This window comes from Manacus candei, unplaced genomic scaffold (genome assembly GCF_025592945.1).
Source record: "Manacus candei isolate 608988 ecotype Guabito, Panama unplaced genomic scaffold, ASM2559294v1 h1tg000048l, whole genome shotgun sequence".
Lineage (NCBI taxonomy): Eukaryota > Metazoa > Chordata > Aves > Passeriformes > Pipridae > Manacus > Manacus candei.
This window is the reverse complement of record NW_026138096.1, coordinates 8,384,326-8,614,834: the sequence shown is the minus strand read 5'-3', so window position 1 is coordinate 8,614,834 and position 230,509 is coordinate 8,384,326. Positions and strand designations below refer to the sequence as shown.

At 42.2% G+C, this 230,509-nt stretch overlaps 5 protein-coding genes and 2 long non-coding RNA genes across 21 annotated transcripts; 2 read left to right on the top strand and 5 right to left on the bottom strand.

The window, feature by feature from the left end:
- Positions 1 to 21,576: 21,576 nt before the first annotated feature.
- On the bottom strand, positions 21,577 to 92,362 carry FAM53A (family with sequence similarity 53 member A). Of its 9 annotated transcripts, none has more exons than XM_051798613.1 (6): positions 92,249 to 92,362; positions 70,914 to 71,160; positions 64,092 to 64,146; positions 59,096 to 59,895; positions 53,575 to 53,619; positions 21,577 to 22,776 (listed from the first exon to the last, which is right to left on the bottom strand). In XM_051798613.1, exons 2-6 carry the CDS (start codon positions 70,989 to 70,991, stop codon positions 22,450 to 22,452), a joined length of 1,305 nt encoding a protein of 434 aa, XP_051654573.1. In that variant the 5' UTR covers positions 70,992 to 71,160; positions 92,249 to 92,362; the 3' UTR covers positions 21,577 to 22,449. The 9 variants fall into 9 exon arrangements, with proteins under 9 accessions (XP_051654573.1, XP_051654567.1, XP_051654570.1 ...); XM_051798607.1 differs by having other exon boundaries at positions 59,096 to 59,898; positions 92,249 to 92,361; XM_051798610.1 differs by lacking the exon at positions 92,249 to 92,362 and adding an exon at positions 92,110 to 92,195 and having other exon boundaries at positions 59,096 to 59,898.
- A 9,486-nt stretch (positions 92,363 to 101,848) lies between these two features.
- Positions 101,849 to 133,419, bottom strand: LOC127476121 (histone RNA hairpin-binding protein-like). 3 transcript variants are annotated; one of them, XM_051798641.1, is made up of 9 exons: positions 133,081 to 133,419; positions 132,710 to 132,841; positions 130,165 to 130,269; positions 129,580 to 129,639; positions 129,194 to 129,325; positions 128,471 to 128,620; positions 127,380 to 127,461; positions 126,537 to 126,644; positions 101,849 to 102,340 (listed from the first exon to the last, which is right to left on the bottom strand). In XM_051798641.1, exons 1-9 carry the CDS (start codon positions 133,122 to 133,124, stop codon positions 102,197 to 102,199), a joined length of 957 nt encoding a protein of 318 aa, XP_051654601.1. In that variant the 5' UTR covers positions 133,125 to 133,419; the 3' UTR covers positions 101,849 to 102,196. The 3 variants fall into 3 exon arrangements, with proteins under 3 accessions (XP_051654601.1, XP_051654603.1, XP_051654602.1); XM_051798643.1 differs by lacking the exon at positions 101,849 to 102,340 and adding an exon at positions 125,667 to 125,892; XM_051798642.1 differs by lacking the exon at positions 101,849 to 102,340 and having other exon boundaries at positions 125,667 to 126,644.
- A 1,180-nt stretch (positions 133,420 to 134,599) lies between these two features.
- LOC127476113 (uncharacterized) lies at positions 134,600 to 148,766 on the bottom strand. The gene is made up of 13 exons (XM_051798623.1): positions 148,602 to 148,766; positions 148,174 to 148,388; positions 146,454 to 146,570; positions 144,580 to 144,681; positions 144,097 to 144,216; positions 142,912 to 143,061; positions 142,148 to 142,285; positions 141,356 to 141,472; positions 140,339 to 140,446; positions 139,807 to 139,920; positions 139,381 to 139,494; positions 138,442 to 138,634; positions 134,600 to 137,727 (listed from the first exon to the last, which is right to left on the bottom strand). Exons 1-11 carry the CDS (start codon positions 148,608 to 148,610, stop codon positions 139,389 to 139,391), a joined length of 1,296 nt encoding a protein of 431 aa, XP_051654583.1. The 5' UTR covers positions 148,611 to 148,766; the 3' UTR covers positions 134,600 to 137,727; positions 138,442 to 138,634; positions 139,381 to 139,388.
- A 3,543-nt stretch (positions 148,767 to 152,309) lies between these two features.
- Positions 152,310 to 159,943, bottom strand: TMEM129 (transmembrane protein 129, E3 ubiquitin ligase). Its single transcript, XM_051798636.1, has 4 exons — positions 159,551 to 159,943; positions 158,029 to 158,503; positions 155,587 to 155,746; positions 152,310 to 152,938 (listed from the first exon to the last, which is right to left on the bottom strand). The coding sequence occupies exons 1-4, from the start codon at positions 159,753 to 159,755 to the stop codon at positions 152,690 to 152,692; spliced, it is 1,089 nt and encodes a 362-aa protein (XP_051654596.1). The 5' UTR covers positions 159,756 to 159,943; the 3' UTR covers positions 152,310 to 152,689.
- Positions 159,944 to 161,534: 1,591 nt separating this feature from the next.
- On the top strand, positions 161,535 to 181,043 carry TACC3 (transforming acidic coiled-coil containing protein 3). Of its 5 annotated transcripts, none has more exons than XM_051798555.1 (16): positions 161,535 to 161,634; positions 165,439 to 165,619; positions 165,759 to 165,904; positions 168,192 to 169,271; positions 170,302 to 170,401; positions 170,855 to 171,047; positions 171,951 to 172,003; positions 172,871 to 173,004; positions 173,643 to 173,754; positions 174,460 to 174,591; positions 176,514 to 176,590; positions 176,681 to 176,724; positions 177,734 to 177,894; positions 179,207 to 179,313; positions 179,509 to 179,629; positions 180,873 to 181,043. In XM_051798555.1, exons 2-16 carry the CDS (start codon positions 165,440 to 165,442, stop codon positions 180,936 to 180,938), a joined length of 2,706 nt encoding a protein of 901 aa, XP_051654515.1. In that variant the 5' UTR covers positions 161,535 to 161,634; position 165,439; the 3' UTR covers positions 180,939 to 181,043. The 5 variants fall into 5 exon arrangements, with proteins under 5 accessions (XP_051654515.1, XP_051654516.1, XP_051654514.1 ...); XM_051798556.1 differs by having other exon boundaries at positions 161,634 to 161,746; XM_051798554.1 differs by lacking the exon at positions 161,535 to 161,634 and adding an exon at positions 164,561 to 164,580.
- Positions 164,036 to 164,528, bottom strand: LOC127476149 (uncharacterized). Its single transcript, XR_007906485.1, has 3 exons — positions 164,431 to 164,528; positions 164,180 to 164,239; positions 164,036 to 164,056 (listed from the first exon to the last, which is right to left on the bottom strand). It is a non-coding gene; the product is annotated as an uncharacterized LOC127476149 (long non-coding RNA).
- Positions 181,044 to 197,870: 16,827 nt separating the features above from the next.
- On the top strand, positions 197,871 to 201,062 carry LOC127476146 (uncharacterized). Its single transcript, XR_007906482.1, has 3 exons — positions 197,871 to 197,955; positions 199,060 to 199,101; positions 200,947 to 201,062. It is a non-coding gene; the product is annotated as an uncharacterized LOC127476146 (long non-coding RNA).
- Positions 201,063 to 230,509: the final 29,447 nt, after the last annotated feature.

Below are 230,509 nucleotides of genomic sequence, written 5' to 3'. Positions count from 1 at the left end.
ACCTAGCCAGAAATAGTTCTTCTGGGTTCTATTGAAGGTATTGAAAAAGGTAGGAAAGTTGGACAAAATTGTTCTTGGAGGCTAAACTTCCCCTGGCAGTAGAATAATGCTTAATCCAGAAAAAAATGCCCAACAAAACAAACCACCAACACAAATCCCAGAGGCTGAAAGCTGAAATAAAGCACTGAAGTAGACAGTATTTTTCCCAGCTGTGAGTATTATCTGACCATGATCTCCCAAAAATGGGGTCCTTCATTCAAGAGTTTTATTACAAACTCATTTGGAAACCATGAGCTTAATGCGAAATGATGTCGTAGAGTCTGAACCATGGAGGAGGTCAGACCGAAAGAGCATCACAATCCCTTCCAGCCTTAAAGTCCATGACAGATCAGTGTCTTTCATATGGGTAGTTCTTGCTCTGAGCAGATGCTGAATTATTTCAGCATTTAAGTGTTTTGCTACTGGCTCTGATAGGATTCGCTGCCTCTGCCCAGCTGCCTCCCAGCTCTTCATCTTCAAGAGAATGCCCTGCTGGTAAAGGCTGACACAAGCCTTGTTTCCCAGTCACCATTTTACTACAACAGGCACTAGATCCAATAACGGACTGACAGCCCAAAGTAAGTGGCAGAATATCAATTTACAGTGTCTTTGTCAAGACAGGCACATCCCAGAAACACTAACCAAACACATGGATGAAATGCTTGTTCACGTTGCTCCAGCATGCCAAGGCTTCTCAAGTATGTCTGATGTCTCTTGTGGAGGAACCTACTATTAGAATTCAGCCTAATTGCAAAATTATGGGATAATTTAGGTTGGAAGGGACCTCTGGAGAGCCCTTTTCCAACCAGCTTGAAATAGGGTCACCTTCAGAGCTGTCTGCTCCACTTTTAAGTATCTTCAAGGATGGGGAGTCCCCAGACTGAAACTACTGAAAGAAGAGCAGGAAGTAGTGGAAACAAACTCTTCTTGCTAGCAGTAGATGGTAAAGCAAGGCACAGTAACAAAGGGTAGTAGAAGAGGTTCCCCATTGCAGCACAGAAGGCTCAGGCTGGCAGCTTTGGAATCTGTAACTGCAGAGAGAGTAGAAACCTCAGCCTTGAGTTGGTCACACAAAGGCTTCAGTGGCCTGACTTCCTACAGCCAAAAGCCCTGCTTTGAACAGGAATTTGGACTAGAGGTCTCCAGAGGTCACTCCCAACCAGTGTGTCTATGATTCTGTGGATAGGTTGTTCAATGGATCAGTCAACCAATGGAAGCTAACAGTTTTTGTAAGGCTAAGTCATACCTCGAAAATCCATCAGGTATTTTTGAAGGATTGCCAGGCATGAGGGCCAGAGCAGTTTGGTTGATTCACTGCACTTGGGTTTTGAAAAGCGTTGACATCTGGTAAAGTCTCTAAAGAAATTATTGTTGTGGGTTATCATAAACTCATACCAGATTAAGACATAGGAAATTAAAAGGAGAATAAATTATGGATGTATGCAAACATTCACATATGGGTGTATAATTTTGCTTATATGCACATTTTGACATATGTAATAGAAGAAAAGTTTCTGGAAAATCCCCTAACACCTTGTAAATTGTACTGGAATTTCAGGTGTTTAGTGCAAATCATAGTCATCTGTAAAGGGGATGAGCGACGGGTGAAATGACCAATGATAAAGTACTAAAAGTTATTCAAGATTTTCAGATCTAAGCCTGAATGTGAGTAATTGTGGGAAGATGCCATGACACTGAATAACCAGGCAATGAACCCGCACTTAAAAGTCAGTGTCAACAAGCAGAGATTAATGTATGTGGGAGAAATCATCCTAGCCATGCACAGGAAAAGGACTGAGGTAATTGTGAATAACTGTCTGAAAATTCCAGCTCAGAGGCTTTGAAAAGGGAGTGATAGAATTTATCAGAAAAGGGCAGAGAACAAAATTAAAAGTCCATTTCACAGCCCCAAATTTTGGAAATTTTAGCCAGCCCTGCCTGATCAACATTTCCCCATAGCAAAGCTACAGAAGGTGACATTGAGGGAAGCACTGACCAGAGATCTGGAGTGGCATTTGTGTGCCAAGTGACTGCACGAACTCTTAAGCTTGCAAAGAGCTGATGTTGGGATGGGTCCCCAATGCAATGACACCAGAAACAGGCTGCTCCATCTGTAGGTTTACTTTCCCCTGGCCCTGGCATAGGTTCCTTGCAAAAAGTATAACTGCACAATTCACACCTGTGCACCCAGATGCCGCCCACAATGTGTGCAGAGGACAGGCCCATTAGCAGCCTGGCACCATTTAAGTGTCTCATTCTCTGATGGCCAAATTACATGTATGTGACAAGGTCTACCAGAAACCCCCAATTTCAGCCTTCAGACTGAGAGAAAGGAAGAAAGCAAGAGACAGACCTCTGACACCACAGGTGCTCAGGTGTGACAAGAATAAAAGATAAACGGCTCAAAACAAGGTGCATCTTTCACACCGGCAGGCCCCATGATGGAACTGTAACAACCACGTAGTCTTTGACTTATTATTATTCTTTGGTATCAGGAACAGCAAGGATTCCAGTTTAAGGCCATTACTCATGGCTAGGCTTCGTGAACCAAGATTTGGGAAGGCACTATCCACGCTTGTTGCAAGCGCGTTGGTGGCTAAAAAGGCCAATACGAGATAGGCATGTCCGGTTGCAAAAGGCACAGCAGAAAGACTCCCCAGGTTTAAGGCCATTACTATTTACATATAAATAGTATCAGTGGGTGGGAACTCCTATTTCCAGTTTTGTAAGAGAACTAATCACTCTAGAAGTCTCTGCTATCTCCAGAAATGCCAGGGTCAGGGCACGTGGCAGGTTCACTAGCCTGGAGGACAAGGTCTGGGCACCAAGAGCAGTGTAGAGGACACTATATTGCATGGGCCAAATTGGGGCTGGTGCACAAAATTTGGCTTGCCTGTAACTGTTCCCAGGTAATGAGTCCAGTGAAAGAAAAGCAACCTGACTCTTGGGTCAAAAAGAGCTTTCTCCATGTCTGGGTGACATGTTGCCGTAAGAAGCAGGGACCTGAACTGCCAAGTGCTTTTGTGACAGCTGAATAAATTCATATTTGGTGGACAATCCTTTCTAAGAAGACTTCCATACAAAGTGCTTAAATACACTGGAAGATTTATGGTACAGGTTATTAAAAGCTAGGATGCCAAAATGGTCAGGTTCATAGCTCCCACCTATGTTCAAGCCCAGCTTCCCAGACACTACATACAGACCCTTGAGCTTTTGACATGTTAAGCATCATCCGAGTGGATTTGGGCTTCTACTCCTGGTATAATCAATGTGTAAGTCACAGGGGGCAATTTTCTGACAGTAGTACTTTGACTTCAGCTTCTTACAGAATACTAAAGGTCTGTTACAGAGTCCTGCAAAACCAAGCAATGCCACTTTCACATTTTAGTTGTGCCTGACAGGTTTCAGAAAACAGAACTCAACCCCACAAAGTTTTGCAAGCAGAGAGTGTGACAGGAAAGTTGGCCAGCACCCAATCCCATCCTGACAGGGGAAACTGGCTCAGCTGTTTCTGAAAATACCTACTCAGTTCACCCATGCATCGAGCAGTTTTACAAGTTAGTCATTAACCACCTCACCCCCACTGAGGTGCACACAGTGTATAATAACCTCATGATGTGGCTCTCTACACCCAAGTGCTTTGCAGATGTGTAATGGATCCAGATCCTCACATGCTCCTCTGGGGGCTTGGGCAGGAGGGAAAGGGAAGGAGTCTTGGAAGGAAACTCCCATGATGGTTTCAATGGTAGTCCAGCTGCCAAAGAGGAATCAGGGTTCTTCGTGGGTGCAGCCCCAAGTGATGAAGGTGAGTTACAGAAAATCAGCTGAAGCATTACAGAACCTGAAAACAGCTGCTGGAAGCTGCATTATGTGGTACTGCTTGCTGGAAGGAGCTTACCTAGGACATGAGAAAAGAGTTCCTCCTCCACCTGGAAAACACTTAAATCACCGTGTTGCTTGGAAGGCGTCTTAAACACAGGGGACCAAGGTATCAGGGCAGGTACCCTCACAGGAAAGACTCGTGGGGCTAGAAAGAGGCCAGATGGAGGGAAATGAGACCTGGTAATTCAGGCACACAGCAGAGTCCTAGTTGCCACTTCTTGTTCCAGCTGGGTATCCTTAGCACTATACCATGCTTCCAGTCTTCAGGACAAACTCCACAATGCACCACTCATTTTCTCATCCATTCACATTTTCAGACACCCATTAAATCTAGAAGGGCTGGGAATAAGTCACACGGAAGGGGATCAGCCCTTTTTGTTCCATTTTGGAGAGATCTACTTTGACAGAGCTGCTTTCTGCCATGGAGTCCCTGGCCCTTTGTCCCCTCAGAGCAGGACAAGCCTCATTAGCACAGGGGAGGATTCCCCGACCACCTTCTGGCACTCGGGGAGGCTGCAGTGAAAGACTGGAGAGAACATCTGATAAACAAAAAGTTTCCCTCCCCTTCACAGCCACAACATTAAGAAAGGAAACAAAACAAAAAAATGATGGTGGGTTGAGATAATGCCCTGCACCCCAAACCCTTCTCTCAAGCAGTGGCTGTGCTGGTACCCGCTGTCCTCTCCAAGCGTGTCAGCTGCACTCAGGGCATGGGTTGGCAGGTGGCCTGTCCGCAGATGAAAATGGGGTCCAGCCATGGCTGTGTGGTGAGCTGAGCCCCTCAAGCCTCCCTGAGCACCTCAGGCCTCACTGAGCCCCGCCACGGGCTCTGAAGGAAGGAGTTTCACTTCCATCTGGCAGCTCTCAGTGCAACAAATCAAGCAACGCCTTGTTAGTTTTAAGACAAAAGGGGAGGGGAAGAACAAAAGATCAGAGTGGGGCTGATTTCTGTCTTGTTGGCCTCCCCGGGGCTCTTTCCTGTTTATGGAAAGTTTGCTGAGGGCTATGGATGAGCCTCAAATACAACCTCTGCTCCAGACAGCCTCGAGCACTTGGGAGAAGGAAATGACTCCAAACTTGGCAGCACGAGGCCCGTCTTTGCCTGCACGTCCTTCCACTCGCTGGGGAGCAGAAAGCCAAATGCCTCAGAAGAGGCACTCAGTGCGTGGCTTTGTGTCACAGGCCTCCAAGCAAAGGCAAATGCACCCTGAAACTGTGGCTCTTAAAAGGATGCAGCCAACTCTGCCAGCCCAGCAGAGTCATGGATGACATGCATACCTAGAAATTGTTTTGCCATGGTACTACACAGGGTTTCTCATAAAACTTGCTCAAAGGGAATGAAAATCTCACCCCTCAAGGCTGCTGAGTTTGCTTCTTGTGCTCGCCTGTGAACGCTTTTGGCCTGCAAACCTCAGGGGTGCTGCCAAATAGTTGTGGGAAGACTTTGCCCTGTCCAGATTGCATTTGCATGGAAGTAGCATTTGCTGTGGCACTTGCAAAGCCCTTGTTCCTGCAGCAAAGGCATGCTTGTAGGGCTCTGGGCTTTGATAATTTTTTTAAATAGGAGCCAAACCTCGGGTTCCAAACACAAAAGCCACTTTTCCCTCTGAACAGGCAAATCTGGAGTAAGGGGCCGTGGCATCACCTTCCAGCAAGGAACCTCTCTTTGGGCAGCTCTGCAATTTCCTATCACTGGGCAGAGACAGTGATGTCATGACTGTCATCAGTGTCCTAGGGGGTATCTATCTGGATTGCACACCTGGGAGGGAAAAGCCAAGAGCCTCAGGAGAAGAGAAGAAACTGGCCACCAAACCTTCTGTGTTTCCCCCTTCTCTCTCAGGGTATGGGAAAAAATGCATGACAAAAGTGCAAAGCTGAGCCTTCTCTAGAGGGGCTGGTCTGGATTTGACCCATCAGTGATGCTGCAAGGGATGATGCACAGACAGCATGCACCTGTGTAGCAGTGCTCTCGACAGGGACCTCAGGGTGATGAACAAAAGGTCAAATAGCTTGGGTGGGGAGAAAAAAGTTTAAAAAAAACGCTTTGCCCAAAAGGAACAGAAATGGGCCATGGCACAGATGTCATCTCCCTGCTTACCAGCAAAGCTGTTGCTCCATGAGCCTGGAGAGCTGAGACCACTCCCACAACTCCAGCAACAAACATCTTCCACAAGGGCAGCAAAGGCTTTTCCATGGGTGAAGCTGAGGACCCTTACCCTGCCCAGCATCCTTCTGTTCAAAATGACCAGCTAAAACATGCACATTGCCATGCCCTCGAAAAGCCCTTCTGAGGTCCTAAGTGTAAAAGGTGAACACACAAACTGTCCCCGTGACACAACAAGGAGTGCATGGGTGAGCAAACACAGTTCAAAGGCACTCTGTCAAACAGCAAGGCAATGTTTTCCTCCTGACTGCAGCCCAGGAAATGCAGGCTGTGGTCTGAACCCCCCTTCCAGGTTCAGCATCAGCACACAGTCTCTGTGCAGTGCCCTTGGGGCTGTAGCTGCATCTCAGGGAGGCCGCAGTCCTCCAATACCCTGCTACATCTGCTGGCACAGGGATACCCTGGCTGTTGGGAAAGAAAGGACATGGCTCAGCTTTCCAATTCCCAGATGAGTCTCCAAGGCAGGCAGTAAACAACCCACAGTAAACAGACTAAATAGAACCAGAGAGATAGCAAAGCAACCAGGCCATTTTCAGATGGCTGGAGTACTTTGCAAGCCAGGGATGATTTAAGTGGAGTTGGCCCCAGGTTTGCACGTAGGCAAGACACAAACAGCTTTTGTTGGCCAAAATTCAGCACATCCTACAAAGCTAGGAGAAGGAATCAGAGGGTATCCTGCAGGGTGCAAGTGCTGTATGCCCAAAGCATCCTGCAAAGGTAAAAGCTTGTCCTTGCTGGTATCACTGGTACACACAGATGCCTCTAAGAATGGGACAGAGCTATAGTTGCACTGCATGAAAGATGTTCTTACCCTAATCTACTTTTCAGGCTGATTAATTCCTCCTTTAATTGGACCTCTTCCCCAGTCCTGGGCATACAAGGGCTGTTGCCTTTCAGGGCTCTTCAGCCTCCCCGTGATCAGGTGCCTCTCTGCCTGGAGGAGCAGCCTCCAGAGCAGAGTGTACAGGGAAATTCCTAGTCCCTTGCATGGGCAGTGAGGTTCCCCTGGCACAGCCCAACTCATGCCCCAGGGAGATGAGACTCTCAGCCAGGTGAGGACATTTGTTTCCCAAGGTAAAGCCCAGAAGTGTCCCCCTGAGGGCAGGTCAGTGCCAAGGGACACTCTTGAGCTGGGGTGACATGTCCCACATGGGCAGTGGCCTCCGCTCCTGCCAATGCACTACAGGTGGCCACAGCAACTGCAAGCTCTCCTGAAACTGGAGCCTTTACAACTAGTTAGATAACAGATATGGTCCATTAGCTTGGCAGGCCGACAGGCCCCCGTGCCAAAAAGCCCATCTCTACTCAAAAGGGACACTGTTAACAGTAACTCAAGAGGATGCAACAGAAGAAAATAAACAACAGTTGAGGCAGTTGGTGTAATTGGCCAGCAGACGAAAATAAATTTATGCCAGCTTGTGAATACGGCTGCCGAGCATGATTCAGTGAGTAAATCGTGTGGCACAGAGCACAGGGCAGGCAGGAATAAAATTAAGTAAGAGACAAAGGCCAGGCTGTCTCTTAGAGAGTATCACCCCTCCAACCACCCAGCTTTTCCCATTTCTGCCCGTTTCACTTGCATGTGTCCCCTCATGTCACTAATGTATGGGTTTCCCAGCCAGCCATAATGTTTCTCAGGGAGGGACATATGCTTGAGCCACTGCTAAAACAAATACCCAAACCCCCCAAAACCCAAGTAGAATTAAAAAAAAAAAAAAAAAAAAAAGAAAAGAAAATGTTCAGCAGAAAATCCCAACCATTTCAAGTGCTCTTTGAGCACCATACATGAATAACAAAGAGTGAGCCTGCCATTTATTCCTTTGCGGATCACTTTTAAGATCAGCTTTTGTTCTGCGCTTTTTAGAGCAGCTCAAGTCCAATGGACAAAAATTCCATTCCCAGGAGCACACAAGAAAGAACTGGGCAGCCCTGGGCTGCACATTTCACCTTTACTTTTTTATTCTATGCTATAAATATTCGGCATGGTCTTAACACATTGCACCAGCGTCTTCCTTTATGCAGTGAGGCCAACAGCTTGGAAACTGGGACTCTGCGAGTAGGAAAGGAGGATGGAGACTGTAGATGATGTGAATCACCTAGAAAAAGAGACCTCAGCCAGGGTGGAGGGGACCCCAGCAAACATTAATATAACCTCTGCTTTGCAGATGCTGCTTCTGGATCTTACAGGCAGCAGAGAAAACAGCTCCCCTTTTTGCGTCTCGACCTGGATAAGTAGAAGGCATTTTAGACACCTGCTTATCTCCTGGTTAGCAAACCACTTGCTCTTATCCGCTCTCTCTGTGAAACACCAGCCTGCCTTTTTTGCAGAGAAGGTCCAGTTCTCGCTGGTACAAAGGTGGTTTCAAAGGCAGCAGAACCCCAATGCTCATGTTGTCTCTCACCTTCAAAGAGACATCTTGGCTTGTTGACAGCTCAAGCCCATCCTTTGCAGAGAGCTAGGGGGGGTCTCCTTCCTCCAGTGAAAGCACTGGATAAGTTCCCAGCAACACTTGCTTTTCTTTTCTTTTTTCTCAAATTGGTGGGCTGCCTGTTTCCCCCTGGTTTATTCACTCTTTTTCAAAACAGCCAACTAAATCACAGTACAAAGCAATGAGGTCACTACAAACTCTGCAGAAGAAGTTATCACTGCTATCCTATGATTCCTATGGTTCTTTGCTTTGATTGCCTTGTTTTCCTGAGCCATATGGGAAGATACTGCCTCTCAGCAAAATATGGACGTGAGAAGTCTCAAGGGCTCTGCGCCAGATAACAAAGACACCAGCATTTTCTTGACACTTGTAACTCCAAGAAGTAGAATTTTTCTTTCTTTTTTTTTTCTTTTTTTTTTTAGTTATAGGAGAAATATTTGGGCCAGATTTTCAAAGTTTAATTCAATTCCCAGTTAGGCATGGCAAATAAATGGCCTGGTTTTCCCCTAGAACCTAGAGGTTCTTTGAAAAATCGGGTCATAAAGGTGACAGCAAGAGCTGCTGAAGGCAGAGACCTTCCACCAAATCTTTCCCCAAACAGCTTCCTGTGCTGACAGTCATTCCCTTTTACAGCCTTCCATGGAGTTCAGGAAATAACATCACGCTGGCAACACTGGACAGCTGGAGGAGGTGGGGACCACTGAAGTTTGTGTTGTTAGATATAGGTGGTGCATTTAAGCAGATACATTTTCATGCCCTGACAGGATGATGGATTCACTCTACCTTCACTAAGGCCAGGAAGATCCACAGCAGGCATCGTGTGTTCAGTACAAAAACCATTTCCCTCTTTGAATATGAAAAATAAATCCATAGGGTGACCACAGAGTCTCCAGGCATATGGCATTTTAGGGTAAGGTTAACTCATTAACAATGAATTGTTGGTGAGGAGACTCTAAGGCATATCTTTGTACCTGCAAAGTCACTCATCCAAAGTCCTCCACGTGCCTTGCAAATATTAATTGATGACTCGCATGGTGGGGATGTAGGTAAATATCAGCTCCCCTGTTTTACAGACAAGTCAACTGTTGCATAATCTCAGTTGACGTAATTCAGAAACTAAAACCAAAAGGTTGTTTTCTGTTTTAAGGACTATATGACTTTCTCTGCATTGTGTAATATTTCTTCATGTTATGCAACCATTTTTCCTGGTATTTTACACGTGTGTCTATCCTAAATTCCACTGTCTTCCGTGGTTGTCTGTTCTGCAACCCAGATAAGTCCTCTGCTTATTTATTGGAGATCTCCCTTATCTGCAGGCTTTCATCACATGTTGGAGTCCCCAACAGCTCTCATCCCTACAGACCACCATCAAGCCCCATATGCAGATAACTGGGACTAATGGTTTGGACATAAACCTTGAGCAGGTATCACTGAGGCAAGCTGTGAACCACTCTTTTGTCTAATGACTGTCTAGATCCATCTGGAAACGTGAAATCAGGCATCAAGCCTGGATAGAAGGCACACCTGCCCTAGTAACAAATGGCAAATCTAAGGCATCTCTTGAGGTTAATTTTCAGCATTTGGCACACAGCTTACCCCTTTATTTGGAGAAATGCCATTGATCAGAGGATTTTTAACTCCCCAGGCCTCCCTAGGGTGGTGGATGTGTTCAACCACACCTTGTGAAGAGAAAAGCAAAGGTATGATCTCAGGATGGAGGGCTACTGGAGACTGACACAACCGTAGGGACACGCGTCTCAGCTGAGGGGCAATTTCTGCTGCTGCTTCGTTATCGAAGTGTGCAATTACAACCAGCTTTAGAATAACCTTGTTTGCAGCAAGTGTAGCTCCAGATTTCATATCTTTGAGTTAATCTTTTGTTTGCTTTTCTCTTGTTGTCCAAACAACTGGTAGAGTTCTGCTCAGGATGACAACACCAAGCTACAAAGGCTGAGAAGATAAGGAGCAGGAAATGAGTTTCTCTAACGGATAAAAAATTCAGCATCAAGGTATCAGGGTCAAGCAGAAAATGAGATTTTTTTTCTTCCCCTCCTTTTTTTTTTTTTTTAAATAGGGTGAAACAAGAGTGATATTCTTGTCACAGCTGCAGTGTAGCTGGTGGCAAGTGATGTGAGAGGCTGTTACTTGATTCTCCTCCCACCACTGCTTCAGTTTCCCATGGAGGATGTCCCCAGGAAAAGAACTAACTTTGACAAGACTGTGACAAAACATGCAGGATGATCACCATGGGAGTAGTCAGAGAACTTTTTTGGCACCAGCCGAAGGAAAGCCATGGTCTGACATAATCCAACCATCCACCTCTTTCTTTGTCTTGTTCCCCTTGGACCTGGGGCGGGGCAGGGCAGGCCTCACATGGCCTCTGCCCCCACATTGCACAAGGTATCATTTAAAATAACTGGATGAGAGACCATGCAGTCTTTACATCCTTTCAGTAGTGATTGTGGAAATTCCATGTTCATCCCACCATAGTGGTGGAGAATGCATTTTGATCCATATCTGCCAATCCATTAGCTATGCTGATGCTTGAGGCTGAAACATCATCTTCAGCTTTAAAATGAGTCCTCTTCCAGAAGGACAACAGGATGTTTCTGTCCATGCTGATGGTGGAGGACTTGACCTAGGAATGAGCACAGTTCAGCAGTCAGAAAGATGAAGAGTTGACACCATTTAGGAAAGGTGACCTTTCTGCCCACCAGTACTTGAAGTTATACAACACCTTCTAGGTTTTCCAGAAGACCATTTTACTCTTAGACAGGCTCTTAAACTTTTTTCTTTTTCTTTTATGCAGCACAGAAGGGGAAACACTAGCCTTGCTGATTGAAAACTCTGTTTCAAGCAGTAAAAGCTGGCAATACTGAGGAGAAACATAAGCTCGAGAAGGAACCGTGCTCAAACGAGTGCCCTATTGTGAGATAAGTTTTTCTTTTGGTGATGAATCAACATAATAATCCATCTGTAACACTAGATGCGTCTGCCTGTACTACAGCAAAGGGCCATCTGCCCATCTGCATATATGTTCAAAATGCTGCTGGGACAACCACGATGGTTTCTTAATGAAAGGCACTTGGCAATTAGCACTTAAGTGAAAGCGTGCCTGGGTGGTTCTGAGCCCTCATTTGTCCTTCCCACTCCAATGCAACAAGTGTCTGTAACTTTTTCTCTTTATTTTTATTCCAGCAATTTCTTTTTAAAGCCGATGGGGAGGGGTGAACACGTTCTGATTCCTTGCAACAGCAGGAGCCGAAGCAAGCTGTAATCAACATATGTCCGGTGTAAGCTGGGCGGTCACGAATTATCGGGGCAAACCGCCCGTCCTTTCCAAAATACCCACCTGCTCGGGGGCCAGGCTGCAGCAAAGCCATCCACTACGTGGCTCCATCTGTCCGATAAACAGGCTGCACACATTTGCTGAAAGCTGAATCATTTTGCCTCTATTTACTTCCTTTCTTTCCCCCCCTCTTCTCCCCCGCTCTTCTAATTGGAGCTCGCTTGAAAGGTGCAGGCACCCGCAAAAACAAAGCAGCACAATGAGGCCAGTGCCCACTGTTCGTTAAACTGCTCCAACTGAAATCCATGCCTGGCTGAGGCTGAGCATAAAGGAGACAGACCTTGTCAGCCTCCAGCCTGAGCGGGAAAATTAAAAAGAAAAATTAACCAGGCTACAGAACGGTGCACGAAATCCACCGGGGGAGGGTTGTGTTAAAGCTAAAGTAGCTGTAACCAGGATGCAAAGGGTGCCATAGCACCTGGGTCCTGCTGGAAAACCAGGTGAGAGAATATGCCTTATGCTAAAAATCCTGAGGACCAGCTCTCCAGCAGCACTCAGCCAAGGAGCAAACCAGAAGGAAGACCAGAGCATCCCTGAATCCATCCCCAGCTCCACCACAGGCTCTCTCATCAGCTTTAAGGTACAGTCCCAATTGTTACATCAAGCGCAGGACTAGAGCACAGACCCCAGAGTGTACAAGAAAGTAATGAAAATTATGTGTATTGGCATTGTAGTGTCTAAGCAGATGTAATAAAGAAAGCACAGCTTCTTAGAGGAAGTCTTCCCTTGGCATCCACATCCCAGAATCATCCTAGCAGTCCTGCCACATGTAAGAAATAAGCATGTTTCTTTCCCTACTGCAAAGAAAAAAAGGATGGCCAGGAAGATGAATTGCTCCCAGTCTGGAAAATGCAAGCTGCTGCATGGAGCTTCTAGGCCAGGACATATTGTGGTCATGAATTTCCTTCATCTAATCACTTAACCTCATTAGGGAAATGCTGCATTTCTCCGCTAATCAGACCTTCCATTTCACTTACAAAGGAGAGATCGAAAAAAAAGGAACTAATTGTGATTCTAAATAAATTTTACTAAAAATATTCACCAATCTACTAGACAGTAAAGGCACATTATTTTCCCAGTGGTCTGGACTATCTCCATAGGAATCAGTTGAGTTTTCAGATGGACTACTTGCAAAAGGCATTAAAATTAGACAGTAAAAGCTGTTTGCAAGAATTAACATTGGTAGAAGCACCGACTTTCTGGTGAGAGAGTGAGACGGGGGAATGAGTCAAGTTTCAAACACCTGATGAGTCAAAAAGGGTCTTTCTGAGGAAAACACCTCCTCTCTGTAGATGATGGTGAGATTTTTCTTCATTCTTTGCTGCTGTCTCATTGGGTTGCTCCCCAGAAGGGCACAGAGAGGATCTGAAAGATGCATGAAGTTACTATTTAGCATAGGAAGATTATGGGAAATAAGTGTTGCCTACCTGAAAGTGTTGCTACACGCAGCCGATGCTGCTGCAAAGTGCAGTAAATTTCTCTGTGGGTTGCACACACAGTGTCTTAAAAGGTAGTGCTTTTCCATTCTTCATATCCATGACCCACTGTTTTCCTTTGGCTTTGGAAACCCATATACCGACCTGTTAATCCAAGAAAACCTTCCTTCCCCACAAACATCTCACCATGATGAGCAGCTTTGCCCCAGCCCACCGTGAATCCCCATTGCCTGTGTGTCCCTCCTGACTCCCCCTCTCCAAGCAATGCAGTTCAACACTCAAGAGCCCAACAATTTGCATGACCAATTGCACTTCAGAGTTTGCAGGGGTGAATTTCAACACCTGAAATGGTGCTCGGCCTTCAGCTGGATGAATTGCCGGTCGTGTTTTTCCAGCCTTGCTACCACCTCTGCCCAAAGGAAGGATGCTGAATTCCCTATATCCATGCATCTGGTGTCCTGGCTGCATTGTATCCCTGCATCCTGCCACCCACCACACCATGGTGGGGGTTTTGATGTCAGCATAGACATGTGGTGTGCTTTCCAGGAACAACTTTTACGGGAGCCTCGTGTTTCACAACCACGCACGTGCAATGAGGAGGTGAGAGATGCTGGTGCAGCACATCCACTCACAGGGTGCAGCTCTGGAGAGCTTTTGCCATTGGCTTCAAAGGGGAGTGTTCCTGGGCACCCATGTCTGTTTGGCAAGGGATGAGAAACACAGTGACTGACAGGGAGCCAGCAGGCCCACCACAGGGCCAGAGCCCAGTGGATCCGGTTAAAGGGAGACCAGGAGCATCCTCGAGTCCACATCCCAGCTCCACTGCAGGCTCTCTCATCAGTTTTAAAGTACAGGTCCCAACAATTAGATCAAGCACAGGACCTAAGCACAGACCCCAGAGTGGACAAGAAACCACCCAGTTCTCTGGGTTGCAGGTGTTGCTCTTGCAGGTGCCCATGCCAGCACATAGCACAGCATGTGCATCCCTCTTGCATGGTCTCCCACCACAGCACCCTGTGCTCCTTCCTGCCCTCTGGTATCACAGGGGGCACTCCTGCTGCCCTCCTGCCTCTCAGCCTTCAAGGCTGAGAAAGATCTGGGAAGAGGCAGGGAGGAGGGAAGGGGCAGCTTCCCTTTGTAAAAGGTCTGTGAGGCATCCTGGCCCTGTTTCAGCCCAGCCCAAGGCCATCGGTCCCTGTCCCAGTGATGCTGTAAGGACACCAGGCCACAGTTCCTCACTGTGGACACTACAGAGCCAGGACAGACATGCAGGCTGGTGTCCCATCCCAGCACCCAGGGTACTCCCAGCTCAGCCTCTCTCCAGCCATTCAGGTTGTTCGGGTGTACAATCACCCCAGTGAAGAGAATGAAAATAGACCCATTGGGACAGAGGCTTCAGCGTGAGGGAAGTTGAAAGAAGGGTGTGGAAATGAGGTTGGATGTTATTATTTGCAAGTGGATTTAGGAACAGGTGTAACTCTGGATACCAGATTCTGTGAAAAGGCAGCATTAGACAAATCTGAAAAAAACCCCAACCAAATATTTAGAAGTTGCTTTTTCCCTGCCTGAGAGCCTCTGGAGTCACTGCTACCATTCTGAACAGCTCTTACTGTGCAAGAAACACACATCTTCAGGAGTTCAAGGTCTAGACAGCTTTGTGTATGCACAAACAAGACTTACAGTCCCAGTGCTTTTCTGCCTATGGGCTAAATTCACATTCTTTTCCTCAAGGACAATAGTTTTAAGAAACCTGTCTTGGCAAGAACTCAAAGAGCTTGGTGCCTAAAGACTATCCCAGCCCTTTCCACTAGCCCTGACTGAGGCTGACTTATAGAAATGCCTTCCTTTAGAAGGAATGGTTTTGGTTTCAGTCCAAAAATATACCAGGTAGAACAACTTGTATTTGCGACAGTTTAAACATTGTCCACAAGCCTTTTGGTTTAAACTATGGTTTACATTACTGGATTTTTTTTTCCTATTCAAATTCTGATATTTCTGTTGATTTCTGTGGCTTTTCCCCCTTTGTTTCTCATTGTCACAATTTTCTCATTTGCCTAGACAGACTCCAATATAATGACATTTGAAAGCAGAACATTCACATCAGACAGACCAGTCAGACACACTTACCCTGCCCTACATGACAGAGAAGAGCTCCAAGACCAGGTCACCCAACATTTTCCATGACAAGATCCTGATTTTACACTTGTTTCCAACGACTTAAAAGTGTTCAAACAAAAGTTCTTCCATGTCAGGTATTTGTCTTGGGTTGGTTCAATCATCACAAAATTAGTGTCACAATTCAGCATTTGTGATTCCTATAAAATTTCATCCAATTTTGACCCTGCTTTAAGGTCTCAAAAACCATTTCAGTTTGTAAACTCTTATTTAAGATTTAAAATTTCAGCATCTCAATTCTCTAAACATTTCATACAGGCTGGGCAAGCACCTGCTGTCCCAGCTCCCTGCTGCTGCCCTGGTAGCCCAAATACCACCCAAATCCTTCCAAAAAACCAGTTCTGGACATGATTTTCCAAACTGAGAGAGGATGATGGATGTAACTAAGCAGAAGTGGAAAACCAGAACTAGATCATCTTGTAATAGCCCAGCTTAATTCCAGAGTAAATCCTATGGCCCCTAGGCATGGATGTCGCTTTCTTGGTAAGTAAAAAGCTATGAAGACATCCATAGAGCATGTATCTCACTTCCCCTCTGATGGATCTATACTATTACAGAATCACAGAATCAGGGGAAAATACCCCTGAGATCATCAAGTCCAACCTATGGCCCAACACCACCTTGTCAACAAGACCACGTCACTCAGTGCCATGTCCATTCTTTCCTTAAACACCTCCAGAGATGGTGACTCCACCACCTCCCTGGGCAGTCCATTCCAACGTCTAATCACCCTTTCTGTGAAGAATTTCTTCATAATATAAAACCTAAACATCCCCTGGTGCAGCTTGAGAATGTGTCCTCTTGTCTTGTCTCTAATTGCCTGGGAGAAGTGCCTGACCCCCACCTGGCTACAACCTCCTTACAGGTAGTTGTAGAAAGTAATAATGTTTCCCTTCAGTCTTTTTTTCTCCAGGCTTCCCTCAGCCACTCCTCATAGGACTCACAAAAGTCTTAAGGTCATGATAATGCTGATGACCAAATCTGGACAATTAGTATATTTTCATATTTTCTTTCAGTGGAGGATTTATGGCACAGAAGGTTTTTAGAGCTGTGTGCTAGAGGGAGATGAAAATTGCAAAGTCCCTCAGAATTAGCAAACAGCAGATGCAAGGCTGTCTGCAGACTGACAGCTCGCTCTCATGCACCTTTCTGCGTTATGCAAGATCCTCCATTCATGCAAGGACATGCTCCATCTTCCACAGGAACACATCCCATTCAGTGCATGGGAAGAGCCACTGGAAGGATGATGCAGGGTCACACAGAAAAATCAGGTTGTTGAATGCTGGACTGAAACCTCATTAGCTGCAAAAAAAGCAAGAGCTGCAGACAGTACACAGCCACCCTCTGCCTCTCTTTTCTAAAATCTCCCTCTTCTTCTGCCTGGGGTTTATAGGAGAATGAATTTTGAGGGATGTCTGCTTCCCTGAGATGTGAGCAGCCCTGTATTTTGATGAGCAACCTCACTGCTACCACACATGTCACAAGCAAGGGCTACAGCACTGGCCTTCCCCTTGCTGTAGCTACCTTGTCATGAACCACAGATCTGACACTTCCAGAATCCTGTTCAGACAGTGTCTCAAAGCCCCACCTGATGCAGAGTAGCCATAAGATGAAGCAAGGAAGAACAAAGAAGTAAAAAATCAGCTGAACATCACCCCAGTCCACAGCTGAGAGCTCTGGGAATATGTCCTCACTCCACGCTGCTGCAGGGAGGAGTTCAGCCAAGTCTGTTTTGGAAAGTGGGACACAAGTTCTGAGTACTCTACAGAATAGCCCTCACTTCCAATTCACATCACTGCTCACATCAGACAAGCTTACCTGAATCAGGAGACCGCAGCTCTTTGTCCAAACTGAGGCATCATGAAACATTTAAACTTATGGTTTGGCTTTTAAAGAGTTTAAGAAGTGAAATGCTGCTCTAAGGAAGTTTTAAACTTGTTTCCATAGAGTTCATGCCATATTTCTCTGGCTCAGATCACTCACAGAACAGATCTCAAAAGCACTTTACGATAGCAAAAAAACCATAAAAGCAGTACTGCTGATGGGTCCAAGAAGCTGCAGATAGTGAAAGCAGCCTCATTTTCCCCTAGTAAATACCCAGCACTTCAGCGTGCCAGTGAGTATTGTGATGACCAGATGGTGGTGGGAGCAGTAACTTGGATGATGTTAATTACACACAAACTCCAAAACAACTGATGTCAAAACTCACTTTGAAAACACACCAGAATGGGCTGCTCAGCATATGGCAGCAACGCTCCAGTAAAACTGCATTTTGTGTCCATTAAACAACTAACAAGCTCCACCAAGGGGTCCGAGGACAAGCAGCCACAGCAGCAGGGCCCCAGACCCTGACCTTTTGATGCTCATCCCTTTAAAATGCTGATGAAAAGGTACAGAGGTGTGGTGGAAGTGGCAGCTCCTGGATCGGGTCCTTTGCAGGGTGAGCACATGCAACACGTGCCACCAGCACGGCTGTGTCACCTCTTTCAATGACAAGACCTCAAAGGAAACATCCCAGGTTATCTGCTGAGCAGCACTGGATCATTCCTAATGAGAGGATGAGCCCTGCTGTGAGAGCCCACTGTGCAAGCACACAGATCTATACTCTGGTACTTTTAAAAACAAACAATGTGTAGTTTGCAAAATAAACACAGTGAACAGATTTAGAAAAAATTATCCTGGCATCTGCCAACCACCAAGAGCTTTCCAACAAATGTGTGTTTGCAGAGGTACTGCAGAGGCCAGCTGTACACCAAGGGGTGAGCAGCATCTTGACCTGTGATTTGAAAATAAAGGTAAATTCACTAAGCACCACCCGCCCCAGAACGGACCTGGATACAGACAAATACATATTTATGTTTTTCTGAGACATGATTTAGCCCAAACTTACACCATAGGGGCCTATATTCTAAGAAATGTCAGCTCTGAGCGGGAGCTACAGATCACAGTTGAACCCTGCACTGGAAGCTCCTACCTCTGCTCTGGAGTGCTCTCCTCGCCACCTCAGCTCCTCTTCCTCCAACAATTATCTACCTTGAAACATTTAGGCTTGCCCATAGATGCAAGGTGCACAGATCCAGAGGAAAATGGGACAGGAAAGGACTGTGGAAATTCAGCCAGCCTTCTCCCCTGCCCCAAAGCAAGCTGAAAAGCAGCTATTGCTCCTGAGAGATGCTTGCTCTTAACAGATCTCCATTTGTGGAACAGCTACTACCAGCTCCCCACGCATCTGTACAGTGACTCCCTATCCTAATTTTTTTTGATACTTGGCCTTAGAAGAAACTATCACTCATTCTAGCTACAATTTAAGCCCCATCTACCACATGGTTTCAAGCTCAGTTCTTCCAGTCCATCCTCACAAGTACCTTTTCCCACATATTCAAGGTATCAGTCATGTCCCTGCCTATTGCACTCTCCTGTCCTGTACAGTGTCTCAAGTTCCATATTTACAGGTGCTCCTGTGAAGCACGGGATTACCTTCAGTCTCACCAAACCATTTGTGAACCCCAGACTGAAGCTTTTCTACCACCAGCAGGACAAGCTGCCAGAGCCTTTATCTGAAACAGTGCTCACTGGTTGGCACCCCTCTGAATTTGTACATTTGTTTTCCCCTACCTAAATTTAGTGCCTTGATAAAAAGGATCTTGTCTTTCCCCACCATCTCCTCCCTGCTGCAACCATTTCTGCAAGTTGCCAAGACTATTTTGAATTCTAATGCTATCTTATCTTCCACATCTGTCCAGCTTCCTGTTGACTGCAGATTTAACGTGCATACTACTTTGTTATCCAGGTTGTAATAAAAATGAAAGATAAGTGACCCAGAGCAACTCCCACAGCCCCGTGCAACATGGCCTTCCGTTCTGACACTGGGTGCAAGGTGGAAGGAAACCACTCCCAGAGCAAGAGCTGCTTTCAGCCTCGCTCAGCCCGCTTCCAAACACAATCCAATCTCTGAAACCACGCTTTCCCTTCTTGCAAACCACCTTCTGTATTTGCCCAACAGCCACTACACTATCCTATAAGCAAATGCAAAGGTACCAAACTCATCATCTGTTGTTTTCTTTTAGAGCAGGACTTCAGATCTTGCTGGGGATGCAAAGCCCCATCTGAAGGAAATTTTAACCAACCACTCCTTTTGTCATTGTGGGGGATTACACTGGCATCTGCAGACAAAGTGCACAGATTCCTTCCAGCAGATTTCCTCATTTGCCAGTGTCACTGCACAGCTGCTCAACTGCTTATTTTCTTGTCACTGACTAATACAAGTCTAAACTAGATAATTACTACTTCCTACTGTCATGAAACTTGTTCTTCAGTATCCAAACCCATTCCTTTTGTGTGTTTCCATGAAAGGGCTATTTAGAGTTTTAACAGCTGGCTTAGCAGGAGACTGAGTCCTGTGTAACCATAAGCAAATGTATCTGTACCTTCCCTTGGGAAACCCCTTCCTACCCTAAGGATCTGGGTAGGAATGTGGCTTTGTGCTGACTGAAAACAGCACACCTACTAAAGGTAAGTGTAGAACCTTACCCTTGAGGCTAGAGAAGTCAATTCATTGAGACCACAGCCAGACCATATTTCAGAGCTAGAACAAATATTAGCTGGTTCTCTACTCTTGCCTTTGCTTTATCACTATCTACTTATTTATAACTTCAGCTCTTGTTATTTTTTCACTGACACTGCACATCTCAACCTCCTTCTACTCATGTCCTCTGAGGTGTTTTCTTCTTTTACTTCTTCCAGGAGCTTGCCTTCCTTGGGGGAGGAAGAGCTAAATGGATTGCCACATTAGCTTTCTCATTCCATGCCATTACACTTTTAACTAGTCCTTTCAAATAGGTAAATTAGTTTTTAAGTGATCCCAGTTGTACTATTGGCCTCTGCTACAATCCTGCATTAAAGCTGATTCAATTTTACTTACCTCTATTGCTCAATTAAGAAGAATACACAATGAGAAAGTACTTCTGCAACCAGTAATTGCAGTCCAGAAGTGAGCTGGGTTGTTCCATTGCCCACAGTGTGTGATCATCACACTATTGCACATTTCCCATGTACCCAAGAGGGGAATTGGCTGTACCTCACTTGCTGCTTCTTGAGGAAGTGCCAAGAATAGTGATCCTCTGTCACATAAGGTTATTCCAAATAGCTGTATGGATGTGCACGTGTGCTTTGTGCATCTGTGTGCTCTGTGCTAACCCAGAGCAAGTACCTGTGGGGTGAGACACTGTTAATAGGAGCTTCTGAATTTTTGCTCCAAAATCAACTCCTTTATTAACTCATCTAGAAAAAGGAGAATGATTTTTGTCAACAGTGAGCAGCTTCGCTTCTTCCACAAAATATACATTAACACATCAAGAACCCAACAAGTCTCTGCAGTGTTCTTGCATCTTACTACACAACATATATCAGTATCACACATCACTGCCACTCACAGTTGCATATGCAATAGGAGCTATAAGAGTAAGAAAAAAGTTTAGAGCATCTTACTGACTACCCTGACTTTTAAAATTTTGTATAGATCTTGAGTTATGAACACTGGTTCAGTAATTAAAGGCAGCCCTAATCACAGGGCTGGATCCTGTCCATATCTTGCCACAGCCTTTGGTACATGTTTTAAGATTTTTTTTCTCATTTTAATCACATTCCATTAGCTGACCTAAAATAAGTTGCTGTATTTTGGTTTTATGGCACAAGTTACAGTAGGAATTGGCTCACTTAAGCAAACTAACAAAATGCACTCAAATCCCATAATCTAAGCTTCCCCTTTTTTATACAATTTAAAACCATTTCGAGATCCATTTCTCCATTGTTGAGGAAACTCCTTGTTGCAGCTGAACTAACAAAATAAGTGTGTGTTGCAATAGTCTGCAATGAATGCAGTATTACATTTGAAATTATTCCAGTGTATGTAATCACTGAGACACTTTTGGGATCCAGCATGAGTTGTTCCCCATCTCTCCAGACAAACCTGATGTCACTTTTGTTTCAGACGACCAGAAATCTGCCTTTCCACTCCACCCAATCCTACACATAAGAACCACATCACAGAATCTGCCACAGACTACACATTTCCCACTAGTAAAAGTCATAAGCAGACACAAGTGCAAAGCAAAATGTCATTTTATTTAATTCAAGGACTATTTTCCTTCTAGTATTGTTGAAGGGATCACCTCCTGGGGAATTGATCATTACAAAGTCCCTGTCTAAAAGTTCAAGTGCTCTTGTTGTACATTCTTTTGAACCACAGAAAACATAATGACCAAGTAGGTGGGCAGCTACTTGCAAGTTTTAGCCCACCTAAATTAGCATTGCTTCAGGCTAGAAAACAATTCAAGTAGTAAAATAATGGAAAATGTTAACCTTTAAGGTCACTACCATATTTTGATCAAAAAGTCCTGAATGTATGAAAAAAACACTTGTACATGTTATGAAGTTGTTTTTTAACCAGACACTGTCAAAGATGGCAGTTAAGTATTTTGGACCAGTTGTCAACCAGATATTTAAGAGTTCTATCTGAAGGTTTATTACCAATTTCATTATGCAATTCACTTTTCACATTAAGCTCTTTAACAAAAGCAACATAGACCCGCACCAGAATCACTGTAGACAGATTTAGTTTTATAGAATGCCCTTCTGAAAATTCGTTTCAAAATAGAGATGCTTTTTCTCCAGAACTGTAAAAGCCATAAAAATGCAAAATATCTGTTAGGAAATTTTTAATCAAAATTATTCCTTAATGTTCAAAATAACATTTAACCTCCTACTTTTTTTACTTTGTTGTCATCCACGTATTGACCAATAGACTAAACAGGTAACAATGGTTCACGTTTTTCCCCCACACCTGAAACATTTCTTCTAACACAGCCCAAGATAGGCAATACAGAGATTCAGGGACATGGATTATGCATGGCAAAGGTAATCCTCTATCACTTTAATTTAGAACAATTCTGATTCTAGCACACAACTTGGGAGTCCTCAGTTGTTTTCAATCTGCTCTAGGTCCAGGTCCCCACAGTCTAGAGGAAAGATTCCTTCTTCGGTGCTCTCACAATCACTCGTGTCCTCGTCGCTTTCACACACTGCGGCTGCTTTCTTATAATCCCTCGTTTTGAAGCCACCTTGGCATGACCCGTGATGCCTGACTTCATCCAGCTGCTGTTCTTTCATCGGGCTGGAGCCAGGGGTGATGATGTTCATAAGATCATTTGAGTCACATGGCGATGACACAATTGTCTTCATTTGTGTGTCATCATCATCATCTTCATAGTCAAGGGAGCAAAGACTTTTGGAATTTTTTAAAGTCTGCAATAAAAAAAAAAGAAAAAAGAGAAGCAATGAATATATTAACCACGACTGTACAGGAGGAGCAGAATAAATTCCTTAAATTCCTGAATGGTTTGAGAGTATGTACTCAAGAGTGTCATGTGTTCAAAGTAATCCTGGAAACGAGAGGCATGAAGAAAAAGGAAGAATAGTGTTAACTTACTACAGTCTGGTTTTGCACAGATATTTTGCCCATGTAGTTTCCCATTTGTGAGAAAAACAGTCCCTTTTTTTTATGCAGAAATATCCCAAAACCTAACTTTGGTCAACTACCACGAGGAAGTGCACACACCCAACCAGCTCGCTGTATTAGGCTTCTGGCAAATCCAGAGCAGAGCATTTGGTAACATCAGCATTTGGGTCAGACAGCTGCACTGCAGCCTGGTCAACAATTAATTTCTCATGCAGACAATGAGCCCTTAGGCGTCACCTCAGCCACAGTCGGCAAAGCAACTGGCACATTTGGGTAAACTCTAAACAGAAGGAACCCAAGCTTTTACTGGGAACATCTTGCTCCAGAGTCAGCTTAGCTTGTCTTTTCAGTTGGGTACTGTCTGAACAAGAGCTCAGGAACTGGAGCAATTCTTTTTAAATTCAAAGTATATTAAAAACCAGAGAGGTACTTGCCTTTATTTAGACAAAAGAAAGAAGAAAAGAAACCCCTAGTAAATGTGCTACCTCTGCCCCACAGATAAAAGAATAAAATGCCTAAGTTCCTTATGTAACTGTAAGGGAACTTTGACTAATCCAGAAGCAGCATTTAAGAACCAACAGAAATATACAGGCAGCAGAACTTAGATTTTAACAAGTGGGAAACTTCTAAATTCTGCCTCATACAAGCACACAGTGAGAGGAAGGTGAAACAGCCAGGGGTGTTTCAGAGGTGGTGTGAGACAGGAGAATGACATTATACTAATTTTCAGTATCTTACTGGTTAAGTGACTCCAGTCTCACACACGGCAGTCATTTTATTACAAGTAGATCCGCAGGGAAAAAGACCAACTTTCACACCCATTTCCAGCTTCCTCCCCCAATTTGTCATTTCTTAAGTATTTTATATTTGTTTATTTGAAATAGGGAACATTGCAACATTCCTTGTATGTTGTATTCCAGATGCTCTTCCAGAGCACTGAGTAATGTTCCCGTTTCACCATAACACATCAGCACCCACTTAAGCATCTTACCAGTATCTCCGGGTACTTTTTAAACAAATCTTAACAAATTCAGAAGAAATTTGATTTAGTCAGCCTTGCTTGTATACAACTGCATAAAAGAGAAAACCTCACTATGGTGAAGTTTTGGTATAATATACATTCCTGTTTTCAAAACACTTCTATATATCTCATTTATCGCTTATTCAAATAAAAACATTTAAGAACATTTGAGTTTCTTTCTATGACTAAGAGGTATGAATTTCTCTCATAAAGCAAACCAGTATATTTTTAGAATTAAAATATACTGTGACATTTTTTACTTTAAGTCTATCTCATTGCTTTTAAAAAGAACACATCCTATTGTGTATCTCCATACAGGGGACAATATTTTCAGTTCTTTAAATCTTATAGCAGGCACTGGGAAGGAAAGGGGCCAAATAAAGAAAAGCTTTGAAAATTCTGCTTTCAATGTTTCAGAAAGGAATTCCCGAGTCCCCCTTCAAAATATCTTTTATTCAATTTACTGCTAGAAATTAATCCAACCACACAGCTGTCTTTCTAGAAGGTTTGTGTACATAAATGGAAAATTGCCTGTTAGCTGTACTGTGCTGAAACCACTTGAATGGGAACTTTTAGCCGGTTTCAACACAACAGCAAGTGCATTCAACTGGTTCTTTGTTCACCCACTTGTCACAACCTCACCAAACTAAAAATAGGTGGATTTATTATCTCGCAGCACAATCCCGCTCCTTTCACAAAGCAAAAGGTAGAAATTGCAATGCATTCAGGGCCTCTGAACTGCAGCTTTCCATGTTACACTGGTACAGTACCACACCTTTCAAGCACAATTGTGCTCAGTGGGGAGCCTGCGAGTACTCGCTCAATGGTCCTCATTTTATAAAGGATGCTGGACTGGCAAGACAAAAGAGTCCACAGTTGGCAATGGATAGAACTCAATCAGCTAAAAGTATTCTTTTGTGTGACGGAAAAAAGAAAAAAAAAAAAGAACCTCAGAGTTTTAAAAGAAGTGGGGCGATAAAATGTCTGAATATTAAGAAAAAACCCCAACTTTGTACCAAAAACAATGGTGGGGAAGGAAATAAAAGAAATCTCTCTAGACCCTTGCCATACAAAGCAAACAAGAAAGGCCCAGAGCAGCCTGAAAGGAAGCTAATGTCTGTACTCTTTACTAAACCTTCACTTCAGAAACCTGTAATACATCACTTTCCAAATATAAGAAGCAATATAAAGGTTGTTTTTGTTTTACTAACAAAACTAGAGCATTTGCTACAGTAGTCAAAGGGAAAAAAAATAAGACAGTTATGTGCATGAAAACCTAGTGTGTAATGGGAGCAGCAGTTCTCATGCTTCTCCCCCATATCCCCATCATACTCCAAGTTCACCCCTCGGGTTTGAGTGGGGGTGGAAGATCCAGCTGCTCTCAGGAGGTGCAGCTGCAGCAGCTGCACACAGTGAGGAGCAGAGGAAGCCTGAAACCACCAGAAGCCCTGAGCCCATCCTACTGATTCTCAGCACCAATTATCATGACAGGATGGGCTACACCCTCAAGTCCACAGGCTTAAGGAAGAGATGGAGTTCACCAAACTGATTAGACTCGTTATCTGGCTTGCCTTCTGTCCCATCCTTAGACTTTTGCCTGTGATGGCACAACACAGGAGATGTTGCTTTAAGATATACTGACACACAGGATTTCTTCACTGTTAAAGTCTCTCTGCCAGGAACATGAAAAGATGTGAATGGTGCAATGGTCCTCATGACTGGGAGATCCTGGAATTTCCTGGAGTATCAGCATCCAATCCAAGAGTAAAACAAAATGGCAGAGCCCAAGCATGGAGCAATATGTGGCTTTTTTTGTTGCTTCCCTGTACCCAGCCAGTCGGAGATGGAGTAAGTCAGATGGGCTGCACTTCTCCCTTCAAGGGCTTCACGGTCCTTGCTTCACTTCCTTGACTTACGTGTCCTACAGATTAGTCAGACTGGCTCAAAACCAAATACCTTTACTGATGGCAACTCAGTTAAGCTTCAGACCAGCAGCACCACAAACAGCACGACACGTTCACGTCTCAGGCACTGACCTGCCCGCAAAGAGGTCACACTTAAGTCTCAGCAACAACAAAGTCCAACCAGGGTATAAATTCATTATTTGAGGAGGCTTCATTGAATGAAACTAAGAGGGAGGCTTAAGGGAGGACTCCAAATTATAAGAACTGTCACAAAAGACAGTTGTGTTGAGAACTGCCCTTGAACAAGTCATCCCCAGACATCATATCTGACCACAAATAGATGTGAAGAGTCCCTCCCTGTAAACTGAATTTTCACTTCATGTATCTAATTACTCACATTAGTATCTTCACCTGTGACAACTCAAGCTGGAGATATGTACAGTGTTTACTGTAAATTATTAGAAATGTCAGCAAGTTGTATAGATTAAAAAAAAAAAAAATCCCATCACAGTCCCTAATCCTGGAATCTTCTACTATGCAGGAAGTGAGAAATAGTAATAAAAATGCTGTGTTGATGTAACAAACTATTAATCTTCTGTAGAGTAAATCTCTTAACATTTGACTCTGACTTTTCTGTCTTGAATTGCACTGAGCATTTTGTGAACACTTCAGTGTTCCCAGATAACCTTGGCTTTCAAGACACTTGCAGCTGAGAAGAAATACTGCTTCATGGGTACAAAGGGGTGATGACAGGAGGAAAACAACATAGTATTCTCCATAATGTTATATGCTTGAGGCTTACTAATGCACTGGAAGTTAAAAATCAAAGGTTAAGTGGGAAAGAATTTCTCCCTGTTCAAATGAGAAATTAAAGGTGTAGGAATACATTAAGATTTTTTTTTTAATTCAAGTGCCTAAGAAAATACGTCAGGTCAAAAACCACTGCACATTTTTAAGCTATGCATTTGAAGTAAATCAAAAGAAAAGTAATTATTTTTCTTGCACTGAGTTTGAAAAGTACTGAACAAAACCATTTCTATTTATGTATTATGTAGAAACACAATCAAATCCCTAGAAAAACCTTCATGGGCAAAATTGAATCTCTGATCAAAATCATTTGGGAACCAAACATGGTGTTCACGTTTTGTCGCTCTGCAGTTATCCCTCGTTTTCCTGGAAATTTGAAATGTACTTCTATACATTAAAAATGCAATGTTATTTCATCATCTATAGCTGGAAAGAAGAAAAAATACAGAATACTGGATATGAATGAGAGCGAGCAAACAACCTCCAGCATTCTGCCACGTAATTAGACACTGAACTACAATAACCATTCCTTCCCCCAGAGAAAGAATTACTGCTGCAGTTCCTCTAGTCAAATAAGGTAAATCCTGTTTGGAATGCCAAAGACCCAGTTAAAAATCAATACAAGCTGACACACAGCAATATGGTTACGACTTGAAATGAAAATTGTTCAGTGCTTTGTCTCTGCTGTATCTTCAAAGATTATTTTAATTTTTTAGATGTAGGTGCCCAGGAAGGGAAGGAAACTGCCATCAACTCATTTCACATCAGATGCTAAACAACATCATGATGTAACAGACTTTCATCTCCCACTAGCCAGACTGTTCTAGATTTAAGCATGCAAGTTTTCTGGCGTAGTCTACCATGAAAGTTGATCTATTTATTGGCCTAGATATTTATGCTTATATTCTAAATTCTGCCACAGTATTCTTACAAGTTTTGTTTATAAGCTGCAAGAACCTGTGATTTAATTTGGCTTTTTATTTAGTACTATTAGTTGAAAAAATACTATGACTTAATGAAATAGAAGTATTTAAGTGAAATGCAGAATTTGTCTAATTATACTCAGATATGCGAGTTTACAAGGCCGCTCATTGTATGAATAACAGATAAACTACCAGAATAGTTAAAGTCTGTAAGTGAGAAAAACAAAGTGCACAAAGACTTGGGGGGATTTGAGGTCCAGTTCTCTGACTGAGCACCACTGCAGTCCACACATGGCCACCTGCACTGGTCAGGAGATTTCAGGAGTTCATGCACTGAAGTCTTCAGACCTGTAAAGCAGCCTACTCATTTAGCTAGGAAACTTCTAGGACCCAGCTAACATCATTGCTATCACATCAAATTCCAAACAGCCACGTGCAAAGTCAGAGGCGGATCCCAAATACATCAGGAATTACAACCACCATGGATTAAGTTCAACTGGAATGCCTCTTTCCTCCTTGCCCCAAACTCAGACATAAAACTTACACGTGGTAGGCACTCCACATATGATATTAAATTACCCAAGCTAAATATCTTTTCCTTTCAGTGGTTTTTGCAAAGATCTTCTAAACAACTGAGAACATACTCAGCCCCTCAGAACTATCAGCTCACCTCTTTATGTGCTTGCAGTGCACATGCACTCAATGAAGTTCCAACGTCAAGTAAAATAAACTAAGGAATTTAGGCAGATTAAAGAAAAGTCTGTCAGTCTAAAAGTGTTGGAACTGAAATTAAGCAGCCAAACCACTACTGACATTTTGTATTTATTCCTTTGTAAATTAAATTTTGATAGGGGCAGTTTAGTGTGGGGAAACTCAGGTGCTGGGGTTTAGCAGTTTCTAAAATCCAGGACCATTCATCACAGGGGTTAACTTTTGTTTGCTTTTAAAGATAAATTGGAGGCTGAGTTAATACAGTACTTAATGTAATGCAGTCAACAATATGATTCAACACTAACACTAACATGAAGAGGGTGAACATATACAGCAATTTTCTCCTTTTATAAAATCCAGACCAACATTAAACTGCATTTTAAAAAGTTTACAATATTGAATTTTTAATTAAGATGATGGTCTCTCAGATTTTCTAATTCAGCGGATTTGTGAACTGCAACCTTTTACCTTCCCTGTTTGAGCAAGTATAAATCATGCAAGCTTTTATTGTAAGAATGTGGAATTACACTCTACAAACATCAGGGCCTACCTATTTCACCTGCATGTAATTAAGCAGAAAAACGTTTCAGCTATTCTTAGTACCAAGTCCAGCACAAATACCTACAGATGCTATGAATTATGCCATTAACTAAAACAGAGGAGGCTCACACAGTGGATTTAACTCTCCTGAAGGGGCTCCTAATCAATACAGTGTCAAAGTGGAACACAGTGACAGCGCTTTGTTCAGCTGCATAATAACAGTGCAAGACTTGGGCCAGGGAGAAGGAAGATTAAGCCAAACAAGACAATTACTAGATAAGAGCAGCAGTGTTCATCTCAAACGCACTGATGCATTAATACAGAGCTTTCCACAAGAAAGGACCACAGAAAAAAGGACTCAAAAGGGCACTGAAAGAGCAAGAAGAGTGGTCTGGGACATGGTTCTTGCTCTGTTCTTGCTTCAGCAGCAGCTGCAGTCTGGGGTCTCTGCAGCACCAAAGAAATTTCTCTGCCTTAAGGGAAACAAACTGTCTTTGCACACCTTTGTCTAGATATTTTCCTACTTCCTATTAGGCCCTATGCACATCTCTAATATGGATAGTGAATTTATCCACTTTATGGACAGACTGAAGGGCTGGACAATGTGGAATTGGGCCTCTACTGTGCTTGAGCTGCACAAGCTCGAGAGGCTTCAGTCTGGCAAACCCAATCAGCCAACAGCACTAATGAGCAATGGTGTGATGAACAAACAGCTGCACCGTTTGTGTGCATACAGGGATGACAAACATCTGGTTTTGTAGTAGAAGGACACAGAGGGAAACAATGTAAGCACATGCTCTCCCCAACAAAAGTGATTCATGTTTTGCCAGAGTTGTTTCCTCTTTTCCGACTCAAGAACTATTACCTTTCCTTTCAGAAAACGAACACAGGCTCTGGAAGCAAGAAACAACTCAAAATGCATATTACCCTCTTAGTAATATGACAAAATTATCTTTTAAAGACTTAATTTAAATCATACCTAATTCATGCAGATGAAAGATATATGTAGTTTTCTGCATTTTAAACTGGGAAATAAGAAAGCACGCACGCATCGTTAGCATGAGCTGCACACACATCCCTGCACATAAACATATGCTCAAAAGGAGCAGTGCAAGAAAACTGCTTAACAAGACTATGACTGCTTGCAGTACTTGCAGTACCATCTCCCAGTGTTCAGCATTCAGGATCCAAAAACAAAGACCACCCCGGGTAGTCAAAGCCTTCTGATGTATTATTCTTCTGACAGAGGAATTAACAATCAGCTCTGAAATAACAAACAAAGAAGTTACCTCCAACCCCAGGAGTTTTACTAGGTTTCTCAATTTCTAACTAGATACATTTAAACAAGAAGAGAAAAAGCTGTAGCTGTGTTTCCACAAAATTCCCAATAATCAGTGACATTTCAAAGTTTGCTTTAACATGCCAAACTCTGTTCTCAAGTAACAGGGTTTAAGTTGACTGATTATGCACCAGAGTAACACAGGACAGGATTTGACCCTTATGGCTTCAAAACATGACCATATTGGCTTCATTTCCTGCCATTTATGTGTCATCTATTTTTATAGAGAACTTCTATTCCTGAGCAGTTTAGCCAAGGTCTCATTCCTTCATGACTTTGCTATGAGCTGCAAACAATTACTTTCATAACTGAATCACATATGCACAGACTGTTAGAATGCATCCATGTAACCAACTTCTCTTAAAATTCTTGCATGTTTGGTTATTTTATCCTCAGGTCCAATATTATTAAGTTGATATGATGGGTCAAATTTAGGAGAAATTAGAGAAGTAAACTCCAAATCCTGATTCTAAGGCTGCCCTCATTAGTTACTGACAGATGTCAGCCTCACCTATATTATTGGGTTATGCTGGAACTCCATCATAACTAGCATTTTAAGGGATTCTATAATTGGGCCATAAAGTTCCCTTCTGCCAGGGAAGGGGGATGGGAGAGAAAGGGAAACAACCTCATCAGCTTGGGAACAGTTCCTCCCTTCTTCAGACCAATTTTCCACTGCAGAAATGCTTGTCCAAAACAAAGCCTTAAGATCTTGTTATACAAGTGCACACAGGCACGCACGGGTTGTACACACACACAGACAAAACACCAGTGCTGTTACAGATCTCTTGCTCAACTCAATGCAAATCTCACAATTTAACAGTAAATTCTTCCAGGAGCATTTAATTCAAACTGCAGGTGGACCCTTGCCACTAATTATTTCCAGGGACAAGTTGCACAACACATTTGCTTAGAAAGAACAGAATCAGTTTTGGAGACTGAGGGTGTACAGTGCATGCTACTGCATTTTTCTAGCTTGGTACTTGATTTTGGACCATTCTGAACATTTCTGAAACGACGGGGCTTGGGAGATGTTCCTGACATCAAGGGGCAAGACTGCTGCATATTTTTAATACCAAGTCAACTTGTGCTAAAGTTTCTGTTTGATAAATACAATTCAGACAAGTTGGTTTATTGGATCAAATACCAAAGCTGACAATGTGTCAGCAGTTGATGCTCAGTATGTTTTTTTAAAAAAGTCAGGAAACCATATATGTGGTCCTTTATCCTTCAGTTGCACATTGTACCAAATCAGAAGAGAAGTATACACAAGTCATGTGTAAGACAGTCAACCTTCAAATGCCTAAAACACACACTGAGGTAACACTAAAACTGAGCCCAACTTCTCACTGTATGGCTTTGGTTTTCATCTATTTTATAATAAAATCAGAGTTTGCCCAAAAAAGTTGCAACGTTTAAAAGGCTGTATATTCAACTATTACATATACTTTGTTTTAAACTCTGATTTGTTTATGCTACCCCAGCTTGCAAGCCTCCTAGCATACCATCAAAGCCTTTTGAGTTTTAGTCATATGGTTACTGCAATAATGAAAACTGAAATCTGGAAACTCGTCAGAAGTCTCATTTATTCAAAATTCCAGTTCTGGTAATACCTAAGTTTTATTGCAAAGCACGTGTCATCGTCAGCATATAAAGAATTGAGTACTTCCAAGTATAGGAATGGATGAGATATTTGATTATCTGCAACTCACCTTAACACTGAACCATGCCCTCCCAGATCACTTACCTCCTTATTGACTGGACTCAACTAAAAGTTGCATCTAACAGCAACTTAAAAAAAAACCCCAACAACAAACCAAAATGAAGACAAATTTCTCTTCAGTTTGTATATACTTGAAAAAGTATGTAAACAAGTCAATATTTCCCATTCTAATGGAAGAATTGACATCACTAAGTGATGTAGAGAAATTCCAATCGGTTCATTTTCACAGGCTTGAGACACATATTCTGCCTTTATCCCACTTATGCACCAGTATTTACATGCAGCAGGAACTGATGTATGTAATGCAAGACTAACAAAAGACAAAGTGACAGTTAAACTTAGGACTTTTCAAAGTGGTTTTTTAATAAACCTCTCTGCAGAGAAAAGCCTTTGGTGAATCAGTTCGGTTTAGGTCTCTTTTAGAAAAGATGCATCAAGTCAGAAAGTGACTGTCAAAAAGCAAGGGAACTTTCACAACAGACAATATTCAGAGTATGGAAGACCAAAGTCTAATTTCAGAGTTAAGAGTCGTTGCATTCAGGTGCCATAAAAATGCCTTAATCTATTAATTTTATTAGCATGTTATTACAAGAATAGCAAATATTTAAAGCACACTCTCCCAAAATTACCCTGAGTTAAATTCAAACAGGTATAACTCATTTTTCTAATATATTTTAAAAGATTACATTGGGATTTCCTTTTTTGCCAAGCAATCTGGAAAAAGTTCCCATATCAATGATGAAACACTACTCAACACTTCTGCTAGCCACCATCTCTTACAACTTAGAGCAGGGGAAAAAAAAAATAACTTAATCTCCTGCCACCTGCCAAAACCCAGATGGTAAAACCCGAGAAAAGTGCTCTCACCTCTCTTTAAACCCTCTGGTGCAGCTTAGGCATGTTAACTGTAAGTACCCTATATATAACACTGAACCATAGCTCTTAACTCAATATTGTATTGTATTGCAAACAACATCACCAATAATTTTAGCATAATCCAATTTTCTGACAGGATAAGTAATAATTAAAATAGAAAATATCCACAGCTGGCTGAAAACTGGCTTATAAGTCCATAGATGGCCCCTTTCTTTTCTCATAATGTCAAATGCAGCTGGTCTGGTACTCATTAGCTCTTTCAGCAATGAATACTTATTGTACATACAGGAACTTGCCAGAAAGGAAAAGCAACTCTGCAGCAGATATTAAGCTGCCTCCTCCTCTTATTAGCACATTGCTTACAGAAAAGTACAGCAGACATACAAAGTCAACTCCAGGTATGGCAAAGGAACAGTGCTGAACAGCTCTGGAAAGCTCTGGGTATCTGCAAGACATTTGTTACAGAATCCATTTACAAAAGAGGGGGGGGAACCTCCATCCCTAATGAGATTTCTTTTCCTTCACTCTCCTCAAGGCTTACACTGCCTTGCTGTCAGAGCACAGGGAACCTCCAAGCACAAGGGCTCACTTCATTAAATGCCCTTTCGGGCCTGATTTCACATTGTGCTCCGCTCTGCCGACGCAAAGAAAGCAAAACGCCAGATGCTCCCTGCGCCTGCCACCTCAGCAGTGTTCCATTCACCAGCCCAAAAAACTTCCAGGCATCCATTCAAAACCAAGTACCCCCAGCCTGGTCTGTCCTGTCACAGGACAAAGTGCTGGCTTGTCTTCAGCTCACTTTTGATGCTTGCCCATCATCTCCCAGCCCGGCCTACTCCTACCTCCTTTCCTTCTTCCCAAGCCTGCTGGAATTTGAACTTTAAATGGACGCCCTCCATGGCAACAATAGATAAAAAAGGAGCCTTTGATTGTTCATGCATTGCAGGAAAGAAAGGAGGAGATTCATCCTGGCTGCGACCTAGCAGGAACTCATCAAGCACGGCTCCCCTTCCATTGCAGTGGGATGCCTTTGCCTGTGGCTACTCATTCAAGCTCCCTGCATCTATGTTTCCATTCAAAGAGGATGAATTCTTCAGGTTTCCCCTGTTAAGGAATTAAATGTTGATCCTATGAATGAAGGGCAACACCAAGCTTGGAAAGCTGCCAAAAGGGTTCCGTAACACTCAGCAGTTTGGAGTTAATTCAATACTTATTGATACCTAGCAGGATTTATAGCTGCATTATTTATAAGGCGGGGGGGGGGAAAATCACAGAGCCATATTTAGACCCTAGTAATAAATTATTTTTAGCACCATCTGTTTTTCTAGTTTGTTCCCTTGCTTAGGCAAGAGCATACTTTTACCCAGTTCCCTCTTCCTTGCCCATTTAAAAGAATGCACAGAGCCTAAACTGAAGCACAAGATTAGGATCACACGGAATATTTATTGTGCAGCAATCCTCCTAATCACGTTCTGGAAATCAAACCTGCTGACTAAGGACAGTCTTGGGCTGATGTAACACTATATGTTGTCTTCACAGAACTGAGCAGATTTTTTTAACACGAGGGGCAATGTGCTTCACACAAAGGAGGTTACTATCTGGAAAGAAACAAGTGATCATTAACTGCATGAAGCCATCTGAAAAGTGTTCACACTCCTGGCAGTGCTTTTCTGGGCCATAGTTGCCAAGTTTCACCCTCATTAAACCCATAGATATTTTGTCACCAGTACATTCTGCCAGGCCAGGCTGCTGTTAAGAGGGGGAGACACAAATCATAAGCAGCTGCTGCAGGCACCTTGCCTCAGAGATGAGGAGTTTCAAGCTGCAGCTGCCACCCACTCAAAAGCTCCCCCAAACCTCAAATTACCTCTTCAAGCTTGCATTAATATTCTGCTTTTAGTATGTGACACAACACTGGTGGCCTCTGCAGCGTGACAAGAGGGACTGAGTGAAGGGGTTGCCAGTTCCTTGAACTCCAAGGGAAGCAAGGCTTTGGATACTTGCATGCTGATTAAGTTCTCAGAAACACACTTGATAGCAGCAATATATTCATCTTATCCTCCTGGCTCACAGAAGTTTCCTTTTTACCCAAAATAGTAGCACAAATATTCAAAAGCTTTACTGTTAACTGTGTCAGATTAAGAAATTTTACTTTGAGCAAGGCAGGAAATTCATCCAAAATATGAGCTTGTGGAGTTCTTACTCGTTGCAAAGGGCAGCAGCAATAAGGGTTGCAAACTGGTTTACTAGACCTTGCAGCACAAGTCAAGCATTCCTGGGAAGTAGACTGCATGCAGCAAAAAAACCAAAATAAATCCCAGCATGTAGCACATAGATCAAAGTTAAATTCTGCAAATACACAACAGACAAACATACAGCCATTAGAATGGGTTCTAACAGAGTCCTGAGGGCTTTGAAACTATCAAGCAATCTATATTATTGATTAATGTAACATTCATTTGGCACTGGTATTATGCAACAATAATTTCAGACTGTGAAGGAAATACAACAGTGATGCCCATCCAGCAGTCCTCAGGATGTTTCCTTCCAGCTCACCACTTCTTTTGGTGGAGGAAAGAGGGAACAGCACTTCTAACAGCAAGTACAACAAACTGCCAGGTAGATGGAAGGGCTCCTTGGCAGCATGGTACAGAGCCAGGCCATTCCCAGGATCAGAGCCAGGATGCTCAAAGTCTGCTCCTGGTGAGAACCATCTCCACACGTCCCAGCAGCAATCATTGCACCCCATCTGCCCAAAGCTCAGGACCTGCTCCCAACTGATGTGCCAAGTGGTCTGTCCCTCTCAAGGGAAAAAAAAAAAGCTCCAAACCTGTGCTGCTTTGACAGGACACCTTTCAAAGGACAATCTTGACTCAACTGAGGGTTGAATAAAAGCTGTTCAAAGGAGAGAATCGGTCTGCAGTACTTTCAGTGGCCACATAAAGCACATGGACAAAAGCCAACATATACAGTAACTGTCGCAATAAATTTAGGAGTTACTGCCAAGTATGTTTAAGAGTAAAAACTAAGCTTACAACTTGTACTTCAATTCCCTAAGGCTGTTGCATAACCTGAAAATACATTACAACATGAGAACAAACTAATACTGGTGATTAACCAGGAACATAATCACAGGATCTGGAAGTCTTCAAAAATGTGGTTTGTTGCAAGCCTTGTACCAAAGCATCCAACTTTCCTGTAGGCAAGCATCTCACTTGTCTGCACGTAGTATCAGTCTTGCACATAGCCATGCACTTTCATGTAGATTTGGAAGGTGTAACCTACCTGACTCCTTTTGTAAAGCTGCCACTTTATTAGCTAGCACATATGCATACTTACTATGATTATGCATTAAGACAGGACTATGGGGACAGATGAATTACAGTCTCAGAAAACAACTGACTGGAGAAGATGGCAAAAAGAGCCAGGATAAGGCTTGCCCATCCACCCTTCTCTTACACACCAGATGGCCATGAAAAAACAACAGTTATCTGTCCTCAAAAATCAGTGATCACAAAGAAAGGACTTTGTGATTAACTCTCAAGTCTATACCCATTTGAGAGATGGCTGGGTGCCAGTGAAAGGAACTGTGGCAAGTCAGAAGAGTCTGTACAAGCTCCATTTATATCCTAATCCTTTCAGAGATCTCTCTCCTCCAGCCCAGAGTCTAAAAGGGGTCTAAGCAATTGTGATCCACAACTTCAACACTGAAACCTTCTCAGTCAGTATTCTTACATAGCAAGCCTGTGTTAAAAGTGATCTACAACTGTTTCTAACTGTACCAAATCATATATTGGCAAAAATCAGGAACCACTAGGAGATTTGCAATTTATCCTAGTTAAGTAGCTAATAAGTGAAGTCTGAGTTTATCCTGAACCTCCAATTTTAAAATTAATGCTCCAAAAGCATCGGGGTAGTTTGAACAAAGAATGTGACTTTAAAAGAAAAGGGTCATACAACAGAAGTATTTGTTTAACCTCAATAAGGTTGTTACCACTACTTAGCACTTTGAGCAGTATTACTTCAGTCCTCATGATGATCATTATTCAGAAACGTGTTTCCATGGCAAGGCCTCCAGTCTCCAGAAGCAGAGCACAGGGAACAAGGTACAGAAAACTCTTTATATAAATATATATATAAATTGTATATGTGCTCTTTAAGCAGCCACAAACAAATCCCTGTCTCCTGATGCTAGTTAGAATAAACACAGTGATACTAGCCTACATGAACACTTACATTAACTTACTCAGTGTTGATTCCTCTGATTTGGAGTGGTATCACCCGTGCTCCTAACAGAAGGATTTTATTATGACATGTACACAGATTTCCTTGGCCATTTCCAATAGTTCACCATTTTCTACAACTGCTGTATTTTCACAAGCACATGCTGGCTTACGTCCACTACAAATGTCTGGAGGCCATTTGAACGAGTCTGTATTATACTTTACTCAAGCTAAAAGTGAGGATGCAAGTATTTAGCTGACAAGATTTAAGAAGTAGATGCATACTTCAGGTATTGCAAGTATGCATTCACAAAAGGATTCCTCCTACCTTCATTAAACAGTGAAGAACAACACACTAGACTTAAATGTATCCTAAAGTTTAATCAAATTGGTTTTGTATCAGACTGTATCACTGCAAGATGCAGCAAAAACATTACCCTTGACATCCAGGTGCCCTGTTGACTTGAAGAGCTCATTTTTACCTTAAAACTGAATTCTTTCTGCTGTCCACTCTTCCAGGGAAAGGACACCTCCTGCAGAGCTCAACCACCACAGAAAAGAGGTAAGGTAACCTGAATTTAGAACAAGTTTTTTTCCACGAGATAAGGTACCAACCAGACAGTTTGGATCTCAATGAAGAATGCAACAGCTGCTCAAAAGATGGGAATCAATTAAGTTCTTTCCAGTATACTGAAGCCACTTAAGATCATTTATCACTACTAAGGACCTATGCTTTCTACAGTTGAAGTAGCTTAGGCTCAGTACCAGAGAGGAGAGAAAATTCTTACTTCTTCATATGGTTATTTGAACTTTCTAGGAGGTATGTCCTCTCCCTAGGAGAAGGAACATCAGGAGGAATTCAGTTATTTTAGAACATGAATAGCAGAAAATAGTATTTTTCAACATAGAGCATATATATTCTTTAGTTACAAATCTGAGGTGAGTCTGGAAATTAAACACTGCAAAGTTAAGTATTTCTCTTCATTTTACATTATTACATTCCTACTCACCTGACCACGTACTTCAATTTAACATGCTTAAGAGTCATTTACCAGCCCAACTGCACACTTGCATGCCCTGAGAACACACCTTATTGTGCCAACTATGAGAGTTTTACAAAATTTTTAAAAGCAAGCTTTTTGCTCTGGGACATGCAATTTTAACAAGCTTTGGAAATTCAACTTAAAGGAATTTTTGGTTCTATAGTAATGCATGCTCAAGTTACAAGGGCTACCTGATCCAAATAACATTAAATGTTAAACACAATGGTCACTGTGCATGGAGCACTTCAGGAGCATACCATCACCTGGTAACACTGAAGTCCATATTTTGATTTGGGTAAGTATCCTTAAAACAAGTATGATGAATAACATTCTCAAAAAAACCCCTGCAAGGCAAGCTATTATGCAAAAGTAAACAATTTAAAAGCTGAAAAGAGAGAAGGGGAAAACCAACACACTATGTTTACATTTTAAGGATTTAGAGCACATCAGGAGTCTCGGCCTCTGGATCAGTTTTATTATTGTGCACTAAGGAAGAATTTCACAGAGGCTCTGTGTTGACTGTGCTTCAAGTACATCTGATTTCTGCCACTCTAAGCACACACTACAGCAGTTAAAGTAACCTTGAAGCTCTACAAAATAGGACATGACAGTTAAGCCACAAGCACCTGTCACATGCATTTTAAGATCCTATTTAAGATCTTTCATGTTACTTGTACATCACAACACTACTTCATATCATTTATTTTAACCTACAATTGCAGTCTAAATACCCTTATAACATTTATATTTTAAAAAGGACAAGTTATAAACTAGCTGAAATAAGGTTGCCCAGCATTAGCTGAAGTTCAGAAAATTTTTACTCCTACTGAGCAATTTATACCACAGTATTCTTGTCTGAATGCTGCAAAGACCACCAAGTTCTCCTGCTCCTTACTGTTAATGTTCATTAGCCTAGAAGGCAGGCAAAGCACACACTGATCAACATAGAACTGAAAGCTGAGAGTTAAAATGTTATTAGATGAAGAAAAAAGCCTCACACACTATCAACAGCCTGGCCTAACAACACCTGGAATCTGCAAAACTCCATCACAGAAGGACAGTACCTTTGCAGGGCTTAAATTGCTCAACCCCTGGCCTTAAAGGCTCTGTTAAATTCTGCATTTATAAAACCTATAAGTGTAATTGGTGGCCCAAGCAATCATAAATGGAATTTCTGAGTTGTGACAAACTTGTCTACCTCTTGCATGAGAAAAGGGACCACATGGGCTATGTGACTTCTACTTTTACTGTTCAGGCTAGGCTGAGGGAAGGGAGTTTCTTTAGCAGGAGGACAGAAATGTTACTAAGTGTGGTATTGCAGCCTCCTGCTACATGCATCCCTCCTGGGTAAGGACAAGGTGGAAGGAGAAGAGGCTCAAGACCCACCCAGGCACCAGTGACCCCAGTGAAGCACTAGTGCATCCAGAAGGGACACACTGAGCCAGGTTCTGATGCAACTTGAGTGTCTACCCAAGTGTGAAATCTACCATTCCTCATCCCCCTTACACCAATGTGCACAGTGTGTTCTCTTCCTACTGCACTGAAGCATTATGTCCTTTCAAAAAGGAAATAAAAGCTACCTCATTTTACACTTATATATAGTTACATACAAAAAATTCTGCACGTAAAATTTCAACACTTTGATATTTCTGATCAAGGCAGAGTGTATAGTGATGCCAGTGGTCCTGGTACTGAAAAGGCAAATACTCAAAGTTAAACATGAGGTCCCCATTTTTGCAAACCCCAAGATGCCAAAACATCCCCCTTCTCCCTTTTTAGAGGAAAACAGACATAATTAAAGGCTTGCACTTACAGAGAAAGAACTGGAAAGAGGCACTAAGACAAAAGTGCCTGCATTTAGCTGTTCTACAATAGTCACTGTCCTACAAAGCTCACACCCTTCTCACTTGATAACTGTGCTACATAGACAAGCCTCAACTCACTCATACATACTTGGGGCCTTGCTACAACTTATCCACTCAAAATAACAAGTTGACAAACCAGCAGTCTGATGGGGGGGGGGGGGGGAATAAAATTCTTAAATTCCAGGCTTCCTTTGGCAATTCATGTCAAAGAATGTTTATGCTGTGTTCAAACTAAAACCAGAGGGTGCTTCCCTACTACAGGAGAAACATGTTTGACAATCTAAAGATATCCATTGTCAAATCATCCTGTATACCTTGCATTAATTAAGCAGAATTCAATTAAACACAAATTCAGTTCAGATGAGTTCACTGACTTTCATGCAGCTGGAAGCAATGCTCCAAGGTTGAACAACGAAGTTTATTCAAACAGTTGCAAAAAAGTTAAATCCTCTCTCCTATCCCAGTTTCCAAAGCATTCTGCATTTTTGCTTCCCCTGTGATCCTTCTTTATAATGACCAGAAGACAGGATTTTTGCACCAAAAAAAAAAAAAAAACTGCCAAGATTAGCTCCAAAATGTTTTAGTTACACTTAAAATAGTTGTTGAAATTATGTTTTAGTTTACATCAGTTTATCATTTTTTGTATCATTTGAGCACTTGAGTGCTTAGTCACTTGGTTGAAGTTTACAAGGTTGCCACATAAATAATGGAGTTATCAGCACACAGAACCCCTGTGCTGGCTGCTCAGCACACAGTGAGAGCAAGCAGGAACAGTTCCACTTAAGAAATGAGGATACATTTGCTATTTTCTCAGAGCTATATGAAGACAGTTAAAAAAATCAAAGTACTATTAAGCAAACATTTAGATCAATGGAACAGTCATTTCACAGAGCTCTGAATGAACCAAGTTCATTTTTTTAATTACTGCAAGTTCAAGACTCCTACAAAAGGCTAAATAGGTGGATAAAGTGTGTCATATCAGTATTGCAACTTAAAAAAAAAAACCCCAAACAATAAATGGAAAGCCACCAGGGCTTCTGCTTCACACAGGGTGCTGCAGCTGAGACAAGCTCTTCACATTTTTTGCAGTTTTACTGTTAAAAAGCCAAAGTACCAGTTTAGCCATTACAGGTTTATCAAAAACACACTGTCAGCAAGACACATGCTTTGACAGCAAAATTAAGTTTAACACAGAGAGACCTATCTATTACTTATCCTGTTGATGACTTGTACTATAAATTGTATTTCATCTCTGACTACCTTCTACTGCACTTCAGAGTTAAGAACTCCTGTTCAGGAGCTGCATTTTGTTCTCCATCACTTCATTATTACAACAGACCTAATCTCCAAGGTACCACCTTATTTGCTAGCTAATGCTAATATTTACTTGAACTATTTAATTGCATATTTAAACCAGACAGGTGATGCCTGATCAAAGTATTTTCCTTAAAGTCAGATACACAACACTGCAGATGTGTTCACATGGCAAAGGAATCTCAAAAATCTATGGTGGGATCTCCAACACGGGGAACAGTGCAGAGAAGCTATAACCATGACAACAGTGAGTCGCCAAGGAAAAGAGACTTCGACACCTCCTGGTATCAAAACAACAAGTCTTAACTTCATCCTGGGTTGCCCAAATACAAACAGTATTTTTCGCTCCAAACTGACACTTTCAATCTTGATCACTGAAGAGCAAATTTGAAACCAGCTCCTTCTGCTACACATACGTAAAAATGACTCAGATTAGAAAATTATTCAAGAACTAAGAAAACCAGAGACTCCAAGACCTAAAGAAAAGCATGTTAAAACAATTATTTCTTTTGGTCTCTGCTTGCACAGAAAAGTGGACAACTCCGAACATCTAGATATGAAGAAACTACTAAGATCTGAAAGAACTTTAGTCTCATTTACTCCTCATTTTCTTTAAACAGGTTTTCCTGAAAGTGGCCATATTAATTTCTGCCATAGACAACTTTTTTCATTTAACAAAAAGTTCTTTAATCCTTTGCTTCAAAACGCACAGTAAAAAACTCATTCATCTGATCACTGAATCCTGGTAAATTCCCACACGGATTCCAGAAACAGTCAACATCCAAACCAACGTACTGCCCACCAGCACTGGGTGTCCTTCCTGCTCTTCTCTCCCTTCCACAATTAAGTCCCCAGATTGGAGAGGCTTCTTGACACTGTCAATTCCCAGATAACTCTTCTAAAATAGGGAAGATTCCTCTTGCTTTTTGCAAACTTAAATCATTCCCATTTCAAAACAGAAATCCCCCTCTACACATATACACAAGTCTTCACCCTTGTAATTTTTACGACAAAAGCTCATTTCATCTCAGGATTGCAGCTGCATTTGCTATAAGCCAATTTTATTCCTTCACCCAAAATCCCCAGTAGTCATCATACTAAAAGTATTCTTATGGATACAAGTTTGAAGCAAGTTATTTTCTCTAATATGTATATATACCACACTGAATTCAAAAAGTCTTTCTGAACATCAGAAACCCCACAAAAGATGAGTTTTCTGCATTAATCCAGCTTAAACCTGGTACCTCCTTATCTTCTTCCTGTGTGTACTGATCTCACAGGAAGTTTCTTGGGTGGAGACTTGAGAAAGTTTTAAAGATCCTCTGAACTGTATCTGAATTACTAGTTTGGTTCTCTTTCACATGCCCATTTTTACTGTCCAAAGAAACAGCCCTAAACCAGACTATAGTTCCAGAGAAAAACCTCAGCCCTGGCACACCTTCATCTCCTTAGAGCTGGAGAGTTCACACACCTCACTTAGCACAGCAATTAATTGCAACTCCTAACATACTCTACTTACCCTTATTGACATAATCAAACCAAGTTAAAAGACTCCCATAACTGAGATAGGCAAGGCGGCTGAGTGACCAGACTCCAGTCCAAGGGGGCCAATAACAGCAGCATGACACAACTAGTCTTGGAAGTTACTCCTTATCCCAAAAGGAAAAGGGTTAGTTATTTAAAACCACACTATGACATAGTGGCTTGGCACAAAAAGTCAAGATATAGTCTGCATTAAAAGCCCTCATAGCAACGAACTTGCACTGTCTACAAAAAATAAACTAAGCGCTGAACCTCGAGTCCTCACTCCAATGAAGAATGCAGAAAAACAAGTCCAGAAGAGAATAATTGTTTCTTAAATAGTCTCCTGAACATCCACCCAGTGATCATCGTGATCAAACATTTTCTCAGAACTATATCTCTTCTAGTTTCATGTACTTAACAGCACTGGCATGTCTACTTCAAGTGTGGCACACAAACCTGATCCCAGCTCTGATGCTATCTACCTCCAGCCACACCATCATTTTTGAGTTCTGCCAGACTCAGTGCATCAATATTGAGACCCTCATATAGAGAAGAGACCTAATCAATACAAAACAACTGCACAAAGATGGAGCTGGCCATCTACAGGCAATGCATCTGAGAACTGGTGAAAAGGAAGGGAAAATATGCCCAAAAGAGTACATGATATTAACACACTTCACTAGTTGAGGCTGAGTGGCATGAGCCACATAAGGGAAGGCTGGAATATTCATGAACTTGATTGAAATGATATCATGGGCACATTTATAGAAAAGCACAAGGTCACACTATCAAACTGCATCACGAGGAACTCATCAGTTGGAAGGGTCAGAGCAGGACAAGAAAAACAAGTGACTGCAGTCACCAACACAATACAGCCATAAAAGGAGAGAGAATAAAAGCAAAGAGAAAAAAATAATGTAGTGTATTAAGAAAAGAGTTGGAGGTAGGAAAGGTTCAGCTGGTTTATTTAGCATAGGGAAAAGGACAGTCAGCAATACCTTTCTCTAAATGTGCACACTGTAGAGGGGTCAACTGGAAGGAAGAGCTAAAGAACCAGCTCCAGAGAACACACAATTTGGACAAGTGATATAATCAGCCTGAATAAGTTTAAGAAATCACTCACAACCTTATTCTTCACGGCAGTTTTCTGACATAAACCAACCATTTTGGGAATGAATAATAAAATCCAGTTCCAATTAAAACCCACATTAACTGGTGCTCACATATTAATCTTAACAGAAACCAAAACACATTAATTCTGTTTTATTCATTTGCCTTCTGCAGTAGATTGAAGCCTGGGAACCTATGCAATCTCTTTTAACAAGAGACTTCAGCTTGGCTATACATCTGACAGCTATCACTTCTTGGAAATTGATGTTTCTACAGTATTTAAGTCTAACCAAGAAGGTTGAGGAATAGAAACTAGTAGGGTGGGGAGCGTTGCACAAGAACAAACTTGTCAAAAATCTCAGAACATATTTAAATAGATCACACAAAAAATATTTTGACCACAAGCTGGTCAGTGAAGGGTGAAAGCAGCCTTACTCTGTGTACACAAAGCCTTTTCAGATGGAGAAAAAAAAAATCAAAGTAGGTATGAGTCACATTAAGGAACTGAAATATGACTGATCTGGAATTGACATGTGGAAGGGGAAGGAGCTTAAATGCAGAGGGAGTTAACAGCAGTGCTCATAGTTCACTAACAGTTCCACTGAGGTTTGTTCTTACAGATTAGAGGTTATTACAAATACGACTGTTCACTGAAAATGCGTTTCAACATCCTGCCCCTCCTCTTCATTTCCTTCTCTGTAATCCCTTGGTTTACAGTTTCCAAGCATGAACTTCAAGGACCAAGTTATTTCTGCTGTAACCCAAAGGTAAGACTACTAATATGCATTTCAAACTATATGATCATTACAAAACTGGACTTGACCCTCACCCTGAATGACTATAAATCAAATGATCCCCCATAGAAAGAACGATTCAGTCCATTTCACAACAAAGGAAGGACTTCACCACTACAGAAGGAAAGAAAAAACAACAAAAACACCCCAGTATGACAGCAGCTAAAGCAGCCAAGCAGTACTGCTTGCCATACCTCCTGTAAGATATCAAAGCAAAAAAAAAAGGTTGCATTGGGTTTGGTTGGGTTTTTTTTTTTTAGATAAACAGAGAAGAAATTCAAAGTGTCCCAAACCTGTCACTTGTTACACTCTGCAGACAATATGTTGTAGCACTAGTCTGGATCTCTTTCCTATTTAGGTCACAGTTCCCGCTACTCCCACAAGTTACTGCAGGACAGAAAAACACCTCACATTGCCACTATTAGTTGCAATGAACGCAGCAGGATATTGATTTTTGTTTTGTATGACTGGCAGCTGGTTTCGTCACTATTTAGAACAAGAGTCTGAACTGAAGTTATTTCACAGGTGCATGAGAAACTCCCAAAGTAGAAGATCCAGCATGTATCAACAGACTCACACCTGAAGAAAAAAACCAGCATTTATGCCTAAAAAGATATTTGAAACCAAAGGCCATCTCAAGAACATCAACCTTACAAACAGTGCTGCTCAGGGAAATAATAATTGGAAGAGACAGGCATTGAGAGCTATTCATAGACCTAGAGCATACACTAAAAAGGTTGCAGAGGACATTCCCTCCTTCCCCCTCCAATGCTGGCACCCCCTCCTGAAGTACAATAGCATGCTTTTTTTAACCCATAGCTTTAAGGCACTAACTTCCAGACTATCAAACTGCTGACAGTGGTAAAGGAAGAAAAGAAATAGCCCTAAATTCTGCTTGGGAATAGACCTCTTGGGCAGTTTTTACCCTTTTTGTCACCATCATCTACCTGCTGACTGTGCCACACACCCTACTTGTGAGACTTGTCTCATGGCTCCTCAGAGGTCTTCATATTTTTCACAATATGTACTAAGACAGAAAAAGCCAGAACCATGCTAAGTGGATTACAATTTAACACAGTAACATTAAACTCTCAGAACCACAGTCTGCAGAAACAGACTCACTAGAAAAATACAAGTACAAGCCATAACAAGTGCTGCTTCAGTAAGTGCTGATCCCGTTTCAGTCAAGAAGATCCCATTTGAGCCAGTTTGGGTAGTGGAATGGTCCTTTTTGTTACAACAGTGGTGACCGGGAGCAAATAGTGGGCAGGGAGATGTTGAGGGAGTTCACATGAGAACACAGATGCTGGATACTCTCAGGCCTGGCCCTCAAACATGCTATGGCTACAACTGAGCCATCCAGCAAATGTCAGGGTCACTAGATCCACTGGAACTTTCTGGTGGAAGGCAGAGAATATTTCTCACTGCCACAGTGAAAACAGAGCAGGACTTACCCACGCTCAGCACCAGAAAGGTTTTCTGGACAGTTAATTCTCTACAAGGGAATTTAAACAGGATTTTGACACCAGACCAAAGAACTTGAAAAATCCCCAAACGGAAAGCAGCAAATCAAGGAGAGCAAAGAGAACTCAGAGCAAAGCCAAAAGGGACTAACAGAACAGTAACATACATCAAATGGAACGTGAAGAGTGGCAAGCTGCGTAAACTACTTAATTCTGCACATGTCCTGGTCTCACACAGTAATATAAAAAGAATTACTCCTGCTTCCAACATTCCATTCTGTTGTCCTCCCTCCAAAAGAACGAGAGCTTACAGCAGCAAATAATAGCCCATAACATCCTTATAAAACACAAGCACAGGCAGGCACACACACACCCAGTAAAACAGGGAAAGAAGCTGGCAACACTTAGGAGGAAAAAAGTTTTTAGACCATGTGGAACTAGTCAGCAGACATCATACCAGCTTGCCAATTCCCAGTGAACACAGACATGCATTTTGTAAGGATGCTTAACTGCCATTTGACTCCCAGTTGAACAGTTCCATACTTTAGGTTTGTACCAAGTAAGATTCATCCTGGAAGAAAAAGCCTTATGTGCCGACAGTAAGATTTCCTTTCTCAAGGCCTGTTACTGAAGGAGCTTTTCAAGCTCGAGTACCTTTTTTTTTTTTTTTTTTTAAAGAACACAGATGGGCAGAAGAGCATCCAAATTCAACAGTAACAGAGACCAGAGGTTCTTCAAACCCTTTGTCAAGCCATCAGAATAACCCCTTCAGGCAACAAAATTCACGGTAAGAAAAACAGTCATCTGTCTTTGAAAAATAACTAGGTCAAGAAAATCCTCTGCTGTGGTTAGAAAAAAACCCACAAGGCCACTTCTTAACAAACTTTATGACCTGTACAGCCCTGGTTTGGAACGTAGTTGTCAGTTATGTTTCAGCATGGAAAACTGAAATCTGTTCTTGACAGAGAGATCATTTAAGGAGCAAGATTGGAAAAAAATGTTCCCCTCTAATAGTGCTCAGCCTAAAAAGCTATTTCTAACAAATTAAGGACTCCATTAATTAGCAATTAGAGCTATAAGTACCTTTTTATCATAATGAAAGCGGGAATTACACAATATCTGGATTACCCAAGCTCAGATGCATCTGAAATGGAGTCCCAGATGGACAGCAATTCCCAGCCCCCCTCTCCCCCTTTTTTTTTAAGCTACCTAAGTAATTCACCTTGTTCATGGCAGGAAGAGGCAAAAGCATTAAATTTAAGACTTGCATTATCTCCAGCAATTTAGCAAACTGCAGATTCATCCTCAGATATTTACACTGACACCACAGTAAAACAAGTCTCAGCTAATTGGGCCTGTTTATTAAAACAGGATTGGAAAAATTAAAACTGAGTTCAAATTCAAACCTGTAGGTAAAGGCTGAAGGTACTGGGACAGGACCATAAGTCTGAGATCACACAAGAAGCTTCAGATGTGCACTAGAGCTCTCAGGAAAAGCTTTCCTGCTCTAAGATACCGATTTTGAAAGGCCTTCCTTCTCATAATGGCTGTTCCTCGGGAAAGTTACAAATGTTAACAGCTCTACTGTCAAAAATCTTCATCAGTAACAGAAGGAATGCCCCTAGTTTTACACCATCCAGAGCTATACATGAACTCCATCAGAAGCACTGAGAGAGCATGGATTTGGAAGACCACTCATGTTCAGCAGAGACATCAAATGCCACGGGCAGGACTCTCCCACTGAATAGAAACTGAGTTCTGATAATTAAGGACCCCAGGCTACTCTCAAAATAAGCCAAATTACTGGCAACTGGAAACTTCTAGCTTGCTGAAGTCATTATTTGTAGTACTTTGAACTAAGGTAAAGTAACATAATCTTTGATATATCAAGGATCCTTCTTCTGCTCATCTAAATCAATGTGAAGCTAGTGCTACATGCACACCAATATGGGCAAAACATATCTCATCTCCCCAACTATAATAATTATTTTTAATAGATTAAAGTTTAATCTCTGCTGTCCCAGAATATACTTACAAGAACTAAGTGAATAAAATAAAAAGCCCAACATGTAACCCTGTGAGAGCAATTCATGCTGCTTTTGTACCACGATATAAAAAGTTGGCATTTAAAGGTTTTGTGTGTTAGATCAAATTATAAACTGAGTAGAAAATGTTTCTCTAAACCATCCCACTAAGAAGAAAAATACCTGTCAGATGCTAAAGCTTAGCAGGAGCAGGACACTAATTATCCATGATTCATTAGCCATCCCACAAGTCTGTTATTGCTTCCTCATATGGAAAGTTCTTAAGGATTGTCATATTCTGAAGCCTGGCAGTCGGATGACTCACTTTGAGACAAAACATTATTACCAAAATATAATGCCTGTTCCATACAGACATTGTAATCACCATTGTATTTGAAAGATGAAAACAAGGAAAAGGAATTCAGCTTCCCTTCCTCTGAGTCCTCCTCATACAAAACTCAAACCACAGGGGTGGCAATGGGAGGGGAGTGAGGAAGGGAAAAACAAACACTAAAGTTGCTTCTACAACCAAACCCTCCATAATTTCAAAGCAGAACATATGCACAACACTAACATGCTGCAGGATGACCACATGAAAGCACAGCTTCAGAGAAGATAATGCATTACCACCAATGCCTTGCACACTGCCATTTGCTTAAGGACACCCTTAAAAAACTGAATATAAGAATTCAAGTATTTGGAGAATCCAAACCTAAAATTACACAAGAGTGGATGTGAAAAGAATGAAGTTTTTCCACAGTTAGCATGTCTTCACCTACATAACAAAAATTAAACACAAAAAAACTAAAGCAAGTGATGAAGGAAGACCTGTAATTCAGAACAAGAAGAGACAGTTTAACAGTTACTTTTTTTCCATTTACAGAGCTTCCTGGAAAAAATTAATTCAAGTTCCCAATAAGCATTTTATTGAATGGGACAGGGGGGAGTCTCAATCTCAATTACATCCCAGATTAAGAAAGAATCAGGAGGAAGTTGACAAGTAGTTGTTTCAACATCCCATTTTGTATTTAATTAAAGATGCCCTCTTCTCCAGCTGTATCCAACTGCAGAATTTCTAGTTCAACTGTAGAACTACCTGAACTGTAAAGTTCAAGAAATTGATACAGCAAACATGAATTGCTATCTGAGGTGCTTCTACTTGAGGAAAAGAAAACCCTCTTTTTTTCAAAGGAAAAGAAGAAACACTGAAAGCCTTGAAATCCAGGCATCCTTCCCAGTTTAATTTGTTGGTATTCAACATCTACCATCAAGCAGAGGATCCAAACTCATCCACTCCAGTCTGCTGCTACACAGTCTCCTACACCTCCCTGTTGCAATAACTGCACTCTACAGCCAGCACTGCTCTGCCAGGAAGCCCTCACAGCTTACACAACCTACTACACGGATTGCAAACAAGGTTTCACACACTGTTCAAAAGGAAAGTTAATTCCACAGGGCAGTGTCTCTGCAATTAAATCCACAGCATTTTTTCCCCCATTTTGAGCTGAGCTACATGTTCCTTATACACACTTGGATAAAGCTCACGAGTTTTACATGGAAAGCCCAGACAAGTCAAGTAGCTACAGACCATAACATCATCTGGGATCTTAAGCCCTATGAGAATCATTGTCAAGTTGAGTTATAACCTGTCCTGCCTTTCTTATAGACAGATGTTGGAAGCTTTATACAGTATTTGTCTCCCTCTGAAAGAATGGTATAATCTATTATCTTTCTTCCATTTTAGGAAACTAAACTGTTCTCACTTCCACAAAAATCCATCACAGCACACTAACAAACTAAAACCCAAGCTTGAGTCTCTGCACCTCCCCATCAGCAGTACAAGCTCCTAATGTTTGCTCTCCCCAAGGCCCTTTAAAGTCACTCATGGCACAAAGGTTGTCCTCAGGCAATGCTGCTACACACATTTTGGTGAAAGACTCAGCTCTTCTTCCAAGAGTACTTCTGATTTCACCTGGTACAGCGTTTGAATTAATTTTAAAAAGTTAAAACATAATTTGCTACATTGTTTTGCTAGTTATTAAGCATAATACCCAGTTTTAAAAATAAAGATTTTCAAGCACTTCAAATTAAAAAAACCATCTGGAAAGGGATGGAAAATGAACATCAGTTTTGCAACACCAGTGTTAATATGAACTATGTAATTATAGATAGGCCTTTTAACTGATTTTAACAAAGTCACTCTTGAAACAGAAAAATTTAGAGACCTCCTACGTTACTTTCACACAACAGATGTGCAGTTCATCTATTTAGGTTTAGAAGGATCAAAGAGCCATACAACTATGCCTGAAATGACAAAATCCAACTCAAAACTGATTGTCAGATAGTAACATAACGCCCAGTGGAAAATACAGATTTCTGACAAGGTTACAAAGCTGTCTTTAAGCTGAAGTCAACTACTTATCCCACAAATGTATACTCTAAAAATAGTTTCACACCTCCCTGAAAATACTACTGCTATTTAAGCAAGTTCCTGCTCAAACAATGGACACAGCAAGAGACAAGCACTAGATGCTGCACATGATTAAGAAATTTAAAAGAATGTTATACTGATTATAACAGCATAAAATAAAGTTGTGCTGGTCTGGGATGGTTTTTGGTTTGGTAGGTGTTTTTTTAAATGTTTGGAGTTTAAGTCTATTTACAGACTTTTTGTTCTGATGCAATACATGTTAAGGAACTTTTTTTTTTTTAGTTTTGAAAACAGCAGTCGATTATTCTTAACATAAGAACTTCAACATAGTAAGCAGCATCTGTATAACACTTCACAAACAAGAGTAAATAAAGCTTAAGATGATAGAAAAGGTTTATCACTTTCTACAAAATATTCATTTCATTAACCTATTTTACTGGAGTACTTTGAAGAGGTTTAAATTATTCAGAGACCTAACTATTAGGAAAAGGAATAGTCTAAATGTTTGACTGGAAATGGAGATCCAGCTGAACACTTCAGCTGGTCCTACTCAAGTCCTCAAAGCTCTGCAAGAAGCTCTAAGTCCTTGACTATTATTTCTTGGAGCAAAAACCTACTGCTCATGTGTAATTCTAACTCATGAAAAAAACCCATTCCAGGCAAAAGTGCACTATCATTAGTAAGTGTTTCACAAAACAGAAAGGTGTAACTGGGTACAGGTTCCTGTGCTCTAGATACCACACTTAATACCTGCTATCCCTCCTCTTGCAAAAGCTGCTTTCAAATAGAGACTAAGAGAGCTCATACATTTTCATTAACTAGAGGACTGGGAAGCTTAAAGTTCTATTTCCACGAAATATGATCATGACAGTAGGAAAGATCCAAAAATACATGACACTATCTTAAGTGAGTCTGAATGAATATTATAGCTTAAGCAAAACTGCCTTTGCTCCCCACAAAAGGCTCTTTATCTGCTAAGGAAACCACATTCCTGGAGGCATTTAAAAGGCTACAGTGGACCAAATACTAGAAAAACATATATTGTGGGAAGTAATCAGGCACTAACAGAGAATGAGACAGGATGATTTAAGACATCTTTCCTCACCCATGATTCCCCCAACTGGTTTTTACAGATTGACAGCACAAACTTTGACTCAAATTGCTGTACATTATTTTTTATTTAATTTAAGGATATGGGAGGTTTAATCATACTACACAGCAGATGCCTATTGCTCAACTTCAGAGAAGCAGATTTAACAAAGAGTTCAAGTCAAAATACTTGGAAATTTCTTAAGACATCTGTTACCCAGAGGCAGGTGCAGAGCTCAGTAATTTCTGAGCTGTTTCACAATCACAGTGGTGCTGGGACTGTCACTGGCCACCACTGAAGTTTGCTCAAGAAGTCTCTCCCTTTTGTAAATGCCACAAGAATAGACATCTCAAGATGTCAAGAACCTACCTGTTCCTCTCCAAAGATAATTTCTTCCAGATCTTAGCAATTCTCTGGCTTCTTAACTGATTTCCAATGAACAAATAAGATAGCTTGACCAACCTCTAGCAAATTGCAGCTGACTTGCACTTCATTATTCAAAATCCTGGAGGCATAGCAGTAGTTTACTTTCACTCTGTTGAAGCTTAGAAAACCTACAAGTATCTTATTGCATTCCTTTCCATTCAGACATCTATCCTAGAAGACATAAGGTTACCCTTGAAGAAAAAAAAAACACACTTTGGAAATATTGAAGTCTTTAGCCTCTTACATGTAGGGGTACACTGTACAGGCAAACAAACATTTTTCTTGAGGTCCATTGCTAACAGTTTCTTTTCAGCTATAAATTATGTTTATGCCTAGAAGTGGATTTAACCACTGATTTATTTAGTTGGACAATTTATACAATTTTTGATACAATCTTGATATTTAAAATACAAATGATGTTACCGCTTGCTTTCTCGCTTTATGATCACTTACAGAAATTATTACCATGGGAAGAAAAGAAGTCCCAGAACTGTTTTTCAAAGCAAAGGTAGGCCAGAATTAGTTCTATTTTTCAAATGTTAAGTTAAAGATTCCCCTGGGAATAGGTATTAAAACAGGTATTAAAATCTCAAACAAGAACTAAAATTCTGTCCCTGGCTGAACTGCTTCATTCATAGTTGTTCTTTTTGGTTCTTAAGCTAATACAAAGGGAAACTACCAGTGTTGCATATTTATATTTGCTACCATTTCATTGATCCCAATCAAACCCAGCCCAATCCTTCTCCACATATTACTCATCTGTATTGCATTTTCCACAAACCATATTCCAAAAGCCAAGGGCATCAAGGGTGCCCTGCAGCAGAAGATACCCCCACATACAGTGCAAGGACATCTACCATCTATTTTATCAACACAGCACTGAATTTCAACGTGTCATTCACAGGTAGGGGAAAAAAAAAAAAAAATCAGACCTACATTCTGACCAAGAGATGCTGTAGTACACCTTGCAAGAGTACCACAAGAGCTTAAGGGATTAAAACCTGCAATCGCATTAAAGATCTTCCCCAAATCACACTACACTGGCGTGCAGGGCAGAGAACAGCCTTTGCTGACTCCACTGTATCCACAAGCAGAAATTACATCTACCCCAAATAACCTGTTTGTTCCCATTTTGACAGGAGGTTACAAGCTTTACATAAGCATCCCAAGCTATTTAAAGAAACATGGTTACTATTTACAGCACACAATCTGAATGAACTTCATGAGCCAGTACTTATTAACCTGCTTTAGCCAGTGCAGGCCTGACTCACAGGACACTCTGATTGCTTTGTAAGGGACTCTGTACCACTTATCTTGCACATGCTAAAACAGCAGCCTGGGAGAAAGCCTAACATGAGAGAGCAGCTACTTCACTACACTACTTACATGCAGGAAAACTGTCTTTGCCATGTCCATTCTTGGATTCTACTTACAGGAGTAACACTGATTGTGCAGCTCAGGAACATTAATCCACTTTGCTGTAGCATAATCAAAATGAACAAATTTACTGTAACTATGCCTAACAGGGTATACATAACTCAAAATCTTCTGGACAACAAGAATTCTAGGAATCCAAGGAGAATGCTTTAGAGTCTATTGTGCTTAAACTTAGTGAGGTCACGGCATGGTTAATTCATAAACCTGTCCACATACTGACCATTACAGTAACCTCAGGGGGCAAAAAAACCCCAAATCAATGCCTGATAGTTCTCAGATTGCAACCATGCATTTCATTACTCTGGTTTAGATACTTATATGAAATAATTAGTATAACATCTATTCTCATTGGCTTCTGCAAACTGGCCCACGCAAAGGAAAACTCAAGTAAGTGGATGCAGAGACTGGAGAAGAGAGATCAGGAGTTACACCAAGAAAGTCTCTGCAAGAAAAGCAGCACTCATCTGACCCAAGTTCAGTCACAGCACTGCTGATGTGTTCTGCCCTTTATTAAGTACTGCCTCCTCATCAAACCCTTCAGGGAAACATATCCAGCCCAAACATTCCCAACATTTTACAACTGCCATGGAAATCACTATCAACTAGTTCCTATGTTTATTCTCACATGTAAGTGATACTTATTTTGCTGGTTTGGTTGAAGTTCACATCTGACTTATGTGTTCACACTCACTCCTTTAAGAAAATCTCCTTAATATACAGAGACATCATTGCGACCTGCAGCATAAAGTCAATAATCATAAAGCAGAGACAATTTGAGTTCAGTTTACTTGAATAATCAAAGTTATACACGTGTTTTGCCTATTCAAGACCTTAAACTTCAAGAAAGATAATAAATCAAGCATTCAGGTATTTGCAGGTGACGATGACCTGTTTAGAAACATTAAACTCTAGTGTAACACTGTGAAGGTCCAAGACGTGGGGTTAAAAAGAGCAAACTATCAACAGAAAAGAGTTCTATCAGTACCTGTCAGAGTCTGAACCACCAATGCACACTCTGAAGCCCTCAAGATGCACTGTGGTAGCAGCCAGGCCATGCTGGAGGAAGTATCACATTGCACATTCATTGTTCCTGCATCCCTCAAAGCAGCTGTTCTGGTCGGGCAGGGTGCCAGCTACAGCTTCGGCCTGACCTGGTGTGGCACTCAGGATCTGCCTCAGTACCAAGGAAATCCACTACTGTAAAATCCAGATGACTTTAAACTATTTCTAAGAAGAGAAGCCCCCCCGGGCTAGGAAATCACAACTTCAGTCCCTGAGTTCCTTCACTGTTTAGAGACCCTTAAAACTTATCACTGTGCTGTCTTACCTAGTCTAATGTTAATTAATGCATGAGATGCCATAATATGGAATAGTTGAAACTATGACTTATGTGGTTAAAGCCAGGTATTTAGTATTAACTATTTAAACAGACCAAAGACCACTTCAGATAACACGTTACTTAGTTTGGGATTTTCAAGTACGATATCAGCATTATTACTTTTTTGAACCCAATGCCACCACATTGGGGGTGGAGCAGTACAAGAATGTTAAACACCAGGAAGGCTTCAAACTACAGTGTGTTGTTTGATCTGAAACAGAACTAAATCTCACTGTCACAGAAGGACTTGCTTACACACTAAAAAACATGTGCAACCTCTTGGCTGTTCTTTACTTGTCGCACCTCAGGATCAACTGACATAATTCATGAAGCAGAACACTGGAAAAAGCTCAGCAGTTTCCACTTCAGTAAAGAAACATTTCTGTCCTTGTACTGCAGTTACCAGTCTAAACACCACCTTTGCTCATTCTGTGGCAGCCTCTAAGATGGAGCATATTAGCAGGGGAGCACAAGCCCAGAGAGGTTATTTGCCACACAATCATCTTCAAATTCCAGGGTGATGGGATTTGCCTGCACTCCTCACTGAAACAGCTTATTTGGGTGTTTTAAAACTCATACAGCTCTTCCTGCTCACATAACCGAATAGAGAAAAGTAATTTTGAGCCCTGAGAGGCTGAAAACAGCTATCATATTTTGTTATCTTTTCCTACAGTCTTTTCTTTGTTTTTACAGCTGTCTTCATGTTCTAGAAGGTCTGATGTTTCACAAGTTTGTATTTTCAGCTTCTAGTCCAGAAAAAGATCCTTCCAGAATTTAGCACTATGTGAGAGCTAAGCAGTGGTGTACAGCAGTCTGCCTGATCATTTCAGTCTATTTCTACCTACATGAATCACTCTCTTTACTGGATATTTGACACAAGAACTGAAGATATGGCATATTCCTTCCCAAGAGGGCATGAAAACCTAAAACAGAGGGGGAATGAAGTGTGAAAGTCTGTGGAAGAATAAAACAAAATGAAAGTACAAAGAAATAAACAGTTTATGGTGCCTGATTTCTTTCCTTCTTTTCAATAAAGGCACAAATTAGAATATTAAAGAGGAAGGAACAAGCCATGAACAAACACAGAAATAAAGGATAGGTAGGGATAGATTAATAATCTGAATTTTCTCACCTATAAATTCTAAGCTTAAAAAGCAATGACAATGGAAACTTTGCTTTCAGAATCAGACTTTTGATTTTCTAGCAATAAAATTTAGCAAATAAGTAGGGACTGAAGCAGATCACCAAGTTCAGAACTCAACTAGCAAAAAAAACTGTTCAATAATGCAAAAAAATCCATAACAAACAATAACCAACACCAAAAAAGAAACAAGAAAATAAAAAACATCAAACCAAAAAACACCTTTCATCCCCTTCTGCCTCTAAAGCTTCATCCAACCACAGCTATTCAAGATCTTCATTTAGATACAACAGCCCTTGCTTCAGGTTAAAGTAAATAAATCATTAATTCTGATAAATATTGATTTGAGAGAATTCCTTACTGAAAAGCCTTAAGCAACTTTGGCAGGTGTTTCAGCATCAACCTCTCAGGACTCCAGAGCAGCGGCAGCAATGTCTGCAGCCCCAAAACTTTGCTCTTCATGCAGTCGTGGCTCCAATATATGACTGCAGTATAAAGAATTCTCCCTTCCCAGCACCTTCAGATCTATCATCGGGCATAGCTGACCCATGTTAAGTTCTCCACAAGCAATGTTATCTAACTGCTGACCTGGTTTCGAGCAACTACTCGATAAGTTGAGCTTTTTAGGAAGATTTGAGAACATCAAAATGTTTTCAGTAAAGCTTAGAACAAAAATCCTTACAAGTGCTTGTTTCCAACAGAGGTCTTTCATAAACTGACTTAGAAGTGAATTTGAAATCACAGAAAAAGTATTTTTGGAAACAATAAGGAGCCATCAAGATACATGAAAGAAAGGTCTTACTGAACTTCCCCTAATCTTAGTCCTGATCTTCACTGAGCTGCATGCAGATATAGGACACATCCACTTCTTGTGTGACACTTCAGAACAAGCCTTCTGTAGTATTAGTTCATAATATTTTGCACAGAAGTAATTTTGTTTAACACCACAGTGTAAGTTTCAAAGCATATACATCTACCAGGATTTGGGGTATGGGGAGAAGGTAAGATATGAAGACTTCTAACAATGTATATGGGTAAGCAAACTGTCATACTGAAAAACCCCAATATTTCTTGTAAGCTTAATACAATTTTTACTTCAAATGTTTTCAGAACTTGCCTAGTTTTTAAACAGATGTTTCCATTAAAGTTTAGCATGTTTGGAAACTGATGTATCTCCAAACTATACTTTGTGCCTTTGATTAAATACACAGTAGTATCTCAATACAAAGATTCTACTGAAATGGCTGGAAAAAACATTCATCAGGCCTTGACAATGTAAAATGAACTTTGTTGCATAAACTACTCAGTTTATCATGAAAACATCATTTCAAAATAGGCCTTACAGGAAAAAGTAGTCAAGACTGGCTGAACATTAGTCTAATGGTAAAATTCTGCAGCAAATCTAAACAGCCAAGAAGCTTCCTATAGACATAGGCTGTTATCAGGTTCTCTCTACATATACCCATGCCATATGGATTACTTAGAAGGTGTAAAATCTGAGCAAATGAAACTGTTCTGCCACTCTGAAATACTGCAAACACCTTCAGAGCCCAAAGAATGCAAGACTAGCAAAAAAAAAAAAAAAAAAAAAAGGGCAGGTTCTGAATTTTTACATAAAGAAACCTGCATCAGACCACACAGAAAGTTGAAAGGCAAATCCAATAATACTTCTGGTCTAGATTAGCAAACTAATCCCAGCAGTGATTAACACAGAGAAACAGGTAAGATCTGATTAGCTATCTAGTAAACTTGCATCTTAACCAAAACTCTGAACACTGTCTACTCATAGTTAGAGCAGTGCTGGTTATCAGCCTTGTCAATAAGCAAATAGATTGTTCTGTATGGCTTGTCAACCCATTACCTACCCCCAGAGTTTCACCAAAAAAGTATTTACATTTAAAGAAAAAAATCCTTTAAGCTATAAGGAAGTTGAACTCACTAAAGTACAAGAGAGGGACAGATGCCATCATACAGACTTTCAGCTAAGAGGATACAAATTAGTTAACATCAGACAGTTCAGCTCCAATTCCTTACCAGTATTTTTCCCACACATTTCTATGTAAAGTCTACTACTAATACCACAAACTGGACATTTTAGCCAGTATCCCATTCTAGTCAGCTTTTCCTTTGCACAGTGCAGGGACACTGGTGCACAACTATGTCCTTTCATTTTTGTTGCTACTTCTGCTAAGAGTAGTGAGGAGGAGGCAGTTTGCAGATCTACTCACACAAACCTTCTAGGTCTGGTTATCTGTTGAAGGCAGTAGGGTTATATTCACAAGTATAAGATCGAATTTTACATGTTAAACTGTAGCACTCAACTCCGTGGACACAGAAGCCTCAAAAAAATGAGCTGTATATATGCATTTGTATTACGTGCAAAGTTATAGCCATAAACTAAGTTTACTAGTTTTTGTATTAGCACTTTTACCCTCATGAGTGAAGCAGAATTTTGAATAACTGGGAGTAAAACACCTCTCCGTTGAGCTGAAGCAGTTGCCATATTAGAACACTATTTCCAACTTGCTTATTAGCAGTTTCTTTAGTTAATCCATTTATAGGGGCTTGCTTGCTCTTATTTAGCCTTATGGAATTACTCAAACTGTAAGGGGAGGCTTAATCAAACAGATTTGAACTAAGATTACTGAGAACTCATTGCATCTGGGAACACAGTGACATTAAGTTTTTTGCTACCATGTTCACTCCCCTCATTTTCGAAAAATCAAGCCATTTTTCTTTGGCCTCTGCTTCAAGTATCTTTTCAGAGCTCTCTCCACTCGATATCAAGTAGATTGGACTTCGAGAACTGGGTTTTGCAAGCAACATATAAGTTGCTAGAGGGTATGGCACCCTATAGCAGCCTGCTATCCTGCTGAAGGTGATATCCACCAGCACAAGGACAGAAGCAAATCTGCAACAACTACAAATTAGCACAGTTTATCTAGAAACAGCCTTCCTGCAAGAGTTCCCTTCCCACACTGAGGAAATAAGATCTCACCCGTGTCATTTTAAAAAAGTCTAACGATGGCCTGTTCCATCGTACATCCTCCTCCCGTCTGCGCTTCAGCCGGCTTTTCTTTTCGTTCAGGACGCAAGGCTGAGAGCGGCACCTCAGCAGGCCCTGCCGCCGGCTGAGCTCGGGTGTGGAGGTGGGAGTGCTGTTGGCTGAAGGCAAGAGATTTCCTGTCTCGGTGATGTGCTCCTGGGAGAGGGAGAGGCGGCGCCTTGGGTTAAAGTCACAAGGGCCTCCGGAATTCCAGCGGGTACTCGAGCTCGTGCTGCCCTCGCTGCTGTCCACAAACCCGCTGCTGGCAGAGGAAGGTCTGGGTACTGGTGATGTGTTGAAGCTGGTGATAGTGAAGACGTTGTTTAGGGACAGTATGTTTTGTGGTAGACTGATGCTTGTGCTTCTCTGTAAGGTTGCACTTCCATGACTGTTGCAGCGCTGCAAGGTCGCGCTGCCGCCGCTGTTACAGCGTCTCTTTGACACGGGAGTCCAAACCTTGGAACTGCCAGGCTTCCACGGTGACCGACAGCGAGCCAGCTCGTCTGGCTCCGAGAGGGACCTACAGTGGCGCTTTGTTGGCGGTGCCAAGGGCTGACCCGAGTTTTCATTAAGGTTTAATTCACTTATCCATCCTGACACCATGGATGTGTTGGAAGATTCCTGCTGCCACTGCAGACTACCATTACTGGTAGTGCTGGTGCTGAATGGGCACACTGGGAAAGGGTAAGCTGAATTCCTTGTTGTGTCAGTCTGGATTGGGTAACCCCCATTTAAAGCTTTCCAAGGACTCTCTTCTGAAAACAGAAAAAGATACAGGTGAAAGATGAAAAGGGAAAAAAACTTATTTGTTTTAAACCTAGTTTAATGTAAAACCATCAAAGGCAAGCTTAGAAGGATGAGTCACAAATACACCCAGCTCTTAATCAAAGTTTCACACTATAGTCAAGCATTCACTTTATAAAAACTTAGAAAACTCCAAAAACATGAAGACTGAAGTATTTCAGGAGCCAATCCAAGCATTCCAATGTATGCACCTTGTTAATACTTCTCTCTGTATACTGAATGATTACAGCACCGTGTTTCTCAGATAACAACAGGGACAGTTTCCTAGTGCATTGCACACACCACAATTAAAACATGTAACAGTGAACAACCTCAGGTACAACCAAAAGGGATTAACAAGTAATGTGAGAACCCATCAGGGAACTTTTATTCTTATTTTTTTAATCCAAGAGCAGGGTAATCTCTTCAAACTGCTGTCCTTTATTTGGTTGTTAAGCTTTTCTATTAAAAACACCTTACTAAAGAATACTTGTGGTGTGAAAAGCTTTAAATTAGAAACAGTATAAAGTTAAATCAGATTGCTGCCTTCCCCCCCACTACACTTTGGATATAAGCAAAAAAAAGTAAAAAAATCTTAATTCAATGCATAAAATTAGTATCTCTTAAGAACCTCCTGCAAGTTTTACTGTGAATGCAGACATAGTGCACAACTTCTCATCTGAAGTGGCAATGCTGGGTTAAAAGCAGTCTGCCAGTGCAGCCTCTCACTCTTTTGTGAAGCGTCTCTTTGAGAACATTCTGCACATTTTACAGCTGTTCCTCCACATTATACAATGAAGTGTAAGAAGAACTACAGCAGACTTTGGATTTGCAAATTGAAAAGCAGCAAAACTGTTGGCCAGCTAACAGTGCTTCATGCTTGGTTAGAAAATTTGCTAATTTAAACCAATTAGCCAAGTAAGTTTCACTTATCCTAGCTTTAAAGAAAGAATATTTAAAATAGCAGGTTTTTCCCATACGCCTATTTTAAGAACCTAGATACAGCCTAAACATTAAATACTAGTATATTCTTATGGTTGACTGTCTAAACTAAGTTTTAGGGTAGTTAACAGATAAAAGATTTGCTGAGTAGCTTTAAAAGTTGCAAGCTCAAATAGTTGTACATGTTCCATGCCCAAAGTATGTCATGGATTATCCCGTTTATTTGGATCTTATTTAAAGAACACCCTATTGTCTCAAAATCATTTAACTGTGCAGACAGCTGGCCTATTCAAACATGTTTTATTAGAATTCCTCTGTCCTTCCTCCTCTATTCTTTCAGATGGGTACAACCACATACTGTGCTTTGCCTTAAGCATGTAAGCTCTTCAAGGCAGGGACCATCCATAATTCAATGCAAGTAAAACAGCCAACACAATGGGATCCAGCTAATGTTTGAAACTCCTAGCATCTACTGTAGGACAATTTCCTAGCTTGGACTGGCCTGATCTATAAAAATACTTAGGAAGCTTTCTCCCAGGCCAGGAGGCTGGTTTAAAGTTTACTGTAAAAAAAAAAAAAAAAAAAAGTCAAGAGATGCACCTGTGTTTTAATTGTTTATGTGGTAGAAACACCTAATCATTTAGACTGGAAAAGATCTAAGATCAGAGTAAAACCACTAACCTCACACCGCCAAGTCCACCACTAAATCATGTCCCCAAGCACCACACCTACACATCTTTGAAGTACCTCCAGGGATAGTGACTCCATCACTGCCCTGGGCAGCCTGTTCCAATGCTTGAAAACCCTTTCAGCAAAGAAATTTTTCATAATATCCAATCTAAACCCCACTGGCGCAACTTGAGGCCATTTCCTCTTGTCCTATCCCTTGTTACCTGGGAGAAGAGGCTGACCCCCACTTGGCTACAACCTCCCATCAGGGAGTTGTAGAGACAAATAAGGTCTCCCCTAAGCCTCCTTTTCTCCGGCCCCAGCTCCCTCAGCTGCTCCTCATAGGATTTGTTCTCCAGAGCACAAACTTGTGGCCCTCAATCCCCTCATCCAGATAATTGATAAAGATACTAAACAGAACCAGTCACTGTGCCCTCGGAGACACCAGTGGTGACTGGCCACCAGCTGGATGTAATTCCATTCCCCACCACTCTCTGGGCCTGGTCATCCATCCAGTTTTCCACCCAGTGAACAGTGCACCCATCCAAGCCATGAGCAGCCAGTTTCTCCAGAAAAATGCTGTGGGAAACTGTGTCAAATGCTTTACTAAGGTCCAGATGGACAACATCAACAGCCCTTCCCTCATCCACTACACAGGTCACCTTGTTATACAAGGAGACCAGGTTGTTCAAACAGGCCCTGCCTCTCATAAAGCCATGGTGGCTGGGCTTGTAGTTCCCCAGATCCTCCTTCAGGCCATTCATGCAGATGGGTGTCATATTTGCCAACCTCCAGTCACCTGGAACCCTTCCAGTGAGTCAGGATTGCTGTTAAGTGATGGAAAGCTGCTCAGTGAGCACTTCCACCAGATCCCTCAGTACTCCCGGGGGGATCCCACCCAGCCCCATAGATTTATGTGTGTCTCAGTGGTGTAGCACATCAACCATTTCCCCTTGGATTGTGGGGGCTTCATTCTGTTCCCCATCCTCTCTTCCAGCTAAAGGGACAGGGTACCCAGAGAGCTGCTCTTACTATTAAAGACTGTAGCAAAGAGGGTATTAAGCATCTCAGCCTTGTCCTCCTCCTTTGTTCCCATATTTCTCCCTGCATCCAGTAAAGGATAGAGACTCTCGTCAGCCTTCCTTTTGTTGCTGATGCATTTATAGAAACAATTTTTAATTGGGTTTTTTGGTAGTAGCCAGATTAAGTTCTTTTTGGATGCTGGCCCTTCTAATTTTCTCCCTGCATAACCTCACAACATCCTTTTAAGTCCTCCTGAGTTGCCTCCCCCTTCCTCCAAATGTCAGTTCTCTTATTTAACTCAAGTTTCAGCCAAAGTTCTGTTCAACCTGACCAATCTTCTTCCCCACTGGTTCATCTTTCAGCACATGGGGACAGCCTGCTCCTGTACCTTTAGAATTTCCTTCTTAAAGCACATCCAGCCTTCCTGGACTACTCTGTCCTTCAGGACTGCTTCCCAAAGGACCCTGTCAACGAGCCACCTAAACAGGCCAAAGTCTGCCCTCCAGAACTTCAAGGTAGCAGTTCTCCTGATCCTCTTCCTCACTTCTCCAAGCATCAAACCCCCTAATTGCTATGTCCAAGGCAGCCTCTGAGCACATCTCCTACCAGTCCTTCTCTGTTCACAAACAGCACGTGCAGCAGGGCACCTCCCCTGGCTGGCTCACTCACCAGCTGTGTCAGGAAGTTCTCTTCCACACACCCCCAGAACCTCCTAGACTGTTTCCTCTCTGCTGTATTGTATTCCCAGCAGACATCTGGTAAGTTGAAGGCCCCCATGACAGCAAGAGCTAGTGATTGTGAGACTTCTCCCAGCTGCTTGGAGAGTATTTTGTCTGCCTCTTCATCCTGGTTGGGTGGTCTGTAACAGGCTCCCACCAGGATACCTGCCTAGTTGGCAATGCTATTTAAGACAAAACACCATTTGCCTTTGAAACTCCACACGAACCAAGATTCACATTTTATGGGGAGTCCCACTGAGCAAATAAAAATCCTCCATGCTTAAGGAAAACAGGATATGCAAAATTTCAAGTCCATCTCTTAAAGCGGTACCAACTTTACATATCAATAACTAAAATTTTTGGTTTTGCTAGATAAAACTTACTCTTATTCTAATAGGACCCAGGGGGAATAAAAGGAAATGACACTTGTATAAGGGCACTGGGCTTCAACTTGTATTTTGCATCATGCTGGATATTCTATGTGGCAAAGACTGTAAGAAGGTACATAAAGACTTTTACTAGCTGAGGAACCCAAAGAGATGTTTAACATGAAAAACAGCATTACTGTGCTTCTGTACACCAGAGCAGATATTGAACAAAAAAAGAAGTGTTACAAGGGCTTTTTACTATGCAAAGCAGATCACAAGTACAAAACTAACAACCAGCTATTCCCAGTATTGTTCAAAGACCAGCTTAAACCAGCAGGCTCTACAGCAGCGTGCTCCATCCCCCTCACCTGATTTACAAAAGAAAGGCTGCTTGCTATACCAATTACCTCAGTAAAACACAGCTAAGGTTTCTGAAGAACTTACCATTGATTTCGAAAGGGAACAAGCTGCCACTTTTGTTCAGCTTCTCAGATGAGTACTGAAATCAGAGAAAAAAAAGTTTTAAATGTGGAAAGAGTCGGCATTCATTTCAAGGAAACTGCATGCAGTTTTCAGTTTCCCTATATGTGCACTTAATGCCTTTAAAAGAATGGGGGTTTGCAGCGTATCTTGAAGAAATTCCCAAACAGCTGATCTTTATAAATAAAGTCTCTGGTATGTAATTATTTGTAATGTTTTCTGATATATTGCTAAGTATCAAACTGTTTCAAGAGTTGCAACATTAGCTCATGTGAATAAACTGGAAAATTAAGAGCGATAATTCATCCTTAATGAAAAAGCTTTGATCCAATTCTCATTTCAGTGGAGAGGAAATTACAATCTGGCAGTTGGGTTTCCATTTTCAATCTTAAGGCTAGAAGGCAAAAAACACTTCATCTTCAACTAAGAGACAAGAATAGCTTTATTTAAATTAAATACATACAAGCTCTTGAGGTTCACCACCATGAACACTGTTCCAATCAGGTTTTGCTAGTATTTTACATTTTTTTATAATCTATGTAGCAAAGTGGTCTCTTATTTCTTTGAGGTAGTAAAGCCACTGGAAAAAAATCTTTCCCATCCTCAAAAACATTTCTTTGCACAGTAAGACAAATTAAGTTTGTATGCAGAATGTTTTCCATTTTCTTCACTAATTCTACCTAGAAAATATTGCTACAAAGGCATTCTTAATGGTCTAGATTTCTCAGACAAAGCATAGAGCTTGCCAGTCAGCCTCCTATAAAGGAGCTATAAATAAATGGTTCATGGCTCCATCAGCCCAAGGGTCATTATTCACTCCCCCCCACCACCTCAGGATGGAGAGGAAGATTGCTCTAAAAAAGAGCAACACGCTTTATGTGAACATTGTTCCTTGTGTATAGCCAAAGAAGATAGCATTGTACATACACTTCCTTTCCAGATACAAAGTCAATTTTTAAACAAACATCCTTGGGCTACAAAGCTTTTCTTTTTTTTTTTTTTATTTTGCTGTACAGCAGCACACAGTGCTAGTGACAACTTTATATCCTTGAGCCCCACACAAGAGAAATGCTAAGCTGTGGTAATATTCCCTTGGTGTTATTGTTTTAGAGGTAGGAAACAATGGGAAACAGATGAAAGGACAGGAGAGCAATCAGATCTTTATTCTGATTTTTTATCAGTGTCTGCATATGAGACAAGCCATTTCATTTTTACTTGACATTTGCCTCTGTAGATGCATTTATAACTTTTTTTTAAAGAAGCTACTTTAAGTAAACAGTAGAACCCCAAGTTTGAACGTCCACTGGATTTGCTGATAATTAGACCTATTCAAACCATTTGGAGTCTGCAACCTGTCAGTTATACAGTATCCACATTTTAAAAAAAATCAGTATCAATTGTTTACTCTAATCAGCTACCAAGGCTTCACATGGAACACAGGAGTAACAGCAGTAGTAACATTTCAGCTGTCCCTAAAGGGGAAGCACACAAATTAAGCGATTTTATGTTTTTCAGCCAATTCCTCCCCTTCAGCTTTCCCCAAACAGAGGGCAATACCAACCTATTCAACTATCAGATGGTAGCTAAGGAAAAGATGTTTTTGGAACAAAATTCTGTGTCAAAAAGTTTTATTGCTAATTTATCTTGAACCACATGGAAAATGGCAGTAAGATGACTTAACATTAGTATAATAATTAGGGATGTTTAAGAGATTATTTATGTACACAGGCCAAGATACTCAATGCTCAGAAGGAAGAGAACCTCAAGGACAATCCTGGGTGGCAACTATTAGATTGATATTTAGTTTTCACAAATAGTTTTCAGTCAAATGCATCTTTAACAAGGTTCTCTTCACCAATGTCCAAGTTGTTTGACTCCCTGCACTTTAACCACCTTAAAAAGTCTTCTCCATCAGTTCAGAGACTAAACTGCTGTATCTTTGACAGCTGTGAAGCACTGAAAGCATTTTTTGAGGGGAACATGGAAAAAGTGGGATCACACACAGAGACTATCTGTACTCCAGAGAACTGCAATGTTCTCTAACACAGACAGCAACCACACCCTTGGAGCTATTTCTGATCAGCTTTTACTGAAGTCAGTGCTCAGGTCTATGACAGACCAGATGCATTTCCTCTGCAACTTGTCTCGTAAGTGATGACTTACACAGAATCTTGCTAAGTTACCAAAAAGCTCTTTGCTGGAGATTCAGACCAAAAACCTTAAGAATGTCACATGTGACATCACATGCTGAAAAAGAAAAACAAGATGCACCATTTCCAATAAAAGCCCAAGGCACTGAAATAAAGGGTGAGTGACTAAGGGCATAATAAGTAACAAACCTACTTTACAATATATACTTGGCTTTCTATAACTGAAACTAAAATACTTGGAAACACTGTCTGCTGGTGTATTTTAATGATGTCTGGAAGTCCAAACTTGAGTAGACTATCAGGCTGTAAATTCTTTTTGGGAGGGAGGATCTTTTTATCTATACAGCACACGGCACAAGTCCCACTAGATATTACTGTAACAGGGCACTGAACCAGTTTATCAGCTCTCCTGGGCTGGCCATGCTCTACCCTCCCCCATTCATTCCCTCTGTGTTATGATCTACCTGAAACTTCCTCAATGAAAGGCTTTTTTTTATGACTATGATTGAAAAGAGACGGCAGTTGCTGAGAACCTTGACAGGGAAGTCTGCTGCCCTCTTTGTGAAGGAAATCTTCCATAGAATAAGGCCAAATTATTCAAGAAGGTCAGTTTCCTGAAGAGGAAACACATTCATCTTCCAACTACTGCTTTTTGAATAGATATTAAAACACCCACCAAGATCTCCTGCCTCTTGTGAATTTCCTAGGGCAAAAAAGGCAGATTTTAAGATAGACACACAAAACAATAAAGCTACAATTTTCACCTGAGGTTGGAATTATTCGCTTCATGATAAAAAGTGCATCTATTTTGAAATGTTTGTTCACAAATAGAACCTTTTTTGTGCAGATGGAGAGACTATGCTCAAAAGGAAAGGAAATGTGTGGTATAACATTTAGGACAGTGCTGCAAGTTTCAGTTGGTTTACTGAGTCTTAGCAGCTGTTCTTTCGTTAAAATATTCACTCCAAAAGACACCTAGTCTGAACTGAGTAAGTGGTAGAGCCATGCAAGTGAGGCTGACAACGAATTATAATTTCCATCACTAATTTAAAAAGTGTTCTTTGCTCGCGGAAGCCAACTGCAACAAAAATAATTCTGGCTATTCTTCTACACTCCAATCTACCACTTTAACAACTTCACAGCCTGTGCTATCCTCCTCATTATTCTTAGAATGACGACTTCATAATTTTAAAATTAATGGCTTTAATTTCAAGACAGTTTTTTCAAGTTTACAAGTGTATCTGAGTTATTCCAATTTATCAGCACTCTTTCCAAACCACAGGAAAGTCAGTGTTTATCACTCAAGTACTAATTTAACTACCACCACACAGATGGGACTTGGTTTAAATAGGCCATGCCAGACCTCCATCTCTCTACCAAATATCCTTCAAAGACAACTACCTAGGGAGGAGTGAGGAGGAACATTTGGCCCTTTCTCAGGACATGAAGAAGTGATTAAGTCAAGTCTTTGGGCCAGTGGCTTTCCATCCAAGGAATTCAGCCCAATTCTAAGTCTTTCAACACAAGTAAGATTCAAAAATAATTGAAAACGATAACCAGCATGTACTAAAGGCTTTTACAGTAGAAACTCTTCCTTTCACAAATGCTTGTCTGGAGATCTTCACATTTCCTTCTTAATACCACACCCTGAAGTGTTACAGCTCACATGCTGTTACTTCACAAACCAACTCAAATACCAAAAGGCACAAGTTTAGTCAGAATGTACAGAAAAATCCTCAAGACTTTTGATTTAAGAGATCTGTGTTCAGGGGAATAGAAACCAACTATTTGATTTAATCCTGCTGTCAACCCACGAAAGCCACAATGTGCTTGCAGAACTTCTCACTGTTGCAAGGTAGAGTTGAGCAACCAGGGACATGACTTTACTTTGTAAGATACAGTACTCACTTGAGATAAAAGCTTGGGACAGCCTTCCTCCTGCTACAGCAGGACACTCAATCATTTGGGGTTTTTTTTCTGAAGGCAGGTGCAGGACAAGGCTACACAACATAACTGAGCATGAACTGGCTAAATTACATGAGTTATACCACCTTGGAAAATTAGCATGTCATTTAACAGAGCAGTAAAAAGCTACAGCCAGTATTTTACAACATAAAAGAAAGGTACTTTGTCATCATAGAGCTTACACAAATGAAAAAAAGTGTACTATGGCCTATACATGTTGTCTTTATGCCCAGTTTGGCTGCATAGCAAACAGCTTTGAAAGCACTATTCTTTTTTCCTTTTATAACCCTCATTCATGAGCTGTATTACAGAATAGCTTTTCCCCAGCTATTTTATCTCCCTGTGCCAAGACGGCACCTTGTGCAGATGCACTGCAAAAGGTATCAGGAAACTGATAAGGGTTAACAACATTAACCCAGGCAAGAAAAGTTAGTCTTAATCCTCGACCAGCTCACAATGTTTGTTCACCACATGATGCCACAAAACTTTGTGCCAGCACAAGGAACAGAAGGTGCAGCAAGATCATTTCAGAATTGCTCTGAATTGCTGCTGCTATTAGAAGAAACTACAGCATTGACCTGAACTTCTTGCCAAAAAGACTAAATATGCTAGCACTGATATTAGACCCCCACTAGTAGTCATTTTCTGTTATTAAAATGTAGCAATTGTCTTTACCAGTGATACTTTTTACCCTCTTAGGTTTGCATTTTAGTCAGGAAGCCATCATTTGCTCCCAGGAATTCTTTTTGGTAGGGAGCAACCTAGTTGCACACTTTAATTCACAGTTGCTTCGCTATTCCCACACCTCACCACGCAATTTCCACACTTTTTCAGGGTGTCATTGTGTACAAACAGAACCTGTTCCTGGCCCCAGAACCCATTTTCTCTAAGAACTAAAGCACTTACAAAACCAATTACTTGACAGATAAAAGGAGGAGAGGAGCAGGAGAAGGGTGAGGAAGAAACAACTGATGAGACATCATGTGCCATTTTCCGCTCCACTTGTTCTTTTTCATGCTTTATTGTAAGTACAGATAAGGACAGGAATAAAACACAACCAACCTACAACAGAACATACTCCTGGTACAGACTCCACACAGTGCAAAAGCAGTAATACATTCTTCTCTACTCTTAGAGGTCTCTGGTCCAAAACCTACAGTGACTATCAGCAAAAAGACAGTTCAGTTTCCAAATTTATGCAAACTTTAAGACCTCAAAAATTAGAAATTACAGGATGCTACTAGATGTTTAGTTACAAACACTGCTACTGGTTACAAGTCATCATTGGCTCACACTTAGGCCCTGAGTTTAATTACAAATGATGACTTTGCCAGTTCACAGATACAGCAGATCCTTCTACAGATCCCAAATGCTTCATCAAACCAGACAAAATAACTGCCAGTTGAGTGAGTAAGCACTTCTGAGAGGTAACATCCTTCCAAGACCTTAAATCTGCCTTTCAAGAATAGCACGTATTTAAGACGAAGAAAAAATTAAAAGCAATTATTAGAGGAACTCTGAATGGACCTGTTACAGTTTTGAAAATAAAACCACTTGATTGAGGTCTACTATTAGATATCCTTACTGGACAAAGTATTGGATATGAGAATTGCAGGTGTTTGTGCACAAACTCCACCTCATTCAAGATATGCTTCACCTGCTTTGTGCTCATGAAATAAGGAAGAAGAGTTCACTTGTTTAAATACAAGTTACAACAGAGGCAGAATCTTACTGTAAAAGTAACTGACATGCTTCAGGTCCGATGTCTGCATTATTATTTTAAAAAGTAACAGAACTAGAGTTGAACAATACTTTGACTTTTAGTCAAATTATTTTTTTGTGCCCCGTTGGAACCTTCAGGTTTGACCTAGAGAAGGGTGCCACTGCAACTGAAGTCAGTAAAACAAAGCTATTCTGCATTACATATAGAATATGGTCTCAGGGTTCTCAGGCAGGCACCTAAAATTGATGAGACTGTTCTGCATTGCATACTCAGGAGTAGATAGTATTTCACTCACAAGGGAATAGATTCCTTAGTGTCTGAATAACATGCTTGAACCACATCACGGGTCCAGAGACTAAACCAGCAAAATTAACACTATAAACATTACAGAATGTTTCAGAGCACCAGGCCTCTGAGACACTGATAAAGCACTGATCTGCTCTATTAGCATCAAAGAACAGTCTGACAGTGGCCTGACTTTTAATTGAACTGTTTTTATTTGATGACCTGTTCTCCTTTTTCCCAGTGCTGATAGTTAACTATGTGGCAGTCAGGGATTTTTGTAAATACTGTTGTCAGATACAAAGATATCAAGCACTTGGTTATATGAAGTGAAGAAAACTTCAACCCATACAAGTACTTGTTTTTTTGTAAAAAAGAAATCCTAAGATCTGATAATTCTTTTCAGTCATTAGAACACTATTTCATTAAGAGAACTGTCTTTCCACTATTTGAATTGAAGCAGTAAGGTTAAAAAGGTCATTAAAATAAGAAAGCATCACTTCAAGAAGGGACCATACACTTAAATTTTACTTTTCCCCCCTGCTTACAACTCTCACCCCACTTTGCAAACCAGCCCTAACTTAAATAGCTGAATTCTGGCTGATCTACATTCTTGAATTCATTTTGTAGTTCTGAGTGACATGTTTTTTTTTAGTAGATCCTTACCAGATTAATATTGTATGTTTTACAGGTCAGATCATCCAAGCTCTGGTTCTGCAGCTTTTCAGTTATTAGTGTTACCATGGTAGTTGTTCCTTTTCCACTGCTCACACAGAAGTGTTGGAGGCTCTTCAGTATCTTCTTTCAATACTCATGAGCCATTTCTGTTTTGGTCTAAAGGCTTGAGATTTATGCTTCCATCTTACTGCCAAAGTTTATTTCCAAATGCTGTCAGTGTATCATGTCTGATTTCCTGTAAAATTGGAGTAGAAAAAGGAAAAAGTCAGAAAAATTCTTGTGTACATTGTAGTTAATATTGCAATAAAACAACTCTTATTTGGACCATGCCTTCATGTAAATATATCCCTCTGTGACCAGTGCCAACACCTGGCAATTCAGATTACATGTCTCCACTCATGAAAGAATACTCCTATTGAGGTTTCAATGATTACAACTTCAGAAAGGAGATGAGATTCATACATAGTAAAGATCAGGGTATTATTTTGCTGTTTCCTACTATTAAAACTGATTCTACCCAGGATTTTGATCCAAGGCAGAAGGAAGACTTCAGCTTTCCCTCATTTAAACTAGTCAGGTATTCTGGAACAGCATATGAAACACACACTTACCCACCACGCTGTTCTACACCTTTAACCATTTCAAGACATTCTACCACATTGTTTCATCACTCCTTAAAAAGAAAAGTGGAGCAGTGGGTAGCTCCAACACAATAACTACTTCCCAAACCCTCAGCTATTTTTAATGTATTCCTCTCTGATTTTTCTTTTTTTTTTTTTTAAGGTTACATAATTGTTACCTGTCAGCAAACACCAGATCTTACATTGATAAGCAGGACAGATTCCCATGCACATAAAAGTATCACAGACAACAACTCAGATATCTTTATTCTGTGAGCAGTCATCTAAATCAAAAGCATTTGGTTCACCAGCTGCCTCTTTTTATCCTAAACATCCCCCACATATTTTCTTCCCCTCTCTCTAGTGAACTGCATTAACCATTCTTGCTTATGATTTAATTTGGTCAAGCATATTCAGTGACCACTTATGGAATAAAAAGAGGGAAGAGATCCACGCAGAGGTATTTCCAAATTTAAACAAAGCAACATGAGGCTTGGGGAAGGAACACTGATGCTGCTAGGACCTTAAATTTTACTTCCATTTGCTAGTTTTTAATGTCTACAGTAAAAAACAATAGCAGAAAATAATAATTTTCAATTAATGTTTCCGTAAAATATTGCCTCTTCCACACTGCTACTTACCAGCTATTTAAATAACCAGTAGTAGCAAGGAAAAAAGCCACTTGAGGGCATGAGCCAAGTTAAACCCATTCAAAACTAAGATATTAATAGTATTAATGGTGATGTTAGATTATCTTTTAAACCTGTTTCCTCTGAGTACATCCTCAAATATGATTTTCATATGCTAACCATACACTATTTCACCTTCACAGCAGTCTACCACATACTAGCCCCCCTTAGCCTGAAAGCTGCCCCACAAACACAACTTCTGCCCATCTTTTGGCCTCATTCTGGTGTCTACTTTTTTTGTGTGTGCTATAAGATAGGATGCTTAGAAGTGCTTTTTTCACCACAAATGATGCCACCCAGATAGCTGAAACTTCGACTGGTCTGTTTTTACTGGATGTGTCCTGTCTTTCAGGGAAGCACACAACTTGAAATATTTACCACATCTTCTGAAATTACATCAAGTCAAATATTAAAAACCATCAGAGTTGCATATACACTGTTCCATGTGAGCATCTGTCAAAGCCAAGTGTGGTTCATGAAGTGCTAAGCAAGTTTAAGGGCAAGCATGGGAACACAGCAGTATCTAGAGCAGCACAATCTAACACTGCTGTGTCCCTTTTACACCTGGTGAAGCTTAAACTATATCTAGAAATCCAGAATAGAAGTCAAAATAAAGGCTGAGTGGGGGTTAGAAATTGTCCCTATACAGACTGAAAACATACTGAAGCTGAAGACCTTAGTAACTGGCACCAAGACTTTCAGTTCCATGTTAAGGATGAGTATTTCCACAAGTAAGAGGCTACTAATAAGAACAAGATGAGCAGAATGTTTAAATTACTTCTGTTTGGATGGGCCATAGAAGAATTTGTGTGAGAGGTTTTTTCCCCTCAAGAAAAAAAACAAATTAAATAAAACTACCGCAGGTGGGAGAAAAAGGTTTTGATCTGTAATCAGTTAACTATAATGTTACGTTAATATTTTGCTTAGTACTTCCAATCTTCAAATATTTCTCTGAAATTTTAAGTCAGCTTAATACAAGCTACAATAAGGAGAGACTAGACAGAATGATATTAGATTTTAGTTAAGGAACCAATTGAATGAAAGGATAAAGGGAAACCAAATGAGATCACTGAAGCGTGGCACTTTCAGAATCATGCTGAATTGTACAGTTACCCACGTTTGTAAATCCTACCACCTACTGAAAGTTAATACTTGGGAGCTGCAGCCACTCGGGCCCTTTCTGACATCATGAAACCCAGTAAGTTCTGAAACACAATCAATGTGGAAATTCCCCCCCAAAAAGTTTCATTTCAGCAGCTCACGCTTACCAGCAATACTTTTTCAAATGGAGACATGCTCCATTGAGAAAGATTTTTTTTTAAGCTCACAGGGGTGAAAAGGTGCTGTCAGTCAGACAAGCCTTCATCTACCTGCTCCCACTTTCTACTGCTCTCCTCAGGAGTAAATTCCATTTCTCAGTAGGAAGCACAACACTAAGAGTGAGTAGGGCTTTTAGCTCAGATCAGAAGCTGGCTTTGCAAGAGAATTCCTTCCTCATCTTCCTCGAATGTGCTTGGTATTAACTGTTTCACACTAACAATCTGTTCCTACTGGGCAGCCCTTGTTAATGATGACACAATGAATGTTTAAGGGGACAAAATGTCACCAACATGCTCCTACCAACAAAAGCCATTCCAGGCTGCAGTCTGATACACCTCAGCTGCCACCACAACTGCCAACATATTTCCTTCCCTGGCTATTTGTGGCCCACAGCAGTGTGCCAGCACAAGTGTTTCTGCTCATCACAGAGAACTAGATCAAGGAATTTTTATAGCTGGATAAAACCAAAGCACTTCCTTTTGTTTCTGGGAAAGGTTGCTTTCCAGCTGGATCAGTTCCCCAGTCTGGTTTGCCATGAACTGGACACAAATGCTTGTGTGGGCACATTGTGGGATGCTGACACTGCTTGTCCAAGTACCTGTCCAACTACAGTGTCAGAAAAAAAAAAAGAAATAAGCCACACAAGAAAGCCAGTTGACATCAGCATTTCCTACACTGAGCCAGGCAGATTCTCCTATAATTAGGAATTAGACATCTCCTCCTGAAGCATGGTTTGAACATGTTTTGCTCCCATTTTCCTTTTACAATTCATATTCCTTTGACTAGTTAAACTTAACAGCTCAAAGTGATCCAAAAATCACCTCTGCAGCCTCAGCATCTCAACTCAGTGACCAACATCCTGGTTCACTCTAGTTGAAATATTTGTACTGCACCAGGAATTGCTTCCCTCATCTTTGCTAATTAATACTGGCTGCCAGGAGACAAGAGATGCTTAAGAGTTGTTAAGCATTCTTAGCTTCACTCAGCTGTTATAATCTTAAAACTTTATTAATATGTATTTTCAAGCACTTTGTCCCTTATTACCTTCTAGTAGAAGGAAGTTCCTCATTGTATTTTCATCTGTTTGGGGGGTTTTGTTTATTTCAAGACTCTCTGCTGTGCTATGTATTTAATGTACCCAGAGAGAGAGCAAACTGTTTGCTTTATGTACTTTTTCCACCATACTGTTTTTCCAGAGCTGATTAAAGGCAGCCAACTTCGTTTTTCAGTCTCTCCTTTTCATGCACTTTATGCTTATCAGGCTGAATCTGCTCAAATTGCTTGGCACTTCAAACTAATTGGATTTTCAGTAACACGAACCATTTGACCATCCCTGTTAGGGCACCATGGATCCTGCTGAATTATCATTTGTTTCAGCTGGCTCATGGCACAGACCTCGTGCTCCAACATCCAAGTGCTGCTGGAGTGCTCGTGCTCCAGTTCTGCCTTACTGTCCATGCAACCTGTAGGCACACACCTCTGTGTCACCAAGTCTCTGCAGGCAGCAGCAGAGCCAGGCATGCAAGTTCAAACACTGATATCCTCCAAGCCTTGAGGTAACAACAATAGCCCTTGGAGCTCCAAGTTGGATGAAGTCCTACAAGATTATGGCCAGCTTTCCCTTAACACTATTCCCTTAGGTAGAACAGTGAGAAAGCTGAGACCTCCAAGATAAACATACACAACAAAAGATGTTAGTCAGTCTCTGTCCTGGGAGAGACTTAATCTTCCTAGGATCTTCTTAAGCTGGGGGGCAGAGGTGAGGCAGGGGGAAGAAGCTATTTTTATTGTTGAAAGGTAGACTAATGAAATGGAATAAATGGAATATAAAAATCAAACTCTAAATGCAAGCCAAAGCTAACATTCCTCACAGTTGGAGAATGAGCTGTGATAGAATCAGTATCACCATTGTCTCTGATTTAAAAGTTCTGTTCTATTCATTCTGAAGGTTGAGAAAAGTAAAGATTCATTATTCTATCTCTATAGTACTATTAAAGAAGAGAGGTTTTATTTCTTTAAAAGTTTAGCCACAAGTAGTAATGACTTGTAAAATCTCTGCCAAAATTAACAGTGGAGATAGAAAAGAAGTGCTCATGTCACGAATTCTGTATCTTCTCAGTGACATCACTGGTGTCTTTTTTGGGAAGACTACTAAAAATATGGATTACCCAACCTCCCAGTCAATTAAAGGATGTCAGAGGCTCATTCAATTTGACAACCTACTTTCAAAGAGATGAAGAGTCCTGATGAAGAACACAAAAGCCAATACAAAAATCTCTTCTTGGCTCTAAGAAAGTAAGGCAGCCAGACTCATTTCCAACCCACTCCTCCTCCTCCTTGCATCCTGCAGGACAAAATGTTCCAGCAACAGCTCATCTCGATGGGAAAATTTACATTTGTTTGAAATGCTTCTAACAATTTCTTCTCTGTTTCTGGAAGTTCCATCTTGGATAAAGAAGAGATCACAAGATTTTCAGATGATTTCCCCATAACACAAATGTAGGTGTTTCTTGACGGTCGCAACCCCATCTTTTTCTGCCTATGGTACTGAAATTACCTGTGAGAACACAGAAGGTTGTTCCCTCTTTTCTGTTACTTCACACTATCTCCTATCTTTGCTCTGAGCGCTACATGGGACCCTTATTACCAACAACCCCATACAGACACACTTAGCCTGCTCCCAGCAGAAGAAAAGGATTAACTAGAGTCAAAATTCCAATTCGGATAAGTAGGTCCTTTAAAATATTATCTCTGCTTCAGCAAGCCAAAGTAGCTAATCACTCCAGCAGTACTAACTCCAGATCTAGATGATTTTGCTACTAGACTCTAGATGAAAGGCAATGTGATTTTTTGCCTCCTGGCACTTTCTGCAGCATCCAAGGAGCATTTCAAAATTGAAACATCACACAAAACTGATCAAGATTTAACAGAGCATTGTCTGTCCCATCCCAGTTATGCTTGAAGCAACACAAAGTTGGAAGACCAGCTTTACAGAAACTGCCAAGCTAATGCCTTATGCCATCTGAAAAAAAGCTACAGAATGTCTAGTTTCTTGCAATGCAAAATTCCAGCTTCCAAAAGGAAAGAGAACATTCTACTTCTAAAAATACATATTTACTACAGTGCTAAGAAGTTCACAGGGAGGCTAAGCATTCCTTACAACATAAGTCTATTATTAACTTTTAGCCCAGAAAGGTTCTCGATAGCAGGCATTTAAAGAGAATTATTTGGACTCTATCCTTTCCAGCATTAATTTGCAGTGTGGCTATCCTGCAAACCTTCCCAAATTCCACATAATTAAAAAAAAAAGTTTTAATTGCAAAGTTTCCTGCAGCTATGAAATTATGCATCAGTGTTTTGGGAGATAGGTATTAGAGGGGGACACTTCAGTTTCCAGCATGTTATACTTTAGAGATCCTCTCTATTGCAATTAACTAGCACCCCTTTATTTTCTGAGGTTCTCTATAAAAAGTTTCAAAACAGTGTATTAGAATAACAATTTCTGGCCAAGAGAGACAAAGAGCATAGTCTGTATTCTGTAGAAACTGTTTCACAACCATCTAACAAATTATGTTTAAATAATAATTCTTTTCCCTGAAAAGTTCAGATGTGACAAAATAAGGTAAGGCTCAACACCCCACTCTACACATGCTAGAACTCTGAACAAAGCCAAAGAAGCCAGTTCCTACATTTGCAATTTAGAGTTTCTTTAAAAGGACCAAAGAGATATTTCTTCAGCTGCAGAACCTCTTTGCTTTCTCCACGCAGTGCTTTCATAAGCCAGATTTTATTAGAAGGAAGCTTCAATATTTTGAGGTGTTCAAGCTTGGATTAAGGTTGACACAACTCCAGCACAAAACTGCAAAAAGGAACAAGAAAAATAGGCTAGAAGGCATCCTTTACACTAACAGATAGCCACTGGAGTCAAGTTTCTCAGATATTCCACAGGCTCTGGAAGCACAAGCAACACCAAGAGTTCAAAGCTGTCTGTTGAAGAACATACCTCACTCACTGTGCAAGGCAGGACTATTATTCACCATTCTAAGGTTACAAACTGGGATTTGGGTTGTTAATACCTCCAGAGGTAGGTAAGAATAAATATTAAGTCCACCCACCTGAACTGCAAAAAACCACTACTGAGCCCAGAATTTCACTGTTTTGACCCTAAAGCATCATCACTAACACCAACTGGTCACTGAGTCAGCTGTGACAAAATATAAACTGCTCATAAAATAAGGCTGCATCCTACACACTCAGTTCTACTCCATCTCCCACGCTTCAGATACAAGAACTCGTAGGAGAAGGAAGGAAGGAAAGCCTCAACTATCCCATACAGCCTTCAGACCTCAGTTTACTTAAAACACAACACATTTCGGCAAATCCCTCCAACTCAAAGGGGAAAAGCAGCACTCAGTTTTCCAACCGAAGAAACAGACTTTTTTCAAAGCCTTCTGTGTGAGCTGAAGAAAATCTGCAGGCAGAAGCACTAGAAGCAAACTAAAGAGAATGTAATGGTCTCAGTTGTTGGCTTCCAGTTTGCAAATTCAGATGGATGATGTGCTGAAAACGGGTTAAAGGTAATTGGTATTGCCTTGGATTGTATTGTTTCTCACTCTTCAGATGCAAAATTCACCCAGCTTGGGTGAGAAACACATACAAAATAAAGATTATTTAATAAACTTGGAATTCAAAAAAAAATTTTTTTTACTCTATTACATGATGTACTGTTTAAATATACTACCCTTTACTTTGCAAGTTACTATCAGTGGTTTGGGGTTTTATTTAAACAAAGAGAAGAATCTGCTTCCAGAAAGGAGAAAAAAGGGATGAGACAGGGAATGTTAAACCTTTGTCACAGTTTATAAGGTATATTTCTCAAAGCAACAGAAGTGGTGAAGTAAGCTCAAGGGACTTTTTCCAGATCATACCTAATTAAAGCAAGTAATGTATCACTACAGAAAACTAGGGCTAAGAACTCAACCCAGCCAGAGGTTAGAGCATTTATTATTGCCAACTCATATCAGTATGAAAGTCTCCCAGGCTTAAACCTGTCTTTCAGACCTGAAGACCACCTAATATTCACACCACAGACAAGTCATCCTGCACTTTCTAAAGCATCTTTGCCAGACAGGACAAGAGCCTGGCTGTGCCTTGTGTCTGATGCTGTACAAAGATCCTGTTCCAAGATGCTTAAGTTACTTACGTTCTCTTTCCTAAAATAATCTACACAACGACAGGCAAGGATTTCATTAATTTTGCTCAAGAATATTTACATCTACTCTGTTTGGAGTTCCATTTGCATTAGCCATCAGCATTGGCCTGTGACCAGTTATCTCCCTGCAATGTACCATTCTGGACTCTTCCTCCACCTCAGCATTACTGCAGAAAGCCCAAGGCTACAACATACAGTGCTGAGGAACAGAAAATCTGGTCTAACTGAGGCTTTTACACATGAACACCAAGCCCTTGGCTTTTGCCATAACTATGAACTAAATGAGCTAATGGTCATTATTTCAAGAATATGATACACAAACCAAGAGTTATTGCCTGTTTGAGCAGTTCAGAGTAAAACCTGGTGGGTGATCACCACTTGAGAGTATAACTGCAACTTCCAGTCTATGGTATTACTGAAAGCTTGGAGCTCAGGTTCTACACAAATTATTTTCACCTCCACATACTGTTTTTATAAATATGCCATTTAAAAATCAATGGAAGTATTTATATAGTATACAAAGCCTCCAGTAAAATACAAAATTCAGACTCAAATAATAATTTACACTGTTACTGTTTGAGTATAATATATTAGTGTTTGGAGAAATGTACCTACCATCAGTCTAAACCTTGTACACTCCTACTAAAGCAAGTGATCCAGAGTATACAAGACCCATGAGATTTTATTTTACTCCAAGGCTTGGGGAATAAAAAAACAGATCAAGATTAACTGGCCCTACTACTGAGATATTTCCTTCACTCCATCAGTTAGAGAAGTCAGAGGGAAAAAGTAAAGAAGTAGTATCACCTACTTTATCTCAGTATTTGTTGTTAAAAAACAAGAAGTATAACAGGCACATATCCATGCTTTAAAAATACCCAGGCCTGAAAAAAACATAGCACTGAGACCCTTAACTTGTATGGCAGTGACAACAATGATTACCCCACACACATCCTGTTTCCCTATAATAGAATGGAATAATATCAGCACTGAAGTCCTGTTCTGTTACCAAGGCCTATGGGCTTGGAGCTGAGGGATTATACAAATCTCTTCCATACATCCTGCTCCCAAAACACACACAGCTAATAAACCTCCTCCTGTTTGCCTCCAGGTTCATTCTGAAGTGTTTCAGACATCTGGTTGGCTTGTTTAAAATAAAAAGCCCAGCTAGTACATTTGTTTTTATGATCCCGAGTGTGAAATGTTCTTGCTGGAGGCCTCAGGCCAGGTGAAAAACACTTATGTTAAGATGCTCCTTCATGGCATTTCAGGGATCTAATGAGCTATATAATCTGCACCCAGGGAAGTCTCCCTACATTAGCTTGTGTACAACTATGGAAATTAAAAATGAGGAACCTATGGCAGTCCAAATATTTTTCAGTAAATAGTACAGCTGGTGAACTGCAGATAGTACTAAATTTAGAACTCAAGTGCTGAGCAGTATTCTGTAAATATTCATACATCTCAATGCCTACAGCAACTCCAAGCCTTACTGTCTTAATTCTTCATGCTATAAGTAATATTTCCCTCTCAGGACAAAGTACTACACTGAATTTAGCAGTGTAAGATAAGTTTGTCTTCGCCTCAAAATTGTAACTCTCCAGAAGATCATTGTGCAACTGTACTGAATGAGCACATGTATGTTGTGTATCCTCCTTTTATGACAGTGTATGACAAATACACTGCTTACATATTTTCATATAAACCCCAAGAGTATAAAGAAGGTGAATTACAAAGAAGAGTTCATACAAGAGTAAAATTCTAAGCAAGCTTGCATTAAGTAGTTAAAGCTTGGTGCTACATTATCTGTGTTGAAAGAACATGGAAATGCATTGAACAGATATGAAATATGCTGTGTAACTGACAACCAAGTTCCATCTCATGGCCCAAACTTGTTCTCTATCATGGTTGACCATCTGTAATTTGTTACTGAAGAAACCTGAGTACATCTGGCAGGAGACACCACCTTGAGAGCTGACACACTGAAAGACCTCAAGTTTTACCACTCCCATCTAGTTACCAAATCCATTAGAATTCAGAAAACAAAGCTTAAAACACTATACAGCTTTCAAGTAGCAAAAATTTTCTTTAAGATAAAGAGGTCTCAGCTATCACACCACAAATTCCAAAACTGAATGGTACTTTGAAGAATTTCTTGTTGTTGCTCCTTACTTTGCTAAAGCTACAGTCTCTATCAACTTAATTATTTGTTGGTGTCCAACTTCTGTTTCTCACATACCATGAGATTTTGAATGGTGAAGTTTCTGAAGAGACCTGTACTACACAGAAACTGCTTTAACTACATGAGCCCTCAGTACCAGTCCACAAACACCCCAAGTATGAGCAGACCACAATTAAAGTCCATCAAAATAACCGAAGGAAATTTCAAAGACAAAAGCAGTGCACACATGTCAGTACTGTATGTGCTTTCAGATATTACTTTAAGTGTCACCAGGGACATCCCTCTTGCCAGGCATATTAAGGTACTTCAATAAAAATTAGTTCAGTTGAGCTATGCACCTCTTACTAGTTCACCAGACTGTTCCAAAAGCAAAACAGCTACTTTCTCACTATGCATTCAGCTGTCAGCAGCACACTGAACAGCTGGATGCAGGACAGGCTGTGCTACAAGTCAAGACACAAACTAAGGGGTACACGTTGCAGTAGGTATTTAGAAAAAGTATTTGTAACAATTACATCAACTAAAAGAAATCACATGAGGCAAACAAAGTTACGCCATGTAAGAGAAGACAACTGTGTTCGGTCAGAAAAAAACCCAACAGTGAACTGTTCCACCTACATTAGTATGATTTTTTTCTTTAAATACTGAAAGACAACCTTCTGCATGATGGAAAAGCTCAGTATTTTCTCTGTGCGCTACCTCAGCGCTATCAGATGTTTAACGAATGACTTATTAATTCTACAAGCAAGTTCTGAAGAAAGATTCACTTGCCAAAGTAGCTTCATAGAAGTTACTAGAACTCCAAATCACAGAGGAGTTTACTCACGGAGGACAGGCTATGAAGCCTTAATGCAAAACCATTCCCTTGTATGGCAGGCAACCAGGCACAAGGTACCAATCAGTACACAAGTACTGTGGACCACATTTCAGTCAGTATAAAGCAAAATAACTATTTTATTACAGCACAAAAATGCCAGGTGAAAAATGAATGCTGAGGAAGGCCTTTAGTTTTAATCTTCACTGACTGGGACAGAAATTTAGCAGCTTTAAATGCTGTCAGGTAAGTCACTTGGTAAGCTCAGCATGCAACATCCACAGACAGCAACAGTGCAAAAGAGGACAGGATCATGACTGTTTGGAAGGGAAATCCATGTCAACCCACTTGGGCAGTTACCTTTGCAGATGACAGCATTCTGACAAGATCAGCTTTGGTAACCAGGCTGAAGGACAAAACAGTTAAGATCTGATGAAGTCAACAGTAAGAGATGCAAGTGTGTCCTTTCAGCTCTTACCTGAAAACTCAAGTCTTTCAAATGATCTTTCAGTGCTGACAAAAAGGGTACTTTTATCTAAATTTCCTTTAAAATAAGCTTCTGAAATTACATCTGGGTTCCTGGCATCTTCACACATGCAAACGTTAAGCACACTACAGTCTGCATGAAGCAGTAACATCTTTTCTGCTGAAGATCTGAAACAAACCACTGCAGCAGGGGAAGTCACTGGCTGAGCACCTGGACCCAAGAAGTACTGAAGTGATAAACAAGCTTTTGACAGCTGCAGCCTTTTCTGCAGGTGCTACAGGCATTTACTTCATTTCGGTTTGGCAGTTCAACACTTAGTTCAATAACTAGTTTAGAATTCAGAAATAGGTTAGGTTTTGTTTGATCAGCTTGTGCTCAAGTGAGAAAAGGGTGAAAGGAAGGTGTGTGTCCCCCCCAAACTAGTTCCAAAGGTTAAGGCTGTATTTAACAGGACTATAAAGTTTAGTCTCAAGGACATGTAGCATTTTGTAACTGACTATATTACTAAAAATTGAGTATCACACTTAATACAGAAAAACATGACACAACCAAGTATTAACCCACTCCCAAAAGAGCTTTTCCTAACACAGTTCCCCCTTAATACTTAAAAACAAGTATTAACATCCTAAAGTACACTCAATACACATTTCACCATCCACATTGCCTGTCACTTCTCAACGCCAGGTGATGCTGCCTTACTTTTCTGGCAACATATTGTGGGTTCCAAGTGATCACTGAGGTAATCCCAGCTAGCAAACATTCAACATCTTTAGAGAAGGATTATCAGACTTTCTAAACTTCTGCTCAATTTAACACTGCAGCATGATTTCAAAGGACAGATGTCCATCTCCTCAAAGCACACAGTGGAACGGATGGTTAGAAGATTAACTATTCCATCTTGTAGCCAGGCACAACAGAACTTTTACTACACTCAAATACACCTGTGTGATGAGAATAAACTGCTACATATTCAGAAACCACATATAAGGCACAAGATTAGAGCAAGTCTAAGGAAATTACTGAATGGTGGAGATGCAAAGTAGCCTGACAGTGTACAGGGAGAGGTGCTGGAGAAGCAACAACAAATAGTATTTACAAAACTGTGTCAAACAACCCCAACAGAGACAGAGCTTGGAGAAATCCATTTCCATGCAGCACAAGATTCATTATGTGAATCGAGTTCAGCAGGGGAGATGATATGAGAACTAAGATTTCAAAGAGAGAAAATTGCACCTGGAGAGATGTCAACAAATACTTACAAACACAAATCCAAGAAAAATACCCTAAAGAAAAGTTGTTCCAAGTGGCAGAGCTTATCCTTCAACATATAGCTTGCAATGCAAGAGCAATTTCATCTCAAGAATGGAGAGCTTAAAAGAACCCTAGCCACAGATGACTTCAGTCACTCTAACACCTGAAATTATTGGCAAAGTACTAGATTTGGAGTGTTATGTGATATATTTTAATACAGACAGGAAAAGGACGTGCTTTTTTTCAAAAAGAAAAGTCTGGATATCAGTTTCTCAGGTTAGGCCTGCCTTCATTCCATGCCTGCCTTCAGAAAAAGGTCAAAATTCATGTGACTGGTCTCCAATTCTCCACATTCCACAGAATCTCTGGGGAGGGTGGGAATCTTCTGTGAGCACTGAAAAGCAACAAGGAGATGCTCAGCACCCACCTGATTCACTTGGACATCAGAGTAACAGGGTTTAGAGACAGGAGAGAACATGTGAGATCATATACCCAAGGTTTACAGACTTCTGCTGTTGGGGGGTAAGCAAAGGCTCTACAGTGAATGGAATACCTGGGGGACAACCATACCCAGAGAGCAGTTACCACTGCAGGTGGTAACACTGCAGGTCACCACTGCAGGAGAACACACCACACAGGAACCCAGCTCAGTTCCATTTCTGTGCTTCCCATGATCTGCTGCTGGCAGAGCAGGCTTGTTACAAGTAGGAGAAAGGCAGGAAGAATGCAAGACAGCCTTAAAATTCTATATAAAACTCTTACAAGTTGAAAAACTGTTCTGCAAGTAACAGGATACAACTGAGTTCTGAGAGGTGTGCTCAGGCAGGATTAAATGAACAAACAGGAAGGCAAATTCTTCAGAAGAAAGCTGTGGGCTCGACTGGATCAACAGACTGACCTTGAAACAAGTGTTAAGCTGCTGTAAGAAAGTCAAATGTATGGGGATGCATAAACAGGAATATCAGCTCCAGGGCACATGAAGCAGTCTTTTTACTCCACTCAGCTCAGGAAAGCCTCAGCTGTAGTACAAACTTGGGCTTTAAGCACCATGCTCAAAGCCTGATGTGAACTAACCTGAGAGAAGGAAACAAATTATTAGAGTTGAAAATCATGAACTCTCAGGAGGACCTGAATACACTAGTTTTATTTAGGCCAAAAGTATCACAAGGCTGCAGGGTGGAGGGCAAGACACAAGGCAAGGAAACAGGAACATGGCAAAGGACAGTTAAAATATTTTTAAAAGATTACTTACTACAGGGGAAAGAATAGCTGTCCCTTATGCCCAGGGAATTAGGTAATGAGCCTGACCTGCAGTAAGGAAGATGTCTGGTTCCATACTCAGAACAAGTTTTAATGCTGAGGACAGCAAAGTACTGGACTGAGCAGAAAGAAGAGCTGCTCAAGCCTCTGTTATGAATCACATTAAATGTGCAATACCAGCATGGGGCAGGGGCCTCACACCCAGCCTAGATGGTTTGCAGTCCTACTTTTTTTTTTTATTTAAATTACTAACTCAATTTCAAGCCACTACAATGTTTTTGCTTATCCTCCTAAGGTGTGTGTTTAGTTTCAACAAGCTAGAGGTTACTTTTCTGATTTTTCAAATTAAAACATCAGGATTTGCACATCCAGCTTATTTTACTATGCCAAAAAAAAAAAAAGTCAACACCTTCCTCATACTTTCTTCACAGAGAAATAAATCCACTCCAATCATTTCCCGTGGCAGCATGCAAGTTCCAACAATATTGCAGTATCCTGCTGTATTTTTCTTCTGACCAGAGCCGAGCGTGCTTTGCCTCCTAACAACCCAGCAGGGTGATGTAATGGCTTTCACCGCTGTGGTGTCAAGGCACTGTCACACAAACATATGCACACACCTTTTGCTTTTACAACCATTGCCTTAGGCTTGGTTAGGACTTCCTGAGGATGTGAAGTGCTGCATGCAAACCAAATAATCCAAAACAAAAACTAAAACATGCAGGATTTTACAGACAGGGAGTTGAAGCAGAGAGTGTTAGTTACAGACAGAGAATCTGTTCCGTGTACACATTTAAACTGCAAAAGCTAAAGTCACTAAAGCACAGAAGAATTAACTCTTAAGAGTTCAGGCATAAATAGGCCACTTAAGAAGCGTAAACCAAAGACAAAATACTACCCTTTTTCATCCTCTGCAATAGTTTGGTACTGCAGGTATTTATCCAGGTCCTGGTCTGCTTTATTAAATGACATTCTTCTGATTTGTGAAACATGAAAAGAGCAGCAACAGTCCACCTCACCCTGCAGGAGCTCAGCAATTTCTTATCCAAATATTGAACCAGAAAGGTCTGGTCAGGATGGAGTGCTAATGGAAGAAAATGATGAAGTCAGCAAGCATATATGCAGCCAAGCTCAAGGAGACCACCATACATCCTGGGAAGTGAACAGGGCAAGTGACAGGCTGTCACTGGGACATGCTGGCACATGTTCCAGTGCCAGCACAATTTCCTCAGCACCGACACTGCTGTTGTGTCTTAACCTTTGGTAGCCCCTTACAGCAGGCAACAGCCCTTCAGTTTAGCCTCCAAGTTACTCACACTTCTCAAATTCATCAAGGTGCAACTTGGTTGTTTCATTTCATCGCTTCTAAGATATGAAAAGATGAAGTGCCAGGTACTTGCTCCTTTCCCCTTTCCCACTAGAAGAAACACACACTGTATTTTAGCCAATTCAAGCAAGTAGTTCTTGAATGCTGTTTTCATTACTCCTCTCTTCTCTCACTTACTAAATACTGCATCGAATTAGGCTCTGAAGCACAGCAGTAGTCTTGGGGCACGCTACACACCACTACCCCCATTCCAAATAGGACTTAATGAATTATTATTTGTCACTACTATCACATTGGGACAACTGAACAAAGAGGTTCCTTTTTTTTTTTTTAACTAAGATCGAAATTGTAACTGTCAGTTAATCCAAAACACTCTACAGACATACCAATAGATCCTACGTATCTAAATAGAGACCAGCAGTTAAAAACAAATAAATCACACCCTCAAAACTGTCCATAGATCAGAAGTCTCTTATGTTATGAAAAAGAGGCTGGTTCATAACATGATAGAAAAACCACCTGCAATCTCAGTGGCCACCTACGTGTTGATTTAGAAATGCTGAGCTGCAAGAGGCAAAACCCCTCAGATCCAGACCCATTCTGCCTCAACTGTATTTCCATAGTTCTGCTGATTCATAATCTACATCACACACATGAGCCTCCAAACTTTAACTTTTCCATATTCTGCATGCTACTTTTGGACAGTGGAAGCTGATAAAGCAATAAGGTTTTTACACATCCTAATGACACACAGCTCGTCGCTTGCACCCTTCCTTAAATATGATAAACCTCCCTCTAAAACCAAAAGAGGTCAGATCAACAGAAAGCTTGAAGGAAGACAGAAAGTGCATCTTTCATTGGGAATGCACAGAAAGTTAGAGAAAACAGTACCCTTAAGACAAGAATTTTCACTATACACAAACTTTGGAGGGTAGAATAAAGAACAAAAATATCACATACTATCCAACAGTAACTGTATGAAATAGAGGAATACTTTACTAAGACAAAAATCTAAAGCTACAATTAAGAAGGTGAAACATAACATATGTGCACAGCACTGAAGGAATGATTTAGGGCCACTGACATCAACAAGAGCTGCACAGAGCAAAAATTAAACACGCTGCAATAATAATATGAACTGCCCAATTAGGTTAAAAAATACGTTTACCCTACAAATTAAAAAACCTCCCAAAGCCCTCGAAGGCATTAATGCTGTTCACAATGTTATTTGAGATGCAAATTAGGGACCTAAAGTTAATATAACACCAACAGAAGTTCCTATTATTCCCATTCATGGCTCAAGGGGAGGCGACAGTAGAAGCCAAGCCTCAGCCCTGCTGTATGAGGTCTTATGAGGACAGTAAAGGTTTTCCTTCGTTTTTAACATTAACTCGCCTTAACTTAAATGTAGAAATTGACAAATTAAAAATGTGATCTTTCATAACCCAAGAAAAGTGAAGTGAATTAAAAAAAAAAAAAAAGTAAGCCAGCTGTCAAGGTTAGCTGGATGAGGGGAGTGTTAAGGAAAAACAAGTACTCTTTAGAAAAAAAGGAATTCAGATCCTATCCTCCAGCATCCCAGAGCTGAGGCTAAAGCACAGAAGTAAAGGTATAGACAGTGGTGCTGCAGTTATTTCTTCAACTATTTCCTGTACCAGCTGGGTTCCAATTTTAAAGCTCAGCAAATGCAGGAACAGCGTTTTTCCATCTCAGATGCCTTCCCCGCTATGACATGTAGGTCTTGGTATATTGAGTCAGTTTTGCAAATGACACTTGTAATATGACAGCCCTAAGCAAAAATACTGTTTGATTTCACACTCTTATCTCTGTCTGTACAGACAGACACACACACTGAAGAGCAGCTTCCATCACTGGCCCTGGATGTCCAAAGCTCTGGGCCTGCACTTTGATATATTTGATATATCATTGATAGAATTCTTCCCAACATTTTCCTACAGTTTAATTTTCACAGGAACTTAAAACAATGTTGTCACATCAAATTCAGAGCAGCAATGCTAACATTAGGTAATCAGAAGCCTTGATCTTACTGTTAATATCCAACAAGCAAAATGTGACAGCAAGAATTTCACTAAAATACAATCAAGTTCAGACAGCAGAAAGCAAATTATATTAGTTTTGGTTTTATAACTCAGTAAATTTCCTAATTGAAACAGTTTATATTATCTAAAGCACAATATTCAGCTGCTTGCTTAAAAAAAAAATATAGTGCTGTCAGTAAACTGAGAGCCATAACCCAGATAATGCATTTAGTAACAACCCTGCCTACTTCCTCCCCTTAACCTAAAAATTAGCAGAAACACGGCCTTCAGAAGTTATTTACGCCCACTGCAAAGCACTAGCAGTTAGCCCAGCGGCCTCTTGCCAGCTTGTTGATGACACTATTCCCCAAACTGACCAAACAAAAAAGCCACAACAGCACAAAATGTAGAAATGGCTATATTAAAGAGCTGACAGTTACCTTGATTTTTCTATACTCAACAGTACCACAATACCCAGCTGGATTACAGAAAAATTTGTAGAGTAGCCTAGAAAGGAATTAAAATTATGCCACTCCCTCCCCTTTATTTTTACAGACCTCCTCTTGAGGGACAAGAAAACCCTTAAAGAAAACCATTTTTCAGAAAATATGACTGTCTCAATCCCCTAACAGAGTGTTTACAGTTCAGAGAAACCAACAAAGTGAAGATTTTTTTTATACAGACTCTGTATCTATCACTGGACTGCAATACTTCAGTGCTAAGACCTTAAGGACACAAACTTTATAATATACAAAAAAACACACTGTCAACACAAATAGCTCCCTTGCAGGTGTACAGAGTCAAGAGATTGAAACTTACCTACCAAGAAGGTATCAGATACTGCCCTGATTTCAAGTACCTGTTTTCCTAGCCATGAATTTCTTCCTTAGAATTAATGAACAGGGCTTGCTTCTGCTCATTAACCCCTCCTTCAAGAGTGCTCATAAAGCCCTTCACAGGTTTCTGCGAGTAGTTCCACCCTCCCCAGTAAAAGATTATGTTAGTTACAATATCTACAACAAAAGTTGCAGGTACTCTATTTCAAAATTTAAGTTTATATGTAGATTGTGTAAGACCAAAGACAAAGTCCTATGAACGTTTACCTGCAAGATCATTCTTACATAACAATCAGATCTCAAGAATGTACTAATCTAAAAATAGTCCAAGAAGTTTGTTTCATAAAAATAAAAATGAAAGTTTAAAGCAAACAAAGTTTTGTCTAAAAAGAAAGCGCAAAACCTGTGAGCTTGCAGGGGAGAGAGAAACTCATTGTTGCCAAAAGGCAAAATTTCTGTTTGTAACTATGACCATAAACATACACAAAAAGAAATGTAAATCATAACATAAATATTAAGATTTTCCACTAAAGGTTTAACCAGACTTCTTGCTAGCATTTAAGAAAACTCAAAGCAGAACCAGAGAGGACAAATTCTTAGAACAGAACTCAAAGCCAGCACCAAAAAGTGGAGGAGCGAGGAAAGAATTGTGTTTGGAAAGTTTTAAGTACACCATGTTTCTAAAGGGAATAATCTATCAAACCACAGGAGGTGACTAGAACTGCCATCATCACTGTTAACACAAAGGAATGTAGATTGGGGGGAGGCAACAGAGGAAGGGGGAGAAAGAACAGAGAAGGGAAAAGAAGGAACTTAAAAAAGGGAGCCACAGTAATGGCTACCAGACTCTCAAGGAATTCCTAAAGGAAAGAATAAATCCTTCAAGGTTTTGTTTTAAATAAAGCAATCCATGCAATAAATTGCAGTCTTCTCAGTGGAGTTAGGCTTCCAGTTTATCTGTCCACCATATTTTCATAAATACAGTTTTATACCTCTACTACCAAAGTTTAACACAATGGTTGCAAATATAAATAATTCTCCTTTCAGCCTCCTCATTCTTCTGAATCATAGTACCGTGCAGAAAAATAGCTTTTCAAATGGAAGTAGGGAAATTTAACTTCCCCAAATTTAAAATATCCCTTTACAATTACTGAATCAACTTTAATTCTCCAGTTAAAGAAACAATAACTACAGGCTACGCACTGGCAGGTAAAGGCCACTAGAGGACTGCCAGATTACCACAGGAACATCCCAAAAGGATATCATATCATTAGGGGGATGATCTTGGAGATCAGTATTTCAAGTCTGTCTAACAGGCAGCATGTACTTCCATACGATGAAGAATAACATCTTGCTACTGATGCAAAAAATAGGGATAATTAAAAATAGCAGACATATTAATACCAACAGTATTTCCCAGAAATTCAAAATGAATGAGCAGTAAACACATTTTCTAGTTAGGAGTTCCACCAGCTTATTAAGATCTACTTGAAATGTATGATTTAGCCTTCTGACTCTGAGTGCAACTCTTCTAGGCATTTTCAGAAGCTCACAAGCTCTTCGGGCTTGAACAAGTACCCTGCACCTCCAATAAAACCAGATCAAGTCACATGCTTCATCAGGAAAGTTTGTGCTATTCAGCAAACATTGTACTCCGGGTTTCATAAGCCAGACTCGAAGCAAGCAGGCTCTTCACAATTAAAACACATCCAGGGATGTTTCAGCTTGCCACAAAGATACACAAACTCACTGGTTCTTGCCAGTAACGGTTTTGACAAAAATATTTCCTATCAGTCAGGTATATGAACAGGAGCCAGTGGAACAGTAAAGGCTGCAAAAGAACTGTTCTCAGGAGCTAATTTTAATGTAAGCACAGCGAACCAGAAAATGGATTTGACCAGCTGGCTCAACTGATCCCAAGGCCTAGGATTGGGTATGCACATTACAATTCAGGGACTTCTTGGTTCTGAACCACCCAGCCCCTCCCAGCCCTGCAACCCCAAAGCTAAGGTGCTGCTCCAAAGACCAGTTTCTGGTTTCTGAACCCTGTGGTGGAGATGTCATTTCTCCAAAGGGGAAAACACCCGAACTTGCCGATCCCGATCCCAGCAGTTCAGATCCCTGACTCGAGGCCAACCCTGAGGATCCTCCACAAGACCTAACGCGACCTCCCGAAAGAGCACCCAGAATCTCAAGACCACGTTTCTATCCAGCCTTCTTGCAGGCCAGAAAACATTTAATAAGCCAAATAACCAGAACAAAGCCACGTTACTGCCCTTAGAAAAGCTGGAATGACACAATGAGCCCATTCACTCGCTCACCGAGCCCAACTGGTCCTTACACTTCGGGGGCCATAAACTAGAATCAACTTTCCTACTGCTTGAGGGGCGGGGGGAAGGAAGAAAATAACCTCCGCTCCCATCCAAGAACCACTAGGGAAGGCGGCTATTGTGGGAAAACACGAACCTAGTCGGAGGTAACTCTATCCTTGAGCCAGAGAGGGGGGGGAATCGCCTCAAAATCGCGGGGGGACGTGCCTGCAGACATGTGAGTGCAGGGCAGCGGCACAAAGGAATGTCCGAGCCCCGCCGGGTACGGAGATCGCACCATCCCTTCCCATGCCATCCCTTCCCTTCCCTTCCCCGCACGGCCGGGGCAGGCCGGGCCCTGGGACACACGGCCGTGTGTCCCACCCGTGTGCCCGGATCCCGCCCCGAGCGGCACCATTAAACCTGATAAGTTGGGGGTATTCTTGGATTTTTTTTAGGGGGTGGGGTGGGGGGTGTTGTTGGGGTTTTCTCCCTCCTGGCGGGGCCGCCGCCGCCTCCAGCTGCCGGCAGCAGCCCCGGCCGTGCGGGGGGAGCGCGGCCCGCGCCGAGCGCCGACAACAACAACAGAATATCCAACATCCACGCCGCTTTACCGGTGCAGCGGAAGGGACGGGCGGCCCGCAGCCCCGCAGCCCCGGGGTGACACTCCCGCCCCGCAGGGTCCCCCCGGGCCGCGCTCGCCGCCCTGCCCGCCCGGAGCTGCGCGGTGCCCACGGGGGCTCTGCGAGCGGGTCCGGGGCCGGCTGGGCCGCCTCCCCTCCGCCCGGTACTGCCGCCTGGCTGGCTGGTACCTGCGGGGCTGTTACCTGTTAATTGTTACCTGTTACCCGTCCGGCTGTTGCCGACACGGCTGTTACCCGTCACTCGGGTGGCTGTCGGCACGCACCGGCCGCGCTCGCTGAACTGACCCCCCCCCGCCCCGTGCCCCATACCCGCCCTCCCCGCGGCACCGGCGGTACCTGCGCGGCCGCGCCGCCTCCCCCGCGCGTTATGGCCCGGGCGGCTCAATGGCAACCGAACAAAACACCGCCGGCCACGCCCCCTCCACCGCCCGCCCTCGCCTATTGGCCGCGCCGCCCGCCCGCCGAACCCTGACCCGCCCCACCATTGGCCGGCGGGCCCGTCTGGCCCCGCCCACAAAGGGGGCGGGGGGCGGGGCGCTGCCCAGGTCGCGGCGAGGACGCGCAGCTGCGGGGCGGGGCGGGGCGGGACTACAGCCCCCAGGAGGCTTTGCGGCGGCGCGCCCCGCTCTCATTGGCTAGGCCGGGCGCGTGCGGAAGGGCAGAGGGTGCTGGGGCGATGACGTCATCTCGTGCCCGGATAGAGCCGCGGGGGGTACGCGCACCGTCCTCCTGCTCTTCGCAGCCCTCCTCTTCCTCCTCCTTCCTTATCCTGCTCTTCCAATTCCTCTTCCTCCTCTTCTTCCTCCTCCTTCTCCTAATTCTTCTTCTTTTCCTCCTGGCTCGTGGAACACTCTCTGCTTCTGCTCGCTTTGCTCCTGGTCTTGAACTGCGAATTCTAGTGCATGTAATGGGAAATTATGGTTCATCTGCTTCCATGATCCTTGTCAGTACCGTTGGCAAGGGGTTTGGCTCCATCCTGTATAATCACTTTTTTTGCACGCAGAATTCCCCATTGAGAAAACAACTTATCATCCCTGAAGCATCTCACTGCTAAACCCTTACCCAAACTTAGAGTTAGTTCTGTTGGTTTGGGGGTTTTTTTAGAACGAAGGCGTGATGTAAATCTACCTTTCACAGCCAGGCCCGGTGCGGAGGGACCGGGAATGACCCCCGGGAATGACCACCAGGAACACCCCCCCACCGCCCTGTGCAGCTCCCAGTGCTCGTGTTCCTTTCCCGGGTATTCCCGGCGCTGCGTCCATGTGGTTACACTGCCCTCTGCTTGCCTGCTCCATGCTTCCCTCCGCCGGCCGCTGCCAGGCAGATCCCCTGGAAAAACACCTCACCTCCATCACCCCCGCTACGCGGGTACCCAGAGGGATGCTGCTGCCCTTCCCTCGCCCCTCAAAATGGAGGCCAGGAAAAAATCACCCACGTCTGCTTCTTACTCCACAAGAAGATGTTCCTCCGGGAGTTTCTCAGAAGCAGCTCTGAGTCAGCCGTGGCGAGGAAGTGGGATGTGTTTGGACAACAATTGCACCGTGCACTTGTCAGGGCAGAGGCTGCTTTGTGTGGGTGCCTAATCCTTCACGTCATGAGAAACCAAACCCCGGTTTTACTGTTGCCCACAGGCCCAACATTACCGGGGTACAGGTATTTCTGATTCATGGTAACTGTTAGAGAAGCTCTTCTCATCCCTTTGACAACCAGCTGTTGTTCCAGCCTTCTGCAACCTGTTCCTCTGTGTTTGCACGGGGAATTGTGTTTCACTCACCTTTCCTTTGACCCACAAGTGTTTCAGGTGAATTTACCTCTTTACCCTGTGAGGTTTTGCTGAATTACAAGACAGTATGCTGCAATAGATACCCGAGCTAACATTGCAACATGGAGTCCAAGCTGAAATGGTGTTCCTGGGAAATGCTTACTTTGGCTTGCTTACTTATCTAGGCTGTCAAATTTTATCATTAAAATTAAACCCACTTTTATTTCAAACAGCATTAGTAGGTTTTGCTTCTGGTCTTCATCACTGTCCTCTCAGCTTTTGCACTCTATACAACCCTGTAGTGCTTTTCTCAAATAGTATTCCAAGATTCCTTACCCTGATTATACAATGAATATTTAAATTAGTGTTCTATTTCTCAGAAAGATCAACACATACCTCTCTTCAGAAAGATCTCAGAAGCGATTACAGGTACACAGAGGAAAGTACACAGCTTTCTCCCATCACTCAGTCCTGGCTCTTGAAATACTTTCTGGTTGTGCTCATTTTGCTCCTGGCCTTATTGTGAATTCTAGTGCATGGGAAATTGTAGTTCATCTGCTTCCATGATCCTGTCCATATCCTTGGCAGGGATTTGGCTCCATCCTGTAATCAGTTTTGTATGCAGAGTTCCCCACTGAAAACAAGTTATCCCTGAAGCATTTAATTGCTAAATCCTTGTCCAAACTTAGAATTGATAATTTTGTTTTTTAGAAAAATGAAGTCATGATATAATTTTACCTTTCACAACCACCCTGTCTAAGGATTCTGCTGGAGCAGAGCAGCTCAGGCATGAGATTTTGATGCAAAACTGGTTTTCCTTTACCTTCGAGTTCAACCATTTCCAGAGTTTTGAAACAATAATATTTCCCACAGTTAAGCCTCAATATTTTCCTCCAGCATCCTGCATTGTCTCTGCTTCAAGGAGGGTAAAACCAGAGGGAACTTTTTGTTTCTGGAGCTGATATTTCTTGATTGCAACAGTTTAGTTACAGCCGTGGCTGCAGTGATGGGGGAGGCACATGAAAAAGGCACAGCCACACTCCCCCAGCAGCCAGTGCTGCTGCTCCCAGCTTCCATAGGCTGGATATTTCCATCTAGGGCAAAACTTTGCAGTAATTAAATTATCTTGCAGATTAGATAACTCTTAGATCTTTTTTTCTCTTTTTCTGCAATGCTCCCCTGTAATTTCTCCCTTGATTTATCACTTTCCATTCTTTTCTCAAACTTTATGAGCTTCTTTTTCCCCATTGTGACAATGGCTGATACTTCTCTTGGGGCGGAGCTGCTTTTACCAGTCTGTGGTCCAAAAACAGGTGGAAAGCTGAGCCCTAAACTATTGGTGTTACAGAGGTGGCACGTCCTATGATCAGCTGGTTGCATCCTAAAACTCAACACATGGGCAAACCATATAGAGTGGCCAACAAAAACCAAGGGACAGGGTGGGAGACAGGAGTGAGTGGTCATGTCTGAGACAGGGCAGGTGGCAGCTTTAATCAATGTCGTTCAGTATTCAACCAGAGTCTTCTCTCATTTTATACCCAAGAGTAAAAGCCCTGGCGGGGATCCAGTTTATAATTCAGATCTTGGTAAACACAGACCTAAATTTCCCTCATGACAAGGTTCGATAGTAATTGTCTAGCACTTTAAATATCTAATTACAAACATGCTACCACATGGTAAAGTGGTCGGTGTCTGTTCACTCAACTGTGTGTCTTCAGGAAGGGCCATCTGTTTCCAACAAACAGTGAGACATGAATGTAGGCAGGTTTCTAAATTAAAAAAAAAAAAAAAGAAGAAGAAGACGAGAGAGAGAGGAAAAAAAACCCAGAAGTACAGACACAAAGCTGTATTTACAATAAAGAACAGGCTGAAATAGGTTCAATCAGAATGAAACTCAGGAGACAGTTTTCAATTAGTGGAACTGAGAGATGGCATGGCTGCTCTGAGATGTCCTTCTGGGCGTTATCTTATGCACCTAAACTACTGCATTAAGATGACAGAAGCCTTCACTACGTGTTCAGTTTGGCCCATCTCGACCCCCGTGTTCCATAAAGGAGTTGCAGTTGCTCTTACCTCCTGTCTCCACACCTAGGTCACACATCCAGTTATTCAAGAAAGGGAATGTTTTCCCCTCCTTAGTCAGAACATGGTAGATAGGCATGAGTGACACTCTGGCTTTGCCTCTCAGGCAAAAACAACAGAGAGACCTTAACGCTACGTGCGTGTGTGTGTGTGTGTGTGTGTGTGTGTGTTACTACTAAGCTGCTGCCACTCTAGTCAAATTACCACCTGAGATAAAGAAGGGAAGCAGAGGAGACTATGCAACTCAATTCTTTTTTTTGCTGTTATTTTCATACTGTTTGTAGATAAGGAGCCCAGCAGCTATTTGATGTACAGACATGAAGTGCAAAAATAGTTCAGACACTCTGTAACGTGCACAGCGGCTCGTAAGGTTCATACAAGCATTTCCAACAGTATTTCAAACTGATTTTTCGAAAGTATTTTGCTGTGTACATTGATTAACTCAACATCAGTAAAGCCAAAAGTTAGTGTATTTACTACATAGTGTTCTTACAGTGAGTTAAAGAAGCAAGACAAGTGGGTTGAGATAGCAGGTCTCAGCTGGGATAGCAAGTCTCAGGTAAATTTATCCCAAATCATGGTATTTCTCTTCTTGTAGCAATCACTGTTACCATTCCTCTACTTCCCCATAAAATACATATAATGGCAAAGGGGCCTCTTTTTTAAAAGACAAATTTATGAAGGCCTGTCAGAAGGAGTCCAGATCCAATAAAATCCTTCACTGATCCCGTTTCCCTCAGGTTCACTTTGCATTCACCCTTGGGAGCAAGAGAGCAATGTGGATTCCATCTCCCAGCCCAGGGAGTCCCCACGCAAGGGGGTGAAGAAAGAAACTGGACTGACTCTGGAGACTGACACAGAGCAGGTACAGGAGACACTGCTTGGGTATTGAGGGGTGCTGATATCCTTCCTGTTTTGAGGGGATGTTTGAGCATGACTGAGCCCCATCAAAGCTGCTTTTCACACTTCTGCATTCTCTTTGTTGACCAGTTTCACAGGTTCTGGGCACAAGAAGAAGTTCTGCCACTGATTACATGTATCAGTTGGTGGGTTTAATGTAAACCTTGCTCAGACTGCTCAAACAGGTGACGTTTCTGTATAATGTACTTTTCCTCACTTACGTCCAAGGGCTTATAAATGAGATAAGGCAATAAGAATGATAAATAAATAAGCCAGAATTGAGAAGCAAAGCTATGTTCAGCATCAAAATCCGAAACAAGTAGAGGGCTCACATCCTGGAATATTAGAGTCGGGGGTGTCTCGCATACCACTATGAGCTGGCTAGACATTATGTTCTTTCTGAACTCTTAAAAGGATTTTGAAAATGTTGAGTTAATCATGAGCAGATCAGGTTTTATTGAATTTCATGGAAGAGTGACTCCATCCTGTGCCCCCTGTACACAGCTGACTTTCCCTACTCCCAGCCTTTCACCTCCATTACCTGCTATTCCAGCTACACAGTTGCCTGTTTCTTCTTAAATTGAGCCATCTGGCCAGGATAGAATTCATTTTTCAGGATATGAATTAGCCACTGGATTTTAAAAAGGGCAAATCAAGCTCCAAGTGCTGAGCCATTACAGCATTGTTCAGTTTTCCATTGCAGTCCCCGAGGAACAGCCCCAATCCTGAGAACTCTAAATCACTAAGAGTTCAGCCAAAGCATCTTCTGCCTACTCAAGTTTCTAGTCCTTCCTACATACGTTTCCAAGTGCCTTGTTCTTTTTGCAATATGCAGCACTTCCTTCTTAGACCTTTCCAACATTTATCTGCTTTTCATGGCTTGTTCACCTCCTGACTGAGCCTTTTCTCAGCCCAGAACTTTTCCCCAGCTCGTGTCTCCTTGAAAAAGCCAGGGGCAGCACAGGTGCAGCAGGTTCTCAAGTCTGCAGTTTTTTCTGCCAGGACAAGGCTTATGGAGCTCCTGCAAACTCCTCTAGTGATTTCCAACACCAGGCATAGGGAAGACAGATCACTAACAAGTGAATTTGATTAATAAGCCCTGTTACTTAAAGCACACTCTGCCCAATGTATCACACTTCTTATGGTTCACCATCCTTAATATAGAATTTCTATATGAGCCATTTCATCTGCTTCTCATTTTTTATGAGTTGAGTTTGGGGTTTTTTGTTTTGTTTCGGGTTTGGTTGGTTTTGTTTCATTTTGGTTTGCTTTTTTTTTTTTTTTGTTTTAAGGAGATGCTGGTTAGTACTGTTCTGGTTCATTTCTGCTTTTACTTTCCCAGAAATCTGAGACAGTAATTAGCAAACTAATTTTCCTTTTTAAACACACTGGATAAATACTTTCATTGCGTAAGAATTGTTCATACCTGCATAGATATTATTTTCTTTTATTCTACCTCAAAATCTGCTGTAAAGTGGTAGAAGATGTGCAGTGGGCAGTGTCATGGTGTCAGGCCTTAATATCTTTTACCATTTTCCAGGAAACAAAGGTCTTCCAAACACGAAACTTTACTGGAAAACAAAGCCAGTAATATCTGTGTGTCACTCCATCTCATTCCTAAATGGACTGCGGTTGGATAAAGCAGGAACTATTTTAATCATCAAATCAAATCAGGGATTTAGGGATGCATTTTCATTGTGTTTCAGCTGAACGGAGTGATACATACCCAAGATTTTAACCATGAATTCTTCACAAAGATTTGTGCATATTAATAATCAGGTATAGTCAAGTATTAAAGGGTTGTCTTCTACATCTTATATTTCTGGATAATTTCCCCTGCAGAAGGCAATTCAAACACCACATTTTTCCTCATGCTCCCAGACCTGCCTCCTCTGCTCCAGCTAAAATTGCATCCTGTCAGAAATCCTGTCCCAGACACGTCACTGGCAGATCGAGCCCACTGTGACTCAAACAGAACTTTTCATTTTCTCTCCCTTTCCTCCCCCACTAATCCAATCTCATCCCATTCATACCCCTTCACTCTGCTCTGCAGTGTCCTTTAGCCACACAAGCCTCCTCCTCCTAACTCTCCAGTGGCTCTATTTTTGTTGTATCAACACACACTCCTCATCTTTCCATTCAAAGCCCTTTGCAGCCTGTTCTGCCACTGCCTACCTTTCACTCAAGCAAAGGATGTTCTGCCTCTTGAGCCTCCCAGACACTACAAACTGCACTGTAAGATCACCCACTGTGGCCTTGACTTACCTCAGGCCCTTACATTTCACAGAGATACTCATATATTAAGCCCAAAGTTTTCAATTAAACTAAAGCATTTTTATTCTCAGGAGAGTAACCTGTGTTTCACAAGCAGAAAACAAGAGTGATCACCATGGCCTGAGGCTTTTATGATGGCCTGGATGATTCAGGAGGTCAGTCAGGCTGTTGGCTGCAGAGGAAGGGGATAAAAAAAGACTAATGAATCTTCATGTCCTTGCTTCCCTGACTGGGAGGGAAATGTATTCCTGACCCCCAATCAACCCTGTGCAAGAGAGCAAGAGACATCCATCAGTCCTGTAGAAAGAGGGGTTTCCTCATCACTTCAAAGCATCCATTTAAACTGTTCTGTGTTTTGAGCTATGAGACATCTTGGATGTTTCTGAAGAAGGGAGGAGATAATATTGGAACTAATAAATTTTAAAATCTGTTTTAATGAAACTTGGTGTCTTTTGGATGTGTTTCGAGGCTGACTGACTAAGATGCAAGTCCTGACTGAATCTTTTTTTGCACTTGTAGGGGGGTAGGAGAAAACTTCACACATTTAGGGTTTCTTTTCTGTGTTTTCTGCAGTCTGAGAGTGCAGGAGCTGATTAAGCGGCTTTGTCTTCAGTGGGAGCATTTGAAGGGTGTCTTCTGTGCATTTGGCTACTTCCATGAATTGTGTGCAACCTCCAAAAGGTCTCTAAACCTTTACCAAATTCAGCTGAAGTTGCCCAACTGGTTTTAAATCTGTTACACTGTGTACAGGTATGCACAGACAGGCAGAGATGACACGCAACAGTGGCTACGTGTTATCATGGAAGCACAGAGTGGTTTGGGCTGGAAGGGACCTCTAAAAGTCATCTAGTCCAACCCCCCTGCAATGAACAGGGATGTCTTCAACTAAATCAAGTTGCTCAGAGCCCTGTCCAACCCGACCTTGGATGTTTCCAGGAATGGGACACCTACCACCTTTCTGGGCCGCCTGCGCCAGTGCTTCACCACGGTCATCATAAAAAATTTCTTCCTTATGTCTCTTCTAAATCTTTTTTTTCTCCCTCATCTCCAACACTATTGGTTAAAGACAGGAGATTTGATAATAGCCATTATTTGAATACTGAACTGGAGTTGTTACAAGTCAGTTGAAGGCTGTGCACAAAGCCTTACTCCCAGAAAAGAGCTGAGCAGGAAGAGTTATGATACAGGTACTGGGCTCAGAAAGCAGCATTGGTGGTCCAGTGCTCCAAACCTGGCACCCATAGGGTGAGACTCCCTGGCTTCTTCTGGAAGCTAATGAAGCACCTCATGGCTTAGTTTAAGTCAAAGAAAAGCACAGTGCATTGCCATGTAAGCAGCAACACACATTTACAATCACAAAAAAATGCCTGTGATTTCAAACTGCAATATATCAACACAATGAGGACCACCAGAATCATAACAAAGATCAGCCATGGAACCTCTGTCTTCTTAAGAAGCTACCAAAGGACACTTCTTGGCTTTTCTTGTCTCTTGGCAAGGATTATATACTTATTCTGTGCTGGTGCACTGCCCAGCATAACAGGGACCTGGACCACCACAAGAGTTCCTGGATACTTTGGGTAGATAAATAATAACGGTAATCTGCAAGCAAGAAATTGCTTTGAGGGTTCAGGGCAGTGGAGTGTTTTCTGTGAACCAAAAAATGTAGCTCGTCCTCCCAAACAAATCAGTTAAAATACTCTGCATACAGATCTGCAGGTCCCAAATGCAGGGAGGCCACTGTAAACAGCTAAAAGAATTTCTCTCTCCCCTCCCCGAGAGCTATCATCAAATATGTTTTTTAGAGGAAGAAATGCAATCTTCAAGTGTATTTTTTCTGTTTCAGTTCTTTTTTAATGTTCCAAAGACAGTACTTATTTAAAACAAGCACCTCAAACTTTGTCGTTAAGATAGCTGTTCTAATTTTTTTACAAGTGGTGCATTTTTAAACTCATTATGCCTGTATGCTGAGGCCTTCTGTGAATAAAATTAAAGGCAAGCTTCGTGAGAGCAATGTATTTTTTTCCTGGTTACCAACCTTGTACAAATTAAAAGCACATTAACCACTTTGAAAATAAATCCGACTGCAGTTCAACCTCTTTGGAGTTTTAGTTTGAAGATAGCGGTGGCATTCCACTGGCTAAGCCACTTGAGTGAATTTCCTGATTTTGCTTGGTTGCTTAATTTCCTGTTGGGCTCACATTTTGCCTAATTCAAGACAAAAAGACCCCTATAAATGGGATGAATGATTGAAATTGCAGAGCTGGACATAGTAATTTGATTGCAGTTCAGCATATGCCTCTCTGAACAGAGGTAGAATTTCCGAGACAGGCATGTAAGTAACTCTAAAAATGTCTTCAATTCATTTTTAATTCATTGCTTTAAAGTATTTTCTCCCCTTATTGAATTACCCATCTATGTATCCAAATATCTGTTATCAAAGGTCTTCTCCTTGTGTTCAGGGTTTAATGTGTGTCCATGACAAGTTTCCCCCTGTTATGACATCACTCCCGAGTCTCTAAAACAGCACAAAATGTAAAACAATAGGAAGTGCTATGGTCTGTTATTCATAAAAGCTCTCTACCAGTAATTAGGACTACATTTAAAGCAGATCTCCTTCTCTGCCTCATTTTTGCAGGGATAGGCTTAACATTCAACTTTTAAATACTCAGGATTGCGAATGGGACTAAATAATGCTTTAGTCAGAGCCTATAAATAATGGATATATAATATATAGAATTGCAGTCTCTAACCTGATTGTTCCACACATCTTTCCTTTAAGTGTTGTCAATCACACTGTGCAAAATTACTGGGCTATAAAAGCTTAGAGTAAAACTGCTGGGTTTTTCCAATGTCCCTTCCTCAGTGGACACTGCCTGTGCGGGTTTACTTATCAGTTAGATCAGGGGGAGACTTTGTGAATTAAAAGATGCACTTTGCAGCTTTATCTGAACATCATCATCCTGGGCTCAGCTGGATCTTTTCTGGGAAGGATTTCCAGGCAGCTCTGTCTGAGAATACAGTCCTTCCACAGCATTAGCCATGGGAGCTAATGTCCAGGAGCTCCCAGAATGTCACCTGTATGGGGCTGGAAGCTTTAGGGATTTGAACTCTGTACAGACCAAGGCTAAAATAAAACCAATACAACATCCTGTTACAAGGTCAGTTTCTGCAATATCTGTTGTTCAAGGATCTTTTCTGTCAAAAACTTGGTGGTGGAATGAGTACCGAATAATGAATATAGGTGAACTGAACCTCTGTATTTGTTAAACTAAAATGTTAGCTTGGCTTTGGATGCTCTGGCCTGATGATTCTGAAAGGGCTGTTGTGAACCACATTTCCAGCAGCTTGATTTGCTTCAAATGTGACAGACGGATCCTGCAGGAAATGAAAGTGCTGTGTCTTCTTTTCTGAAAAATATTATTATTGTTATTATTATTAAGCACATACTCTTGTGTCTTTTTTTATCAGATGGTCTTTTAGTGGCAGGGATCTTCTCACTAGGTTGTACATCTGGTTAATGGCCTAGAACTTCATCACTGTTAAAAGATATTCCTAACAGGAACTGAGATCAAAGATCAAGCTAATGGAAGAAAAAACAACAAAAGATGAGAGCCAGTCCTCTGTTAGGAGGGTCTAGATTCTATCCTTGCAGAACTTTATCTGGTAAGTATTTTTCCATCTTGACTTCCATCTCCATGATGACTATAAGCCAGATCCTGTGATCTTTATATTGACCAGCGTTGTACTTAAAACTACATCAATTAGACTGCATTTGATCTGGGCACATTTTTAACCCACCATCTTTTAACTTCTTGAAAAATCCATTTTACCTACCAAGAGCTATATAATACTGCCTCTAAAAATACTGTGCCTGGGCATCCTCACACCCATGAACTGAGAGTACTAGCTTTTCCATGGTTGTGGAATTGGTCTGAAGCTCTGGGTTCTTGCAAATAGAAGAATGTAGGTCGAGACAGGGAAAATAATTTTTCAGAAGAGCCAAGTATACATGGATCCAACAGCCTCTTGAAATTTTACAAACTAGGTAGCTCTGAGAGTGGGCTTCAGGTTTCCATCTGTATAGCAGCAAATTTAACAGTATGTATGTAGCATAAACATGACCAGGATACCATCACTGATTCAGGTGGCTCTATTTTTATGTTATTTTATTTTTAAGCTAGGTAGGAGTAGCCATGCTTTAAATTAAACCCATCACTTCCACACAATTGAAGAGGTATTTACAGAAGATGCAGACACTTTTCATGCCAAATGTTGTGCATGTACAGAGAACCAACAATCACAGTTAATTTCTGAGCCTGTACTCTGTACCCAGGAAGCAGCAACGTGCCTCCTTATCACCACAAAAGCATGGGGGAAGGGATTCTATAGAGGGGGTTATGCTTTTTTTTTTTTCCCCCAATGCTGGAAGTTGTGAAATGCCTCGGATTTCTTTTTGCCTGCGTGTGTCCAGGCTGGCAGGAAGGTGCTCTGTCTAGCAAGGTCTGCAGGCTGCTACAGCAAAGGGCCTGGCAGCATCTGAGAGCTTTAACTGCAAGTCATGGCAGACAAAAGCAGCGCCTGTTGCATTCCACCTGTTATCTCTGGGAGTCAGCAGCGCTGCCTTCCCCCTCCAGCTGCCGGCAAGTCCTGGCAGTGCCGAGATAACATTTGGTTCAAGATCTGCTCGTGCCAGGTTATCGATAAAGTGAGGAAAACGAATACCTGGAGGGAGCAAGGCTTGGTTTTCAGCTCGCTTAATTTATGGGCCAAGTCTAGCCTGGTGCGATTGAAGTCCAGCTGTCAGCGTTCATGTCACTCAGCTTTTAGAGGATGTCATTTTGCTACGGCAGGACATGAAAGGGGGTTTGAAGAACACTTTGCAGTGCTGGTGGCTGAATGCTGCATTTCTGGTTACAATTAACAGCACATTCTCACCAACTCTCCCCGATTCTGCTTGTTCACAGGCCCGGGGCAACCGGAATATCTTTCTTTTGTCCCACACTCCTTCATCACCATGGCAACAAATGGGCAAATATCATAGGGATTTTTTTTTCTTTTTTTAATTTGCAAGTAGACTGGTGAGTTTTCAAGACCACACACACACGCAGAGTAGAAGTAGTTCAAACTCGGGGATTAGCACGTTAAAACCAGTGGGTTTAAGCAGTAACTCGGGCTGTGGCCTGGCTCCAAGCCAGTGCCCACTGGAAAACATCCTCACCAAGTCACACAGCGCAGTGGTGACAACACAAGTGTGTGGGCCACGTTCAAGGCCAGCCTGTGGTTGTTGTCACCAGCAATTACAGGGAGGTTGAGGTCCTCCCCAGGACCACCCTGAGCCCATCGTAAGTGTGTCACTGGTGGAAACAAAGGTCAGCTCTTGTGCAGGGGTTTAAAAACTGAACTTGCTCTCCCTGTAGCCCAGGGCCCGCAGGGACACCGCACTCACTAATCATTGTGGGCTGGGAATGAAAGTCACCATCTGCCTCAATAAGTGCTGGCCCCAAATGGAAGGGCAAAAGGACTAACACCAGTAGCTCATCATACACTGGGAATTAAGGGAGAGGATTCACCTCTGCCTTTGTGCACGTTGAAACCCTTGTTTCACCAAGAACCCCACCAGGCAATGCCCTTCCATGCAGCAGTTAATTACAGGATTGGGGCTATAGGCAAATGTGGACTTCCGATTTCTGGTTTGGAGTCTGGGAAAGGGTCCTTGCCAGCGGCAGCTGCTGCAAGGTACTGTGTCTTTAGCTCATTAGGCTGATAGATCACCTGGCATGAGATCCCAGGGAGCTTGGAGGCTCTCATCTGCAGCCTCTGGATCCAGAAGGTAGCCAGAAGCTCTGAGTTTTTCCCTAACCTGCGGTTCCTTAAGCACCCTGCAACATCTGTGTGACTTGGGTATTTCATGGGAAAATTTTCTTTTTGTTGGTTACGTGTTGCTGCTTGCACATGTTTTTTTCCCCCTGTATCTAGACCATCTATTCTTTTCAAGTGACAGATACTAAAAGTAGTAAGCTGTAAAAACATGTACCACTGGAGTTACAAAGAAAATCTCTTGGGAGATGGTAAAACAAACCCAGTCCCAAACACCCTCCCCTTGCCCACATTGCCAAACCACCTCCTTTTCTACCACCCTGCCAACAACTCAATTCTTCCACAATACCTACAGGGAGGGAGGTGGCAGCAGATTAAAAAGCCAGGTTCCTCCCTCGCCGAGGTTTCCCAGCACGTATTGCCGGCCCGGGGAATACGGGGGAAGGGCAGAGGAAAGGCTGGCTCTGCCCTTAGTAGGGCCAAGCAAGTTTTCTGGCTGTATAAAATATATTAAGTCCCAATCTCGCTGGAGCCGGTGTTGAAAGATTTCAGCAAGGCCAACACTTGACCTTTCTCAGACAATAGCCCCGGCCCTAATTGGCAACTGCTCATTGTGCGGTTTCAGCTGTGCTGAACAGGCGGGTTTCATGCTCGTTCCCCCGTGGGCTCAGGTCTGGGGCTGCGGGCGGGAAGCGGCGAAGGTTTGGTGATTCCTGATTGTTCTATAATGCCACCTGCTGACTCGAGGGCGACGGTAGCCAGTGTATCAAAAGTCCTTTCACGGAGCCCTGCTTTTAACTTCAGTGCTATTTATATTAATGGGATCATTCAATGCACTTCACTCATGTCCTGATTTAGAGTCCGAGGACAGCCCCGAGTTACAAATCCTGAGTGAGCACCGCAAGATATATTGGACGCTAACTATACTGGCTTATTGTGCTTCTGTTGGGTTGTGACTACGAAATATAATGAGGAGGTGATTGAAAAGGTCTTGAAACTCAAAATATTAACATGTCTGTTTATAACACACTATGCTTGTTCATGACTGATGCAAGCAGCAAACATCTGTGTGCCAGCACTACAATGCATCTTCACCGAGTGACCAAGATGATAAAAGGGGCTATAAGTGGCTACTTTACTTCCAAGGGAGGCCGGGATCTTACTCCTGCTACAAGCATCCATAGCAATTCATGCAAAGATACATAGAGTAATAAAGAGGCTCCCATCCAGAAGAGGCTCCCTATCACCTACTTTGCAAAGCCTGGGAAAGTGCAAACACCGATCTGGAGTGAATGCCACACCGCTAATTTAATCTTTTTACAAATTGAAAAATCATGGCCCTTTTATCTAACAAAATCTGCACTTCCTGAACTCATCCCATTATGCTAGTTGGTCCTTGTTCTTCATCACTTCCCTGTCTTGACCAAAATCCTATTTTCACCTCCATCTCTGGCTGAACCCTTTTGTTGAGGTATCACCTCCCTTGCAGGGCGTACATGCTCCCAGCACACCTCAGCTACTCCTGCTGCTCTGCCTGTGCTCTGCTGGTCCACTCACATCCTTTCAGCTTCTCTTTCCCGTAGCTTTTGCTCCTGGCACCGATCTTACTTACCAGCTCCATAAACAACTGTTCATCCAGGCCTCTCTCTACCAGCACCTGCAGCAAATCTTTGTGTCTCACTTACGAGCTCCAGGTTGATGTTCAGGGTACATTTTTCAGAGGGCTCCTGACATGGGCAGCTTGACGCTCTCCAGCGCAGCAGAGTCAGGCACTGCAACGCCTTTGCACCACTCTGCTCCTTCTGGCACCTTAATGAGGTCTAATTTTTTGTGCTGGCCTCCCACACACTTAATAAAAGACGCACATTCAAGCAGGCTTTGTGCCCAGAACGCAATTAAGCATCCAACTGTCCGATCTGTGTGGCCAAATCCTCGGTGTTCCCGGGGGTTCTCAGGTGCAGGTTCACACTGGTTCATCAGGTTTCCATAGGGGGGAGGAAATGTAATTTAGCTCTTTCAGTCTTAGTCATTGAAAATAAAAGGGGAGTAAGTGAAGCTTGTCTTTGGCTATAGGAATGGCAAACAAACCAGGCATGATTCTTTATCTTAAAAGTGAAATTTGCAAGTGAACAAGGCATTATAATTGATGCAGATTTAAAGATATGAGGTGAGGCTATTCCGTGTTGCAGTTTGAATGACAAACCTTATCTCGCTTTTCCCATCCCCTCCCTTTTTCTTCCCTTGCACAGCAAAATGCTCAGCAATAATTTCTTCAGGCCCAGTCCTCAGAACTGCCATTCCCTACAACTCCAGCAGTTTTTTTGAGCAGCCGGAGATATTTAGCAACCCTGAAGAAATCTCCCCATCGAACCTCTCTTTCATCACAAGCTGACACCAGAAATGTCACAGTACCTGTGATGAGCGGTTTCACTATGTGCTCTGGGTCAGTCTGTGCCACTAACAAAAATATTATGTGTGATAAAAACAAGTCAAAGCCACAGCACAGAAAATAACTTGTGCATCAGCCCACATGAATATGTGGAGTGACACAGTCTGCCTGACTGATACAAAGAGATCTATCTATCTATCTATCTATCTATCTATCTATCTATCTATCTATCTATCTATCTATCATCTATCTATCTATCTATATATCCTGGAGATAGATCAGGTGTGTTTAATTCCAGAACTGAATCAAACTCAAGCTCTGGACTATTAACTGTGCACTCTGCCAAACTGGAAGTGCCTTTCATCATAGAGCTGTGGCCTCTGCCCGTCAGCACCTTCCCAGGAAATGCCTGGCATGGCAGTGTGGACAGTTCAGAGCCAGCTCTGGCTCCACCCATGGTCCTTCAGCACCATCTCAGCAAACTTTGCATCCTCAGGGATGTCTGGCTCCTCCTCATGCTGCACACTAGGGCTCACCAAAAATATACACCTGCAGTTTCATTCTATAAAAAACCATCTTGATGGGATACAGCACAGCCCTGGCATTTATTTGGGCACTTTGAACCTCAACTATGATGTCTTAGGGCCCAGAGGAAACCACAGCACCATAGACATACTTTTGTAGCCAGACTGTGCCAGAAATCAACATCTGCTCCATTCTATTTAGCAACATAGATGTCACCAAGGAAAGGAATATTTTCACGTCCCAGGACTTACCAGGAGGCATAATTGCCCCTTAAATAAGGTCTTATCCTGTAAATTCTATTACAAGTTCAACCCTGGCTCTGAAACACTGAAAAACATAGTGGAAGATTTGATCTCTTCTGTTTCTTAAGGCAGTGAGAACATGGGGGTTAGAAGGCAACAAGAAATGACTGATACCAGAAAAACAGTCCAGGATGAATGGAAAAGTAAAGAAAAATTATTTTATAACGGTGGTACTAAATGACAGAGAGCCATTAGCATACTAATGTGTTGTGTAATTACTCTGTGAAGGAGGTTCTTCATCCATCTAGAGATGGATCCATCTAGAGATGGAATGTAACATTTATCTCTCTCACAGCAGCTTACTTTGCACTTAGTTGGGCATTGTGTTGATTTTATCCCTCAAGTGTAACTAGGTAAGGACAGGTAAAGTGTGCAAAGGAGTAAAAGCTGCAAAACCACTCAGACTTCAATCAAACCCAGAGACCACGGGAGCTTTAGGTCCTCCCATTTTGATTTGCATTTTCCAGCTCTTCCAGAGGAAAATGAGATATCATCTGACTGATGGAAATGCTATCCACTGGAATATTTGACTGCAGAGAGAGGTGGATGAGCCTTTCATGGATCAGCTCAGGTTTGAAAGAGGTGCACAAAGAAGGAAACAACACATTGGAGAACAAGTGTAAGCTATGCACACCTTGGAATTCTGAGCTCCAGGACTGGGTTGTTTTTTTTTTTTGCTTAAACTAGGAATTGTTGAAATTGCTGCAGAATTGTTAAAATTGCTCTGGAAATGTTCTGTTGTATATAATAAAAGGACTACCTCAGTAATTGAGTGGGTCAGCCTTACTATGTTACACACTTTAAGAGCAAGAACCCAAGTCATGTTGGGATAACAAGATTTAAACCAGGGTATCTAAGAAATGTGTTTATTTTTGGTCAGTGCATTCAGTGAAGAACAGTTGCTGTTGCACAAAAGCACGAGGAGGTGGGAGTGAGAGGCAGTCAGACAATGAGGAAAGCATGTTTCCCATTTTTTAAAAAGCTAGGAGCCTCTGCAAGGATGCCCAGGAGTTGCACCCAGCACCACACTTCTCCAGCTTGCACTTTTCCAAATGACTGTCACTTTCCTCCTTGCTCCGCTGTCCATGGCTGTTGGAAGCCCATTCTGTCTCATTTTTCTACTCTCTTAAATATTCCTGCTGCCCTGCCCTTTCATTTTTCCCAGAAATATCATCAACAGGTCTTTTCTTCACTCCTCTACATCATTAATGCTGTCAAATAAACCAAATAAACCAACTGCAGCATCCTCACTGTCGGAAGATATGAAACACCAGGCTTGGGAGTCTGAAGTGTTACAGGGCAATCACATCACAGAAACAAAAAAATAATTAACAGACTGTGAAGATTTTAAGTAATTCCTAAGTAAAACCTTGAATTTTTAAACTCTTTCAAACACTTTTGTACAGCTATTTAGTATTAATGGTTAATCTGAGTGATACATAATACAAAGGTAAATCTTTAGCGGGCAGATCTGAGCGAAGCAGGAGGTTGTAGGTTTAATGAAGAGTCAGTTTTTAATTATATTTTCTATTTTATTTGTTATATATTAATTATGTTTTCAGTGCTTGAAATGAGAGTGAAAGAGAACGTGAGAAAAACTTGTTCTGGGTATTCACTCTGAAGAACCAAATCTGAAAACACACTTTGAAATTACAGATGCAGAAATTCAGCCCAGTCTTTTTCCTGCTAAGATTATTGATGCAAATTGAAGCAATACTGACATTTTCATTCCAGTTTGGAAGTAAAGGGTGGACAACAAGTCCTATCAGAGACCAAAATTAGCCACCTACTATTTGCAGGGAACACTAGATGGGATAGTTTTCAGAGAAAAGGGAAAGCACCAGCACAGGACAGCCTGCTGGCTTGTCTAGTTCAGAGCAATCTCAAGCCTTTGTATCTTGTAATCTTCCCAACCCAACTCCAGATGTTAAGGCTGGCGGGCTGGAGGGAGGAAAGGAAGACATGGAGAATAAAATGCACCAGATATCCAAGATTAGAAGTTATGAAGTCTCAGGCATTCATAAAAGATGGGAGCTTGCCAGCTCTTCCACATATGGGATGGAGATTTCGAAGTGGAAAACAGCTGCTGTTGTCCTGTGCTGCCTTCCAGGCCATGGAAGTCATGCCACTGGCCCACCAGAGCTAGAGATGGTGAAAGACCCTCAACAGAGAACCCCAGATGATGGAGTTAGAGGTGATAGAGGACAATGTCATCATCTCATCCATGACTATCATTCCTGACCACAAGACTACAGCTGACCTGTGATAATGTTACACCAACATCCTTCACCTGGGGCTGACGTTAACCACCACAGATATGTAAAACCCGTGTGTGACTGTCACATGCACTTTCTCTGTACAACAAAGAGTTCCCTGAATCCCTCCATATGACTGATTAGATTTTAGGTTTTCCCAAATATCTCCATAGTGAACGTGAGCCTTTGTCCAGCTGCAGTCCCATATCCCAGCTCATTTCACAGGCAGCTCCAGCTGCTACTGTCTGCTACCCTGGGATGCTGAAATCTTGCACAACACACTGCCCTTTGATGTGGCATTGGCACAAGGAGGATGCTCCCCTCCAGCAATGCACAGTGAAACCATGCAGTGAAATGCTGAGTCCAGGCAGGGTCAGGATGGATTCCACGGCTCCTGTGCTGCCTCCTCTTCACTTTTCCCTTCCTGTAGCAATTATTGCTCATCAGCACAGATTAACAGTTGCACAAGCAAACCCATGGAACAAATGAATTCAAGGCTGAGGGCCAGCCTTAGTCAGTGGAGCTGTGCCACTGCCTTTACATGGGATTGGGATTTAGCCCTGCAGCCTTTCCCTGTGTTTCCTCTTTACACCCATTCATGTGCTGCACATGTGTAGCTCTCTGGCAGCTCCCCCGGCTTTTGGGATGAGGCACTCACAGGTACAAGCTCCAAAAGTTGCACCCATAACCTTCTGGCGTTCTTCTCCACCCACTCCCTGGCCCTGGCTTTCTGCTGAGAGTTATTCCAGCCATTTTATGATTTCTTTTAAAAGCCAGGAGAATAAAGACAAAAATAGATCTCAATCCATTCATATGGGTTTCTGTTGGGCTGTGAATAATTTAGAGGTCCTCTCACCTCACCTCTTGTTTATCTCGTAGCCTCAGGCCTCATCTACATGAAAGAGTTGCACCCATTCAACTGGATGTTAATTTAAACCAATTCATTAAACTAATACAAACCCCGGAGCCAGCAGAGGGATGGATACTCCTGCACCATATTAAAACCAGGCTTCTACCGGTTTGCTTTAATCTGGTGAGAAACTAAAACAAAGTAAGGAGTGCCTGTGGACAGGTTTGCTCTGGTTTTACTGAACTCATGGAACAGAGTCATGCAAATCACGGCGGGGAGCTCTCCCTCGGCAGAGCTCTGCTGCTCCCTCCCTGCGGAGACCGAGTCACCACCTGAAACCAACACCTTCCACTCCGCCCCGGTGTCTCTGGTGCAAGACCTCCCTCTCCTGCGGAAGAGAAGCAATCTGTCTCCACCCTAACGCTTTAGAGGGGATTCTTCGGATAAACCCCCTCAGCAGGCACGCTCCAGCAGATCCAGAGGCACAGCTGGAAGTGCCGCTGCTCCGCAGCTGCCAGGGAGCAGGCGGGGTGGGGGGGACACAGATCCCGGGCTGCTCAGGGCACTGCCAAGGACGGGGAGGGGACAGAGGCAGCAGGTTTTGCAGGTTGGCTGGAAAGCCAGCGCACGGCCCTTGCTGGATGTGTCGTGACCTTCCACACCACAGGAAGGGAAAAGGAGTAGAAGCTCCTTGTCCCTCCTCCAGCAAAATTCACCAGAGTGGATTGGTCTGTGCCCTCGATCCTGGCCCCGAGCTCAGACTTTGAGGAGAGATCTGGAACCACGAAAAAACATGGCCATGAGCCTTCAACACTCAAGCAGGGCTGTAAATCTCTCTCTTGCCCTGGGCTGTGTTCCAGTGGTCTCACCCCTCCTACCAACCCAGGGGCTCTGCTGCAAGTCTTTATTTAATGTGTCTTTTATTTTGTGTCCCTGCAGGTGGTAATAAAGCCATAATGGTGTTTTCATACCACAGTAACAGGGGCTATATAAGAAGCCAGGCACAGTGAAGGTCACCTGAAAAAACTGCCACGTCAGTGGGAGCCAAAAAAAAAGGAAAGAAGTGCAAGGAACACCACCCTGAAGTGGCACAGAAAGTCGCTATTCAATGAAAACAAACCAAAAAGGAGAGAGGGGAGGGATGGGACCAAAGCACTTTTGCTTCACAGCTCTGCCCTCTTTTCAGGGAATAGAAAGGACTACATCACCTGTTGTCAATATTGAATGAGGATTATGGAGAGCATGAAGCCAGACTCCTCTCCCATGTGCCTAATGGAAGGATGAGAGGTGATAGATCCAAGCTGCATCAATGAAATTCCAATGGATATTAAGCAAAATTACTTCATCATGAGAATGCTTAAACAGGGGGCCAGAGAGATGGTGGCATCTCCATCCACAGAGAGAATCAAAACTAAACCAGACAAATCCCTGAGCAACTGATCTAATGTTAAAGCTAGCTGTCTTCTGAGTGAGGTGGAGGTTTGATCTGATGGTTTTAAGTCCCTGTTAACCTAAATCATTCAGTTTTATTCAAGTAAAATAAGGCAGGAATTTCTTCTCCGAAGCCAGCTTCCCATTTAGGCTGGGGAAGTTACTAAGATATTTGTTGGTGGTGATAATATCAGTTGGCTTTCCCCTGTGTTGGTAAACACTGGGAGCTGGGATGTAGGTGGCTGCTGGATGGTTCTGGCACTCCAAAGCCACACCAGTAGCCCTACACCATGGTACCTACACTTCTAGCAGTAGCCACAGCTCCTAAATTTCCATCATTGCGAGAGCCCAAGGCAGGAAGAGAAATGGAGTCACTGCTAATACGGGCAAAACCCCTTAGGCTGTGTGGGGGCAGCATAAATATAACAAGATTCCCATTATTTAAGAGGAAGAAGAATAAAACAGAGGAATGGTTTTGCAAAAGATATATGGATTTTACCAATAGTTGAATATTTTTTGATTTGTTTTCATTTATATATATATGTATATATAAAAGTAGGAAAAACATTGTTTTGTTTACATGAATTTTTCATCATATTGGAGGAATCCTAGTGTTTTCCTGCAAGATCTGTTTCTATCTCACTATGGTTCCTTTCATCCAAGGATCTTTTATCAATTATCATACTGAAGCTTTCATGAATTCAAAGACATGAAAAATGAATTTCCAGAGGGAGGGCATGCCAAGGGCCACAAAACACAAAAGCATGATGTCTAACTCAGGAAGCCTTTAAGCCAGGGATAGCTGGGAGCTGGGATAGTGTACCAGAGAAATCTCAGCATGTACTGCTGTCCTTGTCTTCTGTTCTAGCACCTAGCAGACGGGACACTGGCTACATAATATCTTCATATTCTTAACCAGCTCCTTGCACCTCTTGTCCAAGTGATGGTGGTGTTCCCTCGTTTTCACTGATCTGCTCTCCTTGGGGATAGATTCCTGGGCTTTGTCCACACTGCAGCACTTTCCCCTCACGCAGACTGAGGGTACAGCCTTTCCTTTCTCCCCACCCCTCCCTCACACGGACCCTTCCCTGTGTTCATTCAGATCCCTTCAAGATGCAAACACTCCTATTCCCAGTGTGCTTTTCTGCCTGTTTAGCCAGGTGATTCCACGTGTACCAGAGCTGGCCCAAGGGAAAGCACAGCTGGAAGCAGAAGGAAGAAGAGCAATGTCTTCCCTTACCATGACCTGCTGTTCAGTTTGCTTTTGCCATAACAGAACTTCTGCCCTCGGGCACAGCTCCACCTGACCCGAAGATCTTTGGTGCATCTCCAGTGCCTTCCCTCAGCCTCCTGCTCCTCCTTTTTTGCACAGGCTGTGGCTCTTTTTGTGACCTTCACTGAGCTAAATCAACTGGCTGATGCACCAGTTATTTGGCTTACAAAGGGGTCTGACAACTACAAGAGATGGTACAAAATAAGTAGCAGGACTATGTGGTTGTCTTGAGTCTCTTCCAGCTGTAAATGATGTTGGGCATTACCTAGACCTTGTTTCAGCTGTTGAATTTGACTCACCTCTTCCACAAAACAGATGTGGCTATAAATTATCGCCAGATTAGAAGGATCAGTGGAGGTCATAAGAATCCAAGAGCAACTAACAGATTTGGAACTCTTTTGGGTTTTGACTTATGTAAACAGTTTTCAAGTGGCTCTGACCTTCAGCACAACAGAGTCCTCACTGGCTGTGCAACGTGGACAGGAGTTTGCTCTGCTGCACTTCTTTGACAATACAAGATGACTGTGAAGGATGAGGAGCAAGTGTCCAGAGATCTCACAGAGCTCCCCAAAAGTCCACTGATAATTGCTGTGAGGTGCCCTACAGGCATCCTCACCTTGCCCCTAGATGTTCACGGGAGATGCTAAAGTCAATCAAATCACGACTGTAGATGCAAGAATTCAAATCCCTCCACCCAGGTGGGTGCTGGTGAAGCCCTGTGTTCAGAAACAATATTCAGCAAGGCCAGCAGAAAAGCAGCCCAGCACAATTAACACATTTAGAATGAGGAATCAGACAGAGGCAGAAAACCTGGTGTAACATAACTTGAGTCACTTCTCTGTCACAGGTGGTGTTTGTGGCCTTCCCAAACACCTAATCTGGGAGCCATCTGAAGTCAGTGGGAGGTTTCCATTTACTGCAGCAGATCTCACATCAGACAAGTTATCTGTAAAGCACTGAGATACAAGTATCTTTCAGTCCTTGAAGTCTACAGAATTTGCCACCTGGTCCAATTTGTACATGTGCTGAAGTTAATTTCTAGTATGAGGTCTAGGCATAGTTGAGGGGAGAGGGTGCTTAGAGAAGGAATAATTGTGAAATAAGTTTTAAAAAGTATATAAGTGATCTGTGATCCTCCTTTTTCCAGGGAAACTTCATGGGTTTTCATACTCCACTAGTCTGAAGACTAGTTTTTATTTTCTGATAAAGTGGCTTTAAGAAATTATACTGAAATAGGTAGTGTAGTTGTCACTGGGCTTGTCTTTTGTTTGGTTAAAGAGATTAGAACTTGGGCAGTGGTAAGCTTTGCATGGTAAAGAGACACTTTTATTCAGATTTCTGCACACAAGAGACCTCTCTGTATTTCATGCCTGCTCCATAAAATATACCCACCCTAATACAAGAGATCAAATCCTTGGACACAGAAGATAAAATTTATTTCATTTGTATTTAAGATACGGTGCCCCTATTGCATCCTCACAGCTGTAAAATAAAGAAAATAAGTGAGAATTTTCTTCCAGTCACATGCTGACAGAAGAAACCAGAACCTGTATCTCATCCTGTTTGGACAGCATGGGAAAGATGAGATGGGGCAGCCAGAGCAGCTGCAAATAACTATGTCTGTTTCAAATTCAGAACAAATCATCTTGCTGTAATTCCTGACAAATAATTTTCTTGTCCAAAAATTTTTAGGTCGGTCCCACAGGACTGCTGGGATAATCATCCTGACACTGCAGATAACAGGATTGTGATCATAAATCTTAAGATTCAAGCACATTCACCATGGTTGAGTGACCACCAGAATTTTGAGAGAATGAGAATATTTTTCCCCTGGAAAGACGATGGCACGAAGGGCACATATGCAGAAAGTGAAGCCTCGGCATTACAGAACAATGCATCATTTTTATTTTCAATTTGCCACGCACTCCTTATCATTTCACCCACATTCTGCCCACTAATCGAGGGAAGAGGCTTGGCTGGTGCAACTGGTTCTGGATAGATCTATTTGTGGCTGTTGCCATTGGAGCAAAACTGCCTTTTATATAGAAGAATCTGTCACAGAACATAAGTCACTTATTCTGTGGACAATTATTTTTATCTACAGAGTGAAAGAACCTTTACTCCAGACTGGTTTTGTGTGGGGCTATTCCAGTCATGCACATGTGAGTGATGAAGGGAAACACAGTTCTTCTCGTTATTTGGCCCTGGTTGGTACAATTCTGCCTTTTCCCCGTGGAAGAAGAGAAATCAGTTATTTAAGCAATAGTAATATTACAGAACTACGAAGCTATTTTTTTGCCTTTTGAATCTAGTTTGTCTTCTGCAAGCTAAATGAGAAAAAACGCAAAATAGGATCGAGTTGTTTATCAATATAAAACACTCAGCTGATGAGAAGCCCTAATCCACAGCCAAACCCTGATAAAGGCCCAGCTGACTCGTATTTAAGCCACCACCTTACTCCACGGGTTTTAAACGTGAATGCACCCAAATCCTTAACAATACCTACAATTTGAGCCAATTCCACAGTTAACCACAGCCCTGCATATCCAGGGTGATAAAAAAAAAATGCTCACCTTCCAAAATGTAAGGGATTTGACATTAATAAAGGCATGCTGCTCCCTGCTAGGCAATATAGGAACGGAGCAGACATGCCACATTATATCACTTGCAAACCAACAGCATCACAGGACGAGTGCATTAACTGAGATGTTGCTGTGCAAAGGGGAAGGGGCTGCACACGTCTGGATTTACTTTCTTCCCCATGGACCTCTCCAGCAACCAGTATCTTCTTCTTAAATTGCTGCCCCATGTCGCACATAATTCTCTTTTACTAGAAACGCCTGATAAGTCTTTTAATTTCTTGTAATTTGCAAAGTGCTCTCCCCTCCTGTGCTCTGCACTCCCACATCGCTGTTCTCCTCAGGCCACACAAGACACCCTCTTTAAAGAACACAAACAGAGCCAAAAACCAGGAGAGGTGGAAGCAAATGACTGCCCAAAACAAGGCTATAAGCTGTGTTGCAGTCTCAGCCAACAGGGTCTAACAAGTCCCTTTACTTCCACTTCCCCTGGACTGCAGGCAACCTGGTAAAGCAAACAGACCTCTACAAACAAAGCACCTTTGCTGCACAGGATGCCCAAGCTTTTCTGGGAAAAGTTGGTTAAGCCAACGAGTTAACAGCTTTATTCCAGTTGCAACGGACAGTGATCTGGAAAACAGCGAAAGCCTCTTACCTTCCCTCTTTGCAATTGCAAAGCTCACGCAACAGGACCCTCATACTCTTGCTGGATGGTTTATATATTCCATGTGCGTGGGAGTGAGTGCTCAGGGATTTGGGAAGGGAGGGGGAAAGGGGGAAGAGTCCAAACAAAAAATTTAAATGTAGTTCCTTTGATGGTGCAGCTGTGAGAGGGCATCCGAGATGATTTTGCTGTGATATTTCAGAAGCTGCATAGTTTTCCTGTCCTTCATTGAACAGAAATAGTGTTTCCACAGGCAGCCTCTCCTGAAGTCATCTCTCCTGCCCGCAGAGCAGACCTCTGTTCTAAATTCCTACACAACACTGACCAATGCTTCATTTTCTAAATTCCCACACAACACCAACTGATGTTATGTTTTACCCCCTTCTTGTGAGTCCCTCTGTCTCCCACCTTCTCTCCCAAACATGGCATACAAGAGGCATTTCAGTACAAATGAAACAGTATAAATGAAACAGTACAAATGAGCCCTATTTTCTTTGCAAGAGAACTCCAAATGAGAATGTAAGTCGGCAACTGGCCTCCTGGTTCATTCCCAATTCCCTTCTGTGCTTGGACACTCCTTTACATGGTGCTATGTGTGCACCACTGAATCCTGGTCTCCATGGCACCAGGAGCACAGAGCAGGTACCCCAGCTGAGGGTGATCCAGCAGCACCAGGAGTTGTGGCAGTGCAGCTGGAGAATGCAGCCGTGCTGCTTTTGATCCACACAGCTCCTCCAAGTGCAGGTCACTGCCCACTTCAACATGTCTACAGCACAGATAAGGTATGTCCCAACCTGCTCTATCAAACAGGATAAAACACCTGCCCTGTCAGACAGGAGTGATGGTGCTAAGAGACTTTACAGGGGATGTTTTCAGAACAAAACCCACTGCAAGGCTGTGCTCCGCCTGTGCCCCAGAGTTCCCTTCCGTGAACCTACAGCCCCCAGAGCTCACAAACCATCCGACCCTTTCCCTCTAATCCTGGTTAAATCAGGAGCCAAGGTGACAAAGTGCTGCTGGTGTCACTGGACTGCAGATAAAGGACCACGGGCAAAGCAAGGAGTACCTTAAAGGTACTGCAGTCAGTACCTGCAGTGCTATATTGTTTTATTGCAGCAATGGGAGGAGGCACGGGAGGGTTTGCAGTTCTCAGCTTTACCCTCCACATTTAATAACACACATGAATTCAGTCCCTCTTCCAGAATAAATACAACAGTTGAGCCTTTCCCTGGAGGGCTAAACCATTCAGAAAGGCAAAGAAAGGATGAGAGGGTACAGAAGTATCTCCTCAACTGCACACCTCTGACAAGCAGTGGCGTGACAGGCCTGACGCAATTACAGAGCACAATTTAGACACCCTCCCTCCCAAACCATTCATCCTCATCCTCCCAGCCCAGCACCTGGCTCCCTGGCTAAGCTCCCCCACCACCTCTGTTATTTGCATCGTTACTGTCACGTCTGTGAAGACAAGAAACTTGTGTCACAGTCTGGGCTGCATCTCGGAGCATCCAGAAAGGGGGAGGGACAGGGTTACCTAGGAGCTCTGGGATTTTCTCCAATAGACTTGGTTCATTTTCTCTGAAGCTTCTGTGTTTTTCTTTTTTTTCCCCTTTCGCCCCACTTCTCTCAATGGTCTGGTGCCCTCAGAGAGTCCAGGAGCAGACACCAGCTGGCCCTAGCAAAGGCCACATCCCCCACTGCCTGTGTTGTTCTCCCCAGCTCGCCTATATGGATCCCTTAATTGCATGCATGTCTTTCAGGCTATTCTCCATGCATGAGCTGTCAGCAAAACCTTGCTGGAAACACTGGAATTTCACATTTTTCATGGAGATTTTCCATATCAAATGGGCAGTTTCACATTTTCCATGAAATTCCTAATGACTACAAAAAACCCCACATACAGCCCCAGTGTTTGGAAGGGACTTGCTCAGCTTGCCTTCGGGCACCATTTGCCTGTTAAATGCATGTGTGTGAATTTACTTAGCATATCATTTCAGGGATGGGATTGGAATATTTTTTTTTTTTTTTTTGTTGGGGATGACAGGAGAGAAGCATGCATTCATCCATTCATTCATAAACTCAACTTGTGGCACGGCACGCCGGGGAAGGGATCTCTCGCATCATTTTTAAAACAGAGAGAGTGCAAAGCCCTGTCAACTGACAATATCCATCCAAGCTGTCATTGCCAATCACTTGAATGGACTGCAGCAGAGAGTATTTTCCACAATGAGATACCAATGGGGGTGACCATTAGGTCAGGAATCTTATTTTCTCAGCTCACCAACCCCTGCAAATAAATTCTCACCAAAAGGAGAGAAAAGCCTCATTGATTTGACAAGCGATCAGACACTGCAGTTGTCATTTTCCCAGCAGTTGCTAGCATATTTTTTTGCCTGGTGTGCAAGATATGAATTTTCTGACTTAACCTATCAAGCTCTTAAAGGGATCATCCTTTTTTCATCTGCATCCTCACGAAAAGCACAACTCGCAGCAGCAAGACTCTGAAAGCAAAATACTGTTCTCAGCTTTAATATGTTATTAGTTGATTTACAACAAAGTTCACACAGGGGCTTTACTTTGTTGTTAATAGTTGACCTTCAAGAATGGGTTTCCTCCCCCCTCCCCCATCAATACTCATTTTAATTTATGAAACACTTTTGGTGGGTTTTTTCCCCCATGAATGCATCACAGCCAAATCAAGAGAGGCTATAAAGGCAAGAAAAACAGTGTTTGTCAATGAAAGAAGTCACAATTTTCAGATCTGCGTCCTTAGGCACATAAGTTTTCATAACTTTTTAACTGCACTAATGTCAAAAAAAACCCAAAATAACTTAATCTTGAATTCCAGCAAAGGGCCTAAATTCTACCTCTGGCTCTAGTCAAACAAATTGGTGCTGGCAGATAAAGTACATCTTACTCTGTGCTACCCAAATCCACTTGACCTCTTTGAATTGGAGCTTGAAAATTCATGTTAGATTTGCTGAGGAGTTTTTTTGAGGGAATACCTTAACATCATCCAGAAAATTTTATTTACTGGTGTAGAAACATAGACTTGGTGACATTTTTACAGGAAGGTTCTTTGGGAATATTTTCCGACCAGAAGAGCCTGATCCCCAACTAAGCACAAGTCAGAGCCTGCAGGGAGGTTAAGTCCCAGGTTTAGCTGCTTTCTCCACAACAGGCACAGCAAGGATCTGCATCCAAGTTCCTCAGAGTGACAGCTTTGCTTTTTCTCATTAAAAAAAACCAGAGCTTTGGTGTACAGAAATTTTTTACAGCATGAGAAGCTTATCCCTGCCCAGCTCTAGACACTTTCTGAAGAGCTCACCACCTGTTTGAATACAACTGCTTCAGCCAGCCCAGACTGTGATTTGCAAAACCTGCAGTTCTATTCATCCAGCCTTTTAGTTCCCAACAATAAAATAAAACTGCATTGTGTCTCAGTCTATGGAATTATTATTATTATGAGAAATAATGGGATCCACTCATACTGGAAGCACTTCTGTCAACATCTCAGAAGATTTTTAAAAATATTATATATCTACATAAATATTTTCATCTCAATAATTGATGTATCTATATTTACTATTGGGAGGAGAATATTGCCAAGTCAGAATGTTTCTTTTTAAGTATTCTAAAGAATGGTCAGAATTCCATTAAAAATAGATCAAGAATTGGGTGAAGCCTCACCTCTGTGCTTTACACTACGTGCCATACTTGGTCTAGCACCAAGATTGTTCCTGGCAGTTTAGTTTCTCCAGTAAGAATAAAGGGAAGTTTTATGATCAAATGTCAGAAAATAGTAAGTGGTTATTTCATAAATTTACAGGTTTCTAGACTTAGTATCAAATGCTTCTAAGCATCACCAGACCATTCTTTGTTAGTCAGTGCTACGTATTTCTTATCTTTGGAGCACATTGTTACAGAAATTCTAGCTGCATATCGAGGCATTAAGTCTGCTTCCAGATAAGCCTGGCTGGCTTAACTTTTCTCCTTTTTCATTCAAGATAAGTGCTCTAGTGCAGGGGACCAACAAAATGTAATTTTAGTCTTTATATATCTATTAATTTGCCATGTCCTTGCGTACAACATTCCATGAGCAGCCTCTAGATGAGACTGGTTCTCTCTGTATTCCTTTCTCTGACTTTCTTTCCCCTGTGCACCACACATGGTAACCTCACCAACATAATCCTTTCACTTGCTGCTAATTCTCCACTTTGATTTTCACTTCCAACACTCCAACTACAATGTGTAATTTTAATTCAGACAGCAATGTTACTAGAGCGGTGAGGGTTCAGTAGGTGTAGGACACAAACACATTTTAACACACGTCAAATAATGTGGATTCAATGTTCAGGAATATTGTGAAAGTAGTTAGCTGTGGATAAAATCCTGAAATTAATTCTCCCTTGGAAATCTCAAATCCTCAGGAAAAAAAATAGTTTTTTCTCAAACAATTTAAAAACACATTTTCAGATATTTCCACTGTAGAGCACTAAGGATTTTAAATACAGGCAGGCCCATACTATCCTGTCAGGAGGACTTTTTCTTCCCCTGAAGTCCATTTTTCCTCTCTCTGCTGTTAAGTTACTATTATCTTCCATTCCTTGTAATAATGGGCTTAAGATCAAGTGAAACTGGAAATGGAAAGAACAGTGAAAGATGACAGACTTGAAGGGGCTTTACTGGGACTATAGCTTGCTCCTGAGGTCAGAATCAGTAAGTATAATTAGATTCCTGGCATTTACAACAAATGTAAAGCAACTCAGAGCTCCCTTTTGTGTGCCTGTAATTAAACATGCACTTTTACTGCCCTCTGCAGTGCTCCAAAGTATCTTTGATTCCAGCACATGAAAGTGGAATGAAAGAGCAGGCACAAATCTTCATCTCTATATTGCACTCATATTTCTGAAAACAAAGTATTTCTCAGCAGAAATGGAACAGCCCCTTTCTAAAGAAACACAAAAGGGAACGTTGTTTTTGTTAATAATTAGAGCCATCCCTGTACCTCCCAGGAACTTTCTCAATAGAAACTTGGATAGACAGAAAGGCCCCAACACAGACAGCTGGGCCCCACTTTAACCCACAAATATAAGCTCCAACTTTTCCACTCAAAATGAAATTATTTCTCGAGCGTTTGAATCAGAACCTTTTGGATAAATTAGTTTTCTCTTGTGCTCAAGCACAATCCAAGAGGTAAGAGACAAGCTCAAAGAATGAATAGGACTGGTAATCCAAAAATACAGTGGGGGCCAGAAGTGGCAGATGTTACATCTTGGTTCCTTGTGTGTTTTGTATTACCCAGATACCACAAAATTAAATACAACACAAGTAGAATAAATTCTGCTCAGCAATACCACTTTCTCTCCTAAAAAAAGTATATATACCACATCCTAACTACGCTGTTTTAGTTGAAAATAAAATGGATTTTTGACACTTTCAGAAGTAACTTCAATCTCTTAACTATCTATATAATATTTTGGCAAAATTTTTCCTAATTGTAAGGAAGCACTCAAACTTAATTTTGAATAGCTAGTAAATATTCTTCCCACATTTTGAGAAACCATATAGAAGAAAACAACACAGAAGAGTAAGAATGTCCAGTAAGGTCCAAGTTCTTTCAAATGGGCTCTTGTACCAGCCCACTTTTGAAAAACAAGTGCCTCATCCCCCAGTTTTCCTCATAGATCCATACTCAGGAATCTGTAGTTGCTCCACATGTGCTTTGCCTCCACACCAGGGCTTTTATTTACATTAGAAACACAACAAAGCAGATAATCCTGAAAATAACTCCAGTAGATATGTGCATGAACAAAAGGTTGTTTGAATGGTATTTTGGACTCAAAAACAGATTCATGGAACAAAGATGGTTTTAGCTTGTCTTTCTTGGAGGCTTAAGGGGTTGTACTGGCAAATCTCTCCCAAAATCTGTCCTGCCCCCTCTAATTTTTGAATTGTCTGTCAGATACTGAACAGAAAGTTACATATGTTCCTTGAAGCTTTATGTGACAACAGCTAAGTCACGAAGGAAGACCCAATTAATGTCCAAGTGAAGGAAAAGTTGGGACAGCTCAGCTCTTCAGTGTTCTGCCTTGCCACCCTATCCACACACACATACCAACAGCCCACCCAAAACCAGATGGAGCTTTAAATTATCCATAGCCATGACTGCTGTCAGTTAGCCAGGCTTGGCATGAGGATGCTGAAAGAGGATAAGGCTTGGTGTGAAGGGAGTAAGAGAAACATAAACCAGAAGGCACAGGTCTATAAAAAGCAGGGTTGACAGGTTCTGCTGCCCACAGAACAACCTGTTCAGTTTTATTTTTAAAGGAATTTAACCTAATAAGGCTAAAGTTTGACAGCAGCACTTGCCCGTTCTCCATCTGAAGCAAACTCCATTGCATGCATCTATGCACAGCTGAACATATGGATGTCACTTTTCCACGAGATCTGTCACCAGACACTGCCCTAAGTGCATGGGGTTAGCCCACATTTAACCACTAGAGGGCTTTATTCTATCACAAAAAACAAGTTTTCCAATTCAGCGTTCAGTGCCTTGGGAAAAACATCCAAACTCGGATAACATGACTGTTCTCTTCAAATGCCAGCCATAAAAACTAAGGTCTCTAAGTAGCTGAGGGCAAAGGGGAATAATTTGTAGGATTAAATACACTACTATGGATGGCCAGCTCCTTCAGGAAAAATTAACAAATCTGAGACTGTTTCATAAACAGCTACTGGACATGGACCAGTTACATTTCCCGGCTGGAAAATGCTCACACATACCTAGTTCCTGGAGGAGTGTGTGTGCTGAATAGCACGGACCTGAAGAGCTGAACAATTTCCCCACATTATACCAATAGCAGAATCTTTTAGTCAGACTCCTGTATTTCCTCCTCCAATACAGATTCCAAAGAACATACATCACAAAATCCTAAGGACTGTCACAGAGAACTCAAATGACTCAAAAAGACCGGGGTTTTGTTTGTTTTAATAGTATTTGCTCATGTATTAACTTCTCACAAAGAACCATAATAGCAGTCTCAGATATCATTCCTAGATAATTTCTGGAATTAATATTTTTGCTGAAGCTATGGATAAGGTTTAGTAATAAAAATTGATTTTCAGAGACATAGAATCTTTCAGATTAGTAGAGTAATAAATTTTTGTACAATAAGCTCTGAAATGTGTGTCTCCTCTAGCTATCTCAGTGGATAATTATTGGTTCAATACAGAATCATAGAATGGTTTGTGTTGGAAGGGAGCTTTAAAGATCATTTTGTTCTAACCCCCCCTGCCATGCACAATAGACTAGGTTGCTCAAAGCCCCATCCATGTCCTTGAACACTTCCAGGGATGGGGCAGCCACAGCCTCTCTGGGCAACCTGTGCCAGGGCCTCACCATCCTCACACTAAAAAATTAACTTCCAATACCCAGTCTAAACCCCTCCTCTTTCAGTTTAAAACCATTGCCCTTTGTCAAAGGTCCCTCTCCAGCTCTCTTGTAGCCCCTTTAGGTACTGGAAGGTGCTGTTAGGTCTCTCTGGAGCCTTCTCTTCTCCAGGCTGAACACCCCCAGCTCTCCCAGCCTGTCTCCATAGGAGAGATGCTCCGGCCTTCTGAGTATCTTCATGCTCTAAATGATCCATGTCCTCCCTGTCCTGGGGTTCCCAGAGCAGGATGCAGCACTCCAGGTGGGGTCTCACAAGAGTAGAGGGGCAGAATCCACTCCCTTGCCCTGCTGGCCATGCTGATTTTGGTGCAGCCCAGGACACAGTTGGCTGCTCATCCCTCAGCCTGGATTTGTGCTTGAGAGATTGCCCTCACCCACGTGCTTATTTCAAACCCAGGTCTAAGTAGCCTTAACCTTATGAAGGCTCTAAACAATCTCCTGAATATTCCACTGATCCAACCTGTTTGGGCAGCTATAATGGGGTAGAAAAACTTATTTTTTAAAAAACAATTCTACTGGCTGTTCTGATACTCAGGTATAGGACTGACACACCACCAGCCCCTGCCTCCCCTTAAAAATCTTAAATAGTTTTTTCTCTACTGTGTCATTTAAGTCTCCACTTAAAGGATGAGTTACAATTTACTCCAGGGTTATTTAAGGTTTCCCTATCAAGTCAAGCTACCAGATTTTAAGAGTGTCTAACATATTAGACAGCTGTAAGCAGTATTACTAGCTAAGATACTTGAGTTGAAGAGTTCAAGTGTCTCCACTGAGCCTGAGTGTTGTAACATCAACACCTAAAAAACTTCATTTTAGAGATAAACCCAAGTGAGGTGACTGTAAAACAGGTCCTGTTAGTAAACAAGACTGAAGTGTCCACCCAGCTCTTCCAGCAGTTTTTCCTAGAGAACAGAATTTGTTAACCAGCTAATGGACATCTACTAAACTAAACTGCTTCTAAGGAGTCTGTAAAAGGTCAACAACAGGCCCACTGTAACTCAGACTCAAATTCACTCTGGTGCCCTACACAGAAAATAAACAGTTTTTAAGGTCCTGCTCAAAGTCAGAGGATGGTGCTAACACAAGTATACCCCAGCCTAGCATCAATATCTCAGATGCACAGCTTCCAGTCTTCTCCTGCATTTTGTTATCCACAGAACACTGCCAGTAGGAAATGAAGCTGAAGAGTCTTAAGTAAAAGTAAAGGCAATTCCATTTATTTTCCAGCAACATCCCATGTAAAAGCAATAGAAACATTAACTGCTCTCAGCAGAAAATCTGTACAGTTGTTATCATTTACAACAGTTTTACATTTAAAACCAGCAAATTAGAAGAACCAAGAACTTTCCCTAGACGTTGTTTTCTTGACTGTATTAACAAATGACTGATGACTATTTACAAATTTCAAATTCAGGCTAATGCTTAAAAAAAAAAAAGCCATTATTGCATAGGCTTTAGCATATTGACCTCCAATTTCTCGAGAGAATTTAATTTCCAATTGTTTCTGAAATGTTTTTGCAAATAAAGGGGTTTTTTTAGGGTAGGTAGTTAATCTTACAGTAAGTAACTGCAGTAGATGAGTTTACTAGTTACTAATCAGCTACGTGGTTCAGCTGCCACATGCATTACTTCAAGTCAGACTTCTGTAGATGTCATAGCAAAGGAATATACAAAAATATCTCCCTCCTTCGCTCTTTATCTGCAGGTGGTGGGCAACTGAAATTACGGACACAGTGGGGGAGGTGGTGCTGGGGAAACTGGTGAGATCTTGCTGTACTATTCATAATTACTTGAGGACAGCACTGCCTTTGGCTAGTTTTTCTACTGAAGAGTTTTATAAAAAAAATCTGATATACATAAATTAAAAGTTAACAAGAAGTCACACAACTTAATCACAATTTTACATAAGTCTGGTCTGGAGAATATGTAGACCAACCATGACTTTAAAAAGAGTCTTCAACTTTGCTTAAGCTTTCTTACTATTAACAGGTTATGAATCAAGCTAACCTCTCAAATTTAAAGGAAACTTTCTCTAAAACAGTTTGCATAAGACTATTTAACTCACAGTATCAAATTCTTTCAGTGGTTCACTCAAACACACTTCCAGGTCAAATTCACCTTCTGCTTGATACTCAACATGTCTGAGTTTCGTGGGAGTGCCAGAACACGTATCCTGGAAGACCAAGGCAGTTAATAATTAGCAGTTAAGTACAGATTTAGTTAGGCAATAACCCAATTAACTTCTGTAATTCAGCTAGACCACCCTATAACAGAGCCTTACAAACACTTTAAAGGCCACACAAAACCCCAAGGCTAGTCTTAAGATTACAGATTTATTTAAATGCAGGCTTCTGCCCATTCAACCACATTTGAAGATTTCTTGCAAGTGTTTTAAGGATCTATATACATGAAAATATACAGAGTTAATATTCATCAGAAAAAAAAATCCAGTAAGAAAAGCATTCTTAGATCTTTACTGAAGGTTACTGCTCAGCTGTACCAAGTGCCCTGTGGATATAAAAGAAGCCTAATTCTGTGTGCCAAGAAAATCACACCCTATTTTAACATTAGGTATTGCAATCTAAAGCATTATTTCCACTCTATGTCACAATTCACAACTGATTTGCTTTCAACAGATACAATTTTCTTTTGTAGGCTATGAAAAATTAGATATTTGTAATTTGACGTGATTTAAAACTCTCTAAGTCCAAGACTACAGAGAGATATTGGCTATAGCTGGAAAATATCCAAATTTAAAGATTACTCAGCTTTATAAACAATTCCTAAAACATAACAGATGATGGAATTTGTCAGGTATTCAGGCTACTTGGGATAAAGTTCTAAGTAAGGAAACAATTATTAACAAATTGTTAACAAATATATTTATGCAAATGACAGATATGCTTACATCGTTATCTTGACAGCTTGTTTGAGATTCAGAATTGCTTCCAACAGATTCTGTCTCCATCTCACCAAGGTCAACAGGACAGCTGTAAAATCATTTAAAAGAATACAACACAAAACAAATTCATTTTTTAGTGTTCAGTTGCACTTTGTGGTGCAGTTCTGAAAACAGTGAGCAAAGGAGAGCAAAGAGACCCACAGAGATCAGAGGGACAGTGGTGGCAAACTGGGGAAGGCAGATGGAACAGCAGGTCAGCTCCACACAGCCAAAATGAATTAAAGTCTTGAGACTAAATACTGCAACTTGTCAAAGACAAAAATGCTTCAATACAAATGATAACAAGTGTTATGGAAGAGGGAAGAATTTTTTTTCCCCCAGACAAGGTTTTCATCAATCTGTTTTGCAAAGAAGGTTTAATACCCACTGTACATAGACCTAGAACCCAGGATCCAAAGGTAAGACTAGTATTTCCACACCAAAGCTTTGCTTTTAGATCCCGTTGCTCCACATTGGTTTTAAAATCAGCACTGTTAAGGAAAACAGCACTTCATTAACACAGAACTGCTTACTGAGGAATTAAGTTAAATCTGTGTCCCCTTCATTCCTTTATTACCACAGTTTTTATTTTGGATGTTCCCTGATCAGCTGTATTGCTTTCTACAGAGGAAAATAAGCAGTTGCAGTACTCTGCATCTTTTAGAGTTTCTGCAGCTTGGACTGTGAACACTTGTAGACATGCTTTGAGTTTAATGGTACCTTAAGATGATTTCACAAGTTCTTCTCTCCTCCTCTCTGCTCATGAAACAACATTTTTATACCACTGTTCTTGAACTAGCAAGTGAGAAGGATGTGAGGCACGTTCTTGTACACTGTGTTGGTCCAAGCTCAATATTCAGGGGATCTGCCCTTGGTGAGAACTCTCCAGCACTGCTCCTACCACAGATCAATCTGCAAACTGCTCTGAAAGAATCAGCTCACCTCGACAGTGTGGTGTTTTCTTTTGCAGAGCGCTGCAGAATGAACTGTTTATTTTTTTAGACATGAGACTCGACATATTAGTTTCTGTAAAAGCATCTTGAACGCTCTGTACATACATTTCTTGCAGATCACATCCTCCTTCAGTCGGTGGATCCCAGGAATGCAGTGCAACTTTCCACAGTTTGATCTGCTGGTCCCATGACCTGCGGCTGTACTTCTTGAATTTATTGGGAGTTCTGGGATGGACTCCTGGTACACGATGGCACCTATTAAGATATCAGAAGTGAAAAATTAGTGGTTTTCACACATACATAACATAGTTTTAAATGCTAAGTCTTACAGCCTGTATTATTTGAGAAGAGACTACTGGGCAACTCCAGCACTCAAGAAAAGGTTTGCCCACTCCATATGAACTTGGTAGTTTCTCTGATTTCAAGTCAAACGAAAAACAAAAAAAAAGGGGTTATCAATCACAGGTGTGGAAACCTCATTCCAGACTCAAGAGCGACTGTAGCCCATTTTGTCTTGTAGTTAACTCATGAGAAACATTGACTGCAAAAAGCAGTTTCATTTCCTCTTGTTGACAAGCACAACTAAAAGAACTTTCGTTTCCATTTCTGCAGCACGAGGTATTTCTCACAGACTGCCTAGTTAAAAGAAAACCACACCTCATTTGAGTGTTAGTGTGACACTTCACAGTTAAAAAACGTCTTAAAACTTTTTTTTTTAGATACTTTCTATTTGAATGTGTGTTGGATACCAAGTTTAGTACATTAAACACGCTTACAGAGAACAGGTAGGACTTACAGTTCAGTTTTCCAGGAAGTCAGGCAGCTTACCTAGGAACTTCTTTGACATATCTATCATATGCAATTGTGTTTTTTCCGTAATTTATCTGTTTCTGTCTTCTCATTAAAACCACTTCATCTGTCTCAAGTTCTACTGTTGCAGTGGACTCCTTTGAATCAGAACTGAAGGGAAAAAACACAGTAGATTTGGGACTGCTGGAGAACAAGCCACACTCAAACAAACCCACTTGTAAAAGGCTACAAACCAACACCTTAAAACTTTTCAAACAGATGCTCTGGATGTTACTATATTACACTGTAGGAGGAGACTTAAAATGAACTATTTTAAACTGAGCGTTTCAAGAAACAACACGGTGCACGTGAAAATTCAGACTTGTTTTCAAAATTTCCTCAGCTAAGGTAGAAATTTAACCTACCTTCCTGAGGAGGACTTCCTTTCTCTTGAAAATTCATTTATCAGGAGTTTTCTTCTGTATCTGTAAGAGTTCAAATCAGGATTAAGAATATATGTAACACAAAGAGAATATTAAGGCTCAGCCTCACAGTTGATTTTACTTTTCAGCAGTAAAGCAGCAGCACCCCAGACACTGTAAAACACCTTTCCACTATGGAATGGATGTTTCAGTTTTCCCTAATTGAAAAAAAAAAAAAGCAACTGAGGACTTTCTTTTTCTACAAAATTCCCCTATTCTTATAGCAATGATATGAAAAAAACCAGCCATTAGTGAGACAGTACTTAGACGTATTTAAATCTAGGAGATTCAGGAAAAGCTTCTTCCAAAAGGGAGATACTTAGTGATACACATCCACTCTCCAGTGAGCATCCCATGACATTCCTGCAGGACTTAAGCCAAAGTTGACCTAAAAGCAGCAGCCAAGAGGCTAAGGTGGGCCTGATTTTACTACAGTGGTGAAGTTAAAAATACAAGTCAGCACAGATTCTACAAGACAACTACCATTTCCCCTCTTTTCCCCACTTGACCCTAAACACCCAGGGGTACCTTGCAATTTCTTTGTTGACATTGGTCCTCATTTCCTCTTCTTCCACTGCAGTTCCCCAGTCTGAACACCGGGAAAGGGGTCCAGGGCCTTCTGGTGTTGTAAAACTAGAATGAAAAGGAAAAAAAAAACAACCCTATGTTAAAGTTTTGTTTTATTGTATTTCCCACCCCCAGCATCTCCTTCAATCACAGTTTGACCCCCATTTAATGTGTTTATTCAGACTACTCACAGTGGCTGTGAAAAATCTTGTGCTGTTCTATTAAAATGTCATCACTGTAAAATTAAGCATCAGTTCAGAGTTCCACCTTGAGGTTGGGTGGTTTGTGTTGGGTATTTTGTCTTAAAAAGTTAATTTAGGTATCTACAGAAACATAGCACTGTAGCATGTAATGCAGCTCACCCTTTCAATAACTTTCAGCTGGTGTCCTTCAGAAAACAGTACATGAAATACCAGCTTTACTCACTCACTTATTTTCACTCCACCAAATGACTTAAGAATTATTTATTCCTTCATGATTGCAGACCCATTAGCTATGTAAGAGACAGAAGTTAGAACACAGAATTAAGATGTAAAGTTAATTAATTAAAATTACACCATAGCACCAGGAGTTTCTCCATGTGAAAATATGCCTCATAGAGAAAGCAAAGGCACAAAAAAAGTCATATTTTAACCAGCAAACCGAGATTTGCTGTGACTTTGCAAACTGGCTTAACAACTTTATTGCAGCCCATTAGCATCACAAGCAGGTTCAGAGTCTTGCAGGGGAATAAGCTCAGATCCCTTCTCAGCCATCTGTAGCTGCCTACATTTAGACTATTCAGTGTTTTCCAGTTTCTGTCCTCCTGATGACCAATTTTCCTTAAGTACAAACTGAAAACTGTATCCTCCAGAGCAGAGCTTTTTCAGAGGATCTCAAAATGCTCTGGAGACTTACAAGGATTCTGGGCAAACATGTCCCCTGAAGTCAGGGAATTAGATCCATCTGCACTAAAACCAGCTTCAACTCCCTCCCTGCTCCCAAGTTGTCTAAAATTCTTTTAAAATGAAACCCAGTAACCAACTCAGCAAAATTAAAAATTCAGAGCAAACAGTACAGGTCCCTCTGCAAATATCTGTTTGATCTATATGGATTCTTAGCATTTCCTGATATTGATTTCTAGTTTTGCAGAGAGCACAGGCCATGTTCAATTATTGCTCTCCGGTGCCAGAGAACAAACAGCACAAACCCAGCAGTCCCAACACCTGAGCTTCTTCCTCAACATTGATGTACCTTTACATACTTGTTTGATTCTGCACCTGTGCAGAGAATTAGGGACAACTGGCAGGGCTCTATGGCTTTTTCTTTTCATTAATTTGCTCTGGTGCCAGACATACTGAGCTCAGCCATCTTACTCAAGACCCTCATCCCCATTTCACACCTGGTGAGAGGTTCTGTTGCTGTGCTAGGACTGTAAATGGTGCTCAAACACTGCCACAGGAGCAGAAAAACAAGGCTACAGCTGGCCCCACCTGAGTCTGATGTATGACCCAGCCTCCATCCTGCTCCTCTTTGCTTTTTAGAATTTTAATTTGGTGACGTTGAATTGGCATAAACAAAAAAAATAGTAAAAAAAAATTTATCACAGGAAGAGAACGATTTCAGTCAGAGCTGAATCCAAACTGAAATGAAAAAAGTATGCCTGCTCCATTTAATACTGGAAGACACACAGAAACACTGCTTATTTAGGTTGAAGCTGATGAAACTATCTGTAGTTTCATTCTTGTAGTCCTATTCAAACATGCCTTCTGAAATCAATTTGAGTTACTTTGCATATTGTAAGTTGAGCCGTTGACCAACATCTTCCCTGCCCACTATCAGGAAAGGAAAATGGGTAGTTACAGGGCACAGCCCACGTCATTTTAGATTTGAAACCTAAATTCAATCTTCTGGGGCTGTGGCCACAACTCCCATCTGCTGATCAAAGTCACTAAAGGGACTTGTGGCATTAATATCTTGGACTGTAAATGTGATACTTCAACTAAAATGAAGTTCAGCTGTGCTGGGCAATGGTAAGGAAGGCAGAAGAGCAGCAGTGTGAACACACTGGGAGACCTCAGAAGTGGATTGCCCCCACACGTGCTGACACTTCTCAGTGTAGTCTGTACTGCCTCCAAAAACAGGAAGGCAGATGACTTCTAAAAATCCAATTTTTGTCATCTTTTTTAATTTTACCACAGCGGTTTGTACAGTCTATATCTACAGATAAACAATTGTCCTGTACAACCATTACTTTGTGATAAATGGCAATAAGCAACCAGGAAATAGGGCAGAAAATTATCAAGAATACAATTCAAGAGATAAGAACTAAATATTCACTCTTCAGAAGTGACTCCAAGGTAGGAGCACTGCCCGAGATCCTTTTCCCTCCTTTAAGACCAGCTATTTATGGCTGATGAGCGACCGATAAACAGGCAGGGCTTGGAAAACTCAGTGGAACAGCCAGTTCACAGCTCCTGGCGAACAAAAAGAGCCGGGAGCCGCTCCCGTGGCCAGCCTCGCTCACCTGTCCTGCCGGCTCTCCGCAGGACGGGGCTCGTTTTCCTCAAAAACCGAGGATTCGGGCTCGTTCTGCCTCCGCCGCCTCCCATCGGCGCCGCGTTTCCGCGCCTGGGCCCAGCGCGGGGGGTGCTGCGGGCTGGAAAAAAACCACGGAAAAACACAAGGTGAGCACAAACCAGGCGGGTTTTAGCGCATTAAAACCTCCTTCAGACATCGCAGGTATTTATTTACTCATTTCACTCCCACAAACCCAGCGAGGCGGCTCCACTCGCCCCCTCTGAGTGGGCTCCCCCCCCCGCCCCACCACCACCAAGCACACCTCAGGGCCGGAGAGCTGGGCCGCCGCCACCCCCCGCCTCACCCCGGCGACACTACCTGCTCTTCGTGCTGCCGTGAGGGCTCCGCTGGCGGAAGGACATGGCGAGGGGTGTCCTCGGCAGGGAGCGCAGAGCGGTGAGGGGGGAGCGGAGCGGGCGCTGAGGGAGAGCCGGGCGGTGACGGGGGAGCGGAGCGGGCGCTGAGGGAGAGCCGGGCGGTGACGGGGGAGCGGAGCGGGCGCTGAGGGAGAGCCGGGCGGTGACGGGGGAGCGGAGCGGGCGCTGCGGGGACACAAGGACAGAAGGAGCGCCGCCGCCTTCCCGCTCGGCCCCTTCACATCTCCCGCCGGCGCTGAGCGGCAGCGCCCGCCCCGCCCCCCCGCCGGACGCCTCCAAGGGGACAGGTGCGGGAGGGGGAGAAGGGGAAAGCGCAACTCCCCGCCCCGCGCCTTTACACACCGATACACACCCCACACTCCCCCCTCCGGTAGTGTGGTGGTTCAGCCCGCTCCGCCCGGCCCCGCCCCCGGGGCGTGTTGGCGGGAGAATCGGTTTTTGGCGCGCGCCTGAAACAACAGCCAAAAAAAAAACCAAACCAACAACAAAAACCACCACAAAACCCCAGCCGAAACAAAAGGAAAAAAACCCACAGATCTCCGCGATTTAAATATGAAGGATGGCCGGTCACAGACACAGCTCTTCTGCACCTCTTCAGGGTATTTCAAGGGACGGTTCAAACCCTGCGGCAGACGGTTACATTTATGTTGTTTAAAAAGACTTGCCGTTAAAAAGTATTTCATATCAATAGTGAGGGAAGTTGGGTAATGCCACGAGGTTGCTATGCCTTGGCAAGCAGAGCTTTCAGGTGTTTTTAACAGCACTTGCATGCACAGTGAGATCCTGCTCATCCTGAGAATCCCGCACACACTAACATTTTGCAACAGTAATTTATAAACAATCCGGAGAACTCCTGCAACAGAATACGCACAGCTTTAAACAAAAATACCTTTGCAGCCCCTGTGGCCTGAAGGCTGGTGGACACTTCAGAAAGATGCAGCACACTGAGTTTTCTTCTTCAGGCCTTACAACCACAGGATCACTAAGGCTTGAAAAGACCTTTAAGATCATCAAGTCGATCCATTAACCCAGCACTGCCAAGGCCACCACCAAACTATGTCCCCAAGTGCCACATCTGGTAAAACAGATGTCAGAAGCAGCAAACAGAAATTGTCTGAGGTTTTTTTTTTTTTTTGATGTGTGTTTTTTTTTTTTTAGTATCAGTTTAAAACACAAAAGCAACTACTGAAGTGCAGCAATGCTTTTGGAGAGACTTTCTGAGCACAGCGACAGGGTGGTGTTTGGTTTTGATTTTTTAAAAATAAAGATATGCTTCAGCCTTGTGATGCACAAAGGATGGTGAGAGGAGGATTTGCATCTCCAGCGTGGAAATGAAGCAGAGTTTCACAAACTACAAATTTCTCATGTAATTATTCACAGAAATGGAAGAGGCCTGGTACTGTGCCTGGTGTTTCCAGCCATCACGTACACAGCTACGTGCCTGGTGCTCCTGACTGAAATCAGTACTGTTTTGAGAACAGGTAAGCAAGAACTGTGTTTACTTTCCACTCATTTTCCCCCTGAAGGTTGTACACAGGTCCTGTACTTTTCTCCTCAGAGCATCTCTGCCGTAGGATGTGTCCAAAACGCCTGGCTCTGGGTGGTAACAGTCGGGCTGGCTCCCACTTAGATCTGAAAATAGTACTATGAAGGGATTTACCTTGAAAATTCCTTTCCTGTTGCCTGGCCTTACTGTAATTGTACAAGCTCACATCTTTCTGGGTGGCATCTGCATGGACACCCACACTGCTGCAGTAAAGTCTGCTCTGCCAGCACCTCTCCTTTCCCACACACCACTGTGGAAAACAGAACTGTGTTCCTGAACCAAGGACATGCTTGAAGCACAGCACAGGTTCCAAATATGTAAAAACAAACTCCACTCCCTTCGGCCTGGCTCTGAGATAAGCTGACTGGAACAGCATGTTTACCTGAACACATCCAAGCAAGCCAGACAGGACAGCTCCAGTCTGGAAGCCACACAGTGCTTTTAGCATAACACTACATACAAATTAAATTCAGTTTATCCAGTAGAACTATCTGCTGTGACACAGCTCAGGGACTGCAGCTGCCTTGCATCTTTCTGTCCTTGTCAGCAATAAAAATCCTTCAGAAAAGCAGTTTCACACCACAGTGGGAAATTTAGGGAGGAGATATCCTCAACTGTGATCTCAAAGCAGGAGTTTTACAAACAAAAGGTACACACGAGCTATGGCATTTCAGAACTGCCAGTGAAGGAAGGTTTCCACAGACACAGATAATGTATCATCTGTAAGGAGATCCCCACAATGGAATCATGCCAACACAAAATACTTGCCACTTCCAGGAAGAAATTTAAACCTGGCTGGTGAAGTTCGGGGTGTATTTTGGCTTAATTACAAACTGAGCACAGATTTAGACAAAGGAGATTTAATTAAGTTGGGTAAAATTAAAGGAAGGGTATCAAATACAAACTGGGGGTGGAGTGCCAGACTCCTGCTTCACATACCTCAGTTGTAGACTCTAAAATAACCTTGGGTAGGTAAACAAGTGCATGGACAGGCTGCATTCCAATTTTGGCTGCTCTGTCTGGACTGATGAGGTTACTGTTAATAATTAGAACACATGGTGATCCTACATCCAGTGGCAGCACTGCACAAAATGATTTTAGCAGACCTCAAACCTCACCTGCTCAGCATTCCTTTCCTTGTCCAAGCATATAGAACCTGGATTAGTGAACAGATCTACCCAAAGTTTCACTGCCACAGGCAGGTTAGTTACTCTATTTCTAGTCTTCAACCAAGGTATCTTCAACCAAGAAATATAAGATCTTTTAAGGACTGCTGAAGTACAATTCTTATGGATATGTGTCCATAAATTCACTGCAAGCCCTGTCCATTTTAGGCAAAAGCTTAAGGGCTCTTAATACTCATTAAATACTTAAGCAGAGTTTAAGTATTTCATGACAGCCTATTACTCTCACCTGGCAGTTCCATCTTCTCCAGGAAGACACCTTTCTCACAGCTGCTGGGGCTTCAGCTGCTCCCTCCCACTAGGTTACAACACCCTAAACACAAGTTAAGACACCAAAATACAAACTGAGGGGTTGGACACAACCTGAGCTGTAAACTGCACTCAAGAGTCTGATTTAATATCTGAAGACTCCTCTTTCCCCCTTTTAGCAAGGGCTAATAAACCAAAGACACCACTCAAAATAAACAGAACACCCTAAAACAAATGAAAAAGGACCACATATTCCTTTTATAATCAAACTCTAAAAACATAACAGCAAAAGCCGACTAACAACAATTTTTAAAGTCTTTAATTCTTCTGCATAAAGGCAAAAAGCCAAAAATGTAACACATTCCCTTATTTACAATCATCATAAATCACATGGAAGCATGCACATTGGAATAACAAGGTTCTAAATATTACTTCTTAAAAAAAGTGCTGTACAGATGTGTCCCTTGCATACACACACTCTGTGCTCCGTGGTGTGTGACTGAGCCACCCTTGTGCTGGGATAAATGCCTGAGCATGCCTGGAAATAACGTTTTGAAACTGGGAGTAGTTTCTGGGGAAGCAGCTTACTTTCAAATCAGCAGCACAATGGGATTTTAGCCCTTGGGTACTGCCAGCCCCACGGCAAGACTGTGGCAAAAAAGCAAAACCAAACTCCTGCAGAGAGACAACTCCCAGCTCTAGCAGACATTGGTATCCCAGGACATGCTACACAAAATGCCACAAGGACTATAAAGTTCCTGTAACTGGCACATGAATTTTGTATAAACCACTGTAGCCACAGCTCTCACTTCAATCTTCTGAGCACACTGCCGGAAGAGTAAAACAAAGGAGAACCTATCCCAACACCATCGCATTCCTCAGACTGGACAAGAGCAGCTCCACATCTGCAAATACTGCTTCTCACCCCCAGTTCCTGTAGGAACAGCAGGCACTGAAATCATCCTCTTACACTCTTTAACAGGAGACTGGCTCTTTGGGTCAGGCTGCAAAACATGTAAAAGCAAAATCTGGGTATTTAAGCTGTGCTACTGTTCTAGCAGTCGCTCAGCCCCTTCAAGAAAAGGATCTGATTCTGATAAACTATCCCCCTTTCCTTTTTCTTCTCTCACTTGTCTTAGGGAAATGCTATCTTAATACATCTCAGAGAACAATAAACAGGCCAAATGGATGACCACCCACTCCAAAAGTTCTGAACAGCTTGTCTTTAACAACTGGAGAAAGGTTGAAATTATCTACATTCTTCTGAAGCAGTTCTTCAGGCTGGATGTACAATTCTGGTCCAGTGAAGCAAAGGGACTCCTTGGTTTTAGGGCTGACATTCCTCAGTTTGACTGAATATTGAACCAATTCCCTGGCATAGCATTTAGGAGCAAGATCTCCATGTGGAATGGCAGGATCCATCACCTGAAGTAGCCTTTGCAATGTGAGGCACATGTCACCTGTGAATGCAGGGACAGCAGAAACTTTCTCACAAAAGCTTTAAGGAACATCCATTGTCACTGTAGCATGGGCTTCATGAAATCTGAAGTTTTACACTTGAGGCACAGCTTGTAGAAAACAATCTATCCTCATAAAGATCTGGAGAAACCTAAACAAAAAAAAACATATAACAGCATTTGATAAATATCTCATATATTCCTGAAGTATTTGTGAAAGAGAAGAGGAAGCACCTGAGCCTACCATTCCCAACCCATCACAAAATTTTCATCTAAATGTCATTATTAATCCATAGAATACATTTTTCCTCTTAATTCTAATTAATTAATTACTGACATATCTTAGGTGTCCTGCTGACTAAGGTTTTCACCTGGAAAGGAACCAGGTACATTCATATTTACGGACATTTAACTGCACTCCAAAACAGCCACATTTATTTTTCCTGTTTGAGACAGAAATGTTATTTTAACAAAAAGGCAGGTGGTGTGGAATTCCACCATGTAACCCACTGTCTGGTTTTCAAGCAAGATTAACCTTCCACAGATGAAGTTCCTGCCATTTGAGAGTTAGAGCTCATCACACCTAAAAGCCATGGTTAAAGGCCGTGTCGCTCTAAATACTGACCTTTGCATCCCAGGAAACCAATGTGCTGCTCCATAAAGAAAGTTTTTAATTCACTTTGTACATTTTACATCTAACACAGATATTTTTTCAATTAGAGTGATTACAAACCTCCTGAAAATATACACTCCTTAACTGAGCCTTATTTACAATGCAGACCACATTCAGCAAAACAGCTGAATATCAACTGTCTAGAAACCAGAAAGGCTCTGAAGTGTGATGTAGATAGAAATGCTTCTTTTACCTGAATAATTTCACCTTGTGTTGATTGCACGTTTGCTGACTGTAAATCTCTTCCTCTTGCAGTGCAGATCCTACATGACAGCACCAGTTTTCCAAGACTTGATCTGCTGATCTCAGACTACATCCCTATTCTTCAAGTCTTTTTCTGTCTCAGGAGAAATTCCTTCTTCAATACTTCTATATACAAAGAGAGACTAGATATTTTCAAATATTGAATTAGCACTTTGGCAAAGTGAATGCATATTAAATCTTACTCATGCTCAAAGAGTTTAAATTAAAAATTAATAAAATCAAAAGAAAAATGCTATCAGCTTTTTTTAAAAGCTCTATCTGCCTTTTCCTCCTATTGGTAGAATGTAAAATCTGAATGAAAAACTGATTTTGTGCCATATTCTTAATGAGTTTTATTGTGCAAAATATTCAAAGATCACTGTTTAACATTTAAATCTTAGTCCACGTTTCCAAGCCTGCACCAAACATAGATCAAAGACAATCTAATTACACAAAAGATTCCCTGCTAATAAAACCTATTTGACCCAAGATTACTACCCATCCTATTAACGTACCACAGGAATCTACAGTCCAAGAGGAAGTTTTCACTAAAATTCACTGCTGCAAAACTCAAAGTTGTGACTTCATTACAAAAATATGAAGAGATAGAAAAGGTGCTACTGCAATAATTAAAAAAACTGGCACTTTTCATTTGAGTGATAAAACACATTTTCTGCCTGACAGATAAATATTTCAATTTAGCAAGTGTAAATCGTTAAATCTTTTCATTCAGGTGCTGCATTAAATACAAGAGGATGGGATAAAATACTAATATAATAAAGGAATAAAATAAGATCTGCTTGAACTGAACAGTTTGATTGTGTAGAATGATACAGTGGATGGGCTACTAAAACAGAACAGGTTAAATAAGCAGCCAGCACAAACTCACCTTGGTATTTAAATTTTTTTCCTCATTATTGTATCTTCAGCATCTGCACTTCCCCATCCTCTTTCAGGGTATTCTGACCGATGTCCTTCCAAGAAACTGCTACAAAGTTTAAGCCTACAAATAAAAAAAAAACAAACCAAAGACCAAGTGGCTTTATTATGGTAACCTTTTAAATCTTTTTACATTAAATAGGGCTACAACCTATGTATTCTAATACAGACTGTAACACGAGAACATAAGGACAGAGTTTTACCACACAACAAATATTGGCCAACACATCCCTAAGAAGAACAGTAAAAAAAAAATAAATTAAAAATCTATCTTTACAATAAAGGCTTGGATTGAAATACAGCATTATTCAACAAAGCTTCCAAATTAATCTGCAAAACAACCCCCAAACCCTGATTGATGAGCTGTGTTTCATACCTCTCCAGCCTGCAGTCTGTGTCTCTGCAAGTTTTGCTGTCAGGCAGAAAGAAGTTGGATTTCTTCTGTTTCGGATTGTTCAGCCCTGAAGAACAACCCGCTGGAATTGGGTCACTGCATAAAAACAAATAACTATTGTTGATGTCAGCTACAAAACAACCTCTAAGGAGACAGAGAGGAAGCTTCCAGCTCCCAGGCTGAGGAAGTGAGAGGTGAGTAACAACCACAGGGACCAACTCTGCCAACTGCCACTGCTTTTCATAAGACAAAGACCATGAAAGGGGCTCATCTTTTGGCATTACTTAATGGCAGACGCAGCAGAAAGCAACAGATGGAGAGTCAGACTGGAAAAAGCCAAGTAAACTCAAAGAACAAAAATAACAACGAAACATATCACAGGTTGGAGGAAATGTAAGGAAGGAAAAAAAAGTAGCATTAACCAATGAAGGAAAAGATTAAGAAGAAAAGCGAAGGGCACCTTCACAGCATAAGCAATAAACAGAAATACTGTCATAATCTTTGTGGTATTTACCTTGTTATTTCTATACCTTGCTGTACTGTCATTACTTCATCATCTTCACCAAAGGCTTCCCACTCTGAGCAGTTTGAAAAAGCCTCCTGATGTCCTGAGTCAGTAAGGCTGGAAATAAAATGAAAAGGTCTGAATCCATGCACCTTTGTAACACAGTTCCTCTTAATTTTTCTGAAGGGGGAATAAGTAGAGAGAAAAAAGCCAACCTGTATAAACATTTTTACTAAGGTTAGTGTGGAAAGTCTGGTAAACCCCTGAAAAACTGAAAATGATTGGTCAAGTTTTCTGGTGGTTCTGACAAAACTTTGTACAGTTAAACCATGCTCTCCTCTACACAGGCTATCATTTCTTAGTTGTAGGAAGACTTCTTATGCAGCAGATAAGAAAGGAGAAAAAAGGAAATATGATACCAATAGCTACAGAAGTAGCTTAAATCTCAAACAACTTAGAATAAAGGTGTTGGCCTGAAAAACTCTACCCTTGTATTATTCATTTTTTAACATTAACCTCCCTCTGTCCCAGTCCCAGGCTGTGTGACCCAATTCCTTGTTGTTCCAACCAGCACTTTCTTCCACACCATCTTTCACAAGGCAGGAAAAGGCTTAATCAAAATACACAAAGCTTCTTTTCACATCCCTTAAGGGGTACATTTAATACACATAGTACAGAGAAAATGTAACTTAGTAATAATTAAACAGGCAGCGAGTTTCAGCAGTCCAAGAGAAATTAAGAGCAACATATTAGTGTTGCCTAAATCTACACACAAAAAACCCCTCCCCTCTGTGCTGTGACTTGTGACACTGAAATTTTCTTCATCTTTGCAATGGACCTCTGTAAATATTTGCTATCATACAACACAATTGTTCTGGCATGATTTCCCTTCCTCATTAAATTGCACACACATTTACATAAAATTAAAGCTATTAACAAATGGAGGGATAAATACCAGTCATATTCCAAAAGTCAGTTCATATAATCAATGAATTTCCATATTTGGAAATCAGAGTCATTTCATACCTTTCCAGTGTGTGGTACATCTGCACATAAGGGGCTTTGCTCTCTGAAACCACAGAGGACTCAGAATTATTTCTTTTTCTGCGTTTCCATACTGGAGAAGAATCGGATGAACAGGGACTACAAAAATAAGAAACAGATTTTACACACATAGCATTTTTCATCTGTGCTGAAATGTTTATCAGAGTTCTGCTAAATAATGGCACATGCTACACAGGATGATTCTTTTTGAGGTATGATTCTTGAGGCACACAGAGGAACACAGAAAAAATGGCTCAATTTTTGGTAACCATGCCATTGTATTATGGAATGTGAACACAACTGCAGAAGCAGCTTGGAAGCAGAACCATTTTGAGCTTCACACACATCCCCCCCCCCGGACAAGATATCTTAGTAAACAGGGAAGTGCATATGGTGCTTCACTGTCAGTCTCCCTGCTGTTCTGCAAACAGGCATAATACTATTAAGGATGGTGACTCCTGCTTCTGAAAAAGTTCTCCTACTTTCAGCACATGCCAATGGTGGTCAAAGAAACCTGAGTACCCCACTGTGTAAACAGAGAAGCTGAAAAAAACCTGGCTTTTCCTCCTGTTAGTCATGTAATTCTGCAGTGCTGGTAATTTGTCCACATTCAGTGCTCTGTACCACTGATGGATGACATTCAACATCAAGTGTCAAACTCCACAGCTGCATTTTAACTGCTCTTCCACAGAAAACATTTCCTACAAAAACCTGGCAGCATCGACATGCACTGAATCATTTCCCCAAGTTAACCACAAAAGTTTCATCTCATACCTCTCAGGTGTGTAGTCAGTCTGCCTGCATTCGTCTTCACATTCATTTCTCTTCTGCTTTTCGTCAAACACAAAGGAGGCAGAAACATCCTGATCTTTGCAGAACCATTCCTGGGAACTGCCTGAGGGTTCTGTACTACTAAAAACAGGATGGAAAAAAAAAAGGTTTAAAAAACAGCCCATCTGGCTTACTGCTCCAAGCAGACAGCAGTTAAGCTGTGGTAACAATTAACAGTTCATCCCATATGACATCCAAATGGTGTAAAAACTGCAACTTCCACCACAGGTCAAATTACAACAGAGTAAAACTATTTATACAGTGCAGTAACAGAGCCAACAGAATTCCATTCACTCTTTTCCTCCCTAATTTACTATTCTAAATCTTGTAAAGTATGAGCTGGCATCAAAGATGGAAAGGTTATCAAAGTCAAGGAACAGTAATTAAATTTCTGCTTTTGCCTATCTCTTTCTAGAAAAATAATGTGACCTTGTGCTCACCAGTGTAAATACACAGGGGAAGGGAATGTACTAATGGAGACAGACCAAATGCCTCCCTCTCCAGAACACCTGATTAAAGATCAACTCAGACTAAGTAATGGGAATTTCTTGAAGACTAACAGAATTCAAAAGGAAAACAAGGCATTCAAGGAGACTCCCACTTCTGAGCCTGATCTCCTCCCTTGCTCCCAGTCAGGAATGCTCTAAAGGACATACAGAGCCCTCCTTAATTCCTTAATGCCTGGCTTAATTCACCCATTTACACACACTGGCTGCAGATCCCAGGTCTCTTCAGCAGGAGGATCCCAGGCATGCAGTGCTATCTTCCACAGCCTGATCTGCTGGTCCCAGGATCTACGGCTGTACTTCTTAAATTTGTTGGGAGTTCTAGGATGAACTCCTGGTATTCGCTGATTCCTGTAAACACATAGTAACATTTATTATTTCAGACCATTATTTTCATTCTTAAAAAAAAAAAATTCTCAGTCCATCAGATCCCACTGGCATCAGTAGTCTAACAAATAAAACATTCCTATTTTTAAATATCTAACTGAAACGTGTCTATTCTAAAACATTGTCAAAATTAGATCACAAAAGCAACAACTAACAATAACACGCTGAGTCAGATTTGAGGTTCATCCAGTCCAGTACTCTGACAGCTGCTAAAAGCAGATTCCTATTGCTCATGGACAAGTATGAAACTGAAGAAGCATAACTCACACCCCTTCATTAGCAGCCTAACCTCCTGCTACTTGCACTCAGTTTTCCTGAATCAGGTGCAGTTTCTTTGTATTCAGTGTTGTACTGAGTCTGGCTGCAATGGAGTTAACTTCCTTCACAGCAATCCCTGTAGTGCTGTGTTTTGGATTTATGTCTAAAACAGTGCCAATAACACACTATTTTCTTGCTGTTGCTGACCAGTGCTTGCACTTCAAGGCCTCCTCTTCACTCCACTCAGCCCTGCCCCATCCCACAGCCATTAAGCTGAGGGAGAACACCAAGTTGAGAACCTACATTGGGGAGACACTGTAACAATGCTGTCACAAAGCAACCCAAGACTCTTTGAAGAAAAAGACATTAGTGAAGATGTGACCATGCTACTGTGCTACAGTCCTCATCCAAAGACGACATTTCCTGGTACCAATTAACTTCACACCAGCCTAGCAACACTCCCCAGAATCACAGGGAGCTGATTAATACAGAATTTATTTAAAGTATACTTGCTTCTAACAACAGCAATCCACAAAGGGAACATTTAGCTTTAAATGTTCCCTATCTACATTTGCTCATATGCAGAAAATACCTGACTTCTCTTGAAAACATCAATTGGTTTAAGTTTCCTTCACTTGCTGTTCACAGAATTTAAAGAGAACTAAAGCTCTGTGCTGATCTATGCACACATCAGGAACAAAAAAGAATTTATTTGGAAATCTGCAACACAAGGCAACTTACTTTGGAACTTCTTTAATGTATCTATCATATGCAAGGGTATTCTTTCCAAAATTGATCTGTTTTTGTCTTCTCCTCAGAACCACTTCATCTGTTTCCCTTTCAGCTGGATTAGCAGAATCACTTGAAAACAAAAATTACAATTAGGTTGAAAGGAACCTTAAGAGCTTTAAAAGAAGTTATATAAACAAAAACTCTAGAACTTCCTGTATTTTACTCTGACAGGCAGTAAGCACAACCCTTACCTCACTAGTTTACAGAAGAGAAAGTTGTGCTAACCAAACCTGAATCTGAAATGATTACAGAAGTAGCTTTTGAGATAAAACTCCTCAGTGCTACTCTCTCCTTTGGGCTTCCTTCAGGCTCAATATGAGAGAGCCTGGCTGTGTTTCAAATCTTCTTTAATGCATGTAAAGTAGTCAGAGATCATCAGATGGCTATTGCTAAAACCAATTCAACAATACTTAGTAATCGTTCAATACTTACTTCATTTTTTTATTTGATGTCCTCATTGTTTTGCCTTCTTCAATTCTACCTTCCCAGCTGGGGCAGCTAGAAAGAGACCTAGAATGTTCTGGTGCTGTAGAGCTAGAAAATAAAGGAAATTCAATATGAATGTCTGCTTCTCGTAACATATTTAATGAACAGTAACTTCAACAGTGGACAAAACCAGCTCCACAACCCTAAAACCACGGGCATGGCCCTACTCTATTTCAGTTCAAAGTCACCTTCAGCAGTGATGTAAGATTAGCAGTTTTACTTTGCAAGGAAAGAAAATGGTCTTGAAGTGAATCTCCTGTCACAACACCTCACGATCTCTTAAAATACTTTCATCTCAGCTCTCTCTACTACTTGAAGACCTTCTGGACATATCAATTCCATCAGATATCCCAAGTCATGGAATTACTTGAGGTTAAAATTAGTCTAGTTGCTGCTCTCCATTGTCAGCTAAGGTCTTTTTAAAGGACCAGGGAGATGCTTAAGAAATAAAAAAACATCCATCATGTGAGCAGAACTAGTATTTTGTCCGATGATATCATATCCCAATATCATAATTTCAAAATGCAAACTTTGCTGTGTAAAGCCAAAAAAGCAGTCAGGAAGCTCTTAAATCATCAGTTGTATCACTGATGTTCTCCAAGAGATGGAACACTTACCAACTTCCTCATTAACTTAAAAAATTACGGCATTATACAGTTTCCATTTATGTAAGTGTTGAAAACTTCTCCTTTCAGTCCACCCTCTTTTGCCAACATTACTGCCTCAACATTTAAAGTAAGTAATACAGAAGTAGATTGAGCTTATAGTCTTACTTTCCATAGTTTCACATCAACAGATGAAACTACCATCCATGCTGACAGTGTCGTTTTAACACAGGAAGTAAAGATGTCACACTAAAAAGGAACATATCTACTCAGCAAAAGAGAAACACAAAATGCTGCTGGCACATCCACTTAGACCCACACTCAAAACACAGTTAGTATTTTTCATGACAGCATCAAAGACACAGAAAACACTCCTGAATACAAGGGCTTTCCTAAGCTCTTCAAAAAATTAATTTATTAACAAAGCAATATTAAACATGCCATCAGAAATTACAATCACATCCATACAATGTAATACTCAGAGATGTATGAATAAAGTAAAAAAAAAAATAATTTTCATGTACCCTCAGTAAAATATTTCCTGTCTTCTAACTTACATTCTGCTCGGTTTTCTGCAAATATCCAAGCACTCACCACTTTTCACCTTGGTGTCAGACATTAATATACCAGTCTCAACCACTTCCCCCACATTAAGACACCACTGCCTCTGTCTTTAGTCTGGAATATCCAAAAGCAAAGCAAAATCTTCCTAGAATTACCTATATATAAACTTTTATCTCATCTCAAATTGTTCTTAGTACTGGACTACGAAAAAAAAAAGCAAAAGTGTTTACTAAAAACTGCAATACAGCTGAACATACCAAGTGCACAGTCAAGTGAAGAGACAAAGATGGTTTGCCCACATTTACATGCATAAATGCATAGGCAAAGCATGAGAGTAACAGCATATGGCTTCAATGGGAATTTTATACTAATACTGAAGACTACAGCAATAAAGAGCTTAGACTACTGCCTCAGTATATACCATTTCTCCCTTTCATGTGGAATACTTGCTAATATTATGGCTTGTATTTCAATCAGACAAAATGGATGGTCGTCTCTTGGCAGGATGCAGGTATTATTTCCTAGCTCCATGCTACTGTATTATTAGAAAACATTTAATCTAATCATGGCCAAGCTTTTCTTGAGTCCTAAAGAAGAATGCAAGAAAGTGAAGATTTAAGGACACATTTAAAGAATACATTTTTTCCTTACCTCTCCAGCCAGTGGTCTGAATGCTCACATTGATATTCCTCAAACACAAAAGAATCTGAATCATTCCAGCTTCTACATTCCTGTTCTTGGTGCCAGCAGTGTGGATGTTGCACAGAACTAGAAAACAAGAATTTTCATCTGAAATCAAGTCCCTGGTAGTCACTGAACATTGCCTATACAAACCAAATATGGACAATATTAGACAAATATCTGATTTGGCAAACAGGTATGTGATTTGCAAGAACTTATTCAGGCAACACTAACTTAACAAAGGTGTTAGACAATGCAATTGCTGAGAAAAGGCCTTTGACTAATGCAATTAGGACATAAGAATTTTCAAATAAACCATTAATATTTAGATAACAAAAAATATTTTCTATTTGCAAACAAAAAGGTGGGGGGAAAAAACCCTAATTGAGGAGTGTCCCCAGGGTTTATGGACCTGTCCTCTGTCAGCAGTGCATTATTTGACACTTAGTGTCCCATTCAGTAGTAAACTAGTGGAATAGGCAAATGCAGACACATCACTTCAACACATGGAAACAAAATGGCTAAGCAGAAGTAGGTCAAATGTTCACGTGGAAACACTTTTACTCAGGAAATCCTTTACCAGACACTGCAGAGCCCTCATAAGGAACAAGGACCTGACTCTACTGCTTTGCAACACACCGGTGGGACAGCCAGAGATTGCTTCAGGGTTAAGAGTTCTCTACATTTTCCTTCTCAGTTCTGGGGGCTTGGACCTCTTAAATGACAGGCTGCTAAACAAAACACCCCCACAGCGTCTGCTGACACCAGACTTGGCTCCTGGGCCAAGGACCACACCTGTAGATCCACCCTCACCATCTGCCTGGGAGAACGACCTGGTACTGCAGGCTCTGCACAGCAAACACACTGTACCTGTGTGCGTGTGAGAAACAGCAAACACGGGGCTCTTTGTGTGCCACGTCCCCCTGGCTTAAGTCAACAAGAGAGAGGAAAGGAAGGTTTCTGATATTTTAATCCTGCATTAACCACCGATGTTTTCCTTCCCTTCCTCCTCCACCCCGGCTGGCTTTGGGAGTTCCCCACTCCCAGAGGGCTCAGAGTTACCACCAGGACATAGCACAGACAGCTCGCTCCGAATCGCGGATCCAGGCAAAAGGACACTGCCAACGCGCTCGGTTTGTGCAAAGGCAGTAGATGGATAAAACCCTCCTCTAACAGCCTTCAACAGCAATTACTCGATTTAAGGACTTGAAAGAAACTGCGGGGAAAAAATGCACCCCAGCTTACGTACAAGACAACACATGCCACTGTTTGAAAATGCAGGAGGAAATGCTAAGCGAAAATGCTGACCTTTTACAAACACTGCAGTGTTTGCCTCGCACTGCCCGCCCACGCCAGCCTGAGGACAATCCCAGTGCCCCCACCGGGCTGGGGCACCGAGTCCGAGCCCACGCCCTGCCCGGGCTGCTGGTCCCTCACTCCTCACCGACAGGGACACCAAGGCAGCCTCTGCACGGGAGGCGAGGGCGCAGGAGAAAAGGGGATGTTTGGCAGAGGATCCCAACCCTCCAGCAGCTCCTCCCGGAGTCGCCCCAGAACAGGCGCCCTGGGACGGGCAGCACCACCACCCCCCCGCCCACACCCACAGCGGAGCCGCGGTAGCTCCAGAGGCGCCCCGAGGGAGCGATGCCTGCCCGCCCCGAGTCCCCCCGACCCCCGCGTCCGCTCCCACCTGCGCAGCCCGGCCGGATCCCCGCCGCCCGGGCGCCGCTGCCCGCCGGACATGGCTGAGGCGAGCGGCGGCTCCGCGGCCGAACATGGCTCCGGCTCCGCCGCCAGCGCAGGCGCGGCCCGGCCTCCTGGAACGCGAGGGTAGCGCAGGCGCCGTCCGTGTTGTGCCACAGCCGGGAGAGAGCCCAGCGTGGGGAAGGCAGAAATGTGCTGTTCCTGCCGGAAAGCCGATCGGGAGTTACAGGGGGAGGCGAAGGGTCCTGCAGCCCGCGCTCCTGTGAGGGGCAGGGCGCGGCTCCCTCACGGCGAGGGCGCCACGGCCCTCGCAGCCTCTCCCGTGCCCTCACCCAGCGTGGGGGCGGCTGGAGCCCCCGGCCCACTGGGCTCGCTAACCCAGGGAAAACCCCGGCTCCCACATCACAGCGTCACCTCACGCATGAGTCAAGGGTTGGGTTTGGGTCAAGTTAGCCTTCTGCCAGATGTCGTGAGCTAAATCATCTCGCCAAAGGTGGGCACCACAAGGTACGCTCCAGAGAAACGTGTCCCACATTTCACACCATTAACGGCATCACAGAACAGTTTGGGTTGGAAAGGACCTTAAAAATCACAACATTGTTCCAACCCCCCTGCCGTGGGAATGGACACCTTCCACTAGGCCAGGTTGCTCAAAGCCCCATCCAACATAACTTTAAAATTAAAACCAGAAGTCTTACATAAAATCAATTGTATTTTTATTCAGTTCTTCAGAGAGTTTTAAGATTAACTGCATGTATTCATTAAACCTTTTCCTTATAGGCTACCTAAATAATACTGTCAATTTTAAAAGAGGTAAGCTATCTAGGAAACCAAAAACCAAAAATCACAAATAAGAAACCCTGCAGTAAGTCTTTGGATGAAAATGTCTTGTAATGTATGTAAAAGCTTGAATATTTATATCTTACCTCCTTAAACAGCTCAAAGTCAACAAATATTTCTTAAGAAATGGCACTCAGACCTTTATTCTTATTGAGGTTTATCCTGACTGGAATGGTATTTAGCTGCAGTCCAACAAGTAAAATCACAGAATGGTTTGGGTTCAAAAGGACCTTAAAGATCACGTAGTTCCAAACCCCTGCCATGGGCAGGGACACCTTCCACTAGACCAGGTTGCTCAGAGCCCCATCCAACCTGCCTCTGAAGACTTCCAGGGATGGGACAGCCCCAGCTTCTCTGGGCAACCTGGTCCAGTTTTGATACAACAAAAATACTCATATTGAAGAGATCATGTAATAACCTGGTATTTTTGGGTTCAAGTTACACCAAGCCTCATGGTAAAAAACCCCATCTTCATTCATATAATTGATTCAAATTTTATCCTGCTTGGAAAAAAAAATGTCTTTTTTTGGTTAACTATGTTAACCTAAAAAATCAACAGATAACATATTTTCCTAGTATTTTCTGGAATGCTCAAATTACAGAACTAACACAACTGTGTAAATAAATATAGCCACCTACTGAGCTGCAGCACGGAGTGAAATTTGGGCTATATATGTACACACACATATGGCATATTTACACTGACAGTGTGAACCCACAGATACGTTGTCTTAGTTCAGTGACATCACATTTATATAAGGTACTTTGGATTACTCATATCGCCCACCCACAAGTCAGTGATATGGAAAAGCATACACACTGCTGAAAAATGCAACACTAAATCACTAATAGTGATTTACACACAATAATAAAAGAAAATTATTTAGTAAATATTTTAGCCTATCACATTACTTGTTTTGATTTTTTTTGTTTTGTTTGTTTGTTTGTTTTTGTTTTGTTTTGTTTTGTTTTTTAATAAAATGCTGTAAAAAGACCAATTCTAAATATCCTCATTTTTAAGAAATGTATCAAGATTGTGTGGGAGGCAGTGTTGTTTTCTCTGCTGCAAACAGAGAGGATCTTCTCCACAAATGGCCCTATATGTGCAGGTGGTTCTTTGGCTGATGACCTGAAGCTATGACAAAGACAAATGCCTATTTTTGTATTCCATTATTTTCTTGTTCAGTGGTTTATTCACATCTCATATGACTGTGCAGGGAGAAGTCACAGTTCCTCCTTCTACTGCCTCTAAGAAGGAAATGCCATATGGATTTTTAACAACTTGTTTCTCTTACACAGCCTTTAAGCTTACAAACTTTGGAGGCATGCCAGACTACTTTGAGAATTTAAACTTGAGAAATAATAGTTGTTTTAAGGAATTTAAGCCAGGCACTATTATTAACATAAATCATAATTTTATTTTGATAATTATTACTAAGTTTCCTAAGAGGCACTTCTGTGGATAGAGCATTAAAAGATGCAAGGGTATCTTACATTTTTGATGGTTACTCCATCGTACTGTTATACTGGCAAAAGAGGTAAGATGAATAAAATTAAAGTTCCACTGAAATGAAAACTTCCAGTTAATTCAGGGTAGATTTCTCTATGGAACAGCTCCAATTGCGCAAGCAATTAGGGGTTTAAAGCTCTATTACATGAGATACTATTGGCAACTGACATGTTTTTCTCCTATAAAACCATCTGCAGCTACATGTATCTACTATCTAAGTTTCTCAAGGCCTTTATGATTTTAACTTCACACATCTTTACAATAAATATTTTATTTCCAAACAGGCAAAGAGCTGTGTGAACTGAATGACTGTCAGTGGCAAAACCACAGGTCCAAAATCCTACCCTCTCTTCTGCAACTATTTCAAGGATCACATCCCACGTGTCTGTGCCACATCCTGTAAACTTTCCAGAAGTAAATGTTGCAAAATGCTTATTTGTAAAGGCTGCTGTGTAGCAATAGGTGCATTGTCAGATGACACTACATGGCCCTGTGAGAATGTTCCAAAGGTTAAAAAAGCCTGCAGAGACCATTTTAAACTTGCAAATAACTTTACCACAGAAGTAGTGGGAAATATTTTAAATTCAATCACTGATCAGCTCCTTGATTTTTTTATTAATTTTCATACTTGTCAACAAATCTGTCTGAGGCTCTGGAACTTAATCCTATGCAGCTGAAGAGGGACATGCCACTTAAGGTCTCTTTGGGAGAGACAAATCCGTACTAGCTGTCTCAGCATCAAATTTTCACTCCATACAATGCAAAACAACAGGTAATGAAAAACAGATAAACCACCATTATTAATAGGTAGTTTAGATAATTGCATAGCAGATGTTGTACATATAGCAACTGAGATATGCTGAAACAATTAAGGTCCTTAAACCCAGTTTGGACTTTTATAAGTCAGTATTATTTGAAAAATCCAAAGGTAAAAACCAACACCAACAGTATAACATAAATGTTAGTTTTTAAGCGACGCTGTCTAATCTGTTTTCAATTCCTTATCCCTCTCTAAATTGTGGATTACAGTCACATTCATAACCATTTCCTGCCTGGCTTAAAGTGTAGCTTGGTGCAATTCACCATCTGTAGCTCGGCTGAGACTCATGAAATGTTTCATGGTTGTGCTTCCAGTACTTGTACCATTTTTGCATCCTGCCACCTATTCCTGCTCAAAGCACTTGCCTGTCAGGGTAATCAAGAGGTTTTCATGGAATCACTGGCATGTCATCTCTGCTAATGATTTACTGGCAATATCCTTATTATTATTCACGCGGGAGAGATCCTGGCTTTTATTCACCTAGAACAAAGCTTTAAAGTGTTCCTTTCTCTCTTTTATCGTTTTTTCCCTCTGTTATTTTAATCCACAAATTAAAGCTCAGATGTTTGCTGCACTCCCTTCAAATGTAATAAAAAATGTCCCATCATCTAAAGCACATCAAAACCCTAAGCAATGTAGCTCCTAGAAACCAACAGATTTCAGGATGCATACCATTAGCAGTGCAGATAAATGGGCTGTATTTCTGAATCCTTCTGTTGTTTGAAATAAAGACATCCATCAAAATGTAAGCTAGAGGCAAACTGATGGAATAAAAAGTCCCTATGGGAGTTGGAAATCTTCAGGGATTAGATTTCTTAGCCTACTGAAACCCTTAGGACCAGCAGAAGGACCACAACTGGTACACTTGTTCGGTGAACAATTGCAAAGATTACTAAAAACTTGACAAGTGGAGTAAAGAAAAACAAAGCATCAATGAAGTCTAACCAAAGTATTTTTCTCAGTTAGCCCTTTATTAAAGAATCAAAACCCAAGTTAATTTTAAAAATGTAAAGAATTTAACCTACGTTAAAACTTGAAAAGAGAATAGTACTGCAAATATAGAAGGATAACCTTCCAAGACATAAGAAAGGACATGGGTTAAAAAAAAAAATAATCCAGGAATTGATATCAGGTGAGTAAATACCAAAGATACAGGTAAGAGTGGAAAGTAACTGAAAAGATTTGCATCTGTTTTCAACACTGTAGAAGAAACCTTTGGAGTTTGCACCCTTGTAGAACACGAAGTCTCAGAAATAAATCTAGGAGGCCTTTGACCAAACCCACTGTGAAATACATTCAAATTAAAAAAGTTAAAACGTACCCAAGTACTACTCATCGGATTAGGCAAACATCTAAAATGCAAAATTTGGCTCTGCAAGTCGGACAAGGCACTTGGCTCGACAGCCAGGTCTCTGGGTGCTGCTGATCCTGTCGGCTGGCAAACCACTTGCCCATGCAGGTGAGGCACCACATGGGGCGGCAGTAGCACTGCTGGCACTCCCCTTCGTTTGGCTCCTGGCAGTTCTTGATGAGCTTGATGTTAGCAATAGTCTGCATACACCCTATGCATGGCTCCAGCTCCTAAAGGAGGAGAAAAATGCCCAGATTGTGAACTGCACAGAATGGTTTCTGTGATTGCTCTTCAAAGGCTTTTAGAAAATTATCTGTGGCAGAATAATCAAGGCAGAACTGCCCCACCAGAAGATGTCAAACAGTTTTATTACAACACTTTCTAACGAATGAGAGCAAAGTTTCTCTTTAAACAGAAAACCCAGAACTGCTGCGTGAGACTAGTGATTAAACAAAAACGACTGAAAATAAACATTATTTCTCCACCTATTTCCAGAGCACAGTAGCCACAGCAAGGTAAGCACACAGCCAGCTTTATCATTCACACAAGATATTTTTCAAAAAACATACCAATATAAAGTAAGAAAAACAATAAAGCAAACAGTTCTTACCACTTGCTACAGCAAATGGCTGTTCTTATCTTCCATATTTATAGATAAGAGATATAAAAGGGGAAACCGGGGCTGTACTGAACACAAGGACACTCATCTTGAAGAACCAGAAACTTACTTAAATTTTCTTGGATAGTACTGTAATAATTAATATTTCCCCACAGTTAATTATGCCACATGAACATGAGGTTGCATATAGGGACATCATCTTGCTGTGAAGTGTTTTACAATTAATAAACAATAATTAGCGTTTCCCCTGTGTCTTCCAGCTGTCCAAGAACTTGAAAAAGTTCAAATGACAGGCACAGAGACCTGAATCCTGTTCATACTGCTACTGGTGTAGCAAAAAGCAGCTCTGCTCTGTGGTCTCTAGTTCCCAACTCCAGTGTCTCTTCCCTATCAGCCCAAGTGCCTGCTCAGCCACACTGGCAGCTTGGCTGTGGAGCAGATCCAGATGAACACAAACCAATTTGCTTCGCCTCTTTATGCCCTGGTTTCACACAACCAGGTTCACCACAGACAAAGTCTTGTGTCAACATGGGGACCAGGAGTGTGCAGGAAATAAGACTGCTTCTTTCAGAAGCTGCATCAGCTTTAACTTGTGAAATTAAGGCTTATCTTAGTTTTTAGGCAGGAAGACTTCTAGCACAGAAAGATTAACTAACTTTTTCAACTTACTCATGGAGATTCAGAATAGGAAAAAATTCAGTGTTGTATTTTTTATGTCCTTATCATAATCTGTGATGACATTTATCACTCAATGTCAAACCAAAGACCAGTAGCTCAGCTGACACTTAAATGTGTCACAAATTAATTTATTTTAATTAAAATGAAAAATTATCAGGTTCTATCTTGTCTTTATTTTGAACATCTCATTTCACTATAAGCTGGCACTGCAACCAGAACATACAACATCATCATATGCAGGCAAATCTGATTCAGTTTTATTTTAGTTAGTTCAAGGAACCATAGAGTGAACACACCATGACACTACCACAGATACCAACTACTCCCTGCATTAGCTGAAACATCAGACACAGACTCCCTGCAGGGTCACCAGAACTGGTTTAATTAGTTTCCTCTGGTACATTGGACAGTGGTATAGTCACACTCCTGATTGCTGCACAAGTGTAATAATGACCAGGTCTCTATGAGTATAGCTGCAGGTAGGACTCTATGGTGTTATTTACAACCAAAGCAAGCCCAAATTAAGATTCATTACTTTATTCCAGCAGAAGATCCAGCAAAACCTGGCTGTCTAGAAAAGCAAGCTGTAATGGAGCAAACTGCCTAAAGAACACCACCAGCAGCTCCCAACACCAACAGTTATGACTCCCCATAAGCTTTCTGGAAGCGCAACGTCATAATTTCCAAATGTTTTCACGTAATATTTTTATGGGAATTATTACAGGGGACTTTATTTCACTGTATTATTTCTCATGTCTCAAAACTGCTCACAATACAGTTCATCTCCTCATAGAAGGAATGGAAGCAGCAGCCTGAACTACATTTATGATGTGTTTACTGAGATGGCAGGTGAGCCCTTGTGAGGGATGCACCCACCCCGACTGAGCAAACAGCACTTTGGCTCTGGCATCACCCACAAGGAGGCCTGACTGGAGTCAGTGTGCCTGTGCAGAGTGGAAGGAACTGTGCTAGGCTGTATCTTCTCAGGAAGTTAAGGAGTCTAGGCCATGTCTTATCAGGAGGTAACTAGATGACATTGTAAGTCCTACAGCTGCACACCCACACCAAGGGGCAGTTTGACCACCAGTCACTCACTCTTAGCAAGTTACTGCAGCCCCCCAAGCCCATTGAACTCTCCTGTAGGGCAGCAGGCTGTCTCAGGCAAGCAGGACATCTCTCAAGGTTACCTCTCAAGGCTGAGAAATCCCTTACCCTCTAACTATTATCCATAGCAAGGTAAGCGACTGTTTTTATTAGATCTAAAGCATATTGTATACAATTATTAGAAGTAGCCAGTACCAGTGACTGCTGTTAAATACCATTTAATTACTGATTGATTACTGTTTAATTACCATGTGATTACTGCTTAATAACCCTCAATTAATAATTATAATTTAATCATCATTCAGAGCTTAATTCATATTTTTAATAAAACCATTTTGTTAACCTCACAACAATGAATTCTCTTAATAATTCACCTGAGACAGCCCTAAGCAAACATTTACCAATTACACAGTAATCACAGGCTCACATACATTGAAAGTAAAATTATTACAGTGTCACATGGATAGAAAGTCTCACCTGAGTGCTTGGAACGTGATATGGCTGGTTAATTTCCACCAGAGATGTAAAGGTTTCTAAAAATAAATCACTAAGGCTTTGATGGATCACAACATTAGCTGCATTGCTGATAGGAGCACGGAGCTTTTCTCGGAGCTCCCCGTACTCTGTGGAGTTCAACCTGAAAAAGAAAAGATGGGACAAAACATTACCATGATTATCTGCTTCAATACCTCGACAGTACATTGCAGAGGTTGACATCAGAGAAGTGAATCCACAGAAAAGCTATTTAGGCTGGTTCATGAGTCAGAATAAATAAACAGTGAGCATTTTATTTTCTTTTGCTCTTTAATGATTGGTTTTGACACAACTTAGCCAACAGAACACACTGTCCTACTTCATAGGAGCGAGCAGGATATGCTGGAGATCAGCTAAAACATCACACAAAATAAAGGAAGGCTTTTGAAGTGATCAGCATGAACAAAAGCAATACAGGTATGTAAATCATGCATTAACTGTAAAGTACTGCATACGCAATTTTTGCCCATCTTTTTAATGCCTATTTACTTAGATCATATATAAATTCTTGTTCATAAACTCCTGAGGACAGAAATCAGTTATATCCTGTAGCACGTATCACAAGGTGATATAGTACACATAAGTAGCAGAAGAATGTCAATTTATCAGGTTCTGTGATTTTATGATCCAATTTTAGACAAACCCAGAAATTTCACAGAGGTTACAAACTGCTGCTGATTTAAGGCCGTAACAAGATGCATTTCACACCAGCTGCTCCTGCTGAAGTAAATGTAAATGATGCCCACAGACCTCAAGTGGCACTTGAGGCCTCTCACAGATCCTGCAGTGACACACCCCTGTTGTTACCCCTTTTTACTGTAACAGTTCAGAACTGTAGCAGCAGAACTCCCCAGCTCAGTGCTTCCACTCATTAAACAGCTTTCATGGAGCAGTCCCTGGAACTGTTGCCCTCGTTCTTCCTACCACTGAATTCCCAGAGCACAGCACAATGCAATGCTGGCTCAGCTTTAGCTCCCAGTGGTCTCCATTGTTTTAACTACTAAAGGATATTTGACAGATTATTTATCTGTTTGTTAACAGACACTACCCATGCAAATAACAGAGACCTTTCTATCCAGAGGAAAAGTGGCCCACTTGCACAAAAACATTTTTCTTCCAGAAACATCACACTGTATCTGATTCTGGATATATACTATGATCCTATATGATTTTGCTGCATTCTAGTGGGGATTTACTATTCCTGACATCTTATTAGAGGAGCTTTTAAACACTGTTCTTGATGCTGTGCTGTTTAGCCACAAAATAAAGGGGGGGGGAGTTGGATTTTTTTTCCCCCTAAAAAGAATTCTCAAAGTCATGATTTCCCAGCTGGGGATGTAGTTTTATCACTCTGGCACTGACGCACTTAACAGAAGAAAATCATTAATTGTTTAATACTCATTTGGTTATCACTCTCACAGGTCTACACAAGTCTCTTAGGACTGTCACTCTTACCTTAACTAATCTCTTGTTCTGAGCTCTGTTCACCTGGATCTCTAACACAATCACCTCTATGCCTTCCTCATGCTTGCTCTACAGCACACCTACAAGTCTGGTGATCTGTCTGCTTTTAATTACCTAGTAATTACCTAGTAAATAAATGCTGCTGACATGCACATTTACAGCAAAAAGTCACTCGCATGCCTTTTCAAATATATAGTTTTAAGAGCCCTAACTAACAGGGCTTTCAGTACTCCTCTCAATAACACAACAAAACCAAAGACCTTGGTACCTTTCTACTCAGTGTTAGATGTTTCTGCAGAACTTGTCCTTTTGCCCAGCTACACGGACAGACTGCTGAAAACACCCAGCACGGGCCCTTGCAAAACAAGCCCTAACAGTTCATGTGTGCTAAGATTTACTGCTGTGAGAACACATAAATCAGAAACAGACCAAAACTACTTCCTTGCTTTACAGTAGCTCAGTGAGAACTCTTCTGAGCAGTGACAGAATTACGAGTCTTAAGCAGAAGGAAAAAAACGAAGTCATGGGTGAACAACAGCCAGTTTTGGAGAAATAACTATTTCTCATCACCCAAAATTTGGAAGACCAAAGATTGTCCTTTTCATTCCTGTTCTCCATCTTTGACCTAAATTTCTCCAGTTACTTCTCCAACAAAATCCTCTCCCTAAGAATGGATCAAACGGGACAGTCTCTCTGTTTAACCACTGTGCATTCAGCGCTGCAGGTGTGTGAATCTTTCTAAACAACCCTTCTTCATTTCACTGCAAGGCAGAACTGCACACACAGCATCTCTGAACACCAGGCAGGGAGCAGAAGGGAAGGGACAAGATCAGGGAGTCTTCAGACCGGACACAGAAGCACTCCATAAGCACCATCAAACAGTATATATGTAACAAAACAGGGTTAACACAGTTGTTTTACCGGATATCAAACGCCTTCACGTAGGGATTGATACTGGAAACTCGGATGGTGAGGAACTGCACAGGCACATTTGAGTCTGGGGTAAGTTCATGCTGTCTGGAGTCTGTCACCGTCAAATGAATGTCCTGCTGCTGGGCAACGTGTAAACAGTAGGTGGTCACTTTAATCACCCATGTGTCTGTAACAATCACCCTTGCTCCTGGGGCTCCTGTGGCAAATTTGTCGATTCTCCTGAATTCTGTATTGATGGAGGAAGCTACTGCCCTCCAACCTGACTGTGGGAGAGCATGGACAGCAAGTGTTCGGGCTAAAGGGTGATTATTCCAACCTTTCCGTGACCAGTAATATGCCAGGGCACTGGTGACTGCTGGAAGGAGAACTGCGAAGAAGAGGAAAGTTTTCCATTCTTTTGAAGCCAGGTAGAAAAAGCAAAGATGTTTTTCAGGTGCAGCAAAGCACATTCCAAGGTAATAACCTGCAAAGGAAAAAAAACCAAACAACTTGCTTTCAGAAACCAGTCAAGTACACACATAAACACACACCCCTAAATCATATGGTATCTAACCAGTGAGCTCACCTCCAGGAGAGCTGCTGTACTTCTGGATGACTTCAAATTCAAGCCCCTTGTCTTAATCAATCTTAGGAAAATGCTTATGCATCCCTGATTTTTACCAGAATTGCATAGCTAAATGAAGCTGATTTGAATTTGCAGATTGAATAACTTGTAAGATGCCAATTTTACCAGAATTATACAGGTAAAGGAAGGTGACTTGAATTTGTTGAATAAAAGTACCTGCGAGATAATACTTTTACCAGAATTATATAGCTAAAGGAAGGTGATTTGAATTTGTTGGTTGAATGAAATTACCTGCAAGATACCACTTTTACTAGAATGATATACCTGAACGAAGGTGATCTGAATTTGCTGAATAAAATTACCTGTGAGGTGCCACTTTTGCCGGAATGATTTACCTGAAGGTGATCCGAATTTGTTCAGTAAAATTACCTGTGAGATGCCACTTTTGTCAGAATTATATACCCAAAGGAAGGCAATTTGAATTTGCTGGTTGAATAAAATTACCTACGAGATGCCACTTTTACCAGAATGATACACCTGATGGAAGGTGATCCGAAAGTGTTGAATAAAATTACCTGCGAGATAGTGCTTTTAACAGAATGATATATCTAAAGGAAGGTGATCTGAATTTGAATAAAATAACCTGCGAGACGCCACTTTTGCCTGAACCATATACCTAAAGGAAGATGACTTGCATCTGTTGGTTGAATAAAACTACCTGTGAGACGCCAGAATGATACACCTTAAAGAAGATGCTCTGAATTTGCTGAACAGCATTACCTGCAAGGCGCCACTTAATTTTCCGCAGAACTATATGGCTAAAGGACGCCAAGCTGAACTCCCCGGTCGAGCGAAACGCAACTCCTCGGTGACTGCGTGTGCTCCGGGTGCAGCCAGCCGGCTGCCGAGCCCGGGGTGTGCAGGGGGAAGGAAGGAGGGACTCACCCAGGGGCAGCAGGGAGTGCGCCAGCAGCGTGCCGGTGCTGCGCCGCAGGTGGTACTGCACGAAGGCCGCGTCCTCGCTGCCCAGCCAGGCCGAGAGCAGGCTCTGCACCGTCAGCCCCGCCGAGCGCACCTCGTCGGGCGGGAACACGAAGCACACGGCGAACACCACGTAGGCCAGGGTGAAGGTCACCGCGGGGCTCTCCATGCTGCGCCCCTCCCGGGCACGGCGGGCCCCGGGAGATCCCGCCGCGCCCCCGGGTGCTCCAGGGGCGAGCGGTGATTCCTACCGCTCCGGCGGCACTTCCCGCCGCAGCCCCGGATGCCGGGGCGGGGACCGGCAGTGCGAGGGGAGGCGGGGACCGGCGCTCCATCGGCTCCCTCCCTTCCATCCATCCGTTCCCGCCCCTCCATCCCTCTGCGCCTGCCAGGCCGCGGGATCCGGGCATCGGGAACCGGACATCGGGAACGGGACATCGCCCTCATCCCGCGCCTGCCCGGCCTGGCCGGGACACGCAGCCCCTCCCCGTGGCCTGCAGGCTTTGTACGAGGTCATGCTCCACAGGCCTGGCAGAAGGAGCCGATTCCAGTTCCTTACAAAAGTGAAAGAGCTCTCTTGTTGGATGAGGGCAGCGTCCCCCCGAAGCAGGGAAATGGACTGTTTTGCTTAAGGGTCCGAAAAAAACTTGCCTTCATTTTTCTTTGCCTACTTTATGTCACATTTTCTAATATTTTTCTAACATTTTCTAATATTTTCTAATATTTTCTTTTTTTAATATTTTCCAATGTTTTTCTAATATTTCCTAATATTTTCTAATATTTTCTTTTTTAATATTTTCTAATATTTTTCTAATACTTTCTAACATTTTCTAACATTTTCTAATGTTTTTCTAATGTTTTTCTAATATTTTCTTTTTTAAAAATATTTTCTAATATTTTTCTAATATTTTCTACTATTTCAAGACAGGCACGTAAGATCTTAAAAGGCCTTAAAGGGAGACAGATTTTAAGATGTCTTTGTACACACCTCCCCTGCACACACACATAGTAAAAGGATCCCATAACTGAGATCTCTGTTTACTACTGAAGCACAAATAATAACTAACAGCCACAAGATTTGCCGTTTCTCATAGAATGTAACAAACCCTTTGCATGAACCCTGTAATTATCATGAATTTCCATATTTGTCTCTTCTGGAGAAAGGAGAGATTGTGTAACTGGAAAGGCACAGCAGAAAAAGCATCATGTGACGTTGTACACTTCCACTGATGGGGAACCAAGTCCGTAGGAAATGCCACCCCCACAGAACGTGACATCTTAACGCCGGCAGGTGGTTGATGTGTTACTGTTGTGATGGAGATCGGGAATTCATAGCGGGTTAGTGACTCTTGGAGATGGTTACATCAGTAAAATCACGCTTGGATTCTGGGCATCTTACTTCATTCTGAAAGGCGTCCTTGTTAGCAAGTTTATTGTTTTAGCAACGAGTCTGATGACTCAACAGTAAGGACTGTTTTATTTCGCTGAATGGGCCACGAAGCTCCACAATAAAAAGCAGGCTGCGAAGCAGCAAGTTTTCTTTCCGTGATTTTATGCAAGAGATTATTGAAAAGCAGAACCACAGAACCGGTTGGGAGGGGCCTTAAAGATCATCCAGTTCCAACCTCCCCCCGCCATGGGCAGGGACACTTCGCACTAGATCAGGTGTGGCGGTGCATCCCCCCTCAGGTTAATCCCCCCTCAGGTTTACCCCCCTCAGGTTAATCCCCCCTCGGGTTTACCCCCCTCACGTTTACCCCCCCGGCCCTGCAGTGCCCGCGCTGCCCCGCGCGGGGGCGCTCCGCGAGGGGCGCAACGGCCACGCGTCGGGCTGTCCCCTCTCCCCCCCCTCCCCTTTCCCGCGTGGCCCTTGTTCTGATTGGCGGGCGCGTCCCGAGCGCCGCTCGCTCATTGGCGGGCCGGGGCTGCCGTTGCGGTTTGAAATCGCGCGGCGGGGGCGGAAGGGGCGCTGCCGGGCGGGGGTGCTGCGGCCCAAGTGCGCGCGCTGCCTCAGCCCAGCGCCGGAGGGTCCCGGGAACCGCCGGCAGGTACGGGAGGAGGTGGCTCGGGGACTCCTTTGTGTGTTCGAGGGGCTGGGAGGGGGGACTCGGGGACCCCTCTGTGAGTTGGGGGGTCTAGGGAGGACTCCGGGACCCGCCTGTGAGTTTGCGGGGACTCAGGGACCCTTCTATGAGTTTGGGGGGCTGAGGGAGACTCAGGGATTTCTCTGTGAGCTGGGGGGGACTCGGGGGCCCTTCTGTGAGTTTGAGGAGCTGAGGGAGACTCAGGGATTTCTCTGTGAGCTGGGGGGGACTCGAGGACACCTCTGTGAGTCTGGATGCTGTGGGGGTGGGCTTAGGAACCCCTTTGTAAGTTTGGGGTGAGGGGACAGGCTCGGGGATCCCATAGTGAGCGTGGGGTGGGACGGGGGAGCAGCTTGAGGATGCCTCTTTTAGCTTGGGGTGCTGTGGGGTGGGGAAGGGCTGGGGAGGGAAGCTTGGGGAGGTGTGGAGACTTGGGGAACCCTCTGAGCCTGAGATGTTTTGGGGCTGGCCTTGGGGGGAGGTCTGAAGGGAGCTCAGGGACCTCTTTGTGAGCTTGGGGTGGAGTGGGGCTTGGGGGAAGCGTCTTGAGGACTCCTCTGTGAGCTTGGGGTGCTGTGGGGCTTGTGGGGGAGCTCAAGGATGACTTTGTGAGTTTGGAGTCGTGCTCGGGAACCCCTCTGTGGGCTTGGGGTGGGGTGGGACTGGGGGCACCTCCGGTCGAGGGGTCTTAGGGACTAAGAGATTTGGGGGAATTTCTGTCAGTTTAGGGATGAAGCAGAGCCAGGAGCTTGGGGGTAACGGGAGGAGGGCGTCGCGGGTGGAGCTCGGGTGCCTCCCACCATGAATTCGGGGACGAGGCGAGGACCCTGGGGAGCATCTCTCTGTGTTCTGAGGATGATGTGGGGCTGATCGGGGACTGGGGTGATTCAGGAGTAAAGGGGGGCTAGGGGAGGGTTGTGGGGGTTTTTTTGTTTGTTTGTTTGAGTTTCTTTTTTTTTTTTTACTTAAAGCACGGCTCGGTGGGCAGGGGTGGTGCTGCCCGGAGAGCCGGCACAGCCTTCCCCGGCCTTGCTGCTCCTCCCCTGCAGTCAGGGGAAGGTGATAGAGTGAGTCGGATAACCAGGAGAGTGTTTATTTGTTCTGAATATGTTTGCGCTAAACATATATGTGTATATATAACAGTCAGCTCTGTGTCAATTTGTATGGAAATATTCACAGCACGTACTAAGTTACTTTGCCATGAGTGAGAGCTCTGCATTTCTGCTGCTGGAGGAGTTCAGAAGGATAATTGAGTAGAAAAATTCCATCCTTGCCCTTCTTGTTTAGTGGCTTTTTCAGGCATTGGAGACCATGTTGGTGTTTTGGATGTTTTGCCCTGTATTCGTTAAATAACAGGCTCTTGCCGTGAAGCCCCCACTTTACAAATTATAGGTACCTGATGTCACTGAATTTATGCTTATTCTCAAATACAGAATGACAGGTTACTGCTTGTGACCGGATAAATATCTTTCTGAAGCTAGGAGCAGTTTTGTTTTTGTGAACTTTAATAGAATCATGGAATTGTTTGCATTAAAAGGGACCTTGAAGATCATCTAGTTCCAAACCCCCTGCCAGGGCAGGGACACCTTCCACTAGATCAGGTTGCTAAAGGCCCCGTCCAACCTGGCCCTGAACTCTGTTTTGCTCTAGTGGGGAAACCTACTGCCTTTCACAATGCTTGCCTTGGACACTGACCACTTTAAACAAAGATATGAATAAAGCCTCCCTTCTCCTTTCGCTTTATCATAGCTACTAGCTAAGGAACTTCCGAAGTACGATTTAGATCAAATGTTGAGCGCAAATTTTTTAAATAAATACTGAATTGCTTTTAATGACTTAATCCTGGAAAGAAACTTAATTTTTAGATTTAATATCTAAAACTCTCAGTACATATGGTGTATGTATATAGTGTCAATTTATTGGGTATTTTAATGATCTGAATTTGGTTTAGCAATGGTGTACAAGTATCTCAATGAGAAAGCTGAAAAATTCTGCAAGTAAACCTCCCCTACTTATGGGGTTTTTAGAAGGTGTTGACAACTTTATCATGTCCTACGGTTGTTTTTAAAGTAATCACAGCAAAAAACTAGTTTGTAAAGATTCACTTGATCTGTTGTCTTGATTTTAATTTGGAATGAAAGAAAGCAATAAAGTTCACTTCAAGTTCTACAAGTGGTTATGTAAAAGTACTTTATATACAGAATAACTTGAGCTAAAGCATTAATATGATGAATAAAGAAGGAATGAAGAAATATCTAATACAGGCATGCTTTGCATGCCATTGCTTCTGTAGCCATTGTTTGCATTCCATTGCTGATTAAAAGTTCTGTTGTCAGGCTTGCAGACAAAGTAGCCGAGCTCTGTGGAGAGTATGAAGCAAATTTTCCTGTAAGGATTAATGTAAGAGTGAGAAAATGTATACAGAAGCCTAAATACAGAAATTTAAATACATAAGGGCAATGAGATTGAAAATGTGATTTAAGATTTTCAGTTGGAGTATTCTGGTTACCTCTTTATGCAAGTGAAAACAGTCACTTTTAGTCTTCCTGAGCTGATTTTCTGAATTCATCTGGAAAAAGAAGATAAGGATTAGGTATTTGGTCAAATCAAGCGTTTGAGATCACTTGGAATGGTTGTCAGTTGAAGGAAGCCAACATCTTGTCTACTTGATGATACCAATTATCTTGCATAGGTGCTACAAGATAACACATCAGTTCTTCTGAAATAAATTGCTTTGATAGCAGTCTTTCAGATAAGTACCTGCACTTCTCAGGTGTCATCCTTTGTGGACAGTGATGACACTCAGATCTTCCTTACCATGCTTTCTGTCTTTCTTTTTTTAAAAAGCAGCTGTAGTGCCACTGAGGGTTAGTGTCAAACCTTTAAGAACAGCAGAGACTTGAATAAAAGGTAGACAAAGTTCAAGTACCTATAACTTGCCTGCCATATTTGAAATGTGTTCTTTCTCTATTTCTAATTTTTCATCCTTAATCTTAGTTGCAGCAAAGGCTTTAGTTTCAAGTCCTTCACACTAGTAAGATTAGATCAGCATATATGATCTACTGAAGCTTGTGCCTGTCAAATATAAGAACAATATTTAAGAAATACCTTTTTAATGATATTTTTTTCCAGATTTGATAGCAATAATGTCTATGCTGCAAAGGATTTTTAAGTACTATGTGTTTTACAAAAGCAGCACGTACTCAGAGTGTTCAGGAAAAAGCTAAATAATTTGATTCAGGACTCTGATCCTAAACACACCCTAACTAACAAAATTTATTTTTGCTGTTTGTTGCTGTACAATGCAGTAATGAGACCATGTGAGTAAAATAGAGAAGTGATTGTCACATGGCCCTTGCAGAAGCAGTACTTCTGCTTAGCTGGATACCCTGTTCCAGGAGACAGGGCTGTACGTCACTGCTGGCTTAAGGGCTTGGGAATGAGGAAATGTTGTAGATGACAGAGCTCCCTTTGAAGGATGGAGGCTTAATTAGTAAGGGTATAATGTGAACTGTGGAAGGCATACTATCAACAATTAACCTCTCAGACCCCTACCAAAAAGGCTGTGCAGTGCTGCATTTAGATACTTTGAGTCTTCTGAGATACACCTCTCCATACGAAGACTTTCCCTACTTCCAGAACTCCTTTGAAGCTGTTAGTGTTTGCTAGCTGGTGCCAGGCTGCCAACTTCTTCCATTATCTGAAAGTGCATCTGGCTGACCACACCCTCTCATTCATGCTGTGGTGCTGTGTTTGTTGATGTTCTAGAATGAGTCTGCAGATTTTAAACGCAGAAAATGGAGAAAATGGAGGAAACATTAAGGATGATCTAACAGCAGACGACTGTGGCTTCTTCTTGGCGCCGCCAGAACCTACAGGGAGACCTTCCATTCTACGCCCGTCCCAGAAAGAAAACTTGCCACCAAAAAGTGTGGCAAAAGCAATGAAGGTAAACTTTTGCTTTTGTATTGCTTATATTCTTTCTCCTTCTGTAGTCTTTGCTACCGAATGCATAAGCTATTTGGAGCTTGAAAAATATTGTGCTCATGTTTTCCCTTTTTCTTCCTCCTACCCCCCCTTTCTTCAAGGTAACCTTTCAGACTCCTCAAAGAGATCCTCAGACTCGAAAAATCCTAAGTCCTACTATGACAGACAAACTTGAGACTGCTTTTACACTTGATGATTGCTGTGAAGACTCGGTGGATGATGTTTTTTGTGCACTCTCTGATGCTGAGTGAGTAATGAATTCACTGCTAGTTGTATTAGCCACGTGGGATGTGCTCAAGCTAACTTTTCTGCATTACAGAACTGTATAGTTAAAATGTAAACTACGTGACAGGACCAAAATTAATGCTGACTGATGCATGAACTTTTACAAAGGTAACTGTCAATACTTTTAAGAAAAGTTCATCTCAGTTGTAATGTTGAATACTGAACTCTAATTCCTCTATAACTGATTTTGTAGAGATGACTTAAGGTATGGATAAATAGCTTAAGAGAAAAGATACATTAGGTAGAGAATACAAAACTGTTTCTTAAAGTTTTCATGTGACAATGCAACTATTCTGAAGCTAATTTTTAAAGCTCAGCCTTAAAATATCTTCTGTTGTATGTTAAGTACTGTTGTGTCTTAAGGAGAAAAATCTGAAGAGATAAATCTTCTGAAGGGTTAGCTTGAATACTCAGTGAGTATTAAGATTAAAGAAACCCTAGCAACACAAAGTGAATATAACATCAATCACAAGTATAAACAAGTTTATGTGCCTTTATAGTCTAGCAGCCTGAGTCTCAAAGTGGCTCATGAAAGGTGTCTAGAGAGGAGCATAAAATCTACCATGTTTCAGTTTGAGGGTATCTATGACAATGTTTAGGACACCTCAATGCATATTTTTGTTACTGACTTTTTTTGCCCCTCCTTTAAACTTGTATAAACATGTGAGGCTTGTAATTTCCGATGGCAAGCAAATAGACACTTTTGTTTGTTTTTAACAACGAAGTACTTTCATTTGACCCCTATTTTTGTTGTTTGTAAGGAGGGAAAGGAGAAGGGTGGGAACACTTAAATGTTCTTTAAATTTAAAAATTTGTTTCAACTGTTTGTTTCCATGTGTAGTCTAGTTTAGAAAAGTACTTCTGAGCTAACCACCACAATTAAATGACTTAGTCATTTATGCCCCAAATGCATTGCTTGCACAAATAAACAAAGATTTAGTACTTATAAAGTTCAAGTAAGTTAAAAGGGTCAGCACTGAATTGGTTTTAGTTAGAGCATAATTATGTGTCAACACATTGCTTGTACTGTCCTTTCTAATTTTAAAATATGAGGATTTGTTTGTAGCAGATAATCTGCAGGGTTCAGTGTTGCTGAAGGGTGTCACTTTTGACAAGTGATGGGCATTTCAGGTGTCTCACTCTTGACTGGCATTTATTAGGTTAAACACTAATAGAGTAGAGTGGGAGGGACCTGAGTAGTCGGAGCAGCCTGGGGCTGAGCTATTGCAGGGAAGAGGCGCTCAAACCGGGTGAGAAGAACTTCAGCTCTTATCTCCCGCCTTTGCTTTCGAGTTTATCAAAGTGGAGTTTTTAGTGAGTGGCTTTTAATCGTGTTCTGTTCTGCAGCAGATAAGGATGGCACATAGAAATAAGAACTTTACGAAGGGACAAAACAATGGGAGGAAATCCTGTTTCAGGAAGTAATGGATTAACTCTCTGTAGTCTGAGGCTAAACCTCAGAAGTTGTGTAGAGTTTAAAGAAATGAAGTGGAGAGCAATAACTTGTAGAATTCCTAGCAATAGTGAGTACACAAACTCTTTAACTTGTTTCTTTTGTTAGAGAGTCTTACTTTCTTGCTGAAGAAGTATTTTCTTGTATATCACTGCTCTTCAGATCTACTGTTTTAGGGAGCTTGGAGTTTCTGAAGTCCAGGTTCTCTTTTGGTATGTAGGCTCTCGTAGGTGAAATGCTGGTGCATACTTTTGGGAGGAAAATGCTTGCCAGAATGACCAGACAAAGGAATGACTAGAATGGGAAAACCTGAATCATGACTTGGTTTGGTCCAAGACTTGAGTCTGTCATGACTCAGAGATGAATCTGCACGAAGATGAACCAGGAGCTGTGCTTGCGTTTGAGCTGCTTACTGTCAATAACTTCTCCTAAGCAATGTGTGTTTCTCTGTCCAGTAAAAGAGCAATGTCTGTATGCTCTGGTGAGCAGAGCAGTCTCCAGGAATGGCTGTCATAAGATAACAAAGCTGTGTAGAACAGGTAGCTTAAGAACACTGGATAACTTCTAGGATTGATCTCCCTGTAGTTCTTGTATACCTGAGCTTGTAACTTCTGACTGTTCAGGTGGCAACTGAATTCTTGCTGTTACGATACAATTTTGCTGTCAGCTGACTTATTGCAAAAAAAGGCAAATTATTCTGAGTGTGCAAAGCTACTTGTGCAAATATCTTTCTAAAGATAACTTCAAGATATGCCTGAAAAATAACTATGGTATGTGTGGTCTTTTTTTAATGCAGCACATGTCAACAAAAGATTGAGCCTGAAGCAGACAATACGCAAATGCCAGAGAAGGTCAGTGTGGCTTCTTACCCAGATGATGAGATGCCAGTGAAGAGCCGAGGATCCTACAGTATTGACTTTGATAACTTAGATGACATCAATCCTTTCCAAAGTTCAGCACAGTTGCCTTATTCTCCTGGAAATCTGCAGAAGTCTCCTGTAAAAGTAACTAGCAGCCCCAAGAAAACTACTGAAAAAAGTAATGATTCTCTTCTGACAGAAGATACAGGTCCTTCTGCTTCAACCACAGCGAATACAGAGTGTTTAAGTGAAGAGAAACCTTTATCCTCTGCAAGAAAACCGGCACTGAGTGAGCTGGAGTCTAATAAATCCACACTGTCCCCTAAGCAAGCTCTCAGTGACTCTGAGCAGGGTGTGAAGCCTGCTTCCACAGATGTGAGCCAAACTGATAATTCAGTGGGATTAGCAGAGGCACCTACACCTCCTGGACAGTTACCTGGCAGTTTAGGTCCCAGTAGTTCTGATGTAACTGGTCCTTTTAAAACTGGGGAATCGAAGTGTCAGGATGTTTTGGTAGCAGAAAAAGCTTCCACAGAAGAATCAAAGCCTGATGAAGATCTGACCATCTCCAAAGGGAAGCCTGCAGAAAAGCCTGATGTCCCCAAGGCTGGACCAGTAAAACTGGAATTTGACTTTGATAATGCCACTGCTAAAAAACCACCTCCTAGGAAACTAGGTAAAAGACCTGGAATTAAGCCACCTTCCAAAAGAATTCCTGTTACCAAAACAAAACCAGAGAATATTGAAGTGCAAAATAAAAGTAATGTGGAAGATGAAATCCCTCTTCCTAAAGCATCTTATAAGTTTGACTGGGACAAACTTGATGATCCAAACTTCAATCCATTTGGAGGAGGCTCCAAAATTTCCACCTCGCCTCGTTCTAAGCCCAGCCCTCAGAAGGTTCACCTGCAAGAGGAGCAGGATAGTACCACTTCAAGAAGGGACCCTCTTCCAGTGGAACAGGATAACTGTTCAAGTACCTTTGAAACTCCTGAAAAATCAGAACCCAAAAATCTGTAAGTAAATGTGTAGCTAAATGCAGAAGCACCTCAAACCCATGTGAGGAAAGGTGGATAGTATCTAGGTAGTTGATTCCTACTTTGACTTCTTCCCTCCAACATTGACTGAGTCTGTTGTAATCTTTGACACAATTATGTTGCAACAGCAAAGATCTCACTGGGGAGACTATCCTAAGATGACTAGCTTTAGGGAAAAGTTGTTGTTAAATCTAGAAGAATGGGAGGGAACAGGCTTAGCTGGAAGGAGCATTGGGTCATAAGGTTCTTTCCCCACTCCTCCAAGATTAGAGTAAAATGTGGAGAACCAGGTGACTGCTACTGTCTTTAAATCAAATGCCCAGGGAGTAGGCAGTTCTGTTTTCTGCTGGTCTGAGGTGTGCTGTTTCTGCCCTGTGTGTTCTTGGTATCTAAATGCTATCTCCAATAGAAAGCCCTGTCTCTGAACCTGCCTTTCCTAGAAAATCTAGTTATTAAAGTGTCAGTGTTGCTATAGACAGTCAGAACTGGCACAAGTTGGTCCTTTGACAGAAATGTTTGCTCTCTTGCTCCCTGTGTGATGTGATCAGTTACTGTTTACCAAGGTGAGAAGTTTTACTTACTGCTGACAGTGCAAACTGAAGTGTTGGATTTCCCTAGTGAAGTTCTGTGCTTTACGCTAATACAACTTTGGGAAGAGGAGCAGGCTCTTATAATTCTGTTCTTAATTAAACAAAAAGCCTGTCTTTTAATTAAAAAATAGTAATGAACCTAACAAATGGAAATGTGAGAACAGTGCTAAGTGAATAGAAATAAGTGATAGCACTTTGACTTTCTGCTTCCTACATAACACTGCTTCTGATGGAGGGAGAGCTTTCTGTCACTTAAGTTGTCAGCAGGCAAGACAGTGAATTTACATCCCTGCCCTCTCTAAAAAGCTTCCTGGGTTGTGAAAACTCTCAAAGAAGGCAATTTTGTTCAGTGTATTTGGTAATATAGAATTCAGACCTGCGTGACTTAAATTTTGATTTTCTTTTTTTTCTTTCTTTAGGGAAACTGTTAAGCAGAGTGTGGTAGAAGACATGCCAAGAGCTCCAGAAGAGAAGCCAGGAGTTCAAGCAGAAGCTGAATTTCCAGGAGAGAGAGACATGGTAAGGTATAACAAAGACAACCAGTTCTTACCAGGTTGTTTCATTGAAGAGTTGACTTAGTGACTTAATCTTATGAAACCTATTTTTGATATTTTGTCTAAGAATTAGTGGGTTTATGCATCTTTAGCAACTCTAAAAGGAGTATCAACTGTGTGGACTTGTCTTTTGAAGGTAACATCAGAGACAGCCAAATTGGTACCTTGATATTTAGTATCTTTTTTGATCAGCAGTCACATATAAGGACAAACATAAGGGTGTGGACTATAAAAACAAAAGTGACTCCTGTATAATATGAGCTCAGTGTTGGGAGTTTAATTTCTATGCCTGTGAACCCTTGTTTCATTATGTTGGCTACCCAGCTAATTTATGACAAACCAATTTGATCATTATAATGATTTTCATTACGTTTAAGTAATTATTTTAACAGTAAAAGATTGTGTTTTTTCTCATCAGGAGGAGCAAATGGACGCATCTAAAATGTGTTCAGCTCATAATGTCCCCTCTCAAGATAATTTGGTTTCCTCTGACAGTGGAAAAAAGGCAGTGTCTGCAGAAGTTAAAGCTCTTTCCCACAGAACTGAAATAACAGCAGTTGAGGAGACACCTGATGCTGAACCTGAAGAATTCTTCAGACCATCATCTGAGGGTAAGGGCATTTCTTTAAAACAGACTGAAAATATAATGTTACAATAACCTGTGTGTATATATTTTTCTAGCTCAGTTTTGGCATGGATTTTAGTTTTGTCTCTTATTCTACACTTCTGAAAGGACTACAAAGCCTGCAATAACTAGCAGCGCTGGGAAAAGTACCTAGGCCTATTTCTAACTTTCTCTGCTTTAAACTAAGTTCACAAAGCTGGGTATTAGTGTTCAGCTGTCTGGGAGGATAAAATTTAGGCTGGTACAGAAACAATCTGTTTAGAGTTTCTGTGGCAGTTTTCTGTGCTGAAAAAGCACTCCTTCAAAATAATTTCTAGTATTAAAACCTTTGTAAACTGAAAGCAATGTAGTTGTGAGTCTTGTAGATTACTGCAGTCTTAGCACTACTTGAATACTGGTTTCATTTTACGATGTGGATGGTCTTTCTGCACTGGCATGCTTGTCTTGAAAGCTTCCTACACAGCTGTGACTTGACCACTTGGTGGGGTTATTCCTTGTAGAAGCATTGTGTGGAAGGATGAGGAAATTATTTCACTGCAGTGCAGTCTGTCATTGACCTTCAGAGTGGAGTGGAATCAGTATGTTGGGAAATGGCTATAACTTCATTGTTCAAGTCTGAGCTGTGGACCAGTTTTAATAGTGAGACTGACAGCTGTAGTCTTTCATGGGGCATTGTGAAAAATAGTAGAATATCTGAGTGTGCTTGTCACTTTAACCACAGAACAACAGAAGTTCTTCAGCTGTGTTAAATTCTGCATATACTTACAGAAGTGAAGAACTAGAACTCATGAGAACGAAAGCAGTATTTGCTTTATACACATATCCATTTGTTTCTGTCTGTGGTAAGACCATATGATATCTTCATTGTACCTTTTCTGGTTTTTTCCAGTCCTAGGAACGGGCATAGAAATAGACTATCTGGAACAATTTGGGACTTCATCAGTAAGTATGACATTGAAATGTTTTGTTTGCTTCCCTGGCAGGGTGGGGAGGGAAAGCAAAGGTGAAACTGTGAAACCTTAAATGTTTTTGTGAAATAACTTCACTTTGAATTGTCTGCAGAAATACAGGTTCTGTTCCAAAGGAATTGTGGTGACAAGGCTGGGCAGGGGGTGGTGGTGGAAAGGAAATGTATTTATAAGCAATTGAACTGAAAATTAGAGATCTCTTGCTTTCAATTTGCAAAGGTGCTGTTTTTTCTTTAATAGCAGTGAAAGCAGTGTGGATGGTGTTTCACTTCTGGTGGTTGCAAGAACAACATGATGCATTGAAAGTGCAAGATCATTTTTTCAAAAATATTTTTAAACTCTTTTTTGCTTTATGGCCAGTTTCAGGAAATTTGTCTCTAAATTGGGCATGTCATGTTTTAATCAGTTCAGCTTCATTATTCTTTCTCCTGCTTGGGTCCAGAGTAAGAGTAGCCCTGAATGTACAGTGAATACACTGAATTGGAGTTGGTTTTGGTCATGCTGTGTTTGTCCTTATTATTTTCTGTGAATGACATACACTGTTCCTTCAGCTTACAATACTATCCTCCCCTTTCAGTGTCTTCTGCTGGTTTTGAGTAGTTCATAAATGTTTGCCCTTTTGATTCTGTCTGTGAGCAGATCGAGTTCACTTGATATTACATAAGGACTTAATCATGTGGGCACAGAGTTCTCTTATGTAATTTTTCTCTTGAGAACAATGCTCTGGCCACTGAAGAACAGGCTCACCCACTCTCCAGAGGATTGTTTGTGTGTGTGTGTGGGATGTGTGTGTTATGCTCTGAAACAGCATATCTGCCAGTTTATGCCTATTTTCCTTCAGTTCAAAGAGTCAGCCTTAAGAAAACAGTCACTGTATTTGAAGTTTGACCCTCTACTGAGAGACAGTCCGAGAAAACAGTACCAGAAATTGATTGAAACAAATGAAAGTGTCATCACAGCTCCACCTCAGCAGAGGTAGGTATTGACTTAGTCTAGGCTGTAGTACATAAGATCAGAGTTGTTTAGATTGGAAAAGAACTTCCAGATCAAGTCCAACAGTTAATCCAACATTCGTGAGTCTACCTCTAAAATGTGTCTCCAAGTGCCACATCTACATGTCTTTTAAATTTCTCCAGGGATAGTGACTCCATCACTTCCCTGGGCAGCCTGTTCCAATGCTTGATCACCTTTTCAGTGAAGAAATTTCACCTAATGTCTAATCTAAACCTCCCCTGGTGCAACTTGAGGCTGTTTCATCTAGTCTTGTTCCTTGGGGGAATAGACCAACACCCCCCTGGCTACAACCTCCTTTCAGGTTGTTGTAAAGAGTGAGATGGTCTCCCCTGAACCTCCTCTTCTTCAGGCTGAACACCCCCAACTCCCTCAGCCTCTCCTCACCAGACTTTTGTTTCAGACCCTTCTCCAGCTCTGTGCCCTTCTCTGGACTTGCTCCAGTACCCCAGTGTCTTGTAGTGAGGGGCCCAAAACTGAACACAGGATTTGTGTGGCCTCTTGTAGTGCCCTGGTCCTGCTGGGCACACTATTGCTGGTACAGGAGCTTTACAAGGAAAGGCAGCACTTGAATTTAATGATGTATGTTTGTTTATTTTTAGTCCTGTTCCTGATTTAAATAAATTGCTTGAGGAACCTGAAAAGCCTCTAGTGAGTCTTCAAAATGAAGAAAAACCAAAAGGACTAGATCTTCTGGGGACATTTACAACTTCTGTAAGGGTGCCTACAGTGCTATCAGGTTTCATGTTGGTATTTTGGGAAAGGGATAGCCTAGGTTCTCGAGACTTATGCAGATACTTTAAAGATCACAGAATGTGATAAATGTTTATTTAAACTCTTGTCTTAAACCAGGTTGGATACTCACTTATATCAAAGTTGAACTTTTTGATGGACTTCATTTTCTTAAGTATTAAATTTTTTTTTGGTGAAAACTGGTGCCATTGCATATGGTCTAGGAGAACTTGAGCTGTTTTTAAGAATGCTTTAGTAAGGCAATTATTTTTTTTTTTTAATGCAAGTGAAGCCACAAAAGAGAAACTTGCTTTTTAGTTGCACTTTGATTAAACTCAATGCTTTATAGTCTATGGTTTATAGCTTGAACAGACTTTTATGGACAGATCTGCACACAGCAGTTCATCCTGAAATGGTCTTTTTTTTGCTTGTGGAGAACAGTGTGGTGTCATCTGCTTTGTAGCATCTTTTGATAGCTGTAATTGGTGGATAGCAGTTCTGGTTGCACCGTGTAGATTTCTTTTAGAACCATGTAGTTACCTTTAAAGTAAGAAAGTTACGGAGGTATTTTGTGTGTTAAAGTAATCTGTGTTGACTTAGCATTGAATTATGTACATAGATCTAATCAATGGCACTAATCAAGGACTCTTGAAACTTTCCTTTTTTTTTTTTTTTTTCTCCTTACAGGACACAGGTCCCCTAATTCCAGACTCCCTGAGTGGTGATGTTCCTCCAGTCCCTTTTGCTGCTTCTACAGACACTGCTGTGGATGCTATTATAGATGTGCTGAAATACAGCCAAAAAGACATGGATGCAATGGTATGGTGGCCCTTGCAAAGCTGAACTTGGCATAGCTTGGAAATTCCCTTTGTTTAGATTATCTGGGATAAGTCTCTACTTTGTAGGTCTTCTCATCATACTTGACATAGGCATCTCGCTCTGAAAAGCTGTGCTCTTGATGGGAGCTGTGGGAATAAAACTCCTGAGAACTAATACCTAATAAAATAGGTTAAACTTCATTTCTAGTTAGGTTCTGCCTTAGAACTGGTCAGCATGTGTTGTCAGATGGGATGGGCAGGCTTAACATCAGTGATCTGAATATTTTCTGTTCAGTGCTGTGATTGAGTCTTTTTTTTGTGGGACCTGAAGGCACAACAGTATGTCCAGCTAACAAAATGAAGGTGAGATCTGGAGCTCACTCTGGAGGAGAAAGATATTAATGGGGGAGGGAAATAAGAAGTTGATAGGATTTCAAGCATATTCTGGAACTACAGAAGTTGTCTTTAAACCCCCATTTGCTTACTGCTGCAAGATTTGTGTGCCCACTCACTTAAAAAATTTGAGTGCTTGATTCATTATGGCTTCTGGGTTATGTAACTTTACAAACACTAAATAATGTAAGAGGAGTATCTAAGCATAAATACCCTCAAAGCTAATCATGTCACTTCAAAATTAACTTGAGCAAAAAATGGAGCATCAAAATTCCTGACTGCTGTACTGCAGGGAGCAGGGGACAGCTTTTAGTGCATTGATCTAAAATAAAGAATTTATATACGGTAGGAAGGGGGAAAGCTTGTAATATCTTAAAATTGGTGCTCTAATTTCTTGTTTGAAAGAACTGTTTTACACATGCAAATATAATTATAGGTGCGACTGGATGGCTCCAGCTGTGTAACTTAAACAAGTAAAAAGGCTTGGAATTTACTATATTAACTTTAAAGGAAGATAAAATAAATTTTAAGATTTATTTTTTTTTTTGTCTGAAACAAGTCGAGAGTAGGAGAAAAGGGAAAATCTATTTTCCTTCCAAGCAAATACAGCACTTAGGAAAGTGCTTTCTTGGGGTCTACTGAACCATTTCTGAGCTTGCAAGTGAAAGTTTCTAGCGTGTTTCCATCTTCACATATTTTTGCTTTTGTAACATTTGTTTCTAGCATAACTATCACTACTCCTTCCTCTTTAGTTTTTGTACATTCTGTTTTCACTTGTGCCCCTCTTCCTGTCATCTGAAATATTGCAATAAATTTAAAATTAGTTTACTCCAAAATAAATACTGGAAATGAGTGTACTACAGTGTACTGTGCAGTTTTGGGGCAAAATTAGCAGTCTTGGCATTTGGCAAAGAGTGCTTATGCTGCTTAATATTTTTACTGTGAGCTCTGCTTTAATTCAGCTGATGTGAAATGGGTATGATTATTCTTAAATGAGTTGAAGAATCTTTTAATCCTCCCCCTACCATGTTTCCAGCTTTGGTGTTGAACATAAATTACTCCAAACAGCAACTTGATCTTGAATAGGCTTCTGGTATTTTTTTCTCTCATGTGTTAAGATTAACAGGTTTGTGTCATGCTTTTTTTTTTGTCTACCTTGTAAAGAGGAGAGAAATATGTCTCTTATTTGAGAGAATGTTCCTTGGCCAGTTTTGTTCTTTAAGAAATTTTAATGATCTGCATATACAGTGAGTAAGAGTAGCCAAGAGGTTGATCTTGCCTTTTGAAGACATATTAAGTATGATGAAGACATAGTGGTTATCATGTATGCAAAATAATATGTATCAATCTAAAGCTTATTTAAGTCAAGTTTGTAATGAAACAATTTTGATTCTGCTAATCAATTGGAACTTATCTCTCTCCATGTTGGGTTATAAGTATACCTAAACTGCCCTTCAGACTGTTTTTAGTATCAAATATTTTTATCTCTTCCTGTGCAAGAAGTGAAGGTTTACTTTTTCACCCTCACAGGTTCAAGAGAAAGAGATGGAGACTGAGAAATGGAAAAACAAGTATAATAAGCTTTATATGGAATACCAGGAAATGGGGTATGAACCTGTCCTGACTTTTATATCTACTTATTTATTCCAGATGCTTTCTCTAACATATGTTCAACATTTTTTTTTCATGATTTTTAGAAAAATAGTTGCTGAGTTTGAACAGACAATAACACAAGTTATGGGTAAGTTTCTAATTTACACTTTGAATGCCTTGAGGGGCTGGGGCCTGCTTAGCCTAGGGTGACTAAGTGAGGTTAGTACTCTTTCACCTCTGATGACATTAATATTTCAAGTGCTTCCAGGGTGAGTGGAAGGTTTCTGACAAGATAGTTAGACTAACAATTTTATGCACATTCATACAGACATGATATCACTTGGTAGGTAGCAATGAGTTCCTGAATCTGGCATGAACACATCTGACTTTTTCTTATTCTTCAGTGGAGTGTGAGTTGTTGCTTCATTAAAGCTGGCAGATCTGGTTGTCAGCACTTTGTGTTAACTGCTTATTATCTGACATCGTTTAAGTGGTGAGATATAACTAGGAGTACTTGCTGGACAGACCCAGCCTTTGCTTCAGTCAAGTTTGTGGCTTCAAAACTAGGAAAGACATATAGTGAAACTCATTGTATAGGTGCATTTTCTTAGTTCAAAGCTGAATAGACACATCTATGCCTTGCTTAAATTTAGTTCTTTAAGAAGACTGAATATTGTGCTAGCTTTTTTGTGCTTCTTTAAGCCTGTGGGAAACGTAGCTCAGGTCTGCTAAGGTTTGCTATGCTAGTTTGACTTGTTAACCCAGTCTTCTTCAGATCTTCCAGCTATTGTGTATGTTTAATGAAAACAAATATTTTTGAATTCTTTGCTTCTATCACAACATTTGAGGCTCCTGTTATGGTAAACTCGGGTGAAGTGTTTTGACTACATTGCAGAAGAGACAGTGCTTTAGGCCAACACCTTGTCATCAGTGTTTAATGGCCTTAATTTCAGTGTGAGGTAGCATGTAGCAAATAGACAAGGACTTCTTTCTTAAAAGCACCCATGTGGTATCTTTCCGAATGAGAGGCTACGTTGTGAAACCCTTTGTGCTTTAAGAGCAAGAATTGAAGGCATGGGGGCTGCTATCTGTCTATTCTATAGAACTAGTTTTATGCTAATGCAATAACTGTAACGAGTTAACTCCACTTTCTCTAGAGGATTCTCAGAAGCAGAAGGAAATCTCAAGGAAAGAAATGCAGAAGCTGATGGAGGAGAAGCAGCAAGCTTTATCAGATCTCAACTCCATGGAAAAGTCTTTCTCTGAACTCTTCAAACGACTTGAAAAGCAGAAAGAGGCACTAGAGGGTTACCACAGAGTAAGGATGCTATAATGCAAATAATATCCTTCAAGATAAATGAGATTTAGTGGAGAGGAAATAGTGGAATTTCGGAAGCAGCCATTAATTAGCGAGTATAGGCACTACCTGGAAAAACGGGTGCTAAGTTCTTTCTTTAAAGATGATAAAAAATCACTAGCTTGTTGTATTTAGTAACTGACTTAAAGTATAATAATGACATCTGTTAGAAGCCAAAGTTTCTTCAAACAGAAGTGAGCTGGTTCTTGCTGCACACATCATTTTTGTTTACCATAGAGACACTCTCATGTAGCAACTACTGCACAGGAGCAGCTTGTTTCCCTTACATCATATTGAATGGATGTTGAAGAAGGTTTGCTATTACAAGTCAGATTGATAATAGTTCATTGTATGCTCTTTACTAAGTTGTGGTTTTTGTTAAAGCTAAAATCAGGCCTTCATTCTGCAGCTTCTTCAGAGGCTGGAGGAAGGAAGCTAATGAGGAACATAAGCTATGGCTCCTTACTGCATAAAATGCATGAAAATTGATTCAGTTGACATTTAAAAAAAGCACCTTCAGATTTTTTCATTCAGTTATCCTTAAACTCAAGCTTAAAACTAGCCTATTACAAGTTTCATGGTAGTCTAGGTTTGAGAAACAGGCAGGATGGCTGTGTTAAAACTTTAGTTTCTTCTTAGACTTCCTTCATCTTGTGTCCCTTCCATTCCTACCCTAAATTCAGAAGCCCTTTCCTTGGCACGGAAACACACCTGGAAACAAAGTTGCTAAATTCAAGAGCTGCAATTAGTAGGGAGTCTTAGCACTTGTTTCAGGCAGTTTCAACTTTCTATAATGCTAATAAAATATCTTCATAGTGTGCCTAGCAATGTAACTTTCTTGCTGTTAATATTGTATTAATTTACATTGGGGTCCAAAGCCTGAATCTTTCCATGGGCTCTCTGAAGAAGTTGGATTTGTAGCTATTCTTTGGACAATTGCAGCTTAAGACAAAGATGATTTAAAAAAAAAAAAGAAAACAACAAAGCCAACCAGTGACTGTAGTTTTAGTGATCTTCGCCTTTACTACAGTTTGCTACTAAACAATGTATTGGGAGGGACACAGGGTGAATAAATCTTAGTTTGCAAAGTTCAGGTAGTTGAAAGGAGCCATTTTAGTCTGTGTAGGTCTGTGGGACTTCACAGCTGTTCCTGCTACCCTGGTGAGCAAATACTGCCACTCGGGTGTATTCAAACAGCCCATTTGTCAGGTGGAGAGACTCTTCATCTACTGGCACATAAAAAGCTGACTAAGGTTCTTGGTTTTTGGGACAGAATGAAGAACTTTTGAAAAAATGTGCTGAGGACTACTTGGCTAGAATTAAAAAAGAAGAGCAGCGGTATCAGGCACTAAAGGCACATGCAGAGGAAAAGCTGCAGCGGTAAGTACCGTGTCAAGAAGGCAAGTACTGGGAGTGATGTATATACTTCTCACAGTTGCTGCAGAATGTGTTTCAATAATACCAGAACTTGTCTTAAATATGTTTAATTTTGAGATTAATCAAAAGTAGAAGTATCTAGTGTGATTTGCTGTGCTGACTGAAGGGGGCATTGACACCACCTTGCAACCATTTCAGAGCAAACGAAGAAATTGCCCACATTCGGAACAAGGCTGAGTCAGAGGCTGCGGCGCTACAAGCGACTCTGCGCAAGGAACAGATGAGGAACCAGTCTCTGGAGAGGAGCCTTGAACAAAAGGTTAGTCAAAATGCCACGGGTGAGCCTCTTCAAGCTGTTGCCTTAGACTAGGTCAAGAACTCCCCTGTATCAGTGCTAGAAGTAATTGTGCTAACTGTGCTGGTTTTGGTGGCTGCTGTCCTAGCAGGGTGAGGGAAATAGGCTTTGAAAACAAAGACACAACTGTATTATATTAGGACTTGTGCTCCAAAAAAATCTACACATACAGACGAGGTTTGTTCCCATAGGTGGATTGTAGAAGTGAGGAGGTGTCAGGAGGTTACCTGAACTACTGAAAGAGGTGGTGATCTAACAAGTAAACATGAAACAGAGCAGAATTTGGAAATAAATCTTGAATAACTCTTTGGTTCAGCTTGTTCATGAACATGGCTTGTAAGCTGTTAGCACTTATACAGATTGACTGTATATGACTGAAGTCTTCAGTATTGTTCAGGCCATTAATTCTTGTACTTTGTTCCATTTTGCATAGGTAAAGTCTTACAATGTTTTGTAAAGGGCCATCAGTTTCCTTTGTTGGAACCCTTCAAAGGAAGAAGCTTTTTGAGGGTTAAAAGTCACAGCTGGAAATGCATCCAGTTTTCCCGTGTCATGGTTGTCTCTGCCAGCACTGAAGACTCAAAAATGGATAATGCTGACACTCCTATTATGGAAAAATCCCATATTTTTTTTTTTGATGTTCAGGCTTACAGCTAAGGTTTGCATAGCTGAGGAAACAGTAAGCCTGTAACTGGAGAGATGAGACAAGCCATTTAACACAGAACTGGTTTTGGTCTTGTCATAAATACAGTAATGCTTTATGTTAATTCTTATTAAAAGGGTTTGACCATATAAGGAATTCTACAAACTGGAAATTGTAATTCTTTTCAGTGAAAGTATAAAAGCATTATTTTGAAGTGTCTTGTGAAGATTAAAATCTAAACTGTCGTCGTCTTGCATTTCCATGTGCCTAACAAAGACTTTGAGTCTGAAAAGTCTCATTTCCCTGGATCAGTTGTTCTCCATGTATTAGGGAAAGTCTGGAAGAAGTAGAAACAGTTTAGTGGATTCTGGCTCATTTCCTGAGGCTCTCAAGGATGCCATGTGCCCTTTGACATAGTAGACTGTCCTTAAATTTGCATAAGTCACTATCCTGTAAATGCACTTTCTGTTCTATTTGCTGACAAACATGTCTCCTTGGAACTCAATACAAGGTGGTAGCACAGTTTGGACATACCTGAAACTCACTCTTTTCTTTCTTCCACAGACTAAAGAAAATGATGAACTAACGAAAATCTGTGATGACTTGATCTCGAAGATAGAAAAAAATTGATATCTCTACTGTCTTGTAAATATGTTTAGTTTCTCTGACTTGCTGTCTTGTGTGTTTACTCACTTTTTTATGTATGTGAGAAAAAAATAAAATTTTTGATTCACACTTGTCTGGCATATTATTGGCTGCATCTTTTGTGGAAACATCTGTAAACTTAAGTAACAATGTCTTGCATAACATTTTTACATGTAGCTCAAAGGAAAAATTTTAATTGTCATACTTTCAGTCTGTTCCCTCTGTAGTCCTGGTCTGGCTTTGCTGTGGGGGCTCCTCATGGGCCCTGTGTCTCTATTCTGCACTTTCTGCTCTCACTTAAGGAACTCCAGAGTTACAAGACTCTAACAGAACTGGACCTGTCACAAGTGCTATAAAGTATTTACTGATGTAAAAAACAAAACTGGAACTTCAGTTTGATTTTGTGCTTTAAGAGGAGCTGGAGTGATTTTGTTTTTGCAGACAGGCTAAGCAGAGGGCTGAATAGCAGGACTGATTGCTTGCTACTCTGTGGGGTTTTTCCATGTCATTAGTCTGTCTGATGCTATTGATTTTAAAGTCCCCAGTCAAGAGCTCCCTCATCCTGCTTGTAGAGGAAACCTTTGAGAGCTGTAGGCTGCAGGTCACAGGTTGTGATGAAGTCAGCTCTAGGCAATAGCAGACATCTCAGATGAGATGTTATTACCTAACAGACATTAACAGGGTTGACTCATGGCAAGCTTACAGCTTTTTACTTCTAATATTACTTGGGAGGTTATTCCCTCACTTGCCTGGCTTATGTGCTCTTAACTGCAGTTGGAGCCTTTCTCAAGCTCATGTTAGGCCACACTTAGCACAGGTTGAGCATAGAGCCACAGAAGTTAGACCTGTGCTTTCCTTTCCTGGTGTTGGATTATGTCTGTGGTCTGATGAGCCCGACTGCCAGGTCTGGGGGCTTTATTAGGGATAAGCCTGCAATCCTAAGTCTTTCCACAAGATGTAGCTGCTGCTCTTTGAAACAGGGACTTTACTCGGCTGGGTGGAGCTGGAGGTTGTCGCTCTTCTCTAGTCGTGCTTAATGCTAACGAAATAATTGTTTTCATGGTTTTCTCTTGGAAAGGATGAAGAGCTGCACAGCAGTGAATGATAAGATTTACTGTAAACAGTGACAATGCTATCTGGAGTTTTTGTGCTACACCACTCTATGCACCTTTAGGAAACTGCTATATCAGGGAACACTGGGGTCTTCCTTACCTTCCTGAAGAGGATGAGTGAGCAGATTTTGTATCTGGGAGTCCCTAAGACTTTACTTCAAGACATTGCCCATCCTTGAGCTTGGATAACTATTTCCTCACCAAAGGTTGTGGGCCTGAAGGGGCCTCTGCATTTTAAACAGCTCAGAAGGGATGGTTTCTTTTTCTTTGCAGGTGCAATATGTACCTCCGACTTAATACTCACACCACCTGTAAGATTTTAGTATTTTGTAATTCCTACCTGAAAAGTATTGTTTAAATATTACCTTCCTCATTTTAAAGAACTGTTCTGGTTACTTTCTTATGCTGAACAGTCCTCTTCAGAAGAATTCAACCTTACAGCATACAATGGAGGTACCCAAATGCACATTTAATGAACTTGTGTGAACTGTTGTGTGGAAAGTACATGTGTGTTTCAGTGAGATTAGTGCTTGCTTACTGAGAAAAGAATCAATCTGTCTGGGAATTTTTTGCCTTATTTTCATTTACTTACTGAGCCTCATCTGTTGTGAATTTGTCTCTCTGCAAGCAGGTACTAGGAGGGAAAGGTGAGACTGCCTGGAGCCTCTACTCTCTGAGTTTTATTTATTATTTATATGAAAAATTGCTCAGTGCTGTACAAACAGAGGATGACAGTTCGCACTCCAGACAGCCTGTTCTTGGTTCAAGCGTATGGGAGGGTGTATTTTAGTTCAGAGCTGACTAAGGTGGATCAAAGGTGCTGAGCCTGCTTGCATGATCTAACATCGTTGGTGTGTTTATATAAAAGGCTTCCACAAATCTGTGCCTTTAACACTTTTTCATGGTATTTCTGGTGTTCTTCAGGAACTCTTAAGGATGCACATCTGACCTTGAACTGTACTACCATGCAGGCAAACTGTGCCATATACCTACACTGATGTTGGTCAGTCTTTTCTGTGAGGGGATTTTTAATTCTCTTAGGCTTCCAGAGCAAACCTAACTGTAGCCTGGCCTGCATGGTCCAAAGTCACCTTCTTTCCAGCCATTTCCACTCCTGTTTCCAATTTTCAGCAGAACATTCATCATGTTCCAAGCATAGACTTTAGACTCTGGCATAGTTAAAGCCTTTGGTTCAGAAACTGTGGCATAAACCTTGCTGGAGTCAGGTAATATCTCCAGATTGATCCTAGAGTCAGTGGGTTGTACTCTGACCAACTTTCCCGTCTTTTTGTGCAACTCTGACAGCACAGAGTAAGTGAAGAAATGTCCTAATTTGACATGAGGGGATTTCAACAGTCACCTCAGTGTGAAACTGGAACCAGGCAAAGGCTGAATCAAACTCTCTGACCTCAGCTGGACTTCCAAACATACAGCTTCACTTCTAAGGCTGCAAGTTATGCCTCCAAAGCAGGTATTTTCCCCTTCTCTGTTGTAAAAATTAAAATTGCACAGAAGAAACCGAGAGAAATAATTAACCATCTCCTACTTTTCCTCATTTGGAGGATGGATTTATTACCTAAATGAGAAAACAGCAGAATGTTTTAAAGCAGAAAAGGGAAATGAATACTATTTTTCCATTAAAAAACAAACTTAGAAAGCATTTAATTTCAGCATGCTGTCTTTGGCTGTATGAGGAGCTCTCTGTCTTTTCAGAAGTCACTAGATCATGACATGACTAATCTTTTTCTGGTTTTGAAAGATCTGTGTGGTTTGACTTTGAGAAATGGATTAGTCACAGCATCTACTTTCTTACAGATTTCTTTTCCTCTCTGCCTCACCTAATGCAGACAAACTAAATCCTCTGTGGGAGTGAAGGGGAAGGAAATTCCCTGTGAGTTTTTTCCTATTTTTGATGACAGTGCCAGTAAAATTAATGGCAGTTTACATCAGCTATTTGCTTTTCAGTGCTTGCTGCCAGGTTTTTGCCAATATTGTCTTGCTGTTTGCAGACAGAACCTGCATCAGACCCTGATTTTTTTCTCCCTCCTGGGAGAGAGTTTCCCAGTGGTGAAGTTCTGCTGTGCGTAAGAGGTTTGTGTTGTAACTTTATCCATCTCCATGGAGTCTCTCCTGGCTCTCATTGTGAGAGGACAGTCCCTTGGCCAGTGTCACCTGTCAGAGCACTACAGGAGCTGATGGAGCTGGGGACCATCTTGCCTGACTGTGTTTGTGTGATAGGTCTCAGTGGCCCAGAAGCAGCTGTGGCCATTTAATGGGGCTGACACATGTTGTGTGCTCACTGGTGTCATATGGCTTGTTGGCTGGAGGAAAGAGCCACTGGGGACACAAATGTGGTGAATATTCCGCCCTCCATCTTTTTAGATGCACTTAGACTTGCAGCAACTCTAGGAGTTGAAGATCAAGACTATGAGTTGAAGATCTTCAAACCTATTAACTTCTGTATCTCCTTAGTCCCAAACTTGGTGTCCTTCGTATAGTGTTGGGGTTGACTTCAGACTCTTCTGGAGGAAATGGAGCAGGATGGCTCTGAACTGGCTAAGGAGTCATTTAAACTCTTCCCTTTCTCTCTGTTTTCCAAGCTTGCTGAGCAATATTGTGTCCTGGGGCCCAGTTAACTACTTTACTTTTTACTTTGTCATTTCTAATACCTTAAAAATAAACTTGCTTTATATTGTCCAATTTAACTTGTTTCTCAGCCATGTAATTATTTTTTCCCAAATCAAGGGTCTATATCATTCCCTCCCAGCACAAGTGACTGTTTTTGCGTGTCAAATTCAATAAACCCATTTCCTATTGTACAAGTTCTTCAAGCCAGTTCTCCATTATCTCCTCTGTGAAATGCACCAGCCAAAAAGAGAACAAAGCCAAACAAAAGGTAATACTGGCTTTGGGGACCAAGCAGCACATATTACTCTGTGAATGGGCTGTGCTTCCTGGAGTGTGGGAGAGTGCCAGTCAAGCTCAGGTGGTGAGGAAATCCAAATATTTCCCATGAACTTCATGTATGGGATTTGTTCCCAGTTTGATGGGCAGGTACCATTAAGGAAAAAGAAATAAAATAAAAGACCAAAAAAAAAAAAAAAACTAACAAGCAACAAACCCAAACAAAACCAACAACAATGACAACAACAACAAAAACCACAACGAAAAAAAAAACCCAAACCCCAGCAATGTGTGGTAGGCCCAGGAACTGAACATTTTTGGGAAACTTAGTTTTGCAGTGTTTCATCACACAGAACGTTCCCCCAGTTGTCTGTCTCTTGGCATTTAAAACACCATCCTCTTCCTTTCTTTCCATCAGCAAAGCCAACTGGCTGTGTTTGGGAGGCAAGTGACAAGTGTTACCCTGGCTTGCACCAAGGAGTTGTGTGAGAGCCTGTGCCTGACAGCTGGTAATTTTATTTCTGATCCTGGCACCACAATTCACTGTTCCATTTGAAAGCATCATTGGTATTACAAGGGAGAACTATGTTTGGGTTGGAAGAGAGGTAAGTGTCAGTCTAAAAATAGATCCAGCCTATCTCCTAAACTGCACTCAACAAAACTGAGGAGACAGGGATGCCACAACTGCTTTATTTTCCCAATCCCAGCATCATCTGCTGCTGCCCAGCATGGCCCCCAGAGTCTAGATACAGGAAGTCATTGGGTATAATCCATGATACCAATTAATAATGTTGTTTATTGGATGTTGCAGTAAGGATGAGGTCTAGTTCATTGCAGGGTGTAATGATCTAGGTGATGGGAGCTGAATGTGATTGCAGGGATCTGAGTTCTGAGTAGTAACATGCTCTTGAAGAAGAGCCCTGCACCTCTTTCCACAGTGGTGGCTGGAGATTAACAATGTCTGCTGCTTTTACGCCACATATTTGGGGTTTTTCAGTTCCAAAAGCTGTGTGTGTTGCTAATATTTTCCATCTGATGGGCAGCCTGGACTGTGCGCTTCAAATTTTAGCTGCCCAGATCTCATGATAGGAAAGCTGTTGTTCCAGTAGATGAACTAATTAACAATGAAGCATCACATCTGGCTGAAGAATCTCTGCTGTAGTTTCTATGGAGATTTCTGTAAATAAATAAAATCCTTTCCAAAACAGTGTCTTGATCAGCAGTAGTTTCCAAACAATAGAGCTATATCTGGGTCCCAAATCTGAAGTCTCCAGTTAGATCTAATTTCACTGGGATATCAGGACTGGTGGATTTGCTGTGGATTTAACTCCTCCATGTAGGTGATATACAAGAACTCCCTCTTCAAAATAGAAACCCAATTTAAATTGGTTGGGTGCTTTTTGCATTGCCTGTGACATGCAGTGTGGGAGCTGGCTCTGTTCGTAGTGCAGCGGTACCTCTAACCCAGGTAACGCATTTGGTAAACAACACATATTTATAATGAGAAAAAGGTGATGTTTTTAAATAAAAATGAAAACAGTTCTCTGTAAAATGAGGACTTTTAAGGAGGCTGTCAGTGCTGGCTGTTGTTAGGACCCTGAGTGAGGTAGAAGTACCTCAGGGGCATCCTGGAGGACCAGCCTTTGCAGAGCCCACAGCAACTGGAGTGTCACTGCACACTATTTAGCTGGCACTGACAAATCCATTTCTCCAACCTGTGACATTTCAGTGCTTGGAGTGACTCAACACAAGCAGTGAGTGTCATTAACCCCATTTTGGAGCCTGAGGTCCTTGCAGTGACAATTGTGCAAAGTGGAGCCTGGAGATTGTTTGTCTAGCAGAGATCTGTAATTCATTCCCCCAAGCACTGCTCTCGTGTTTTACCATAAAGCCCATCTGAGGAGCCCTGGCAAAGCACCTGGAAAATGACAGAGCTCAGAGGCTGAAGCAGGATGCTGGTGGTGACACTAGCTGCTGATGTGGAACAAGATGGCTGAGAAATATGTGCAACTGATAAATAGCTGGACCTGGTGTGAATGTACTGTGAAATAGCCTTGGTATGGTCTGAGAATATTATGTCAATTCAGACCACACACACAGACAAATTAGGAAGTATCTGTGTACACTTGAGAATAAACACTGGTTGTGTTTGGCTGGCTTCTGAGAGAGAAAGAGTCCCGTCTGGAAAGAAATGAATCCCTCAGTGTCCTTTGGATTTAGGAATACCTAATCTTAATTTCCAGGATTAGATCTAACCTGCTCATCTATGCTCCATGATCAGGAAAAGAACTGCAATTGGAAATGTTGGCAGCTTATTTGTTTTTTTCTGTTCACTTGTGTATATGATGTATATAGCTAGATATACACGTGTCTGTATGTAGACACACATCTACAAGTTTCACTCCTTGCTGTGTGATCAAAGCTTCCTAGGACATCAGCAGCAGATGATATGTGCATCTGTCTGTTGGGAAGCACAGCTAAGGGTTGTTTTAATATCCATCTATCCTTCTTACCCCAGCACTGGCTGGGGAAGCTGTCGCCTGTTGTGGCAAGAGTTATGCAGAGCTGGAGCTGCTGGTCTCTGGTGTCTTTGTCTGAGGATGAGTCTGGCTACAGAGAATTGACAATTCCCCCCTTGCACAAGAAGCTTGAATCACTCAAGAAGAGATTTTCAAAGCCCTACGTGAGAAATAGTTGTGCAACTTTTAGTGCTTTGCAATTAGTCGGGGTCTACCTGTCTCCCGAGAACAGATGGCCAAGGTTTTTGACTCTACAAGTGATATCCCAAAATCCTTGTGTGTTGAAAGCCACTAGCCTTGTGCTGTGAAGAGGAGAGTTGTTCACAGGCAAGCAATGATAAGTTTATCTCAGGGGTCCTATTACAAAACAGCAGTGGTCTCAGCTACCCATCCCCTGCACTGCCAGGGTCGTGGAGTGCCCCTTACAGCCCCCCTGGCGCTCACCAGCTCAGAGAAATCCTTCTGTAGTCTCATGGTTTAACCCCATCTGGCAACTCAGGCCAGCACAGCTGCTCACTTACCTCCTCCTCAGTGGGATGGGGGAGAGAATCAGAAGAGAAAAAGTGAGAAAACTCATGGGCTGAGATAAAGACAGTTCATTGGGTTAAGCAAAAGCCTCACATACAAGCAAAGCAGAAGAAGGAATTCTTTCACCACTTTCCATGTGCAGGCAAGTGTTCAGCCATCCCCAGCACAGCAGGGCTCCATCACAGGTAATGGTGACTTGGGAAGACAAACACCATCATTCCCCTTCCTCTTCCTCCTTCTTCCCTCAGCTGTACATGCTGAGCATGACACCATATGACATGGAGTATCCCTTGGGTCAGTTGGGGTCAGCTGTCCTGGCTGTGTCCCCTCCCAACTCCCTGTGCATCCCCAGCCTCCTTGTTGGTGGGGTGGGGTGAGGAGCAGAAAAGGCCTTGACTCTGTGCAATCTCTGCTCAGCAATAACAAAAACATCAACATCTGGGTTATCAGCACTGCTTCCAGCACAAAACACAGCCTGATAGCAGATTCCATGAAAAAAACTAACTCTATCCCAACCAAAACTGAAACACACAGCGGAACAGGAGTCCTGATCCACCAACAGGAAAGCACTTTGAATGGCTGCCAGGTGTTTTTCAGCTGGTTTGCGTGGATGGACAGGGAGCAAAGCAGGTTGATTGCTGTAGACGAGGAACTAGGCTGGCTGTACTGCCTGTCCAGGTGTGACACTGCTGTGCACTTACTTAATTACTTGCTTTGCTTACAGTAATATTCACTTAATCAGCATCGTAAAGAATATTATTTGTAGGAATATTATCCTCCTGGCTACCAACAAAGTAATTACTTCAGACTGCAATTTTCAATTGCATTTTGCTGTGATTTGTGGCTGTGAAATCCAGAGGATGTTAAAGAAATGGATAGAAGGGATTTTCAATTACATTCTTGCAAGTAAAACAAACTGTGGCTTGTGTTTGTGTTTGATTAGCAATCAGTAAAATAGAAAGGAAAGGGCTGTAACCCAGAGATCACAGGAGAAATTAACTGGATGGGCCAATTTGAGTTCCAGGTATTCTGATGTGGCTCAGACACAGCTGTGGGTCCCTGGGTTAGCAGCAGAAGTGTCTCCAGGTCCATACAAGTGTGCTGAGAGGGATCTGAGCTGTGAATTCATGGTAGCCGATGGTGACAGACCCCAGAGCTCAGGGAATGCCACTGGCAGCATGCTGGCTCTTGGACACAGGGTAGAATGAGCCAGGCTGAGTTTCAACCTGTGGTTTGCAAAAGGTTGGGGCTCCATGAAAGGTAAGTACATGCTGTAAGTGGGTTTGAATCCTCCAAATACTAGTTCACACCTGCTTTGGTGTGCTGGTGGAGGTCTGCAAATAAGAAAAGGTGAAACCAAGATTGCTTCTTCCTCCTCCCTTGAGACAATCAAGATGAGACAGATCAAACTACCAGAGAGCATTTCCACACCACCTTGAGCCAGGTGTGGGAAGGAGTCAGGGTTTAGAGATAGAGTTAGGAGGTAGAGTTAGCCTTGAGCGTAAAACTGTGTGCTCTCAACTTGCTTTATTCCCACCACAAAACTTAGGAGGACTGGGTTAGCACCAATATAAACCAACATGTTCTCAATAATAATGATAACTAGAACCAAGGCATGTTTCAGCATGACTCATGCATGGGAAGCTGGAAATATCCTGGTGCTGTATGGTCAGATCCTCAAAGGAGTTTAAACATTTTATTCTCGTGGATTTTGATTGGAATGAGGCACCTACTTGTGATGAAGACCTGAGCCTTATTCCTCCTTTACACACTGTGTTGAGATGGCAGAATTGAAATGGCCCTCTGCCACCAAGCTGCACTCTGCTGCAATTCCTGTCTGCTGAAATATGTTTTAATATAACTTATGATTCTAAAGATATCTTTAAAAATATATAGCTGAAGCAAGCTGGTGTCACTCCACTGAAATCAAATGTTTTCTCTGGCCGAGAGCTAACCTGCATCCCAGCCTTTCCCCCAGCACAAAATGCACTTCTCTAGTGTGTCACAGAAAACTGCCTTTCCTTTCCTTTTTATTTCCCTCATCACAGTTCTGGAAACGGATCAATAGACCACTTTCAACTCTCAGCTTGCTTTTTAGACCAGTGGAGAGATGATCTCTCATTTACAAAGAGAACTAGGGAGGTGATAGAGCAAATCCTCCTGGATTAAACCCACTGATGGGTCACCACAGGAGCAGAAAATGAACTGCAGGAAGGAATTGGGAAGTTTTAAGGACTGCAGCTTTTAAAGACTAGCAGGTTGGGGCCATGTTAGAAGTCTGCAGAAAACAGCCAGGATTTTTCACTCTAAATGGTCTTACCTGACTGAGGGTCTGACACATAAGCCACGAGCTCAACGGGATGAAGTCTTAATTCTTTCCTTCTATCCTATTCCAAGTCACACCCATCCTGACAAAAATCAACAGAGCCAACACCTTCTTGCACAGAAATAAGCAGAATTAAACCCCCCTTGCTAGAATAAGACAACATCATGTTTATGAGGCACAGAACATGTGTCCTGGGGCATGTCCCTTGCAGAGACACTGCAGGTGCTGTGGTATCTTTGTCTCCAGGAGTGAAGGAAGCTGAATTGCAGCAGTAAGGATCTGGGTGCTGTGGTTTCCAACCCACGTCTCCGTGTCCCTGTGTCTGCCCAAAGCCCATGGTGTATCCACGGGCAAAGGCAGTTTCTGGCAGGAGGCTCCCAGCCCAGGCAGGCTGGTGTGTTTGCTGCCCGCAGGTAACACAAGCCCTGGTGCAGCTGGACCTGCTGAGCCAGGGTGGAGTAAAGGTGGGGAAGGTGGTCTAGCACAGAAAGCAAACATCTCAGCTCCTTCTTTCTGTTACAGGTGGGAATTCAGATGCTTCCTGAGACCAAGAAATTCTTGAAAATGAATTTTACTTTCACTTGGAATGCTCAAGCTTCTTGAATGAGTTCTAAGAGGCTCTCTCAAACACAAACTCGCTGAGTGAGAGGGAGAAACAAAACAGCAATTTGATTTACTCCCTAATCTCCTTATTGAAGCCACTGGTAAGGAAACAAGAAGCTTTTTTTTGAGCCCTCTTTTGCTGTCAGACTTTTCTGCTGGGTGAGAAGGTGTTTTTTGTCCTTATGCTTTATTGTGGCTTGGGACTGTGCACACCAGCGACTGCCTCTGCATAATAAATTGGAGGTGACCTGAAAAAAAATGGATAAGCTGCAGTTTCTTGGGAGTTCAATAAACATATGCTCCAAAACCTGTTTGTCTATATATTGATGGTTTTTTCCAATTGCCAAGGAACTGCATGTACGCTTCTGCTTTTTCAAAAGCACATTGTCGTTGACAGGAGGCACTTTGGCTCCAAAATTCTGTCAAATAGCCCTGTCAAACGGAGAGATTTTTCTCCCTTTCCCCCTTCTCTTCTCTGTCTCTGTCCCTCTCCCCTCTTCTCCCTCTCCTTCTCCCCCTCTCCTGTCCTCTCTGCACCTCTCTCCCTGTTTTGGAGGATATGGGGTGAGAGGCCATGCTGTGCAAAGGGGTGAATTTCAGGCTATGGATTCAGCAGTGCCTTTGTGTTTCCAATTTTTTAGCTGCTGAAGGAGCCAGTGCCGTGGCAGTGACCTTAACAAGGTGACAGGGCCCTCAGTGTCACACATGAGTGATCACTACCTGCAAAAGGACATGAGAGGGTGTCAGCTCTGACTCAGAAATGCCAAAGGTGGGGAGATCAAAGCAGGCACCTAAAGGCAGGTGTTTTTGACAAGGGCCTTAGTATGTAATTAGTATAAAATTCTAAATTACTACAATTAATTAAATAATTTAAATACAAAGTTACAAAGTTGTTCTGAGTTGTAATTAGAAGCGGCAAATGTTACTGAGAAAGGCAAGGAGCTAAAGTTGTTATTTTGGCTCAGGAAGTGTAAAATGAAAGGCAAAGGTAGATGGCATTTTTTCCCTGGAATTTGTGCATCTGGTTGTAACATTCTGGTTCAGGAATGTCTATTAATATTAACTTACTCACTTGGGTGACTTTAGTAGGTGGAAACCAGAACTGATTTCAAAGGACTCTGAAGGAGGCACTTCATAAAGGAAACAAATAATTACACATTGTTTTTTATTTTGTTATGTTTTTACCTTATTTGTGTCCAAGAAACTTTAAATAGGCTTTCTTTGTTTGTCCACACTGGAGCAATATAACCAGGAAATTTGGCAGAGCCCCAGATCCTGGCAGCAGCTGCCAATAAAAGCTCGCTGAGCAAGTACAAAAAATAAAATCACACAGTATCATTTTTAACTTTGATTAAGTTGTGCTGAATTGCTCCGAGGGAGGTAATGGCAAGCTCCAAGGGGTTAGGACCAGCACGGGATGTGAAGGATGTTTATCTTTCAAGTGTTTGCTTTGTGCTGTGTATGTAGTTCCCACTGCTGGGGAAACACTTTGTCAAAAGCCCACTATTAAGAGCGCTTGGGGGAATAAACATTGAAACAATGGGAACAAATAAAAACCTTTATACCGTAATGTGCATAGCAAGCCACTGTCAAATATAAAAGCTGAGTATGCTTTAAAATGCTCCATGCCATCCAACGATGGGGCTGCCTTAGATTTGCCAGCAAGTGGCTCAGCAGTGCTGGGGACCATGGTCCTGGGGCTGACGTGTCTTGAGGAGCAAATGGGTGAAGGGCACAGTCACACTCTTGCTTCAGGATGACCACAGTCAGTGCTACTGCTCTGCTGCAGTGCGATGCTGCTCAGCATGGGGTGATGGGGAAATCAGCACCTGCTGTTTTGGCCTTGTGTGCAGTGAAATTTGGGGCCTCTGGGAGGTCTCCTGGAGGAGGCACCTCTGAGAAGGGGAACAGGCTGAGCAGTGGGAACTGCCACAGCTCCTGAGGCTGTTGTCTGTGGGGATCTGAGGAACAGCACCTGGGACACTGGGCTACTTGTGTCAGCCAGGCTTGTGCCTCATGTTTGGCATGGTGAGGATTATCATGGGTCCATGTTCATGAAGCCAGTGGGTTGGACCCATTCATGAGGAAGTCCCCCAGCCGTACCTGAGGCCTTGGGGGCTGCTGACTGTGCACTGAGCTATCCTTACACCTTTTCCCACTCTGGTCTCTGGTTGCTCTGCACTGTTTCAGTGGTTTAGGGCTGGTCTCCTGCTTAGGACATCCTTAGCTGGTTCCTGACTGTCTCTGTGACAACTGTTTGGGAATTATCTCTGAGTACATGTTCAGAGATTTTATGTTCAGTGGATTTTAACTGGGGTTATGTTTCACAGTAGGACCATTCTGTGTTGGGCTGCAGATCACTCCTTGCACCAGGAGCTTCCTTGGGGGTGGTAATCTCCCTGCTGACAGCAAAGGAGTGATCCCATCCCCAGACGTGGGCATCGTGTGCTGGTGAGACAGACTGGGGTGCCAGCAAGGTCATGAGCAAGCTGCTCCAGCTGAACCAGCTTGAGCAGGGAGTTGGATGAGAGGGTCTCCAGAGGTGCCTTCCCACCACAGCTGCACTGTAGCTCTGTGCTAAGCAGAAGTTAGGGACTATCCCTGGGGTGCCCATGGGTTAAAACAAAGCCTTACCCAAGCTTCAGGGGTCCAGTTGTGAGGAGATGGGGTCCCAGCTGCAGCATGGAGAAAAGGGACTGTGGGAAGGAGACTGCTTGGGGCAGAGCTCACCTGCATTAACTTGTCACTCATATAAAACTGTGTTATTGCAAATAGGAATGGTTGTACTTATCCCTCTGTTTCTGGACAGACTAATTGTGCCCTAATTTTAAATCTTAGGCTACCCAAAATGGCCTAACTCTTATTTTGTAGTCTTTTCTAGCTGTGGAGGTGGAAAGCTCATTTCTCTTTCCTCTGCCTGTACCCATTTTCTTGACGCTTCATCCCTTGGCCTCTCTTTTTGATGAACCTTAGAAAGCAGATCTCTGTACTTTTGTCACCACTGCTATATCCTGCTACAGCTCCTGCATTCATTTCCTGCTTTTTCTCTCTATTAGGAGCAATAGTTTTACTCTGTTGGTGCCTCATTTTGTTTCATGTTCAGGACAGAAAAGGAGGGAGCTCTGCATGGTTGTACCATATTACTCATGTTTGGGGTGGTTGTAGCTACAACTCAGGTCATGGACATATCAGATTCCTGCTTCTTTCCCTGAGGTCTTCCCTTGGAAGTCCCGGGCTTCACCTACCTTTCCTGTTTGCAGGATCTCACCATCCATTTGGTGCCCAAGGCAGTTGCAGCAGTTGTTTGGTGACACCTTCGTACTTTTCCAGTAATGTCCCAGTTCTGACAGATTATCTTTCCTGGTTATCTCCAAAATCCCCTGCTTGCAGGGCTGGTTAGTGACTGTTTCAGGGTAAGACCCCTCCTCACAGACCCCTTGCAGCAGGGTCACGTCTCCATCCTTCTGCCCCTCGCTTATCTATGACATTGTCACATCAGGGAGGGAGCTGTTGCCACACTGATGGGCTCTGACTTCAGTCTCTCTGCACTGCAGTGAGGATACAGCTTTCAAGCCCTTGTGTGCAGTGCCCCCAGCTGCACACTGAGCTCTCTTCCTCTTTTCCTCTCCACCTCTCACTGGGTTTTGCTACCAGACTTTAGATCTGTCGTGTTAATCTGTTGATGTGTGGAGTTGGTCCTTTTCTCTGTCAGGCCAACAGCAACACACCTAGTCAGGCAGTCCAGAGGACCAGACTCTACTGAGGCTATATTTTTGTGTCATTTATGGCATCTACTAAGCCACTATAAAGCAGAGCCAGATCTCCACGTGTCGCAGATGATGGGTTTTCTCTGAAGGTGCAGAGGCGTCTCTGATGCTGAGAGCCCACGCTGTGAATGCAGCTGGCAGATCTGCCCAAGGAGATTTGTTACATGTCTGGGTGTCCAGAGAACGAGAGGATGCAGCCAGAAGAAGAAAGGGAGCACCCAGTGTCCAAACATGTGGAGTGAGAGCTGCCAGCAAGGTGATCAGTGGATACACACCCCCGGGATACCTGTGATGCCTCTTGTCCATTGAACCTGGCCAGGAGAGCAGAGGAACTGGGGTGAATAGTTTACAGCTCAGCAGACTCCCATTGCTCCTGTGCTTCAGAAGCAGCTTCTTTAGAACCTTCACCTAGGGATTGTTTAGACAAGATGTGGCATGAGGGTCTGGCCAGCCTGATGTCCCTGTGGGCAGCCTGGCTGGAGATCTGGGAAGGAGACACTAGACATGAAAAATGTATCATGAGGCTTTGAATGTGAAATTCTTCTCGTGTGAGAGCACCAAGGAGAGGCATTTACTCCCATTGGTTTTCTTTATGAAAACCCACAGGTTTTCTTTGGCTGCTTCTTTTAGCACATTTGAAAACACAAGAAACCATTTCTTAGGGAGCAGCCAATGTTGGGCAATGGGCCCTCTAACTCCCAACATGTTTCCATTGACTTTCACATATTTTTGTCATATTGCTTTTGGCCTGTGGTATAATTTAGACACTTGCTTCTATACCTCTTTGGTACAGGCTTACATGGAACTAAAATCCCATAGTGCTTTACTGTGTAGGCTTGGGCCTGGCTAAATGTTTTTAAGATCTTAAGCTCTGCTGTGTCTTTTAGTATGCTGCATAGTGCCACTGGTTAAAGAAGTAAATTAATGGCAGTAAATTAAATGAGAGCCTGTTTGTATTTCTTGTGTTTCCTCTTGCAGAAATGCCAGGAGTCACAGGGGAAACTTCACCAGCAAAGGTTGGTGTGACTGATACTATTGTATATTGATACTTCGAAATGGCCTCCATTTGTGCCAGAGGAGGTTTAGATTAGATAGTAGGAATAATTTCTTCACTGGAAGGGTGGTCAAACATTGAAATAGACTGCCCAGGGAAGTGCTGGAGTCACTGCTGGGTTACGGCTTAGGCTTGATGATCTTAGAGGTCTTTTCCACTCAATGATTCTGTGACTGTTTTATGGTTCTGTTTCAGGAGTGGTGGATAGGGTGTATATGTGTTCAAACAGCCTAATTCCTGTGCCTGTACCTGTAATGTGAAAATCTCAGCGCGAAGGACTGATGTTCATCACAGACATCATCCCCAGAGGGGACAGACATACAAGCACATAGAAATTAAATTGACTTTCATTTAAAGATGTATAATATCCTGCAGTACAATCACTGCCCTGGGCTGTTTATTTTGTTAAATGTAAGCAGCACGTGGTCAGATCTCTGGCTTTGAGGAATCCAAAACTGCCAACTCATTGATATTTCAAACTGCAATCTATGGAAAAAGTGCCCTCCTTGCATGCATGCATTTCCCATTGCTGCAACCAGCATCTGCCTTGCATGTCTTGATCCCTGTCTCACCCTCTCCCCAAAGAGACTGCTGGGCACACTGGTGTGATTTGTTGCACCAGAGATTTTCCATTTGTTTAAACTCATATTGTGGTTCAGAAAATTTCCAGTTATACCTAAAAAGTCCCGGAGTCTAAAGAAATAATCAATTTGGTGTTCTCACTGTGCATTTTTTTTGAGTTTTTCTGCCCTACTCTGATATCTTGAAGCTTGTGCTCTTTGTCAGGAGCTGAGAATCTCACCTGTGTACTTGACTGCAGGGGTTGCAGCTTGAGAAACAGAGCCCTACACCAAGGGTACGTTAAACTAGGGAGAGCTGGAATCAGTGCATGGCTGTGAACTGAACATAAACATGCAAGACTGAAAAGCTGGTGTGTTTACCCACCTTGCCACTCCCTTTTATAGCAGTGGTCTTACCTTTTGCCTGGGCACTGGGAAGAAAAAGACATTTTTGGGGGGTAACTCAACCTGCTCAGCATCCTTTTTTAGGATGGGATGAATCATAACCCCAGAAGGGCTGAGGGGAAACTCAAAGCTGGTTTTTGCAATCCCATGCTCCAAGGCAAGGCTGACTCTCATAATCCTCTGAAATATCCCCGCAAAGAGTTCTTGGAGGAGCTGGTGATGGGAAATCCAGAGCCATCCCAGCACTCCTCATATCCTCTGGCCTTTTCCTTCTTATGTTCCCATAGGGCTGCACACCATGTACCTGCACCAGTGTCACTGTGCACCACTGTCCCAGGGTCTTTAGGAACTCTCCCACCTGGATGTTTCAACCAGCCACAAAATTTCTGCCAAAAAACCAAAGCCAGACTCTGCACATACCTGCATAACACACAAGTGAATAGCAAGTTTTCCTGTGTATGCATAGCTAAAGTATCAGAAAACATGTATTTCATACACTGACATCTGCAGTGCTATAACTTCCCACCCTGACTCTCTACAGGGCAGAAGGCCTGCAGAGATGTGACTTAGCTGGTTCAAGTGCATCAGCCTGTTCATACCCCTGTGTTATTACAGCTCCCCCTTAAAGAAGAAGATTAGCACTCCATTTAACAGCTCTTTATATGACAACACACCATAAATTAAATTCAGTATAGAAGGAAGTATTTGCGTGCCTGGGCTTAGTTTCTGAGACTTTCTGTTAGGAGTAGAGCAATATCCTGAATTAAGATGCTATTAGAGCTCTGGGGTTTGCCAGAGCCCCATAAAGAAATGAGAATAGGCTATAATGGGGAAACTGGCCAACTGTCTTACTTGTCAGGCAAATGTTCCGGGGTGGGTAAAGGTGTGAAGTGTCTGGGACAAACACAGAAAGCCATGAAGAAACTGCCATGTGTGGGTGGGGGAAGGAGGGATTTTTGAGCAGCCTCTTGCCATTGGCATTCTGGAGAGATTGGAGAGAGTAGCTTTGGATGCTGCTCTTGTGCCATTGAGATCAGGATCTGGTCTTGGGACTAAGACCTCAGGCAGCCAAAGGCTGAAGATGATAGAATCATAGAATCATAGAATCATAGAATCATAGAATCAGCTGGGTTGGAAGTGACCTCTGAGATCATCAAGTCCAACCTTGACCCAAGAGACCTACAGAAGGTTTAATGGGAAGACAGTAGGAAAATAGGAAACAGTGTGAGTAATTAAAATTATTTGCAAGGTCTATCACAGTTTCTCTGTCACTGGAAATATCTCAAGCTCAAGGAATACTCAGCCAATGCAGACTCAGATATTATGCATTGACAGATGAGATTCAGGTGGCTTGACTGGTCTCTAGTGGGGTGCACTCTCACCCTGGAGAATGGCAACTGTAGCTATATATAAAATAAAGGGGAGGGAAAAGCTACTGTCTGGAGGCATGTATCATGAGGTTTTGAATGTGAAATTCTTCTGGTGTGAGAGCACCAAAGAGAGGCATTTACTCCCATTCGTTTTCTCTGACAAGAGAAGGCAGACTGGACACTTGGACTACACTAAATAACCAAAACCTGGGAATAATTCAGACAAAGTAGTGGACTGAGTGAGAAGTGCTGGTGTGAGTTGTGGAACTCGCTGCTGCAGGACACTGCAGGGCTGGAAGCTCATTCTGAGGTAACAAATGAGCAGACCTTGGAATGAGGTAGGGAAGATCCAGAACGTGGTTTCTCACCTCTCCTCTTGCTCTCAAGAGAGTCCTGCAAGGCACATTAACCTTCATAACTGTGTCTGTAGATCATTCCCTCCTGAGACAGGCTCCAGTGAGGGAGAGGTCTTTGGTGCTGCTTTACTCATGCTGTTTTGAGTGGAGGCAGACGCAAGGCAAGGCTGTGGACCATGTATAACACAGTGGGTGTGAGGGAGTGTTTCAGTTCTTTTAGACTTCCTTCATTAAGCTGCCTAAAAAGAAAAGAAAGAGCTAAAGGTGCTTAAGCATTGTGAAGCCCTTCTGGGCTGCAGGAACTGGAGTGCGAAAACAGGTAACACCCTGACTCCTTTGCACAAGGAGGATTGGCAACAAAGCAGTCCATATATAATATACATAATATATAAAAATACGTATACAAAAATATATATGTATACTGGTGTGTAGGGCTTGTAGTAACAGACACTTCATAGGTATGCCCTCACTCAAGAATGTGGTCACTGTACACAGACATTGAAATGCCAATTACTTATCACTGCAGTGCTGTTCAGCTCAGGAGAAATGGGAACAGAAGTGTATTTTTGCCTCTTATTAACAAGACACACTTTCAATTACAGGGCCCTATCCTGACCTCAGTTACTCTGAGTGGCCTCTACACTGTAAGTGAGGGAGTTTGGTTATGCTGTGATACTGAGATGTGGATCTGTCCTGTTAGAGGCCTTTGTATTTTAAACTAAGAATCAAAACTATTGCAAGGATGGTTGATCTTTAAAATAATAGTTGCTCTCATTAACTGTTCCAAGTGTGGTTCAAACTGGGCTGTAGAATTCATAATTAAAAGGAATGTGGATATTTTAGTCCATCCAAGATTCAGCTGCAATTAGCATTCCTATTAATATGCTGATTTATTCCCATACAGTCCCTGGTTACTCAGAGAGTGAGGCAGTGAACAAGATCAAAGGCACGTGGTCCTGGCACTTCAGCATCTCCTGGGAAATCTCTGCTCCCTCCTGACAGGAACTTTTGCAGCTGTGGCTCTGGGACCTGGTTGTTGCTGCTCCTGGGCACTCGAAACTGTGGTGTCCTACTGCATATAGTTGCTTTCCTTGAAGTGTTTAAAGCAATTCCTCAGGACTGGCAAAGGGTTCCACCCACACTACCTATTGGGAAAGCAGTTCTTGGGCCATGTTGCTTTGTTTTGCTCCAGCATCTTGTGGGAGGCCGAGGACACCCGTGGGAGCCTAGACAGGGTCTTTTTCCATCTAGGATACCAGCATGGAAGTAGCCTCAAGGTGCAATCTGTTCTCCAGGAACTTTGTCTAATGAGCGCTGGTGGAGTCTGGCTCAGCTGCTGCCAGTACAGCAGGTCCTGCTTTCTGTGGAGGAGAGGGAGGAAGAGGAGACAAGGGACAAATCTACCTGTCCCCTTGGGTTCACTGGTCCATGGCTCCTGTAACAGCAAAGCAAGGCACAGATTTGTTGCAAAACCAGACAGGCTAGATTAGAACATTTTGTTCCATTTGTTTTTTGCACATCCAGCTCCTCCTCCCACGTTTCTGTGTGTACCACGGTGCAGATGTGCACAGCTGCTGTGACCTCCTCACTGGGCGTGTGTAGCACCAGGGCCATGCAGGACTGTCCTTTCCTGTGCAAACCTCACTGTCTGGCTAACCCATTCTTGAGGATATCACATTTCCATATCATTTTGGGGAAAGCACACACTATCCCACACTCATGTCTAAGGTATCCAGTTGAGTCCTTTAAAGGTCAGCTTGGGAAGTCTGAAGTGATGGGTCACAAGGCAGAAGAAATAGGGAAATAGTTTTTTTTTCACTTTTGCTCTTTGTGAGCATGGGGCATGATCTACTTGCCAGCATTACCTCAGAGCTTTTTCTTACAGATTCCTTCCTATTGCAGAGAGGTTTCTCCCACTTTCTTCCACTGGCACATTAGAGTGATTTCCCATGATTTTCTGCTGCGTGTTATAGGTTGCTCCTACAAGTGGCCCTTGGAAGCACAGCACCACTGCGCGTCAAGGTGCATGGAGGGACTTCATCTGAACTGCGTGGATGTTTTTAGGGCATTGGAGGCAGTGACCCTCTTCATTTGCCTTTGGAAAAGCAGCAGTGGCCCCGCTGTTGGCTGGGAAACTGTGAGCAGTGGCCACAGGCTGTGGTCCTGGGTCTGTCACCAACTGCTTTTATAACTCTGCCCAAGTTGTTTCCTGTGTTTTACGTCATGGAAACAGTAAACAAGGATCATACACCTCTGAAGAGCTTTTTTCTCCAAACACACACATTGCTACCTGAGAATGAGAACACAACTACAAATCACTTGCCTTTTCCCTCCTGCTGTACAAAGCCTACCTCCCTGTTTCAGTACAATACACCAGCTGTATATGACTGTATATTAGCTTTTGTAGCCCCAGAGGTGCTGTTCAGTCTGCCACCTTCTCTTTTCCACCCTAACACCTGTACATTATTCTTGTCTCTTGTTTTTCACAGATGTCGATGGAAGGAGGAGGCGCGTTCCCGCAGGCAGAAGGGGACTGCACTTGTCGGAGGAAGCTGTAGATGGTGCTGTTGGCCCAGGAAAGCAAATCTGGGATCGTTACTCGTCGATAATAAAAGCTCCAATAAAAGCAGTGCAAAACGAGCAAGTCAGAGGGACTGAGAAGACCAGGGCGGCTCAGAGCTGTGGGAGCGCCTTGGTGGGTAAATCTCGAGCTCCGGTGCCAAATGCTGGTCAGTGAAAAACGGGATGCAGAGGGACTGCATCGGGTGATCGTGGACCACTGTGGGATTCACCGGGACAAGGCTGAACAAAGCTCCTTTGTCTGTCCTCTGCACACCCGTGCCTGCCTACAGTGAAGCAGGATAGTGCTTTGCCCAGGCCAGTACTTCTTAGGCAAGGGCTGGAGGCTCTGGCAGGAGATGTGGCATGCCACAAGAGATTAGGAATAACTGAACTTCAGAGAAATATCTTCCTAATCCCCATTCACTGGTTTAAACCCTGAGGATTCTTATTTCTTCCAAACCTCTTATTTTTTGTTTGTTTAATACTGGCTCTTATGACTAGCTAATCTTGTCAACCATAAGTGCAAGAAATTCTCTTTTAGATTCCTGCTAGATTTGTTGGGCATGGGAAGAAATCATAAGGGATTGAATTATCATGGTGTAATGAATTACCATTTCTCCACTGAGCTGTGGTCACTGGCCATTTGTGGGCTTTTAGCCCTTTGCACAGCAAATTTCAGCAGCAGTTTTAACCAAGATTTAGCCTGCAAGTGTAGGATCTCTCCAATAAACAGACTCTTTCAACATCATCCAGTGTGCTAAGAAGCAAGCCATGATCTGCTTATTCCCAGAATCTTGGTAATGGCCTGTAGCAGTGAGTTTCACAGGTCAGTTGGACGGTATTTAAAGTATTTCCTAATGTTGGTAACATGTCTGTGGCTGGCCAGGTGCCTCCAGCTTTCCTGTAACCTTCTAGCCCATGCAAAAAAGGGCCAAGATGACCACATAGAAGATTACACTTGTCTGCTGTGAGCTGCCAGGAAGTTTTCTGTCCCAAAATACATGCCTAGCACTGCATACCCTCACCCCTTTCCGTGTGGACATGCTTATGGAGCAGCTTCCTGAGCCCTTTATCTGTCCTGTGCACAGTGCTGATGTTAGTAGCACTACAGCAACAGTTTGGGACGGTTCAGATCGGGTGTTTTGTGTCACATGGCTCAAGGAATGCTAGGTAATGCTGAAACTTCAGAGCTGAGTCTTTACTTAAGGGCTGGCAGCACTCCACAAGTCCTGAATAAACACCTTCATCAGATCCTTCAAGTAAATCAAGAAAGCCAGCCCGCCTCAACTCCATTTCAGGCTTGTAGAGACTTTTTCTTCTTTGCCTTCCTTCTCTTAGAGGAAATTTATATCAGAATACTGCTGAAATCCAAGATCCCTCATCTGCCTCCCCCCCCAAAAAACAGAGGTACAAAAGAGGCATTAAAGACACCGAACATGCAAATAATTGAACGTTTTCATGTGTGGAAGAATGGCTGCTTTTAGTAACTCATCCTAGAACACAGCATTAGAGGTTTTGGAACGAGAGTCTCCCAACAGCATCAATAAAGGGAAAAGGTCCAAAAAGTAAGCTAAACAGTGCTGCTGCCTGAATATAGCCTTTCATTCAGCTGTCCCCACACTGTTTCAGGCTCATTTTGGAGTTTTTTTGATAAATGATGGAATTTGTATTTCTTGGCTCCCATTCAAGAGTTTATATTTTCGTTCTATAATTTCCTTAAACATTTAATTTCCTACATTAGTTGACGGTCTCTTACATCTGCCGGAAAATTAGTTCTGGTGCTTCTGTGCCTGGGTTGGGAATTTATTTTTTTATTTTCATTATTGAAGAAGAAGAGAGAGCAAACCCACCTGTGAGGAGATGCTCCTGTGCACTGACTTGCCGTTTTGTAGATGATATAGGAAGATGCAACAGATAAAGAGATATCTGAGTCAAAGGGCTCCAATTTTAAAGTTGTTGGAGAATGTTCTGTTCTGATCAGCTGTAATACTCTGGCCATCTTTAACAGATCTGAACTCAGAGCTGATGAATGCATTGGAAACAGAGTTTTCTTACAAATGCTACCTGTGGAAGTTGCTGCTGTAAGGTATTGGTGCCACCTTTAACCATCAGACAGCATTTCTGTGAGGTCTCCCCAGTCCTTCACCTCTTCTTCCTTCCCAGCGCTGCCTCTGCAAACAAGGTGTTCTTGTTCCAGGCTGACCTTTCCTATGGTGGAGCCAGCACATACGAGAAGTGGCAATCCCCCAAAACAATATGAGTACATATTTTTTCTAGTGTCATGTAGGTCTCCAGGGAAAGAACTCATTTAGCACTCAGCATCAAATAAGGCACTCAGCATCACTGGAGGAGAGGCTATGGTAAGATCCAAGAGCAGAAGGAGGAAACAACTGTGTAGCAAACAAATTAGTTAGGGTGAGAGTGATAAAGGTGAGAGGTAAAATTATGCTGGGAAAGTGTAAACAGGGAGCAGATCACAAGAGTGCTTTTACCTCATTTGTCAGCTAACATGGTACCCTTCTCTGCATGACTGGGTACCAAAGGGGACCATCACTTAAAGCTGGGGCCAGCAGTCAGCAGACAGGGTGGCTCAGGCTGCAGTTGTCCCTGCCTGTAAGTGTGTTTGGACATTTTGTATTGGAGTTTGTGACAGCACTTTGCATCTGGAAATTCTTGTTCCTACATTCCTGAGGAATCACATACTTTGAGAAGCATTGTTTGACTCTCATGTCTTTGCTCACTCCCTGTGTCTCAAGCAAAACAAGAGGTTTTTTGACCCCAAAACCTAGAACCTGATACTGCAAATACATTTTTTTTTGTGCTACTGCAGGAGCGGGAAGTAGTCAATTCTATTGCCCTGTCACCAGCAAATTACTCCCCACATGGAGTGACTCCCCATCAATTCCCACTGGGCAGCTGTAGGACGGATTTGAAGATGCAGAATAGTAAGATCTGTCCTAACTTAGATGAGTTGTGTATTATTTAAAGGTCCCTGAAAGGTTGAGAATTCGTGATTTCCTTGATGCTTGGCTGGAAAAAAAAGGCACGTGCTTCAGCCTTTTTCAGCACAGGGGACTGGGTGTTCTTGGCACTGCGACAAGGGAAAAGAGTTGAAGTCTTGGCCTGACATGGGATCGGGCATCTGAATGGCAGACAACACAGCAGTGAGACCAGTTGAACCTACCCCACCAATAAGTCAGGTGCCTTCTGGCCAGGTTACAGTATTTCTAGGATTTAGATGTGGTCAAATGAGACTGCTCTTATGAACACTCTCGGTTCTTGTAGCAGCTTGAGCTTGCCACCACGGTATCCAAGGAAGTCTGATATGGTTTGAACTAGTTTAGCAGTATGGGAGATAAAGGCCTCCTCTCAATTTATATCAACTGATATTTGCTCCAACAGACACCTTCCCCAGTCTTTAAATAAGTAAAATCTTCAACTGTTTGGACCTGAGAATGTGTCATAACTTGGTAGAAATGATCTGATGGAACACATAACAAACCCTCTTTGTTCATTAAGCCCGTAAAAAGCACGGAATATTTGTGCCCATGAAGACTGTGTATCAAAAACCTCCCTACACCCTGAAAATACTGGGAAGAGCAAGACTTGTCTCAAAGTAAATAGGATTACTGCTAGAGATGCATGGAGTGGGATTCACCAAGGAACTGCATTTGCTGGCAACAACTTTTACCGGGTGAAGATCTGCTTTTAGCACAAAAGCCCACAAAAAATCCCCTTCTGCAACAGCTCTGTCCAAGGCATTGTTTCCAGCCCTTGTTGACATGCATCCTCCCAGCCTGTGATGTAGTGACTTATGAGTTCTGGTGGAAATCAAGGCTTCTGGTACATCACAAGGTGAGTCCACTGTAAATGAATGGTTGTGACCCTAACTCAGCAGGAAGTGATTGCTCAGCCTGCCGGGAAACCCACAGGAATGCAACACTTACTGATTTCTATCCCAGGGACAGCCCCTGCCCCACCAGGAGTTCTGCAAGGGGTTGGGACCAGCCTTGGGCTTGAGCTGGCAGAGGAGCCCACCTTTGACCCTGGCTGCCCATAAGACTTTGGTCCATGGAAAGACCTGCAAGGGATCTGAGAGAAAGCAATGAGAATGCCAGCCTGTCCAAAATGTGGCTCATGCCAGGAGGGATCTCTCATGTACAGTTCTAGGATTCAGATCATGTCCCTCTGTCCTTACTTCATCAAAACATCCACTGATGTCCACAGATTTTTTTGATCTGAACAAGGGCTTCACGGTCTATTCCTATTAATGGCTGGATTTCATCTCCTTCCTTTCTGTACAGTGTGCTGGTTGCCTCCTCCATTCCCTTCTTGTTCATCAGGCTGGGATATTAGAAGAACTGTGTGTGGTCCTGGCTAGTTCCTGATCCATGCTTGCTCCAGGAGAAATTGAGGTTTCAATGAAAAAGTGTGTGTGTGGAGTGGGACTTATTTTTCTTGATACCAAAAATGTCTAGAAAAATGAAGTTAGGAAAGGAAATGCCTTCAAAAGCCACACATCACCTGAATTCCCAGAAAGGCAATGGTTGGAGAGCACAAAACAATATATAAGAAACTATCAAAAGTGGAAAATGTACAATAGCAGTTCTTGGGCCAGACACATTTGAAAAATTAAAACTCACAATCAGTTCCGCCATCCTGTTCTGACAGGTGATGTGAAACCTGATGCTGAGAGTGGCCAACACAAAAAAGGCATAAGGGACCTTGTACTGCTGGGAATTTTTGTTACAGCTGTGTTGAGAACAAGGTTTTTTCCCCTTTCCTCCAAAGATGACTTCCTTCCTAATGGCCCTACTTGCTGCTCTGCTCCCTGACCTTTATCTCCTCTGGAAAACTCTTGGGGCAGGGCTGGGGTGAATGACCACAAAAGGTGGACAGGAGATTCAGTGAGAGAGTTTGATCTCTTGAGGATGGTGTTGGAGGGAATAGGTGGACCTATCCAACCCCAGAAAAGATCCAGGCCAAGGACATGCTGGTGTGAATAGGTGTCCCCAGCATTGGACACTACAACCCTTCTCTCCTGCCCATCTGCGTCATGGAGAAGACAACAGGGGTGCAGTTCTGCTGTGCAGTGGGAGGTGGGGATATCTCTGGAGTGCTGACAGACCAATACACTCTTACAGCTGGCTGAAAATTGTCCATCTTTTATCCTAGAAAATAAACAAAGCCAACAACACTGGAATGGAACAGTTGGGCTCAGCTGTGTCCAGCATTTATGCACACTCAGCTCACACAGGATGGAGATCTGATGGCCCCTCCTCTCACGCAGCCCAAGCCACTGGCTGGACGATGAATTCCGTGGTGAACTACTGCCTCCTGCCTTGTTGCATTTCTGCGTGGTGTTGTGGGACTTGGTGATGTATTTTGGGTGGGAAGTCCTGGCTGTTCCGAGCCTGGTCTATAAAGGAGCCTGGTGCCACGAGGCGCCCGCACAGCGGCCGCTCAGCAGCTCGGCCAGGTGCAAGTTCAAGTCTGAAACACGTCAAAGTGACGTACAAAACACTGCTTCCCAGAACACTTCATTCTATGGAAATGCTTTGATATTTCAACATTTCGTCCCCAGTCTCAACGGAAACAAATACTAAAATATTGGAAATTCCTGTGGGACGAAATTCCTGTGAAGTTCATTTCTGCACTTAGCAAAAGTAAATAAAAAAATGCCTTGTGGGTGGTTTTCTGTTTTTGCTCCCCTAATTAAAGTTTCCTGATTTTTCCACAATGCCAGGGATGGTTTAAAGAGCTTACTCCCTTCAAGAGCCATTGCACTCAAACAGGCCTTGAGATTTCCCCATGGTGAGGAGGGAGATGCATGTGGAAATCCAGATTACTAGTGAGCAAAATCCAAGGGTGTGGAACAAAACCTCTTCCTTGTGGGGCTATAGGCAACTCTTTGCAGAGTGCTGATTGTTGCTCTGGTTTGCTCACTGCTTTGAATCAATGTGATATTGTCAGGAAGAAACAAAGATATGCATTTTTAATTCATTTTCTTCCTGGCGTATATAAAATATGCTGCTTTGTTGGAAACCTTTGGGTTTTATTTTTAATAGGAGCGTGGGACGTCAGGAAACATTCAAATTTCAAGCCTTGCACAAGGCAGAATTCACATCCAGTGAGGTCTGAGGGGGAAGGCTGCCTTTGGCCAGCAAGGTGCTCGCCAGCCCTGGCACTCATCTGTGGGCCTCTTCCTTCTCCTCCCTGATCCCCAGCTCCAGTGACGATGGCTGGTAAGTTTATTGCTACCTTGTTTAGCTGGAGTTTAACACCAGACTGGGGGTTTTACAAGCAACTGGCATTTTTGGCAGGCTTAGTCTGACTGCCTCCTGAGATTCCTAGTTTGAGGTCCAAACTTTTTGTTCTGCTTCGGTGTCAACAAATATTTGTTAGTTGTGATGTGACTGTTTTCTCCAGAATATACCTTTCCCATCAGCCAAGGACCATCAACCTCTCTGAAACTCAGAAGCAAGATCATTACTCCTTTTACTCTGTACAGCAAATAGCAAAGTGTATAACACAGGCATGTCATGGCCATGTCACGACTGGCAGTGTGTGACTGTCTGACAACTGGATCTTGGCTGTTTCTGGCTGCATACACAAGATGCTCTGAGCTGCTGATTACATATTTACTAAACAGCCACATGAGTGAGGTTTCTGGCATTGCATTTCCATCTCTTGATATCCTGCTTAAACTTCTGCATCTTTGCCGTGTTTGGAATTTGCAGGTTGTCCTATGAAGTCTGGGGGTGTCTGTTGTATCAAGGTGGATTGATGTCACGTGGTTTCCCTGCTTTTGCCACTCTTCCAGCATTAGAGCTATCCAGTACCAGTGTTTCCCAACCCAGAGTCAAGGGAGCAATTTAGGATGGTTGGCACTCAACACACCCAACACACTCAACACTGGAGTACAAAGTATTCCCTAGCATTTCCAGCTCACTGGAAACCTGCTTATTATGTTTGCCCTTTGAAAGGAAAATATTACATATAAGAACAAAGTCCCAAATTCATAATAGCTGCAAGGTATAAGCACAATATTTACAACAGGGTGAGCATGGGGAGACGCAGAAGGACACGAACTTAAGGCTCTTTGTCTGTTTGGTGAGGCTGTGGCCCCACACCAGCACAGGTCCAGAGAGGTGACATTCACAAGTGACTTTGAATCCACCCCCACACACAGATACTCTTGAAAATTGCTGTGTTTCCTGTGTATCTAATTTGGGATTAGTGTGTCAATATTGTGGTAATCTGAGCAAGTGATTTTGGGCGTAGTCCCTCTGTAGGATCTGGGGTGGCTCCAGAAGGCACAGCTGCCTGTGAGCCCTCCTCTGCAGACTGACAGGGATCAGCCACTCCCTCAGGTGTCTATTGCTGCTGACAAACTGACCATTGCAAAGACAAGTTGTTTAGGGGAAAAGCTGGGAAAGTGATGTGTCCAAGTGTGGAAGACAAACCAGAGAGTCTCTTTTGGAGGGGCAACACCTGCTGCAAGCCAGGGCCTCTGCTGGTAGCACGGGAGCGTGTGGCTCATGGTGATGCCTACCATTCAGATCTCTAGATCTCAACAGCATCCTCCCTCCCCAGCAAACTGCAGTCTGTTTTCCTGAAGTGGTCGCAGCAGTGTCCCCTCAGGACCATCGTGTCAGCAGGCAACAAAGCTGTTCAGTTGCAGGCAAGCCATTTGTCTTGTCTCTGCAGAAGAGCAAACCAGCACAGTTTCTATGAATGCCATTGTGTGCTGGTTTGGGAAGTGCACAGCACACAGGGCCAGTGCAAGTTTGACAACAACTGACATGAAGCCTCAGCTCTTTTATTAGCCAGGACAGCAAATTCAGTATAAAAGCCCCCCTCTCCATTGCCACTGCAGCTTCCTAGAATAATCCTTCTTGTCTACACCTTGGATTAGTTTATACCTGCCTGTTTCAACTCCTTTCTGTTCTCGGGAACAGTTACCTGTAGGAAATGTCAGGCAGCAAAAAATGTTGAGTCATGTGGGATTATTTCACTGCATGGCAAAATAACTTGAGGCACAGACATACCAAACTGCTAAGACTTTTTTCACCCTTGATCTCCATTAAAATGCACTGTGTAGTGTTATTTTAATACAACATGTGCTACAGTCCCACAGTAGCCATGCTGTCAATATTATGGTACAAAAGTGCCTTAATGCTGGAGTAAGCACAAAATAATTAAAACTTCTCCATAGAATAATTAAGCTGCTCTGAAATTCCGTGTGCATGGGGAGATTTCACCCCCAGCTTAGGTGTAGTAGGGCCAGGAGGGCAGATCTGATCAATGACTGATCTTGTATCTTCTGACAGCACCTTCACATACATCCTGAGCTCATTGCTGCCATGGTCCAGCCAGTGAGAAAAGTGGCTGTGCCAAATCCCTTTCAAGTCACTTCACTTTTTTTCCCATATTTTTTTATTCAGTGCCCAAGAACTAGTTGCTGTTTTGTGCAAAACTCAGACCCTAATCTTGATTGACTTCTGGAGAGATAATGCTAACTAATGGTTCAGAGAAGGGACACATTGCAGAGGAGATGATTAGAAATCACACAGATACTGGAGATTTGTTTTCATGATTTTCTTGAGACTGCTGCAATTTGAATTTCACTGTGCTCGTCAGACATGAAAATAGTAAATAGTTTAAGCATCAGAACAACATACACATCACAAGAATAAGATGAATGGAGAGGTGGCTTTTTAGCTGGCTGCAGGTGGTGAGATATTGGTATGCTGAGCGTGAAAAACTCGCCAGCAAATTCAAAGAGTTCAGGGTTGGGGGATGACTGATATGGCCAACACAGCCTTGGGAACATACTTCAAAAGGTGAATGTGTGGGATGCTGCCAGGCACGGTGAGACAAAACAAGTAGTAGCAGCAGCAGCTTTGCTGTCTGCGAGATTTTCCTGGGGGAACCAGATGGTTGGGAGGTGAACGGTGAGTCCCCGAACTCTTCTGTCACACCAACCTTTCCCAGGAGGATGGCCCCTCTGCTCCCCCCACTCTCACGGGCACAGGGTGTGAGTGTCAAGGGCTGTGCTCAAATGCATGGCCCTGACAATGTGGTTTCCTCCCCTGTGTATGGACAAGCTCAGCTGAACAGTGATTGGAGCTGTATAAACTCACTAAAATAAATAAGAGTGGAGAAAGCAAAGCTGACACTGATGGCTGTGAAAGAAACTTTTGAAAAAAAAAGGCATTTAATATATCTGTTCCTCTCTCCCTCAGGCACTGAGGAATTTTCCCCCAGCTTCATTAGCTTCCCTGATGTGCTCTGGTGCATGATTCAGAGCAGACCTGTCCCTCCACGTACACCTCACCCTACTCCAACCTGGCAGACTGAGCAGTCCATGGGGTGAAGAAAACAACTCCAGGAGAGACTATCCCACCCGGGGAGCTGTTCCTGCTGGGCTCTGCATTATTCCTTGTGTTAGATTTGGCTTTGAGAAGCCACCCACTGCCTCTTAAAGGTTGCACTGACTATCCACCAGCTGGAGACACTTCCCACCTTCACAGATCCCCCTGTGAGAAACCTCCATGTGAATGTATACCTGGACCATGCCTGCCCCTGCAGTTAGCATGCATCCCTGTTTCTCCCTCACCTTCTCCTGCTGGTGGGCTTTAGGCCATTGGGACTCATCCTGTAGGAGCTGGAGTGAAGTTGTTATTTTTCCACAGTGCAAGGAGCTGTGCAAATGCAGAACACGTAGGAGAATGAGCAGAGGTCAGCTGGCACTGAGCTGGGTGAATCAGTCACCATGCACATTTTTCTTTGTGGTTTGTGCTTCTTTTTATCACAGAGAAGGTGGGTTTTGTTCCTGAAGCAGGGGGAGACTGTCTATAGTACTGCTGGTATTTGCTTAACTACCTTCCTGAGAGTGTAAATCTTCCCTCTTTCTTTCTCTCTATGGGGATAAAACATTCAGCAAATCCCCTTTTTCAAAACAGGGATCAGGTATATCAGCAGGCACAAAATGAATTTCGCATTGAGCTTGGATCTCCTCCTCTGCAGGGGTCTCTGGGTCTGCTAAACTTTCACACTTGATAGCTGAAATCTGCTTGCGATTAAAGGAGAAAATGAAAAGCAGACGGCTGAGGTGAAAGGTGCAGATTGCTCTGTTTTACTGCCCTGGGAGTGAAGGGGGTTGGTATGCAGACCACTGTAGAGAAGCTCAAAAATTTCTTTCCTATTTCAGAGGCTGAAGGGAATATCACATCTTCCAGACAGTGTTCATGAAGGGCCATGCTCATACTGTCCTGTCATCATAGCAGCTTCTCAGCTGGGTCAGAAACTCTGGGTAATAAGCACCCCAAATTGCCTATCACCGTTGGCCAGGTGGATAGAGAGGCAGCTGCTGGGACACTGTGAAATAAACCCCATCTGCATACTGTCCAAACTAGTTTCATGGGTGGGAGTGTCAAAGCAAGAATGAAACTGAGGAATCAATAAATTAGTGAGTGATGCCTGCCCAGAGTCCTGTCCCTTCTTCCAGAGGAGATACCTGAGATCTTCGTGGAAAGGTGTGACATCTTGCTGACATTAGCAGCAAGGAGTTGGAGGGAAAAACTGGCTGATGCAATTTATGAACTTGAGTCCAGGGTGATGGCAAAGGATGAGTAAACACCAGAGAGATACTTTGGTACCTGATTAATCAACTGAAGTGGCAACATTTGTAAACAGAGGTGGAGAGATGATTCTATCTTTACTTCTATCAACTTACTCCTTTCCAAACCCTCCTGATTCACTTCTCCCAGCCTGGATGTGCACTGAAATCAATCTGGCACTCGTGCTCTGCCTGGGCTCAGTGAATGATGCTCCATGTTGCAGACTTCAACTCAAGAGCTGAGTGAGCCCACCCCATCTGACCAACTCAGCCTCAGCCTTGCAGCCCTGGGGCCATTGTCCCCCTTTCAAGTCTAATCACATTCCTGAAGGAGCATCTCCAGCTTGGAGGATGAAATATGGTAAGGGGAAAGTTGAGAGATTTGGATTGCACAAGCAAAGTAAACCTTCTCCTTGACCCCTGTGCTGGGCTTCAATCACCAAAACAGACGAATAATGTTTTTACATGAGTTAGAAATCATTACTAACCCTCCTCGGACAGGCACTGATGAGCACTCAAGCATCACAGCCACTGCTCTCATCTCAGTCAAAATAGATGGGCTTGGTGGTGACATGGATGTCTCTCTCTCTCTCTCTTTTCATCTGGGGGGGGGGATTTAAGAATGTTAAACCCCTGTGTTTTTACAAGCTCTCTGAAGTGCACAGCCTGAGAGATCCCGCTACAAGGATCAGACAGACACTCTGCTCTCACCAGTAGATGAAGTGGTGAGAAATTATTAAGAGGATTAGCTGCTGGTCCAAAAGCAGTCTGCTGGAGCAGCCAAAATACCACTGGTTCATAACCTTCCTCTTGTATTGTCTACAATTTCATAATTTGGGGATTCAGAGTTCACCAGGAAGTTAAACCAGTGAAGCAGCAAAAAGGTAGATTTCTGTAAGAGACCTTTGAAAGAAGATAAAATAAGGAATATTTTTAAAATGTCATTTGTTGTCATTATCCAAGGAGCATTATCCAAATCATAGAACAGACTAAGAAGGGTCAGGCCAGAACTCTGCCAGGTAACTACAAGAGGCAAAGGTGAACAGAGCAGCAACCTCTCTTCCCCACCCTTTGCTTCAGCTCTGTTTCTGGAGGGCTAAGCAAATATCATCCAGCATTTTCTGAGGCCCTGAAATATTTGCCAAATGGGTGTTCTGGCTGAGTTGGGAGAAGTCCCAGGCCTCACAGAGGAGTCTTCATCTCCTCTTCTGCCCACCTTTCCTCCTTCCTGTGAGCAATCGCTCACTTCAAGTCCTGGGTTATATTTTCTCATGACTTTGCTCCATAGTCCAGGAATATTCCTCCAAAGCCATTTACTGCTGAGCCAGTCCATATTTCTTCTTCTCTTAGGCAATATAAAATCAAAGTTGTAATTAAGTTTCCACAGCGGTTCCTGTGAGAATAAAGAGAAGTAAGGTTTGCCCTGTTGCTTGACTGCTTGCTCCTAGTCTGAGATCCCAGATCTGCATTCCCTTGAGGGCAAGTAGAGACATTTAGATCCCATGTTTAGCTTGACTTGTGGCTAACAAAAAAACCCAAAAAATCAGATCTAGGCTGGCTGACACTCCAGAATCCAGAACTATGAAGACCTCAAGTTTTGGTTTCTTAATTATACATTTCCTATATATGAAGCTAAGACAGGAAGCAATGAACATAAATTACAGGAGAAAAGCCATTTAGATGCTGGGAATAATAGAAAGGCAGTGAAGCACTGACAGTGTTAGCTGTGAGATCTGCCATGGAGCTCTGTGGGAACAGATTTAGATCTTGTCTGCATAGAATCATAGAATGCTTTGGGGTAGTAGGGACCATTAAAGGTCACCTGGTCCAATTCCCTTGCAATGAGCAGAGACACCTTCAACTATGTCATGTTGCTCAGAGCCCCGTCCAACCTGACCTTGAATATTTTCAGGGATGGGGCATCATCTGCTTCTGGGGCAATCTATTCTGCTGTTGCACCATCTTAATTGTAATAAACTAATACATAGATGTTCCACTGTACTCTTTCTTTGGAGTTCATTCATACCATGCATCACTTGTTCCCAAAAAACTTATTGAGTCTTGATTTTGTTTCAGTGTTCAAGGAGATCTGCTGCCTTTGCACCCTTGCACAGTTTTCTTCATCAGCTCTTTGACAGCCTCTGGGTTTATTTTGTGGATATAAATAAAGCTTATTCTGCAGTTCTTTTAAGTGTGCTGAATATAAGTGAGGAGAAAAAGCAACAGACATAGAAGCAATAGAGAATGGAAGGGAAATCCTCTCATTGAATTGTCAGGACTCCTGTGTGTTTTTATGCCAAAGCTCTTCTTGTCTGAGCTTATGGCCTTTACCCAGATCATGATGGGATGAGAAGGCACATTTTTCATGTTTATCAGAATCAATGAATGTCTGCTGGATGGACAACATTTCTGAGTCTTAACCTGGCTGATGCAAAGTTGTTTTTATGAGTCTGTGAGTAATTTGATGTCTATCAGAATTATTTGTGTTATTCTTGTTAATTGTATCGACCCAAATGCCATTTTAACTGCTGAGATAACATGATATCTTTGATGAGATATTGACAGCCATGGAAAACTGGAGGAGAAAAACTCCCTACTTTTAGGAAAAAACCCAGCAGGATTAATCCTGATCCTGCTGAAGCCCACTTATTACTGATTTAAAATAATCTGGCATAGGTGTAGCCTTCCTTCAGTTCCATAGGACCTTCCTACAAATCTACATTTGTTCTACAAATGGGTCTACAAACATTCATTAGTTAGTATTGAGCTATTACAAATCCTTGAGGGTCCAGGGATAGACTTTGCAAGACAATAATTACTTGAAAATTCCCAACTAATGGCATTTTGGATTTCCTCTTTATCCTGGAAAATAAACTGTTTAATTAAAAGGAAGAGTGGAATTAAAATGATAGAGATGAAAAGAATCTTCAGTAGGTCATGCAGAATGTAATTGGTTGCTTGGCTCAGCCTGGTTCAATGAACTGTCCTGCACTCAGTGGCTCAATTAGCTCTGAGTAGCTAGTGCAGCTTTGCAGCATTTCCTAGCTAGTGTAGTGGAAAGGTTTAAAACAGAAATATCCAGAAATAGCAGAGGTTTTCTGTTTTGCTTTTCCTACTTGTACTCAGGAAGAGGGTATAAGGAGAAGACAAACTTACATTAGCATTTTGGTGTCTTTCTTGAAATGGTGTTTAAAGATTTACTTAATCTTATCAGGCCAGTCAGAGTGTCTGCTGTCTTTGTGCTCCCTTACACAATTACAGAATGGTGGAAATTCTGAGGTGATCCTACCAGAACAGTCCATGGATGAGCTGGCCGTTCCCCTCTGCTGGGCTTCTGGTTTTCACCTCCAAATTCAGGTGGAATTTGAAGGTGATCCTTATTCTCTAGAGGCCCATGGAGGGGAAGCTTTTGGCTTCCTCTGAATTCGAGTGGGGGGGACTTTTGGATCCATCATCAGGAGCACAACTTTGGTGCTCCCCTCACATCCAGGGCCCTCTCATAAAATGTGGCAATTCTGTGTTTCTCTGAATTGTACCTGCATCAAAATGTGAGTGCAACTATGAAAAGCAAAACAAGAAATCCTTGAATATTTCTAGACACGTGCTGGTGTCTCTCTCCCTGGACTGAAGATCTGGCAGCAGAGACAGGAAACCATGCCTGCATACAGCAGAGTGTCCCAAACTGCAGTGCCTCAACAGCTTTCAAGGTCCAAAATAAAAGTCTCTATGTGCTGGGAGTTTGAGATGTGGTAGCATAGGTGTCAAAAGAAGAGACAAGTTAGTAGGGTAAATTAAATTAGATTACTATATCTAGACAGAAATATTTCAGCAACTCGTTGGACACACAGGTCCCTCTTCAGAGCAGATCTGAAGGACTTAAATTTCCCCAAGATGTCAGGTCAGCTGCACAAGAAGGGTTGTGTGCCCTGCAAGCTGATGTTTAATCCAGCTTTACTAGTTGTTACCTGTTAGAAGTTTGCCCATGGCAGACTGACATGATCACCAGGGAGGTGCTTGTGCTCACAGCCCCTGTTGGACAGTGAGGAATTAAAGCAAGCAGAGGCCTTGATGAAAGCTGTGGGACATAAAGAATAGCAGTATTCATTGCTTTCAGGGAACCTGGCAGGATGGGCAGTTCCCCTCGTATTTTGGCACTCCTAGTTCTGATCTGGGGACCCTGAAGAACTGACGGGAAAAGAAAGAAGAGGAGAGGGAAAAAAAAAAACCAAACCCCTATTATTCAGACTTGTATAAACCTCCATCAAAGGGCTGGTTTGTGTTTTGGACATGTCTCAATGTAGGTTGTCATTAGTGACTGGCTAGCTATATCTGAATAGATGCAAGTGACAATCCAGAGCCTTTTCCCAGCCGTTTTTTTTTCACTCCGGTATGTAGGAAAAAAAAAGGTTAATTGCAGTCTAAAATATATCTGCAGATGGTGTGTGCTCCTTGGCTCCAGTTGGGGCTCAAAGTGAAACACCACAAAATGCCTATTGTTACCAGCACTTTCTACCCCTCCATGGTAAGAAGCCCTGTTTGCTCTCAGCACATTTGGATCCCAGTTCCTGTCCCTAATGTTTTCATGTGAACTTTTTGGATGGCACACCAAACTTCCTGAGGTTTGCCAGTTTCTGATTATAGGCTGGTTCTTGGGAACAAGAAACAGACCAATTGTCATCCTGCCCCAAGTGTGGGCTGCATCCCAGGACCCCTGAGGTCAGCAGATCAGCAGCAGTGGATGTTAGAGGGAGCATGAAGCCACAACAACTCTGCCGAAGCCCTTGGAAGGTGAGTAAAGGTCATTGCCCTTCCACTTCCAGTAAGTCTGGAATTTGGATCTTGATCCACAGAGGCATTTATGTCCCTGACTCCCAGTGGTTTCCTAGCTATGGTACAAGTTAGGAGATGAGTCCCTAAATAACTGGTGGCTGTGAGCCCGGTGTCTCAGTGTGCTCAAATGTATTTAACATAACTTGTGTTATTGATGTATATGCTGGAGTCCTGAGTGGAATCTGGGCTCATTGGAGTAGAGACAGAGACACACAGTCTGGGATTTAGGTGGCCAAGAGTTGAAGTTTACAGTGTGGGTGCCTATATCAGAGCTGCAGGCAATGAAAACAGTACAGAAAATACAGTTTCTGTTGAGAGTGGGATATCATTAAACAGCCACCAAAAGCAGATCTCCTGAGAAAGCCTCTTTCTATTCTTCAACTGCAAGGGAAGCTGAAGTTACATCTATGTTATGGGTATCTAAATTTAGGTAGGAGGTGTCCCATCCAGAATGGGAGTCAATTCCTTCTTCAAAGAGGTTGTCATGCTGTAGAGTGAAGACAACTTGGGCTGGGATGTGAAAAACAGAGGCAGTGAATTTTACTTAATGCCAGCCACCAGAGCCAGGATTTGGTACCAACTGTGTTGATTCTCAGGTTTGTTATCAACTTCCCTGCTGCTGATCCCAGCAGTGAATCTTCACTGATTCACACATGGACAGTTTAGTCTTCTTTAGGCTGAAGTTTGTAGAAATGGTACATGCAAAGTCATCAACCACTCTTGAAATCTTGGTCTGTCTGTATTTTTCTCTGGTCCTTTCCCCCTCTCTCTGGCTCAATTATTTTTTTTATGTGAAGTGCAAACTCTTCTCTCTTGCAGCCTTTGCCCAAAACTCTAGCAAGACACTTTATTTCTAACTTCCAACATCTTTGGAGCAGATCAACAGGTTTTAGCGACCTAATTCTCCAATGTTAGCAAATGGGAATGTTTCACCTGAGCCTGATACACTTTTATACCAGCTGAGGCTGCAGCCTTTTATCTCCTGTGATGTACTTTGGAGGAAGATGGTAAAACATGAAAATGTTTGCTGAATTTTTGTTTATGCATTATAGGGGGCTTTTCATTAATTTCTGAGTTTAAGGTAAACCCTAAACCATCAGTCTTTAAATGATCTGTTGAGAAGCTGTCAGAGCAGATGGTGAGAGAGCATTTTCACTTCAGCCTCTCCATGTGCACTCAGGCAGCTCAGCCCAATAGACCTTGATCCCAGCCAGGGTCTGTGGCCATTCCTGCAGTTCACATGCTAGATAATAGCACATTTTCTTTTCTCACATCAAATGCTGGGTGTGTTTCCATCCCTTAGATAAACTTTATAGTGTTTCTATTTCCCTTTCCCCCATGGTACTGATTATCCCAGAAATAGATAGGCACTGGAAGGCTATGTTCTGGATCTGAACTATTTCTGTGTTGCATCTGGCATTGTGACTGGATCTGTTTTTGGGAATGTGATAATTTTGCGTTTGCCCTTGTGCCAAATTTTCTGTCTTTAAGTCTTATTACTTTTTTTCCCTCTGGGCACTGGATTGATTTTTTTGTCATCTCAAGTGCTTCTTTTTTTGAATCGTTTTGTTCTCTTCTCATCTTCACCTTTCAACTTGTACATCTTCCTGACTCTTTCATTTGTCAACTTCTGCTGGGTCGCCCACCCTGGTCTCACAACAGGGACTGACAGAGCTGAGCCTTCTGCAGTTATAACACAGCAGCAGCGGGACACCATGTTCTTAATGGAAAAAAAGAAGACAGAGGCTGTCTTTAAGCTTAGCCCTGCCTGAAGAGAAGCTTAAACCCTGTGAGAGGTGCTCACCTGTTGATCACACAGAGATTTCAACATCCTGCAGTTATTCTGGAAGGATGTGAAACTTCTGCAGGTTAACTGATACAGAAAACTTTGGTGTCCTTCTGGGAAGAGCAATTCTTCAGTGTTGGGTATTCTACCCAGATGAGTGTGAGATATCTCTCCAAAGCTGTAGCCCAAGCTGTAGATGATTGCTGGCTTTGGTCTGTGTGAGAGCTGAGCCAGAAAGACCTTGTGTGTGGCATGCAAAGGGAGCGAGGAGAGCAATAAATGTATGTTGCTTGTTAAAAGAAAACCAGACAAGGAAACTATATGGATGAGGATACATGTAGATCTATTCATTATGCATAGTCTGTAACATGCCACATGGAAACAGGATGTGAGAGTATGACACTGATCCTCACAGTTCCTTTAATAGGACACCAGAGTCATCCAGCCCAAACGAGACCACTGGTGACACCAGTAAGATTGGGATGAAGCAATGCTTAACTAGTTTCATGGGTTAGGCAGAAGCTGAAAAGGAGGGCTGAAAGGTTTCCTAGTGATGTTTGAACATATAAAAAATGTAAGAACCATAGCTCAAAAGGGGAGGGATCTGGGAAAAAACAAAAATATAGGAATTACCTAGATCAGGTCTTTGCACTTTTCTGTTCATGCCTTTGGGGTTAACTAATGCCTGTGGAGATGATGGCACAAATGTCTCACTTTTATTGTTTGTTTCAGGAAAGACATGTCTGTGGCTAGAACAGAGCTGGACAACAGAAGACATACATCCAACGTGAGTGCCAAGTGGCCGGAATGGACTGGAAATGGAGTGTTCACAAAGGGGCAACACAGCAAAAGGTGACATCAGAGTCCTGGACTGCAGGGATTTACAGATTTCCCTGTACATCACCAGAGCACCACACTGCCTGCTTTGCTCACCAGGATTCAGCCTAACAGTTCTAAAGTTTTGTTTTGTGATTGTTTTCCCCAGTTTGGCAGTTCTCAGGGTTTCAAGCCAACTGGGCAAAACCACGATGTTCCAGGATACAAAGTGATGTGACGTGGCACACGGGAAGGGGAGCTGGGTCTCCTTGCTCTTCTCCAATTGCCACACAAAATAATGTCAGGGAGGAAAGAGCTCCTACCTGAGGCAGGGAGACTGACCCCCCTGAACAGCTAATACCACCACAAATACATGACCTGCAGTCATTGGAATGGTCCAGGCTGCTCCAGATTTTCCTTTTTGAGATGTTTTCCTTCTCTAGAACATAAAACAAAAATCTAAGATCACCCTTTGCCATATTTCCAAATGATCTACTAGAGTTCAGAAAAGTGGATTAAATGGTAAAGAGAGCTGAGCTGTGCCTGGGGCCACAGCCTGCAAGTGTGTGATATGGGGCAGGGAATCCCACATGACTGTAGGGCAATGACACTAATAGGGTTTAAGAACTAATGGATTGCTTCTTCAGGATGGTGGTCCAGGGATAACTTCTGGAGAATCTTATCACCTGTGAGCTGATACTGACTTTTATGTATTCTTCCCACAGGAAGGTAACTTCAGTCTCCAAGGACGCTGCAACTTCGGAGGCTCCATCAATATGAACCTGAGGCTCTCCTGACAAGGGAGACAGGATCTTGTCCATGGTTTTGCAAAGCTCTTTCAGATCCTTGAGAATCAATTATTATTTCGACACTATTGTGAAATCTGGAGGGTCGTGACTGAAGAAATAATTGGCCGTATGGGGATGAGTTATTTCAGTAGATGACAGAACTATCCAGCATTATAATCATAACATTTTAAAGACTAGATAAACAAGAGCTATGGGAAAGACGTAAACTCTTCTGTTTCAGGGCATAACTATTGTGGGTCAGGAAGCAATTCTGCATTTAGGCCATTTATTCTGTAACTGGTGGCTGCAACTGGAGCTGGACACCATCAGAATCAATAACCCATGGCCGAGGCACCTCTGATTGTTTGTTACTTCCATGTTTTGCAATGAATTCATTGGGATAAACAAGCTCTTTTTTTCCTCTTTCAAATTCGACCACCTCCCCACTTCTTGTATTCCCATACTTTGTATTCTTCTTGGCACTAATTGCATGCTTTCAGTCAGCATGTTTTAGCTTTCCAAGACCGTAAGCCATGACTTGGGGGCACAGTCACATTTACATCCCTTTGCAGATGGCCTGTTTCTAGCACTGTCAGTCCCTGGGTTTTGTTTTCTGCTGTCTTTATCCTGAGGGACAGACACTGCTCAGTGGGTCTTTGTGATTCTAATCTTTTTCATACAGTTTGAGGAGCAATGAACTTGAAAAACAAGATCCCTTTCTCCTGGGAGAGAAGGCACCTGAATTTAGGCCTGTCTACCACCCACTAAGGATGTGTGTGACAGTTTAGAGAGGGCTGAGAGCAGTGTGTTTGTGGTTGCTGTAATGCCCTTTGTTGTTTCCATATAGCTCCCATTTCTGTAGGCACCATCTGTTTGTTGGGATTTTTTTTTTTTTTTGCCCTGTCATTGCAGGCTTCAGGAAATGCCATCTTGCCAGGTGGCATCTCTATTTGCTACTGCCACAGCAGCTCTAGAAGCAGGTGCAGTTTGTGGGATAATGTAGCTTTGTGCCAGCCCATTACAAGCCATGGCCCATTCAGGGACTTGGATGGGGTTATTGCTTTAGCTCAGCTCCCTTCGAGACGTGGGCATTGCTTCTGAAGTGCCCCTGGCAGCTGACTTCTCACTTTGATTTATGCTAACCTTAGAGCTGCTGGTAATTACATGCATGTTCTTGTATTCAGGAAGTTTATGCAGTCGCCAGGGAGCAGGGACTTCTTCATGCAACACCGGGAGGATGAATTGTTCATTTTGATGGGCATCTCAGACACTTTGGGGCGTATGAAAAGGCCTGCCTGTGTGTTCCTTCTTGTGGTGGAGGAAGGGCTGGTGGAAGAAGAATTGACAATAACACTGCAACTCTGCTCTCTAAGAGTTTCTGAACTAATTTGCTGGTGTTTCGTCAGCCAAAATAACGTGTGCAGAACAATGGGTTTGCATAGTGGGATTCTGTGGCTCCTTAGCCAAGTTGGATGACTAACTGGGATTTGTTGTCTTCTTGACATCCGTTACAAATAGTGCAGGGGGAATAGTGGTCAGGACACATTTTTTTTTTTTATGGCACTTCATTTACCTTCTTCAGCTGAAGCCAAAAGGTCACATCAGAAAAATGGTCAAAAATTCTTTTCATACTGGTGTCTTACATTTGTTCTGGTCTGGGCAGTGACCACTAACTTTTCTCTCTTAAGCTACCAGGAATTTCATATTTTAGATAACATTTCTTCATGTAGACTCTCATTGACATTTTTTCATTTTCATGCACTGCTGGAAAAGACCAGATGCAGTCAGGTGACTGAAGAAGAAGAAGAAGAAGGAGGATTTTACTGGCCTTAGCACAGGATGATGCTGTGTTGTTATTCCTTGGGTAGCAATATCCTCTTTTCTGCTGCTGCTCCAAACAAATTTGAAAGGAAATATGAATAATGCACACCAAATTCAGGAATGAAATGGGAAGGAGTTTCCTTTTGAATCACATACAGAATCTAGGAAGAGCTTTTTATCTGGTGAAACTCAAACATCAAGGAATCATAAGCAGGAAGATTCTTGCTGTTTTCTGATTCTGCTTTTACTTTTGCACATCCTTCTCACAAGTTATAAAGTACAGTGTAAGTCCAGCACTGTGATATAAGTGACCATAGCTCCAAATAACATCAGTTATTCCTAACAGTAAATAGCCTGCTAAAATTAGGAAACCTTCACACTGGAAGAGTGACCTTTCCCACCTTTACATCACAGTGAAGTGAAGCAGAAGTTGGTGTTGTCTTTCCACCTCATCCTCACTTGTGTGGATGGTCAGGGAGTCTTATACCTGCTTTGCTCCTGATGCAAATATAAAAAAATGCCCAAGTGGGACCCCACCTTGAAGCAAAGCTGAGATCTTCTATGACATTCCCTCAGCCCATCAGCACTCTCTTAGCCTTACCTGCCACATCCAATGCAGGATTTCCAATTTTCCCAAGAAACCATCTCTTCTGTCACTGGCAAGAACATCCTCCCAGTTCCTGTTGGATGCCAGCAAAGCTGTGAGCATGAGATCTATTACAGCCCTTCAGCATCTTTGTTAACAGCTGCTCTAAGTGCATTTACACCAGCATCTTCTTTCCCCACATTGTCCCAGTGCTCAACTGCTTGCTTTCATGCAACTCATCATGCTAATAGAGATAATTTGCTGGATATTTTTTCAAATTGCAGGGTGATCGTACCCAAGAGACGAGAATGAGTCTAGAAACACTGTGTAAAGCACTATCTTTTTAGAAAATTTAAGGTGTTTTGTTTTGTTTTGTTTTGTTTCTTCAAAATAAATCCCAATTTAAAGGTACCTGTCAAGTCCTGTTCCTCTTTATGGACCTGATCTAAAGTTCCTCAGAAGTGTTGAAATAATTGTCCTTGGGCCTGGAAGCTTTAGATTAGGTCCTTCATTAATTTTCAGTTCTCCTCACTATTTAGGTACATGTTGATACACAGATGTGCTGTTCAGTGGGCTGTGAGCAGGGTTGGTAATGCCACTAATAAAGGTCCAATAATGATTTTAATTTACATGAAAAGAAGGATTATGTGATCATTCCCTCTGCCCATCTGTATTCATTTTTTTTAATCACTTGACTAATTGGAAACCAATTTTGAAAGAAGAGGGAAGATCTCCAATACAATAAAATTCCTGCAAGTTTTGTGAAACTTGATGGCTGAGCAGAGGACAGAGATGCATGTAAGTGTTCTGCAAATGGGGAGAAGAGGTCCAGCTTCGTCCAGTCTGTCCATAGGCACATTGCCCAGGACAAACCATGGTGTATTTTGTTGCTTGTCCAGTGGGGCAGACCAGAAGGCATGGGAGGAACAAGGGGAGTTGCAGGGGGTTGGGTTAGCAGCCAAAGGCTTCATGTTGAAGTGAAACCACATTTCCTCAGCCTCACTGTTCATGGAACAGCTTCCTGAATGTGGGCAAAAGAATGAATTTTTCCCCTTGTCTTGTGCACTGAATCTCCTGAAATGTTTTGTCTGAAATTGGCTCCAAACATCTAGTGTGCAGCAGATATCCAGAGCATAACATTTCAACCCACACGGTTAAATCTGGCACAATGGGAAGTGATTGTGTAGGGTCTGTCCAGGATCACTCAGGAGGACACTGAGAGCTGAAAGGGACAAGCTCTGCTGCTTGTTTCAGCCACGTCTGGTCACTTCTGCAGGATATCATTGAACTTCTGGCTATTATGGCCATCCTCCACTACAGACAGATAGGTCTGAGTTCAGGTAATAGAAGCTGTTTCCCAAAACAGAAGTGCACCAAGGCTCTTCAGAAACCCAGATATGCTGCCTGAGGCAGCAGGAGGCAAACCTGGGGTTAGGATATTGTTTTGGTTGAATTTTGTTGGTGTAAAAGCAAATGCACCAGAAACACCAGAGAAGGGGAGAAGAGATAGTAGCAGAAAGCCCCAATCTGCCACAATCAGCTGTGCATGTAACCCCAGATGACCACAAAGAGGATGTTCTGGGTATAGAGTTGACCAGAAGAAGAGACTAAGAAGAGAGAGACTCTTCTTTCCTCTTTGATTTCCACTGTGCCCAGAGGAAAATGAGAACATGAACTTTCTCTGCAGATAAACAGGACTGCATCAAAACCACACAACCTGATTACAATCTTTCAAAATGGAAACATTCCCCATGATCCTAATTATCAGCTCTTTACTGTGACCAAATAATATTGCTCTGCATTTACATATATACGAAATATATATCTGTATGAAATATAGATATATATACATACATATAAAAATACTAAAAGAAAGCCACTTTGGACTAAGCATCACTTCACAGGTTTTTGAGAGAATTCTACTTAAATTTGAATTTTTTTCCCTTTTATTGTGTTGGGTGAGATACATGTGGACAAAAGTAGATGAATGGACCATAGATATTTCCATCTGAGCCAGACTCTGTGCCTGCCTTTTCTGGTTCTTTTTTACATATCCGGGGTATAATTCTATTTATCTTAAAATAGAGCTTTAAAGTAGGTCAGACAAGTGTCTCCTTAAAGATCATCTATTGAAGAACATGAGGGTGGCCAGCTCTACCTTGTAGGCATCTGAAATTGGGTGAAATGAATTCTTCCCTGACTGCTCACCAGGTATGTGGTGCCCGTGCTGGAGTGGGTGGTCTGATCTGTCAGGCCCTGAGCTGAATGACAGGGCTGTTTGGAAGTGGTTTCCACGAGCTGTCTGTGTAGTTTTCTTCACAGCCAAATTTTAGCTTTTTATGCCTTAGTTGTCAGTGGGACACTCCAGCCCTGACCATATGCTTGTCTTTCTGCAGGAGGTGTATGTGATGTGTCTCACTTCTGCATTTTAGCAATCCAGCCACTGACACTGGGCACTGCTTTGCTCTCTGTGGGATGACTGGTTGCCACAGGGTTTGAGGTGTTATCCCTTAACCCAGCTCTAGCAGCCTTGCAAAGGAAGGGGGGTGGTGTGCTGAAAGCACCCCACCGCGTGGCAGGAGATCTGAGCTCGACTCTTCACTCCACCACAAAAAAATATCACTGTTGATCTTGGGCGCGTTTCTTACACTCCTTGCTCCACCACAGTTTCCCCCTCTGTAAAAATGTGAAAGATTTTTACCTACCTGGCTGAAAACTGAGGACCTCGTAACTGGAACTCGAGGAACCTAGAGGGAAAATCTGGCCTGGATTTGCTCATGACAAAGCATCTACTAACATATTTTCAGCCAGTGCCTGGCAGAGCAGAAATGTTCAGATTTCTGTTTAAATAAGCTCTTTCATCAGATGAAAGAACATACCAGGAACTGGTCAGCAATAAGCTCTGTGGAGCGGCCTCTGGAAGGGAGTGCAGACCAGGGAGTTAATAGCTTCCAGGTAATCAGATGCTGCAGAGCTGCAGTGAGGTGAAGTTGGTAACAGAGGACTGACCCAGGGAGCTCCTGATTCCTGAGTAATCCCAGTTACCAGGTGCTGGTCACCCCTGCAGTGGGAGGACAAGGGGAACAAGGCCGTCGCTCTTCTCTCCGCTGGCAAATATTGAACAATAACCAGCCGTGAAGCTTTTGACTTTAACTGGCATGAATTAAAGGCTTTGGTCAGGTTGGCCTCGGAATTGTTTAGGATGAAATTGATTCCTTTTAGCCTTTGAGAGGGTCCAATTTAAGCTGTTTAGCTGAGCAGTGTGGAAAATACAGCACTTTAGCTATTATGTGGTCAAACTGAAGAGCAGACGCCATTTACCGATATTGCTGGATCCATAACCTCACATCCTCTCGGAAACACTACTTATTACACTTTCTATGACTGTTGTTGTGGCCACCAGCGATGAAAATCCAGCCTGTTTTATCCATCTGTTTCTTGGCTTCCATGTTGCTTCTATGTCTTATACATCCCTCGGTACATTTGCTGCAGGGCAACACATTTTCATCACAGTGTTTCCCCTGCAGGCAGAAATGTCTGTGCTTTGAGACAGGAGGGCAGGAAATGCTTTTGGTAGGTGTCAATGGCCTTATAGTTTGTAAAGAAAAATGTGACCACAAAAGCTGTTATGAAAATAAAAAACATTTTCGAGAGACTGATTGCTTGCTCTTTTAACCCTAAAGCTTTTTAGCCTGGCTACAATAGCATCTTGTTTTACTGCAGATGTACAGAGATCATACTGACATATTTTAATAACCTGTTTTCTGCATTGGACAGTCCCTTTGCCCATCCTACCTTAGGGATGGTTTCTTCCAGCAGCATTGAAAATTACTGATTTGTGAAGCCTCTGAAACCAGAGGCTTATTTTTTTTTTCTCAGACACATTTTACATCAATTCTCAGCTGCCATGAAATGATAGAGAGTACAGATTTATGAACTTTATACTGGCTGAGAATCTGACCTAAATTTTGGACAATGGATTATATAGACAAAGGAAAATGTTAATTTGGGCTGTTTTATGGAAGGAAAAGAACATTTTTCTCTTTACAGCTTCCCTGGGGAGCTGTGGAGGTACATGGAGGAGCAATGGGAAAATGAGAAAGGAAAATTCAGGGCAACTGCTAGTAAAGTGAGGTGGTAATCTTTCCCCATGAGGACATGATGATGATTTCTCAGCAATATGCAGAAGGAAAAGAAGAGATGGGAACAGTGAAATAAGAGAAGAGGCATCTCGGTTCAATGGGAACTTGGGTATAAAACAAAGAAGCACAGGAGAAAACAAAAAAACCCCCACAGGTCCTTTTCCAGAAGTAGATAACCCAAGTGATAGGATTCTGAGGCTGCCAGCACTAATTGCTGCCTCAAAGGCATAAAACCCCTTGCTCTGAGCAGCTGCTCTGAACAGGGTGAGGACTTCTTCTGCCTTACCAAAATGAGCATGTGTGTTCCTTGGTAAGGAATTTTATACCAGGACTGGACAGAGCAGAGAAGAGGCATAGTCCTATCCCAGCAGGCAGCGAGTGATCTTAGAGACAGGTTCCATTCCTGTTTTCCCCATTTTGCTGCAGAGTGGTTAAATGGTATTCATCCAAACACTTCTATTCTGAAAAACTGGACTTCTTGCAAGTTTTCCTGCCTTTCCTTGTGCTGACAGTTGGAAGTGCTGGTGTCCATTGTGTGTAATGTCTCCTTACTCCAGCTTCTGGCCCAGCTCTTAGGAAGTGCAAAACCATGTGAAGGAACAAAAATAAAAACCTTTGTAGCAAGATACATCAGGTAAAGTCAGCCTGAGAGTCTACAGGAAGATCCACTTTCTGCTCTTTATCCTTGATGCTGTAGCCAGACCTTTTTCGTGCTATGGATGTTGCCAGTACAGTGCCCATGACTGTTTCCTCTGGAGTAGAGCAGGTCCCTGGCTAAATATGGGTGGCACAAGGGGAAATTGCCTTCTCCATGCCTTCTGCCCCTACTAGTGGAGATGAGCTTTCCTCCATACCCCAATACACTGGCCCAAAGGTCACAAGTGCCACTAGAGTCACGATGTAGTGACAGCACCACCCTCCCCTGCACTACTCATGAAGGGTCTCACCTCTGTAGCTGGTCTGAAATCTTCCAACCAGCTCTTCTTTCCTTGTGCATCTTTACATCTTCCTCTTCTTTAGGTCAGTAAAACTGGTTTGCTCAAGCTATGCTTCTTATTAGCAGAGTTCTTGTGCTCCAGGATGGATCGTCACATCTTTTTCTTCCTGTGAGTGAAACAAATTTAGGAAGTTTTGTTTTCATTCAGTTGTAGAACAAACCCATATATGTGTGTGTATATATATATATATATATATATATATATATGTAAAACAACCTCACAAAAGATGGGCTTGTTGACAGATATAATCACAGTAGAGCCCCCGTGGCAGGACCCAAGCCAGTTTCTATCCCATTAGTGTTGGCATGTCTATTATGAAAGATGGGATTCAAGACTAACCGTGACAAGACACGCAAATGAGTGTAGAATTTGCAAAACAAATGTAGAGTGTAGAATTTCCTGAAAACAAATATGAGCTTTTCTATTTAGACTGCTGGAGAATCTGGAAAAAAAAAGTTTGACAGCTAATTAATAAGGATGGAGTTAAAATTAGCAGTCTCTCCTGCAAGAGAAACGTTATAATCATCATGGAACCTGTTCAAGCACTCCTATCACTCATGCCTGTCTTTATTTTGTACAGGGTTGGGAGACATGAGCTTAAACTCTGGCTGTGCCAAAACAGGTCTCCACTAGAGAATGATCCTGCTGCTCTTCACAGGGATTTGAATGAGCTGGGTGTGCCCGTACCAGAGCTGTCTCACCCTGGCAAAGGGAACTTGTCTCTCCCAGTCACAAATAACACTTTTTCCAAGAATGACGGTTTGGTGCCATGGGGAATTGTCTCCTTGTTCCCAGAAATGATGACTTGTGTGAACAGCAGTCACTCACCCAGAGCCAGGGACATGCTGTACCTAAAGCTGTTTGTGTGTCGGCTCTGTTAGAAGAGGTTTAACTTTATGAAATGGTTTATTTCATGTAATTTAGGTGATGTTTAAAACAATCGAGCTTCCATCTTGGTTGAGACTTTTGATCTCAGTGGAGCATCATGACAATGGCAACGTTCTCAGAGGGACAAAGCTGCCAACAAACTGTGGCCACATTGGTTGGGCAAATGCCGAGGAAGAGCTGACAGGGATGATGTGCCATAGCAAAAGAGCGGGGACAGCCTAAAAATGTGTACTTGTTTGGAAACAAAAAAATCTATGGGGGCGAAAAATGGGTCTTATTGATAAAACATTGGCCTGAGACAAAGAGCTGGGTTAAATACCACTGCTGGCACAGACTTTGGGTGTGCGTCCAAGAATAAGTCATGGGACCTTCTGCCCTGGTTCTCGGCCCATAAAATGGAGACGTGGCAGAGGATAATAACAGCCCCTTTCCTTTATCCTGGCTTTGTATGTGTTAAACCAGCAATCTTGGGGGAAGGGGCAGCATCAAACACAATGGAGGCTTGTTCCCTTTTCAGGCCTGCGAGCACTACTGTGCAACAGACACAGGTTGTGCTATCTGAAGGCCTCTTTCAAGGTTGTTTCGCTGAGACCAGTGTTTAATTCCAGGCTTTAGAAACAGAAAATGAAAAAGCCCAACTGTTTCAAAGGTCAAATTGTCCACCTGTCTCAGGCAGGCTGGTTTTGTAGTGTGCACTGTACAGCCGTGACTACTTTGCCTGCAGCCCGAGATGTGAGTCCAATGGCAATTTGCAGAGCAAAGCAGTAGCTTGATTGGCAAATGTCTAAAAGTTTGAGCTCAGCAAAATATAACCTTTCTTCCAGGACAGCATTTCATTTTAAGGCTAGGCCGTTTTTGTCCAGGACTTGCTTTCATTAGAAATGCTCTCCCAGTTGGGAAGATAACTTATACCTTGTTGTAATGAAAATGATTTCTGATTCTCAATTTTGTATTTCATTTTGATTTTTTGTGTTGTTTTTTAGGGTGGGAGCACTAGGGTAGAGACAAAAAATGAGTTCACTCTTTCCCCCTCCATGCTTTTTTCAGCAGGAAAAACATTTATTTTTTTTAGTCCTCAAATGGAAGCAACTCAAACAGTGAGAAAGTCTTTACATTTTGAAATGGTTAAGTTTCCCAAAGGGTTTTTTTTAAATTTTTCCCCCTTTTCTTAAAAAAAGTCACATTTTTGACATAAAGAAACTTTTTAAAAAATGTTTTTATGTGGTTGTTCCAATACATCTTTTTTTCTTCTTTTTTGCATTTGTTGGTCATAGAGAGTAAGAGCAGCTCTAAACTACCTCTGTGGCTGTACCAGTTTTTGGAAAAAAGCATGAAAGTGCAAAATAGTTCACTAAAACTTATTTTAGAAATACTGATAATAGGCAAGTCATATGTTATGGGCTACAGGTTGTTCACAATCTAAAGGTAACATTTCTGAAAACTCGTAAGAGGATAATAAAGAAAATTGTATAGAAGAGAAAAAAACTTAAAAACATTTGAGAAAACTCCAGAAAAACTTATTTTCTGTTACCCAAGATCAATGTACAAAGTCTAAAAAAGCACTGCATATGGCTGATAAATTTTAATGTTATTTTGTTTCCATGTTGAAATATTATGGAGTTGTGCTAAGCAGAATTCCTGAGGCTGAAGGAAAACTCAGGTACTCCAAACAAATACCATTTGAAGTGAATGTTTTTTGGCAAGGTGTTTCACAGTATGTATTGAAAAATTCCACCCAAGATATTTTGATACCTTGTTTTAGGAAAAGAAAATGCTGAGGATTCAAAGTAAAATAGGACTGCGGGGGAAAGAAAATTAATCTGTTTTCTTGGAACTTCTCTCAGAATGTTACAAATCCTGCAGAAATTTATGGGTAGCCAGAAGCATCAACTGAAGCCCTCACCATTCACCAGCCTGTTACTGAAAATGAACATTAGAGAATGTTTCCATTTCATAGAATATGTATGATGATTTTATGATCTAGAAAGGTCAAGTTCAGACTAGTTCTTTAGGAGTGCTGCTCTCCAAACTTCCCCAAAAATCCTCAGCATCCGGCGGCACTTGGAAATATCTGCTCATTAATCACCACCTTACAGTATTAACTAATCCTTGCAACACCTTTGTCAGATGGAAAAAGTTAAGGCAAAATGAAGTTAAATTCCAAATCATGAAGGGATTCCTAGCTGGCTATCAAGATAACAACATATAAAT

Coding starts and splice junctions, on each gene's coding strand:
- FAM53A (XM_051798607.1), bottom strand. CDS start 70,991: ATGGTAACACTAATAACTGAAAAGCTGCAGAACCAGAGCTTGGATGAT. Junction 64,147..70,913: donor AAACATACAATATTAATCTG/GTAAGGATCTAC, acceptor CTCTGATTTCAG/TACTCATCTGAGAAGCTGAA. Junction 53,620..59,095: donor ACTTTTTTAAAATGACACGG/GTGAGATCTTAT, acceptor ATTATGCTACAG/CAAAGTGGATTAATGTTCCT.
- LOC127476121 (XM_051798641.1), bottom strand. CDS start 133,124: ATGTCCTTCCGCCAGCGGAGCCCTCACGGCAGCACGAAGAGCAG. Junction 130,270..132,709: donor GCGGAGAGCCGGCAGGACAG/GTGAGCGAGGCT, acceptor TTTTCATTCTAG/TTTTACAACACCAGAAGGCC. Junction 129,640..130,164: donor GTCAACAAAGAAATTGCAAG/GTACCCCTGGGT, acceptor GAACTCTTACAG/ATACAGAAGAAAACTCCTGA.
- LOC127476113 (XM_051798623.1), bottom strand. Junction 144,682..146,453: donor TCAGACCACTGGCTGGAGAG/GTAAGGAAAAAA, acceptor TTTATTTTCTAG/CTCTACAGCACCAGAACATT. Junction 139,921..140,338: donor CAAGGTATAGAAATAACAAG/GTAAATACCACA, acceptor GTTTTTATGCAG/TGACCCAATTCCAGCGGGTT.
- TMEM129 (XM_051798636.1), bottom strand. CDS start 159,755: ATGGAGAGCCCCGCGGTGACCTTCACCCTGGCCTACGTGGTGTTCGCC. Junction 158,504..159,550: donor GCACTCCCTGCTGCCCCTGG/GTGAGTCCCTCC, acceptor TTTCCTTTGCAG/GTTATTACCTTGGAATGTGC. Junction 152,939..155,586: donor ATCACGTTCCAAGCACTCAG/GTGAGACTTTCT, acceptor CTCCTCCTTTAG/GAGCTGGAGCCATGCATAGG.
- TACC3 (XM_051798555.1), top strand. CDS start 165,440: ATGAGTCTGCAGATTTTAAACGCAGAAAATGGAGAAAATGGAGGAAAC. Junction 165,620..165,758: donor GTGTGGCAAAAGCAATGAAG/GTAAACTTTTGC, acceptor CCTTTCTTCAAG/GTAACCTTTCAGACTCCTCA. Junction 177,895..179,206: donor CACTAGAGGGTTACCACAGA/GTAAGGATGCTA, acceptor TTTTTGGGACAG/AATGAAGAACTTTTGAAAAA.